This window comes from Macaca fascicularis, chromosome 1 (genome assembly GCF_037993035.2).
Source record: "Macaca fascicularis isolate 582-1 chromosome 1, T2T-MFA8v1.1".
Taxonomy (NCBI): domain Eukaryota; kingdom Metazoa; phylum Chordata; class Mammalia; order Primates; family Cercopithecidae; genus Macaca; species Macaca fascicularis.
In genome coordinates, this window is record NC_088375.1 from 171,149,729 (window position 1) to 171,410,535 (window position 260,807).

The 260,807-nt window shown below is 38.8% G+C and overlaps 5 protein-coding genes, 1 long non-coding RNA gene, 2 other non-coding genes and 1 pseudogene across 44 annotated transcripts; 4 read left to right on the forward strand and 5 right to left on the reverse strand.

Annotated features, from left to right (window-relative positions):
- Positions 1 to 5,746: 5,746 nt before the first annotated feature.
- Positions 5,747 to 52,799, reverse strand: EFCAB7 (EF-hand calcium binding domain 7). 7 transcript variants are annotated; one of them, XM_015434845.4, is made up of 15 exons: positions 52,748 to 52,799; positions 50,545 to 50,732; positions 43,915 to 44,126; positions 43,192 to 43,278; positions 42,277 to 42,472; positions 41,709 to 41,830; positions 36,705 to 36,818; positions 29,524 to 29,665; positions 25,451 to 25,560; positions 21,777 to 21,934; positions 20,362 to 20,495; positions 16,228 to 16,376; positions 9,855 to 10,064; positions 7,290 to 7,397; positions 5,747 to 6,004 (listed from the first exon to the last, which is right to left on the reverse strand). In XM_015434845.4, exons 1-15 carry the CDS (start codon positions 52,783 to 52,785, stop codon positions 5,930 to 5,932), a joined length of 2,043 nt encoding a protein of 680 aa, XP_015290331.3. In that variant the 5' UTR covers positions 52,786 to 52,799; the 3' UTR covers positions 5,747 to 5,929. The 7 variants fall into 7 exon arrangements, with proteins under 7 accessions (XP_015290331.3, XP_065377267.1, XP_015290346.3 ...); XM_065521195.2 differs by having other exon boundaries at positions 52,683 to 52,765; XM_015434860.4 differs by lacking the exon at positions 36,705 to 36,818.
- LOC123571043 (U7 small nuclear RNA) lies at positions 39,177 to 39,237 on the forward strand. Its single transcript, XR_006695219.1, has one exon. It is a non-coding gene; the product is annotated as a U7 small nuclear RNA (small nuclear RNA).
- Positions 52,800 to 53,125: 326 nt separating the features above from the next.
- On the forward strand, positions 53,126 to 127,227 carry ITGB3BP (integrin subunit beta 3 binding protein). Of its 28 annotated transcripts, XM_074004997.1 has the most exons (12): positions 53,126 to 53,203; positions 59,927 to 60,005; positions 60,639 to 60,748; positions 70,253 to 70,295; positions 73,271 to 73,377; positions 85,387 to 85,522; positions 97,405 to 97,474; positions 114,023 to 114,101; positions 114,514 to 114,607; positions 115,012 to 115,068; positions 121,429 to 121,479; positions 126,894 to 127,227. In XM_074004997.1, the coding sequence occupies exons 6-11, from the start codon at positions 85,459 to 85,461 to the stop codon at positions 121,476 to 121,478; spliced, it is 414 nt and encodes a 137-aa protein (XP_073861098.1). In that variant the 5' UTR covers positions 53,126 to 53,203; positions 59,927 to 60,005; positions 60,639 to 60,748; positions 70,253 to 70,295; positions 73,271 to 73,377; positions 85,387 to 85,458; the 3' UTR covers position 121,479; positions 126,894 to 127,227. The 28 variants fall into 28 exon arrangements, with proteins under 28 accessions (XP_073861098.1, XP_065377327.1, XP_073861104.1 ...); XM_065521255.2 differs by lacking the exons at positions 121,429 to 121,479; positions 126,894 to 127,227 and adding an exon at positions 116,914 to 118,833; XM_074005003.1 differs by lacking the exons at positions 59,927 to 60,005; positions 60,639 to 60,748 and having other exon boundaries at positions 53,126 to 53,207.
- A 3,547-nt stretch (positions 127,228 to 130,774) lies between these two features.
- ALG6 (ALG6 alpha-1,3-glucosyltransferase) lies at positions 130,775 to 196,648 on the reverse strand. 4 transcript variants are annotated; one of them, XR_012419213.1, is made up of 15 exons: positions 196,568 to 196,648; positions 192,884 to 193,172; positions 170,594 to 170,678; positions 165,367 to 165,456; positions 163,190 to 163,278; positions 161,335 to 161,417; positions 160,611 to 160,675; positions 156,416 to 156,492; positions 155,679 to 155,814; positions 153,287 to 153,372; positions 151,485 to 151,569; positions 148,140 to 148,210; positions 139,213 to 139,281; positions 138,888 to 139,086; positions 130,775 to 131,153 (listed from the first exon to the last, which is right to left on the reverse strand). XR_012419213.1 is itself a non-coding variant. In XM_005543176.5 (15 exons), the coding sequence occupies exons 2-15, from the start codon at positions 192,963 to 192,965 to the stop codon at positions 130,956 to 130,958; spliced, it is 1,524 nt and encodes a 507-aa protein (XP_005543233.3). In that variant the 5' UTR covers positions 192,966 to 193,172; positions 196,568 to 196,648; the 3' UTR covers positions 130,775 to 130,955. The 4 variants fall into 4 exon arrangements, 2 of the variants coding, with proteins under 2 accessions (XP_005543233.3, XP_073861054.1); XM_005543176.5 differs by having other exon boundaries at positions 156,416 to 156,601; XR_012419212.1 differs by lacking the exon at positions 148,140 to 148,210 and having other exon boundaries at positions 156,416 to 156,601.
- A 5,968-nt stretch (positions 196,649 to 202,616) lies between these two features.
- On the forward strand, positions 202,617 to 204,486 carry LOC102141371 (dnaJ homolog subfamily C member 7 pseudogene; annotated as a pseudogene).
- Positions 204,487 to 233,491: 29,005 nt separating this feature from the next.
- Positions 233,492 to 233,553, reverse strand: LOC123571057 (U7 small nuclear RNA). The gene has a single exon (XR_006695228.1). It is a non-coding gene; the product is annotated as a U7 small nuclear RNA (small nuclear RNA).
- A 3,106-nt stretch (positions 233,554 to 236,659) lies between these two features.
- Positions 236,660 to 241,627, forward strand: LOC135965172 (uncharacterized). Its single transcript, XR_010578067.2, has 2 exons — positions 236,660 to 237,368; positions 239,349 to 241,627. It is a non-coding gene; the product is annotated as an uncharacterized lncRNA (long non-coding RNA).
- Positions 241,628 to 242,184: 557 nt separating this feature from the next.
- Positions 242,185 to 244,746, reverse strand: FOXD3 (forkhead box D3). Its single transcript, XM_045369785.2, has one exon. It carries the CDS (start codon positions 244,252 to 244,254, stop codon positions 242,818 to 242,820), a length of 1,437 nt encoding a protein of 478 aa, XP_045225720.1. The 5' UTR covers positions 244,255 to 244,746; the 3' UTR covers positions 242,185 to 242,817.
- Positions 244,747 to 246,286: 1,540 nt separating this feature from the next.
- Positions 246,287 to 248,914, reverse strand: LOC102133083 (uncharacterized). The gene is made up of 5 exons (XM_065549174.1): positions 248,906 to 248,914; positions 247,442 to 247,766; positions 247,021 to 247,243; positions 246,510 to 246,766; positions 246,287 to 246,385 (listed from the first exon to the last, which is right to left on the reverse strand). Exons 1-4 carry the CDS (start codon positions 248,912 to 248,914, stop codon positions 246,580 to 246,582), a joined length of 744 nt encoding a protein of 247 aa, XP_065405246.1. The 3' UTR covers positions 246,287 to 246,385; positions 246,510 to 246,579.
- Between the last annotated feature and the right edge of the window lie 11,893 nt (positions 248,915 to 260,807).

Consider the following 260,807-nt stretch of genomic DNA (forward strand, 5'->3'; position numbering starts at 1 on the left):
TCATCTGCTTTCATCTACGTCCCCTAAATTGGTCAAGCATTCCCCTCCTCTTCTGTTTCCATATTCACACCATTAGTTTAATGCTTAATGATCGGCGTTTATTAAGATTTAATATTATTCCTTAATAGGTTAACATGTAACTCATTTCCTTAGCTTTCTTGTCCTGAGGACAGAGGTAATACCTACTGCTTATTTATTATAACTAATTAATATGTAATAGACACATGCTAATTGGATGTCCCTGTGTACTATTCCCTAGTCTAGTCTAGTCCTACTTTTACTTCTCTACTAAGAAAAAACTTTTTTTTCAAAAGCCGATTCTGGACACTTTTGTAATGGATATTTAAAAAGGCAGAGAGAAACTAACTTTTTAGTAATTCTGCATGCTATATCAGAAATTGCCAGAAACCTTACAATACTGACATTCTGGAACCATTTCATTTTCATAACATGCTGACATTAGCCTGAATCAGATAACGAACTTAAGCTGAGCCTGAATTTAACTTGCTTACTCTTGTGTTCAACTGGAAAGGTAAGAATACAATTAAGAATATGTATTCAATGTTGAATATTTATCAACTGTGTCTAAAAGAAGTTGAAAAATATTTAAGTTTTGGGAAATGGAACCATACTCCAACTCCTTTATTATATGTAAGTCTTTTTTGTTAAATATTCATATATTTTTTAGAAATGTATTGGGTGGAAAAAAAAAAGAGTACTTTTTTTTTTTTTTTTTTTGACACAGAGTCTCACTCTGTCACCCAGGCTGGAGTCAGTGGCAGATCTCAGCTTACTGCAGCCTCAGCCTCCTGGGTTCAAACAACTCTCCTGCCTTAGCCTCCCAAGTAGATGGAACTACAGACGCGCACCACCACGCCTGGCTGATTTTTGTATTTTTAGTAGAGACAGGATTTCACCATGTTGGCCAGGCTGGTTTGAACTCCTGATCTTGTGATCAGTCTGCCTCTGCCTCTGGAAATGCTGGGATTACAGGCATGAGCCACGGCACCCGGTCAAGAGCACTTATTATTATTATTATTATTATTATTATTATTATTAGAGATGGAGTCTCGCTCTATTGCCCAGGCTGGAGTGCAGTGGGGTGATCTTGGCTTACTGCAACCTCCGCCTCCCGGGTTCAAGCGATTCTCCTGCCTCAGCCTCCCAAGTGGCTGGGATTATTACAGGTGCCCGCCATCACGCCCAGCTAATTTTTTTTTTATTTTATTTTTAGTAGAGATGGGGTTTCACCAGGTTGGCCAGGCTGGTCTTGAACTCCTGACCTCAGGTGACCCACCCACCTCGGCCTCCCAAAGTGCTGGGATTACAGGCATGAGCCACCTCGCCCGACCAAGAGTACTTATTATTAAAGTACAAACTGACTTTGGTCAAATATCACAAATATAGGCAGCTTGTGAATTACTCATAAGAATTGAGGGTATCTTATTCATTTCCTTACATAGTACTAGCCATGGGTAACAAGTACAGACACTTAAAACCAACCAAAGTTCTTTGCCCCCCTCAGACTTTGTTATTTTTTGTTTGTTGTTGTTGTTGTTGTTTTTGAGATAGAGTCTCGCTCTTGTCGCCCAGGCTGGAATGCAATGATGCGATCTCGGCTCACTGCAACCTCTGCCTCCAGGGTTCAAGCGATTTTCCTGCCTCAGTCTCCCAAGTAGCTGGGATTACAGGCGCCTGCCACCACGCCCAGCTAATTTTTATATTTTTAGTAGAGACAGAGTTTCACCATGTTGGCCAGGCTGGTCTCGAACTCCTGACCTCAGGTGATCTGCCAGCCTCGGCCTCCCAAGTGCTGAGATGACAGGCGTGAGCCACCGTGTCTGGCCTACCCCTCAGACTTTCAATAATGATTCCTGGAGTTCCTGGCTCACACATTACCTTACCACGTGAATCTCATCTATATCCTCTAAATCAGGTCCACTATGTGCTTTATTTTTCCTCAAATCATTACACAGTTCTTTTTTCCCCCAGAAATTAAGCTAGGCTAAGCATCAAAGGTAGGCTTTATAAGACTACGTAAAGATAGCAGGGCTAATTTTGAATGCTTTTAAACTTGCAAACTCATGAAGACTCATTAGTAATGAGAAGAAGGCTTAGTATCCACGTTATAGATTAGAATATGTTCTCTAATAAGAATGAGTGGTGGCTGGGGTCTGTGTCTCATGCCTGTAATCTCAGCACTTTGAGAGGCCAAGGCACCCAATCGCTTGACCCCAGGAGTTTTAGAGCAGCCTGGGCAACATGGCAAAACCCTGCCTCTACAAAAAAAAAAAAAAAAAAAAAAAAAAACCAGCTGGGCGTGGTAGCGCGGGCCTGTAGTACCAGCTACTGGGAAGGCTGAGGTGGAAGAATCACCTGAGCCCAGAAAATCAAGGCTGCAGTGAGCTGAGATCGCACCTACTGCAGTCCAGCCTGAGTGACAGAGCAAGACTCTGTCTCAACAAAAATGGGTGTTATATGCCTGGATATGCATATAGCCATAGTGGCCAATACAGTTTGCCAAAAGTAGTCTTAGAAGTCATAAAGGACCTAACACAGTGCAGAGACATATAATACTATCCATCTCTCTAATAAATAAAATAATATGCTCACCCTCTGGTGGCCAAAATCGGAAATACACATCCATTTTCCTGGGTTATATTCAAAATATTAGTGTAGTATACATTAAGTTTCTGCTTCATATTTAACCTAAATCAAAAAGATTTTAAAAGAAGGCCATTGACTTTTTCAAAAAACTTTCTACCCCAATATCTAATGTAAAATCAACAAAATTACTAAATAAGAATATGGCATGGCTCATATATATATATATATATAACAGTACTTGATACTTAACCTTTAAATTTGTTTTAAAATATTAGAACTATAAAACATTAAAGTTGGAAGGAGTTACAGTGATCATGTAAGTCTATAACTTAAAACTGAATGTTAGATAATTTTTTTAAAATTTGCTAATGAAATAAAAACATCTGGGTAAAGAGAATTGAATAGTAATGAGATTTAATTTTTATATTTCTAGTTTTAATTTATAAATATGCTAAAGAACTCAGAAATATTCATACATGTACATTCATTTTAATTTTCTACTCATTTTATCCAACTATCTTTCCAATATTTATTTTATATCTATTACAGTTTCTGTGGTATATGCTAGGTTTTAACTCTTCTGTTTTCAACCTAGTCAAAGGTACAGATAAATGAACACCAATTCAAATATGATAGTGCTACACCAAAGGGTGAGTACTAAGTGTTAGTACCATCAAAGTAGTTGGTCAGGAGAGTAATCAGGAAAGGATTTTTGGGAAGAGTGACATATTCACTGATGTCTGGAGGAAGAAGAGGGGACAGGGAGGCAAAAAGGAAATGTTACATACAAAGGTAGGAGAGATGTGGAAATTGAGAGAATATAGAAGTTTGGGTGAAAAAAAATAGTCAAAGGTGAAAAGAAAATCTGAAGAATGTGGTGTCTCCAAAAGATCAACAATGTCTAACACTGGAGAGGAGACTTTAAAATATCCTTCAGATTTAATAACAAGAAAGTTATTGATGTCCTGGGAGGGAGCAACCACTGTTTGGTAACTCAGTGGAAACAGTGAGTGGGAGTCAAGAAAGTGGGCATAACAATGTGAACAATTCTTTTCATGTCCCTTTGCTGTGACAGGGAGGACAGAAATAAGATGATAGAAAGAGATGGGGAATGAGAGGCTTCTTAAAGAGTCTCAAATATGTATAAATAATAATGGGGGAAAGCCAATACTGAGGGAATGTTTGTAGATAAAATTCGTTCCCTGGGGAGTTTTAATGGGCACACTGAGGAGACAGGCAGGGATGGAATCTGGAACACAGAAGAGATCTGACACATCTAGATGTCTTTTTTTTCTTTGAGAGAACCTCACTCTGTCACCCAGGCTGGAGTGCAGTGGTGTAAGCTCAGCCCACTGCAACCTCTGCCTCGGGCTCAAGTGATCCTCCCACCTCAGCCTCCTGGGTAGCTGGAACTACAAGTGTGCATCACCACTCCTGGCTAATTTTTGTATTTTTTGTAAAGACAGGGTTTTGCCATGTTGCTCAGGCTGGTCCCAAAAACTCCTAGGTTAAAGCAATCCTCTGGCCTCAGTCTCCCAAAGTGCTGGGATTATAGGCAGAAGCCACCATGCCCAGCCCATCTAGATGTCTTTTTAGTAAGGCTGGATAATGTGCTTTTAAAATTAAACCACATGCAAAATTACCTTTGAAAATAACATGGTCAATCTGTGCAAAACTGCCCTGAAAAAAGGAAGCACCACACAAACTTAAAGAAAACATTCTTACATGTCAGTCAATTATATTTGGTGGGTTACAGAATTACTACCAACCTATGAGTCAAGTATTTGAGGACTTGAATTAAGTTTTTCTGGATATTCTAGTACCACAGTGCTCAAGTAATCTTCAAAAAGCAATTTACTTAAAGATACAAAAAAAAAAAAAAAATGTAACCTAGTTTGTATTCATTATATAGCTGATTCCCTTGGGTTTTCATTTACTTGGAAGAAAGTTTAATTTGAAACAAAATATCTTTGTCTTTTCTAGTGACTAGTTGAAAATAGAATGATTAAGACAGTATGTTTGTTTTTTCCCTGTAATAAGTGAGTAATGAAAAGGTGGGAAAAAGGCCTGATACGTCTAAGTGATGACAGTGGTGGAAGGTAAGTCTTAAATGCTCATTATTCCTTTTCTTGAGTTTTTATGATCCAGTATACCACTATATGTCACTTGTCGTCCTATTATAAAAACTCCTTTACAATTTGGGACATAGATAACAATTTCATTGTGTGCTTTTAGTATCACAGCCAGGTAATTAATTTCTTGTAACTCAATACATTGTGAAATAGAATATATGATCACATTTATTGGACTTACAAGGCATTTAGCAATTAATAAAATGTTTTCACATTTCATTACTTTTAAAGACACATCATCTGAAGAATTCAAACTGCTAGATGATAACCCATTTTATGGATAGCTAAATCAAGGGTTAAAAACCCAAATGACATCTAAACTACGTGCTAATATGTACTGGGTACAAAAATAATATACTGCCATAATGGTATTGATATTTCAAAAGCTGAAATTTACTGGCACGTATTCTGTTACTGATATTGTCATACAGTTATGAATTGTTTAATATAATTGTTCATACCCTGTACTACTTTATTAAATGTAACATAAATTTAATTCCTATTATTTCATAATATATTTAATTAAAAGCAATCCACAAATAAATTCATGAAAGTTTACTATTAGAACAAAATATTCCTACTATTGTCATTAGATTTTGGCTTCTTTACATAAAAATAAATTTTTCCAAATTTTGCTTTAATTTCTTTTGTGTGATAGGAAAACTAAATGGCTACTTTGTATTTACCTTTTATTTATTTATCCTTTTTAGAGACATGCTTGAGTGCAGTGGTATGACAATAGCTCACTGCAGACTCAAACTCTTGGACTCAAGTAATCCTCCTGCCTCAGCCTCATAAAGTGCTGGTATTACAGGCATCAGCCACCACACCTGGCCAGTTTTTGTTTTGTTTTGTTTTGTTTTTAAGAGTACAAAAACCTAAAGTATAGAGGATTTTGCCGAATGTGTTGAATACTACTTTAAAAAATCTTACCTGTAATTTTATTGACTTAACTATTCAAAAATAAAATGTGCTTAGATTTCCTACTAAATAAGAACACTACACAATGAAAGCATTACGTATATTTTAAATAATAAGGTACATAGCATTGACATAAAATGAAAATGCATATAAATTGAATAGATTATTATTTAGGTACATCAGTTAAATTAAGTAGCATTTAGTTGTTTAATAAATAACAGGCTAAATCTGAAATAATTCTTAGTTTGGTAAGTTCTAAGTATAATTATTTAAGAAATAAGAGAATATATACAATAATATATCCATTCTTGTCGTTCATTCAGAGGCATTACATGTTGACAAACCTGCATATAAAAATAGAAAGCTTTTATTCTTTTTATATATTGTTATTTTTGGCTAATTTTTAAATAGGACAACGTTTCTAGGCCTTGTATGAGAATATCCCTGTACAGATAAAATTCTACAATATTTGTCCTTAGCAGAGACTAGCAATCTATGATCTGAGGTCTAACAGGATAATCCAGTCTAAATTCTACCCTAATATAGTAGCTGTCAGTTGGTGTGTGTGAATGTGGGTAGAGTGGTAGAAAGAGGAGAAAATATCCTTTCCTTGCTAAGCCTAGAGCATTTTCTAAAATCTTAATTGGAGAAACAGAAAAGATAATCTCTTTATCCTGTTCCGGAATATTTTAGGATTTAATGGACAGTATGGAAATAGAAAGGGTAAGAATAGGAAGCTTTTTCCTCTCTCCCTTCACTTGCCCAGTAGGTAGCTCTATTGATCTGTCCCTGCCTTTGAACTCCTGGCTAAATCAGAAACCCAGAGTTCTGCTAACACTGGAACTATAGCTGTTTTCTAGCTCTTGACTTACTTACTTATCTAAAACTCAGAGGCATTTTCCTTCTCAGGATACTTTAGAAAATCTTAATAATGCAGATAAAAAGCATTTTGGGTTATCAAAATTCTTATTAATACTTTACATTTCTATATGATGTAAAAAACTACTTTCATGTACATCATTTTAATCTTTACATTAACTTTGTGAAGTACATAAAACTAGTGACATTATCTTTTTTTTTTTTTTTGAGACGGAGTCTTACTCTTGTCGCCCAGGCTGGAGTGCGATGGCGTTATCTCGGCTCACTGCAACCTCCATCTCCCAGGTTCAAGTGATTCTCCTGCCTCAGCCTCCTGAGTAGCTGGGATTACAGGCGTCTGCCACCACGCCTGGCTAATTTTTGTATTTTTGTAGAGACGGGGTTTCACCATGTTGGCCAGGCTGGTCACGAACTCCTGACCTCAGGTGATCCAGCCGCCTCGGCCTCCCAAAGTGCTGGGATTACAGGCGTGAGCCACTGCGTCCAGCCTAGTGATATTATCTTAATTTTACATTTAAAGAGACTGGAACATAGAAGTAAATGAACTTCCCATAGTCACTCAAACAAACAGTGACAGAACTGGATTAGAACCAAAGTCTCCTGTCTCTGAGTATAGAATGATACTGATACAAATATACTTAAAATAATTTTCCACTCCATTTTGTATCTACATGTTTACTCATAGCATTAATAGGAAATTTTTTTCAAAGACATAAAACAAAAGGCTTTAATTAGAAAATAATACATTACCATTGTAGATTTGGGTCCCACTTCTACCGCAAATATGTTAAGTCCTCTGTTGTTTACACAGTTTTTACTTAGCTCATTGTTGATGTGAATAATCACTTTCTCATCTGACTATAAAAAAAAAAGTTTCATAAGTTGCTAGTCCTTTCTTTAATTACAAATATAAGCCTCAGAATAAACCCTGAAATTCTGTTTTAACATCATATAGTGCACTACAAATTTATACAATTTGGCTGCTTCTTTCAACTTTGTTTCTGTTACTTTTTCTCATTTTCTTTCCAATTTGTCACCATTTATATAAACTTTTTCTTTTAAATGTGACTTAAATTTACTCACCTTTTAATCTTCATTCCCAGGGTATTATGGATACTAGGGTCACATTATTTCATCCTTGACTTAGGATAGCAATAGTCTGTTTCTTTTGTTGTTATCTCTAGTTTTTTCAACTTCCATTCATTTTAATACTACCTTCCAACTAATGTGTCTAAAACATCTTTTTACTCCTTCATTCACAATATATAAATATATTTATTATCAACTTTGTATCGGGCATTGTTTTAGAGTCTAGGTGCACTGAGATAAAAGATAGAATTACTGACTCCTAGCTCACACCCTAGGGGAGAGAGACAAATAAAATGACAATTACAGAACACTGCTGAGTCTTGTAATAGAGGTATTTAGAAGGATCTATAGAAACACAGAAGATGAACATTAGCTTGGACTGGGGTTTCAAGGAAGACTTTTTGGAAGAAGTGACAACTGAGATAATAGACAATGGCCTCTAGGATGGACAGGGAACAAGGGAAAGCAGAATGACGCTGATAAATGGGAAATATGCAGGAATCAAACTATTCCCCTAGTAAGAATCTGCGATCATACCCTAATGACTACTAAGGGGGTAGTATAATGTTAGACTATCTGAATTTATTTCTCAAGTCTTCTACTACTTAGCTGTGTAATCATTTGCCAGTTATTTAACTGCTCTGTGCTTCAGTTTCCTGTTTGTAAAATGAAAATAGCACTTATCTCATAGGGTTGTTGTGAGAAGTAAATGCCTGGCACACAATAAGGTGTAAAATGTTAGCATTATTATCACATTTTGGTGAAGAGAGTTGAATTTTCCTTGAGGAAAACAGAGGCAGAGAATTGAGAACTAATAGTTGATAGCAGAACAGAGGAGTTGGGGTAAGGTAGTGTGACTCCCTTCACCTTTTTAACCCTAATAAAATATAGAGGACAGAAAGGGAACCATGATGGATTCTAGGAATCACCCTCTGAGGCACGATTGGTCCATTTGAAAACTGCAATCTACTAGGTGGGGACCCAAGCTTAGTTAATCAAGTCTAAACTCCTCTATCTCGTTTTCAAGATAACATATAATTTGGATCCATTCTGTATGTTATTTACCTCCTAATCCTCCTTCAAATAAAGCTGTCCATTTCTGCAAAGCAGATATTCTCACTCTTTCCTTTATACTTCATATATACCCTTCCCCTTGTTTCTCCTTACACTGTTTCCCCTGCTTCTAAAGGCTGTCTGTCTGCATATCTAAATCCTAGTCTCCTTCAATGCTCGAATCCCATATCACAGTTCCCTCCCCCCTCATAACAAATCCTTCCCCAACTTCTATGGTTCAAATTAACAACTACAAGAGAAACAGAATGAAACTCCTGTCACACACACAAACAGTATTACATTATGTAACATTTAATTATTCTCTGATGTCTTTCGAGAGTATTAATTTTGTCTTTCCAATTATAGGCCATAAACTCCTTGAACACAGAGATCAAGTTTTACATTTTCTGGTGGCTCCTACTGTGACTAAAATAGTTACATAATATATTCTCAGGTTGACTAAAAATGCCACCAAATTTTAAGTATTTTAAGAAATTTATGGCAGGCATAAAAATATGGCTCACCTAGGACCTAAAAGAAATAAGTCAACAGTACTGAGCACCTAGCCATCTTATATAAAGTTTTATGAAAATTTATAATTTCTAGAGAACTGGATATTTCTGACTAAGAATTTATGCTCTTATTCTCTTGACCTGTAATATCAATAGTATTAATAGCAGGGAAGAGAGCCAAAGGTAGAAATAATCAGCTTGATGAAAGTAGGTATTAGACAGTAGAATACATTTAGTTAGATTAAATAATGATAATCTATAGGATCTCTGCAATGTTAGTGTAAAAAGCTGGGTTGAAATTTTTTTCTTTGTTTATAATATTTCTTTAAAACATGATATCTATTATTTAAATAGTTATGTATATGTAAAAATGTTTAGAAACAAACTAAATAAAATACTTTGTATCCAGATTGTGCTCTATTCGCATTGATACCCAAATGTTTAATTTTCCTAATATTTTAAGAGAAAAAAATTAGAAACCTTTAAAAACCATATAAAAATTATCACTCCCAGTTTGAGTTAGAAACCTGACAAGAAAAATTAATTATACATTATAAACATTATAAATGTGATGGGATACTTAATTACCACGTAGGAATAGAGCAAGGAATTATTAGTAAGCTTTATAGCAAAATGAGGAAAACCACCTCATAATTGATACCTTGTTTTCAATAACTGACGTTATCCAGGTGTCACAACTGTAAGTATGCACGATTATATTTTCATAGCCATCCATTACTTTGGCATCACCCTTGCTAAGAACAGATTTACAAATGGCCTTCTCAAGTTGTCCACTACATGCCTCCATATGGACAGCTTTAATTTTTGGCTTGCATTTTTCTGCATAGATATCAATGACAAATGGACATGCCTGATAGGAAGAAAAAAAATCTTGTTTTAGCCTTTTGATAGAATTTAAAATAAATTATTAATATGTTACCATATAAGAAGATATGCTACACCTTCCAGCTTGTCCTTCTAATATACTTTTAGAGGAAAATTTTAGTACTATGAATTGAGTAATAAGCAAGCATGAAATCCTGACTTTTTAATAGAATATTAACTGATAATGTCCATAGAAAAGAAAAGAATAACCTCTAGCAAACCAGTAATACATTACCTTCTTTAAGCCATAATACCATCTCTCCATTTGGTTCAATGCTAACAAATACCATGTTATTTAATTATCTTTTCTAAGGTGAGGGCTACAGAAAGAATTCATCAAACGGTTCTAAAGAAATTATTACATTTACAATCGAAGCTTACTGCATGGACACAGAGCACTGACTAAAGTTTAATCTAAAAACACCTTTAAAATATGAGACCTAAAAATATTTTCTGCATTCGGAATGAAATTTTTCTAACATCTACCTTAGTCTTTTTACCACAGCCTACAATGTGGTAAAAAGCCAATGTCATAAAGAGCCTTTGCCTCTCCATCCAACCTGATCTCCTGTGTCTCTATGCATCAGCTACCCTGATCTTTCAGATCCTAGAGCAAATGAAGCCCTTCATACATAGTGTTCTCTCCACTTGGAAGATTATCCTCATGCATTTTCACATGGGTACCTTGTCCTCCCACTTCAGGTTAAAGCTTAAGTGCCACCTCCGCAGTGGGATCTGCTCTGGCCACTTCAATCTCCCTCACTCCCCCACTGTTTTCTGTTCTCTACTTCAGCCTTTGAGCTGTTTCAGAACACCTTGGAAATTTTTTTTTTTTTTGAGATGAAGTTTTGTTCTTGTCGCCCAGGCTGCAGTGCAGTGGTGTGGTCCTGGCTCACTGCAACTTCTGCCTCCTGGGTTCAAGTGATTCTCCTGCCTCAGCCTCCCGAGTAGCTGGGATTACAGGTGCCCGCCACCACATCCGGCTAATTTTTGTATTTTTAGTAGAGACAAGGTTTCACCATGTTGGCCAGGCTGGTCTTGAACTCCTGACCTCAGGTGATCCACCTGCCTCGGCCTCCCAAAGTGCTGGGATGACAGGCGTGAGCCACTGCGCCTGGCCGATATAATTTTAATTAATTAATCATTCTCCGTGGCATATAAATTTCATAAGGGCAGGACCTTTGACTATTTTATTCATCTTTGTATCCTCAGTGCCTCTTTCCTGCAGTTATCACATAGTAGGTATTCAATAAGTATTTGTTGAATAACTGAATAAATTCACAAATTGGTGGTCATCTTTTAAGGAAATAAAAGAAAGAAGTCTGAAGTTAATTTTAGTAGACCATAAACAGAAATTTTTGTTTTTAAAAATATTTTAATCAACTTCAACCTTTGGCAATAATAAATTTGCCTTTTTAAGAGAAGTAGTAGAATGAAAAATCATTGCACTAAAAAGAAGACCTGGGTTGATTTTTCATACACATCACCTCTGTAAAAATTTTTAAAGATTATTTACAATAATTATGAGTATGACATTTTTAAAGGTTTATTTGTTCAGTACTAGTAAATTCTGGTAATATAAGTCACGGCTATCAGTTTTATTCAACCAAACAGGATCAATATTTGAATATTCACTGAAAGTAAAACATCTTAAAAGGTCCATGTTAAAACATATTCTCTAATTTTTTTTCTTTTTTTTTTACACTTTTAAGTTCAGGGGTACATGTGCAGATTTGTTACACAGGTAAACATGTGTCATAGGAGTTTGTTGTACAGATTATTTCATCACCCAGGTATTAAGCCTAGTACCCATTCGTTATTTTTCCTGATCCTCTCCCTCCTTGTACTCTTCACCCTCTGATAGGCCCTAGTGTGCGTTGTTCCCCTGTATGTGTCCATGTGTTCTCATTATTTAGCTCCCACTTATAAATGAGAACATGTCGCATTTGGTTTTCAGTTCCTGCATTAGTCTGCTAAGAATAATGGCTTCCAGCTCCATCCATGTCCCCGCAAAGGACATGACCTCATTCTTTTTTATGGCTGCATAGTATCCCATGGTGTATATTTACCACATTTTCTTTATCCTGTTTTCCACTGATGGGCATTTAGGTTAATTCCATGTCTTTGCTATTGTGAATAGTGCTGCAATGAACATACATGTGTATGTGTCTTTATAAAACAATTTACATTCCTTTAGGTGTATATCCAGTAATAGGATTGCTGGGTTAAATGTTTGTCTTTAGGTCTTTGAGGAATCACCACACTGTCTTCCACAATGGTTGAACTCATGTACACTCGCACCAACAGTGTATAAGCATTCCTTTTTCTCCACAATCTCACCAGCACCTTTTGTTTTTTGACTTTTTCATAATGGCCATTCGGACTGGTGTGAAATGGTATTTCACTGTGGTTTTGATTTGCATTTCTCTAATGATCAGTGATGTCGAACTTTTTTCATATGATTGTTGGCTGCATGTATATCTTCATTTGAAGTGTCTGTTCATTTGCTCACTTTTTAATGGAATTTTTTTTCTTGTAAATTTGTTGAAGTTCTTTATAGATATTGGATATTAGACCTTTGTCAGATGCATAGTTTGCAAAAATTTTCTCCCATTCTGTAGGTTGTCTATTTACTCTGTTGATAGTTTCTTTTGCTGCACAGCTCTTTAATTTAATTAGATCCCATTTGTCAATTTTTGCTTTTGTTGCAATTGCTTATGGCATCTTCACCATGAAATCTTTCCCCATGGCTATGTCTTGAATGGTATTGCCTAGGTTGTCTCCCAGAGTTTTTACACTTTTGGGTTTTACATTTCAGTCTTTAATCCATCTTGAGTTAACTTTTGTATATGGTGTAAGAAAAGGGTCCAGTTTCTATCTTCTGCATATGGCTAGCCAGTTATCTCAGCACCATTTATTGAACAGAGAATCCTTTCCCCATTGTTTGTTTTTGTCAGGTTTGTCAAAGATCAAACAGGTGTAGGTGTGCAGTCTTATTTCTGAATGTTCTATTCTGTTCCATTGGTCTATATGTTTGTTCTTGTACCAGTTTTGGTTACTGTAGCCCTGTAGTACTGTAGCCCTGTAGTATGCTGTTTTGGTTACTGTAGCCCTGTAGTATAGTTTGAAATTAGGTAGTGTGATGCCTCCAGCTTTGTTCTTTTTGCTTAGGATTGCCTTGGCTATTCAGGCTCTTTTTTGGTTCCATATGAATTTTAAAATTTTTTTTCTAGTTCTGTAAAGAATGCCAATGGTAGTTTCGTGGGAATATCATTGAATCTATAAATTGCTTTGGGCAGTATGGCCATTTTAATGATATTGATTCTTCCTATCTATGAGCATCGAATATTTTTCCATTTGTTTGTGTCATCTCTGATTTCTTTGAGTAGTAGTTTGTAGTTCTCCTTGTAGAGATTGCTGGCCCCCCTTGTTCACTGTACTCCTAGGTGTTTTATTCTTTTTGTGGCAATTGTGAATGGGAGTTCTTTCGTGATTTGGCTCTCAACTTGACTATTGTGGGTATATAGGAATACTAGTGATTTTTGCACATTCTAAAATTTTTAAATTAAAATCTTATCACCTCTAAAAGAGTTGCCCTATAGTTTTATTATTTTTTCTTTTCATGGGCTTGGTGTTTTATTTACTTATTTTCTTTATCCTACTAACTTAATATAGGAAGCAAACAACAAGCAAGAAAACTATTAACTGTAAATTATTCATTGTAAAACTATTAACAATATATGTGATAAGGAAGATGGGGAAGACTGTAATAATAAAACCTAGATTATGGGATGCTACTTAAATTTAGCACAATATTTAGCTCTCAACTACCTGTTAACCCATACGAAAGGGAAATAGAAAGTCATGTAGTGCTTAAACTTTAAAAAAGAAAGTAAATTCTCCCAGTTCTGAATCTAGAAAGAAATTAATATCATGAAATTCTATTTTAAAAAGGAAAACAGAAAAAAAAAAAGGGGGCAAAACTAAACATGTAAGTTTTACCTATCAAATTCAGTAAAAGAGCAACTATTCAGTTACAGTGATAAAGAGGCAATGCCCTTATAAAGAAGTTATATTGCTCTTTAACAGAGGATCTTCATAGGCTGATACAGTGAATGTGTAATCTGTAATTCTACAGCCTAAATTAGAGAATTTAATAAGGAAAAATAAAGAAATAAGTAATAAGAATTTAATGAGAAACAATAAAGAAATTTAGTAAGAAAAAAGGTTTTAAATCTGTTCAACTGATCAGGAACAGCTCTACTTCAATTAACATACTTATGTTAGGCAACCAGTATCAGCTCCTCACTTTTGAAAGTCAGGCAATCAGAAATGGATTCACATGCGTAAATACACTACTGAGTGCCAACTAATCAACAGTCTCATCCAAGTAACCATGCTTCCACAGATACTATTAACTCATTTACGCCTCTAAAAAATACTAGTAACTCATTTACGCCTCTAACCATGCTTCCACAGATACTATTAACTCATTTACGCCTCTAAAAGCCAGGCAATCCTTGAATTCCATGCTTCCCCCAAACCCTATATAAGTGAGCATTCTGCTCTTAGTGGAGAGACTGTGCCTGGCCAGCATAGCTCTCCTTTATAGTAAGCAATAAATTCAGCTTTGTCTTTTTATTTCAGTTCCTGAGTGGCAGTCTGATCATCATCTATTGATACTTTCCAATGTATACTGTATTTTTTTTTACCTTTTGAATTTAAATGATACAAATATATTATCTACTCAATAAATAAATAAAATTTAAATTAAATTAAATGTTAGCTCAGAAATCCTTCTTGCTTATAGTTTCAAAGGTAAATGACATCAGTAACTGCAGTAAAAAGTGTTAAATTGCTCTTAACTAATTTTCCTATTAAACAACAACATGGGTAGCACAATCAATATTGTTCATAGATTAGATACTGATTTTACACATGGTTAAAATGTGGGAGTCATTGACTGTTAGGCTAAAGTAGGATATAAATAGTTACTGTAACTATTCACCTCCTATTTCTAAAAGTGGGAAAACAATAGAGAACCTCTCAGAAAACAGGTTAATGAAGGTCTTGAATGATGTCAAAACTAGGAATGAAACCAAAGTCTAAATGTATCTAAAACAAAATTTTTCAACGTTAGTATTGCTCTCCTAAGTTGATTCAAGTACGGAAAAAGGACAAACACTATTTTTAATTTTAAGAGTATAAACAAATGTATTGTTATCTAACTTGTGGCCTGAAATGGAAACTCTTAAATTCTATATTTTAAATCTGACATATAAATATAGAAATTAGCCTGGGTAAAACAGTGAGATCCCCATCTCTACAAAAAAAAAAAAGTTAAAAAATTAGCTGGGCATGGGGGCATGCACCTGTAGTCCTAACTACTCAGAAGGCTGAGGCAGGAGGCTCACTTGAGCCCAGGAGGTCGACGCTGCAGTGAGCTATGATTGTGCCACTATACTCCGGCTAGTGTGACAGAGTAAGACCTTGTCTCAAATTTAAAAAAATATATATGTTCAATAAATATTTGTTGCATGAAAGAAAAAATATATATATATAATTTAACGAAGACCTAATTTTTAAATTTTTATTACCCCATGATTTATTATGTGTCCTATTCAACTTCTATACCTATCATGTTAATGATAATAATGATGATGATAGCTGATACATACACAGTGCTTTGTATGAGCCAGCCACTGTTCCAAGTATTTTACAAATATTAACCCCAAAAGTACCCTTTACAAAAGGTCAGAAATCCAAGGTGTAATACAGATAAATTCTCCTTATTCTAAGAGAGACTTTACACTGTTAAGACAAATTGTTTCCCTATATAAATGAGACTTTAGTAACTCAAATTGCCTTTTCCAATTTTAATTTTTTTAATATCAAATTTTTTTCTTGCATATTATGTGTTTAAACTCTTTTGTCTTTGAATTATTTTAATGTTGGCAGTAACTAAATTTCAGGTGAGAACAAGAACTTGTATAAACTAACAGAAACATGTTGTTGCACCCAGGATTCATTCATATACTAAAGTTCAAAGATGTGGGTGCCCAATTCAAAAGTTATATGTCAGGAAAACGTTCATAAAGTAAAATATTATGTACACTAAACCCACTAGCAAAACTTTAAGAATACTTTACCTCTGTCAACTCCAGAGCTTTATTGTAGCCCATAGAGTGTAGAGTTACCCAAAGGTCACAAGGATCTCCCTCTCGATCATTAGCTTCCATTAGATTCAAATCCATAAATCCTTGTCTTGTTAGTTCATTCCTCTTTGTATCAAAATTATCTGTTTAAACAACCAAAAGTTTTTTCTTACATAATTTAAAAATTCATAACTTTAATAAAATGTCTATGATATATTATTATTCATAGATATTTATTTTAAAAGAGGCCTATGAATCTATGAGCAGTATAGAAGTGGAATAAAAATGGCTCAAAACATAACTCAGCATAGATACATCATAGTACACAATTTCGTTTTTCAACAAATCCTGAAATTATAAATAGTGCAAATATATTCTAAAATTAGAGGAAACTGTAATATTTCTAGATAAATTCCAATCTGCCTGCCTATTTAGAGCATACATTGTTATATAAAATGCTTCATATGTATTTGCCACTTAAAGTCAGCAGAAACTGGATGAATTTGATATAATACTCCCCAAACTACTAGGATTTCAGAAAGAAAGATATAAATAGTGTCATATTTAAGATTACTATATGCCTGATTCCTCTAATTTTAGCTAAATTGTCCCTGAGTCTTGAAAGACAGATAGATAATGGGGAGCACTTTGGAATCCATGAATCAACCACATTTTCCCAGGTAAGTCTATGCCCATTTTAACACTATTTACGAACAAAACTAAATTTACCTAGAAGTATCTAGACATGTATAATTCCTGAATTTGTCTATAAGATGGATAATAAGTAGTTATTTATTATGGATATTTTATTAGCTATCCTACAACAGGGAAGATTTTATTTCCCAACTCCCATCTATAATATACCCAAGGGAAATGGGTACTTTTATTTGAGATAGCATCTCTTTTGTATGCATTATTGTGAGAAAGGCAGCAGAGACATAACTGTCTAAAACTGGCTGACTGATTTAATAGCTTAAAACATTTAGAAGCCGGGCGCAGTGACTCATGCCTGTAATTCCAGCATTTTGGGAGGCCGAGGCAGGTGGATCGCCTGAGCTCAGGAGTTCGAGACCAGCCTGGCCAACATGGCAAAACCCCGTCTCTACTAAAAATACAAAAAATTAAATTAGCCCAGCATGCTGGCACACACCTGTAGTCTCAGCTGCTCGGGAGGCTAAGGCAGAGAATCACTTGAGCCCGGAAGGCGGAGGTTGCAGTAAGCTGAGACTGTGCCACTGTACTACAGCCTAGATGACAGAGCGAGACTCTGTCTCAAAAAAAAAAAAAAAAAGTTTAGAGTTGAAAGTTATTCATGTTTTTTAAGGGGAAAAAAATAAATGCAGATTAAATTCAATCGTGAAGAGAAACAGTAACACAAAAATCAAGGTTAGAGCTACTATGTAGAAAAGCAAGATGAAAAAGATTATTTGATATATAATACAAATACATTAAAAAACGTATCTAGATACTGTACTATAGAGACTATCAAAAACTAATCTACCTTTTAAAACTTAAAATTCTCAATCCTCATTAATTTTTTAAAAATTTATTAACACTTGACTCTAAGACTTACTGTAAAGCTACAGTAATCAAGATAGTGTGGTAATGGTGAAAGAATGATGAATACATCAATGGAACAGAATAGAGAGCCCAGAAATAGACTGACACAAATATATTCAACTGATATTTGACAAAGGAGCAAAGGCAATTCAATGGAGAAAGGATAGTCCTTTGTGTATGATATTGTAATGGTGGATACATGACGTTATATATTTGTCAAAATCCATAGACCTGTACAAGACAAGAGTGAACCCTCCAGGGGTTTGAGACCAGCCTGGGCAACATGGTGAAACTCATCTCAACAAAAAAATACAAAAATTAGCTGGGTGTGGTGGCACACACCTGTAGTCCTAGCTACTCAGGAGGCTAACGTGAGAGGATCACTTGAGCCTGGAGGCAGGGGTTGCCGTGAGTCGAGATCGTACCACTGCACTCCATCCTGGCTAACAGAGCAACTCTATCTTAAACGAACAAAAAGCGTGAACCTAATGTAAACTATGAACTTTAGTTAATAATTATGTATCAATATTCACTCATCAATTGTAACAAAGGTACCATACAAATGCAAGATGTGAATAATAGGGAAAACTTGTGGGTGAGGGTGAGGAGGAATATATGGATATATTTCTTTTCTTTTTTTTTTTGAGACAGAGTCTCACTCTGTCACCCAGGCTGGAGTGCAGTGGCATGATATCGGCTCACTACAACCTTCACCTCCCAAGCTCAAGTGATTCTCCTGCCTCAGCCTCCCAAGTAGCTGGGATTACAGGTACCTGCCACCACACTTGGATAATTTTTGTATTTTTAGTACAGGTGGGGTTTCACCATGTTGGCCAAGCTGGTCTTGAACTACTGACCTCAAGTGATCCACCCACCGCAGACTCAAAAAATCCTGGGATTACAGGCCAATGTTTTTTGTTTTTTTTTTTAAGAGACAATATGTTCTGTTGTCCAGGCTGGTCTTGAAATCCTGGCCTCAAGTAATCCTCCCACCTTAGCCTTCCAGAGTGCTAGGATTATAAGCATGAGACACAGCACCCAGCCTATGTTTTTCTGTAAACCTAAAATTGCTCTAAAAATAAAGTTTATTAATAAACAAAATAAAATAAAAGCATCTTTAAGTGTAAAAAAAGTTTATTAAAATAATCTTACAGATAAACAGTACATTTTCTTATTATTCAGGGGAAACATTAAAACCTTAAAAGCTCTCATTTCTTTGCAGTATTATTGTTTGTAAAGTAAACATTCCTCCAAATCATTTTCTAAGTCAATAACTCTTGGAGACTTTTCGATAGCATGGAGTTCAAAGTTCTGGAGCCTATTTGTGAAACTTTCTTGCTGTGTAGCCTTGGTCAAGTCACTTAACCTCTAATTCTATTTCCTGATTTATAAAGTGAGAATAATAAAGTACTACTTCATAGACTTGGCGTGTAGAAGTGCATAGAGCAGCAGCTGGTACATGGTAGATGGTAAGCTCTCAAAAAATGTTAACCGTCAACTCTGCCAATTTAACTAAATTTTTAAATTAGAATTTTACTTATCACCAACTTTACCATCAGAAAGCCACAAATTCACTCTTATAGAATGTTCTCTAGTGCCAATTAAAAGATTATATCGTTAAAGTTACAAGATAATTACATCTTCCTATAGATAATACTCATGTATATTATGAATTTTATTAATCAAAGTTTAATATTATAAATCAATATACATGTATTGTTGTTGATTATATTAACTTTCAGCTAAAAGAGAAATACTGAAAGATTCCTTTATATAAATAATATACTTCTACCCTACTTGCTGTCTAGGTAAACAGACTCCCAACCTGGCTCACTTTGCCAAGCTTAGACCATTTTAAGATCCACACATTACTATCCCAGTGAAAGCATACGTGAGTTAATCTCTCTTGACTGCATTCTGGTCTCCTCACACCTCTTGTTCTGTGATCTATAGTTGGCTATGGCTTTTTGGCTTTCCCTCTGACCTTGCAGTCTTTGGCTTAAATATGCAAGTACGTCTTCTCAGACTCCTTCTAAGTGATAACTGACTTTGCCTCATTCTCAGTGATTTTCTTTGTCCACCTTGGCATTTTGGCTTCAATATTTCCATAGATGGACTTTTTAAATTCAACTCAAATACGAAAAGCATTGAAGAATTTTTAACATGTATAATATAAACAACTTCCTGGAAACCTTAATTTGTAAGTAAACCTCTAGCTTTTTGGCTTTTTGCTGCCCTCTCCTGGTCACAGTTTGTGGCTCTTGACCACTTCAGGCCCAGTGGTATCAAGCGCAAGGACAAGTTTTTTGTCTTCTAAACCCCAAAGAGTAGAGGCTCAAAACTGAAATTATGATTAAGTAATTCACACTTCCTTTTAAGTTGAGTATTATACCAACTACCAATTTAAGAAAAATAAATGTTAGCATTTACAAACAATGCTACTATTTTCAAACTGTCCTAAACGCTATAATAATATATCATGGAGAAGTTTGATTTATTTCTTAGAGATGAAAATGTGCTATATATATATATTTTTATACATCTGTTAAGAAAAAGAAAAGTGCTTACCTCTGCAGACAGCCCAAGCATCTTCATCACATTTCTCACCACTTGTTCTCAATTCAAAAAAATTATATTCTTCAAGGCTAAGAAGACCATTTCCATCTAAATCAATTACTTCAAATATATCTGATAAAGTAGACCTAAAATTATAAAAATAGTTAGTTATTTCTTGTCACTAAGGCAACTACACTGAAGAAGGGTTCTATGAGGATAACATTCAAAAGGAATGTTATACAATTTCTTTAAACTAAAGTTAATGTATCCAAATACAGTTTTGGCTCAGTCCAGTATTACATGAGATAAAAAAGCTTCTAGAGCAACCACAGTATCTCAATGCATAGTAAGAACTCAATGAATAGTAGTAGTTCCCTTCTTTTTTCCTTTCTCCAATCTACTTTCTTCTTCCTCTCTACCTATAGGGAGAAATTGGTAGATGTTTGACTGAAGTTGACTTGCCAAATGTGTGGAACCCAGAAGTAAATGACAATCCCAGATCTGCAAATGGAGGAACATTTTCAGATGCTCAGAGGATGAGTTGTTTTGTTTTGATATATGTATTTATGGTGTACAATGTGATTTTTTGATATATGTATACATTGTGGAATGACTAAATCAAGCTAATTAACATATCCATTATCTTACATATTTATCATCCTTTTTTCTAGTGGGAACATTTAATATCTATTCTCTTAGCAATTTTCAAGGATACAATATATAACTACAATCACCATATTGTCAGCAGATCTCCAGAACTTATTCCTCTTATCAAACTGAAATTTTGTATCCTTTCACCAACCTGTCCCCAACCCCCCCACCCTCCCAGCTGCTATAACCACTCTTCTACCCTCTGTTTCTATGGGTTTGACTTTGTAAGATCACACATATAAGGCTGGGTGTGGTGGCTCACACCTACAATACCAGCACTTTGAAAGGCTGAGGCAGGATGCTCGCTTGAGGTCAGGAGTTTGAGACCACCCTGGGCAACATAATAGCAAGACTCCCATCTCTTCAAAAAAAATTAGCCAGGTATGCTGGCAAGCACCTGTAATCCCAGCTACTGCTACTCAGGAGGCTGAGGTGGGAGGATCACCTGAGCCCCAGAGTCTGAGGCTGCAGTGAGCTATGATTGTGCCAGTGTACTCCAGCCTGGGTAACAGAGCAAAACTCTGTCTCTATTAAAAATAATAATAATAAAGCTCCCACATATAAGTGAGATCATAGAGTATTTATCCTTCTGTGCCTGGCTTATTTAACTCAGCAGAACATCCTCCAAGTTCATACAGCTTGTCACAAGAGTTGAATTGGTGAATTAGAATCTGAGGACGGGGGTGGAAGCTGGCCAAAGGAAAGGGAGTAACACAGGCTATTAATATCTATCCAGCCTAGATGTTATAATTCTAACATTAATAAACAAAACTTACTTAAATTCCTTTGTAAGGAATAATTTCCCTGTTTGATCTCTGTATACAAGTTGGGCTTCATCTGTTACTGGGTTTATTTTTTTCCTCAGCCTACAGCCAGTTGTAGAAGGAATTAACCAGTAAATTCCAGGTCCTAGTTGACCAGTCCATCCAAACACCTTTTCTCAAAACAATGAAACAAAACAATCATCAGTCTTAATCTTTTCATCTTTTAATTTAAAGCTTTTAATATTTCTTCTGAAAGGGACACATTAGAAATAATTTTTAAATAAATATTTACAAAATCTATTATAGTTCTATCAATCTTTTTACAGGTTTCAAATTCATTTTATTAATGGTAATCTCATTATGAGATCGCTAGATATAGTAGTCCTTTATATATTTTTGAAACAAATGCCTAAAACTGTAACAGGTAAGTTATATTATCTTCTAAATCTTCCCCAATAATCTTCAAAAATATCTGTGATGCAAATACCCTCAACAGAAAGCAAAGATAAATCATAGGGTAATTTTTTAATGTGAACACTGAGCTCCTTTAAAAAAAAGTAATAATATTCTAGATTATGGTTTCCTAATTTGATTCAAATATAAATATATGATTTCTAAATCAGATTTCAATGACATAAAATAAAAATTAAACATATTTTGAAATGTTTCACTACTGTATAAATTAACCACATTTGTAAGAGTTCAATTATTTGGATGAAAGCACTGGAATTTTACTTTTTTAAATGTAATATGGACTATAAAAAAAGATGCAGAATCCCAAATAAATCAGCTTTATATGAAATTCTGTTTCCTATCAAATGTTGGATATTTATCATGAGTACCAGAACATCTGTATAGGAAAACATTTTATTCTCCAGTTCTATAAAAGAAAGCAGGCTGGGCATGGTGGTTCACACCTGTAATCCCAGCACTTTGGGAGGCTGAGGTGGGTGGATCATTTGATGTCAGGAGTTTGAGACCAGCCTGGGCAACATGGTGAAACCTCGCCTCTATTAAAAATACAAAAATTAGCTAGGCATGGTGGTGGGCGTCTATAATCCCAGTTACTTTGGAGGCTGAGGCAGGAGAATCACTTGACCCCGGAAGTGGAGGTTGCAGTGAGCCGAGATCGTGCCACTGTACACGATAGCGCACGACTCTGTCTCAAAAAAAAGAAAAAAAAGAAAGAAAGCAAATGGTATCTGTCTATGTACTTCCTAAGAGCTTTTTGGAGCCCAAAGGCTTCCTATAAAAGCTAGCAGCTGTCTCTGTTAAATATATTAAATCTAAGGAATTCTTAGTTGTGTATAATAGCTAAGTGCCCTTCAGCACAGACTAATCCAAAAGAATCCTTTCAGGTATTATGTCCAAAAATTCCTTTCAAAACCCAGGTATAAGGCTAGACACAGTGGCTCATACCTATCATCCCAGCACTTTGGAAAGCCAAGGTGGAAAGATTGCTTGAAGCTAGGAATTGGAGACCAGCCTGGACAACATAGCAAGATCCTATCTCTAAAAATAATAACAATAATAATAATAATAATACATCTGTAGTCCTAGCTACTTGAAATGCGAAGGCAGGAAGATCATTTTCACCCAGGAGTTCAAAGTTACAGGGAACTGTATCACTGCACTCCAGCCTGGGTGACAGAGTGAGACCCTATCTCTAAATAAATAAATAAACAAACAAACAAAAAACAACTTAGGTATATTTTAGGTCATTCTGAAGACTCATATACAAAATAAAGCTGCTCATCTAAATTCTGAGTTTAGTTCTATTTCTGCCCTGCCAACTCAGAGAAATCATAATCTTCTTATGTCCTATTTTGATATAAGAAGAAATCCAATATAACTGAAAGTCATTTTTAAGACTAATCGTTGGCCAGGGATGGTGGCTCAAGCCTATAATCCCAGCACTTTGGGAGGCCAAGGCAGGCGGATCATGAGGTCAGGAGATTGAGACCATCCTGGCCAACCGACATGGTGAAACCCCATCTTTACTAAAAATACAAAAATTAGCTGGGCATGGTGGCACGTGCCTGTAGTCCCAGCTACTTGGGAGGCTGAGGCAGGAGAATCGCTTGAACCTGGGAGGCAGAGGTTGCAGTGAGCCAAGATTGCACCACTGCACTCTAGCCTGGCGACAGAGCGAGACTCCGTCTAAAAAAAAAAAAAAAAAGACTAAATGCTTACCAAATCCATCCTTTGAAAAGCATAACCTTTGAAATTGACCAGATGTGGACTCAGGAGTGAAAAACCAGATCTCACTGCTTCCTAATATATATTATCCCATGATCCTTCCTTATGCCCACATATAACTTTGCATTGCCACTGTGGATGGCAAATGGAAAGTTTTTTCATGGGCACAAAACTCATCTATAAGAAAATAATTGTGAAAGTATAAATACAAATAAAAAATCCTTTGTAAATATAACATATTACAGATAAACAGACGCCTATAAAGAGGTAACTAGAAACTCATGCAAACTTTATTATAGTTTTGCTATATACTAATTTTTTTATCCATGCAATCCCATAAGAAAGTAATTTTACCCAAAACAAAGTGGAAATAGATATTGTTTTAGACAATGCTTACTTTGTAGTCAGTTCTGAAGAAGAGTTTATTCAAAACATTAACTTCAGCCAATTTTATTTGTTTCTTGCCTATTCTTGTCTGTTAGGAAGCCTACAGTAAAGACTTTTATATAACATTCTATCAGGGAAATGTCTGTCTGTCATTGAGCCTATATAAAGATTAAATATGATATTGCAGTAAGCCCTTGAATAGTATTATTTCTGTTGTTGTGTAGCAGATGTATTTTGTAGTCCTCATAAAATAAATAGCCACATTTATGTATCGGCCTCACATATTTGGCCTTTGAGTAAATACATAATTAGAAAAGATCAGAAGAACCCCATGGGCAACATATAAAAACATTTAAAAGCATTTTTTCATATCAATCTATTTTTGAACCCTATAAAATAAGTCAAGCCTGATAGTAATCTTAAAGTTTTTCTGTTTTGCAGTAGTAATATAAGAAAGACAAACATCTACAGCAGCTTTTCCAAAGTCTTGAATTGCTTGCATTTAGGGGAAAAAAATGTACTGGCATCAACCTTTTTTATTGAGTATATCAAATGTTCACATGTGAGGCATCAGGGTGTTTAGAAAAGATGAAAGTAAGGTACAATATTATACAACTTAAAAGGTATAAGCCAAGACTCAAACTTGCCAACCAATCCTCAATTCTTTATTTAATTTTTTTTTTTAGAGACAGGGTCTTGTTATGTTGCCCAGGCTGAAGTGCAGTGGCTATTCACAGGCACAATCATAGAATAATATAGCTTTGAACTCCTGGGCTCAAGTAATCCTCCTGCTTCAGTTTCCCAAGTAGCAGGGACTTCAGGTGCATGCCACCATGCCCAGCTCCTATCCTTAATTCTTAAGAAATCGCAGCAAACAAGAAAAAATTCTTTATAATTAAATTAAATATTTACTTTAACTAATTTAATTTAATTTGATGTGATTAAATTAAAAACATAATATCTATAGTGTTTAAGTGCTGTTTATACCTTAATTGGAAGGTATATAAAAGCTTAAAAAATAAAATGTAGAAACATACTTTCCCTAAACTGCAGTTCATACTATATTTTAAAATTAAACATTAGAAAATAAATATGTATACTTCTCTATTTCGTAGTTCGGTAAAACACACAAGCTGTAGATTTGCTTGACTCTCATTTTCCTTGAGAATATACAAGGCAGTATCAACGGATAACCAAGGGGATGGTTTTCCTACAAACAAAAAAAAAGCCCAAACACCTTAAAATAAGCAATCACTATCTATTCTTTCCTATATAAAAAAGAAGTTACTAGTTTCTTCTTGGATATTTTCTCTAGAAATACATATTCCTTTTTTGTTTTTTCAAGACAGAGTCTCACTTGGTCACCCAGGCTGGAGTGCAGTGGTGTGCTCGGCTCACTGCAACCTCCACCTCCAGAGTTCAAGTGATTCTCCTGCTTCAGCCTCCCGAGTAGCTGGGACTACATTAGCCACCACACCCAGCTAATTTTTGTATTTTTAGTAGAGACGGGGTTTCACCATGTTGGCCAGGATGGTCTTGATCTCCTGACCTCATGATCCACCTTCCTGGGCTTCCCAAAGTGTTGGGATTATAGGCGTGAGCCACCGCACCCAGCCCATATTCCATTTTTATATGCAAACATGATAGCTTTTACAATAAGGCACAAACCTAAATACAGCGACCTAGTGAGAAACATTTTCTATATACTCACTTTCTAAAAATTATAACTTTTCTTGAACTCATCAAAAGCTGAGGTTGCAGGGCAACCAATTAGCCTGAAATCCAAGGAAAAACAGACTTTTCAGAAAGAAATAGGATTTAAGCACTGGCTTACTTGTGGTTGAGCACAGGAGGAAGAGATGTCAGACATCTATGTGCTGACAACCCTAAAATTTATATCTTTAGGATCCTTCCTCTGAATGTTAGACCCATATAACTAACTGTGTATTTAACATTTCTACCTGGATTTCTATTTCCAAAACTGAACTTCCCTAATCTCTTTTTAAAACACTGTCCATCTCAGTTAATGGTAACTCATTCTTTCCAGTTGCTCAGGTCAAAAATCTTGGAATCTTCTTTAACTCTTTTCTTCTCTCACATACCAAGACCAATCCTTAGGAAATCCTATGGTTCTGCCTTCAAAATATACCCAGAATCTCTACTACCCCCTCTCCCACCTATATCCTGGTTCAAAGCATTCCCAGTCCTCTTCTAGAATTCTACAATAATGTCCCAGCTGGATTCCTTGCTTTCACCTGCATATCCTTCCATCTACTTTCAATACAGTAACCTAATCGCTCTTGTTAAAACATAAGTCAGATTATGTCCTGCCTTCTACTCAAAACTCTCTAATGGAGCAGAGAGTTGGGAGAATATTGCTCCTTTCCTAACAATAAGAAAAAGTTAATGAACTACAACATCATAACTTTTCTTGATCCCATCAGAGCTGGGGTTGCAGGGCAACTATAAGCTTAAAATCCAAGGAAAGACAGATCTTTCCCAGGAGAGATGAGATGCAAACACTGGCTGACCCTGTGGTGGAGCAGAGAAGGAAGAGATGTCAGGTACCAAACAAGTGGAAGAAGAAGAAAGGGGGCAGAAGAAATATTTGAAGAAATAAGGCAGAGGATTTTTCTAAAAATAATGAAAGGCAACAAGCCGCAAATCCAAGAAGCTCAGAGAACCCCAAGCAGGATAAATACCAAAAAACAAAAAACCCAGGCAATAGCATCAACAACAAAAACTACCTAGACACACATTCAAACTGCTGAAAATGAAAGATTAAGAGAAAATCTTGACCTTATATATGAGGAAAAGCATCTCACAAAAAATGAAGGGGAAAACCTCATTTCTCTGATTAAAAGCCCAAGTCCTAATTATGGCAAAAAGAAACCTCTTCCTGATTTTGTCCTTGTTTCTCCCCAGTTTCATCTCCTACAACTCTCTCCTCACTTATTTCATTTGAGACACTCTAGCCTCTGTTCTTCTAACACCGGTACACTCTCACAGAGCCTCTGCACAGAACATTCTCTCTACCTGGAATGCTCTGCAACCTCCTCCATCTTCACCCATCCCTTCCAGCACCATACACCCACAAGGCTTACTCCCTTGCCCTCTGTGGAAGACAGCAAAAATGGCTGTTCCCCCCAGTATCCACAGCCCTTTGCAATGTGGCTTCGCAGCTTTTCCATCAAGAGATCAAGTCTATTTCCCCAGCCTATGAATCTGGACTTGCCTTGTGACCTTCTGTGAGCAACAGAATATAACGAAGTAACATTGTGCTGCTTCTGAGCCCAGACCTCAGGAGGTTCTATTGTGCTTCCGCTTTTGTTTTGTTTTGTTTTGTTTTCAGATCCCTGTTATACCAAGAGAACAGGTCCAGGCTAGTTTACTGAAGGATTATTAAAGATCATATGAAGCCAAGTCAAGTTATCCCAGCTGGGACTTCATACATGAGAGAGAACCCAGCCAAGATTAGCAAAGCCAGCCACCAGCTAACCTGTAACTAACCATAACTGTGTGAGCAACCCCTACAGAGAAAAAACAAGCCTGGCTCAGACTAAGAACTAACAGATCCACTGATTCATGAGTGAACAAATGTTTAATTGTTTTAAGCCACTGAGTTCTGGGGTAGTTTTTTATGTAGCAGTTGGTAACTCATACATCTCTTTCAAAATCTTTATCCATATGACAGCTTCCTAACGAAGCATATACTAACCACTCCATCTCCATGGCAACCCACATTCCCTCAGCATTCACTATCCCCTTTTCCCTCTGATTTTCCCATAACACTTATCACTTTCCTACATACCACGTCATTTACTATTTATTATGTTTATTATGTATTGTTTCCCCCACTAAAATGAAAGTTGATGAGGGAAGGGATTTTTGTCTTTTTTGAACTCTAATGTATCCTAAACACCTAAATTGATGTCCAGCATATAATGCCCTTGATAGCTATTTGATAAATGAATGAATCTTATTAATAAGAATACAGAGAATTAACAACTACACTGAATTTGCAGGGCTATCTTGATTCCTCTCTCTGAAAAATAACTATTGTTATTGTCATTTAAAAGTATCATCTGCCAAATATTATACATATCCCACAAAAGATGCAGTAAAAACTTTCAAAATCTCTACTTTAGGAGGGAAAGAGAATGGGGAGGGGAATCCTCTAGGAAGAAAATGCTTGTATGTAAACATTATAAAAGAAAAATAAATATTGATTTAGAACAACCAACATTAAAAAAGGTATCTAGGGAAATCACCCTTATAGATAGATAGCTTTCATTGCTTAAAAATTACATAACCATTTTAGACACTAGAAAAGTATTAATTTTTACCTAGAATATTACCATTAATACAAAGATTATTAATAAATATTGTCTAAGTCACAAAGGATTTTGAAGGTATTACAAATACTTGCAGTTTCATATGTTCCAAATTATGCCCCTGCAGAACTTCTCTTTGACATATTAATTTTAAAAACTGACAAATGGAAAAAGCTAAGATTAATTAGCAAATAAAAACTTAGTTCTGGCTGAGCACAGTGGCTTGAACCTGTAATCTCAGCCCTTTGAGAGGCCGAGGTGGGTGGATCACCTGAGGTCAGGAGTTTGAGACCAGATTGGCCAACATGGTGAAATCCCATCCCTACTAAAAATACAAAAAGATTAGGCCGGCGAGGTGATGTGCACCTGTAGTCCCAGCTACTCAGGGAGGCAGAGGCAGGATAATCACTTGAATCCAGGAGGCAGAGGTTGCGGTGAGCCAAGATTGAGCCACTGCACTCCAGCCTAGGCAACAGAGGGAGACTCTGTCTCAAAAAAAAAAAAAAAAAAAAAAAAGTTAGTTCTATATCATGAGGAAACCAGTTAACATTTTTTTTTGTTTTGTTTATTTTCTTCTATCTTAGCTGTAGAAAGGTTTGGAAAAAGTTATTGTTTTTAATAAAACATGCTTTAAACATATACACAAAGCAATCTACTTGCTTTTCATATGATTAACACAGGCCATGTATAGGCCAACACTTTCTTGAAATGTAACCATTATGTTTCTCACTTAGGCAGATTATTTTCTTTCCTAATTAGGACTATGGAATGCTTACATAAGTACTTTCAAAGAGGGTACAACTTGACATTTAAAAAATATACAAAAAATTTAAACTTGCCTTCAACTTGACTCAGATTTAATGGCTTAATTGTTAGATAAACCATGGACCTCTGAGCTATTTGCATCCTGTACTGATGACTAATGATTTCACCATCTTCTTCTAAGAAAAAGCAACCTTTTGATTGCATGTATTGCCAGTCCTGAAATGAAGGAAAAAATTATTTCAAACAATATTTATTAAATGTTTCCAGTATGCATAGTAATGAGGAGAAAACGCAGGGGGATATAAAAGAAATGTCAAATATAATCATTGCTCTCCAGGAATGTGCAACATAGTTAGGAGGTAAAAAACAAACATAACAAAATCCAATTATAGGCAGGGCACGGTGGCTCACGCCTGTAATCCCAGCACTTTGGGAGGCCAAGGTGGGCGGATCACCTGAGGTCAGGAGGTCGAGACCAGACTGAACAACATGGAGAAACCCTGTCTCTACTAAAAATACAAAATTAGCCAGGCGTGGTGGCACATGCCTGTAACCCCAGCTACTCAGGAGGCTGAGGCAGGAGAATCACGTGAACCTGGGAGGCAGAGGTTGCAGTGAGCCGAGATTGCGCCATTGTACTCCAGCTTGGGCAACAAAAGCGAAACTCCGTCTCAAAAAAATCCAATTATAATTGGCAGTAATATATGGTTAACACAAAGAGATAACTATACATGCAAAAGAATTTACTATTATTCAAGTTACTAAAATAGTGCCTAACACATTGGCCCAACAAATATTTACTGTCTAACTGATTGGGGTGGGGGGACTGATGTAAACTGAGTGTGCAACTGATGAACTATATTATGAAGAATAGATAGCATTTCAATAATGAAAAGTTAGGAAAAGACATAAGGTAAAGAAGGGCAAGAAAAATAAAATTGGCTGGGTGCAGTGGCTCACATCTGTAATCCCAGCACTTTGGGAGGCTGAGGTGGGCAGATCATGAGGTCAGGAGTTCAAGACCAGCCTGGCCAACATGGGGAGAAACGCTGTCTCTACTAAAAGTACAAAATTTAATTGGGCATGATGCTGGGTGCATGTAATTCCAGCTACTCGGGAGGCTGAGGCAGGAGAATCACTTGAACTGGGGAGGCGGAGGTTGCAGTGAGCTGAGATCATGCCATTGCACTCCAGCATGGACAACAGGACAAGACTCTGTTTCAAAAATAAAAAAAAAAGAAAAAGAAAAATGAAGTATTGAAGAAAAGTAATAAATAAATATGTTGCTGTAATAGAGAGAGATTAGTGCTAGGAGCATGTTAAGAAGGAAGAATTAAGGATTGCTAAAATAAATATATTGAAAGAAAAAATGACTTTAAATGTAAAAGCAAAATAATTGTTTCAAGTGTAGATAACTAGAAGCATGCTGAATAAAAGTTTCACAGCTGGCCGGGTGCAGTGGCTCACACCTGTAATCCCAGCACTTTGGGAGGCCGAGGCAGTCAGGAGTTTAAGACCAGCCTGGCCAACATGGTGAAACCCTGTCTTTACTAAAATACAAAAATTAGCTGGGCATAGTGGCACACGCCTGTAGTCCCAGCTACTCAGGAGGCTGAGGCAGGAGAATTGCTTGAATCCAGGAGGCAGAGGTTGCAGTGAGCAGAGATCATGCCACTGCACTCCAGCCTGGATGACAGAGGGAGACTCTGTCTCAAAAAAAAAAAAAAAAAAAAAGGTTCACAACAGAACAATGCTGATGAATATAAAGTATCACTTTTGAGAAAGACTTTTCTATATTGGCTTTACCATTTACCATTTCTTGGTCTAGCCAAATTCCTTCTTGTCTGAATTAATATATGGGATCTCATAACTAGAAATGAGTAAAACCTGGCCAGCCACAGTGGCTCACACCTGTAACCCCAACACTTTGGGAGGCCGAGGCGGGTGGATCACTGGAGGTCAGAAGTTCAAGACCAGACTGGCTAACATTGGCGAAACCCTGTTTCTACTAAAAATACAAAAATAGTCAGGCGTGGTGGTGCACACCTGTAATCCCAGCTACACTGAAGCTGAGGCAGGAGAATCACTTGAACCCGGGAGATTGAGCTTGCAGTGAGCCGAGATCGTGCCACTACACTCCATCCAGCCTGAGAGACAGAGCAAGACTCTGTCTCAAAAAAGAAAAGAATAAAACTTGAAAATGCTTGGACACAAAGTAGAAGATTCTTTACTGAAGTTACAAGAAATTGTGTCATTACCATAGCTATGTGCAAAAATGCTTTTCACTTTATTATTAGTAGGCTTGCCTGCCTGAAATGTAAGTAAGAATATTTAGATAATCATTTCAAGGCTTTAATAATATTGATAACTACTGAAAAGGTGTATGTTGGCCGGGCGCGGTGGCTCAAGCCTGTAATCCCAGCACTTTGGGAGGCCGAGACGGGTGGATCACGAGGTCAGGAGATTGAGACCATCCTGGCTAACACGGTGAAACCCCGTCTCTACTAAAACACACAAAAAAATAAACTAGCCGGGTGAGGTGGCGGGCGCCTGTAGTCCCAGCTACTCGGGAGGCTGAGGCAGGAGAATGGCGTAAACCCGGGAGGCGGAGCTTGCAGTGAGCTGAGATCCGGCCACTGCACTCCAGCCTGGGCGACAGAGCCAGACTCCATCTCAAAAAAAAAAAAAAAAGAAAAAAAGAAAAGGTGTATGTTAGCTCTATAACAATAACATCATAAATGTTTTCTAATTCATTATAGAAAGATTTGTTATGGCACTGCAAAGGCAAAAATAATTTACATTGAGATTGGTTTCATGTTCATGCTCACATTTTTAAAAGAAAGCTAAATTATCCTAACATACTTACATCTCATTTTTCTATTTTATGTCGTAATTATTTTCATATTTTATATTTTGATACATTTAAAATAACACATTTAAAAATTTAAAAATCTCTATAATTCTAACGCCCTACTTAGATTTTCATGTAATCCTTTCTAATACAGACCTTACGCAGAAACCTATTTTTTACATTTTAATAAACACAGCTTTATGTTCTGCTTTTAAAATTTAATTTCATATCCAAAATATTTTGCTGTTGAAAAACAATAAAGCTAGAGGACTCATACTTTCTAATTTCAAAACTTACTACAAAGATACAGTAATCAAAATGGTGTGGTACTAGCATGAAAACAGACATATAGAACAGTAGAATAGAATGGTTAGCCCAGAAATAAATCCTTGCATATATGGTCAAATGATTTTCAACAACGGTGCCAAGATCATTCAATGAAGGCAAGGACAGTCTTTTCAACAAATGAGGCTGAGGAAACTGAATATCCATCTGCAAAAGAATAAATTTGGGCTCTTATCTTACGCAATACATAAAAATTAACTCAAAATAAACTGAAGACCTAAACATGCTAAAATTATAAAACTCTGAGAAGAAAACATACGGGGAAAGATGACGCTGGATCTGGCAATGGTTTCTTGGATATGACAACAAAAGCACAAGCAACAATCAAATTGGAATTCATCAAAATTAAAAACTTTTGTGCATCAAAGGACACTACCAACAGAATGAAAAGGCAATTCATGAAATGAGAGAAATTATTTGCAAATCACATATCCAAAAAGGGATTAATATCTAGAGCATATAAAGAACTCTTACAATTCAACAACAACAAAACAAACCACCGATTTTTTAAATGGGCAAAGGAATCATCAAATGATCAACTCTCTAAAGAAGATATTTAGAAGGCCAATAAGCAAATGAAGAGATGCTCAACATCACTAATCATTAAGGAAAGACAAATCATAACTTCAATGAGATACCACCTCATACCCATTGGGATACCTATTATCAAAAAAACAGAAAATGACAAGTGTTGGTGAGTATGTGGAGAAATTGGAACCCTTGTGCATTGTTGATAGGAACATAAAATGCATAAAATGGTGAAGCCATTGTGAACAATATGGCAGTTTCTCAAAAAAGCAAACCTATAATTCTATATGATCTAGCAATTCCAACTTCTGGGTATAGACCCAAAAGAATTAAAAGCAGGGACTCAAACAGATATGTATGCCAATGTTCACAGCATTACTGCTCACAATAGCCAAAAGGTAGAAACAACCCAAATGCCAATTGACAGAAAAATAGATAAACAAAATGTGGTAAATACATACAAGGGAATATTATTCAGTCATAAAAAGGAATAAAATTCTGGCACATGCTATACATGAATGAGTCTTGAAGAAATTATGCTAAGTGAAATAAGCCAGACACAAAAGAACAAATATTGTATGATTCCACTTATATGAGGTACCTAGAGTGGTCAAATTCAGAGAGACAGAAAGGAAAATGGTGGTTGCCAGGGGCTGTGGGGAGGGGGAAATGGGGAGTTGTTGTTTAATGAATAGAGTTCCAGATGAAAAAGTTCTGGAGATGTATGGTGGTGGTAGTGATGGTTGTACAACAGTGTGAATGTACTTAGTGACACAGAACTGTATACTTAAAAATGAGTAAAATGGTACATTTTATGTTTTGTGTATTTTACCACAAGAAAACCATTTTGCTATGCAATATTCAAAATTTCAATTTAAATGGTTCTATGATTAAAAATAGAGTTGGGGCCGGTCATGGTGGCCCACTCCTGGAATCCCAGCACTTTGGGAGGCCAAGGTGGGTGGATTACCTGAGGTCAGGAGTTCGAGACCAGCCTGGCCAACATGGTGAAACCCCATCTCTACTAAAAATACAAAAATTAGCCGGGTGTGGTGATGGGCACCTGTAATCCCAGCCTCAGGAGGCTGGGGCAGGAAAATTGCTTGAAACTGGGAGGCGGAGGTTGCAGTGAGCTGAGATCATGCCACTGCAATCCAGCCTGGGTAATAGGGCAAAACTCCGTTTCAAAAAAAAACAAACAAACATTGAGTTGGTATACCATTACTTAGTTAACTATTTCTAAAGTGTTAGACATTTAGGTCATTTCTAATTTCTTATCACAATATTAATAGAATACTTTTTTGTCTAAATGTTTTTGTTCTGATGAATAATTTCCTTGAGAAGAACTTTCAGGCAAAAAATTTTGTATATTTTTAAGGCTATTGACATGTGTTCCCATACTGCTTTATAAAACAGTACTGCCAATTTTACAATACCACCAATGGTATATAATGTAATAATTTTACCATTATTTGGTATTGTTTTATTGTGAAAAAAATTGGGTGATGTGGGATGACTTCATAAGCAAGGTGTGGGTACATAAAGCATTCATTATGGTATTCCATATATTTGTATATGTCTCGAGTATTTGATAGTAAAAATGGTATTGTAATAACTTTTGCATTAATTTCAATTTATCTGATTGTTAATACCAAGGTTGAACATTTCCCTCATGTGTTCATTATTTTTGTTTTCTTTTGTATAAATTACCCATTCACCTATTCTCATAACTCTATTGCAGACTTAGCATTTTTCTGACATATTTTAATAAATTATTTTGACTATTTTAGATATTAATCACTCTGTGAGTGTTAATGAATGTATTTTCTCTATTCCTTCTATTTTCATTTTGGTTATTTCTCAATTTATACAAGTTTTCTATTTTATCTTTATCTTTTCTTTGGAAATTTCCTTTTCAACTGCATTTTAAGATTTTATCATTATAAGCTGAACTATACTCAAGCTTTCAGTCAGTCACTAATCAGCTGCACTGTCACACCTTTGGGGTATACAAGATATGTGTATTTTTAATTCTAAGAAATTAAGATGTGACCTTAACTTACTGAAATTTATCTTGTTAAGTATATTGCCCATGACAGAAACAAGTCATTATATATGATATTTCAACAACATCCCTATGAGGCAGTATGGGGTAGATATGAATTAGTCATTTTAATAAACAGAAAAATTGAGGTAGCCAGAGGTTATATGGGTTCAGAGTTTTATAAGGAGTTTGTAGTAATATTAGGTCTAGCGTCCAAGACTTTTGGACTCTGCATTTAGACTATGTTTCTAAAAGAAAATCTACTCAGGGTACCAAATTCAAATTTTTTATTATCTGTGATACAATGAGGTTCAAACTTGGGCTTGTGGCAGAAGCAGAAGTTGAAGTTCAACTTTTTGGTTTTTTTTGAGATGGTCTCACTCTGTAACCCAGGCTGGAGTGCAGTGGTACCATCTCGGCCCACTGCCACCTCCACTTCCCAGGTTTAAGCAATTCTCCTGCCTCAGCCTCCTGAGTAGCTGGGATTACAGGGGCCTGCCACCACGCCCAGCTAATTTTTTGTATTTTTAGTAGAGACGAGGTTTCACTATGTTGGCCAGGCTGGTCTCGAACTCCTGACCTCAAGTGATCCGCCCACCTCGACCTCCCAAAGTGCTGGGATTACAGGCTTGAACCACTGCGCCTGGCCCAAGTTCAACTATTAACAATGAGTAATGATACACAGGCTTTCATTTAGCTTCCCTGTAAATCTCTTGGATGGGCACATATATGGACTAACAACAGATGCTGGCATTACCTCAGACTCAACTGTCCTTAAAATAATCAACATGACCTTGGATGGTGATGACTGCTAAAGAATAGAAATGAAAGAAATGCTATACAGTATTTAGACAATTTACATGTTGAGACAGTTTGAATTATGATTCTGACATTAAATAGAAAACATTTAAATGTTTTCAATCAGTTTTGATTATAGCATCAGATGGAATTTCATCTAATATACTTTATATTTTTTATATTTACCTATTTGGAAAGGTAAAGGATAATACTTTAGAATTACAGACTGTTAAAGGTAGAAGAAATCTAAAAAGCAATCTAGTCCAGACTCCTCTTTTGATAAAGTCTGAAAAATAAAGTGATATATGTGTAAAGCTATAGTTCTCAGTTGACTGCAGAACTAGAACCAAAACATAGGTCTCCTTACTTTCTCTCCAGTGTGTAAGTTATATTCTAAGTTCTGTTCTATTTCACATTTAAATATCTGCAGTGATTTTTAAAGCCAGTTTTTAAAAGAAACTTTGTGAATATGATACTACTACAATAAAGTATGGTAAGGCATTATCATTCAGGATTCTACACATTTAAGTATTAAGACAAACTTAATTATTTGGTTTTCTTACTTTAAAAATGTAGCATTTAGTAGCAGGAAAATTTCTTAAATTTGTATTGTAATCATCAGCACAGCAGCCCTACCCCCAGCTTTAAAAAAATGGTTAAATTAAGCTTTTAAAAATAATGTACTTTACCTGGTACACTGGTAGTAAACACCATTTGTGCCACTTAGGAAACTCAAAGATGGAAGAATTTTTCGATGTGCTGATGCTACCTCTGGGGCAGTGCCACAGATTAACAGGACATGGCTTTATAAAATTTAACAGGGGAACAAGTTAAACATTTTTATTCTAAGTCTTTCCTAAGTTCCATGTCTAGAAAATAATGCTATAATAGAAGAGAATTTGTGAGTTTCTTTGGAAAGGCAGACAAACTACATAGTATAACATTAAATATGGATTAATAAAGCTGGAAAATGGTAGAACAACAGTTATTAAAGACAAATACCACATTATTTATATCAACCAAACTTCAGTGTAATAAACAGATCAATTTGAATTCAAAATAACTCCACTAGGAGAACTTATAGCTCCTACTGTTCAACAGGAAACATTCAACTTAAGATCTGTCAGAGTTATTAAACATACAATGCTTATTCAACTTAAAATTTCATTTCAAGGCTGGGTGCGGTGGTTCATGCCTATAATCCCAGCACTTTGGGAGGCCGAAGTGGGCAGATCACGAGGTCAAGAGTTCGAGACCAGTTGGCCAGAGTTCGAGATCAGTTGGCCAATATGGTGAAACTCTGTCTCTACTAAAACTACAAAAATTAGCCAGGCATCGTTGTGCACACCTGTAGTCCCAGCTACTTGGGAGGCTGAGGCAGGAGAATCGCTTGAACCTGGGAGGCGGAGGTTGCAGTGAGCCGAGATGGTGCCACTGCACTCCAGTCTGGGCAACAGACTCTGCCTCAAAAAAAGAAAAAAGAAAAAAAATGTCTTTCAAACAAATAGACTTTCAATCATACAAAAGTTTTTCTCTAGGACCTAGACTAAAATGTTATGAACTAAAAGAAAAAATTACTGACAAATTGGCTGGCTCATTCAAATAAATCAATTTGAAAGGATTATAGATTAAGCTGACAGTTTGAGTATTAGGAGAAAAATGAAAGAAGGTTGAGTTTTGAAAATAATTTTAGAATGAGAGTAAGAAATTCCATGTATGATATAATTTTTTGACATTATAAAGCAGAAATAAAATAATAGCTTGTAATTCTTGTATAGGGCATGAGGTGGTGCTGTATTCTACCAATTTGAGTACATTCATATAAGTGCAAACTGAACTATTATTTCGTTTATTTGTCATATACAAATTTTACTTATTTTCATTCATAATGTATGAGGAAACGCTTAAAAGTACAAAACCAAATACTAAAGCCAAAAATTCTAGTTATCAAAACAAATATATCAGTACAGTTACATTTTTCTTGGAACACTGTAGTGAATGAAAATGATTTAACATACAAATTCTGTATTATTAAATTTTTCAGTGAGAAAGAATTATTAAGCAGTAGATCTGCCATAGATTTAGTCAGAGGAGGAACTCATCACTATCATTATCATCACTATTGTTTTTTATAAAGATTTCCTATGTCACATACTTATTAGGAGGCTATTTGCTTTCGGGTATGATAAGACAGGAAGGTAACTGGTTGTTGCATTTTTTGTTATTAAATAATTGTAAACTATACATACTTAAAAAATAAAAACTTAAATAGATAATTTATGAAGGGTAAAATTGATGTGGCCTGAAATCTAACTGACAGGTTGAATTGATCAACATTTTGAAAATGTGAGAAACTTATAAGAAAATTATTATATGGAGCTTTCACAAAAATTAACAGATAATGAACCATTTGGAATTTAAAATGTTTATATTTGTATTGCCATATATAGACATACATATAACATATAAATGGTATATAATATAGATGCTATATGTTTTGACATTTTAATATACAGGTTGTACAACATATGTGTGTGATGTGTGTGCATATGTTGTACAATATACATGTATAAAATATAAATGTAGGCACACTCTAAGAATCTGAATATAGGAAGTATTGCATCTCTGGAGTTTACAACTGATAGTTTGGGGCTTACTCTAATTCTAGACATGACTGGTCTTAGCAAGGAAAGTGAAGCTTTTCCTCTCTGAAAGGAAAATTCCTGACATTCCTTGATCATCACAGAATCTAAATAAATGGATAGAATTCAGAATTTTAAAAAGAATAGTAATATAGTAACTAAGTATGGCCAATAGAAAGTAATATATGTATAGTACCTGTAAGGATCTTATTTTCCTTTTGTAATTCAAGTCCTTTACCAATTGTGTGGATTTATGGTTTAAAACATGGCTTACTCTTACCTATCACAATTTTCTAATTTCTGAAAAGTCCCTCCTTCTCTGTCCCAATTCCATACTTTTCTGTTCCACATGAAGTTGAGATACCTAAACTTGTTTAAAATAAATGTGAAGTATCTGGAAAATTAATTTAACAATCCTTTCAGTAATTTATTCTGTATATTCACAACCAAGTACTTTTCAGAATGGTTATAAAACCTCAGGAATATATGAAATTTGTGAAATAAAAAAAAGAAAACTTCAAGTATTACAGTTCTTTTAGAATTTGTCTAGCAGGTTCTCTGTTTTTACCAGAAAACCCCCCAAGAGGAAACAAGAATTAAAGAAAAATGTGGCCAGGTGTGGTGGCTCACATCTGTAATCCCAGCACTTTTGGGGGCCAAGGCGGCAGATCACTTGAGGTCAGGAGCTCGAGACCAGTCTGGCCAACATGGTGAAACCTTGTCTCTACTAAAAACACAAAAATTAGCCAGGCATGGTGGCATGCACCTGTAATCCCAGTTACTTGGGTGGCTGAGGGAGGAGAATCACTCGAACCTGGGAGGCGGAGGTTGCAGTGAGCCAAGATCCCGCCTGCATTCCAGCCTGGGTGACAGAATGAAACTCTGTCTTAAGAAAATGCATAAATAAACAAAGAAAAGAAAAGAAAAATGTAAACAAAGAACTGAATGCTGCTGAGTAACAAAAGGGTCACTTACTTTAAAAAATAATAATTTCAGCTCATCTAAGAAATAGCAGATAGTAAGCAACAGTGGGCAATACAAGATCAGAAACAGGATATTAAAAGGTAAGATATACACAGCTATCAATTATTTCCAAAAGGCATTATATTTTATATGAAACTTGCAGAATTAAAAAGTTGACAGTATGCCCTTTTCTTTTAATCATTAAATTATCTTAGTACCTTTTACCTCACTCCCAATTATCATCCACACCATTCCCTGTTCTTGACTTTGATACAAAACTTAAGTAGTCTCTTTGTTAAATAATCATTATGACTTACAGACTAATTTTGGCATTTTTTTATTACACCTGCCCCAACCTTATTACATTTAGGTACTATCCTAGGCCAAGTTATCATCACTTTATATTTGGAAAACTCTATCAGCCTCTTAGATGGTGTCTCTGACGTCTCTATACATAATACAACAGTAGATTAACTTTTCTTAAACTATACTTTCATCATGTAATTCCCATACAAGCACCCAGTTATTTCTTAGTTCTATAATATTAATACTAGTATTTATTAATGTTCTTTATAATAAATAGTATTAACATTAACACTATTATTTATTAATGTCCTTGGCATTGTGCTAAATGCTTTACATATGTTTACGTATGATTTAAATCTTTCCAAAGCACACTAAATATAATTATTCCTTATTTATGGATAAGAAAACTGAAACTCTGAAGGGCTGCTGACTAATTCGCCCAAGGTCAGTTATGAATTGATAAAGCTAAGATTCAAGCCGAGGTAGATCTCTATCCAAAACTCTAGATCACTAATCTCATCAACATCTAGAACACTGGCACAGAGTAGTCATTCAATAAATATTTGTTGAATAAATGAATGAATAAATACTATGCTACACTATCTTGGTATACTCTTAATAGTCAAATGAAAATTTATATTTTTAAATTCAAGCTCATATTTTACACTAAGCAAAATAACTGGCACACGTTACATGCTTAGTGAATATTTGTTGAATTGAACTAAATTTTAAAAATTATATTGGTATGAGCCCAACTAATGACACAGAGACAAAGTCTTACTATAACTTAACATAATCCACATTAATATTTATTTATATCTCTCTTTAGAGTGGCTAAAATTACATTTATTTGTGCTTCTGAATCAGGTAAACCATAATTATGTAACTAAGTTAATTTTATTAATAATTAATTTAGTTGCAAAATACAAAAAGTTTCCACTGGTGGAAAATAATATTGTTGGAACACTAAATATTGTGTATGAACATGTTGGACATGCACACCAAATTGCTTAGGGTGTATAGATTCCTAAACAGTCTGAACAAAATTCCCTGGAGATAATGTTTTAAAATTTTAATATAGAACAAATGTCACTGTCTAGCAATTTAAAGATATAAGGGACTTTAGAGTTCAATAACAAATACAGAGTTGTTATTTGAAACAAAAATGTGGCTCTTGAGAACAATCAGTTCAGTTTTCTAACAGCAGTTATAGTATGTGATCATAACCATTTTTTCCCCTTTTACAGAGGTCTCTAGGTGCACATTTTTAATGTATCCTAGCAGTTTCCAGTTAATGTTTTATATTTCTGTAGCTATTATTTTCTGTTGAAGGAAAACTAGTAAAGGTTGAGTCTAGAAAGGGAAAACAAAGAAAGAAGATCAATATTAACACTCTACAAATATTGACTTAGCAAAGTGACTTTGTTGTCATTCTCTCATAGGACTTGAAATTGAATGAATGATTTATTTATAAGAAACACTTATGGTAAATATTTGTTAAACAAAACAAAAAATTTGCTTGCCAAAGTATATAACTTGATAATCTACTCATCAAGTTATAAAACTTGAGTGTTACCATTTTAAAACTGAAGAGCTTATAATAATATTCATCATTTTTAATTTAAAAGTATTACACTAGCTTGTAGGTAGAAATTCCACAGAAAAACCTTGAATTACTTCATAAACTTTACTGGTTCCCTGTAGACACTGCATAGTTATTAATAAACTTAATGTCAAATTTTTTTCAGAAAAAGTCATCTCTGTTAACTTAAAATACTATACCTTTATTAAATTTGGCTCCGTTAACTTTGAGTTTCGGTTACCATTAGCCCCCATAGTAATTGTGAAGGAAACAGATGTTTTGAACTTCCTGGTTGCTGACAGTAAAGAACTCCTGGTGTCACCTGCAACAAGTAATGATTATTTGGTCTCACATTATGAAAAGTTGTCAATAGGAGTTTTTTTCCAAACACAATGCAGTATAAAAGATCTATTGTATTACTTTGACTCTCTTTGTTCTCCCCATTGAAATAAAGTCAGAAGTTTTATATTTATCAGGCTTTAATGGTCCCTAATTTATGGGCTACTACTAAGAATTCTTATTTGAATATGTCACCTTTCAGTCTGAAATTTTAGTTTTAATAAAATATAATGAGCATAGCTAAGTCAAGTTCCATAATAAAATTTTACTTCAATAGATTTTTACAGCTAAGAGAGTCTAGAAATGGTAGCTAACAAAAGTTAGATTCTCATTTGTTTTATCACTGAGAAGCTGAAATGGAAGGAAAAATTTATCTGAATATGACTCTTCATTTCTGATCAAGAAGTTCTTAGTGTTAAAAGTAAATACCTTTATTTGAGAATGTTTCCTGATCGGTTTTTCTTATGATTTTAGGTGATGATTTTGGTACTGGTAATGGGTCCCTTTCAGGGGACCCTTCGATGTGGTTTCCAAACTGGTGACGCCTCATTTTACTATCAACCTCTAGTTTTTCTAGTGTAGTCTTGAGACATTGCTCATTGGTTGTCATATATAATTTACAAAACTACAGGAAAAAAAAAAGTCCAGTGGGTAAAACTATTCAATCATACATTGGGGAAGAGGAGAAAGCAAATGCACATTAGTAGGCAAGGAATAGACTGATAGATGGAATATATTTCCTATTGATGGTTACACATTTTATTTTTTTGAATCAGATTGACCAGCCTCAAGTGACCTAGTGAAATGTAGCCATGATTCAATGAGGAGGTCATACTCTGAGTGAAAATAAAATGTTACACAAGGAGAGGTGATTTATTATTACTTTTTTTATAAGACGTGTAGACTTGCATTTGTTCAAAATAATTTTTATGATTCTTCTACCCCAGAAAAGGTACATTTCTGAGTAGAGTCTCTATGTTTATGTGTGTATCTGTCTGTATGTGTGAGCACACATGTTTTTTAACTTGGTTATATGATTTTTAATGTAGTCATCAGATTGCAATTGTGGGACTGGAAAAATTAAATTTCATGCACAATATTTAAGGATGTCATTGCCAATATTAAAAAGATGCATCCCTTTAAAAATAATTTTCTGACATGTTAATTAGTTGATATGTTAACTGATTTAATTGCTTCACAATGTATACATATATTAAAACATTACATGTACACTGTAAATATATACAATTTTTATTTGCCAATTATACCTTAATAAAGCTGGGGAAAAATAAAAACACTTTTCCAACACAGTATGTACATTTACATCAATGTGAGCTTATGTACCTTGATGTAGTCAAATTTGCCATCAGCATTTACATCAGTCAAATTTATTATGGCATTTACTTCTTCTCGAGTCATCTTCTCACCTCTCTGAAAAACAAAAAAAAAACGAGATTTATTTTAAAGCAACATGATTACTACTTTGTTATTCACAGGGATAGTGGAAGCACATTTTAATCTTTTCCATAGTTTTAAGGTATTGCTTCATTATAAATTATGAGTATTATATATAAAGAAAGAATGAGGCGGCTATATAAATTTCACAATTTTATTAAATTTTGTGAAAGTGTGCTGAATTTCAGTTTACTAAATAGTAACTAAAACCTGAATACTATAGAGTCAGTTATAACTGCTATTGAATTTAGGGGAATGATATTTTCTAACATTGTACCAAAAAGGAGAATGGATTCCTAATCCCATTTATACTTGGTTTTCCTTTTACTTATCACATATGGAACTATCACTGATTTTCAAAGAGTTCTGGACAGGAACGAATTAAATAGGAGCACAAGGGGGTGGTAACATAAGCTCAATTTTATACTTTATCTTTTATTTACAAAGAACCTTTCATCCAGAAGGATCCCTAAGTACTTTGTAAATAACATGTAAGTAATTCATTTCACCTCTCAATGAAATAGTTATTTTTAATGTAGACTTTGGTAGTCAAAGCTAGATTCCAAGCTCTTTCACAAAATATGCAAATTACAAAAGTTTTACTGATCTTACCTTCGTTAGAAATTTATAAAGGTCAGTGTGTAAAATACAGCCATCATCATTTACATCTAATTGCTTAAATGATTTTAGTAGTTCTGCTTTTGAAGTAGGTTTTTCCTTCCTTAAAATTATACAAAAATCATCAAAATTCAGTTTGGCAGTTTGAGGAGTCCAATACTTATTAATGGTCTTTTGGGATGGATTTCTTCCTGCATGCTGAAGAGCTGCCCAACAAAACAAGTATTATTTGTGATTATAACACTTGGAATTCGTACTTAAGTGCATTTTTTTCTTCAAATCACTATGTATTATGATATTTAAAAAACACTATACATATACCAGTACATTACCTTTGGTGTTGTTTATCTAGTGATACCAAGATAGGCCTGACTTTGAAAAACAAAAATATTGCCAGGCGCAGTGGCTCATGCCTGTAATCCCAGCACTTTGGGTGGCCGAGGCAGATGGATCACAAGGTCAGGAGTTCAAGACCAGCCTGGCCAAGATGGAGAAACCCTGTCTCTACTAACAATACGAAAAAATTAACTGGGCACAGTGGCAGGCGCCTGTAATCCCAATTACTCAGGAGGCTGAGGCAGGAGAATCGCTTGAACTCGGGGGGTGGAGGTTGCAGTGAGCTGAGATTGTGCCACTGTACTTCAGCCTGGGTGACAGAGTGAGACTCCATCTCCAAAAAAAAAAAAAAAAGAAAAGAAAAGAAAAGAAAAACAAAAATATGTATGCCACCACCTAAAGATTATTTAATTATTAACGCCAGAATTAAATAGATTTTCCTTATTCTGACAGTTTGGTTCTCAACCTACATAGTTTAAATAATTACCAATATCTGATTACTTAAGAGCTTCTAAAAGCTCTTCTAAAAGCTTCTAAAGGAAATACAAGATTAAAAACAACCATCCATCTACTTAATTGTTTGGGGGACAAAAGGATAACACAAAAAGTGTGAATTAGTACTTTTTCTGGCTAAATAAATACCTTAATGACTCTTCAGCCATAAATAAGAAGGAAATCCTGTCATTTGCAACAAGATGGATGAACATGGAGGACAACATGTTAAGTGAAATAAACTAGACAGTGAAGACAAATACAGCATATCTCACTTGTGTGGAATCTTAAAAAAAAAAAGTTAGTATCATAGAAGTGGAGAACAGACCAGTGGTTACTGGAGACTGGGAAGGGGAACTGTAAGTACTACCTAAGTACTCTGGGGGTAGAGGAGGATGGGGAAAGGTAGGTCAATGGGTACAAAGTTACAATCAAGATAGTGGGAAATAGGTTCTGGTATTCTATTGCACAGTATGGTGACTATAGTTAGCATTAAGGTACTGTATATTACAAAATAGCTAGAAGAGAGGCTTTTGAATGGTCTCACCATAAAGAAAAGATAAATGCATGCAGCGACGGATATACTAACTACCTTGATTTGATCATTATACAACATAGAAATGTATTGAAATGTCAAATTGTACCTCATAAATACATACAATGTGTAAATTTAAAAAACAAATATCTTAATGAAATGAGAAAAGCATTCATTTAAGACTATCAGTGTCAACAGGCATGATATCTAAAATGTTCATCATTGCTAGGTACTAAGCTTTCAAAAACATTAATCATGTTCCAAATGTCAAATATATGCACATAAAGTATCCCTTTGTAGTTATGGCCCTGCTAAAAATCAAGAATGTCAATATACTGTAAGAGAAGATTATTATAGAGATGCTATGGTCAAACTACTCTTCATTTTTAACCACATCCTTCTATCTATGGAGAGCAAAGAAGTACATGTGAGAAAAGCTTTGTATATTTACATATGTCATATCACACTAAAACACAATAGTTAAAGCAATTGCAAATATTTTGAACAGCTGAATAGAAGTAACTTGGTAATTTGCAAATACATCTCTGCATACTGAAATATAACATTTTCTAAAATGAACCAATGATAAATTTCCTAAGCACCACAGAAGGAATTAACATAATTTTAAAAGGTACAATTGTCCTGAATTGTACTGCCAAATTCTATTACAAAATCTTATATTGGATAGTTCCAACTATCTTTATAGGAATTCACAAGATCTGTGTATCACCAATCAGCATCAAAAAACGATAATTTGGATATTCTACAATTTAATGTAATAAGGACCAATAAGTATAAAACAATTTCACTAAAGAAATATCCTCATGGAGATAGAAACCAGATCAGGGTAACAAATACAGATATAAGTGAGTCAGTTATATTGAACATTATTGTGCACTAGTATAGGCTGATTTTTGTTCATCAATACAAACTTTTTAGTTCCAAAGAAATTTTATCATCTAGGATGGGCGTGGTGGCTCACACCTGTAATTTGGGTTTACAATTACACTTTGGGAGGCCGAGGTGGTTAGATCACCTGAGGTCAGGAGTTCGAGACCAGCCTGGCCAATACAGTGAAACCCTGTCTCTACTAAAAATACAAAAATTAGCCGGGCCTGGTGGCATGTGCCTGTAATCCCAGCTACTCAGGAGGCTGAGGCAGGAGAATCCCTTGAACCCAGGAGGTGGAGATTGCAGTGAGCCGAGATTGCGCCACTGCGCTCCAGCGTGGGTAACAGAGCAAGACTCCATCTCAAAAAAAGAAATTTTATTTTATTGTTATTATTTTTTTTTTTTTGAGATGGAGTTTTGCTCTTGTTGCCCAGGTTGGAGTACAATGGTGCAATCTCGGCTCACTGCAACCTCCGCCTCCCGGGTTCAAGCGATTCTCCTGCCTCAGCCTCCCAAGTAGCTGGGATTACAGGCATGCATCACCACACCTGGCTAATTTTGTATTTTTAGTAGAGACGTGGTTTCTCCATATTGGTCAGGCTGGTCTCAAACTCCCGACCTCAGGTGATCCACACGTCTCAGCCTGCCAAAGTGCTGGGATTACAGGCATGAGCCACCACACCTGGCAAGAAATTTTATAATCTAAATAGGAAGTCTACATCTGAGTGTAAAATTGCTATCTATGGCCATAACTTATGGGTAATAACATATTAAAAATCCATAAATAAAATTCTCTTCTCCTCTAGATTATGCCAGTGACTTTCAGAGCTAACAGAAATTGCAGTTGTGGTAACTGCCATCTTCCATACACCTATAAAGGCTTTGTGGAAATTCATTGCATTGGAGATAATATAAATGTTTTTATTTCCACGGTTTTATTTTGGATGTCGACAAAAGTCCTGATTACCACACTGCCCTAGCAACAACATGTAAGTAAGTATTTTGCCTAGTGTGTAAATGAACTATTCCTTAATTCAGCTGTTCACAGAATCAAAGAAATGGCATATGTGTTTTAGGATTCCAACTCCAGCCAACTCCTACCCTTTAAAAGCTGGGAATACAAGTAGATGTAAATGAAGTTGTAATTTTTTTTTTGCCTCTAAAATATTTTTATTTTAAAAAGGCTTAGTGTGCAAAGATGCTCATCATATTGCTACACTACTGCTACTAATAATAAAGGAAACAATGTTCAAACAATCAAGGAGTAGTTAACTGAATCATGGTACATATACAGAATGCACTTACACAACTACTAAATTATTTTTATGACAATGAATATTATATAAAATTTTCTGCAAAATTTCTTCCTTATTGTTAAGCCTAAAGTGCCTTTTGTCTAAGGTTCTTTTTTTTAATCTTTAATTTTTGGAGGTACATAGTAGGTATATAAGATAAGATATTTTGATACAGGTATGCAATAATTACATCAGGGTAAATAGGGTATCCATTGCCTCAAGCATTAATCCTTTGTTTCAAACAATCCAATTATACTCTAATCATTTTAAAATGTACACTTAAATTTTTTTTTTTACTACTGTCACCCTGTTGTGCTAGCTAATACTAGGTCTTATTCTTTCTATTTTTCTATTTTCAATTTTCTCCCCCCACCCCCACTACCCTTCTCAGCCTCTGATAAACATCATTTTACTCTCTATCTCCATGAGTTCAATTGTTTTAATTTTTAGCTCCCATATATAAGAACATGTGATGTTTGCCTTTCCGTGCCAGGCTTATTTCACTTAACATGATGACCTCCAGTTCTATCCATGTTGCTGCAAATGACAGGATCTCATTCTTTTTTATGGCTGAATGGTACTCCACTGTGTATATGTACCACTTTTTTTTTTTTAAAATCCATTCATCTATTGATGAACTCTTACACTGCTTCCAAATTTTGGGCTATTGTGAATAGTGCTGCAGTAAACATGGGAGTGCAGGTATCTCTTCAATATACTGATTTCCTTTTGGGTATATACCAAGTAGTAGAATTGCTAGATCCTATGGTAGCTGTATTTTTAGTTTTTTAAGAAGCCTCCAAACTGTTCTCCACAGTGGTTGTAGTAATTTACATTCCTACCAACAGTGTATGAGGGTTCCCTTTTCTCCACATCCCTGCCAGCATTTGAAGTCCACATGAAAGAAAATTATATTTTATGTTCCGTTTTGAGAAAAAAGGTGTGTAACTTTTTCTCACAAGTGGTAGCTTAGCATATGCTTGCTGCTATCTTTAGTAACAAAGAAAATACTGTTTTAAAAAATGTACTGGTAATTAGAAAAGAACAACTTTCTCAGAATAAAATTAATTATGCCAAAACATGTACTCAGTAAGCAGAAATACCCATATCTAAGAAACTGATACAATCTATTTCCTACTAACTTTAATCTCTAGGTTTAGAATTAGTTGGATCTAATTATTAAGTTTGATGGTAGTAAAAATATTAGGTAGCTGTAGATGTTTAAATTTTGACACCATGATATGGATCTTTTGTCAGGGTTTACTTTTAAAGTTCTGACATGAGTCTATAATGCCTGTATTATTTATAAATTGACAAAAAAGGAACTTAAAGCTATAATAATGCTACTGCTCTATCCAATCTTAAAATGGAAATGCACATGTTATATGTATAAGTGGCAGAAGGATATAGATGAAAGACATAGCAATAAGAAGCAGCTCTGGTTCATGTTACTCCTTTTTAAAAAATAGTTCATCTAAAATCAATTATTACAACGTTAACAGAGTATTCCCCCCTAAAACCAAAAGTGTATATAACACTGAAGAGACAAACACTGCATTGTTATCCTCCCAGATAATTTTATAAGATTGATAACACCTTAATAATACATACACATTGATTCACAAACTAAATGCCATAGTAGTGGAAGGCATGTTAAACTTTTAAACTTAGCAGATTCCTTCTCTTAGTATATTTTCAAAACAGTAACAACAACAACAACAAAAAAACTCAGACATTTTAGAAAAAATGGCAAATTAGAAGTAATTTTAATTTACTGGCCAGGCGTGGTGGCTCACGCCTGTAATCCCAGCACTTTGGGAGGCCAAGGTGGGCGGATCACCTGAGGTCCGGAGCTCGAGACCAGCCTGGCCAACATGGTGAAACCCCGTCTCTACTAAAAATACAAAAATTAGCCAGGCATGGTGGCATGCACCTATAATTTCAGCTACCCAGGAGGCTGAGGCAGAAGAATCACTGGAACCCAGAAGGCAGAGGCTGCAGTGAGTTGAGATTACGCCACTGCACTGCAGCCTGGGAGACAGAGCAAGATTCCGTTTCAAAAAAAAAAATTTATTGGATGTCTGCCTAAACATTTAATGTATAAGAATTAAACACAAATACTTAAAATTCAAAATAGAGCATGTTAGTTAGTAATTTTAAAATAATGTAAATCAAAATTAAACATGACTTTAAAAGTCAGTCATGTGCATTTGCATTTAAACTACTTTACAAATAATATATTTTATTTAGACATCAAATAAATTTTAATCTCGTCAATTCTTGTATTCCTCAAAATACATTTCCTCAAATAGATCTTATTGGATACAAACTCAAGACACTGCTGCAAAAATATGTCAGGGTTTTGGTTTAAGAAAATTCATTCTAAAATTGGTAAAATAACTTAGCTTCTCTACCCATAAAGTTATTAGCCTTGATGAAACTGACATGAGTAGTCAGTGTTATCTAGTACTGTTGTTTATCACTCTCTCATGACTAAAGATCTCCAAATCATTTGATACTCCTGGCAAGGACCAAATTTGGTGGTTTTGGGGACCTTTGTAATGAGAGGAATTTTTAAATGTGATGAAGGACAGAAGCAATAAAAGACAAAACAAAAAATAAAAATAAGAAATAAAAAAACCCAAACTCAATTCTCTTTTAAAAGTTCACTTATCTCTCAATACTTCACTTTTTTCAGACATTCCACCCATTTTTACATATCCTTTACACTTTATGGGTCAAATCCAGACTAGTGACTTAGAGGCCAAAAGTGTTTTAATTTTATTATGATAAATCTTAAAGCACCAAAATGAGAATTAAAAATATCTTAAGCAAGTAGTAATTGACAGAAGCTTTCAATTACCCATCTAGTTTGTATAAACATTGAAAGTTTTATTTGTAGTTCCTAGAATATGTAACTATATAATATGACATAATAGCTTACTATAGTTCCATTGCTCAAGCTTCACTAAGAAATTGGGATGATTCAACAAGGTAATTCTAATTTCAGTCTTTCTGACCTATGTATTAACTTTCAACAAAAAGGTGAAAGATTTAAAATTTTAAAAAATTTACCCAAGTAAAGTTGATCTTTAGAAATAATGTTTTCCAAGCTGCTTTTGAAGACAGTTAAGTAGGCAGCTCTACAATTCATATAAAATATTTCCTCTTCAGTTAGTGGAAATTTCTTTGTTCGAGGACTCTCTGAAGGTGTTGATTTCTGATTGGAGAAAGTTGCATCGCTTCGTGGACTGATCGCCATTCTATTGAAAAGTAATTTAAAAACTTGTTTGTCAATGTGAATCACTAAAATGCAAAGGTCACCATGTCTTTCACATACAGGGAGGAGAATTAAGATTTCATACATAGAAGAAAAAGATGAAAATTTATAACTTTTATGAAAAAATCAAGATATTAAAAGTTTTATATGTGGAAGAAAAAGATGAATATTATAGTTGTATATGGACGTATTATACATTAAACAAGAATAAGCCCTTGCAGTTGATTTCTAATTTTAGATATATACATATGTATATATACAATTGTTCAAGTATGTAGTAATAGCCAGAAGAACAAAGATATATACAAAAGAAGAATCACTGTAAAAAGCACACATCTATTCTCTCAAAATAAGAAAGTCAGATGAGACTCTTCATCAGGTTTTTAAGAGGACCAAATCAGTTAATACATGTGAAGCATATACAATACTGCTTGGCACGTAATAAGTGCTAAATCAACTGCAGATAATGAGAAACTCCAGAATAATGAGAAACTCCAGAATAATGAGAATTTGGATATGAGTGGTAGTTGGCACCCATCTTCCACAGCAGGATCAGCAAGATCATTTCATTAACATCTCAATAATGCAGCCCCACATTTCAAATAGCTATATTTCAAAAGTGTCATTTATAACATTATCATAGTTTTACTGTGTTCCTTTATTAATAACAATGTTTGAGGTTGATATAGCACCTCTGTACATAAGAGCTTAAAGAACTGTCATACATCTTGTCTTATCCCTATTACAGTGGTCAGGTATTTTTTTGTCCGTTTTACAGATGAGGAAATTGAGGGGTAGCGATGTCACCCAGCTAGCAGTAAGTGGCAAAAAGCCGTAAATTTCACTAACAGTTTATTCTTTGTTAATGTGGATATAGGTTTACTGAAGAATGGTTACTATGGGTTATCAGATTGGTCTAACAGCTTCCAACATTACTCTAACCAGCTTTGACTTCTAATATACACTCCAGCCAACTAAATTGAATATTTCAAGTTCAATAATAAGATGATGCAGGTAGGGTCCCCTTCAGGACTCATTGGATTCCTACTCAGGAGACCTAAATCATTTGCACCTTTTTGAATTATATAGATCTTTTACACTTGGGAAAGAAAGATAATAATTGCTTACCATGGATGAAGTACCCTATTTATAATACACAGGCCGCCTGCCTGACACTTTCATATTACACCAGGTTTAGAAGGACCCCACAGGGATGTGGTGTCACAGTCTGGTTACTGCAAATTGGTATTACTATAATTAAGCATCAGAGTTTTAAACACATATGCGTGCATGCATCTCCTCACAAGTGTGAAAGAAAACTGTTTCAAGAAGGAAGGGAGAATGAATTTCACTTTGCAATAAGCAATTTTAAAGTGTAAGTATTTTTTAGGATCGTCCTCAAATATTCTTTCCAAACAAGGCAACTCCCTCACGTGGAAATCGCAAGGCAGAAATGTGCCAGAATTTTATTCTTCTCCTTTCTGTGACGAGAAACCAAACTGAAGCTTAAATAAACATATAATTGCACCCCCCGCAGGCTTGGAAACCTCCTTTATTTAAAACTCCAGCCCGAGACTGAGACAGGGGCCTAGAGAGTACATTGCAGCAAACGGCTCCATAAATAACCAGCCACACAACAGCAAGAAAAATAAACTGTTAACAAGCGCCTAAGGCTTCTACCAGGCCAAGCGAAAACAGAAAGCCATCCAGTCACCGTCCCTACACAGTGAAATACTTTCACAGGTAATCTCGGGCACCATCTCCCTATTTTTGTATTCCTCTGGAAATAAAACCGCATTTACATGTACATTGTAGGTATACACATGGACCAAATGTTTATGACAGAGAAGCAGACAAAGCAGGGGAAGGAGAAGCAGCCACACAGAGAGGGACAGAGGGAGCGAAGAGATAGAGACAGCGAGCTGTTTGCTACCTAATTCTAGCTCACAAACAAGGAAGCGCAGCCAATTCTCTTCGGCGATTCCGCGTTCCCCTCACCGCAGCCGGACAGATCTCGGCCTTTCTCTAATCACCATGGCAACTGCACCTCACCGCCACCGGAAATAAGATGCAGAGCTCTTCCCCAAACGATCCGGCTAGAAATCTAGGAAGCGCTGATCCAGAGCGCACAGAGACAGCTGTGTTGTTCCTCTATCGCGGGGCCAGATAGAGGAGCCGCGGTATGGCCAGAGTAGTGACAGAGAGTGCTCTGTTATACCCAGCAGAAACTGGGTGCTCTCCTGGGCCTAAACTCCCCTCCCGCTCCTTTGCTCGCTCACACCCGGATCCTTCGTCGCGGGGAGGGTGTTTCCGCCCGGCCGCGGTGGGCGTGACGCAACGTCCAGCGCGCGCTTTTCATGCCTTGGTGTTTCCTTTGGCGGAGTTTTTGTTTTCAGAAGATGCTGGGTTTGTTTTATTCAGCGGCAGTGGTGCTTCCCCGAATCTCAGAATGCCGTAGGTATCTCCTCCCCCGGGTATTGCTGTTTTGGGGGGCCCTCTGCAAGAAGAGTAGATGTTATGTGGCCCAACAGCCTTTCTCGTTTTCCTATTTTTTCGGAGTATAAACTTGTCTCCTCTGTCGACAGACAGTTCTCGCTTGGTACCCTCAACTCTACGTCTCCTCCAGCGGTACTCATACGACAGTCCTTTGCTTTCTGTTTCTACGATGCTTTTGACAGATTTTGTAAGCTGTGGGCTGTATTTAAGATGATGTCTAACTTGAAATAACATAAATAAGGTTAACACACAGAATGAAACAGAGTAGATAAAAACAGGCCTTCGTAGTTTGTCAGTCCCTTGCCTTCATTAATGTGGCGCGTTCATATAAACCCGTGGGAGAACTCGTGGACTGGGCCTAGATACCTGGATTCCAGTTAAGACTCTTTCACTGTTGGGCAAGTCGCTTATCGACCCTGAGCTTCGGTTTTCTTACTTATACAAATAAGTTTGTACTGCATGATCTCTAAATTCCCATCCGTGACCAATAACCTGATTATTGAGAATGACCATAGTGGGAATAGGCATTGTGCTAGATAATATTCATCTATTTTTCCTATCCTTCATCCATCCTATATTGAGATGCATAAAATAGTTGCTACCCTATAGAAACTTAAAACAAAAAAAAAGTCATTAAAGGTGGGAGTGGGGTGGATATCAAACACCTGTAATTCTTCCCTGGCTGTCCTTATCCTCAGGCTGATTTAGGTACCCCCTCTAGTGTAACCTATTCCTTAGTTTATTTCAGTATTAAGTAAAATGCAAAGTAACGCAGCTGGGGAAATATTTGCATCAAATAGGAATTGACATGAAAGGGGAAAGCTATACAGAAATGAAAACTTATATTTATTCAATCACGAATTACAATGTGGGTGCTGTGTTAATCAATTTATCTGCGTTTTTTCGTTTAATCCTAAAAGACTTTAGGGGATAAGAGCTGCTATTATCTTTACAGATAAACCCATCACCTAATATGGTGTTCAACACAGCTACCAATAAATGCATGTTTTACTGATGCCCTTAAAGGTTATGGAGTATTGAGCAGGTTTTCCTTTCCCCAGAATTAAGCAAAGAGACTTGTTTCCCTACTCTTGCATTATAAAAATCATCCAGTTCTCAGATAAACAAAGCTGCAAAGATAATGTCACACACAAACACACACACACACACAGTCCCTAAGAATGCAATGAAAACAAACGTGTATTTGCCGAACAAGTGGTAATACCTCCTGAACTGTGTGTCTGTGTATACGAGTGGGGAACCAAAAAACTATGAAAAGTGGAACTTTTTTTTTTCTTTTTTTGAAACAGAGTCTAGCTCTCTTGGCCAGACTGGAGTGTAGTGCTGTGATCACAGCTCACTGCAGCCTCTACCTCCCGGGCTCCCACGTACCACCATGCCTACTTTTTTTATTTTGTAAAGACGGTGTCTCCATGTTGCCCAGCCTGGTCTTGAAGTCCTGGGCGTAAGTGATCCTTCCACCTCAGCCTCCCAATGTGTTGGGATTATAGGAGTTAGCCACTGCGTCAGGCTTAAAAGTGGACCTTTTTGACAACTGTCCTCCTAACATGCACAGGAGATGTTATATTAGGCTTTTAGATAAATATATTCTGATAATAAATATACAACCTTAAAGTTGAGGTTAACATCTCACATATATAGCTAATATATATTATATGTGAGACTAGCAATTACTTTGCTAATTTTCTAAGTTTTAGCAAAGTGATTTAAGACCAAATCAGCAGTTAAGTAATGCATAAAACATAATGACATATTAGTAGAGAATCTCCATCATTGTTAGTAAACTAAGTTTTTTTTGTTTGTTTGTTTTTAATGTGGTTACTGATAAGGTCATAAATGAGTGGTGCAAATAGCTATCTTGGCAAGTTACGTATGACGGTGGATTCATTTTTAAGTGATGTTGAAATGGTGACTATTTGGTATGTATTTGGAAGACTAAATGTGTAATACAACTTATGGGAGGGTGTGATCTATCTCCTAATTTCTTAGAACCTTGAGCAGAAAAAAATTCAATACTACAATGTGTAGTTGTGAAAATATACATGGTCCAAATGAATCTAAAATAAATGAGAAACAGCAAATGTTCAGTGACAATAGAGTGGATGGATGAATCTTAACATAACGAGTTAAAGAACCAATTTGTATGAGACTACATTTGTTATCCTTATAAAACTTAAGAACAAGCCAAAATAAGCTATTTATGGTTATATACGTATGTGATAAGATTATTGTTAAAAGGCAGAGAAATGATAAATACATTTTAATAGATGACTTTTGAGGGAAGCAAATAGATGCATGTATACCCAATCATATTGGTAATGATCTAGTTCTTAAATTATGTGGTGAGTTTATGGGTGCTTATTTTCTTATGTTTTATAACTTACACAGCTTACATTTATTCATTAGTATCCATTATTCATTAGTATTACATTTATTCATTTAGTATGTACTACTTAAAATGTTTTTTAAAAGGATTTAGAGATTACCTATCTTAAGTCCTCACTAAGTGTAGCTTTCTATGCCTTCTCTTTGATCCTTTGGAGGAAGCAGATGAATTAGATAAATGCTGCTGTTGGTTTCGTTAGGCTAATCATCTTCCCTTCCAATCTTGCTCCTTTTTCTGTGTACATTATAAAATTAGCGACATAGTCATTTCTCTATCTAGGTTGAAACCTTCCCTTTTTTTAGATTTGAAGTGGAAAAATCATGGACTTTGGAGTAAGACAAACAGGATTTGAATCTTGAGTCTGTTAACCAGCTGTGTGCTCCTTAGATTGTTACTCAGTGTCCTCATTGATAAAATAGTTGCTCAATAAGTATGTATTAATTGAATGATAAAGTTGCTACTTTGGAAAGATTTCATTCTATGTAGACAGATACATGCCTTTTTAGTAGCTCTTGCTATAAGTAATCAAATCCCATTCTAGACCTTTTTTCTTCGACCTTTTGCTTTATAAAGCTTCCTTTAAAAAATACCATTTGCTTAGTCTTTCTAATTAGTGTACATCATCATGCTAATTCAGCCAAGGATATTCTCTACCAGAGTTAACTTTATTCTGTTCCAAGCTATGACTGAACTAAAGCTATAAAGTTGGAATAGCATTATTGTTGTAGAAAACTATTCATAACAGTAACTAACAGTGGGGGCCATTCTGCTGATGTATTTGTAGTCTGAGAGTTTTCTGAGAGAACTTTAAAATGTGCTGTATTTTCCAAGATAAGGGAAAATGAATATAAACGTATCCTGGATCTTTATTGTGCCTATATGCTGTAATCATGTTGATGCTACTGCCAGGTACAATGATTTTTATTTTGTGGATTGATTATAAAGAAATAGGTGGGTGGAATGATGTGTCAGGCCAAGTGAAAGTTAACCATTAAATAAACATCCTTTGAATTATAGTAGATATTCAAAGTTATATAATTTCTTTTATAAATAAAGTGTCCTGCATTTTAAAAGAAGATTGGTGAAATCATTAGTACTTTATATAAGAAAAATACGAAATTTAAATGAAATTCTTTCCTGCTTGTAAAAGTCAGTAAAGTCTAATAGAGGAAGGTATAATAGAGCCTTTTTGGCTGAGCGTGGTGACTCTCAACTGTTGGTTTAACTTAGAATTTTTTTACTTCATAATAGTGTGAAAGCAATATGCGTTCAGTAGAAACTACTTCAAGTACCCATACGACCATTCTTTACTTTCAGTGCGGTATTCAATAAATTACATGAGATATTCAACACTTTATTTTAAAAGAGATTTTGGATTAGATGATTTACCCAACTATAAGTTAATTTAAGAGTTCTCAGCACGTTTAAGCTATGATGTTCAGTAGGTTAAATGTGTGAAATGCATTTTCAACTAATAGTTTCAATTTACAGTGGGTTTGTTGTAACATAATCCTCTTGTAAGTCAAGGAGGATCTATATATTTTTTGCTTTCAACTTCTTAAAAAGGCGAGAATGTTTAAAGCAAAAATTAAACACTATTATGGGGTTATATGTAGACATAATGTGTATGATACTAGTGGCACAAAGCACAGAGGGAGTTGACTATAATGTTGCAAGATTCTTCTCTTTTACATGAAGTAGTACTGTATTATTATAACTCTAGATAGACTGTGATATGTTAAAAAGGCATATTGTAATCCCCAGAATAACCTCTGAAAATACAAAGAGGCATACGTAAAAAACAGATACAGGGATTGAAATGATATATTTAAAAATACTGTTAATTCAAAAGAAGACAGGTAAAATAGAACAAAGGAACAAAAGCAGGTGGGACAAATAGAAAACAACTATCTAAATGGTAGACCCAACCAGATAATTATATGAAGTTTAAGTGCAGTAAAGACATCAATGAAAAAGGTAGAGAATAAGGCTAGATTTTTTTTTTTTAAAGCGAGTCCTAACTCTTCACTGTCTATAAGGAACAAACATGAAAGTTTTTTTTTTTTTTTAAGGGAAAGGTAGATATAACAGTCTAACAGGAGAGAAAGCAAATGATCAATATCCAGAATGAAAGGATAAATTGTACTTAGATGAAAGAGAACACAAACTAGCAGCATCCAAAATGAAAGAGCAGAATATCACTAAAGATACTATAGATATTAAAAGAGGTAATATCATTAAAGCCTTTATTCCAGTGAACTTGACAACGTATATAAAATTGACAAATTCCTTGAAAAATACAACTTAGCATGATGGCATAAGATGATATAGAAAATCTGCATAATTAAGGGAATAGAATTTGTTACTAAGAATCTTCCCACAAAGACCCAGACGATTTCATTGGCTAATTGTACAAAAAATATACCCATTCATGAGAAAATAAAACCCTCAGCAAACTAGGAATAAGAGGGAACTTCTCATTTCCTTGAAAAACTTATAGGTAATATATTCAGTATTGAAAACTTTTTCTAAGATTAGGAAAAAGGCAAGAATGTGTCCTCTCACCACCTCTATTCAACAAAGCACACACAGAAAAACACCCACAATGTTAAAAAGGAAAAAGTGAAGCCAGGCCCAGTGACTCATGCCTGTAATCCCATCACTTTGGGAGGCTGAGACAGGCAGATTGCTTGAGCCCAGTAGTTCAAGACTAGCCTGGGCAATATGGCAAAACACTGTCTCTACAAAAAAAAAATACGAAAATTAACAAGGTATGATGTTACGTGCCTTAGCTTGGGAAGCTGAGGCAAGAGGATCACTTGAGCTGAGGAAGTCAAGGCTGCAGTGAGCTGTGATTGTGTCAGTTGCACTCCAGCCTGGATGACCCTGTCTCAAAACAAACAAAAACAATAAAAATTTAAAAAAAAGGAAAAAGTAAAATTAATGATTCAACAATGACATCATATATGAAGAAAATCCTAAAAAGTCTACAAGACAATTTTCAGAACAATTTAGCAAGGATGTAGGACACAAAATCAGTATACAAAGATCAATATATTTCTTTTTTTTTTTTTTTTTTGAGACGGAGTCTCGCTCTGTCACCCAGGCTGGGGTGTAGTGGCTGGATCTCAGCTCACTGCAAGCGAAGCTCTGCCTCCCAGGTTTATGCCATTCTCCTGCCTCAGCCTCCCAAGTAGCTGAGACTACAGGCGCCCGCCACCTCGCCCGGCTAGTTTTTTGTATTTTTTAGTAGAGACGGGGTTTCACCATGTTAGCCAGGATGGTCTTGATCTCCTGACCTCGTGATCCGCCCATGTCGGCCTCCCAAAGTGCTGGGATTACAGGCTTGAGCCACCGTGCCCGGCCAAGATCGATATATTTCTATATTTCAGCAATAAACACCTGGAAGTTGAAGTTTAAGATTTTTCATTTACAATTACATAAAAATACATGTAGTAATTTAGCATAAGACATGCAAGACCTCTACAGTGAAAATTACAAAATGTTCCTTAGAGGAATTAAAGATGAAGATAAATAATGAGAGTATTATTAAATGATAAATGTGGTATTATTAAAATGTTGGTTCTTACCAATGTTTAGATTTAATGCAATCCCTGTCATAATCCTAACATTTCTTTTTAAGTTTTGCTTTTTTTATTTCTACTTTTTAAAATGCATCTTTAAAAAAAAAAAGTGGATAAAAACTTGTATAATAGTATTTGGTATTATCTTTATCTTTTCTGTTTTATATTTCATTTTTCATGTAATCTAATTTTCCTTTGTACTTTCTTTTTGGGGGGATGATCATTTATACCTAATTTATTTGTTTTTATTTTTTATAGACTCAGAGTGTATATGTGCAGATTTGTTACAAGAATATATTGCATAATGGTGAGGTTTGGACTCGTAGGTGCCCATCACCCAAATAGTGAACATTGTACCCGAAAGATCATTTTTCAACCCTCACCTTCCTCCCACACTTCCTCCTTTTGAGGTCTCGGTGTCTATTATTTCCCTCTGTATGTTAATGTGTACCTATTGTTTAGCTCCCACTAATAAATGAGAACATGTGGTATTTGCTTTTCTTTTTTTTTTTTTTTTTTTTGTGAAACAAGGTCTTACTCTGTCACCCAGGCTGGACTGCAGTGGCATGAACATGGCTCACTGCAACCTTGACCTCCTGGGCTCAAGTGATCCTCCTCCTTCAGCCTCCCAAGTAGCTGGGACTACAGATGCACACCACCACACTGGCCTAATTTTTTATATTTCTGTAGAGACAAAGTCTCACTGTGTTGCCCATGTTGATATCCAACAATCCTCATGCCTTGGCCTCCCAAAATGCTGAGATCACAGGTATGAGCACTGCCGCACCCAGTTGATCTCCTCTCCTCTCCTCTCCTCTCCTCTCCTCTCCTCTTCTCTCCCCTCCCCTCCCCTCCCCTCCCCTCTCCTCCCCTCCCCTCCCCTCTCCTCCCCTCCCCTCCCCTCTCCTCCCCTCCCCTCTCCTCCCCTCCCCTCCCCTCTCCTCCCCTCCCCTCCCCTCTCCTCTCCTCTCTCTCCTTTCTCTCCTCTCCTCTCCTCTCCTCTGCTCTCCCCTCTCTCTCTCTTCTCCTCTCCTTTCCTTTCCTCTTTTCCTTTCCTTTTCTTTCATTTCCTCTTTTCTTTTCTCTTTTCTTTCTTTTCTTTCCTTCTCCTTCTCCCCTCCCCTCCACTCCCTTCCCCTCCCCTCCACTCCCTTCCCCTCCCCTCCACTCCCTTCCCCTCCCCTCCCCTCCCCTCCCCTTCCCTCCCCTCCCCTCCCCTCCCCTTCCCTCCCCTCCCCTCCCCTTCCCTCCCCTCCCCTCCCATCCACTCCCCTCCCCTTCCCTTCCCCTCCCCTCCCCTCCCCTCCCCTCCCCTCCCTTCCCTTCCCTTCCCCTTCCCCTTCCCTTCCCCCTCCTCTTTTTTTTTTTCTTTTCTGAGACGTGGTCTTACTCTGTCACTCAGGCTGGAGTGCAGTAGTGCAATCTCACCTCACTGCAACCTCCGCCTCCCAGGCTCACTTCTGCACTCAAGTAATCTGCTCAGCTCAGCCTCCTAAAGTGTTGGGATTACAGGTATGAGCCACCATGCCTGGCCTAATTTTCTGTTTCTGAGTTATTCCACTTAAGATAGTGCTTTCCAGCTCTATTCATGTTGCTGCAGAACAACACGATATCATTCTTTTTTATGGATTCATAGTGTTCCGTGGTGTATATATACCACATTTCTTCATCCAGTCATCCATTGATGGGCACAGGATGATTCCATGACTTTGCTCTTGTGAATAGTGCTGCAATAAATGTACAAGTACATTTGTCTTTTTGATACAATGATTTCTTTTCCTTTGATAGATACCCAGTAGTGGGGTTGCTGGGTAGTTCTTTTTTTTTTTTTTTGAGACGGAGTTTTGCTCTGTCGCCCAGGCTGGAGTGCAGTGGTACAATCTTGGCTCACTGCAACCTCCGCCTCCCGGGTTCAAGTGATTCTCCTGTCTCAGCCTTCTGAGTAGCTGGGACTACAAGCATGAGCCACCATGCCTGGCTAATTTTTGTCTTTTTAGTAGAAACGGGGTTTCACCATATTGATCAGGCTGGTCTTGAACTCCTGACCTTGTGATCTGCCCACCTCAGCCACCCAAAGTGCTGGGATTACAGGCATGAGCCACTGCGCCTGGCGTTGAATGGTAGTTCTATTTTTAGTTCTTCAAGCAAACATTTTATAGAAATTGAAAACTGATTTCAAAATTTGTATGGAAAGGCAAGTGACTTGCAGTAGCCAAAACAATTTTGAAAAAAAAGAATGAAGTTGGAGTATGTAAACTAACTAGACATAGCATAAAGTGTTGGTAATGAAATCAGTGTAGTTTGGGCATATAGAGAAATAGATAAATAGAATAGAATAGAAAGTCCAGAAATAGACCCACAAAGGTACCAAAGCAGTTCAGTGGGGATAAGAGAAGATTTTCTTCCCAAGTGGTGCTGGCATACCCAGTGGGGAAAAAAACAAAACACCTTGACCTTCACCTTATACTACATACAAAAATTAATTTGAGATACATTTTGGTCCTAAATGTAAAAAGTAAAGTTTCTGGAGGAAAATATTCGAGAATATTGTTACAATCTGAAGTAGGTAAAATTTCAGGCAAGACTCAGAAAGCAATAATTATAAAAGAAAAAAATGATAAATTACACTTCATCTACGTTTTAAACTTTTGCTCATCAAGAGATAAGATTTTAAAAAGGAAGTTTTCTGTTTTTCTTTTTTTTCTTTTTTTTTTGAGATGGAGTCTCGCTCTGTCGCCAGGCGGGAGTGCAGTGGCACGATCGTGGCTCACTGCAACCTCTGCCTCCTGGGTTCAAGTGATTCTCCTGTCTCAGCCTCCCACGTAGCTGGGACTGCAGATGTGCACCACCACACCCAGCTAATTTTTGTATTTTTAGCAGAGATAGGGTTTCACGATGTTGACCAGGATGGTCTCAATCTCTTGACCTTGTGATCTGCCCACCTTGGCCTCCCAAAGTGATGAGATTACAGGCGTGAGCCACTGCACCCAGCCAAAAAAAAGTAAATTTTCAAACAACTGGGAAAAAGTATTTAACAGATACATATCAGACAAAGGATTTATATTTAGGAAAATAAAGAACTCTTACTAATCAACAGTAGAAAGACAAAAATATTATTTAAATAATGGCCCAAAGATTTGAACCAATAGTTAATAAAAGAAGATATACAAATGAACCATAACATGTTGGACATTTTGGCAGTTTCTTAAGAAATTAAATAAATATTCACCTACCCAATGATTTAGCACTTCTACTTCTAGGTATTTATTTATCCAAGAAAACTGAATGCAATATAGCTAAGGGAAACAACACAAAAAACCTTGTAAAAGGTGTTCTTGGAAGCTTTACTGATAATGGCTAAAAACTAAAATCAAGTGTCCATCAACAGGAAAACAAATAAATGGTTTATTAAGATAGAATATTAATTAAAAACAAATGATCTACTGATGTGCAACAACCTGGGTGAATCTCACAGTTATGCTGAGCACAGAAAATAGATGCAAGTACATACTGTATGGTTCTATTTATGTGAAATTCTAGAATAGGCAAAAGTAATTTATGTTGGAAGAAATTAGAAAAGTAGTTGTGTATGGTATAGGTGATGGACTTGGAGGGAGCCTGAGGTACCCTCCTCATATGATTCAAATATTCCATATCTTGATACAGATGTGAGTTTCAGGGATATAGTACACATTTGTTAAAACTCTCATCTATACACTTAATATTTGTGCTGCTTGCTATATGTAAATTTTACATTAAAAATATTAGGCAAATATTGAACTTGAGTAAGAGATTTGCTTTCCATAGTAGTATGTGTTAGCACTTCTGAAACTAGTTTTTATGTGTCCTAGGCTTGGTCAAATGCATAAGTGTATTGTGGGTGATGGGAGCCAGTTTCTCACCTTTGGATGGAGGAATTTCAAATTTGTTGACTTGGCACTGGAGATGTCAATATGAAATCATAGTTTTAAAAAATATACACATTAAAGATAGAGTTAGATAGAAATGTTTTTGTGTGTGTGATGTGTGTTCCAGCTCTGTCCTCTGAGAGAGACTATAAGCAATGACATAAGTAACAGTGAACACATTTAGTGCCCAGATTTTGGTGTCTAAATACCATTGTCCACTAAAAAGAGCTAGGTCTCATTGGAGGAAAAAGCTGATTCCAAAGCTGATGCAGAGAAAATTTTTTTGCGTGTGCTGGAAAGTTAGGAAGTGCTCAAAGCGTTATGGGTACATAGGTTAAACAGGAGCTGGGGTGAAGGGGGAGAATGGTCCCATTGCCAAATTTGGGACAGTTAAACATCAAAATAAATAATGATAGGAATGGCTTAAAATCCATTGGCTAACATAAAAATCTGTAACATTGTAGTGATATAAATGAATAAAGGAAGGATAACAGAAAGTCTTTTCTTGAAATATAATGCTAACTAATAAATATAAAAGGAACAATGATTAGTGGCTCTGTATAAGATTTCTTGTTTACTACATTGGAGAAAACTGGAAGATAATATCTTAATGGTCAAAATTTATATCACTGATATTACAATACATCAAGATCAAGTGCCTCAAGTTATGCTCTCACAAGGATGCAACATCACTTCTGTGATATTTATGCCATGTATGCATAACCTAATCATGGGGAAATATCAGATAGTCCCAAATTGAGGGATAGTTTATAAAAATAAAAATGGTCTGCAGTCTTGAAAAATGTCCAGGTTAAGGAAAACAAAAGGTTGAGAAACTGTTCTAGAGGGAGACAACCAAATACAATGAGTGATCCAGGACTGCATCCTAGACTTGGGTGGAAATTTGCTATAAAGGACATTATTAGAACAAGTGATAAAATTTGACTACAGACTGCTTATTATAATAATGTATTGATAATTTTTTCATTTTGATAATTGTATCAATGAAATTGTTCTTAGCAAAACATATGGAGATATTTATGAGTAAGAGTGTACTGTGTTTCCAAGTTCTCAATGGTTTAGAAAAATAAGCATATATAATAAACATGTATATATGTGTATAGACAGAATGATAAAGCACATGAGACAAAAGGTAAGCAAGTGGTAAATCTGGGTAAATGATAACAAGAATTTTTATTCTTGGAACTTTTTTAAAGTTTATAATTGTAGAAAAGTTAAAAGTTACTCCAAAACGTATTGAATTGTTTTTAAAAATTAATGGTTTACACAGTAGATTAGGCACAGCTAAGTAAGGAATTAGAGAATTGGAAGATAAATCTGAAGAAATTGCCCAAAGGCAGCTTAGAGAACAATAAAATGAAAGAGGAGTTTAGAGATGTGAAAGAACAAGAAAGTCTAAAATTACTTCTTAATAGAGTCTCAGAAAGGTAGAATGAAGGAGAGGCAATAGTTGAAGAAACACAGCTTAGTTTTTTTGTTTTGTTTTTTTTGTCAGAACTGGTAAGACACAAATCAACATAAAGGACTACCTTAGAGATAAGACTGTGTTCAGATGATATTGTTTGGGAACTTTTTTTTTCTTTTTTTTTTTTTTTTCTTAAACAGGGTTTTGCTCTGTAGCCCAGGCTGGGAGTACAATGGCCTGATCATGGTTCACTGCAGCCTTGACCTCCTGGACTCAAGTGATCCTCCCTCCTTGTCCTCCCAAGTCATGGGACCACAGGCACGCACCACCACACTTGCCTAATTTTTTTGTATTTTTTTGTGGAGTTGGGATCTCCCTATGTTGCCCAGGCTAGTCTCGAACTCCTGGTCTCAAGGGATCCACCCACCTCAGCCTCCCAAAGTGTTGGGATTACAGGTGAAACCCACTGCACCAGGCTCTGTATTTAAACTTAAATATGGTTGATGGGAATAGCTTAAAAAAAAAAAGTCTTATCTAGGAATTTTAAACCAAAATTATTTAAGTCCACAAAATTGGAGCACCATAGAAAATTGAAAAAACTAAATATATTCTTGAATTTGAGATTAGTGTTTTGAACTAAAAAATAAACGCAATTAATTAAACAGATCATTAATTTATATAACACTTGTATGCCAATCACTGTATCAGGCTTTGGGGATTCAAATATTAATAGATACTGTGCTATCTAGGAGTTTTAACTTTAATGGAAGAGATAGTTCAAGCATTTTTAGAACTTATAACCTACCAGTTAGTAGACATGGTGCTAACGATATAAACATCTTAGTCTGGGGAAGAAAAACAAACATGAATACTTTCAACATAAGTTTGGTGAGAGGGTCATGCACAAGTGCTGTTTAGTAGAGTTGAAGCTTCCCTAGTGCAAACAGGACAGTGTCAGTAGAAACTTCTTAGAGATGATTCTGTTGGAATCTCAAAGGTGTGGTAGATATCATTGTTAGTTTTTTGTTATTATGTTTATGTTGTGAAATAAAATTTGTACAGAAAAATGTCTATCACCCATCTACCATTTTTAATTCTGATAGACCTGAGTGCTTTCAATAGAGACTCTTACAAAGGACGTACTTATGTCCTTCCTTTCTATGTATGTATGTGACAGTACTTAATAACAATATTGTCAATATGAAAGCATCTAAATGAATGATTAATAACAGTATTAGTGGCTATTACTGTTATTAATTTGAACACAAAAAGCATAGGCTTGAATGAAAAGGAGAATGCAGAAAGGATAATAGATTCTTCTCCCTTCTTTGCTCATTCCCATACATAGAATGGAAAATAAATCATTTCACATATCTCAGTTTACATTTAAGGAGTCACATGGGATATGAATTTGGCCATTGCCTTTCATCAAAGGATTTCTAAGAATCTCACAAGCATACTCAGTAATCCTCTAACCACTCCTGTGAAGTTGTAGCTGGCAATATTATCATCTCTATTATAGTGTGGAGTAAATGGAAGCACTGAAATACTCAGTGATATTTTTATTTTCCACTCAGAAATTTCTTACTACTTTACAGGCCAGTGTTACTGTCAACTTTATGAAGCTTAGTGAGATTATGTGATTTGCCCAACCTTAGGGAAGAATTTGGCGTAGTATGAAGGCTCCCTGAGTCTTAACCACTTTACTAAGCTTATTCTTTACCCCCCCATTCCTCCCCTCAGTCCTGCTATTCAAAATTGTATTTAAACTAATGTTTTAAAAGTTCTATAAGAGAACCTCAAATCATATAATTTTGTGATCTTCTGAGTGTCATTCCTGGTTTTTTATTAGGAATCAAATGATAGGGTTTTTTTTTCCTAGAATAATGTCTTTAATATTGTAACTTATGTTAGTCAATAACATTGTATAATAAAACTCATCTACTTGTTCTGTTCTGATGAACCAGATAATCCTATTCAGGATACTACCATGTGTTAAGCTAAATAAAAAACAGGAGGACAGTCTTAGAGAATAATATAATTATACAGACATAGTTACTCTATATGTAAAATTGCATGTCAAATGTTTTATATTTTTTAAAATTCTCAACAGCAGTAATTCTGGTAGCAACCAGAATTTTGATCCCAGTGAATCTAAACCTAGTATTCCTAGAAATAGAATATAACTTGTAAATTATGGGCATAGGTGGAAATTTGGGTAAGTTGGAAGTTAGAAGTCACCCACAGAGATGTTACCTGTAAGAGGGAGGTAATTAGGACACAATAGATAGATATCTTTTAAATAATTATCTATTTTTAAATTGTGCTAAATTATACATAACAAAATTTACTATTTCAATCATTTTCTAGGTGTCCAATTCAGTGACATTGAGAATATTTACCTTGTTGTGCAACCATCACCACCATTCATCTCTAGAATTTTTTTCATCTTGTAAAACTGAAACTGTGTATCCATTAAACAGTAATTTCCCATTCCTCACTCCTTCTAGCCCCTGCAACCACCATTCTATTTTTTGTCTTCATGAATTTGACTACTCTCCTATGTTTGGAATCATACAATATTTGTCCTTTTGTGACTGGCTTATTTTACTTAGCATAATGTCTTCAAGGTTCATCCATGTTGTAGCACATGTCAAATTTCATTTCTTGTTTTTAAAGCTGAATAAGGTTTTGTTTTATGTATATATCACATTTTGTTTATCTGTTCATCTGTCAGTAGATATTTGGGTTGCTTTTCTACTTTTTGGCTATTGTGAGCAATGCTGCTATAAACATTGGTGTACAAATATCTGTTCGTGTCCCAGCTTTCAATTATTTTTGGAAGTGGAATCATGGAATCATATGGTAATTCTATTTTTAATTCTTTGAGGAATTGCCATACTGTTTTCCATAGCTGCTGAACCATTTTACATTCCCACCAGCAGTGCACAGGGATTCTGGTTTCTCTACATCCTCACCAACACTTTTTTTTTTTTTAAATAGTAGCCATCCTAATAGGTTGTGAAGTAATATTTCATTGTGGTTCTGATTTGCATTTCCCTAGTGATTAGAGATGTTGAGCATCTTTTCATGTGCTTATTGGTCATTAGTATATCTCTTTGGAGAAATGTATATTCAAGTCCTTTGTCCAATTTTGTGTGCCCACTTTTTTAAATCAAGATAGTAGCCACAGGAGCTGCTTTACAACTTTACAGAACTACCAGAAAGATACCACTTTTGTTAGCTAATACTAGTAACAAAAGAGTAAATATTTTAGGAAAATATCCCATATATCTAATCAAATTTTACCTATTTTTCCTTCATGTGTTTCATCCGTCTCCTCTATTCCTACTAACAGTAAACTAATCAATTTAGTATATTCTTATGATTGTGTTAGTTGTAAAAGAGTGGTTGGGCCCAGTTGTAATTAAATGTTAAGAATAGATGGTCGTAAACTCTGTAGTGGATTTGCTCTTCTTTCCCCTTCTTTAATTCCCTTCCCCTCAACTCAATAAAGATTTATTACGCACAGGACCTGAGATCTGAGTTTCTCTCCCTCAAGATGTGTGACAGGTGGCAAGTTGCACAAACTATTTTCCCTATTGGCTGAACTAAGTGATTTCTTAGATTTCTTCTAGTCTTGTCTATTATATCTTTTAAGGATTATTTTAAGTATTACAACTTTTGGTTATTAGATGTCTGATTTATCTTAATACTACACTACCCTCAAATAATATTTTTAGATTGTCACCAAACATAAAGTGGGAGATGACAGCCTGTTTTAACTCAGCTTACTTTCTTGTTTTCTATTTTTTACTTATTTCCTTGGGTTTCTTAGATCAACCTGGGGCCTAATCTGTAAACTTTTTAAAAGCAAACATTTAGTTACTTTCCCTAAGAATTACCCATTGATAATAAAGCAATATTTTGAACAGTTAATAGCAGGATGGAATTTGTCTCCTTCTGAAGTATAGTGTTGCATCTTAATAGCATTTAGAACCAAGGGTAAGAAATGCTGTACTGTTTAACTTTAGTTTTTTAATTTCTTTTTTTTTTTTTCTTTTTTGGAGACAGTTTTGCTCCTGTTGCCCAGTCTGGAGTGCAATGGCACGATTTTGGTTCACTGCAACCTCTGCCTCCCTGGTTCAAGCGATTCTCCTGCCTCAGCCTTGGGAGTAGCTGGGATTACAGGCATGCACCACCACACCAGGCTAATTATTTTGTACTTTTAGTACAGACGGTGTTTCACTATGTTAGGCTGGTCTCGAACTCCTGATGTCAGGTGATCCACCTCAGCCTTCCAAAGTGCTGGGATTACAGGCGTGAGCCACCACGCCTGGCCTAATTTCTATTTTTGAAGTGTTACAAATACCAGAACATCTTACATACCCAAATACGGCAATATGTATTCCAAAGCTAAATATAAATTTTAAAAAATTATCTGCATTTTAATTTGTTTGTACCTCTGTTTTCTTCTTGACTCATTGGGAAATCAGATTAAATTGATATTAAGTGGATTTCTAAAAGCATAAATAATTCTTTAAACCAATTTAATCTCAAGAAATAATGTTGTGATAAGCTAATGTGGATATAGTAGCAAAATAATCTCCTTTTAGATAGATTGTTTTTGTACTTAATATTTACTGTTCAATGATTTTCTTAGATTGACCATCCCTTCTATTTTTTCTTATTCCTGTCCTTTGTAAATCAATAGTTATGTATGAATAGTCATTTTCTAAGATCAATACAAACTTTTGGGGGATTTCTGTAATACAATATAGTACAATCTTTTTGCTTTATGCACTTAATTCTTTAATATTTTAATTCTATTTCTCAAGAATCAAGAAAATACTTTTAACACTGCGTTTGTCACTGAGAAAACTAGTTTTAATTTATATTGACCTTTTTCTCCTTTGAACATTTAGTCTGCATTCAATAAAATGTTGATGACTGCTCTTTAGAAGACAGCTGTATGAAATAAAGTATTATAAATATTCCGCTTCCCTTTCTAAGCATTGTCACCAACAGCTGGGCATCCAGTTTAGCAGAACAGATTTTGCACACAGAGAGCCTGGCATATTCCTGAATCAGTTTAGTGAAGGAAACAAAAAATAGTTTCTTATGGATTGGGGACTTATAAAGACATAGAGCATCTGTTCCTCAGTTAAGTCATAGTCTGGTTGCACTGAATCATGTTTAAAGCTAGAATAATGTGCAAAACTTTTTTTTACCATGCTCATACCTTTAACACCTAGTGCACTGTTTCTGTACTATACTTTCAACATCTCCACTGAAAGTGTATAAATTAATTTGCTCTTATATATGATATTGTAATAGTGGTATTTTAAAGCAGACAAACATACTAACTTTTATAAGACCTTTTATAATATGACAAGATGTTTAAATTGTACGGTAGTCCTTGTATATATAACTGCATATATTTTTAAAAGTAACTCATTTAAATATTTAATTATGATCCCATTTAGAGATATGCAATTAGAATCAAACCTGTCATCATAAATAATTGCTTTCTTCATATGGTATTCTGCTTTAATAAATAATATAAAAATGGGTTGGCAGAACTAACTTAGAATCTTCGTTTATATATCTTTCCCTTAATTATTGGGCTACTTTAAATAAAGCATGTCCAATCTAAAATTTCTTTAAATTTTTTGTTTGTAGTGTTAAAAGATCACTGAAATTGGATGATCTGTTAGAAGAAAATGTAAGTATTTGCTTAAAAGTCATTGCATAAGATTGGTTTTCAATTTTTAACTACTAATTTACCTTGTTAAATATTAAAATTATCAAGACACGATGTGATGTAATTGTGATTGGTACACCATTTTCTGCATATAAGATATTTTAGTTTTTGTAAATCTAATATGTGGAAGTTTCTGGCCTGCTTGAGGTGTTTAGTTAAGAAGCAAATTAATTATTTAAAAACCTTAATGAAATAATTTAGTAGAAATTAATTCACTATTTGTGGAAAAAAATAGTCTGCCACTTAAATGTACAAGAAATAATATAGGACAATGACAGTACTTTTAATCTGCATACTATAATCTGCTAAAATGAAATGAAAACATTAGTAGCATTTTTATATCAAAAATGTAATTACCTTCCTCAGCTATGCTGGCATGGATTAAACAGCATAATACTAACACTGTAATAAATAGCACCACGGTTATCACAATGAAAATTAAATTGTACTGTTGCCATTACTTTTTGTAAATTGAGTTGTAGCACATTCCCAGTGCCAGCATATCATGACATATGTTACTTTATTATTTTTTCATACCAACTATGGATCTAGATAGAAACACTAATACTGAGATACTTATGACCTCAGTAATCTTAAATGCAGGTAAATTGGTGAGAAAGTAAATTAAAACAAATAGCTAGTCAATAAATAGGCTCCTCCAAATTCACATATGAATGCCATTTCAATAAATGGGTTTTATATGGAATTTTTCTTTGGAAGACTCACTGGTATTTAACAAAACAGAAATTTACCATTTAGAAAACTTGCTACATGCTTTTTAAAAATTTTTAAACAAAGGTGGCAAAGTACTGCAATGACACTAAAAAAATCATTAACAGTATAATTAGCAATTTAGAATACCATTATCCAACTTGTTCTGTGCAGAATGCAGCTGTGACTATAATTCTGCATCTGTTTCTTTGGTCAGAATGGTATTTTGGTAGATGAGTAGTCCAGCTTGAAATGAAATACTCTTCTTTCCTGCCCCAAAGCTGTTCTTTGGGAGATGGTAACTTTGTTTAAATGGAAAAGAATGACCGTTTCAGAACCCATTCTCTTCATGAAGTAAATTGTCATCATAGCAGGGTTTCTATGTATTTTTTCTTCAGATGAAGATGTGTCAAGGTAGCCAGTGTCACAGCTGATATCCTGTATTAGAAAAATACGTTGTTATGTTTGGCCCAGTCCTGTACCTTTCAACAGAACTTAAATTGATTTAAGCTTGTACCAACTGATTTAGTAGTACCGATTGATTTAACTTGGTACCACATGACCACATCCGCCTGAAGGAGGTTTCTAGCATACTAGCTTGGGCCTTTCTATTTCCTGACCAGTTTCTGGTATTTTCAGCTTTTTCCTCTTGCCTTATCATATGTTTAAAGCTCTATATTTGCATCTTAGAGCTAACAGCTTTTGTTCTGTTCTGGTGTTAAGTCTGGGCTTCTCTCCGTGGCTACATACACACTTCATCTACTCTACTAACAACTTAGCCCTGAAGCAACTTGGCTTCCGGTTATATACCCACATGGCCCATGACCCCATTGAGGCTGCCTTAGCCCATGCAAAAGGAAATTGGACATTCAAAATATATACCTACAATTTTAGGAGTTCTTAATTGTTGTGAAGCTATAGTGGAACTAGTAGTAACTTTGTGGTCATTTTGCCTTACCAATATGTTGCTAAAGGAGGAAGACTGGTTTCTAAGGGAAAGAGATGGCCCTTATATGCCAGTTGGTTGAAGTGGAGCCTGTTTGTCCTAAGCAGTGGCCATATCCAGAGATACTTGGAACTCCTAACTCCCAGTGGTCCTAATGCAGCTGCAGATCTTTGTGGAGATTAATGCTTCATGATGTTTGGGCAAGGCTCAAATGCCATTTTCTTATGTGTCTTGATATGGTTTGACTGTGTCTTCACCCAAATCTCATCTTAAATTGTACTCCCGTAACTCCCACGTGTTGTGGGAGGGACCTGGTGGGAGATAATTTGGATCATGGGGGCGGTTTCCCCCATGCTGTCCTTGTGGTAGTGAATAAGGCTCATTAGACCTGATGGTTTTATCAGGAGTTTCCACTTTTCCATCTTGCTCATTTTCTCTTGCCACTGCCATGTAAGAAGTGTCTTTTGCCTCCCGCCATGATTCTGAGGGCTTCCCAGCCATGTGGAACTGTAAGTGCAATTAAACCTCTTTTTCTTCCCCGTCTTGGGTATGTCTTTATCAGCAGCATGAAAACAGACTAATACACCTCTTCTAATGGGGCAAGCAGAGATATGGACCATACCCTGTGTTCTTTCTTTAATATACAGAATGTATACTGCCAGTACCACAATTTGCTGAACCTCGCAAGTTGTTGGGTGTTGTAAGGAGCTGAAGAAAGTTCCAATTTATAATCATCTACAGTATTTGGGCTGCTTGAGTTGTTACTCTCCAACCATTGTTCCTAGATGGATTTTAAGGAATGAAGATGAATTATATATTACAAACTGTTGCCAATGGCAGTCCAGATGAATTTATATGGACAACTGGCTACCTGGCCATATACCAAGCCAGCTTGACCCAGTCTTTTTCTGGCCACTTCAGAGAGAGAATAGAAGATGCTATGGTTAGGAAGAGAAGAGCATGCTTCTTACCAAGGCCAGCTCAATAGGCGTCCTGCCAGAGGAGTAGTGGTGCAGGTTTTGTTGAGGAGGTTTGCCGATTTATATATAGATACCCAGTCAAGAGTACTCCATTACTATTATTAGTAAGACACCTTTTTTTTTCCCGAGACAGAGTCTCACTCTGTTGCTCAGGCTGGAGTACAGTGGTGTGATCACAGCTCACTGCAACCTCAACCTTCTGGACTCAAGCAGTCGTCTCTCCTCAGCCTTCTGGGTAGCTGGGACTACAGGCACGGGCCTCTATGCCCAGCTAATTTTTTGTTTTGTTTTTTTTTTAGTTTCACCATGTTGTCCAGGCTGGTATCAAACTCCCGAGCTCAAGCAATCCACCCATCTCGGCCTGCTAAAGTCTTGAGATTACAAGTGTGAGCCACCATGCCTGGCAGTAAGACACTTCTAAGTCAGATTATTCCCATTGCCTAACCTAATCTCTCCAATTCTAGAACATTTCTCTCACCCCCAAAAGAAACCCCATACCTATTAGCAGTTAGTCTCAATATCCTCCTCTCCCCCACCCCCTAGAAATCACTAATCTACTTTCTGTCTTTATAGATGTTCTTCTGAACATTTCATATAAATGGAGTCATATAATTTTGTGTCTGGCTTTCATTTAGCATAATATTTTCAAGATTCAATTTACCTATTTTTTTCTTTGATTGTCCTTTTGATGTCATATCCAAGAAACTTGTAATCCATGGAAACACAGGTTTTTATCTACGTTTCTAAGAGTTTTATAGTATTAACTCTTTCATTTAGGTCTTCCATATTGAGTTAATTTTTGTACATGGTTCAAGGGTAGGGACTAGATTCATTCTTTTGCATGTATATAACCAGTTACTGGTTATACCCATATGTAAACAGATACCCACATGTAAAACAATGCATCTAGTCCCTACCATTTGCTGAAACAACTATTTTTTCATTTATTGAACAGACTTGACACCTCTGTTAAAAATCAAGTGATCATAAATGTATATATGTATTTCAGAATGCCCAGATAAATTCCATTTGTCTATCTATATATATGTGTTTATGCCACTACCATGCAGTCTTCATTACTGTAAGTTTCTAAGATCAAAAAACATTTTAATTTTAAGTTTGAAATCAGGAAGTATGAGTCCTCCAACTTTGTTGTTCTTTTTCAAGATTGATTTGGCTATTCTGTATCCTTCATAATTCCATATGAATTTTGGGATCAGTTAGTCCACTTCTGGAAAAAAAAAAAAAAGGCATTGGAATTTTGATAAGGATTACATCAAATTTGCAGATTCAGTTGGGAAATTTGCAATCTCAACAATAATAGTAAGTCATCCAAACCATGAACGTGAGATATATTTCCATTTATTTAGATCTCGCTTAATGTCTTTCAATAGTTTTATAGTTTTTAGTATGTAACTTGGAGTTTTTTGATTAAATTTATTCCTAAGTATTTTACTCTTTTTAAGCTATTATCAATGGAATTGCTTTATAATGTCATTTTTTTTTTTTTTGAGACGGAGTCTCGCTCTGTCGCCCAAGCCGGAGTGCAGTGGCGCGATCCTGGCTCACTGCAAGCTCCGCCTCCTGGGTTCACGCCATTCTCCTGTCCCAGCCTCCCGAGTAGCTGGGACTACAGGCGCCCGCCACCGTGCCCGGCTCATTTTTTGTATTTTTAGTAGAGATGGGGTTTCACTGTGGTCTCGATCTCCTGACCTTGTGATCCACCCACCTCGGCCTCCCAAAATGCTGGGATTACAGGCGTGAGCCACCGCGCCCGGCCTTATAATGTGATTTTTAGAGTAGTCACTGCTAATGTATGGAAATACACTGATTTTTACATATGGATCATATATCCTGCTGCCTTGCTGAACCGATTTATTAACATTAATAATTTGGGGATTTTCCTTTTTCTGTTTTTTGAGACGGAGTCTCGCTCTGTTGCCCAGGCTGGAGTGCAATGGCGCAATCCCGGCTCACTGCAGCCTCTGCCTCCTGGGTTGAAGGAGTTCTCCTGCCTCAGCCTCCCAAGTACCTGGGACTACAGGTGCACGCAACCACGCCAAACTAATTTTTGTATTTTTAGTAGAGACAGAGTTTCACCATGTTGGTCAAGCTGGTCTCGAACTCCTGACCTCAGGTGATTCACCCATCTCGGCCTCCCAAAGTGCTGGGATTACAGGCATGAGCCACAGTCCCCCACCCTATTTAGGGTATTCTATATATAAGATCAGGTCATCTGCAAGTAGGGATAGTTTTACCTCTTCTTTTCCAATCTATGCCTTTTATTTCTTTTTCGTGCTCATTTCTTTGGCCAGAACCTCCTGAACAATGTTAAGTAGAAGTGGCAAGAGCAGACATCCTTTTCTTGTACTTGATCTTAGAGGGAAATAATCCAGTTTTTCATTGTTAAGTATGATGTTAGCTCTGAGTTTTTCATACATGTCTTTTATCAGATTGAGAAAATTCTGTTCTATTCCTAGTCTGTTGAGTGTTTTTGTCATGAAAGGATGTTAGATTTTTGTCAGTTACTTTTCCTGCATAATTGAGATGATCGTGTGTGCTTTTTTCTTTTATTCTCTTAATATAATGTATTACATTGATTGATATGTGTATGTTGAACCAACCTTGCTTTCCTTGGATAAATTCTGCTTGTGTATGACATGTAATTCTTTTTTGCTGCAAATTTCAATTTGCCAGGATTTTTACATCTATATTTATAAGGGATTTAGGTCTGTAATGTTCTGGTGTCAGAATAATACTGGCTTCAGAGAATTAGGAAATGTTTCCTCCTATTTTTTGAGAGTTTGAGAAAAATTGGTGTCACTTCTTTAAACATTAGTAGAAAGGCTGGGCACAGTGGCTCACACCTGTAATCCTAGCACTTTAGGAGGCCGAGGCAGGCAGATCACCTGAGGCTGGGAGTTCGAGACCAGCCTGACCAACATGGAGAAATCCCCGTCTCTACTAAAAAATACAAAATTAGCCCAGCGTGGTGGCACATGCCTGTAATCCCAGCTACTCGGGAGGCTGAGGCAGGAGAATCGCTTGAACCCGGGAGACAGGTTGCGGTGAGCTGAGATGACGCTACTGCACTCCAGCCTGGGCAACAAGAGTGAAACTCCATCTCAAGAAAAAAACAACAACAACAACAACAACACTAGTAGAATTCACCAGTGAGACTACCTGGTCCTGGACTTTTCTTTGTTGTAAATTTTTTGAATGTTAACTCTATGTCTTTACATGCTGTTGATTTATTCAGATTTTCCAGTTCCCCATAATTCAATCCTGGTATGTTACGTGTTTCTGGAAATTTGCCTGTTTCATCTAGATTATCTAATTTGTTGGCATGTAGTTGGTCATCGTATCCCTTTATGATTTCTTTTATTTCTGCAAGACCGGTTATAACATCCCCTCTTCATCCCATATTTTATAATTTGACTCCCCATCCCTTCCTTCCTCCCACTCTCCCTCCCTCCTTTTCTTCCTTCCTTCATCAGTCTAGCTAAAGATTTACCAATTTTGTTGATCTCCTCAAGGTACTGACTTTTGGAATCACTGATCTCTATTGTTTTTTGTTCTCCATTTCATTTGTTTTCTCTTTGTCTTTTTTTTCCTTCTGCTTGCCTTGGGTTTAGTTTGCTTTTCTTCTGCTGGTGTCTTACAGTGGAAGCTTAGGTTATTGATTTGAGAGCTGTCTCTTTTAACATAGTTATTTGCAGCTATAAATTTACCTCTGAGTACCACTTTCACTACATCCCATTAAGTTTTTGTATGTTTTGTTTCGTTTTGTTCTTAATGTGTTTTTTAAGTTTTAAAAAAATTCCTTCTTTGACCCATTGGTTATTTAGCAGTGTATTGTTTTATTTACACATATTTGTGTATTTTCTAAGTTTTCTTCTGCTATTTTTATTGTCATTCCATGTGGCCAGAGAACATTCTTTTTTTTTTTTTTTTTTTTTTGAGACGGAGTCTCACGCTGTTGCCCAGGCTGGAGTGCAGTGGCGCGATCTCGGCTCACTGCAAGCTCCGCCTCCTGGGTTCACGCCATTCTCCTGCCTCAGCCTCCTGAGTAGCTAGGACTACAGGCGCCCGCCACCGCGCCCGGCTAATTTTTTGTATTTTTAGTAGAGACGGGGTTTCACTGTGGTCTCGATCTCCTGACCTTGTGATCCGCCCGCCTCGGCCTCCCAAAGTGCTGGGATTACAGGCTTGAGCCACCGCGCCCGGCCGAGAACATTCTTTATGAGAACATTGTATTATTTTCATCTTTTTAAATGTGTTGAGACCTGTTTTGTGGCCCAACATATTGTTATCCTGCCAAAGATTTTATGTGCACTTGAGAAGAATGTGTATTCTGCTGCTATTGGGGGAGGGTTCTATAGATGTCTGTTAAGTCTAGTTGGTATGTAGTTTTGTTCAAATTTTCTGTTTCCTTGCTGATTTTCTGTCTAGTTTTTGTATTCATTGTTGAATGCGGGGAATTGAAGTTTCCAACTATTATAGTTGAATTTTCAATCTCTCCCTTCCAATTCTGCCAGTTTTTGTTTTATGTATTTTGGGCCTCTCCTATTAGATATGCGTATGTTTATAATTGTATATCTTTTTTTGTTTTTTGTTTTTTTCCCCAATAAGTATTTATTCATTGTATTGTCTTGGAAAAAAAAAGAAAAAGAGGGGGAAAGGAACAGGATGTGTTACAATAGTGCAACAGAAAAGAAGTGCCGAGTACAGGAAATTGACCATAAAATAAACACATCCCAGTGATAAAGTCACCAGAGCCCAAGGGAGCTCAGTCTCCTGCAGTTCAGGAAGATGGGGAAGGGAACAAGAAAAGAACAGACAGGTACACACTCTGCCTACCTTCTGTCCTTCCCTCTTCATGAATTGAGACTTGCACAGAGCTTTAGTTTCTGTCAGTAAACATCGAGCTACATTTGTCCATCTCTTATTAATCAATCTTGTGGTCACTTTGATGTACATGTTTTGCACCTATATAAAAGCTTCTGAGTGACTTAGATACTTAGATTTAGCTTCCTTTTCTTACTCTCCCACCCAGGATGAGACACGTCACCCAATACATCCTATTTGCCCTGTTTGAACAAAGTGATGTAAACTTATAGTGCTCGTAGGGCAGGTAAATGAAACTCCCTTTCTCTTCAACTACTATGACTGTACAATCACTACTGCAACAATGCAGGACAGTGGCTCCAGATAGTATTAACAAAAGCCCTTGGTAATGGGACTGGGTCTCTAAGTCCAGAATTTTCAAAAGTTAAGGATTTTTTGTTTTATTTTATTTTTTTAGAGTATGGATCTCACTCTGTCATCCAAACTGGTGTGCAGTGGTATGATCATGTTTCAGTGCAGCCTCGAACTCCTGGACTCAAGTGATCCTCACAGCTCAACCTCCCGAGTAGCTAAGACTACAGGCACATGCCACCACACCTGGCTAGAAAAATTAAGGATTTTTGTCTTTGCTTCATACATTTATTCCTGGGCAGCACAGATGGGTACAAGCGTTTCATTTAAAAAACCTATGCCTATCAGCTCATACTTTGACACACACACACACACACACACACACCTCAATGTGCATGGTAGATTTAGTTTAATCTCAGTGAAGGATGGATCTGGTGTGTGAAGCAAGTCTAGTACTCTAGGATTAGAGGCTTGGCGTAGGAATCCTTTATTGCATATGTAGACAGCTTTATCTAACCTTATTCCTCTCTAGGCCTTTCACCTGGCCCAGGCTCTAACCTCTCAGCACCACCTTCCTATTCATACTCATGTCCAATCTTCCAGTAAAATGAGATCAAGTCATGGGACAAATCAACTAAAACCAAGTATCCCAAGAAACAATATCAAGCTGGAGGAGTTTTAAGAAGACATTGCAGCAGAAAACCCAGCCCTTACTGACAAAAATGAGATAGTCCAATAGGCTATGTACTCCAAGTAGTTGTTTTTTTGTGGTGGTAATTTAAACGACAACACAAAGTATTTCTGCTGTGCAGACCTGGAGCGGCTGTCAAATTATCCCTGAGGTTGCCTGTGTACCTCACAGCAAAGTATAAAAATAAGGACCTTAGATTAAAATATATAAAAATATTTTTATTAAGGAAACAAAAGTTAAAATGCACAAGATACATCATTTGCACACATCAAGTACAGTTGGCCTCCTGGAGAAAGTGAGAACCAAGGTGCACTTGTTCAAAGGAGCAAATAAAATTATAGGGCCAGGTGCAGTGGCTCACAACTGTAATCCCAGCACTTTGGGAGACTGAGGCTAGCAGATTGCTTGAACTCAGGAATTTGAGATCAGCCTGGCAACATCACAAAACCCTGTCTCTACCAAAAGTACAAAAAATTAGCCAGGCATGGTGGCATGCACCTGTAGTCCCAATTACTCAGGAGGCTGAGGTGGGAGGGTCAATTGAACCCAGGAGGCGGATGTTGCAGTGAGCCATGATCATACCACTGCACTCCAGCCTAGGTAACAGAGTCAGACTGTATCTCAAAAAAAAAAAAAAAAAAACCAAAAATTACAGTGGCCCAGAATGAGGCAGGAGTAAGCTTAGAAGTTGCAAATCTGCAGCTGTTTGCTTAAGCGCCCCTTTTGCCTGTAATCATACCCGTTGCTTGGAATAGTTCCCGGCTCCCTGTCTCATGAATGGGTTATGAGTAGACACATGGAAAAGCCCCGCCCTGATCTACCTGAGAGATTCCCTCCCACAGAATGTTGTGGCTTCTTGGTGTTGTCCATGAACCTGGTTTCATGCTAAATCTTTTCATTCTGGTATAGGAAATATTATTATATATCCCTGTTCAAAAGGAAAATGGGTTGCCCAGAGTGGAGCCTAAGATAAAGCATCCTGGTCCTAGGGAGCTTTTCCATAAAAGCCCTCACTTTTTTTTTGCTTGAATGGCATGGTTGGAATTCCTTTGCCTTCACCCTCACCCCCACCTCCCTCTACAAGGGAAGAGAGTGATTGCCGTGGATCCTGGCCTGAGATACATGGCAGTGCCAGCTGCGCGCTACCTGCCCCATCCTACTTTCTTTGCTCTTTGCTAGTTGAGTGAGGGAATATATTCGTTAAGTGAGGAAACTGAAATTCAGATAAGTGGTGCGTCCATGATAGCATAGCTGGGGAGCAGCAAAACCATTATGTGAGCCCAGGCTTTCCAACGTTAAGTCTGCGGTTCCTTCCATATACCACAGCTATCTTTCCTTTAGTGTAATTGTTTAAAGACTTCATGATTCTTCATTCTCTTTGGAAAATCTTATTTCTAATACTGTTGTTGGATATATTTTTATATTATCTTTAGCAATTGATTAAATCTGTTAAACATTTTTTAAATACTGGGTCAATTCATTGGGGAAAAAGAAAGTCTTTAATAAATAGTAACCATATAGAAAAAATTCATTTCATATACAAAATTCATATGCACTTCATATCTCACTTTATTTGCAAAGTTTATTCCAAGAAGGATCATAGGCCTAAAGTAAAGCCAAACCATAAAGTCTCTGGAAGCCTGCGTGGTGGCTTCTGGCTGTAATCCCAGCTTTGGGGGAGGCTGAGGTGGGAGAATTGCTTGAGGCTAGCAATTTGGGACAAGCCTGGGCAATGTAGTAAGACCCTGTCTCTAAAAAAATTTTGTTTGTTAAATAAGCTAGCATGGTAGTGCGCACCTATAGTCTCAGCTACTCAGGAGGGTAAAGTGGGAGGATCGCTTGAGCCCAGGAGTTCAAGGCTGCAGTGAGCTGTGATAGTGCCACTGCACTTCAGTCTAGGTGACAGAGAAAGACTTCATCCCTTAGAAAAAAAAAATTACAGTGTAAGAGAATGACGGTAATGATACTTTTATTATTAAAATTAATACCTTTAAATTGTGAAAAAATAATTACTACAAATAGAAAAACCAGTGCATCAATGTTTTTAACCAGTATTTTATTTTTCTTGTTAGGGTGAAATTTGCATATTATTAATTTCAAAGATCTTGAGTGTATAATTCAAGGAGTTTTAGCAAATGCATAATTCAGTACCGTAGCTCTTAATATATTGGTCATATTCTTTCCTTGCTATCCCTGTAAGTTCGCTAAGATAAGTTCAAAATGTTTCTGTTCTCCATAGCTACCATAAAAACAAAACCCCAGCATTTTTAGAACCATTAAGGTTGATAATTGTGGTAGCTGATAAGAAGGTAGTTGGGGCTGGATGTGGTATCTCACGCCTATAATCCCAGCCCTTTGGGAGGCCAAGGTGGGCAGATCACTTGAGGTCAGGAGTTAGAGACCAGCCTGGTGAACATAGTGAAACCCTGTCTCTACTAAAAATACACAAATTAGCCGGACGTGGTGGTGGGCACCTATAATCCCAGCTACCTCGCCTAAACCCGGGAGGCAGAGATTGCAGTGAGCCAAGACGATGCCACTACACTCCAGTCCAGGGGACCCAGCGAGACTCTGTCTCAAAAAACTAAAGAAGGTAGTTGGTTGGTATCTAGTACTCTTCTAGGAACCTTAGGCCCAAATTGTGAAAAGTCTCTAAGGCAGCTAATGCTAGAGTTTTCTAATGTAAATTTCATAATTAGTACTAATAATGCATATTATCTTAGGTGAGACACTCCGATAGCTTAAATAACCAGTATAAGTTTATGAAGAATTATCTCCTTCTAGCTGCCCTTTTGTTTCTAGTTGGCCAGACACTACAGTATCTGTGTTTTAAATATTTTAGCATAGGCTGGCAGTTCAAAATAATGATAAAGTATCCTTTAAACCCCATATTTTATCCTGCAAGAATTTTTCGTTAGTACTTTCTAGACTGTTTATAATAGGTTTAAAAAAATCAATAAAATGCAGGCATTTTTTGTAGTGTATGCTTTAAACAAGGTGACAAAGCAAGCTACAATTTGTGAAAGATATTGAAGGAAGGAAAGGAAAATATCATATCTATTTGAAATTATTGAGAGAACATTGATTTTTTCTCTCAGGCAGAAAAATCGATGCCCAAATTTTAGTTTTGCTAATGTACAAGATTAGACCTCCTTATAAAAAGTACAGTAGCATTTGGGCGGGACTGATTGCAGCATCTTAGAATGTGGCATTTCTTCTGTTTAGAAATGGTGTTAAATAACTCTAAGGAGTCAGGAAATATTACAAGCAGGTTTGTTTATTTGTTTGTTTGTTTTTTGAGACAGAATCTCCCATGTCGCCCAGGCTAGAGTGCGGTGGTGTGATCTTGGCTCACTGCAACCTCTGCCACCTGGGTCCAAGTGATTCTCGTGCCTCGGCCTCCTGAGTAACTGGACTACAGGTGCGCCACCACACCTGGCAAATTTTTGTGTTTTTAGTAGAGACGGGGTTTCCCCGTGTTGCCAGGCTGGTCTCCCACTCAGCCTCAAGCGATTCACCCACCTTGGCCTCCCAAAGTGCTGGGATTACAGGCATGAGCTGCCAGCAGTTGTAAATTATTATAGAAGTGGTTGTGACATCTATTTTCTTGTATGTGTGTGTGTTTGTTTGTGTGTGTATATTGTGATCCACAGCTCACTATAGCCTCAACTTCCTGGGTTTAAGTGATCTTCCCACTTCAGCCTCCAAAGTAGCTAGACCACAGGCATGCACCATTATGCCCAGCTCATTTTTTGATACTTTTTGTGGAGATAGGGTTTTGTCATGTTGCCCAGGCTGGTTTCGAACTCCTGAGCTCAAGCAATCCTCCTGCCTTGGCTTCCCAAAGTGCTGGGATAACAGGCATGAAACGCCCTGCCCAGCCAACACCAACATCTCTTTCTTTCTCTCCCTCCCTCCTTCCCTCCCTCCCTCCCTTCCTTCCTTCCTCCCTTCCTCCCTTCCTCCCTTCCTCCCTTCCTCCCTTCCTCCCTTCCTTTCTTTCTTTCTCGTTTTGTTTACATCCTGAGTCCTTGCTTTTTTCTAGCCAAAACTAGCCCTCTTACTTTTTCTTCCTGTTTTTCTAAAGGACTCATAGGTAGTCCTCATCGTTGCTGAGTGGAAGGAGTACTGACTTCTCAGTAGCTCAGTCTTCTCTCAAATCCCAGTATTCTTAATTCCTCCTTTTGTGGGAGAGTAATAAGTAGGCCAAGACCTTCAAAGTTTGGGAGATGGCAGAATGGAAATTCTCAGATCGATTCTAGGATTACTTTTAAACCTCTTCAGAGATGAAAAGTTAGAGGAACTTGGTACAACCTTGAGGGAAAGAAAACTTACGGAAGTAGGGTTATGCCTTTGTGTGTACCAGTAGGGCAGATAAACAAAAGTGCATATTTACTGAAGAATATTTAGTGGTATAGTAGGGAAAGGGTAGATTTTCAGTTTTCCTTCTGTGTGTGGTAGTTGTAGACAGACATTTTTCTTTTTAACCAACACAAATGACCAAAAAAAAAAAAAAGAGAGAAGCCTCAGTATTTCTAAAATGAGGCAAAAATACACACACACACACAGAGCACATGCACACTCACAGTTATTTTCTGAAAGCTGGAAAATTGTTTGCCAGGAGAAATGTATGATCTACAGGTAAAATGTTTAGATATTTGGCAATTGGATAAATAATTTTTTGGTGAAAATAGGAAAACAGATTGACATAAATGTACATTAGGGTAGTGACTTTCATTTCTTGTACATACACAGTGAAGTAGTTCTGGGCAATAAATTCTTGGAAAAATAGAGTAGGAATTGGATAAATGTCATAGTTTATGACTGAATACATACAAACAGGTGAAAACTCAAGATGGAGAGGTAATAATAACCACCTGATAGACTTAAAACCTTTTCACTGTACAAAAAAAGATTGCTTTAGAGTTATAACTTGATACTATAGTTTGATTTCTTAAAAGATATTCATTCCTTTTGTGGCCACTATGGATACATAAAATAAAAAATGCCTTTTGTTTCTCAATATAATTAAATATTGTTTCCCAATATTTAAAATCTTAACTGTAAAAAAAATTTTTTTGAATGCTATAGATTCTGGAACTAATATTAAGACTACTAAAAAAGATGACACAGCCACTATTTCCTCCATAGGTCTCTTAAAAATAAAGGATAGTTGACCATGCAGAGTTAAGGAACTATTTCAAATCCTCTGCCAAGCTATATCCAGTATGTTGGCAATATATGAGCCATCAGACCTTTCCTGTATCCCCCAGATCCATCCTATGCTGTCTGTTCCACCTCTTATTCCAGATTTCTCATGCTTTTTTCTGTGACAGACTACTGCAGCCAACTTTGAATTTTCCCTCTTCTCTGAATTTCATTGCATACATACTAATTTAAAACCTCTTCATTGTTGTTCTAACTTTTAGTAGACATTCCTTAAGGCCAGAGCAATTTGTTGTATTTCTTTGTACACATTAGTTAGCAGTGCTGGTGGGTGATCAGTAAGCCTTATGGAAAGCAAGTTTTAAGGGAATTCAGGAAAGGGAACAATTAATAGTATGACAATAGATATTTGAAGGAAAGGGATCATGAATGAGGACCTAAACTAAAGAAAGTCTAGGTCCTGGGGAAGATGAAAAAGAGGATGTTCCAAGCTGAGATTGCAGAATGATCTGAGACCCAAATGCACATAGCCTAGTGACTGAAGCTGTAGGTAACAGTGAATAATTGGATGAATGAACCAATTAATAAATTAGTATATTCTGAGTAGAGCAAGATGGCCAAATTTACTGGACTGTTCCTTGTAAGTCATTCATTCCTCACACATTTTTTTAGTTCTCTAGGATATAAAGATGAAAAAATAATATTTATTTTCAGGAGCAAATTCTAATCGAACAGACAGAAAAATTAAAACTTATTAAAATATGTTACCTGAAATAAGAGGTGTGTCCAACACCTGTGGAAACACAAAGGAGGAAGCTGCTAAGAGGAAGTTTGTAAGATGCGCCAGATCCTCAAAGGCCTTAAATGCCTGACTCAATTGTTTGGACATTATTTTGGTTATTATTGAAGCAAGACACTACATCAGACCACTTTGTGAAGCTGTAGGACAGCAGTTATCCTTCCTAAGGTTTCTGTGTGAGGCTTAGTAATAGGCACCTCTGAGAGTTTTCCTGCCCTGGCCCCATAATTATACTTCAAGTTCAGCTGAAAGCAAAAGTCAGGGTATGGTTGGGAGAGTTGGCCATCTCTAACCTATTTGGAAATACCATCTCAGAAGGTAGTAACCTTTTAATGCTAAAATTTAGTAAATATCAAATTGAGATGTTCTAGTTACTATAGAGACCTGAAATGCCTACCTAATTTGAAAGAATAGTGTTTACTCTGAGAGTGATAATTAAGTATATTTGTAATTGAAAAGCAAGAGCAAGGAAATGAATTTGAATTTTGCTGATTTTTAATGGTATATAATTTCAAAAATCTATAACATAACTATTTCTGTCCTAAATTATTTATTTCCAGTCATTTGATCCTTCAAAAATCACAAGGAAGAAAAGTTTTATAACTTATTCTCCAACAACTGGAACTTGTCAAATGAGTCTATTTGCTTCTCCCACAAGCTCTGAAGAACAAAAGCACAGAAATGGACTATCAAATGGTTAGTTGAACATTCTTTTCTACTTATTGTAAGGTTTTTCTAGTTATTGGCTAAATCAAAATTTTGCTTTAATTATATATGGATCTTGCTACAGCTGATTTTTCTCTTCTCTCAAATAATTTAATACCTTAATATAGGTGTTACTTAGGACATAAATGTAAACTTTCGGCACTTATTTTAAAATGCAACTGCAGGCTTTGTTCCCTTACTATCCCATCCATTAAATAGAAATTATGGCCTGACTTGCCTTCAGCTACTATCAATTATAATGGTTACAGATATGCCCCTTAACAAGCTATCCATCATGTGCATAAATTAACGGCAGCATAATTCAGGTGCTGCTGCACTACAACTTAAGAGTGATACTTCTAAATGGTACTTTTATTCATGTTTTCCATTTAGTTTTACCCACGTTTAGTATATCTTTATATAGCTTACCTTTATTTATTATATTTCATTCCCTTCTTTTTCTTGACTATTTCAAATGTATTTACAAAAGGTTTGTAGAATTTTTCCTTAGAGAAAAATCTAATTTTAGTATGAAATTCTTTATTTTAAAATATTATTAGTTTAATTTTAATTTTGACCATACATATTTGTTGTCCTCTGGTAGTTTATTGCTAAAATACTGATTTAAAAACACAAATCTCAATTTCATGGGTTTATTTATTTTTTTGAGAAAGATTATGAATCAGTGACATGTAGTTTTATAATATAAAATTTTAAATAGGCTCAAATTTAATAGTGTATCCTTTAGATATATTGTCATTAGCCTAATTCACATTTTATTGTTTAACATTTAGTGAGTGCTAGCATATACTAGAAGCTACCCAGAAACAAAGAAGTCTTGTTTTACGTGATTTGTTATAATGTAACACAAAATGAGATCTTAAAGTTTTGAATGTCTTTAATTTTACTTTAATCAAATGCTTTTTATCCTAAAGCTGTGACTATTAGGTTTCTCTTTCCCTAAACTGTATGAAAATGTATATACTTTAAGTTTCATAGTTCTATTTTTATATACATGCTATATCATATTAATTAAAAATAAATGCCTTAGAGATTGTACATCCCTATACTGAAATGTGAATAGATTTTAAGTTGATATGTACTCAATTTCCATATTGAAATTAAATATGGACTTAAGGGGACATTCTTTTTGCCCATAAAAAGATTGGTCACATGATTTCGGTTGACATTTAAGTGGATAATTATCACAAATTATAGTCCTAAGTAAGCTCTTTTTTTAAAAGTCAGATAGCAAGGGTTTCAGAGGTGCTGGCAATGTTCTATTTTTTGACCTACATAGTGGTTACACTGATTCACTCTAGTTATTCATCAGACTGTACATACATGTTTCATGTGTGCCGTAATGTATATATCTCACATATAGAAGTCTCTAAACAGGAGAATTTTGTCCAGAAATCTGTATCAGATTATGTCATTTGTAATAATTACATTGCTTATCCTAATATGTCATCTTGTACATGTTTTAAAAATAAAAAAGCTTGATTTTTATGAAGTAACTTAGTTCAAAATAAATGAGAAAATATGACTTATGAAGTCATTTAAATTCTAAATGAGGTCATAATCTCTCTTAACAAATCCCACTTTAAAAATATTATACAAAACATAATATAAAATTTAAATAACATTTTCAAGGACATTTTAGGTGCTACTCACTTCCCATCACACTTATGATGAGATCCAAAACCTTATCATGACATGGAAGGCCATATGTCCATCTAATTCCCAAACACCTCGTCTGCCTCATTTTCTACCCTCTTTTTACACTACTTTAGCCACTCTTACCTTCTTGCTATTTGTCAGTCATGCTGAGCCCCTTCTTGCCACGGGGTCTTGCAGTTCTCTCCACCTGGAATACTCCTCCTCCAGATATTTATATGTACTTTCTATGTACATTTGAACCATGTACTATGAGAACAGAAGACTTAATGTTATATTTAAATGCATTTGTAGTTATAAAAGGATGAAAAATTTGGTTCTATGTCTCCTTCTACATAGATTCTACATTGGCCAAATATGGGATTTGTTTCAACTCTTTAGTTTATACATTTAACAGATACGTTCATGCAGCACATAATAACGTTTCAGTCAGCGACAAACTATGTATATATCGGGGTCCCCCAAGATTATAATGGAGCTGAAAAATTCCTATTGTTTAGTGGCCCAGTAGCCGTCATAACATTGTAGCACAACATGTTACTCACATTTTTGTGGTGATGCCAGTGTAAACAAACCTAGTTCACTGCTAGTCGTATAAAAGCGTAGCATGTACAATTATGTATAGTACATGATATAGTTGTGTACTGCATAATGATGTTTTGTTCAACAACTGACCACATACAATGATGGTCCTGTAGGATTATAATACTGTATTTTACTATGCGTTTTTATGTTTAGATATGTTTAGATAAACAAATACTTACAATATGTTACAATTGCCTACAGTGTTCAGTACAGTAATATGCTGTGCAGGTTTGTAGACTAGGAGCAATAGGCTATACACTAGGTGTGTGCTAGGTTATACAATGGAGGTTTGTATAAGTATACCTACGATGTTTGCACAACAATGAGATCACCTCATGATGCATTTCTCAGAATGTATGTCCATAGTTAAGTGACACGTAACTCTATATGTATGTGTGTATGTTGTATATCATTTATATATTTTTTAATTTGTATGTGCATTATTATATTGCTGCCCTCCTCCAACCCGTAGCAAGTTTCTCCATACTATTACAGTTGACCCTTGAACAACATGGGTTTGAACTACACAGGTCCACTTATATGAAGATTGTTTTTGAATAAACATACTGGAAAATTTTTTGGAGTTTTGTGACGACTTTGTAAAACCCTGCAGACAAACTTTATAGACTATAAATATAAAAAAAAGAAAGTTAGGTTTGCCATGGATGCATAAAATATGTGTAGCTACTAGTCTATCATTTACCATAAAACATACACAAATTTATTATAAAAAAAAATTTATCAAAATTAATGCATACACTTAGACCCTACACAGTCCCATTTGCAGTTGAGAGATATGTAAATGAATATAAAGATGCAGTATTAAATCATAACTGCATAAAATTAACTCTAGTACATACTATACTACTATAATAATTTCATAGCTACCTCCTGTTGCTGTTTTAATGAGCTCAAGTGTTGCAAGTATCTGCTTGACATACCATGTGATGCTGATAATCTTTGCACAAGCAGTGTGTCTCTCAAGTAAATTGTGTATTGCAATAAAAAGTGATCTCATGGTTCTCGTATGTTTTTCATCATGTTTAGGGCTATGCTGGAAACCTTGAATAACACCGTGAAACCCACATAAAGTGCCACTAGTGATGCTAGAAGTGCTCCCAATGAGCAGAGGAAAATCATGATATTACAAGAAAAAGTTGAATTGCTTGATATGTACCGTAGATTAAGGTCTGCAGCTGTAGTTCCTACCGTTTCTGACAGTTCATCTTGTAAACAGATGACAAACTTATGGTATTGATTAATACTTTACAATACTGTAAATATTTTGTCTTACGATTTTCTTAATAACTTTTTTCTCTAGCTTACTTTATTGTAAGAATGCACAGTATAATACATGTAACACACAAAATATGTATTAATTGACTTTGTGGCATCTGGTCAACAGTAGGCTATTGGTAGTTAAGTTTTCGGAGAGTCAAGAGTTATACTTGGATTTTTGACTACATGGAGGGTTGGCACTCCTAACCCTCGAGTTGCTCAAGGGTCAGTTGTATGCATTTTAGAAAAGAAGAAAGAGTAAATTTTTCCCCTTTACTCCCATGAACACTTCAGACTCGTTATTTAATAATGAAAGTAGAAGAATAAACAAATTTGCATAGTCAGAGAGTACTTGTTAACTGGACAATAGATCTGTAAAAATCACCCAGACTATAACAATATAACAGCACAGAGAGATAAAAGGAAAATATGATAACACAATAAAGAGAAATGATAGGCAGAATAAGACTCTCCAACATCTGCCAAGTTGGAGTTCTACAAGGAGGAAATACTGAGAATAGGCTGTAGGCAGTATTCTAAGATATAAGGACTATCAGTTTTTCGTAATTAAGGAAAGATAAGAATGTGCAAATTAGAGTAGCATGCAAAGTCTGCGCAGGATAAAGTAAAACAGATCCACATCTAGTTATTTCATGATAAAACTGTATGTAGAACATCAAAGACAAAATTTTAAGGGCAACCAGAGAAAAGATAGTACCTACAAGAGAATAACAGACTGATAAACTCTTATTTATATCAGTAGACTCCAGCAGAAAATGCAATAATAGTATCAATTAGGAATCACAGTTGAGTTTTTATCCAGGAAGTGAGGATGAAATAAAGATATTTTCAGACAGTCTCAGAGAGTTTGCCACTCACAGATTCTCAGTGAAATAGCTACAAAATAAGTTATTTCTCTAAGAGGTAAAGTGAACCTCAGATAAAGGAGTGGAATTGCAAAAAGCAATAATGAAAAAGTGAATTAGCAAACGTGTTAATCTAATTACAAGTTTTGCTGACTATAAAGCAAAAGTCAAACAATTGGAGAGCAAGTGAAAAACAAATAATAGACCACACTAGCATGGAAGATAAGGAGGCAACAGATAAGAGTTACGATGTGGTTTTTTGTTTGTTTGTTTGTTTTTATACTTTAAGTTCTAGGGTACATGTGCATAAGGTGCAGGTTTGTTACATATGTGTACATGTGCCATGTTGGTGTGCTGCACCAATTAACTCATTAAGGTCCTTGTATTTTCAGGCAAATGATGAGATACCTATCACTTGACTTCATTGTATTTTTTGTTTTCTTGCCTGCAAAATGGAGAAGATAGTAATTCCTACCTCAGAATTTTGAGGATTAAATGAATTAATACACAGAAAGCACTTAGAATGGTACTTGACATATATTAATAGTATATGTTCTGTACATAGTTTAGCCATTTTAATTAATAGCCGTTTTAATTAATTAGACTTTAAGAAAAGACATAAGACAATTAAATTTGAAGGAATGGAAAAAGAAAACAAAGCAAATACTAGCTTTTTTTAAAAAAGCTAGTAGTTGCTACAAAAATAGATAGGCTGAAATAGACTTTACGCCTAAAAGGCTTTATTGAAGATAATGGGGCTCTTTTCATAAGAGATAGAGAAAGATTCACCACTACAAAAATAAAAGGATCCTGAGCCATATGTGCATCTAAAAAACTCAAAACATGATGAAATATGACAGGATAACAAGGGAGAAACTGATAAATCCACAGTCATTGTAGGAGATTTTAAACTATCTCTTTCAGAAACTGATGAAGAGGTTAAAAAGGAAGGATATAGGCAAGTTGTACATAATTAGCAAGCTTATCTAACGAGCTGTGGTCAGAAAAATACCCAACATATAATAAAGCACACATAGAATGTTCACAAAAATGTACCCAGCTTGGAGTTACAGAGGAGGTCTCACTGTACTAAAAATTACAGTCATATAGCTCACACTCTCTGACTAAAATTTCATACAATTAGGAATCAATAATGAAAAGGCAGCCCTCCAAAAATTTTAACCTGTATGTTTGGAAACCAAGAAACTTCTAAATAATTCATTGATCAGAAAAATTACAATGGAAAGTATAAAATATTTAGAATTGAATGATAATGAAAACATGTCAGCACTTAGAGGAGAAATTTATACCTACATTATACTAAAGCAGTTCTTGGTGGAAGCTTTATGCAGTCCTTCCTTCATATCTGGGGAATTGGTTCCTGGATCCCCCTCAGTTTTCAAGATCCACAGACCCTCAAGTCCCTTGTAGAAAATGGTATAGTATTTGCATATGACCAATACACCCTCCTATATACTTTAAATTATCTCAAGATTACTTATATACCTAATACAATGTAAGTGCTATGGAAATAGTTATACTGTATTGTTTAGGGAATTATGACAAGGAAAAGTCTGTATATGTTCAGTACAGATGCAACCATCCTTTTTTTAAACAAAGTATTTTTGATCCATGGTTGGTTGAATCCACAGATATAGAACCCACTAATACAGAGGGCCAACTGTACTTACAAATGCATATACAGTCCTGTGTCACTTAACAATGGGGATACCTTCTGAGAAAGGCATTGTTCAGTGATTTTGTCGTTGTATGAACATCATAGATTGTACTTACACAAACCTAGATGGCATAGCCTACTACACATTTATGCTATATGGTATAGCCTGTTGTTTGTAGGCTGCAAACCTATACAGTGGACTGTACTGAATACCATAGGCAATCAAAACATAATGGTATTGGTATATTTAAACATATCTGAGTAGAAAAGGTACAGTAGAAATATGGTGTTATAATCTTATGGGACCATTGTCATGTATGTGGTTTGTCACTCACCAAAGTGTTATACTGCTCATGACTGTATTTAAAAAGGAAGAATGATTGAAAACTATTGAGTCAAGCATTCAACTCAGAATGACTGAAAAAGAACAACAGAATGAACCCCCCAAAGCAGAAAGGAAATAATGATATGAAGAGAAATTATAAATTGAAAACAGGATAGTAAGCAACAAGTCAAAAGCTAGTTCTCTGAAAAGTCTAATGAAATGGTAGCCCTCTGGCAAGACTGATTTTTTTTCAAGTAGCAGAAGGAACAAACAATATGTAAAGGAGCTGATAAACTACTATACTATCTCCTTAAATCTGTGGTGAGCAATCTGAGGTGTGGGCCAAATGCTAAACATTTTTATTGTAAAAGAACTAGTCAAATATCTTACCCTGTAAAATGTAGATCAATAATATTAATCTCAATATTTTCATGGAAAGACTTAGGCTTTTAAATACTTTTCAGCTTTTAAATATGACAAGTTTTAATATTTCTAAGAATAACACTTAGGTCAGTTATCAGACTGTCAAGTACCCAGTCAACACAAAGTAATCTGAATGAAAGATGTAAAAAACCTGTATTTTTGTTACTGCTTCCCAAATATTACTGTTTTAGTAGATAAAAAGTTATTTCAGTTTTCTCAGCGATAACCTTCTATTCAATAGTGTAAGTAATATTTTAAGAATGTTGTTACATTTCTATCTATGCGACTTAATAAAGGTGTTTTCATTTTGAGTGAAAAAGAACCATTCAGCCGTGTGCAGTGGCTCACTCCTGTAATCCCAGCACTTTGAGGGGCTGAGGTGGGCAAATCACCTGAGGTCGGGAGTTCAGGATTAGCCTGGCCAACATGGCGACACCCAGTCTCTACTAAAAATACAAAAATTAGCCAGGCCTGGTGGTGTATGCCTGTAGTCCCAGCTGCTCAGGAGGCTGAGGCAGGAGAATCACTTGAACCTGGGAGGCAGTGGTTGGCTGGGCTAGCAAAGTGAGACTCTGTCTCAAAAAAAGAAAAAAAAAAATTAATATTGTTATTTTTTATGAGTTGATCCTCTAAAGAGGTTATTTACCTACCACTCTAGTTTATTAATATTAATTTGGTTTATTAAAAGAATAGCAGGACTGTATCAGTATCTCATTCACCTCTTTGCCTGCAGGCCTCAACTTGATCTACATGCAAGTAACCTTTTCAGAAAGAAGTTACTAACTTTTGTTTGACCGCCTTAGACAAATCACTAAACCTCTGTGGATCAAGGTTTTCCCAACTCTTAACTTTTTGTTTGAGACCAAAATTATTGCCTATAATATTTATCAACTATAAAGTAAGGGTACCTATAAGCAGCATGATACCAGCTTAAACCTGTTTGGACTTTACATTAATTTTTTTTTTTTTTTTTTTTTTTTGAAGATGGAGTCTCATTCTGTCACACAGGCTGGAGTGCAGTGGTGTAATCTTGGCTCACTGCAACCTCTGCCTCCCAGGTTCAAGTGATTGTCCTGTCTCATCCTCCCAAGTAGCTGGGATTATAGGCACATACTGCTGTGCCTGGGTAATTTTTTTGTATTTTAGTAGAGACAGGGTTTCACCGTGTTGCCCAGGCTGGTCTCAAACTCCTGAGCTCAGGCAGTCCACCCACCTCGGCCTCCCAAAGTGCTAGGATTACAGGCGTGAACCACTGTGCCCAGCCTACATTAGTCTATTAATAAGCATTGCATCATGGTTAAGAGCACAGTCTTCAGCTAAATGTCTGGGTTTCAGTCCTCACTCACTAACTTTATGGACTGGGATAAGTTATGTAACCATTCTGTACTTCTATTTTCTCATCTGTAAAATGGGAACAAGAGTGACTGTGTCAGAGTTGTGCAAGTTAATTAGATATCATATGTAACATATTTAAAGCAATGCCTGGCCCTAGTTAATACCATGTAAGTGTTAGCCATTGTCATCACTATTGATTGTGCTTCCAAGTGTCAACAATTTGTTGAAAGCTATCTTCATTGGTTAGGGAAAGAGCTCCCTGGAGCCTTACCAAAAAGCTCAAATACAATTCTGAATCTAGTTCAGATTCAGTGATGGTACATTTGTCACCAATGTTTTGTAAAACTGCACTTAAAGAGAGTCAAATACACAAGTGTTTGCTCACTTTTACATATAATCTCACAAGAAAAATACCATATAGATTCCACAGTCCTTTTGTATATATTCATTGTGCTTACTTTTTTTTTTAATAGAATGGAATGAAATAAAGGAATGTATTAAGTAACTGGAAAACTCATTTACTACTCAATATGTTGTATTACTCAACAGTCTAATAACTGATCTAAGTATTACTCTTAGAAATATTAAAATTCTTCATATTTAACAGCTGAAAATTATTTAAAATCATAAATCCTTCCACGAGAAGACTGAAGTTAATACTATTGATGCATTTTTACAGGGTGAGATATTTGACTAGTTCTCTTATAATAAAAATATTTAAAAAGGCATTGAATACCTAGTGAAAATTCAAATAACATTCTTTACTATTTCTTACCTGACATTTTTTGCTATTAGTGCTGAAATGTGAAAACGAATTACAAGTTAAAGGAACAAAGTAGGCCGGGCGCGGTGGCTCAAGCCTGTAATCCCAGCACTTTGGGAGGCCGAGGCGGGCGGATCACAAGGTCAGGAGATCGAGACCACAGTGAAACCCCGTCTCTACTAAAAAAAAATACAAAAAATTAGCCGGGCGCGGTGGCGGGCGCCTGTAGTCCTAGCTACTCAGGAGGCTGAGGCAGGAGAATGGCGTGAACCGAGGAGGCGGAGCTTGCAGTGAGCCGAGATCGCGCCACTGCACTCCAGCCTGGGCAACAGCGTGAGACTCCGTCTCAAAAAAAAAAAAAAAAAAAAAACAGGAACAAAGTAATTTTAATACTTAATTTTGGAGCCTTACTGAATGCAAACAGCATAGTACAAAATTCAGGAAATTAGTATTGACCTTTAGGCAAAGATTTTCTGAAATAAAGGTTTAAGGTACATTTGGGTTTTCATTTGTGGTTTTCCACAAAACATTCATTTTCAGCTTAACTTTTTTCAGAGACAGATTTTAATTTATTACTCCAAAACTCTCTAAAATCACAAAATATTGTTATTCTTTTCCCCTTACATTCTTTACTACATTTTTAACCATATTAATTTATTCCGTTTGAAACAAGGTTACTGACTTGTCAAATAAGGCATAGTTCATAAACAAGAGAAATAACTAGTGCTTTAACAAAATTTCTAAATTATAACTTTTTTCTCCTTTTGCCATTAGAGACTATTTTGGGGTAACATGATAGGTTTTTGTTGTTGTTGTTATTGTTTTTGAGGAAGACATAGGTTCAAAGTAACAATGAGAGGAGTTATTATTAATCGACTTCTGAACCAGTGGACTCAATGAAATTGAGTTTCTTTTGACTCTTTTTTATTAGTGGTCAACAGTTTGGGTTATTCATTCATTTGCTTGTTTATTCATTCAATAAACATCAAAAGCTAGTATATGCAAGGCACTGAAAATCTTAACTGTACTAATATGTATCCTCAAATACTTGCTAATTATGTATCAAATGTGTTTAAAGTACTTGGTGTATATGGTAGTATAAAGTACTCTAGAACAAACAACTAAATAGCTCATAAAACAATTATCTGCTTAACCATTGATAAGTACAAACATTATGTTCTACAAGAGCTATAAAATCAAACAAACTTACATTTCAACCCAGTGAGCATATGAAGGATTATGACTTAGTTACATCTTATGTCTTCACGTGTGCCTCTGTCAATTTGTGAAACTTGTAAAAGTTTAGATAAGCTATGACCTTGGATAACTAGATGGCATTTTAAATGGAATGTAACCATTTATTTATTTTATTGTTATCTTTTTTTTTTTTTTTTTTTTTGAGACGGAGTCTTGCTCTGTTGCCCAGGCTGGAGTGCAGTGCCGCGATCTCAGCTCACTGCAAGCTCTGCCTCCCAGGTTCATGCCATTCTCCTGCCTCAGCCTCCCGAGTAGCTGGGACTACAGGCACCCGCCACTGCGCCCGGCTAATTTTTTGTGTTTTTAGTAGAGACAGGGTTTCACCGAGTTAGCCAGGATGGTCTCGATCTCCTGACCTTGTGGTCCGCCTGCCTCGGCCTCCCAAAGTGCTGGGATTACAGGCGTGAGCCACTGCGCCCAGCCTGTTATCTTAAATAAATAATGAATGATATACTTAGATCTTTCCAAGGATTTACTAAATAAATACACATTTAAAGATTCAGGTCCTCAAAAAATTTAAATAAAATTACCATATGACCCAGCAATCCCACTACTGGGTGTATATTCAAAGGATATTAAATCAGTATGTCAAAGAAATATCTGGATTCCCATGTTCATTGCACCATTATTCACAATAGCTAAGATACTAAATCAACCTAAGTGCCCATGAACAGATGAATGGATAAGGAAAATATGGTATATATACTCAATGGAATGCTCTTAACCTTTAAAAAGAGGGAAATCCTGCCACTTGGGACAACATGAATGAACCTGGAGGATATTATGTTAAGGGAAGTAAGCCAGGCATAGAAAGACAAATATCACATGATCTCACTTATAAGTGGGATCTAAAAAAGTCAAAATCATAGAACAGAAAATAGAGTGGTGGTTACCAGGGTCTGCTGGTCGGGAGGGCTGAGTGATTGGGAACATGTTGACCAAATGATAAAAATTTCAGCTAGACAGGAGGAACAAGTTCAATTATTGTATAATTGACTATAATTGATAGCAACATATTATACAGTTGAAAATTGCTAAGAAAGTAGACTTTCAGTGTTCATACCACAAAAAAATGGTAAGTATGTAAGGTAGTAGATATGTTAACTAGTTTGGTTTAGCCATTTTACAATATATACATATTTCAGAACATGTTATATACTATAAATATTTAGTGTCAATTTAAAAATAAAATTAAAAGGTACTTTTACCCCTAAAATCAAATTTATTTTACAATGTTACTATGAGGAACTTAACTATTTTCTGAGTATCAGTATCACCAATCCCTTGTTGTTAACTTGAGAAAAAAAATAGAGGTGGAATAATGCAAACTGGAAGCCTTAATATAATATCATTGATTAAAATCTTTGATGAAAGTATCCTTTATCTAATAAAGTTTACTAATGCATTTTAACCTAATTATGGAATCATATTGGATTTCTCTTTAATATACCAACCTTCAATTGAAATTTTATTCAAAAGATTATTTTTTCTTATGTGGTATTGTGAATAAGAAATTAGGCAAATAGGAAATGGAAAAAAAAAACAAAATAGGATACTTTTTCTTTTCCCACCTCCCTTCCATTTGTCCACCTTTTTACTTTCTATTTAAAATTTGACAAAATTCTATTTAAAATTTGATGATTTCTCCTTTAACTTTATGTCCTTTTCTTTATTACACATATATAGAAAAGAGAAAAAAATTGAATCACCCCAGTTTAACTGAAAGCAAAGAATCGACAACAAAAGACAATGATGAGTAAGTTTGTTATTTTTGAAATTACATATGTGTATTCTGCAGGAAGATGTTCATATTTGTTAAAGTGACCATTTAAAAGAATTTATTTGTAGAAATTAATAGTTTATACCTGACCTGAAATATTCTCTCTTAAATAAGTAAAATACCTTAGTTGTGATGTGGTTTGTGATATTCTATAATGGTTATATATGATGCCTTAATTTTAATACTCATTGAGCCCAGTTCTCCCAGCATATGCATAATAGACCAGCTCAGGGTAAAATAGAGTAAGACATTTACTTCAGATTTACATGGATGGAGAAGTAATACGTGGTTTAGGAACAAAGTGTCTAACAAATAGCTGGTTCAGGATGGAACTAGAAACAGTGAAGCCAGCAGAGAGAGATCTAGAGGAACCTGGAAGGCCTACAGGCCAGCAACCAATCATTTTCATATTGTCCTGTCGGTGGTTCCTTTGAATGAAGACATTATCTGCAGAAAGCTACTGTCTACGTAGGAAAAGCCTGGAAAGAATACAGATGGCTCTCCATATGTGTGTATTACACATTTGTGGATTCAACCAATGACAGATTGAAAATATTTTGAGAAAAAAATGAATGGTTGCATCTGTACTGAACATATACAGACTTTTTTCTTGTTATTATTTCCTAAACCAATACAGTATAACAACTATTTATGTAGCATTTACATTGTGTTAGGTATTATAAGTAATCTAGAGATGATTAAAGTATATGGGAGGATGTGCATAGGTTATATGCAAATGCACCATTTTATATAGGAGACTTGAGCCTCCATGGATTTTGGTATCTGCTGAAGTCCTGGAACCAATTCTCCACAGATACTGAGGGACAACTGTATTCGTATCGTCTTCCTGGAAGGATTGAATTAAGCAGAATGGGGGTTAAATTTTCAAAGTAGTGCATATGTTTAGCTCATTTACCATTTCAGTGTATCTTCTATCTACCACACCAGTGGACACTAAAGAGTAAAGATAAGGAAAATGAAGTTTCTCCCCATTGGGAGCTTATGTGTTTTTTTTGGTTTGTTTTTTTGTTTTTTTGCCCTGAGACAGGGTCTCACTCTGTTGCCCAGGCTGGAGCACAATGGTGTGATCGCCATTCAGTGCAGCCTCAACCTCCTGGGTTCAAGCAGTCCTCCCACCTTAGCCTCCTGCGTAGCTGAGACTACAGGTCCACACCACCACGCCCTACTAATTTTTGTGTATTTTTGCAGAGACAGGGTTTCGCCATGTTACCCAAGCTAGTATCAAACCCCTGGGCTCAAGCAATCCACTCACCCAGGCCTCCCAAAATTCTGGGATTACAGGTGTGAGATTCTGCTTGCAGCCTGGGAGCTTATGATCTTATGCTGTAAGTTAATATACCTTCCTCAATTTAGAAATGGGTTATGTTTACAAATGTTTTTGGAGTCATTTACATGGAACTCAGAATGCATTTTCCATGCAAATAGTGTTATAATCTGTGGTTACAGCCCTGAGTCAGGGCACAGATCTATTTATTTCATGATATAGCTGAACTATAGTTTTGGTAGTAGTCCAGATTAAAAGATGTGGAAACTGAGTGCCATTTAAAATACTTTAGGGACAAAGAGAAGAGTTTTTCAAAGAATCCTCATTGTTTGGCATCTCCTACATCTGTCCATTATTTGCTTTTAGTAGCTGTTTGCCCTTGACATACTGCTCCTCCAGCTCCAAATATTTGCATGTTTCAGTCTTTTCTGCCCCACAAATATTTTTGTTGTAAATTATTTCTTCCTACTCCTAATCAAAGCTTTTGTTTCCTCAGTGAACTGATCTCAACTGGATATTAACAGAAAGCATTCTTTTTTGTTTAACTTATTTAATGTTTTTTAACATAGGAAATATATGTACACAGGAAAAAGTTCAAATTATACAAAAGGATATACAGTGAAAGCAAGTAGCAAGTAAAAATTTATAAATCACAGATAATCTTGCATTTGAAAGCAGGTGCCTGCTAAACCGAATTAATTTCTGATGCAGTTACATAAAGTGTAAATAGGCAGCAAAGGAGGAAATGTTTTTGGACAAAAGTGATACCAGATAATCAAGCCTGTTGTTTTTCTCCCCGAATCAGCTCCACTTAATAGTGTCTTTCCTTCTTTCTTCTTGTAAACCCATCAATTTCTTTAGAGCTCAGACTTTTAAAACAATAGCTCCCATGGCAGTGGGCTTCAAGGAGCAAGGGAAGAACAAGAACCATTGTTATGAGTCACATAGGAATTTGCCTATGTTTATTTAATTTATTAATTTCTCTCCATATTTGTTTCTAAAGATCTCTGTTATTTAAGTATATCACTCCATGAATTGGTGTTATAATTAGTGAATTTAAGTATGAGCTGAGACATTTTACAACATACAAAAATAACGGGCCAGGTGTGGTGGCTCACACCTGTAATCCCAGCACTTTGGGAGGCCAAGGCGGGCAGATCACTTTAGGCTGGGAGTTCTCCCTGTCTCTACTAAAAATACAAAAATTAGCTGGGCGTGCTGGCGGGCGCCTGTGGTCCCAGCTACACAGGAGGCTGAAGCAGGAGAATCACTTGAACCCGGGTTGGGAGGTTGCAGTGAGTTGATATCGTGCCACGGTACTACAGCCTGGGTGACAGAGCAAGACTCTGTCTCAAAAAAAAAAAAAAAAAAAATTCTGTCAGGAGACTGAGGAAAGAAAATTGCTTGAGGCCAGGAGTTCAGGGCTGTAGTACACTATGATCCCTCCTGTAAATAGCCACTGCATGCCAGCCTGGGTGACACAGTGAGACCCTGTCTCTAAAAAAAAAAAAAAAAGAAAATGATACTTTTTTTTTTTTTTTTGAGACAGAGTCTCGTTGTGTCGCCCAGGCTGGAGTGCAATGATGCAATCTCGGCTCGCTGCAACCTCTGCCTCCTGGGCTCAAGCTGTTATCCTGCTTCAGCCTCCCTAGTAGCTGGGTGTGGTGGTACATGCCTGTAGTCCCAGCTACTCGGGAGGCTGAGGTGGGAGGATCACTGGGGCCCAGGAGGTCAAGGCTACAGTAAGTGATGATCATACAAATGCACTCTAGCCTGGGTGACAGAGCGAGACCCTGTCTCAAAAAAAGAAAAAAATAACCCTAGAAAATAACTATAATTTAGAAAGCAAGATGCTTTTTAAATACATTCTTAGCCAATTAGAACAAATAATCTATTTCTATGAGAACACTAAATGTTAATGATTATAAACTACAAAACAAGTTTCTAAATAAATTTTCTTATTTCCAAAAGCTAGTGAATAGTCAATATCCATCACTGGCCTGTAATCCCAGGACTCTGGGAGGCCAAGGAGGGAGGATCACTTGAGGCAAGGAGTTAAGAGACCAGCCTGGGCAACAAAATGAGACCCCATCTCTACAAAAAATAAAAAAATTAGCCAAGCATGGTAGTGTGCACCTGTGGACCCAGCTACATAGGAGGTTGAGTTAGGAGAATCATTTGAGCCCAGGAGGTGGAGGCTGACATCTGCAGGCCGAAAGAGCCATGGCTTTGGAAGGGCCATAAGTTCCACCACACTCTTGGTGGTTCTCACCCTGCAGCTTGGAGAAGGTGCAATACTCTCCATTACCACTAATATAAATAATGTTTGTAAAATTCTTACCTAATAAAAAATTTAGGACAGGCACATGTCTGCTTACAGGTAAGGTATTTTTTGTCTGTTAAAACTAGTCTGTAGCTTTTTTCATGAATGCTTTGTCAAATTATGAAAGTTAAAGTGCAGTGATATTTGAAGACTGTAAGTGATGGTGTATCTTGTTTCTAATAAGATAAACCTTTTTGCCTTTGTTTTATCTTATTAGGGAGTTATATGTCAGTGTTTGAAACATGCTGTGTGGTATAATAGGTTTAAAATAAATTCTTTAAAAGAGGAATACTGAAACTAGCCTTGTAGATTTGTCTGGTGCACGTGATGAAAGCTACAGCTTTATTTGGGGTTGGTGGCAATGCCCTGCTGGCTAACTTTCAGGTGACTGGGTTTTTTAAGTTTGGCAAGTAGAAACTTCTAAAATTGGATTTTCCTTTGGAAATGTGTAGGGTCGGGGGAGGATGTCCTAACCCTATGTTGCGATCCTATGTAGAAAAATATGGGCTTAAATAGAGCCCGCATTTTTTATTTTAATCCAGTGTTCCACATGTGTGACTGCTGTTTCTGAAAGAAGTTTCCAAAATGTCACCATTTCTCAGAACTGAATAAACGTATTGCCAAGAGGCTTTTCTTAGGAATGAAACGTATCTGGGTAAATCTAAACAAAATTGCCTCTGTCTTCACAGTACCAAAGTTCACATAAAAGGTGAAAGCTCCTTTACATATTAAAATATGTATCTGTAACACTAATTTGTTACCATTATGAATTCTTTCAGCTCCATTTTAGGAAAAAGTAGTTGGCTATTTAGAAGTATGTATGTCATTGTTAGTCTACAGATAAAAACATCCTGGGTCAGCACACTCTGTCCACTACCATAGGCTACAGAGAAAAGTCATCATTGCTGTCAATACAAGTTGATGGTTTCCAATCTTAAAAAAATTTTTTTAATTAAAATAAATTTTTAAAAAGTTAAATGCAATAAAAATACAAATTTGAATAGAAACATGACTCAAATTATTTTTATAAATACATAGTTTTGTTTATTTAAACCAAAATCTTGAGACCCTTAAAAACACAAAATTTATGAAGTAGAGTTCTTAAATTTATGAAGTAGAAAACAAGCTTAAGAACTGCAAACAAAATTTCTCACTGGGCTGGGCGTGGTGAGTCACACCTATAATCCCAGCACTTTGGGATGTCAAGGCAAGCAGATCACTTGAGTTCAGAAGTTCAAGCCTGAGCAATATAGGGAGATCCCATCTCTACAAAAAAAAATTTTTTTAATTAGCAGGCCTGGGTGGTGCACGCTTGTAGTCCCAGCTACTCAGGAAGCTGAGATGGGAGGATCACTCTAGCACTGCAGGTTGCACACCAGCCTGGGAGACAGAAAAATACCCTATCAAGAAAAAAAAAGAAAAAAATTCCATGGGTAAAATATCTATAAATACCTTGTGTATGCTTTTTTTTTTTTTTTGAGACGGAGTCTCGCTCTGTCGCCCAGGCTGGAGTGCAGTGGCCAGATCTCAGCTCACTGCAAGCTCCGCCTCCCGGGTTCACGCCATTCTCCTGCCTCAGCCTCCCGAGCAGCTGGGACCACAGGCGCCGCCACCTCGCCCGGCTAATTTTTTGTGTTTTTAGTAGAGACGGGGTTTCACCGTGTTAGCCAGGATGGTCTCGATCTCCTGACCTTGTGATCCGCCCGTCTCGGCCTCCCAAAGTGCTGGGATTACAGGCTTGAGCCACCGCGCCCGGCCTGTGTATGCTTTTAACAGTTTAGAGACATTTTTTAAACTCTAGATTCTTAAATAATTTAAAATTTATAGAAAATTGGCAAGAATATTAAAAAGAATTCCTTAACACTCCCCCAGAGTCACAAATTGTTAATATTTTGTCACCATGTACTTTTATTCTCTCTGTCACACATGTGCACACACATACATAGGTACCCAAACTTTTCTGAATATTTGAGAAGTTGCAGACATCCTTTTTTACCGCTAAATCCTTCAGTGTGTATTTCCTAAGAAGAGCATTATTTAGCCATAGTAAAAATATTAAAATCAGAAAATTTAACATTGATATAATTACTGTTATCTAGTATATACTCCAAATTCAAATTTTCCCAGTAATGTTCTTTATCACAGCTTTTCTCTTGATCCAGGATTCAATCCAAGGTCACATATTACAAAATAGTTCTTAAAGTTTCCTTCAATCTAGAACAATTTTTTTAACCTTTTATTGTCTTCTCTGACAGTGACATTTTGTTAGAAATGTCAGAAAAAAAAATTTTGTTTTTTCTTACTTTTCACTTTGCTTTTTTTACTGATGAATACGTCCTGAAATCAATTCCTATTTTTTAAATAGTGTAGACTCTTTTTTGTACATCATTCCTCAGTTGTGTTTGCCTGATATTTTGTCATTAGTCATGTTATGTATTTTGGGGCAAAAATATAGAAGAATGTTGAATTACATCAAGAGATATTTTGTCCTATTATTGATTAATTTTAATCATTTGATTACAGTGATGTTCAGCAGGTTTATATACTATAAAAGTAATCATTTGGCCAGGCGCGGTGGCTCAAGCCTGTAATCCTAGCACTTTAGGAGGCCAAGACAGGCAGATCACGAGGTCAGGAGATCAAGACCATCCCACCTAACACGGTGAAACCCCGTCTCTACTACAAAATATGAAAAACTAGCCAGGCGAGGTGGCGGGTGCCTGTAGTCCCAGCTACTCGGGAGTCTGAGGCAGGAGAATGGCATGAACCGGGGAGGCGGAGCGTGCAGTGAGCCGAGATCGCGCCACTGCACTCCAGCCTGGGCGACAGAGCGAGACTCCGTCTCAAAAAAAAAAAAAAAAAAGTAATCATTTTCCCTTTGTAATTAATAAATACTTTGTGGCGAGGTACTTTGTCATGTTTCACCCAGTAGTTTTAACATACATTGATGATGCTTGCCTGAGTCAGTTATTACTATAATGATTGCCATAGTCATAATTTTCTAACTCCATCATTTCCGTATTTATTAATTGACCTTCTGCTGGTTGACCATTTAAAAATTCATCTGTTCATAGTGATACAAGGTTTTTCCTTGACTTCCCCTTTTCCATATTTCTATCCCATCTCAAATCTAAATTTCTGTCTCCTGAGAGCAGCAATAAATTTGCACATTTGCTTAATCCTACATCACACGCAAAATACTTTCAGAATTCCTGTGCTCACAGCACTGCTAAAAACAAACCTGCGAAGCATTCAAGATTTGTTTGCAGTTTTTTGTGCTTAGATTAAAGATACATAGTCAAATTACTGTTTTCAAAAATTATTTGGATTAGTTCATCATTTGAAGTATTCATTTGAAATAGGTTTTCTTGATCGTGAATTTTACTTTTTTCTCATGCTTTTTGACTTTTTAAAATGAGATAAGCCATTAATATAGTCCTAAAAGTCAAAACTGTTGCCAAAAAAGGATACTCAGAGTAGCATTAATCCCTCCCTCATTCCTGCTACCTATTTCTTGTGGGTAACCAAATTCATTAGTTTCTTATTTACCTTTCTTATGCAGTTTCATTTTGTTTTTTCTTACTTTTTTTATATAGAAGATGGCACACCATATGTACTCTTTTTGCTTTGCTTTTTTTTACTGATGAATACGTCCTGAAATCAATTCCTATTGATCAATTTGGAGAATTTTAAATGTAAGAATCCTCTCAACAGGAAAATACAGTTCCATGTTCTAGGTTTAAAAATTTTTTCTTCACAAAACAAATAGTTAATGGCGTGTCAATAAAGCCCATTTGTAAAAAAAAAAAAACAAAAACTACACATTAATATTTTATGTGAACTTCCATATCCTTTATGTTTTGCAAGGAATATATATAATTTACTGCGATTGGCTTTTCTTCCTCTTGGCAATTTGCTGCTGCTGTAGCTGGCATTGCTATGAAAATGCAATAATGGTGACTGTCCTGTAAGTTTTATTTTCAGATAATTGTAGATTTACTTGCCATTGTGAGAAGTAAAACAGAGACATCATGTGTAGTGTTTTCCTAGTTTCCCAACATAACATCTTATAAAACTGTAGTACAATATCACAACCAGGAAATTGACATTGACTCAATCCACTGATCTTATTCATATTTCCTGTTTTGCAATGAACTCATTTGTGTGTGTATTTAGTTCTATGCAATTTTATCACATGTAGGTTCTTGTATCTACCGCTGTAATCATGATACAGAACAGTTCCATCACCACAAGGATCCCACCTGTTGTATAGGCCCTTTTTTTTTTCTTTTTTTTTTCTTTTCTTTTTTTTTTTTTTTGAGACAGAGTTTCACTCTTGTTGCCCATGCTGGAGTGCAATGGCATGATCTTGGCTCACTGCAACTTCCACCTCTTGGGTTCAAATGATTCTCCTTGCCTCAGCCTCCCAAATAGCTGGGATTATAAGTGTGCACCACCACCAGGCCCTGTTAGTTTTTGTATTTTTCGTAGAGATGGGGGTTTCACCATGTTGGCCAGGCTGGTCTCAAACTCCTGACCTCAGGTGATCCACCCACATTGGCCTTCTAAAGTACTGGGATTATAGGCATGAGCCACTGCACCCAGCCTAGGACTTATTTTTAATCACTAGCTCATTCTCTCTTATAGGCAGAAGAGTAACTTTTTTAGATGTGTATTTTTTTTATTTCTGTACTGACCTAAATAAAACCTTTTTAATAGTAGTGAGTTATGCCAGAACTGGTTTTTAAAAAATGTTTGTTGTTTTGTTTTGCATTATGTATACAATTTAATTGTGACAACCACTGGTCAGTATTCTAAGTTCCTCTTGACTGCTCAAATGATGGTCTCTAGGGATAAGTTAGTTGAAAATGTTTATCAGAATCTTAGGATGAAGATATATGCCTATATTCCATATTATGCCTATTCTGTAGGTGAGCAAAGGCTAAGAGGAAAGCCAGTCTTAAAAAGAGAATTATTTTCAACAATTTAAAATTTTAGATATGGAAGACTGAAAACTTTCCCCAAAAGATCAGGAGCCAAACAAGGACACCTGCTTTCACCACTGGTATTCAACATTGTATTGGAAATTCTAGCCAGAGCAATTAGACAAGAAAAAGAAATAAAAGACATTTAAATTGGAAGGGAAAAAGTAAAACAATCTTTATTTGAAGACGAAATGATTTTCTATAGAGAAAATCCCAAGAGTGCACAGGAAGCTACTAGAGCTAATAACTAGAGTCAAAAAAGTTTCAAGGTATAAGATCAACACACAAAAATCAGTTTCCATATACCTGTAATGAATTTGAAAAGGAAATTAAGGAAGCAGTCCATTGCGGTAGGATCTGAAAGGACAAAATACACAGGAATAAATTTAACCAAAGAGGTAAAAAACTTGTACACTAGAAACTACAGTTCATTTTTGAAAGAAAATAAAGAATATCTAAATAAAAGGGAAGATATTCTGTATTCATGGGCAAGAAGATTTAATATTGTTAAGATGTTAATGCTACTACACAAAGCAGTCTACAGATTCACTGTAATTCCTGTATTTCTTTTGCAGAATGATTAAACAGCATTTTTTGCAGAAATGGAAAAGCCTATCCTTAAATTCATATGAAACTACAAGAGACCCCAAATAGCCAAACAATCTTGAAAAAGGACAAAGTTGGAAGACTCATATTTCCTGATTTCAAAACATACAGCAAAGCTACAGTAATCAAAACAGTATGGCACTGGCATAACAGTAGCCATAGAGACAAATGGAATAGAATTGGGTGTCCAAAACACACGCATACATCTATGACCAATTGATTTTTGACAAGGATGCCAAGTTTATTTAATGGAGAAAGAATAGTGTCTTCAATAAATGTTGCTGGGAAACAGGATTTCCTTATAAAAAAGAATGGAGTTGGATCCCTACCTCACAGCATATATAAAAATTAGTTCAAAATGGATCAGTGACCTAAATATAAGGGCCAAAACCATTTATAACTGTCTTAGAGGAAAACATAATGATAAATCTTCATGACCTTGAATTTGTTGATAGATTCTTATATAACAACACCAAAAGCACAATGAACAAAAGAAAAAATAAATTGGACTTTATCAAAAGTAAAAGCTCTTGTGCTTCAGAGTACACCATCAAGAAAGTGAAAAGGCATAGCACAGAATGGGAGAAAATATTTTCAAATTATATATCTAATAAGGGTTTAATGTCCAGAGTATATCAAGGACTTCTAAAACTCAACAAGAAAAAAAGACAGCCCAATTTTAAACATAGGCAAAAACTTGAGTAGATATTTCTTTTTTGTTGTTTTGGTTTTTTGTTTGTTTGTTTGTTTGTTTTGAGACAGAGTCTCGCTCTGTTGCCCAGGCTGGAGTGCAGTGGTGCTATCTTGGCTTACTGCAAGCTCCGCCTCCTGGGTTCACACCATTCTCCTGCCTCAGCCTCCCGAATAGCTGGGACTACAGGCACCCACCACCACATGTGGCAAACTTTTTTTTTTTGTATTTTTAATAGAGATGGGGCTTCACTAGGGTGGTCTCGATCTCCTGACCTCGTGATCTGCCTGCCTCAGCCTCCCAAATTGCTGGGATTACAGGTGTGAGCCACCGCACCTGGCCTTGAGTAGCTATTTCTTGAAAGAAGTTATACAAATTGCCAATAAGCACATGAAAATGTATTAAATATCATTAGTCATTAAAGAAATGCAAATCAAAACTACAGTGAGACCTTACATTTTACACATTACATCTACGAGAATGGCCATTTAAACAAACAATAAAAGTGGAAAATAACAAATATTGGCAAGGATATAGAAGAATTAAAACCCTTGTACATTGTAGCTCCTGTGGAAAACAGTCTGGCACTTTCTCAAAAAGTTAAACATATAATTAACATAAGACCAAGCAATTTCACTCCTAGGTGTATGCCCAAAATAATTGAAAACAGTGACTTAGATATTTATATACCAGTGTTTATTCCATCATTATTCACAATAACCAAAAGATAGGAAACAACCCAAATGTTCATCAACAAATAAATGGCTAAACAAAGTGTGGTATATACATACAGTGGAATATTATTTATTCATGAAAAGGAAGGAAGTTCTGATACATGCTACAACATTGAAGAATCTCGAAAGCATTGTGCTAAGTGAAATAAGCAAGACACATATAAGGACAAATATTGTTAAGATTCCAGTTGTACGCAATATCTAGAATGGACTAATTCAAAGAGACAGAAAGGAGATTAAAGGTTACTAGAGACTGGAGGTGGGAAGCATGAGGAGGTATTGCTTAATGGTTATACAGTTTCTGTTTGTAGTAATAGAAAAGTTTTGGATATAGTGGTGATGGTTGCACATATTGTGAATGTAATGTCACTGAATTGTACACTTAAAAATGTTTAAAATGACAAATCTTGTTATATATATTTTATCACAATAAGAAATTTAAAAAAAAAAAAGTAAGCTGAACGGAATGCAGAAAAGCTCCTTGAGACAGCCTGTAAGAATATAATGAAATGCATAGACCTAAACACAGGGGGAAATTTTTTTTTTTTACAAAGGATATCAATTTCATTTATATTGACCAGGTTTTTTTGTGATCAGTCTTCATGAAAAGTGCTTTTAATTAATTTTTATGTGCATGAGAATTGCCTGGAAATGCATATTTCTGACCTTCTCTGTTAGTAGTTCTTGGATGCAGCCCAGGAATTTGTATTTTTAACCATTTACCAAGGAATTCTGATGCCAGTGGTAACTGAATTACACTTTTGGAAGTATTACAAAATGGTTGAGAACATAGGTCAAACACACCTGGGTTCAAGTCCTGACTGTGCCCCTTGTTATAAAACCCTGAATAATTAAATTATTTATTAGTACTTCAGTGTTCGTAGCTGTAGAATGGAGACAATATTTCCCACGGATAGTTGTGTTGAAAATTAAGATATAGTTTGTAAAGTAGTAAGTATAGTGCCTTAAACTAAGAAAGCATTAAAAAAATGTTAACAATATATTTCATTGTTTTCATAATTCAGCTATCATCCAAAATTATCAGTTTAGGTTGAGGGAGATGGAGATTCGGTGACCTATTTACCTTTTTCTGCATGAATTGTAGTATTGTAAAGATTTAGAAGAACCTAAGGAATTCATCCTTGTTATGTACATTTAATGCACAAGTCTTGAGATTTATAAAAGTACAATTTCTTAGAGGTAATAACTTTCAGATAATAGCTTTTAGTAATAGAATTAATTAGGGATGTATTTGTGGCCTCTGAGAATACTGTATTAAAAATACTAAGGCAGAAATATAAATATAAGAGTTTAGTTTTAATATGGAGGAAGTGGAGATTGGGTTAGGCTGTCATGTTGAGCAGAAATTAAGAAGATTCATTAAATTAAGTAAATGGAGAGTTAAGCAGCATTGGGTGCTCAGCAAAATCATACTTCTAATATTGACTGTCAATTCTACTGTGAGGCTTCCCCCCCCCCCCCCCCCCCCCCCGCATAGTACTCACAGCTTAGGCTAGGAGCAAAGAAAACAAATAGGGACATCCTGGGTTACCTGTGAGAAAGACATATGTGGTGGAAGGTTAGGGAACTGAATTAATTAACTTTGTCAGCAATATAACTGATGAATCATGGAGACTACATAAGACAATAGGAGAAGGAAGTTAAAAAAAAAAGAGAGAGAAAACTGCAGGATGGGCATACTTCACTTGACTCTAGGGATGGATGGTCACTGGACTAGGTCTTTTTTCTTCTGTTCATTGATCCATCAAATAGTTACTGGGTACCTACCACACCTGCAGGCACCTTATTAGTTAACACAGGTTATAAAAGTAAATAAGGTAGATACCACCCTTGCCTTCATGGAACTTACAATCTGGTAAGCAAGATATATATCAAACAATTGGAAGTTACAAAAAAGGAGGGAAATCAAGATTTTTTTCAGGCCATTATCATGGCTTTTACAGGTTTTCACTCTTCTTCCAGTATATCCACAATGCCTACACAGTACAGTAAGTACCATGGCTTGCATCCTAGGGAATCTATAAATCACTGGGTTCTTTTTTCATTTGCTCTACTCCTTTGCTTCTCATTCTTTCACATCTAGGATGGCACAGCACATAGCAGGAGCTGAGTTAATGCTTGCTAACACCTGCCTCAATAAATCTGAATTAGAAGCACCAATTTAATAACAGTTTCTCTTTGTTCTTTTAGTTCTCTCCTCAGAATACTTCTGAGGGACTTAATAGAGAAAAAGTAAATGATGAAACTAAATTTAAAGCTAAGAATGGAAAATAACTGAAAGAATTGAAACTGGCCAAGATAGGAAAAATCCTGAACTGGTACAGAATTATAGTTTTGAAAGTCAAGTTACCCCTGACTTGAGACTGAAGAAGTTAATATAGAAGGAAGGAAAAGCAGAATTAATGGATACATCCAGTGCTTCTCATGGATTTTATTTGGCTGTTGCACCTAATTTCAGTTGTTTTTCAGAATAAGGACTTTCTCTTTGAGGAACGTGAAAGAACTCTGAATTTCACAATGCAACTCTTCTAAGCAAATTGGAAAACTGCACTGAAAATCCTGAATTTTGACATGTAGCTCCCTCAAGAGAAAAACTACTAGATGCTTAAAAAAAAAAATGCTGCTTGGTTTTTAGTTATGAAAAAGAAGGTTAATTCAAGGAAGACCAAGATTTCAGATTTCTCAGGTTGTGCTACAATAGTCTTTGACCACAATGCAGATTTGATTAAATCTTGTAAGGATGCCATAAAACTGGCGACAGTCACTGGATATCTGGATGTAGTGGCCCATTGACATCTGGATGGCTCAAAGGATCATTATAAGTAAAGGATTTGGGCCAGGCGTGGCTCACGTCTGTAATCCCAGCACTTTGGGAGGACGAGGCGGGCAGATCACAAGGTCAGGAGATCAAGACCATCCTGGCTAACACGGTGAAACCTCGTCTCTACTAAAACTACAAAAAATTAGCTGGGTGTGGCAGCATGCATCTGTAGTCCCAGCTACTCCAGAAGCTGAGGCAGGAGAATGACATGAACCGAGGAGGTGGAACTTGCAGTGTGCCGAGATTGCGCCACTGCACTCCAGCCTGGGTAAGAGAGCAAGACTCCATCTCAAAAAAAAAAAAAAAAAAAAAAAAAAAAAAATTTGGTCCAATTTAATCTAGTCAGAGGCAAATCTATTTGAGAAAAAAATAGTATTCTGTAAAATATGAATGGCACCAGTGATGATACTTTTACTCACCAACTTGAAAGAGCCACAATAACTTTGAAATTTTGTAATTTCATAATGAACTTGAGAAATATATTCTTCAGGCAGCTTGAAAAAAATGAAAGATTGTTAGTTTTCAGGAATACATAAATTAGTAAAGGAACATCAAGATGATGTTAAAAACTAAGGGACTGTACACAAACCATAATGCTATGTTAGGGCAACAAAGTGGAATTTGAACCATGCATTGAAAATACAGAAAAGGGCTCTCAATAGCAATGCAAATCTACTTTTCAGCACAAGTAGGATGTTTATGAGAATTCCATTTTGTCTAGGATGAAGAAAGTGGTAGAAATATTTCTCCCAAAATCTGCTTAGCAAATAGTTTATCTCCAAAGATTATGAAGGCTTCTTCAGTGACTCAGAAGATGTGGAAAATAATGCCTTGAAAAAAAAGGATTTTTCAGGATTTAACAGTTGTATAACACTTAAAAAAACCATTCATGGGGATTTGGTTGCCTTCAAAGTGGGAAAAAGAGGTGATTTCGTCTAGGGAGAAGAAAAAGGAGGAGGAGAGGAAAGGGAATCAGAATAATAATGAGAAGAGCAATGGCATGTCTACTAGTCTACTTGATCCTGCAATGGATACAAGTGTCCTTGAGAAAGCACCTTCAGCATATCAAAGATGTTTTGAAAACAACTTCCCCAGATAATTGATATTTAATCCATACAAGTCTCTAAGATTGTTGAAACAGTTTGTTTTAGCTTAGCCCCTCAATTACTATCTTAATGTAGGAGAGCTGCTAGTAGGTCCTTTGGGGATGCTACATTATACAACTTTTGGGGGCACGATTTACATCTAACTCTATGTAAACAGAGCCACTCGGAGACATTCAAGATGGCAGCCCTGCCACAGCATTCCCACACAATTCCCTATAGGTGAACAGGGAGTACCATCAACTCTTTAAGATATAGAAGTCAGTTTAAAAAGGCTCTGCTATTCCAGTTCTCCCAGGAAAGGGATGCAAGTTACAAGGCAGTAAGCCCCTCAGATTCCTTCTTATAGCAAAGTAACTTAATTTGCCTCTACTTTGTACTCCTGTGGTACTCAGTAGGCTTTGGCATCATATGTGAGAAGCTAGAGGATCCAGCCTGGGTGGGAGTCCCTTAAGTCCTTGTTTCTTCAGGTCTTTGGACCCAATTTGAAGGAAAAGGAATTCCTTTATGATACCATCTCTCAAACTGAGATTCTCCTGTTAAGCAGTCAGGGCCTCAGACAGATGACTTCTGATTGAAAATACATAATAAAGGAAAACTTTTAAAGAAAAGAATTCACCCAAAATTCCACTGTCCTCATAATTTTTAGCTTTTGAATAATGTTATCAACTCTTCATTTCTTGTTTGCATACTTAGATAACATTTTACTTAATTGAAACTTACTGTACATACACATTATATATCAAAATTTTAACATATTTGTCTTATTTTTAATAGCACAAAAATGTCAATGAATGACACTGATGTAATCTTGAAAAAGCATTTAAATAGAATTTCTGGTTTCTCTCATAAAATCTATATGGATTTATGCTGTTTGAAACAGTACTCACTAGCCATACATGGCTAATGAGCACTTGAAATATGGCTAGTATGAAATGAGGTGTGCTGTTAATATGTAAAGTATACCTGGATTTGAAAAAAGTATAAAATATCTCAATTTTATATTCATTATATGTTGAAATAATATTTGAATATATTGAGTTAAATATTTAAACATTATTAAAATTATTAAAGTTTACCTTTTTCCTTTTAATGTGGCTACTAAAAATTTTAAGTTACATACATGGCTTACATTATTTTTCTATCAGACTGTGTTGATATGGATTATCACAAACAGCTATGGGGTCTTAAAATTTGAAAAGAAACTAAAATTTTAACAGTAAGGGAATAGTTAAATCACTTTTAGTATGTTTACTAAATAGAATATTGTGTAGCCTTTAATATGTGGCCCCCCCAAAATTAAGTAAAGAAAGCACAGCCAGACACCATGGCTCACACCTGTAATCACAGTGCTTTGGGAGGACAAGGTAAGAGGATCTATTGAATCCAGGAGGTTGAGGCTGCAGTGAGCCATGATCATACCACTGCACTTCAGCCTGGGCAACAGAGGTAAACCCCATTTCTTTATAAAAAGAAAAAAAAAGCATGATAACAAAGTTACACAATTTTTTTTTTTAAACTAGGAGAATTTTTCCAAAAAGATAACTGGAGATAGGTTCAGAAGACTGAATTCCAAGTGATGTTTTCCTCTTTTCCTTTTCTTTATTTTCAAATTTAAAATAAAGTCACGAAACTTTTTTTATTTTAAAAAAAGTTACTAGGTGATACTGATTCATAGACTCAGTCAAGGTAAATGAAGGAATGGTGGTGTATTAGTGTTCTCATTGTGGCATTGTGGAGAAAGGAACAGCCAACTATGTCTTCCATTCCACTGCTCAGTGGGAATCGGAAATTAAACTCCAAAAGAGGGGACAGTTGATAATATATATATTGTGTTTATAAAGAATGAAAGAACCTAAGTCAAAGGTCCTTTAAAAAGAGTTAAAGCTTTGAAAATGACTTGCCATGTTTAAATGCTTCCCCTTGCTAAGTACTATCTTTTTCTTTATTACTAGATTGATGATGTTGCTATCTAAAGTTGAGAAATTGTCAGAAGAAATCATGGCGATAATGCAAAATTTAAGTAGTATACGGGTTTGTATTTTTTCATACTTCTACCCTGTTTGAAAAGGATAAAAGGAAGGAGTGTCCCAGATTGGAGAATCCAATCCAGGAAAGAGTTTGCACAGAGTATGTTTAATTTACTTTTCATGGGAATTTTTTAATAGGAGAACACTATTTAACCATAATATTTTAGTAATATCTGGCTTTTCGTATTTAAATATAAATTTGTAGATTATGTTTCGTCTTTTTAGTTAATTATAAATTGTTTTTATTCAGGCATTTTAGGGCTTGAAATAGTTGGCCTGCCAGAAAAAGTTAAATATCCTAACATAGAGTTTAAGTTTTTCAAATGAAGGAAATAATATACTGTATTTTTCACTAGACATGTCAGTAATGTCATATGTATAGAGAACTTAACTCATTCAAGATGGCTTTCTTGTAGGCTTTGGAGGACAGTAGAGAGCTTGAAAATCTCATTGGAATCTCCTGTGCATCACGTTTCTTAAAAAAAGAAATGCAGAAAACCAAAGAACTAAGTAAGAATTTATGAGTTTTCAATGACAATAATTTTAAAGATAAACCTATTAATTTGTTTCAAATTTAAATTTGATAGATTTCTTTATATATACCATTACTGGACATGTGATAAAAATACTATTACCTTTAAATAAGAAGCCACATGTCTTTTATCAGGATGTGTTATTTTGGGGATTCTTCTTGAATGTGAATGAAAAGAATGCATCTTGGAAACTGGTAGCAGGCATTTCAAATGTAATGCCCAGTTTTATAATATATAATAAGGTATTATATTTTATACTTGGTACTTATAAATATGTATTATTTTGGATTTTTTTTTTCTCATGAAGTTGTTTGTTCCAAGTAATGAGAAATTCTCCATATTCTATGTTAATTCTTGACATGGGATTTTTACTTCTTTTAGTGACAAAAGTAATTAAACAAAAACTGTTTGAAAGGAGTTCAGGACTTCCTCACAAACGTAAGTAGTTGTGTTTTAGTTTATTACATAAAAAGATGCTTTCATCCCATTTTGCCAATTAAAACTAATCATCATGAGTCCTTTTTAGTGATTTTCTTTTTTCCTCAGAGATCCCTGTTCTGAAGTGTGTTCTTTTAAAAGATCATGAATCTCATTTGAAAAGCTTTATATTGCATTTAGCAGATGATACCTGATGAGATCAACTTCTCTGATTGAACTTTTTAAATGTCTTTTGAAATGCAATCTTCAACATAAGATTTAAATTTTGTCTTTTTATTAAAATTTATTTTTGAGAATACAGACGAATATGAGCAACAATGCATTAATATACTGCAGTTTTTAGTGTTGCACTAGAACCATTAAAAGTTACTTTCTAACCAGTATTCTGGAAACTTTCAGATCATTAATGTGCTTTGTTCTACTATGAACTCTTATGCCTCTGATCATTTCACAGTATGGAAAACTAAATAAACAGTGTTTAAGTTTCCATAGGAAGTACACATTCATACCTTCACACCTCAATAAGCAAAGTAATCATGAACTGTAAAATACTAAAACCTTTAGACTAATGTAAGAGTGATTAATAGTACCTACATGAATGCCATTTAGCAATTTCTGCAGGTGGAATTAGGCCTTAAAATGGGCGGCCGTGTTTTTAGGCTACCGCTTTTAAATACCGATGACTGCCATTTATTGAGTACCTATAATTACTATATTCTCAATACTAGGATCAGCAGATCTTTACAGCATTGTGGAAAGATAGCTACACTGTATTATCATTGTCATTATAGACAAGGAACAAAGATACAAAAAATATTAAGTAACTTGCCCAAGACTTCTACTTAGGTAACAGAGCAAGGATTCCAAGCAAAGACCAGTCTGGCCTCAAAAACTCTGGTCTTTTCATTATTCTTTGTTGTCCCTTCCTAAAACAAATGAAATCATCCAATCATCCCAGCTTTCAGACTCAAACATAGCACATAATTGAAACTGCTTCAGCCAATCTGGTATGTTAGCCTGGGTTTAGAACCTTTAATAAGCCAGTGATGGGTTGGCAATGGGAAGTGCTGGGATTGCCAGGCAGTCAGATCTAAAGGCCAGCTGGGTCATGGCAGGGCTGCAGCCATGGCAAGACTCCTCCAAAGTTCATGTGGGAAGGGAGCTGAATAGACTTCCTGAGCTTTTCAGTTGAACAACTAACATCTACTGTGATGCCAAGAATTTAAGAACATGAAAGGTAACTCTTTCTTGGAAATGGCTTGGGATCTCTTCTTTAAAAAAAAAAAAGAAAAAGAGAAAAGAAAAATTTAGAGACAAGATTGTACCCTGTCACCCAGGCTGAAGTGATGATTAGTGAAGTGGGATTACAGGCATGGGCCAACACACCTGGCCTCTTGTGTCTTACTTTAGTTGTGTAACTTGATTAGAATGTGTAACTGGGTTTCAGTGGTTTCAATCTCTCCTAACTTGACAAGTTTTAAAGGATCACAGTAGGAAAGCAAAATGTTTATTATTTCCCAATTGGAAGAAATCTTGCTTCTACATACTCTATACCAATAGTGTGATTTCTTTAAAAATCTGTAACTTCCTAGAACTAATTAGAATTAGGCTTAACATAGTTGACTTTTGCAAACAGCTTTGAGAAATAAGGAAGCGGAAAACTCTGGAATAAATAAGTGAACTGTCAATGCTAATAATGTAAAAAATTTGTTTAAATTTATATTTTATTAAAATATTTTTCCTTCCAGGGGATACTTTTTTCATTTCCTTATGGCCATCTAAAATACATGAATTCATTGTGTGTTTATGCATGATCAGCCTTAAAACTCTTTTCTATTATTTTAGGCATTAAGGCTGACTTGCCCGTTACCAGATTTTCCCAAAGGACTGAGTTCCTGCATAGAGGAGACTGTATGACTAAACCATGTTTGTAAATTTCTAATAATCATTGATTTAAATGAAAACTCAGTTTAAAAATATATAATACATAGTATCTATATAAGTATGTTATATATTAATGTGTATTCTATATAGTCATCGTCCAATTCTGTTTCTTGGCAGGAGCTACATTAGCTCTTTATATTTCCCAAGGTTTTAAAAACTTCATTAGGTTTTCAGCTAATTTTGGGAAATTCATATTGCCTAAAAAATAGATTAAAGCTTATTTTTGTTGTAATTTGAGTTTGAGCTATATCCTGAGTGCTTTTCCTACCTCTTTCTCTGGTTCCTAACCTACATATTAGTTTTCAGGGTTTTTTGTTTGGTTTTTTATTTTTGGTTAATGATTATGTACATACACAAACGTTCACACACATGTAAATTTTTTTAGTAAGCTAACAGCTTTTACCCTTTTCTGCTCATACATTCATTTTAAGAGGATTTTGCTAATTCTTTTGACATCTCAAACTAGTTTGCTTTATATGTTCCTTATTCTGCCTTATTCTGGCCTTGAAATTTCCACTTTCTTTTATTTATTTATTTGTTTATTTATTTATTTTTACTATGCTATTACACAGAATTGTTTAAATTTTAAAATGTTTTGGGAGTTTCTCATAATATTAGAAAATAAGTAAAATAAAAATCATCACTATATTATGTATAGGATTTATTAATTATGAAAATGAGAATAAGCCAATTACTTGTTTCACTATCAAAAGAATGTCCTTCAGATTCTTCTGCGTTTTTGGTGGGGTTTTTTTGTTTTTTGTTTGTTTGTTTGTTTTTTGGTCTTTCAGATTCTTACAAAATTTTCCTGGAATAGTTAAAGCAGACAATACCATGAGAATTTCAATATTTATGCTATCATTGCCTCTTCTAATTGGTCTTTTAGTTCTACTAATATTTAGTTTTTCATTTCAGTTAACTTCAGTTACAGTCTTTATTACAGGAAGAGTATAATTGTAAAAATAACACTCTAGTATTTTAAATAGACATCTGACACAGATTCTTAAGGCTTTATATAACTTATTCAAGAGAAATTTAAAACATACACAATAAAATTAAAAGACACACTGAGATTTGCATAGTGTCATAAGAACTGGACCTGGTAAATCAGGGGATGCCTTGATGAGAGCATATGAATAAAAGAGGATCTCCTCTGCTAAACACAGATTTCTTAAACAAAGGAAGGCTTCTTTCTTTCTTCAGTTACTTAGGAAATAAGCCTAATTTTGCTTTCTTCAATAACACTGGCTTTATGACTATTAGGAAAATAATGAAATGAAAGGTTCTTTTTGTGTTAGATTTGGATGTGAATTTTCATAATTATTTTAAATTTGTTATGCTGAAGATTTAAAACATATGACCATTCAGTGGGCTGATACAGATGGAATGTCACATTATCATCACATGGTGAGGCATGAAATTTATTTATTTTACATAATCAACCTCTCCTTAAAACAACTTGTTACAGATATTCCTTAGTCAATAGATGGCATTCTATAGTACTTAATATTTTCAGTTTTTTCTGAAGATACTAAAAAATACCATCATTGTTGGTCTTTGACTAGTACTTCCAATAAACAAAATGTTTTTGAAAAGAATGTAAGCAAATTGTAGAGCAGTTGCCAGGATATGAAATCTAGACACTTAGCTTCAGTCCAAAACATATTTTATCTGTTTTGAGAATAATTGTGTAGGTTGCAGTATGCATATTTTAAATGAAATGGAACCATCTGAACTTTACATTGTTCAATGTTTCAGCTGTTTGTAATAGAAAATATTTCAGAATTTCCAACTTTGGTCTGTTTTAAAAAGCATAATCTACAATGTTCCTGTTTTCTTTAGTTAATTTTCTGTATTCTTACATAGTAAAATTCATCTTGGTTATAGGATTTTAAGGTTATCAAATTCTTAGACAACAGGACAAATTTAAAAGTCTTTCTGTTGTAACACTATAAAATAGTTTGCCTCTTCATTCTAACCACCCACTGAAGTATTTTTTAAACATAAAAATATGTTGTTCTTTCCCCCACTCAGGCTTGAAAAAGTATTCATCATATCAGCTGAATAATTTCACTCCCAGAAGACTACTACCCTTTTAGTTTTCTATTTTATCTTAACATTAAACAATGTATTTTTTTCAAACAGATACTTCAATTTTAAAAGCACTGAGGTTTGAAGTTTAGACATGACGACTTTTAGGAGAAACAACAGAAATTCCCCCTATGCTTTAACGTTCTGGATTTATCTGGAGATAAAAAATGGAGCCATTAATTTTGATAGCACAAATATGCATTAATGTACAACTATAGTCCTCAGCTCTTTATAATGATTCAGCTATCATGTATGCCATATGTGAGTCATAACCTTTCCTATTAATAATGTTAATGCTCTTGTTTTACACGATTTGTCTTTGTTTTGGGGTATGCATTTCACCTGCTAAAAATGCATACTTGAGATTTGTCTAGGATTTAAGTAAAAATAAACAGGTTTATTACTTTTTATAGCCTTTTAAATAACTTCTTTCATGATTTAAATTTTTTATACTTTAACAGAAGTATGATAATTTTTCTTTCAAATAAAATCAGTAGAAAAAATTTTAAACTATAGATTTGGACTCACTTAATAGCAATTAGGTGTTTAAAAGGTGTAAATAACTTGCTATCAGACATTACAAATATCCAGGTGCTCTGTATGTGCTGATGACAACAAAATTGAAAAGAAAGACTATAATAATTCTGACTGGTTTTCTCTGCAGAAGATATTGATTATTTGTGTGTGGTGAGAGATTTGGAAAATTCAATTAAAGGAGTTGTGCAAAGGTTTCATAAATTTTCCTTCTACAGCGTGTACACAGACATTGTTGCGTATTAAATCAATGCAGCACTTCACAATATATTTTCTTTGAAACATAAAAATAAATAACATTTAAACAGTTCTGCTTACTACAGAAACAAATTTTATTTTCTGTGAAGCATTTAGTCATGTGCTATCACTGACTCATACACATTTGCCAGCTGTAACAAATTTTATAGACATTTTCCCCAGAGACATATCTCACATACTATGAATTTTTAAATGAGCAAATGGTGAAGAAGGGATGTCAGCAATATAAAAATTGATCAGTTAAAAGATAAAAGCATAAGTAAAGAGATTTGTATGGTAGTCTTAATAGGTTTTATTAAATAAAAATACTATAAAAAGACAGTAATGAATAGACTGAAGACTTTTCTTGAGGTGGAGAAAAATTATTCTGGCACATTTAGTAGAAATTGGTTTTGTGTCACCTGACAGGTGAACTTTTTTTTCCCATTTTCAACTCTCAGAGTAGTCCAAAATGCTCCACAAAAAAAGAGTTAGATAAATTATCTAAGTGGTTTACATATTTGAAACACAATAAAGCAAATGTTTATAGTATTATATAACTAGTTATATAGTTAAAAGCAGGACTTAGTAATTATTATATATTAGGTGATTTTTCCTCCAGCTCAGACCTCAGATGCAAGGAGCGTAGTTATTTTTATTCATACTATTCACAGCAAGTGCTTCAGCCCTCTGGAACCTCTCTTTCAGGACCCCAGAACACTTTGCTACCTTTCCCTCTACCTAGATTGCTTTTTTCTCTGTCTAGCAAACTCCTACTCGTCCTTTAAGGTCAGCCTCAGATGTCACAACCTCTGTGAAGCTCTCCCCAGCTCTCCTAGGTAAAGCTAAATTGCTTCTTCTTCTAGGCTCCCACAACACTTGCCTGAATATTTTAAATGTATCATGTTGTAGTGCATTGCAATTGTCTGGTTACAGGACTCTTTCTGGGCTCCTCTTTGGTAAACAAACAAAAAGTCTTATCTATGTACTGTAGTCCCAGAGCCTAGCACAGCGCCTGGATAGAGCCTGGATAGAAGTTCCACATGCAGTGCAGCCAATGTGTGATGAATGAAAAGAACTTTTTTAAAAGAATTATCTTAAGTATTTTCAAATACTTATAAATTGCTATTTTCTTATCTCATTAACGTTTATTGCATGCCTACCATGCTCCAGGCATTATTCTAGCATTGGGGACACACTGACAAACAAGGCAGACATAGTCCTGCCCTCAGGAGTATAGAATCTAGCACAAATAACAAGTCATTTTAGTAACCATAAAGAGTATACTAACAATGGTAATAAGCATGTATTGTAATAAATGTCCTGGAAGTTTTCATAATAAATTTGAAAAGGTATATTCTGAAATAGAATCAGGCTAACTGTCGGATGTTGCAGTGAGAATTTATAGCCTCAGAGCTGCTATTTTTAGTGTAAAACAAGACTTTATGTTGTTTTAATTTCATTTTGCTTCAACATTTATTCTGCATCATATACTGTGGCAAGTTGCTGTGAATTGTTTTCTGAAAGAAAAAAAAACTTTCTTCTTTCATTTAGAATCATGTCATCTTGACAGCTATGAATTCCTTAAAGCCATTTTAAACTGAGGTACTGTTTCACCTTTCTAATTTAGTTTAACCTTGTGAAATTTCACTGTGTTTTGTTCAGGTGGAAACATTTTATTTACATTATCAGATTTGGTATTGTCTTCCTATAAGAAAATAGGGATATGAGCATTGGAGCTTTAGTTGAAATTATATTAACCTAGTCTTATAAACAACAGGAGGGCAGTCTAACATCAGTTAGAGGCTGACTGGGAAAGAACTATTGAGCTGACAAGGCTAACTTTAAAAGTCAGAGAGGACACATTTTTAACGGAGTTAAGGGTCCTTAGTCATATTTCATATAAATAGCTAAATAGATGCTAACAAGTAGATTACAGTTTCTGTAGGACACATCTGACTGAACAAGATATAACTAGTCTGTTAAATTAGGAAATGTACTAAATTAAGTAAATAATTATATATTAATTAGTTACACCTTGCCTTCAGAGCAATTCCTATTGATGCAGCAATACAAGTAAAAATTATACATTTATAAATAGCTTATTGTAACAAATAAGCTAAAAGCAATATAAGTCATGATATATTAGTGTTTAGCGTACCTGTAACTGAAGGTTTATATTAAGAACTGACATGGGCTGGGCATGGTGGCTCACACCTGTAATCCCAGCACTTTGGGAGGCCGAGGCGGGTGGATTTCCCGAGGTCAGGAGTTCAAGACCAGCCTGGCCAACATGGTGAAACCCCCGTCTCTACTAAAAATACAAGAAATTAGCCGGGCGTGGTGACTTGTGCCTGAATCCCAGCTACTCGGGAGGCTGAGGCAGGAGAATCGCTTGAACCCAGGAGGCGGAGGTTGCAGTGAGCTGAGATCACGCCACTGCACTCCAGCCTGCGCAACAGAGTGAAACTCTGTCTCACGGAAAAAACAACAAAAACTGGCAGTAGGGGCTAGGCATGGTGATTCATGCCTGTAATCCCAGCACTGTGAGAGGTCAAGGTGAGAGGATCGCTTAAGCCCAGGATAGAAAAATTAGCTGGGTATGGTGGCGCATGTCTGTAGTCCCAGCTACTCAGGAGGCTGAGTTGGGAAGATCACGTGAGCCCATGTGGTAGAGGCTGTAGTGAGCCATGATTGCTGCACTCCAGCCTGGGTGACAGAGCGAGACCCTGTCTCAAAAAAAAAAAGAATTGTTAGCTTACCAGATGTGTTGCCTGCTCTCTCTTAGGGAAAAAAATCAAAGCACAATTAAAGAATTATGTTCTATCTCCAAGATACTTTTCTTTGGAAATGGTATCTCAAGTGGTTAATATTAGCTTCCTGACAAGCTAGTCTTAATATTTGCAACACATCTTATATAGAAAATAGTCAGTTTTTTATGAAAACGTTTATTCTATTGTATGCAGTAAACAATAGCTTATATTCTGTTTGCAGTGAGTAATAGCTTATAATAATAGCTAGTATTTATTGAGTACTTTCTGGTTTTTTTGTTTTTTTTTTTGAAATGGAGTCTTGCTCTGTCACTCAGGCTGGAGTGCAGTGGCACGATCTCGGCTCACTGCAACCTCCACCTCCTGGATTCAAGTGATTCTCCTGCCCCAGCCTTCCGAGTAGCTGGGATTACAGGTGAGCACCACCATGCCCAGCTAATTGTTTGTATTTTTATTAGAGATGGGGTTTCACCATGTTGGCCAGGCTGGTCTTGAACTCCTAACCCCAAGTGATCTGCCTGCCTCAGCCTCCCAAAGTGCTGCAATTACAGGCGTGAGCCACTGTGCCCAGCCTTATTGAGTACTTTCTATGTGCCAGCAGTGTTATAAATACTTTATACATATTCCATTTAATCGTCACAACAACTTATGAGGTAGATACAGTTACTACTTTTATTTTATAGGTGAGGCAATTGAGGCACAAACAAGGTTAAGTACCTTGTCCCAGAATCACCTAAAACAGGGCCAGGATACTAAACCGAGTAGTCTGGTGCCAGAGCCTATGCTCTTGCCACTACCCAGTAGTAATCTGTGAATGTCAGGTTTCACTACTGGCCAAGGATTTTATATCCTGTTAAGTAAGGATCATATATAAATATTATCCTTATTTGTCCTATATGTAATGGGATATATATGTATTTCATATATATCCATCCACATACACCTATATTCATTCATTATAAGGTTAACATTTTATAAAATTTCTGACCCATGAAATCCAACAGAGAACATATTAGATGGTGATCATAGATACATCTTCACAGTTACACATTTAGTAAATGAACGTGCAACATTTAGTGTTTGATAGTCTGTAATAAACTTATAGGGAATTCAGAGTACCGAGAATAGCTTTGTGTTAATGGATTTTAGTAAAGATAACCACATTTTGGGGTGTTCTTTTGAGTCTTTGAGTAATACTTTTAAGAAACTGGGAAGAATTAAGGTTGAGCTACCCGTCAACTTCCCTTTCATTGAGAAGCAAGAGAGAAATGACAGTGAAATTAAATGACTTCACCTTTGAGGCATTTTCCTCAGTTCTGCCTTTCACCACGTTTTCTTCTCACTTTGAGCATTTCCTTCATTATCTCCTTCATTCCCTGAGTTTTCACCTTAGTGTATATGGTTTCCAAATTATTATAGTCTCCTAGGCTATAAACCTACAATCTCAGCTGCCATACAGTGTCCCCCAAGAATACTGATTTCATCATTTCTCCTTCAAAGTTGTTTTTTCTTCTACCTTTTTAGGGATTATATCATTCCATTGGTCAAATTCTCTCTCTCTGTTCCCACATCCAAATGCTGCCAGATTATATTACTTCTGAGAATGGTTAATTCTACTTTCCACACCCACTGGTATGGAACTCTTCCAGATTATCATTGTCCCTATTGTAACCTACCTGTCTGCCCTTTGGTCCCTTTCCCCTACAGCCTATCCTGCTACTGAAAAAAATGTATGCTTTAGAAGATATCACTCCACCATATGTACGATAAAATCCAAATTTAAACTGACATTCAGGAGTCTCCCTGATCTGCCCACAGCTTACCTTTCCAGTTTCTTCATTGTGCCTTACTCATTCCAGATTACTTGCCATTTCCCAGACACCTTCCCCAGAAAGTGCCTTTCTCATGTCCTTACCTTTAGTCTTGTCTGCTCAGCCTAGCGTGCCTTTTCCCTCATTATTGTCAAAATTTTACCCGTCTTTCAAAACCTGCTTAGAATTCTTCTTCTGCGTAAGCTTCCCCAAATCCCTCTCCCCCATGTTCTCCTCATTGCTCTTTTGTATATTTGTCATAGCTGCCTGACTGGTATGCATAAAGGAGAATGTGAATGAAACTCCTGATTTTGTCCTTATGCCCTAGAAACTTGACACCTAGTACTCCTGATATCACTGTGACCAACTTCCCTACCTGCACCACAGCTCCAGCTCCAGCTCCAGCCCTCTGTTACACTTCAGTGATTATTCCTCTTGACCTGTAATGGTTCAGTGGGGAGGACTGTCCCATACAAATTCACTCCCAGAGCCTTTAAGAAGTGAAACGATGCTAGAATAAGAGAGAAAGTAAGGGTGACAGCAACCGAGAGGCCACAGCCAGAGTGCTAAGACCATCAAAAGATGGGAAGAGAAAAACATTTTGGCTAATGTTAACAGGGGATATTGGGATACTTTAGTAACAATGTGTATGAATTACTTGGGTAACACAAAGATGAGGCTTAGTATGAACAAAGCGCTGTGTATTATGACAGTTTGAAACCTAATAAGGACACAAAAACAATATAAGGCAAGTTATGATAAATGATACAAGTTCAGACTCTTCTAAGTTCTGACCAATAACAAGTACAAACAAGGATGGTGCATCCAGTGAGGATCCAAGTATCAACTTGATAACCCTCGACATGGCAGGCTTTCTGGTAGAAGCTTGGGGTAACTAAGGTAGATTGCCTTAAAGCAGAAATGCAACCTCTTCTTTCTAACACTAAGTCTAAATCTTGAATTCTGTGCACTTTACTGAACCTAAAAGCTGGATCTTTTAAACAGACCCCCAAGTCCATGTGACTCTAATGCTGTGAAGACCACAAGCCTACCTTTTACATGCTTGATTGCAGGTCAGCACAATAGAATGGGTTGGTTTCCCTACTACATGAAATTAGGAAGTATGATAATAAAAAAGGTCCACTGGGATTGAGAATAGATAGGGAAACTACAAGGAGGGAAGAATTTGTGTAATGTTACGAGTAAAATGTAGACCAGTGAATGTTCTAGACTTGGACCAATCAAATTTGTCACACTTCCATGGAGTACAGAGGAAGAGTTGACAGAAGTTTCTTCCCCTTCAGACTGAGAAGTATAAACATTATTCTCTACTGTAAGTACCAAATGAAGAATAAGCAGTGTTACGGGAATTCACAGCAGACATAGATCACCTCAGGATGGCATTTTCAGTGTGTTTGTTTGTTTGTTTGTTTTTGTTTTTTCAAGACAGGGTCTCATTCTGTCACCCTGGCTGGAGTGCAGTGGTGCAGTCATAGCTCACTGCATCCTTGACTTCCTGGGCTCAGGCAATCCTTCTGCCTTGGCCTAGGATTTCAGGCATGAGCCAGCACCCCCAGCCTTATTAGGTCATTTTTAAAGATCTTTCCCCACATGCCCTATGGTAATGTATGCCATCAGTTGCCAATGGCTGCTTCCTTCAAAGGCTTTCTCTCACAGAAGGGTTCTAAGGCTGAAGAGACATGAGCCTCTGCCACCACTAGGAGTCCCCAGAGAGACATATTCTGAATAGGAATCTGTCACAGTAAATACTGTCTTTTGGGCAGGGGGCAGCTGTTGGAGGAAACACCTGCTGAAAGGCCCCTAAAGCTTATAGACAAAGGCATGTAAATAAGTTTTCTGTAGGCCCTGTTGGAGTTTTAAAATTCTCTGAGATGTATCTCCTGTAAGTATGGTCACATAAGGTGAACAATACTGAGTGCTATGTCTGAGTAGTCATATTGACAGTTACTAGTGAAGATAGTCAAAAAGCAAATGAGGCCGGGCACGGTGGCTCATGCCTGTAATCCCAGCACTTTGGGAGGCCGAGGTGGGCAGATCATGAGGTCAGGAGTTCAAGACCAGCCTGGCCAACACAGTGAAACCCCGTCTCTACTAAAAATACAAAAATTAGCTGGGTGTAGCACACACCTGTAGTCCCAGCCACTCAGGAGCCTGAAGTGGGAGAATCACTTGAACCCGGGAGGCAGAGTTTGCAGTGAGCCGAGACCACGCCACTGCACTCCAGCCTGGGTGAGAGTGAGATTCCGTCTCACAAAATAAAAAATAAAGCAAAAGCAAATGAGAGGTTGCCAGCAGCATCTAACTAAACTAGGTACCAAATTAGATTGTTAATGGGTGTTAAAATCACTTCTTAAGTCATGTATGAGGTGCATGTTAACTAATTCTTGATAATATAATTATCTTTTATATCCCACAGGCATTAAGAAGAAATGCACTTACCATGAGCACCAACTTTTGCATCTGCCTGATCATATTTAAAGGAACAGAGAAATATTTGTAATTAATCTGCCCAGTAAATACCAGCTCGTAGCAGTCAGCAGGTGCATGTCTAGATAAAATTTCTTGCAGCTAATTTAAACTTTCTACACACACCAGTAGATAATCTCAATGTAAATAATACATTTCTTCTTGACTCTTTAATGTGAGCCAGCATGGAGAGGAAGATCTTGACTTATATTCTGTACCACATACACTTCTGTGGACTTTTAGCATTCATGGGTAGACTTAATAAAGCATGTATAAAAGTGGCACCTTTGGTAGAATTATATATTTTCCTGAAATTCAGATTAAATGTAATGGTAAGTGGAATTAAGTACCAATGTTCCCATTTAAAGCCCTAGCTGCTTATTAACTTATAGATTCTTTAAAAAAAATTTTTTTAAGATTTATCTAGTCTATTGTGTAGCCACTACCTCAGGAGTGAGTTTTTATTTTCCTATGCTTTTAGAGGAAAAAAACAATTTCAACATTTTAAAATTTTACACCATTTATAAAATATTAGAATGTATTTTTTCAGTATAAATGTTTATGAAGTTTTTTTAACTAAACTACACAGAGTACTGAATTTAAAGAAAAGACCATTATTAAGGGGCAATATGTGATCCATTCCAAATTATTTTGAAATATTAAATTTCAGTTATTCTGTGGTGTTTTCTGTCATCATCATGTTTTTGTTGTCACTCCCAAAATAAAGGGGAGGAGGGAGTCACAGAGTATGTTATCTTGATAGTGAAACTTATGCTTTTCTTGACCATTTCTGTAGGGAAAAACTGCTACTCCTTTGAGGTACTTGCCCTAAGTTTTAACAAAATTAGTAGAAAATATTACCATGTCATTTGAATATATCATGAAAAATTAAAACTACATAAAAATCTGAAACAAAATGTTAACAAATTAAGGTTGAAAATTTTCCACTGCATGCAATGGCACAAGCCTTTAATCCCAGCTACTACTCAGGAGGCTGAAACAGGAGGATCGCTTGAGCCCAGGAGTTTATGACCAGACTGGGCAATATAGCAAGACACCTATCTCAGAAAAAAAGAAAATAACTCACTTTCCACTTAGAGAAATTTTAGATTCACCTTTTTATAATGAAAGGTTTTTAAAAACTTAATATAAATTATATAAATTACCTTCATTTATATAATTGAAGAATTTATAAGAAAAAAATTATTTTCTTCATACTGTTTAAGAAATTTATTCTGATACAGTGCTTATAATAGGATGTTACCAAAAGTACACTAAAAAAGGATTATTCTAGCATTGAAAACTAACCTTAGGTTGTAAGCCAAAACATTTTATAAAGTAATCTATGTTAGCTAATACAGGGTTAAGAAGTAGATCGGTTTCATATATAATCCAAGTTATATAGGTATGTGCTTAATGCTATTAAACCAGTTACTGTATGTTTGACCCCTTGATATACTAAGCTTTTGCCTTTTAGAACAGCTGGGTCTGCTGAGAATCATTTCCCAGTTCTTTTCATTGTAGATCAGATGACTCTCACTTTATCACCCTTGGAGGCCACATGAAGGACAAAGCAGAAAGATCCACACACAAAACTAATGTTTATATGAGGGGAGGGGGAAGTTGTGGGGGATATACTTGGCCCTGATCTTCCAATGAACATAACAGAAGAGAGACCAATTGAGACTTGGAAACCAGTGTGTTACTTTAACCATTATTTAGTTATATCCTATCCGTCTCTTTCTTTCTGTTGAACAGAGAGGCTCCTTTGGCTGCCTTGACTTTTGTAAATGTTTCACTCAATTTGTTGTGGTTTATCATTTGGACAGAATGCTACATCAGGGATTTTTCACTCCTCCCTAAGTCCTCAAGGGAAAATGACTTCTGTATGCCTCATATATGATACATGCACATACACCCTATTCTCTTCATTTTAAGAAGCAGGCCTAAGTTTATTGGCAGCTGAGAACACTGCATTTCTCAGAAGTGCCTCCTCTATCTAAAATGTACTTGAACGTGACTTTGAAGGGCTTATTTTTTGACAGGTATATTAGTGAAGCAGGTGAGAAATCTATCTTTAATATTTTTGCATAACCTAAATATATTTATATGAAAACATCCCTATAGCCCTGAGTCTAGCTAAGAGCAATGCTTTGGAGTTGCCTACTTCTGTGATCGTAATTCATCACTGGATATTTTTGATATTTTGCTTTTTTTGAGATGGTATCTCACTGGTCTCAAGCGATCATCCTGTGTCAGCCTCTCAAATAGAGACCACTGTGCCTGGCCTCTGGTTTTGGTATTTTGTTTTGGTATTTTGGAACCTAATCCCTCTAAGTTCAATGTAAACTCTTAAACTGGTTTTTAATAGATCGGAGGGATACTTACAAGATAACTGCTACAAGTCTCTATAAAAATATAGTGCAAATCAATATGATTAAGATTAAATCATCTGAAGAATGGTTTTATTTACAGAATTTACCTGTATGATACCTTGAATCAGGTGTATTTCATTTAACTAATATATATACGTAATACTTTTATTTCCTAATAATAGTTATTCTACTCCAATTATTTATAACTTCCTCATCATTTATCTAAGTCAACATTCTATGTTAAACACAAGTGTACTATTACAAAAAACATTTTTTAAAATAAAGCTACACTAGCCAGCCAAGATGCTGACATTTGGGCACAGTGATTACAGATGGTGACCGTGGACAGCGATGTTCCTGCTGATTCGGCAGTGATTCAAGGCTGCTCTTCTGCGCTGACCTGCCCTTTGAGTCTTTTGAGAAAGAAACCTTTCCAGATTTTTGCTTTGTCTAAACCCACTTCCTTTATCAGATTTAGAAACTTATACCTTCTTACACCAGCCTGTGACTGTCCATGTCTAGAACCAGTATTTTTCTGTATGTGGTTGATTTGCACTATTTTAAAATATACCACCACTTAATATAGTTTAATGGCTATCTTCTGAAAGAAATATATTCCTTAAAAAATGTTGATGGGAAAATGATTATCTTTATTACAGAGACTAAAGAAAACATATCTTTATATGAGAAACTACAACATGGATATCATGCATTATTTTTACCAGTTGAAAACTATAATAAATATGGGCTTCTGCTAATATGGGGTGATACAGTATTAATAGGAGGGAATTAACATGAATCAATGCTCTGGCAGTGGTAACCTTGAACCATCTCATAATAATATATATGTATAATATAATGTTTAAACAGAATGATTCTGGAGGTTTAAAACCAGTGATTATGTGTGATTAAGAAGACTTCACTCAAACCACTTAAAGTTAAAACTTACATTTAAATTCAGGAAAATTTATTTTTAATTGTATTAAAATATGCATTCTTGCAAATAAGATCATGGTTTATTTGCCTTGTTAAAACAATCAAATTTGCATGTGTAATAAGGCATATTCAGACTTCAAGCAGTTTAAATTGCCTTCTCAGTAATTAAAAAGATTATCACAAATTAAATTCCCTAAGACATAACTTCTACACAGTGAAATACACACTACTTGTATTCTAAAATGTAAATTTGAATACCAAAATTAGTGATTTCCATTAAAAAGAAGGGGCTCAATTCTTCCATTAAGCTCACTATATGGTCTGATGAAGGAAGCAGGTTTAGACAAAGCAAATACCAAGAAATATTTCTCAGTTTTTTCAAGACATTTAAAAAGTGCATTTCCTGAGTAAACAATGGGATTAAGGACATGTTTCTCTTTTTTCCCCATTTGAATAGCTGTGAATAATAAAACCACAATATGTTTTGGCCAAGCAGTACTTAGACAAGCCTCCATTGGTCTTTGGTCTCCATATACATTTATTTTGTGTAGACAACAATGACTTTTCACCATTTCATTTCCTATGGTTCCATGGTTCTCAAAATGGTAATTTCATTTATACATAGCAAAAAGTTCACAAAACCTTTCAGCACTGTTCATATTTTCACATTTGTTCAGGAAACAATTTGTTTAGGAATACAGCTAGCTGATTTTCTTCTGATTTCTTCCACTTTTGGAATCCCACATGATTATAATGTTAAAGTATACCAAGAAGAACAAGAAGTTCAAGCAAGATACAAAACACACCAATACAGAAAATAAGTCCGGTAGTTTCTGAGGAGGATCCAGTGTGACAGTCATCAGCGTCAGAAGCACCATAGTGATAACTGAGATAAGAAACTGCAAGGAAAAAAAGGATTACTGAGTAGTATAAAAGGTGAAATTTAAATGTACTGTAAACATTGACTTGTAGCTATTAAATAAGCAGAATTAAAGGTGAGGGTTAAAGGTCTAATTTATTCTGGTGTATCTCAACTTTGACTTCCTATTAGAATCATATGAGAGGTTTTTAAAATCTCAATGCCCACATCACACCCCAGACCAACTAAATCAGGCCTCAGTACTTTTTAAAGCTCTCCAAGTGATTCCCATGTGTAGCCAAAACCTGAGGACCCCTGTCTTATACTTCCTACCAACAAGGCACTGAAGAAAGGTATCTGGGACAAATATTAACGCTAGTCAGGGTTAAATATGTAGCATCCCCTGGGGCCCAACAGGATATAAAATTCTAAGCTAATGGGTACAAATATATAGGTAGCTAGAAGAAATAAAACCTAGTGTTTGGCAGGTCCGTAGGCTGACTATAGTTAACAATGTACATTTCAAAATAGCTAGAAAATAAGTTGAATGTTCCCAGCATAAAGACGTATTTTTAAGGTAATGGATAGCCCAGTTACGCTGATCTGATCTTCACGCATTACATGAATGAATATCACATGTACCCCCAAAATATATACATCTATTCTGTATCAATTTTTAAAATTCTAAGCTAATCCTGAGAACCCATCTGTGAAAAAGTTTTCCATGGCAAATGGAAAATTACATTTCTTATTCATTGAATGCTTTCAATGAGTAAAGCACATTAGGGCACATGAAAGAAAATGTCCTCTGGCCTCAAAGAGTTTTCCATCTGCTTAGGAGAATGTTAAATAAAATCACAAAGTCACGCTGGCTTAAATACCAAGATGAGTAGTAAAAATAATTAGCACATTTACTGTAGTTGTGTGGTCATCAGTTAGTGTCTTTTCTAGGCCAATGTGCTATACAATAGAACCTCCTGCAGTAATGAAAATGTTTTGTCTGCACTCCAGTATAGTAGCTGCTAACCACATGTGGCTATTGGGCATTTGAAATGTACTTACTGTGACTGAGGAACTGAATTTTTATTTAAATTTAATATGTTTAAATTTCTATATATGTCTAGTGGCTACCATACTGGACAGACTGGCTTTAGACTGTGAGCTCCTTTGAGACAAAGACCAGCAAGATCTTACTCATTTTATCCCTAGCACAGTACATAGGTATACACTAGCAGTATAAATAAATGTAGAAAGCAAGTAGTGAAAAACAGTAGTGACTTCCATGAAGTGGGTGGGACACAGAACCCTAAAAGATGCCTTAACTGTTGGCTACATTATGACAATATTGGTAAGGTCTAAATAGAGAGTAATGCAGTGATCATTCCAAATGGAAAAGCGAGGATAGGCGCCAAGAAAGCTTACAAGCAGATATAAACAAAGGCTCCCAGTGTCATTAAAGGAAAAAAATTCCTGAGACAACCTTAGTGGGAAGTCAAACATCTGGAATGAAATCTTCAAAATAAAAGTTTCAAACTTCAGAAATATGGGACTGGTTGAAATGTCATAATACCACAATCTTGAATCAGTGTTAAACAGAACAAAACCCCTCTCTTGCTCCAACTATTACCCCATTTGTCTGCTCCTATTTACACTTGCTTCCCAAAACAGTTGCCTATAAATATAAACATGCTGTGTCCAGTCTTCATCCCATTCACTAGTAAACCCCTACCAATTGGGCTTTCACCCCAATCACTATGAAACTGCTATGGTCAAATACCCATAATGACCTCCAGTGTACTAAATCCAAGGGTCAGTTCTTACTGCCTTACCTGATTTTCTCATTAGCATTTGAAATCACTCACTGAACCCTCTCACTGAAACACTTCATTCACTTGGCTTCCATGACATCATACTCTCCTGGTTCTCTCCTACCTCACCCAGTTAATTCTTAGACATCTTTGCTGGTTCCTCATGTCCCCTACCTCTGCATTCTGCGGCTTCATACCTATTCCTCTGATTAATCTATCCTCATACCCTTAGTGAGTCATCCAGTAGCATGACTTTAATTACCAACTATATGTAAAGACTCAACTTCGTCTCCAGCCTGGCCCTTTCCCCTAAACCAGGGTTATCCAATCTTTTGGCTTCCCTGGGCCACAATGGAAAAAGAAGAATTGTCTTAGGCCACACATAAAATACACCAACACTAACAACAGCTGATGAGCTTTAAAAAATATCGCAAAAAAACTCCAGGTTTTAAGAAACTACGAATTTGTATTGCACTGCATTCAAAGCCGTCCTCGGTTGCAGGTTGGACGAGCTTGTGCTAAACTCTGGACTCATATATCCAGGTACTCCTTAATATCTCTACTTGGATATTTAATAGGCATCTAAAACTAAATGTGAAAAACTCTTGATCTCCCCATACTCCCCACTGTCCCCATCACACACACAGTTCCTTCAACATGCTTTGCTTCCTTCAATTTGGTAAATGGCAACCCACTCATTCAGTTATGTATGCCAAAAACCTTGGAGTCATCCTGAACACCTCTCTTTCACAACCCCAGCAATTCCTGTTGGCTCTACCTTCAAAATATATCAAAAATCTGACGATTTCTAACCACTTCCACTGCTACCCTGGTCCACAGCACTATCATCTCATGAATTCCATTATCCACAATCTCCTCCACATAGCTACCATAGGGGCCTTTTAAAGATGTAAGTCAGATTCTAGTCCCATTATAGGAAACTACACTGTTACCTCTCTAATCTTAGGTCCTATTACTTCTTTCCCCTACCCAGCTCCAATCACCATGACCTCCATGATGTTCGCTGAATTTGCAGTTTTCTCTTCTAGGATGTTCTACCCTCAATTATCTGTAGTTTACTTCCTTTGGTTCTTTGCTCAAGAAAGCTCTGCCACTTTAAAATTGCATTAATCCCTCCTGCAAATCATATCCATTTCTCCCTTGCTTTGTTGTTCTCCATAGCACTTATCACCCTCTGACACACTATATATTTTACATATGCTGGTGCTGGATTTCTCCACTAGAATGCAACCTCTATGGAAGCACGGATTTCTGTTAGTTTTGGTCACTGCTGTATCCTCAGCCTCCAGAACAATGTTTGGCAATATAGTAAGTGCTCAAAAACTGTTTATTAAAGAACAAACAAATCTGGGAGTCCATGGTGGTCCTCACCTTAAGATTACTGGACCAGATTGTGAATATCACAATAGGGCTAGACTTTAACATACACTCAGGAATCTGGGCCTGTACTAACAAAAAATGAACTTTATATCTACTTTCCATTTGAACCCCTGAATAAAGTTAATCCTCTCCTTGTCTTTCCTGTTCACCTCTTAACTTCCTACCTCCCACACCACTATCCTCCATGGTCATTACCTAAAGCGCAAAGCCTTCAGGACACCCATTGAACTCTGCCCTGAGAATACCTGCCTTGTCTTCCTACAAGATCTAAATATAAAATATCTCCTTTGAAACCTTCCCCTACGCTCCCCTAATAAAGTTAGTCATTCTTTTCTTTTTGTTATCTGGGTACTTTGGGCAATCCTCTATGTAGTCCTCAAAAATATAAATAAGTATAGCCTGTTGGGCTGGGCGTGGTAGCTCACGCCTGTAATCCCAGCACTTTGGGAGGCTGAGGCAGGCAGATCACAAGGTCAGGAGTTCGAGACCAGCCTGGCCAATATGGTGAAACCCCATCTCTACTAAAAATACAAAAATTGGCCAGGCATGGTGGCACGCACCTATAGTCCCAGCTACTCAGGAGGCTGAGGCAGAAGCATTGCATAAACCCAGGAGGGGGAGGTTGCAGTGAGCTGAGATCACGCCATTGCACTCCAGCCTGGGCAACAAGAGTGAAACTCCATCTCAAAAAAAATAAAATAAAAAATAAAAATTAGGCAAGCATGACGGTACATGCCTATAATCCTAGCTACTCAGGAGGCTGAGGAAGGAGGATCACTTGGGCCCAGGAGTTCCAGGTTGCAGTGAATTATAAATGCACCACCGCACTCCAGCCTAGACAACAGAGTTAGATCCTGTCTCAACAACAACTTCCTAACATTTGTAATAGTTGCCAAATATTCCGTGGAGCTTATATACTTATTCATGTAGCATTTTTCAACTACTGGACAATTGAGCTGCCTCTAATTTTTCATTATAATAATTAGATGAATATCCATTCATTCAACAAACAAAAATCAGAGCACCTATTCTTTGCCAGGCACTGATAGATGCTATAGATAAAATGGTATGTATAAAATGCAGAGTTCTTGCCCTCAAATAGATTGCAATCTAGCATTTTAGACAGCCTTGAATATAATGTGATGTCCCTTAAATATATGAACTTTATGAGTAGACAAAGACATCACCTGAAAACTACATATTAGTATCTCTCATGAATATAAATGCAAAAATCATCAAAAGAATACTGGCAAACTGAAGCCAGTGGCAGATAAAAAGAATTATACACCATGGTCCAGTAGGATTTATCCTAGGAATTCAAGGTTAGTTTAATATACAAAAATCAATCAATGAAATACGTCATGTTAATAGAATAAAAGAAAAAACACACACACACGACCAAAGATGCAGAAAAAGAATTAGAATCCAACATTTTTTCATGATAAAAACATGTAAACTAGGAACTGAAGAGAACTTCCTCAACCAGATAAAGGACATCTATTTTAGAAAGCCCATAGTTAACATCATGGTTAATGGTGATAGACCATATGCTTTCCCTCTAACATCAAGTAAAAGAGAAGATGTCCACTCTTGTTACCTATATTCAACACTGTATTATAGGTCCTAGGGTAATTAGGCAAGTAAGAGAAATAAAAGATAAAAGTCATCCACATCAGAAAGGAAGAAGTAAAACTCATGGTTTGCAGATTACATTATCTTGTATATCAAAAACTGCAGGAAATCAATTAAAAACCTATGCCAAAGAATACAAGTTCGATATACCAAAATATTATATTTGTATATAGTTGCAATGAACATTATGAAAATGAAATTAAGAAACAATTCCTTTACAATAGCATCATAAAGAATTATGCTTTAGGATCATTCATTAAACTTAAGAATAAATTTAACAAAAGAAGTCCAAAATTTTTACACTGAAAACTGCAAAACATTGTTGAAAGAAATTAAATATCTAAATAAATGGAAATACATCCTGTGTTTGTTCATTGGAAGACTAAATATTAAGATGGCAATATTCACGGTGAAAGTCTATCTCTAAAAAAATTAGCCAGGTGTGGTGGCACACGCCTATAGTCACGGCTATTCCTTAATTGCAGCGAGTTATAAATGCACCAGGCTGAGGTGGGAAGATTGCTTGAGCCTGGGAGGCAGAGGTTGCAGTGAGCCAAGATCACACCACTGCACTCCAACCTGGACAACAGAGCGAGACCTTGTCTCAAAAAAATAAAGCAATATTCCACAAACTGACATGCAGAATCAACTCAGTCCCTATTAAAATCTCAGCTGGGTTTTGGGAAAAAACTGATGAACTTCTAAAAACAATATGAAAATAAAGGGATGTAAGATAGATAAAACAATCTTGTAAAAAAACAAAATCAGTGGACTTGCATTTTCAATTTCAAAACTACAAAGCTACAGTAAACAAGACAGTATGGCAGTGGCATAAGGATAGACATATAGATCAATGGAACAGAACCGAGAGTCCAGAAATAAACCCTTATATTTAAGAACAACTGATTTTCAACAAGAGTGCTAAGACAATTCAGTGCAACTGAAATAACTGAATAAAGTCAGGCTCCTACCTCACACCATATACAATATTAACTCAAAGTGACTCAAAGGCATAGATATAAAAACTATAAAACTCTTAGAAGAAAATACAGGGGTAAGTATTTGTGATCACTGGTTATACAGTGGTTTCTTAGATATGACACCAAAAGCACAACAAAAGAAAAAAATAGATATACTGGATGTTATCAAAATCAAAACTTTTGTGCTGTAAATGATACCATCAAGAAAGTGAAAAGGCAACACACAGAATGGGAGAGAATACTTGCAAGTTAAATATCTGGTAAGGAACTCATATCAAGAATATATATTTAAAAAAAACTCTTACAGATCAAAAATAAAAAGATAATCCAGTTTAAAATGGGCAAAGGGTTTGAATAGGCATTTCTCCAAAGAAGATACACAAATGGCCAATAAGCACATGAAAAGATGTTCAACATCATTAGTCATTAGGGAAATGCAAGTCAGAACTCCAATGAAATACCACCTCACACCCATTAAGATGGTTGTAATGAAAAAGACAACAAATGCTGTGAAAGATGTGGAGAAATTAGAACCCTCACCCATGGTTGGTGAGGATGAAGAATTGGGCTGTACTTTGGAAAAGAGTTTGGCAGTTTCTGAAGATGTTAAACATAGAATTACCATATGATCTAGCAATTCTACTCCCAGGTATACACATAAGGGAAATGAAAACATATGTGCACTCAATACCTTGTAAACAAATGTTCACAACAGCACTATTCATAACACTAAAAAAGTAGAAACAACTAAATGTCCATTAATTGATAAATGGATAAACAAAATGTGGTATATCCACATAATGGAATATAATTTGGTAATAAAAAGGAATAAAGTACTGATATATGCTATAACATAAATGAACCTCAAAAATATGCTAAGTGGCCGGGTGCAGTGGCTCACACCTGTAATCCCAGCACTTTGGGAGGCCGAGGCAGGCAGATCATGAGGTCAGAAGTTCGAGACCAGCCCAGCCAACATAGTGAAACCCCATCTCTACTAAAAATACAAAAATTAGGCAGGCATGGTGGCACATGCCTATAGTTCCAGCTACTAGGGAGGCTGAGGCAGGAGAATCGCTTGTACCCAGGAGGCAGAGATTGCAGCGAGACAAGATTGCACCACTGCATTCCAGCCTGGGTGACGGAGAAAGACTGTCTCAAAAAAAAAAAAAAAAAAGTATACACACACACACACACATGCGCACGCGTGCTAAGTGAAAGAACCCAGTCATAAAAGACCACAATTTTATTATCCCATGTTATGGATGGAATTAAAATTCATATGTTGAAGCCCTAACCCCCAATGTGACTATATTTGGAGATACAGCCTTTCAGGAGGTAAATAAGATTAAATCAGATGATAAGAATGGGGCCCTAATCCGATAGTATTCATATCCTTACAAGAAAAGGAAGAGACAACAAAGGTCTCTCTCCATGTGTGACATATAAAGTAGAGACCTTCTACAAGCCAGGAAGAGAGGCCTCACCAGAAACCAACCCTGATGGTAGAACCAACCCTTGATCTTGAACTTTTAGTCTCTAGAACTGTAAGAAAATTAATTTCTGTTGTTTAAGAAACCTAGTGTGGTATTTTGTTATGGCAGCTGTAGCTGACTAATACATTCCATTTATAGGCAATGTCCAAAGTAGGCAAATCTAAAGGGGCAGAAGCTGGCTGTCCAAGGAAGGGAGTTAGGAGTGAGAATGGAATGGGGAATGAATGCTAATGGGTACAGATTATTCCGGGAGTGACAAAAACAATGTAAAATTAGATGATGGTGATAGTTGTACAAATCTGTGCATATACTTAAAACCACTAAGTTGTATACTTTAAATGAGTGGGTTTATGTGAATTATATCTCAAAAAGCTATAAAAGAAAACCACTACTTCAATAATTTTTTTAAATAGTGGCATGCTAAAAAAAAGTGCCATTTCTTAAAAATTGAACTTACCAAATATTGTATCATTCTTGAAAGAAATGTAAAACATGGAAGATATTTCCTCACAGAAATGGAAAAGGATTTCAACTGCAGTTCTTCTTCAGAAGTCTTTTCAAATATTGAAAAGGAAGTTACACAAGCTATAAAAAATGCCATTGTTGTCACAACAGAAGGCATTAGGAGTTCATCCTTCAATAGAAGAGGTAGCAGACTGTAAAGGAAAATTTTTAAAAATCAAAAGAGAATCATCAATTCAAACCATAACCACTTTATTAAAAAGTTTTAAATTAGTTTACAAGAATTATACTGTAAATATATGGAAATTGGTATGACTTACCTAAATGTTGACACAAGTAAAAACCAAGTAGACATAAAAGGAATTTCACTTAAAACTAAGCAGACTGGTCTAAAATGGTAAAGAAAAAAAATAATATTACAGAATATAATTTCAACTCCTAACTTAAAAAATATAAACACATTTTATCTGTCTGATTTTCAGAGGTAGCTTAAAAAAAGCCAGGAAGGTCTTCACATGTACTACTGATTCATTTTGTTAACAGTCCAGACTAAATTAGCCTAGACACAGGCACAGAGGTGTCAACTTCTCATAATAATTGGAAAACTGCTGCTTCCAGTATGCCATTAATGGAACTTTTTTTCTCTATCACACAAACAAGTAGCTTAAGAAAAGGATCAGATAAACAAATCTGAGAAGGTTTTGTCATATATTTCGTAGTACTTGGTAAATATGAATTGCTAGTATTGTTTTCAAGCATCTCTTTTATGTTCTTTCATGTTACATATTACTCCACTAAGTTAAAACTAAAGTTATGGCAGACAAGATCATCATGCCACTGGAGATGACAAGAGAGGCAAGAGGATAAAGGAAAACAAATTGATAATAGTAAAATTAAAAGGAGGAAGAAATTAGTAGGAAGAGCTACATGAAAAGAGAAGTAGTATAGGAACAGGAAGCACAATGCCAATAAATCGAACCACTGGCTTTATCAAAGAGTTGTTTAGGGGCCAGGCACAGTGGCTCAGGCCTGTAATCCCAGCACTTTGGTAGGCCAAGGCTGGTAGATCACTTGAGGTCAGGAGTTCAAGACCAGCCTGGCCAACATGGTGAAATCCCATCTCTACTAAAAATACCAAAAAAAAAAAAAAAAAAAAATAGCTGAGCTTGGTGGTGCATGCCTGTAATCCCAGCTACTTGGGAGGCTGAGGCAGGAGAACTGCTTGAACCCAGGAGGAGGAGATTGCAGTGAGCTGAGATCATGCCACCGCACTCCAGCTTGGGCGACAGAGCGAGACAACAGGGCAAGACTCTATCTCCATTAAAAAAAAAAAAAAAAAAAAAGTTGTTTAGGGTCATAGCTCTCAGCCCTGTGACCTCCTTACCACAACTCCTGTTCTAGTACCTTCAGGATTCAATTGTGGCAATGCTCAAGGAAGGAGCATTGCTAGTCTGAAGTCCTGAGTCCTGGCCCCCATGTTTGCCATTGATTTACTGTGTGACCTTGAGCAAAGAATCTATTTTCTTAAGTGGGAATGGAAATAATAATAATAGTACCCCATATTCTTAAGTAGTTGAAAGAACTCTTTGCAGGGATCATCTAGTGTTTATTTTTTAAAATACAATAAACTTCCCTAATGATGGTGGTTGTTGAATAACTGTTATCATCCTTATTTTAAAAGGTGCTCTATAAAGATGTGGGCATTCTCCCCCTTTCCTAGAAGGATGACTTTTTCCTATGTCAACTAATATATGAGGTTTAAACCCTGGGATTATAAACTGATTGAAAACTACTAAAAGAAATTACTAGGCGGGGTGCAGTGGCTCACACCTGTGATCCCAGCACTTTGGGAGGCTGAGACAGGCAGATCACGAGGTCAGGAGTTCGAGATCATCCTGGCCAACATGGTGAAACCCCGTCTCTACTAAAAATACAAAAAAAAATAAATTAGCTGGACTTGGTGGCGCGTGCCTGTAATCCCAGCTACTCAGGAGGCTGAGGCAGAAGAATCACTTGAACCAGGGAGTTGGAGGTTGCAGTGAGCAGAGATTGTGCCACTGCACTCCAGCCTGGCGACAGAGTGAGACTCCGTCTCAAAAAAAAAAAGAAATTACTAGAGGACTTTCCATTTCACTGCCTGAGAATGGATGCATATTAACAGCAAGCTCATCGAAGGTGCTCAATAAATACTGTTTTCTCTTTCTGGTTTAATTATTTCCCATTTATGCATTCAATATTTATTTACCAAACACAAGCATTGATCAAAAATGTATTATAGCCAGGTGCAGTGGCTCACAACTGTAATCCTAGCACTTTGGGAGGCCAAGGTGGGAGGGTCACTTGAGCCCAGGAGTTCAGGACCAGCCTAGAGAACATAGCAAGATACCACCTCTACAAAAAATTTAAAAATTAGCCTGGCATGGTGATGCATGCCTGAGGTACTTGTTACTTGGGAGGCTGAAGTGGGAGGCTCACTTGAGCCCAGGAGTCCGAGGCTGCAGTGAGCTATGACCATGTCACTGTGCTCTAGCCTGGGTGACTGAGACCTTGTCTCTTAAAAAAAACTTACTACATATAAGCACTGCTCTGAAAGGAATACAAAGATGATTATAACTCAGCTCCTAACCACAAAGTACTTAAAATTCATCACCAAACAGCGAAATTCCCTACATCCTCAACCTCTTCTCTGAACCCCTCCCTTTACCACCTTGTTTGAAACAATGCCTGGCTGTCTCCTCTGAGGACAGTACTGCCCTCTGCCCTCTCAACTGTGTCTGTTTTTGTTGTTTCCACAGTCTTCAAGTGACGTGGCCTGGAGGTGGGAAGTAACCTCCTTGATTTTCCTCACTACTTTCCTACCAGTTCTTCCTCTCTCCATCCTAATAATCTCCAGCTTTGAACCTCATGTCATCACACTCTATCCCCGATTATTCCCTATCTTGTAAATACTGACCAACCACAGGGCTGCTTCCTCCTTTACCCAAAGATTTCAACTCCTTTCTCACTATCACTCTCTACATACTGACTTAATTCTTGGTAATTTAAAATATACATAGATCTTCCCTCTCATTTGCTAGAATGCCTCTCTTCTAGGGATCTCATCTTTAATGCTGTCCCTTAGGGTCATACTTTAGACTGCACCTCCTCCATGACTCCTGCCTTTTAGATATTCCAACTCCAACCATCTTTTGATCCCACCAAGATCTTCGATCCATTGTTCCTACCACCTTTTCACTTTCCCTCATCGCTTCCACAGCCTTTTCCCTTTTTACCTATCTTAAATTCCAAGGTCAATCATTATAATCACTCTCATACATTCACTCTTAAGCCCTCAAGCAAGGGAGTTATCCTCACCAGACAAAACCATAAACCTGGAAATACCCAACTTTCCACCAGTGCTTACTCCAACCGTGCTGAACAACTGCTCTAGAGAACAACAGCTACCCATACTAACTGCTCTCACTTTAAATACATGATCATGATATTCAAGTGCCCTGCAATTACTATATATTTCCCTGATCTGTTTACACTCTGTCTCTCCTTAGAAAATGTTTCACACTTCTCCCTCCTACTTCCAACAGCTTCAACCCACTCTTGGCTAATGACTTTCCCTCTCACTTCAATAAGAAAATTGAAGCAGTTAAAAGAGAACTTTCACAGATGCCCGCCATCACATTTACTCCCTTCCCAGCATCTCTACCAATATAGCCTATTCACCCCTTTTACTAAAGAGGAACTCTTCACACATCTGTCCAATGCCAATTCTTCCATTTGTGCTCTAGATCGTACCCCATCTCCCTTTCTGAAGGACAGTGCTCCAGCAGCTCCTCCTCCTCTCAAGATCCTGTACCATCAGCTTTCCTTCTCTGCTCATCATTCCCCTGCCTTTATTGCTCCTCTCTTAAACAAACAAACCTATCTTGACCCCATTTTCTCTACCAATTATTGCCCTATTTTTCTGCTTCCTTTTTCAACAAAACTCCTCTGAAGAACAGTCTACCTTCCTCACACCATATATAAAACCTCAGCTGGGCACGGTGGCCCATGCCTGTAATCCCAGCACTTTGGGAGGCCAAGGCAGGCAGATCACTTGAGGTCAGGAGTTCGAGACCAGCCTGGCCAACATGATGAAACTCCTGTCTCTACTAAAAATACAAAAATAGCCAGGTGTTGTGGCAGGCAACTGTAGTCCCAGCTACTCAGGAGGCTGAGGCAGGAGAATCGCTTGAACCCAGGAGGTGGAGGCTGTAGTGAGCCGAGATTACACCACTGCACTCTAACCTCAGTGACAGACCAAGGCTCTGTCTCAAAAAAAAAAAAAAGAAAAAAAAAAATTAAAATTAACTCAAAATGGATCAAAGACATAAATGTAAGAGCTAACTCCATAAAACTCTTAGAAGGAAAATGAGGGTAAATCTTTATTTCCTTGAGTTTGGCACTGGTTTCTTAGATATATACCAAAAGTACAATCAAAAGACAAGACAGGTAAATTAGACTTCATCAAAATTAAAAATTTCGTGCATCAAAGAACACTATCAAGAGGGTACAAAAGACAACCCAAAGAATGGGAGAAAATATTTGTGAATCATATGTCTGATAAAGGTTAGTACCCAGGATATAAAAAGAACTCCTAAAACTCAAAAAATGACAACCCAATTAAAAATTGGGCAAAGGGGCTGGATGCAGTGGTTCACACCTGTAATCCCAGCACTTTGGGAGGCCAAGGTGGGTGGATCACGAGGGCAGGAGTTCAAGACCAGCCTGGCCAACATAGTGAAACCCCACCTCTACTAAAAATGCAAAAAGTAGCCAGGTGTGGTGGCACACGTCTGTAGTCCCAGCTACTGGGGAGGCTAAGGCAGGAGAATCTCTTGAACACGGGAGGTGGAAGTTGCAGTGAGGTGAGTCTGCACCATTGCACTCTAGCCTGGGCGACAGAACAAGACTCCGTCTCAAAAAAAAAAAATTGGGCAAAAGATTTAAATAGGCTTGTCTCTGAAGAAGATAGACATATTGTGCCAGCAAGCACATAAAGAGATGCTCAATATCATTAGTCATTAGGGATATGCAAATCAGAATCACAATGAGACACCACTCATATCCACTAGCATGGCTATAATCAAAATGATGGAAAATAACAAGTGCTTTCAAGGATATGGAGAAACTGAAGCCTTCATATATTATTAGTGGGAATGCTAAATGGTGCAGCTGCTGTGGAAAACTTTGGTGGTTCCTCAGTGAGTTAAATACAGAATTGCCATGTGACTCAGCAATTCTACTCCTGAGTATAGACTCAAACAAAAGCTTGTACATGAATATTCACAGTGGCACTATTCACCACAGCCACAAGGTGGAAACGACCCAATGTCCATCAACTGATGAATGATGAACAAAATGTAGTGTATCGATACAATGCAATACTATTCAGGCATAAAAAAAGAATACGGTTCTGATACAACATGGATGAACCTTGAAAATGTTAAGAAGCTAGACACAAAAGACCACATATTATATGATTCCATTTATATGAAATATCCAGAATAGACAAATCCACAGAGATTTGCGGAAAGCAGATTAGTGGTTCGAGGGACTGGGGGGAAGAGAAAATGGAGAGGGACTGCTTTGGGTATGGGATTTCCTTTCGCGGTGATTAAGATCTTCTGGAAGTAGACAGTGGCGATGCTTGCACAACAGCGTGAATGTACTAACTCACAATGTAAAATTTATGCTATGTGTACTTTACCACAATTTTTTAAAATTAAATATTTATTTTAAAAAATGAATTACCAGCCAGGCACAGTGGCTCATGCCTGTAATCCCAGCACTTTGGGAGGCCAAGGCAGGGGGATCATTTGAGGTCAGGAATTCGAGACCAGCCTGGCCAACATGGTGAAACCCTATCTCTTCCAAAAAATACAAAAATTAGCTGGGCGTGGTGGTGTGCGTCTGTAGTCCCAGCCACTCGGGAGGCTGAGGTAGGAGAATCGCTTGAACCCGCAAGGCGGAGGCTGCAGTGAGCTGAGATCACGCCACTGCACTCTAGCATGGGTGACAGAGTAAGACCCTGCCTCAAAACAACAACAACAACAAAAAAAAAAAAAAAAAAAAAAAAACCATGCATTATCCCTACTTGTCTTTAGTTCTTCTCCTCTCATTTTTTCTATTTTTTTTTTTTTCCTTTGTTTTTTTAGATGGAGTTTTGCTCTTGCTGACCAGGCGGGGAGTGCAATGGTGCAATCTCAGCTCACTGCAACCTCCTCCTGGGTTTAAGCAATACTCCGGCCTCAGCCTCCCAAGTAGCTGGGATTACAGGCATGAATCACCACACCTGGCTAATTTTGTATTTTTAATAGAGATGGGGTTTCTCCATGTTGGTCAGGCTGGTCTCAAACTCACAACCTCAGATGATCCGTCTACCTGGGCCTCGCAAAGTGCTGGGATTACAGGTGTGAGCCACCGCGCCTGGCCCATTTTTTCTTAACCCTACCTAATCAGGCTTCCTCCTGCATTGCTCCACCAACACTGGCCCTACCAAAGTCACCAGTGACTTCCATATTGCTAAGGCAAATATGTTCTCAGCCCTCATCTTATTTGACCTATTAAGCAGCATCTGATGCAACTTACCACCTCATTTCCTTAAAACACCTTCTTTTTTTATATATATATTTTAAGTTCTGGGGTACATGTGCAGGACGTGCAGGTTTGTTACATAGGTATACGTGTGCCATGGTCGTTTGCTGCACCCATCAACCCGTCATCTACATTAGGTATTTCACCTAATGCTATCCTTCCCCTACCCCCCACCCCCAAAACAGGACTGTGTGTGATGTTCTCCTCCCTATGTCCTTGTGTTCTCATTGTTAACTCCCATTTATCAGTAAGAACATGTGGTATTTGGTTTTCTGTTGCTATATTAGTTTGCTGAGAATGATGGTTTCCAGCTTCATCCATGTCCCTGCAAAGGACATGAACTCATCCTTCTCTATGGCTGCATAGTATTCCATGGCATATATGTGCCACATTTTTTTAATCCAGTCTATCATTGATGGACATTTGGGTTGGTTCCAAGTCTTTGCTAGTGTGAATAGTGCCGCAATAAACATAAGTGTGCATATGTCTTTATAGTAGAATGATTTGTAATCCTTTGGGTATATACCCGGTAATGGGATTGCTGGGTCAAATGATTTATAATCCTTGGGGTATATACTCAGAAATGGGATTGCTGGATCAAATAGTATTTCTGGTTCTAGATCCTTGAGGAATCGCCACACTGTCTTCCACAATGGTTGAACTAATTTACACTCCCACTAACAGTGTAAAAGCATTCCTATTTCTCCACAACCTCTCCAGCATCTGTTGTTTCCTGACTTTTTAATGATTGCTGAGGCAGAAGAATTGCTTGAACTAGGGAGGCGGAGGTTGTGGTGAGCCGAGATCGTGCCATTGCACTCCAGCTTGGGCAACAAGAGCAAAACTCCATCTCAAAAATAATAATAATAAAATAAAATTGCAACCTCTACCTGCATCCCATCCTCCAGTACTCCCAATTACTCTTGCTCTGTTTTGTTTCTCTGTCATGGTATTTATTACCTTCTAACACACTCATTTCTTATTATTATTATTATTATTTTTGTATTAGTGTCTATCCTTAAGAATGATAGCTAAGAAGGCAGGGATTTTTGTCTGGAATATATCACAAGTGCACAAAACAGTGCCTGAAAAATAGTAGGCACTCAATAAATATTTATTGAATGAAATATTTGTTTAATGGTATAATTAGCTGGGACCGGGTCAAAAGGAACTTTTATTTAATTTTTTTTTTTTTTCGAGACAGAGTCTCACTCTGTGCCCAGGATGCAGTGCAGTGGCGCGATCTCGGCTCACTGCAACCTCCACCTCCTGGGTTCAAGCAATTCTCCTGCCTCAGCCTCCCAAGTAACTGGGATTACAGGCGCCCGCCACCATGCCTGGCTAATTTTTTTGTATTGTTAGTAGAGATGGGGTTTCACCATGTTAGCCAGGATGGTCTCGATCTCCTAACCTCATGATCCACCCGCCTCGGCCTCCCAAAGTGCTGGGATTACAGGCTTGAGCCACCACACCTAGCCCAAAAGGAACTTTTAATGCAAACTGTAAAACCATTTACCAAAAATAGATTAAAGCCATGCACCGTAAATAATCTAGGTACATTTGTAGAAAATGAACCCCTAGAAGTTCAGTGTCTCAGAACTAATCTGGTCATATTACAGGCCCTGAATGAGCTGCCTTTCTATGAGCATAAATTCTGGGGAAATATATTAATACATGTTTGAAAGTAATGCCTCTCCACAGTTTCATCCCCTGGTACCAGTGATTTGTGTAGGGTCAGCCTAGCCTCATAGAATAGTGGTAAGCTCTAACTCAGGTTTGGGCCTCAGGGGATGGCATTAAGCAGTCTTCCCAGTCTACAATGATATGAGACTGTATTATTTAGAGCCAGGAAGCCTTCCACACAGGGCAGCCCAGCTCTGCACTAAGGTTTTAGTCCGAAGCTCCACCTAGTAAAAGCAATACTGCCTGCCATTGGTCATTGGTCATTCTGTACACGTATCTTCCACAGGATCCTACTGAACATAGGGTGAGGGGTAGAGCAGTAGTGGGTTGGGACTGACCTAGAGGAGGATTTCAGAATTCCAAAGTGTTTCATGCAAATACTATTTTAACATTAGGATATCATACTCCCAGCTGTCATCCACTGCTTTCTATGAACACCGGGAAAAAAATTTAATGCTTCTAAAACAAGATAGTCTGATTACAGATTACCAGTGGGGTCTAAACTAAGCTTGTGGCAAAAAAGAGAAAGAAGACAACATATAAAAGACCCCATGGAAGTAAATGGAAAGAAGAAGACTACTGAATATGATGTGGAAATCAATGAAATGAAAAAAGCAAAGATGACAAACAGGCTCCAATCTGACGAAAACCTCTTTGAAGGCTATATTTTTTATTAGCATGTAGAAAATATAAGTGAAGGAACAGGAAGAAATTAAAATTATGTCAATAATATTCTACCAAAATTTTTCAGTTTAAAATACATTTTATAAAGAAAATCAAAAATTCTGGAAAAAAACATGACTATGAAATCATTTTATGCAAAGATATAACATTTGTGTAGTTTTGTTTTGCATTCAAATGTATATTTGTATGTAAATTATAAAGTTATACGATAAACACATAATAAACACATACTTAAAACATTTCTACTTACAGTGATACCAAGAGAATGGATTTTTCATGTACTTGGAAAGAAAATAAAAAGAATGATAGTGCACAGCTAACCTTTAAGAAAAAAGGGGGGGAAATGAGATATAACAACTTGTAAAATAGCATATCAGTTATGAATCTAATGAAAATCATTTCAAATGAAAGTTGAAAGTTTATTAAAGCTTCTATTTAGAAGTAAAATACAAGCAACACTAGTATGCGTATTTTAATCAAATTTAAAACTTGAAATATTTTTTTCAAAAACAATGATTATAAAGCTTTATTTAACCATCTAAGTTCATTATAACTCAGTTATTAATAAACAGAAGTAGTAAATATCTCAGACACAACAATCATACATTCATCCTCCCTTGGAATCTCGAACAACTTAAATTTAAAAGCATGAAAGACAAGAAGGTCAGAATCTAAAACCAGCAAAACAAATCTATTTTGGTGTTTTAAAACATGCACTTCAATAGAATATATTAATGTTTTATAAATTAATCACGTGCTATTTGGAGTTTTAAATAAAAAATTATCTATTTTGAGAAGTTTATATGCTGCAAATTAGATACGGATAACTATCCAGTTGCTCAAGCAAAAACCTTGAATCTTATCCATGCTACACATCTATCCCATCAGCAAATGCTTTCTACAGCACCTCCTAAATACAATATCCATCCACTTCTCTCCATTCCCCTCTGCTAAGGGTGGCAGAGGAGTGGTCTAAGCCACCCTCCATCTTTGTAGTAGTGCAATAATCTCCTAACTGGTAACACTCCCACCTCTTGATAGTTCATTCTCCAAACAGCTACCATATCAGATCATGTAATTTTCCTGTTTAAAATCCTCTAATAGCTTCCTATTATACTTAGAAAAAAAGTCCCAATGCCTACAAGATCTGGTTCCTGCCTTCCTCTTCCAACTCATCTCTTGTATCTCCCTCACTCATTTTACAGCAGCCACTTCATTCCTCTCCTTTTGCCAAATGTGTTCCTGCCTTAAGGAAGAATAAGATTCTGTGAAGTCAGGGCCCAGATCTTCTTGTGATTGGCTCCTTCTGGTTGGTCATTCACTTCTTGGCTCAAATGTCACTTCTCTAGAAAGATTTCCTTTGCTCAATCTAAGTATCCCCTAACCCCATTCCGTCAGCTCTCTTTTCACATAACACTATTTCCTTTTTTTTTTTTTTTTTTTTTTGAGATGGAGTTTCACTCTTGTTGCCCAGGCTGGAGTGCAGTGGCACCAATCTCACTCACCGCAACCTCCGCCTCCCACGTACAAGCGATTCTCCTGCCTTAGCCTCCCAGTAGCTGGGATTATAGGTGTGCGCCACCATGCCTGGCTAATTTTGTATTTTTAGTAGAGACAAGGTTTCTCCATGTTGGTCAGGCTGGTCTTGAACTCCCAACCTCAGGTGATCCAAAGTGCTGGGATTACAGGTGTGAGCCACCACACCCAGCCAACACTACCTTCTTCATAGCACTCGTTACTCCCATATGCTTTCTTGTTAATGGATTTATTTTGTTTATTGTCCATCTCCTGCCACTAGCATGGAAGGCCCCAAGTAAAAGAGGAGGGATGTCATCTGTCATTTCTTTACATGCCAGTACCTAGAGGAGGACCTGACATATGAGAGGGCACTCAATACCTGAAAAATTAAATATAAATCCTTTTGCTGCTATACATATACCAGTATTCATGCTATCAGTTACCTCAATTATAGATTTATATTGAGATATAATTCAGGCAAACATGATTGAAAGGAAAATACTTTAAAAATAATTATAATGGAAAATGTTCTTAAAACTCTCAGAAGTATACAATAAGAATTCAAGGCATGATTAACAAAAACAAAATCACAAAAATCTTACATTTAAAAAGTTTTAACACTGTGGCTTCTTTTAAAACATAGCAAACTGAAAAAAATTAGAAAATTTAAAAAAAGAAAATGTTTTTTCTGGCTTATAATCCTAAAAGTAATCATCTCTAACACTGCTAAAGTTACTCAAACTCTGAAATTCTATTCCATTATCTTTGAAATATACATTTATTTAGCATTCTATTTCCTAGAAAAACAACAATCTATCACAAGCTTGAAAGCTATTTCAGGTTAAGCCTACTGAAGACATCAGAGCATCACACCATATCTATTCTGTTCTAACTACCCAACAGAACATTAACAACAGATGACTTGGTATGCTCAGAGTCCATTCACAGAATCAAACAACACAAATCATCCATAAAAAGATAATTAAAAAGAAAAGACGAACATAAAACTATCCTTTTTGCATTGTGGTAATGAGATGCACTTTTGAAGTATTTCACTGTTATGTTCTTTTCTGGCTTGTTTCTATCCAATGTACTTAAGTGGCAGTCCCAGACTTGGAACCCTAATCTCTAAATGTTGCCTCATGTAAGTCCACTAGGACTTACTGTTTTCATAAACTAAATGTTCTTGATAGTTTAAAAGGTATTTTTAAAATGTCATTTTATAGACCATAGCACACAGGAACAAAATTTTAAATGCCACAGAAACACAACCAAGAAGACTTTGTAAAGATACTCAGAAAAATCCTAAACTATAGAAAATGCACCTAGTCCATCTTCAAACTGACACAAGTCATCTTCCTAAAACAGAGATCTGCCCCCTCCCCTTCTCAAAAATATTTTTTAGTTTCTCTTGCACATAAATCAAACTCCAAACCTTTTCAACCAAGATATTCAAGGTCTTCAATAATTTGGTCAGTTTTTACCCTTATCTTTCACCTACTCTCAACACATATACATAAAACTCACACAACTTATACTGTTTAATAGCTATTCCCAGAATATCCTGTGTCCTTTCCCACCTCTAGACCTTCAACTTCTTTCTCCTGTTTTGAACTTCTCTTCTGCTATATAACCTGCTGTTCGAAGCTTGCCCCACTTTCAAATTTGGGCTCAAATCCCTCTTGCCCTAACCAGCATTCTAAAATCCGCCCCCAAGATAACATCTCCCTTTCCCACACCATCTTAGGACTTCATTTGTACCTGATAGAACTTAATACCATCTGTTTTATAGCATAACTATTTAAGCTACTTAAGTTCATTGCCACTGTTTTCTACTTTGTAGTCCCTCATTAACTAATACAAAACAAATTAAGTAGTTGAATTTAACTGAAAGACTATTGATTGCTTAGCTTAGTGTCCCACACAGAAGCTAAGTATGGGAAACATCCAATAAATGTCTGCCAAATAAATGAATGTCTTGTTTACCAGCCCCATAAATCCTGTTCAGAGTAAGAAATTAATTTTTAAAAGATCAGTTGTGGCAAGAATTAAGTATCTAAAGTAATGAAAAACTTACCAGTGTCAATCTGAATCCTTTGGAAGAGGGCTGAAGTGTTAATTTTATGCATGCAGGAAGCAGGCTCAAAAATGTAAAACAAAAGCTAAAACAATTAATAAAAATCAAGTATTTGTCTTCTTTGTAGAGGTATAAATCTAGCTTAAATAAGGAAATATTTTTTAAATATAAGGATCATATTATTTATCAACTTAAGTTGATTTCAAACTATACTTTTATTTATTAAATTTAAAGATTAAATAACATTTATATAAAATCTACACATTGATAAATATATATACTTTAAAAATAAATGATTACATAATATAGACCAAACATGATAAACCTAAATATTGCTTCTGTTATTTTAGTATTTAATATCATGCATAGAAAATATACAAAGATACATAGTTGAAGGTCAATTATCAAACACTCAAAATAAGAAAATATAATGAAGTATAAGAGATAATGCTATATCTGTAACACAAACATTCATAAACTTTACTCACAAAAGAGTCTCTCTAGCCATCATTTCACAAAAGTTGATTATCTGATTTTCAAGCCCATGGTAAATCATAAAGAACAAGGTGGAAAGGGAGCAGGAAGCTACTAAAGCTTCTCCTAATGATGGCTAATGGGTGGGAGGAAAAAGAACTAGAAAAAGCAGACAGACTCAACAAGCAAAGTGGCCCGGAACCATTTAGTACTATGGGAAATAGCCCCTGAAAGCCCTGAAAACAAGTATATAACCGAGTACAACAACTGATTTTCCCACTTGTAGGTTTTGACTTGTCAACTTGGCTAGGCTGTACTAATGTCGCAGAATTCCGTTCCTGTATGCCTTTGTTAGGGTGGGCTACAAGGGAAATTCTCATAAGATTTGGAAGACAGAGAAGCCACACCCATCTCATCTCCCAGTTATTTGAACACTAATCTGCTGTGAAAGAATTTTGCACATGTAAAACCCCTACTCAGTTGATTTTAATCAAAAGGGAGCCTGTCCTGAGGCACCTAACTTAATTAGATCAAAGCCCTTTAAAAGTCGGCTGAGGCCTTCCCTAACAGCATCCAGGTCTTAATTGCTCTTCCTTCCCCCTAGATATTCCCTCCTGACTGGCTGCCTTGTGACTAGCCCCTACTACTGTACAAGCCAATTCCTTGTCATAAATTCACACACACACACAATGCAGTGATCTCCTATTCCTACTTCTTTGACTGATCCTGACTGATATACACTGAATATCATGACTCTTAAAAATAATATTAATCATATTTAATGTACTCTCTGTTCAAGGAGAGAACAAGGTAACAATTCAGAAAAACTTGCACATAAAAATAATTCAAGTTGAAGAGTTTTATTGTACAGAGCAATAGATCTAAGTTACGTGGAAAATCCGCTAAAGAAAAACACCTCGGCTGGGCGCGGTGGCTCACGCCTGTAATCCCAGCACTTTGGGAGGCCGAGGTGGGTGGATCACTTGAGGTCAGGAGTTCAAGACCAGCCTGGCCAAAATGATGAAACCTCATCTCTACTAAAATACAAAAATTAGCTGGCCATGGTGGCCAGCGCCTGTAATCCCAGCTACTCCAGAGGCTGAGGCAGGAGAATCACTTGAACCCAGGAGGCAGAGGTTGCAGTGGGCCGAGATCAAGCCACTGCACTCTAAACTGGGTGACAGAGCCAGACTCCATCTCAAAAGAATAAAAAAAAGAGAAACACAAAAATACCTCATTCCCTAATGATGCCAAATAAATGAAATAATACCATAATGCTTTTAAAGAGTAACTTATAAAATACTACATACAAACTTTGTTTCTCTTACCTCATTATTAATTGGATGTGACGTGGCAAAATATCCCTTATCTTCAGAAAGACATTGAAACTGCACCAAATATTGGCTACTTTATCCTTAAAAGAGATGTGTTAGCTTTACATTCTGGTGTAATTGAAAGAAATATTAAAACCTATGAAGTACAGCCCATAATCTCTAATAAATTTTTTGAGACGTGAAACTTTTAGTCACAATATAATTAAATAGATTAAATCCTCCAGGAACATACACGCACACACTCTCTCAAGCATTTTTCATTTTTGTGCAGGGCAGTTGATCAAAAGCATTGGCCCACCATAATCCAGACATTCCCAAATACTTAATAGTTTTCAAAGAGCAATGCACTATCCCTGAATACTAAAGTCATTCATCTTTGGAAATTTTTCTAAGAAATGTTTTTTCTGTAATTTGTAGAATACATATTACATTTGACCCATTTTTATCACACAACTGAATTTACTTAGAGTAACCTGCTAGCTACTAGCAATGACAAGAGCTAATTGCTGGCCGGGCGCGGTGGCTCAAGCCTGTAATTCCAGCACTTTGGGAGGCCGAGACTGGCGGATCACGAGGTCAGGAGATCGAGACCATCCTGGCTAACCCGGTGAAACCCCGTCTCTACTAAAAAAAATACAAAAAACTAGCCGGGCGAGATGGTGGGCGCCTGTAGTCCCAGCTACTCGGGAGGCTGAGGCAGGAGAATGGCGTAAACCCGGAAGGCGGAGCTTGCAGTGAGCTGAGATCCGGCCACTGCACTCCAGCCCGGGCGACAGAGCGAGACTCCGTCTCAAAAAAAAAAAAAAAAAAAAAAGAGCTAATTGCTAATAAATCAAAAAGTCTAAAGACATTAGCAGTTGTGCTAGGATCACTTTCAAAATTAAGTTTGTAACTACAGCTCTCATGCTGGTGAAATCATTCTCTACACAGCTGCTTGACTTACAGCTGTGCGGACTTAACATCAAAAAAGTAACTATCACTGACAACTATACCATCCCACTTTCCTCTGCTGGATCAAAGAAAATGCTCTTCAGATTTTGAAGGCAAGAAGTGAATGGAAGAGACTGGCAACACCATCAAACATGTCTGATACTCATTTTTATAATTATCATGATAAATGCCATTTCTGAAACGGAAGGCAAGGCAAATAATTAGGCAGCTTACATACAGGGTTAAACTTTTCCTTACGTAAGTGTTAGAGGTTATATAAAGAACAGGTTAGGAAAACAATTTTCAAAGTTCAAATCACCGTTCTGCTACATGCTAGTTACAGGAATCTTTGACCTCAGTTTTCTAATCTGTACAGTGGGGACAATAGCTACCACAAAGCTACTGTAAAGATCAAATAAAATTACATGGAAATGTCTGGTACCTGCTAAATGGTGGTTATAACAATAATGATTATTATCATCACTACCATCATCCTGTTGACATACAGTCACACATTTCTGTTCCTTCACAACACCAAACTCCCATCTTAGTCACTTTCAAAATGCTGGTTCCATCTTCCTATAAGTCCATTGAAAGATATTCTATAGAAATTTATATATTCAAAACTTATGAAGATACGCTTTCAAAATTTTTTTTAAAAGAAATGTTAGCAAATTATCTATAAATATGTTGTTTCTGTCTAACTTTATTAAAAGGCCTTTTTGTTTCAGAAAAATGGTTTGTTTAATTTAATTACCAAATCTAAATGATCAAATTATTCACATAATAAAAGTTTAACAAGAGTGATTAAACTAGCATTAAATGAAATGAAATGAAAGAGTCTCATTAAAAATTACTATGGATGAACGTTATATATCTCATAAGAAATTATGAGATCTTCCTGAAGCAAACATGATTATTAGTTTTACAAATAATTTCCTAAGACTGAAAACAGAATATAAACCAAAAAATTACACAGCTGTTAAAATTGTAGCTGAAACTTCTCATTCTGTCTTTTATTACAAACCCTATTTCATTACAAAAACATATAATTGAATTATGGATCTGATGATGGCATAAATATTACCTGTTGATGTAATGTACTAAAAAATGCCAGCTGAGCTAGGGGTAATATAAGGGATTAAATAACTGGCAAGGTGCACACACCCTGTTGTCCCAGCTACTTAGGAGGCAAAGGCAGGAGAATCACTTGAGCCCAGGAGTTCAAGCTGTAGTGCACCATGGTTGCCCCTGTGAATAGCCACTGTGCTCCAGCCTGGGCAACTGCAAGATCCTGTCTCAATCAACCAATTAATCAATCAAGCAATAACTGGCAAGGAACGATTACAGGAGGAAAGCAGTTGAAGTTCCCGTTCCTTGTGTCTTCTACATGAAACCCCTAAAGGTCACAGGTAAGGTATAGTAACAGAAAGGAGAAGAAGGTTTTTAAACATGCCTCAAATAATCCACGATCAACCGGGAAGAGTCTTCTTAGAACCTGCAGGGTTTGTTCCCTTTCTGTAAAGAATGGCAGCCAGCAGAGAACGAAGGAAGCCACAACAGTACAAGCTAGCTTAACTAGCAACACAAACCTAAAACAAAAACAAAGGTAGGCAGTAAGATAGGGAAAGGTTAGTAATTCTGCAAAATCAACCTGAGTCTCACTGAACATAATACATGCAAACATATAGTAATGCCAAATCTATGTTACCAATATAGGCTTAAGATGGGAGTCTGCTCAAATCAGAGGTAAAAAAAAAAAAATTCACAACAGCTAAGATGTGCACTTCAACAAAAGGACTGTTACCACCATCCTAATTAACATTTACGTTAGATATCATTTGTATAGGAATAAGGGAATGCACTCATGAAGAAAAATATCAAATGGGGATGTATTTCTAATAAGTATATAACGTAGTAAGCTCTAAAGTGATAAAATCCTACAGCAAAGTTCTAACTAGCCAATACACACTACCAGTAAATATGCATGAATTGAAATATTTCTCTAGTTAGGAAAATTTAAAATAAAACACAGAACATGACTTAATCTCTCTCTTCCCACATACCCTATAGCCAAAGTATTTATAAGAAATCACCAAAAGGCAAAGTGAAAGATCACCTTACTCCAAGTAAGTATGCCAAAAACATTATCTGAAGTAAAGTTTTGGATTCTGGTGTTTAAAGGTCACTCACCCCTTTCCTTTGAGGCCTTTTTTAAAACACTTGCCAAGTAAAAAGCAAAAAAATGGCAAGGAGTGATAAAGTTCCATCTGTTTATAATTTATAGCTAAGCAAAATGCCAGTGACCCTAGCAGGTCCCAGTCACAAGATACTCCAAGAACACCCCACAAAGCAAAGCCAAGACTCACAGAATTATATATGTTCCTGTGTCAAGGAAATTACCTTAATAATCTTTTTAAAAGATAGAGCTTTTAAAAAACAAATCACATAAGAGATATGCTCTATGAAATGCAAGCTCATAGCATATCTCTTATGTGATTTTAAAATAACATATACAATGAAAGCTATTTCCCAATAGAAATTCAAAGTACTGAAGTGATAAACAAACATGAAATTATGTATAATAGCATCAAATACATTAAATCTACTGCTAAACAGCAACTGATTTGTTTTGGTTTAAAAGAGCTCTAAAGATTTAAAACATAGTTTTGTTTCTGTTAGATTACTCCACAATATTATTATAACATACCAAAATCTAGAGAATAAAACAATGCTCCAACAGCAAGTTAACAAAAAACTTTACTGAGATCACTACACTTCCTCTATTATATGTATTAATAGTATAAAGTAATATATGTACTTAATTAGCAACTAACAACATTGTTAATTAAAACAATATCACAATTAGATTTTCAGTTCAAAATGGTGAGCTAGGCACTAATGTTTACCTCCTCTCCTTCCCAAGAGACTCTTAAAGTAATAAGAAAAGGAATTTAAAAGTATAAATTCGATCAGGAGCGGTGGCTCACGCCTGTAAACCCAACACTTTGGAAGGCCAAGGCAGGAAGATTGCTTGAGCCAGGAGTTTGAGACCAGCCTGAGCAACATGGCAAAACCCCATCTCTACGAAAAAAAATTTTTTAATTATCTTAGTGTGGTGGTGCAAGCCTGGAGTCCTAGTTATTCGAGAAGCTGAGGCAGGAGGATGGCTTGAGCCCAGGAAGTTGAGGCTGCAATAAGCTATGATCATGCCACTGCACTCCAGCTTGGGCAAGAGAGCAAGAAAACAAAAGCAAACAAACAAAAAGTATAAATTCACAGCCATAAAGAGAACGGGAGGATCTGTTATAATAGATAAAGATTTCAACATATTTCTGGAAGACAGAAGTGATAACAAATAAAATAGAATGAAGGAAGCCACAGCTTAGAGTATACACAGAGGAAACTCAGGGTAGCAAGAAGTCAATCCACCCTGCAAGACCCTAGAGAACTTTGGAAACACCAAGTAGGTTACAGTGTTTGAGTAGTATATGCAGAAGAAAACAAGAGATGAACTGAAAATCCCTAGAGGTAGAAGTCAAATCTTACCCCACTCCCACACAAAGATTATCTGGCAGCCAAACATTTACCCCGAGGCAACAAAAGAGGGTGTATTTTTCTGAAAAAATAAACTAAACTATCCAGGGCAGCCAGTGTAGAGGTTAGCACTATAATGCAAACCCCTCCACATTCTGACACGTAAGCATCTCAGCGTGTGGTGGCCAGCTTGCCGCCCACTGATCCTATAGTGGACCAACGATACATAGAAGTCATATGCAGGTGTTCTTGCCTTATTCTTAAATAAAAATAGATACACTAGGATCAAATAAACATTTATAGAAAACCTATCACAGAAAAAGAATCGAAAGGGAAACTAAATGACCCTGAAAGAATTAAAATCACTCAGGGAACAGTAAAAAACTTTACCAAAAAAAAAAAAAAAAAAAAAAAAAAAAAAGTAGCAAATTCTAATTAGAAATTAAAAACACACCTAACAAAACAAATGAAATTCGATGGAAGTGTTGGGGATAAATTCAAGATAATCCAACCCATAAAACAAAAGATAAAGAGATGCAAAAGATCTAACATCTGACTAATACACTCAAGAAAGAAAAAAGTGAGAAAATCATCAAAAAAATAATGTAACAGAATTTAGCAGAACAGAAGAACATCATATACAGTTTGGATATCCAAAACAATTGTGAAAAACACCTGTGTCTAAACAAATCACTGTAAAATTTCAGAACCACACAAATAAATTATAAAAATGATAATAATAGCAACAAATGTCTATATAATGCTTAGTATCTCCCAAGAACTGTCTTAAGTGTTTTACAAATATTAATTCATTTAATTCTCAAACTAAGCTTACAAAGTTAGGGTTTCTATTATCCACATTTTGCAAATGAGAAAAGTACATAATGATTTAAAAATGTGTCCTTACAGCTGGGTGCAGTGGCTCATGCCTGTAATCCCAGCACTTTGGGAGGCCAAGGTGGATGGATCACTTGAGGTCAGGAGTTTGAGACCAGCATGGCCAACATAGTGAAACCCCATCTCTACTAAAAATACAAAAATTAACTTGGCACATGCCTATAATCCCAGCTACTTGGGAGGCTGAGGCAGGAGTATCTCTTGAACCCAGGAGGCGGAGGTTGCAGTGAGCCAAAATCACACCATTGCATTCCAGCATGGGGGACAAGAGCAAAACTCCATCTCAAAAGAAAAAAATGTATCTTTACAAGGTAACATATGCCTGAAAGCTTTCAGACTTTAATTCAAATCACAGAGGACATACTACTACAAATTTTCCAGAATGGCTAAAACAAAAACCATTGACAGTTGATCAAGACGTAGAGCATCCGGAACTCTTACACCATTGTTATGAGAGTCTTAATTGCTACACACTGCTTAAAAACAATTTGGGATTATCTAAAAATGGATATGTGCACACCTTGTAACTCAACAATTCCACTCATAAGAGGAATGTTTATATGTGTACAAGGAGATATTTATAAGATGTTCATGGCAGCATTATTCATCATAGCCCAAACCGGGAAACAACCCAAATTACTCTCTCAGTGATAGAAATCACATGTATTCATGCAATGGAATATCATAAAGCAATCGAAGTGAATACTGAATTCACTTTCATAGATTTTTAACAAACTGCAGCTACACACGACTACATGAATGCATCTCATAAACAAAATGTTTAGCCCAAAACATCAAACACAAAACAATACTTACTGTGTTGTCTCTTTTATATAAAATTCAAAAAAGGGGAAAACTATAGTGTTAGTAGTTAGTTCAGGGGTACTATTTGGAAAGGAGGAGGGAGAAGGATGGGGAGGTGGACAAGGGTAGTTTTTGGATACTAGTAATGTTCTATTTCTTGACATGAGTGGTAGTTTGCCAACTCACTGAGCTGCACATTTATATTTTGCATAGTTTTCTGTATGAGTGTCATAGTTCAAAGTAAATATAGTTTTAAAACTCTGGTAAATCACTTTTTTTCCTTTTCTATCACTGTTCTTGATATTATCAGAGTATTTGACAGCCATGATCCCGTAAGCAATGCCAAAATTTTTAAAAAACTAAATTAGTCAAGTGGACAGAATATAAAATATATGATAAAAACAACTACAGACTTGAATATCTTTTATTTGTAAGTCCTTTGACAGATATACCTATTAGTTTTATTATAACTAAAACAAGACTGGCATCAAAAGGAAAAGCTATTAATTAAATAATCATGTTGCTGTGTAATGTCGTCTTTTTTTTCCTTTAAGAGAGATGGAGACAGGTAATAATATTCGATACCTTATAAGACAAATTGGATAGATATATACAGATTTTTATCAATTTATTCTCTAATCTAAGCTTCGTTTGTTTGAATGTTCCTTACTTTAGTCATCAAAAAATACACATACAAAAGCCATATTTTGATTATTCAGTTTTAGTTTCCTGAAGCTTCTGGCTACTACTATCTGATAGAAAAAAATATTTTAAAACTCATAAAACTGTGAGATCATTCTCCTTTTTTCATGTCAGACAGCATTTGCAAAGGATAGAAGACATGTTACACTTTAGAATTACAAGAGTATAACCATACTTGGCACTCTTTTGCCACCTCCCCAGAAAGAGCTAATCATTTACCAACATTCTGTTCCCAAGCGAAACAATATGAAAAAGCAATTCTACTTTTAATAAATCCGTACTTTACTCTTCAAATAAAAGCTTAGTGAAGAGATTCTTTTATATTATTGTGAAATAGTTCATATAAGCACGCTATCAAATAAGACATTACTAGATGACAGCATTGCACACATTGAGTCTAGATTTCATAATATGCAACTGACTTCATTTCTACATTAGTAAAGGATACTGAAAATGTCCATAGTCTATAAGAATAAGGCCTGGATACAGCAAGATGCATAACGCATTAGCAATCTGTAAAGAAAAATATTGTGAGATAAGAAAGTAATCTGTTACACATTCAAGCAGAGTAAAAGCGTGGTTTTTATCTAACACATTAGCAAATGTTCCCCTTTTCCAGAGGTGTTATACTTTCTTTTTATAAAATATTCAATTTTTATAAAACAACTCTTTAGACAATGAAGTTTTCATGGAGGTGACATGGGACACTTCCATAAAAAGGAAAAAAAAAAAATCACTAAAAGGTTTTGTCAGAGGAAGTACTTCCAGATATACAAGTTGGAGAAGTCAATCTAACGTTAACCTATCTAAAATGACCAAAAATAATATTTGATAACTATGAATTGAGAATATACAACAACTTTTCAAAATGCCTTTCAGTTTGGTCAATCTCACAAGCCAGCTCAAAATTCAGCTTTACCAGTTAAGTAACAAATTCAGCATGGCATGCAGTCCAGTACTATGTAACTTCTAAAATTCAGTATATCTTAGTAGTACACTAAAATAATTACTGTAAGATAAGTTGATGTTTTTGAAGTGAAAATTGATAGAAGATACAATATTCCTAATTACTCTCTTTCCGAAAGCATGGCTTCCCTAAGGTCTATACTTAATAGTTAGACTAATAAAGGATACATTTCAGAGATGAACTGTCAGGCTGCTTTAAAACCTACCTTTTTCTTAGTTGAGATGTCTTTTAAACAACAACAGTACAAAACCACTGCAGGTATGTAAATCAGCAGATCAGCAATTAAAACTGAAAACACAAGGAAATAACTTTAAACATGAGTCCATCAGGATTTACAGCTACCCATTAACTGCCTCCCTTCCTCCAATGTTGATTGAGAATTCATTAACACAAGGTTCTTGCCCCACTATGGACAAGTCCTTTACACAGTCAGCCCTTTCCAGTTCTTTCACCTGTGAATAATTTCAACCGCTGTATTGCCAAGGAGTCTCTTAATTTTCTCTAACAAATTCACGTATTTAATCAATCAGATGTATCCAACATTCTCTCTTTGTTCTGACTTGGACTTAAAAATAAAAAATATTCAAAGCAAGGAAATATTTTTTTCGTCTATATACTCTAAATTTTCTAGCATAAAGAATAACTGAAATGCAGTGATGTGTAAGAAAATCTTTTTAAAATGTTAGTCTTTATTGAAAAAATATAAACTTTTGCTAATTAATGCATATAAAGAGCTTGAGAAACCCAGGTGAGGAGAAAACTGAAAAAAATACTAAAAAAAAGAAAAGAAAAGCAAGTCATAATTTTCAACATGCAGTCCTTTAAAACAAAGAAAAATGCATACATAAATACTTCAGATGTATAACATGGCTGTCTAAAGAGCTTATTTTTTTCTTATACCTCACTAAGTATAGTGTTGAGAAAAAGGTAAGTGACAGTAAACTGTCTGCAATCTATCAATATGTTCAGCTCCAAATGCCACATTAAAGACGACACTGACAAACTGGAACATACCCAAAGGACTGGTCAGACAGAGACCTCAAAACCATAATCACATTCAACAAACTGCTCATCTAAGGAATAGCTGAAGTATATAGGAATCTTTAACTTAGAGAAGAGGTGACCCCAAATTCCTGTAGGATGTTAGGGATATAAGGGATTAGACTTGTTCTCTGTAACCCTGGAAAACAGAATCTGTAATGACTGGTGCAAGTTCAATTTAGGAAGGTCATTTTTAATGATTGGAGCTCTATGAAAACAGAATAGACTGTCTGTAAAGGTTGTGAGTTCCCTGCAAGCACAGATGTTGGTTCAGAAGCCAAATTATCACATGGTGAATATGTGGTTCAGAAAGGATTAAAGCATTGGAGGGGGAAGGGCAGTGGTGTGGGAGAGGGAAAGAGGCAAAACAGGTTATCTCTTGGGCCTAACATTCCAAGACTGGATGAACTGTAAGGAGAACAAACTCTGACTACATTTACACTAATTAAGGAAAAGGACTGAGATAGCACTAAAGCATAAGTCATGTAAAGCTTTTAAAGAAATCTAAGCTTATTACTTTCAAACTCCTGCAACAGCACACACAGATGCTCAATAAACATTTGTTGAGTGGATTATTGAATTTAGAAACTGCACAACTACGCAGATAACAACTGCAAGGTTTGCTCTAAGAAAAAATGAAAGAGATTTAGAATTAGGATATTAAAGCACACCCTAAAAAACTAAAGATTCAATTTATAGCTATCTGACCTCAAGTAAAGCTATTTGCTTCACTTAACTGTGCCTCCCTCAGTTTCCTCAGCTTAAAATAAGAATAATAGTATTGATCTCACTTGGGTGTTCAAAGAATTAAGTCAGATAAAAAATGTAAAGCACCCTCCTTTCTACTCTTTCATGTTTTAACTTACATATACATTTGGTCTTGGATCATGTATACAAATATATGTGTATGTGTAATTGCACAATTTTAAAGTCAGTAAGAACAATAATAGTACCTTTACTAGTTTGTCCAAAAATTTTAAAAAATCAAATTTTACATCCAATACCTATTGCACTTTTACCTGTTGTACGCATGAAGAGCTTATGTGCCTGACTCTCATATCCACGTGATGTATGGAGAGCAATCCAGTCTGGATTTATAAACTTTGCCCTGCAAATCAAAGCATATATACAGATACTTCATTCCTCATAACATTTAGCAATAAGGATATTTAAAGATGTATGAATTTATTAATATTTTGAGAATTGGCCATTTCTCTTATAAAGCAACAGAGTCGATGCTTAAGTATTACTCTATTTAATCATGTGAAACTGACTTAAGCTACAAAAAAAGCATCTGCATTGCTTATCTTCCGACAAAACTATATAAGGTGTAACTATAAGCCCTATCTTCACAATTCTTCCAGTGTAAAAACAATCTCGCAGGTCACATTTCATGTACTAAACACATACTTTGTAAAAAGCAATATGCTAGTGTTTATCAGAGGATCACGTTTATAATATTTTAGTTATAACAATTGGCTACAATAGTTATAATAATCATAAATCATAACATAAAACTAAACGCAATTCTTAAAGATAAATGTAATTTTAAACCATATCACAATTACCCTGAATACTGTAATGATGTTTGAGAGTTTATTTTCAATCCATGAAGCTTATTTTTGCAAATATGAAATACACTCATAACGACACTGCATAACGACATTTCAATCAACAATGGACCATATGTAGGACAATGATCCCATAAGATTATATTACCATTTTTTACTCTAGCTATGTGTTGATATGTTTAAATATACAAATACCATTGTGTTACAACTGCCTACAGTATTCAGTACAGTGACATGCTATACAGGTTTGTAGCCTAGGAACAACAGGCTATGCTATAGAGCCTAGATATAGTAGGCGATACCATTTTGCCTCCTAAAGTACCCTCTATGATGTTTGCACAATGATGAAATCACCTAACCATACATTTCTCAGAATGTATTCCCATCGTGAAGTGACACACGGCTGTAAAGTTGAAATTAAACAAGGAAGATGAGTTCACGAGATATTTGAAGAGGTTCCTCAAATTTTTGCTGACACACTTCAAATCTAAGACGGAATACCACTACAGAGTAGAACTGGGTCTCTACAAAAACAGAAGTTCTTTATCTTTTATAACTATTTAATTTCTTTAAAAGGACAAGGAATTCCCATTTTGATCTTAAATCACAAATGAAACACTACAGTTATTCTAGTTTCTAACTTGACAGATTAGTCAGTAACCATTTGGATCTATATTTTTCATTTACTTTGAGCTGTTCCAGAAAAAAAAAGTTCTTATACACAACTAACACATATTAGATACATTTCTCAGTAGTTCACACATACGGATAACATCTCTACTTCAAAACTAGTTCTGCATTTCTTGCAAGACGTCCTCCAAAAAAATTATAGAAATGTTCAAACTTTGATAGTTCTTTTTTTTTTTTTTTTTTTTTTTGAGATGGAGTCTCACTCTGCTGCCCAGGCTGGAGTGCAGTGGCGTGATCTCAGCTCACTGCAACCTCTGCCTCCCAGGTTCAAGTGATTGTCCTGCCTCAGCCTCCCGAGTAGCTGGGTCTACAGGCATGTGCTACCATGTCTGACTAATTTTTGTATTTTCAGTAGAGACGGGATTTCACCACGTTAGCCAGGATGGTCTAAATCTCCTGACCTCGTGATCCACCCACCTCGGCCTCCCACAGTGCTGGGATTACAGGCATAAGCCACCATTCCCGGCTGACAGTTATATCTTAAAACCCATTTGTAATATACAATAGCAGCGGCTGGGTGCGGTGGCTCATGCCTGTAATCCCAGCACTCTGGGAGGCCGAGGTGGGCATATCACTTAAGGTCAGGAGTTTGAGACCAGACTGGCCAACATGGTGAAACCCCGTCTCTACTAAAAATACAAAAATTAGCCGGGCGTGGTTGCGGGTGCCTGTAGTCCCAGCTACTCAGGAGGCGAGGCAGGAGAACTGTTTGAGCCTGGGAGGTGGAGGTTTCAGTAAGCCAAGATTGCACCACTGTACTCCAGCCTGGGCTATGGAGCGAGACTCCATCTCAAAAAAAATTAAAAAATAAAAAAAAATACAATAGCAGCTACAAGCAATCTCTCCTCTAGTCAAGAAAGCCCCATCACACTGCTTCTTACTAAATCTGCCAAGGGCATAAAAATTTAGAGTTACATTAAGAAAGAAAAACTTACACATATGCACATAGGAGACTATGATAAGCTGTAAGAGGTGGGTAATCCAATCCCCAGTACTGTAAATTATTATCACTGCTGTTAAAATACCTGAAAAAAAAAGAAGAAAGCACCATTCCATTAATCAATATTCAAGAAGTAGACTTATAATTTAACATCATTTATTTAAACTTAATAATGTAATTTACTAATTATTAAGCTATTAATAATTCAGCCATGTCAATAGACACAAACCAGGACTCTCCTAGGCAAACTGGGATTTACTGTCATCCTATTATTAGTAGACTTCATCAATGACTAACACCTATACAACAAAAAATATGCAACAACTAAAAGAATAGGACTGTTTGCAACCAATTCAACCAACATGTAACGAGAGCCTCGTTACATGCAAGGTTCTCTGAATTTTAGGAAGACAACTAGGTCTAACGTCCACAAATTGATAGGCTTCTCTAGTTGGCCAGAATGTGAAGGAACTATGCACAATTATGACTCGAGGAATAAAAATTGAGTTAACATAATTTCTTAATCATGTCCTTTATAACTAGGCAGCTTCTTCTTCAATTTATTTTCTCAATCATAAGAATACTTTACAACAGTGGAAGCCAAACTATATAACCTACAAATAACCATTGTTCATAAGCTTATTTCTTTTTGAGACGGAGTCTTGCTCTGTCACCCAGGCTGGAGTGCAGTGGTGCGATCTCCGCTCACTGCAACTTCCACCTCCTGGGTTTTTTTTTTTTTAAGCGATTCTTCTGCCTCAGCCTCCCAAGTAGCTTTGATTACAGGCACCTGCCACCAGGCCCGGCTAATTTTTGTATTTTTAGTATAGACGGGGTTTCACCATGGTGGCCAGGCTGGTCTTGAACTCCTGACCTCAAGTGATCCACCCACCTCGGCCTCCCAAAGTGCTAGGATTGCAGGTGTGAGCCACCATGCCTGGCCTAACTTATTTCAAATGGGTCACAATTCCTCACTGTCACAATCTCCTACTTTTTGAATTAAAAATATTTCTTTAAATTAGCATTCAACATGATCCCATCAAATAACCTATTAATCATCTTCGGAAGGTCTACTCTTCTTAGTGTTGGCTACATAAAACATAGGTTTGTATGGAAGAGATGGGGATTAAAATTATCAAGGCATGCTAGACAGCCAAGACATCTGGGCATAGAGTACTACAGTATGGTACCAGCTGGTGGCCATTGTCCCTCCAGAAACATCCATGTGAACAATCTTGGGTTCCACGTCTGGCTGGGACTTGAAGCCAAGAAGCAGCAAGTCTAAGAATCTCTGGGTTAGTTGGAGCCCCTTTTGGCAGCTTGAATCTGGGAAACTGGGCCAGGCAAATAATGGAGACCAAAGCACCCACTTGTCTAGACAGAGATACCTGAAGACAGGCACCAATTGTGCCATTTCCAAATTCATGTTACTACATAGCATAAAGTTTTATTGTATCAGCCTCAGAGCTGTTGAAGCATTGAGTTAAGTAAAGCTGTAAGGTCAGTGACTGCCACAAAGTGCTCAATAGTAGTTCCAATTGGCTGCTAGCCACAAAACAACTAAGATGGATACAGCAATGGGAAACCATCAAGTAATTCAAGAATCACATTTTGTCCAATACAACTTGATTTGGTTTTCAGCTTCTGAAAATAGACAAAACCTATTTTTTCATTTAGTTTAACCTTGAGATCCACTGGAGATGAGTAGAAGAGGCACTGACAGTAAGCTGTAAGCATGCAACGATACTAAAATAAAGTGATTGGTTGGATTAGGAGGAAAAAAATCCAGGGTTTGTAACAGTGCTCCCCTTTCTTATGGAAATTCATAAAGTAGAAGAAAGAGGCATAAAAGAAGATAGCTTAAAAGTGTTTCATGTAAAGCATCAAAATACGTCAGTAGGAACAAAGCAATTAATTGATACTCCTGCTTTATATACTATTATATATATAATTTTTTTTTTTTTTTTGAGACAGAGTTTCACTCTTGTTGCCCAGGCTGGAGTGCAATGGTACAATCTCGGCTCACTGCAATCTCCGCCTCCTGTGTTCAAGCAATTCTCCTGCCTCAGCCTCCTGAGTAGCTGGGATTACAGGCATGTGCCACCATGCCCGGCTAATTTTGTATTTTTAGTAGAGATGGGGTTTCTCCATGTTGGTCAGGCTGGTCTCGAACTCCTGACCTCATGATCTGCCCGCCTTGGTCTCCCAAAGTGCTGGGATTATAGGCGTGAGCTACTGCGCCTGGCCTTACTTTAGACATATTAATACCTGAAAAGTTGTCTAAATACGATTTCTACATTGAAATGCATTTTCCCACTGAACATCTCAGTATATATTTAGTAAGTAAAAAAAAAAAAACTGGCTGCCACACAAATTATAAAATTACATTCAGGAGTGTTACCATTAACTTTAAGATGTAGTTTTCTCTAACAACCCACAGAGTCATAATTGGTATTTTTATTTAAAGAAAAAAAATTTTAACTTGAAACAGTTTCAAAGTTACAGAAAAGTTGCAAGAAAAGTTCAGAGAACTTACATATATCAAAATGTATAAAGTTTTATAAGACAACAGACACCATTTAAAGAACAAGACAAACAGAAAAAAGACTTTTTATACACTCATACACACACACGAGGAAAATGATTAAAGTGTACAATACTGTTGTAGAGAGACTTTAATGTCACCATGGAGAACACCATCTCCTGGTGTTCAGACCCCTGCATGCGTACAATCCCCTCCCCTTGAGTGTAGGCAAGACCTGTGACTTGCATCTAACTAATACAATATGGTAAATGTGACAGGACATCACTCTTGTGCTTCTGTTTCACATATATGTAAGATTCTGTCTTGCTAGCAGATATACTAGACAGAATGCCTCTCACTGACTTTAAAGAAGCAAGCTGGCATGTTTTAGTGCATGGCCATGTTGGAGAAGCCACATAGCAACAAATGGCATGTGAGCTATAGGAGGCAAGAGTGGCTCCCAACAAGAAACTGAAGCCCTCACTCTTGCAAATGCAAGGAAACTAATTCTGCGGAGGTTGAGGAAACTTGGACCATGGATCCTTCTCCAGTTGAGCCTCTGATAAGTCTGCAGCCCAGCTGACACCTGGATGATAGCCTTCTGAGACTCTGAGCAGAATACCTAGCTAAGCTGTGCCCAAACTACTGATCTAAAGCAACTGCAATAATAAATCTGTGTTTAAGCAATTAGCATTTGGGGGTCATTCATTACACAGCATAGAAAATTAGTAGAACTATTTAAAAATCATACAAATCATTACAAAAATGATCATCCATTACAAACGCGGGGGAAAGAAATGAACAAGAAATTTTGAAAAGAAATGTAATTATCAATAAATATGTTAAAAGATGCTCAGGTCACAGTTACTCAAGGAAATGCCAATTTTAAAAGTCTGGTATTGTTAAATGTTGGTCAGGGTATGTAGAAAGAGATATTCTGGTGTTACTTTAGAGCTTCCACTTCTAGGAATCTGCCTAGAAAAAATGTGCACATAAGAAAGAGATTTTATTTAATCATTCCCCTACTAAGAGACATTTAAAGTGTTTCGGGTTCCTTTTCCATTGAAACACTCCAAACCCTGACTAGGGAATGGGGCAACCTATCAATAGAAAACTCAATATTAAGTTCTTGCATAAAACTCTCTGATAAAGGGCCTATATAAAAGCAGTAGCCAAAGCAGTCAACAATATAATATGAACAGTTTATATAGCCAGTCTCTAAGAGAATAACCTACCAGCCATCTAGTAAGTCAATAAGTAATGTCATCACTGTTATCAGCATATGTTCAATAAAAATGACACAGGCATGAATTTCTGATGCTATAACCACAGCTAACATTTATTGAGAGTTCATTACATGCTAGGGACTGTCCTAAGTGCTTTACATGTATCATTTTATTCAGTCCTCACAATAACCCAGTGAAATATGTAGTCTATTATTTTCATTCTACAAGTGATAAAACTGTGGTTGAGAAAGTTAAATAATTTGCCAAAGGTCACACAGCTAATAAATAGCAGAGCTGGGATCTGAACTCAGACAGTCTGACTCTAGCACCTACACTCTTTACCACTAAGCTACTGTTATTTTATACTTCAGGTAGACTTGTATATAAAATTAAGGTTAATCACCACTGCTCAATTATGATAGCAATAGTAATTAACAAAAATTTCTATAAAGTTCTCTGAGTTCTGAGAAACAGAAGGTTTGCTATATACTGTATCATAAAACCAATGAAGGGTAGAGCTGACCTCCTCCTTCATAATACAAAGAGAAAGCTACGGAAATGAGACCATATGAAAACGAATGCCTAGGTCGCACATGGTGGCTCACGCCTGTAATCTCAACACTTTGGGAGGCCAAGATGGGTGGATCACGAGGTTAGGAGTTCAAAACCAGCCTTGCCAAGATGGTGAAACCCCGTCTCTACTAAAAACTACAAAAATTAGCCAGGCGTGGTGGCAGGTGCCTGTAATTCCAGCTACTTGGGAGGCTGAGGCAGGAGAATCACTTGAACCTGGGCGGCAGAGGTTGCAGTAAGCTGAGATCGCACCACTGCACTCCAGCCTGGGCAACAGAGTGACACTCCATCTCAAAAAAAAAAAAAAAAAGAAAATGAACACCTAAATACTCATTCCTTCCACAAATTTTTATTGAGGGTCTACAATGTGCCATGCCCTATACTACAGGGTATTCAAAGGCGAACCAAAAGGACATATGTGAAATTTTCAGAGTTGAAAACAAGTCCTACTATTGTAGGCTTCTCCCTTTGGTCCCCTTTTCAGCTCTGCAAATTCAGCCATCAGCTACGGCCAAAGCTCTCTTCTATTTTTATCTATAGTTACAATCATAGTGATCTTTTGCGAGAGAAACAGTGGATGAGGGAACAGGGAAGAAATGTTTTTAGCCTATGATGGTGCTTTCATAGTTTATGTCCAGAGGACATACAGACATTCAGAGTTTTATCATCAACGTTCTAGTTCAGTATCATAGCCCACCTAACTAAGTATACGAATTAACTTTCAGGACTATCAAATTTCAAGACAGGCCTACAAAATGCAAGGCAATACATATGTGGCACCAGTATGCAAGAGATGAGGATGTTCAAGATGAAGAAAATAGCGTGTTGTCCTTTTAAATATTTTCAAACAATCCATATTAACCATGATAAACAAGAAAACCAAGTTAAAATTATCATACCACTGTTTGACTGGTAAATTAAAAGTAATTTCTTGCCAGTGTCTCTGGGCTTCATAATCACCGAACATAGGCGGTTTTCCAGCACCTAAGATCAAAGGTAAAAAGAGCAAAACAACAATGTACTTTAGCATATCAGTGATTTTTATTTCCTTATGAAAATTGTCTAAAGTAGAGAGGCAGTGTAGGTTACAGAAAGAACACAGGAGTTACCGAAAAAGTCAGAGAGGTAAAGTCTGAATCCTAGCACTGCTGGCACACTCCTGGAGTGACACTGGGCAAATTACTTAATCTCCCTAAACTTCAGCACATTAAAAACAGGATCAATACAACTTCCCTACTGAGGACTACTGGAATAAATAAGATAATGGATATAAAATACCTAGCATAGTGCCTGGCACACAGAAAACATTCAATAAATAGAAGCTATTGTTAACATTACAATCATCCCTCAGTATCTGTGGGGGATTCATTCCAGGACCCCCCACTACCACAGATACCAAACTTCATGGATGCTCATCCCTTATATAATATGCCATAGTATTTGCATGTAACCTCTGCTCATTCTCTTGTATACTTTAAATCATCTTTACATTACTTATAATATCTAACAATGTAAAATGCTACATAAATAGTTGTTATACTGTATTGTTTAGGAGATAATGACAAGGGGAAAAAATTTACATGTTCAGTACAGGCAAAATCATCCTTTTTTATTTCCTGAATATTTTCAATCTATGGTTGGCTGAATCCACAGATACAGAACCCATGGATACAAAGGGCTGACTGTACTTAATAATAATTATATCAAAGTTTATTTTTACTTCATAAGGCTGTCAACTATACTGCCCAATATGTACCATAAAATAGTAACATGAGTATCTGCATTTTACAAAGGACTTTTTTTTTTTTGACCCAGGCTGGAGTGCGGTGGCACAATCTCGGCTCACTGCAACCTCCACCTCTGGGGTTCAAGCGGTTCTCATGATTCAGCCTCCCAAGTAGCTGATTACAGGCGTGTGCCACCACAACTGCCTAATTTTTGTATTTTTAGTAGAGACTGGTTTCACCATATTGGCCAGGCTGGTCTCAAACTCCTGGCATCAAGTGATCTGCCTGCCTCGACCTCCCAAAGTGCTGGGATTACTGGTGTGAGCCACCATGCCCAGCCATTACAAAGGACTTTTACAATCTATAAATAAGGTCAAGCATAAGGTCAAAAACACTATATGTTACAAAGACATTAATTAGATCAGGCTTTGCTGTCAAGTTGTATAAAAACTGTTGCGTTGGCCGGGCGCGGTGGCTCAAGCCTGTAATCCCAGCACTTTGGGACGCCGAGACGGGTGGATCACGAGGTCAGGAGATCGAGACCATCCTGGCTAACACGGTGAAACCCCGTCTCTACTAAGAAATACAAAAAACTAGCCGGGCGAGGTGGCGGGCGCCTGTAGTCCCAGCTACTCGGGAGGCTGAGGCCGGAGAATGGCGTGAACCCGGGAGGCGGAGCTTGCAGTGAGCTGAGATCCGGCCACTGCACTCCAGCCTGGGCTACAGAGCGAGACTCCGTCTCAAAAAAAAAAAAAAAAAAAAAAAACTGTTGCGTTGTGGTTTGACTATTTTAATTTCAGAATTGCAAATAAGGGATAATGGATTTGTAATAACTAACACTTGATAGTACTTACTATATGCCAAATACAACAAACCTATGAAATAGGTATTACCTGGCCAGGTGCGGTGGCTCACACCTGTAATCCCAGCACTTTGGGAGGCCGAGGTGGGCGGATCACGAGGTCAGGAGCTCAAGACCAGCCTGACCAAAATGGTGAAACCCTGTCTCTACTAAAAATACAAAAATTAGCGGGGCGTGATGGCGCGCTCCTGTAATCCCAGCTACTCAGGAGGCTGAGGCAGGAGAATCGCTTGAACCCAGGAGGCAGAGGTTGCAGCGAGCCGAGATCACACCACTGTACTCCAGCCTGGGCAACAGAGCGACATGCGTCTCAAAAGAAAAGAAAGAAAGAAAAAAAAAGATATAAAGGTATCTCAATTTAGTAAAGAGTAAACACCCACTCACTATTTAACTAACAGTTGACTACAAAATTGTGAGAAGGCCCAAAGAGATACAGTATAATCACAGCTTTTTTAACTGGCATGTAAGGTAAAAATCACATAGAGTCAGATGTACTAATTAACCCATTAGGAAGGTGTGCCATATTGAAGAATGACATATTATTGCTCACTGAAATCCAATCCAGACTTTCTCCAGTTTTAGAACATTACATGAAGTAAAGCGTTTGTATTTAATTGTCGAATTACACCAATATTCTTTAAACGTATAATCTCCAAGAAGATATTCCCACTATGAGACAATCATGGGAAGTGCAGATTAACTTTTCTATAGCATATATACATTGAGTGATTTGCACAAGAAATTAACCATAGTATACACACATGTGTGTGTGTCTCTGTCTATATCTCTGAAAGAAACATGTCTTATTAAGTTTTATAGACTCAGAATGTAATAGCACCTAGTAGATTCTCAACGCCACCCTCATAGGTTAATGTTAATACAGCAAGGACGTTTAAGTTCAAAAGACTTGAGTTTGTGAGTCCCTGATTTTTCATTACTGATCTGCAACATTAATTTGTAATGGCAGACCAATTAATTTTGCCGAGGCTGCTTTAACACAGTGCCATATATGAGTTCTTCCCCAAAAACATCTTTAAGTTACTATTTGGCATTCTGAAATTCAAAGTTTCTGTTCATGCTTCTTATTCCATATTTTATACATTTTTCTATCAACTCATATCCAACCTTCAAGCATCATCTGAAATCCTGAATCTTCCATGAAACCTTCCTTCATAAATTAAAAACATATTGATCACTAATTATGGATTTCTCATAATACTTATACTTTCAGTTACCACATGTTTTTATCATATGACTATACTATTTCTTAATTGCTACCAAGATAAGAATTTTATATCCTATAGGCAGAGAAACTGATTTTCCAGTGTCCAAAGGAAATATTGCTAGGCATATAGTACATCAAAAGGTTGCTTAATTAAACTGGAGAGGAAGAAAAACCTACAACAATAAAATTTTTTTAAGAAAAGAATTCCCCAAAGAATTAATTGCATTTTTGCACGTGTATTCTTTGGCTGGGGGGTGGGGTGGGGGAAGGGAGGGATGTAAGTTTCTATTTTAAAGAATACAACCATTGAATATGGCTTCTTTGGGGTGGAAAGGAGTTGACTTTTCTTTTTATTTGTTTTGTTTTTGTTTTCAATCCACTGGGATAATAAAAGTATGACAGAATCTTAAGTAATTTCCTATACCTGAAGAAATCCAACTATCTAGATTTTCTGAAATTGCTCTAGACTTTTGGTCAATGTGGAAGAATTTATTACCATTCTCTAACAAATAGAAGAATGGATAATGACTCTCTTTAGGGTTGGGAAACAAGTTCCTATCCAGAGTCTGACCTACTTCAATAAATTCAGCTGACACTGGCTATGAAATTAGTACTTAAGTTTTTAAAACTGCTAAAGTGCCCTTAAAGCAACCCAGAAGGACAACCCAACTGTACCTATGGGAGCTTCACTTGGGAAGGGCAAAAAGGATTCCTTCCACAGTGATTAATTCTACAAATCCATTTACATAAGATTCAGAATTACATAAAGAAAACACACTAATGTATATTTACTCAGCTTCAATCCTGTCTCCTTCTCAGAAAAATGGGCTTAAGCACTACTTAAACATTCATTTTATTAATTGCTGAACTATTCATAATTATGTTTGAATTTTAAAAACAAGTAGTTTTGGCCTGACGCAGTGGCTCATGCCTGTAATGCCAGAACTTTGGGAGGCCGACATGGGTGGATCATGAGGTCAGGAGATCGAGGCCATCCTGGCTAACATGGTGAAACCCCGTCTCTACTAAAAATACAAAAAATTAGCCAAGCGTGGTGGCGGGTGCTTGTAGTCCCAGCTACTCGGGAGACTGAGGCAGGAGAATGGCGTAAACCTGGAGGCGGAGCTCTCAGTGAGCCGAGATTGTACCACCGCACTCCAGCCGGGGCGAGAGAGCGAGACTCCATCTCAAAAAATAAGTAAATAAATAAAATAAAAACAGGTAGTTTTGTTGTTAACAATACCTACTAACTGCCTTTAAATTAAAATTTTAAGCATTTTAGAGACGAGAATTTGGCTAAAATTTTCCATAATAAAATCTTCCTTTTGGCAGGGTGTGGTGGCTCATGTCTATAATCACAGTACTTTGGGAGGCCAAGGCGGGCAGATCACCTGAGGTCAGAAGTTCAAGACCAGCCTGACCAACATGGTGAAACCCCATCTCTACTAAAACTACAAAAAGTAGCGGGGTGTGGTAGCACGTGCCTGTAATCCCAGCTACTTGGGAGGCTGAGGCAGAAGAATCAACTGAACCTGGGAGGCAGAGGTTGCAGTGAGCTGAGATCACGCCACTGCAACTCCAGCCTGGGTGACAGAGCAAGACTCTGTCTCAAAAAAAAAAAGAAAAAAAAATCATCTTTTTATATATTCCATAGCAATGGATAAGTAGAAAGAAACAAGCAGTTAAACAGAACACAGGCATACTTCAGTAATGACTGATGTGCTACAAAAACCGATTCCCTACAAAAACTGATGTGCTACAAAAACTGACTTTCTCTTCAAACAGTCAATGCAGCTTTGGGGAAAAAACGTTATTAAAATAAAATAACTCCCCGGCTCAAGTGTTGCCATTTGCCTTAAAGACACTGGCAACACTTTGGATCAAGTATAGAGGAACTGTGAATCTCTACAAGAAACAGTAAACAATCAATACTAAAATCAAAATTTTTCTACTCCCCATAGATTGTTTAAAAGCAACAAGCAGTATTTATTCAATATTTTTAGTTCTCTGAAAATTAATGTATATAAGCATCTCTAAAAACGTAAGGGATAGAAATTTCAGAAAAAATCAAATTACAATAATTACATAAGCCATTTTCCTAAATAATACATACAGTTCCAAAGGAGGAATAATGCACTGATACTAAGCAAGCTAACCTGAGTTTCCACACTTGAGTGTGAGGGAGTTTTCTGAATATGCAACTCCAAAATACAGCACCTTGGCATATCGAGTATTTTAAGCTAAAGGAATTTGAGGAAGGGCAGGTGCAGGAAGAGCTGACCATCCCCTGAAGCAGATCATAAAATCCTCATGTGAGAGGTCCCCTCCCTATACCCAGAGAAAAGAAGCATCCTTATCTCCAAAGGTGAAAGGATACCCAGAGGAATACTCAACTCCCTATGAATACTTGGAAAGCCTTCCCAAGAAGGATGGATACAAACAAGCCCAGGCTGAAGACTACAATAAACACCTAACTTTTCAATATCCAGATGAATATCCACAAGCATTAAGACCATCCAGAAAAACATGACCTCACCAAAGGAACTTAGTAAGGCACCAGCAACCAATCTCAGAGTGATAGAGGTATGTGACCTTTCAGACACAGCATTCAAAATGACTCTTTCGAAGAAACTCAAAAAATTCAAGATATAACAGAGAAGGAATTTAGAATCCTATCCTTAACAGAGATGGAAATCATTTTTTAAAATCAAGCAGAAATTCTGGTGCTGAAAAATTCAATTGACATACTGTAGAATGCATCAGAGTCTCTCAATGGCAGAATTGATCAAGCAAAAGAAAGAAGTAGTAAGCTCAAAGGCAGCCTATTTGAAAATACACAGTCAGTGGAAACAAAAGAGAAAAAAGAACGACAAGCGAAGCATGCCTAGCAGATCTATAAGACAGCCTCAAATGGACAAATCCCAGAGCTTTTGGCCTTAGCGAGGGAATAGTGAGAGAGAGATCAGGGTAGAAAGTTTATTCCAAGGGATAATAACTGAGAACATTCCAAACCTAGAGAAAGATATCAATAGTCAAGTACAAGAAGGTTATAGAACACCAAGCAGATTTAATGCAAATAAGACTACCTCAAGAGTTTTTAGCAGTCAAACTCCCAAAGGTCAAGGATAAAGAAAAAATCCTAAAGGCAGCAAGAAAAAAGAAACAACATATAATAGGAGTTCCAATATATCTGGCAGCAGACTTCTCAGTAGAAGCCACACAAGCCAGGAGAGAATGGCACAACATATTTGAAGTGCTGAAGGAAAAAAAACTTTTATCCTAGAATAGTATATCCAGCAAAAACACCCTGCAAACATGAAGGAGATATAAAGATTTTCCCAGACAAAAAAAGCTGAGGGATTTCATCAACACTAGGACTATCCTATAAGAAATGCTAAAGGGAGTTCTTCAACCAGAAAGAAAAGAGCATTAATGAGCAATAAGAAATCATTTAAAGGTACAAAACTCACTAGTAATAATAAGTACACTGTCATTAAGGTTTGTAAACTACCCATATCTTGAGTAGAAAGACTAAAAGTTTAACCTATCAAAAATAATAACCATAACTTTTCAAGACATAGACAGAATAAAATATAAATAGAAACAACAAAAAGTTACAAAGCAGGGGAATAAAGTTAAAGTGTAGAGTTTTGGTTAATTTTCTCTTTGCTTATTTGTTAGTTTTTACAATCAGTATTAAGTAATCATTAGCTTAAAATAATGAGTTATAAGATGTTATTTGCCAGCCTGGGGAACATGGCCAAACCCCCATCTCTACAAAAATATAAAAAATTAGCTGGGCGTGGTAGCACGTGCCTATAGTCTCAGCTACTTGGGAGGCTGAAGTGAAAGATAACCTAAGTCTGGCAGGTGGAGGTTCCAGTAAGCCAAGATCACCTCACTTAGGCCAGGCGCGGTGGCTCATGCCTGTAATCCCAGCACTTTGGGAGGCCAAGGCGGGCAGATCACTTCAGGTCAGGAGTTCGAGACCAGCCTGGCCAACATGGTGAAAACTCGTCTCTACTAAAAATACAAAAAAATTAGCCAGGCACGGTGGCATACACCTGTAATCACAGCTACTCTGGAGGCTGAGGCAGAAGAATCGCTTGAACAGTCTGTTGCCTACAAGAAATATACTTCATTTGTAAAGACACACACAGACTGAAAACAAAAGGATGGAAAAAGATATTCCATGCAAATGGAAACCAAAAAAAGCAGGAGTAGCTATACCTGTATTAGACAAAACAGATTTCAAGACAAAAGCTATAAAAAGAGACAAGTCAGGCACAGTGGCTCACACCTCTAATCCCAGTACTTTGGGAGGCCAAGGTGGGCGGATCACCTGAGGTCAAGAGTTTAAGACCAGCCTGGCTAACGTGGCAAAACCTTTTCTTTACTAAAAATACAAAAATTAGCTGGGCATGGTGGTGCGAGCTGTAGTCCCAGCTACTTGGGAGGCTGAGGCAGGAGAATCACTTGAACTCAGGAGGCAGGAGGTCGCAGTGAGCCGAGATCACGCCACTGTACTCCATCCTGGGCAACAGAGCAAGACTCCGTCTCAAAAAAAAAACAAAAAAAGAGAAAGACAAAGAAGGCCATTATATAATGACAAAGGGATCAATTCAGCAAGAGATATAACAATGGTAAATACATATGCATCCAGCACTGGAGCATCTAGATATATAAAACAAATATTATTAGAGCTAAAGAGAAAGTCTCCAATAGGGTAATAGCTGGAGATGTCAACTTCAGCACTGGACAAATCATCCAGACAGAAAATCAATAAAGAAATATCAGACTTAATCTGCAGTGTGAACTAAATGGACCTATCAGATATTTATACAACATTTCATGCAATGGCTAGAGAATATACACATTCTTCTCCTTGGCACACAGATAGACCATATGATAGACCACAAACAAGTCTGAAAAAATTCAAAACATTGATATCATATCAGGTATCCTTTCTAATCACAATGGAATAATACTAGAAATCAATAACAAGAGGAATTTTGGAAACAGTACAAACACATGGAAATTAATCAATATGATCCTGAATGACCAGTGTGCCAATGAAGAAATTAAAAAGAAAAAAATTTCTTGAAACAAATGAAAATGGAAACACAACATACCAAAACCTATGGGATACGTGAAAGCAGTACTAAGAGGAAAGTTTATAGCAATAAGTGCCTATGTCAAAAAAGAGAAAAACTTCACATAACCTAACGATACATCTTAAAGAACTAGAAAAGCTAGAGCAAAATAAACACAAAATTAGTAGAAGAAATAGTAAAGATCAGAGCAGAAATAAATGGAAATTAAAAGATAAATGAAACAAAAAGTTGGTTTTTGAAAAGATAAACAAAATTGAGACAATTTTAGCCAGACTAGGAAAAAAAGAAAGAAGACTCAAATAAATAAAATCAGAGATTAACGAGGAGACATTACAACCGATACTGCAGAAATTCAAATGATCACCAGAGACTACTATGAGCAATTATATGCCAATAAACTGGAAAGACTAGAAGAAACTGCAAAATTCCTAGACACATACAACCTACCAAGACTGAACCATGCAGAAATCTAAAACCTGAACAGATCAATAACAAGCAATGACATCAAAGCAGTAATTAAAAGTCTCCCAGCAAAGAAAAGCCTAGAACCTGATGGCTTCACTGCTGAATTTCACCAAACATTTAAAGAAAAAGCCTAATATTAGTCCTACTCAAACTATTCTAAAAAATAGAGGAGGGAATACTTCCAAACTCATTCTACGAGCCCAGTATTCCCTAATAACAAAACCAGAAAAAGGCATATTAAAAAAAGAAAAAAAAAAAAAAAACTACAAGTCAATACCCCTGATGGACATTGATGCAAAAATCCACAACAAAATACTAGCAAACTGTATTCAACAATACATTAAAAAGATCACTCATCATTACCCCACAGATAAATCCCACAGATGCAAGAATGGTTCAACATATGCAAATCAATCAATGTGGTACATCAAATCAACATAATGAAGGACAAAAACCATATGACCATTTTGATTGATGCTGAAAAAGTATGTGATACAATTCCACATCCCTTCCTGACACAAACCCTCAAAAAACTGAGTTTAGAAAAAACATACCTCAACACAATAAAAGCCATAAATGACAGACCCACAGCTAGTATCATACTGAATGGGGAAAAACTGAAAGCTTTTCCTCTAAGATCTGGAACAAGACAAGAATGCCCACTTTCACAACTGTTATTCAACATAGTGCTGTTAGTCTTAGCTAGCGCAATCAGACAAGAGAAAGAAATAAAGGTCATCCAAACTGGAAAGGAAGAAGTCTAATCATCCTTGTTTGCAGATGATATAATCTTATATTTGGAAAAACCTAAAAACACCATCAAAAAACTATTAGAACTGTAAAACAAACTCTGTAAAGTTGCAGCATAAAAAATCAACATACAAAACTCAGTAGTATTTCTATACGCCAATGGTGAACAATTTGAAAAAGAAATTTTAAAAATCCCATTTACAATAGCCACAAATAAAATTAAATACCTAGGAATTAACCAAAGAATAAAAGATCAGGCCAAACACAGTGGCTCAAGGCCGGGTGTGGTGGCTCACGCCTGTAATCCCAGCACTTTGGGAGGCCGAGATGGGCAGATCACAAGGTCAGGAGTTCAAGACCAGCCTGGCAAACATGGTGAAATCCTGCTTCTACTAAAAAAAATAATAATAATAATACAAAAATCTGTTGGGTGTGGTGGCATGCGCCTGTAATCCCAGCTACTCAGGAGACTGAGGCAGGAGAATTACTTTAACCTGGGAGGTGGAGGTTGCCGTGAGCCAAGATCATGCCATTGTACTCCAGCCTGGGTGACAGAGCGAGACTCCATCTCAGGAAAAAAAAAAAAAAAAAGAAGAAGAAGTAAAAGATCTTAACAAAAAACTATAGAACACTGATGAAAGAAATTCCAAAAAATGGGAAAATAGTCCATGTTCATGGATTGGAAGAATCAATATCATTAAAATGTCCATTCTACCCAAAGCAATCTACAGACTCAATGCAATCTCCATCAAACTACCAATGACATTCTTCACAGAAATAGAAAAAATAATCCTAAAATTTATATGGAACCACAGAAGATCCCAAATAGTCAAAACTATCCTAAGCAAAAAGAACAAAACTGGAGGAATTATATTATACTGACTTCAATTTTACTACAGAGCTATAGTAACCAAAACAGCATGGTACTGGCATAAAAACAGATACCTAGACCATGGAACAGAATGGAGAACCCAGAAACAAATACACACATCTACAGTGAACTCATTTTTGACAGAGGTGCCAAGAACATACAATGGGGAAAAGAGAGTGTCTTTGGGGGTAAATTGGATTATCTATATGCAGAAAATGAAACTAAACCCCTATCTCTCATCATATACAAAAATCAAATCAAAATCGATTAAAGACTTAAATATAAGACCTCACACTATGAAACTAGTACAAGAAAACATTGGGGAAACTCTCTAGGACATTGGTCTGGGCAAAAATTTCTTGAGTAATACCCTATGAGCACAAGCAACCAAAGCAAAAATGGGCAAATGGGATCCATCAAGTTTAAAAGCTTCTGCACAGCAAAGGAAACAATCAACAAAGACAGAACCCACAGAATGGGAGAAAATATGTGCAAACTACCCATCTGACGAGGGATTAACAACCAGAATATGTAAGGAATTCAAGCAACTCAATAGGAAAAAAAATCAAATAATCCAATTAAAAAATGGGCAAAAGATCTGAATATACATTTTTCAAAAGAAGACATACAAATAACAAACGGGTATATGAAAAGGTGCTCAACATCACTGATCATCAGAGAAATGCAAATCAAAACTACAATGAGACATCATCTCACCCAGGTAAAATGGCTTTTATCCAAAAGACAGGCAATAATGAATGCTGGTGAGGATGTGGAGAAAAGAGAACCCTTGTACACTGTTGGTGGGAATGTAAATTAGTATAACCGCTATAGAGAACAGTATGGAGGTTCCTCAAAAAACTAAAAATAGAACTACCATAACATCCAGCAATCTCACTGCTGGGTATACACCCAGAATAAAGGAAATCCATATATTGAAAAGATATCTCCACTCTCGTGTTTATTGCAGCACCGTTCACAATAGCCAAGATTTGCAAGCAACCTAAGTGTCCATCAGCAGACAAATGAATAAATCAAATGGATTCAGCCATAAAAAAGAATGAGATCCTGTCACTTGCAACAACATAGGTGGAACTGGAGGTCATGATGTTAAGTGAAACAAGCCAGGCACAGAAAGACAAACTTTCAATGTTCTCACTTATTTGTGGGAGCTAAAAATTGAAACAATTGAACTCTTGGAGATGAAGAACACAATTATGGTTACCAGAGGCTGAGAAGGATGGGTGGGGTGGGGAAGATTAATGGGTACAAAAATATAATTACACGGAATGAATAAGATCTAGTATTTGATAGCTCAACAGGGTGATTGCAGTCAATAATTTATTGTACCATTTTAAAATAACTAAAAGTATAAATGGAATGTTTATAATACAAATAAACAATAAATGCTTGAGGTAATGAATACCTCATTTACCCTAATGTGATTATTACACATTGTATGCTTGTATCAAAATATTTCATGTTAGCCAGGTGCAGTGGTATGTGCCTATAGTCCTGGCTACCTGTAAGACTGAGATAGGAGGATCACTTGAGCCCAGGGGGTCAAGGCTGCAGTGAGCCATGATGGCACCACTGTACTCCAGCCTGGGTGACATAGTGAGACACTGTATCTAAAAAGTAAAATAATGGCCAGGATGGTGGCTCATGCCTGTAATCTTAGCACTTTGGGAGGCCAAGGTAGGCAGATCGCCAGGAGTTCAAGACCAGCCTGGCCAACATGGTGAAACCCCATCTCTACTAAAAATACAAAAAAATTAGCAGGGCATGGTGATGGGCACCTGTAATCCCAGCTACTCGGGAGGCTGAGGCAGGAGAATCACTTGAACCCAGAGGCAGAGGCTGCAGTGAGCTAAGATTTCACAACTGTACTCCAGCCTATGTTGGAGCACAGGGCAACGGAGTGAGACTCTGTCTCAAAAAAATAAAAATAGGCTGGGCATGGTGGCTCATGCCTGTAATCCCTGCACTTTGGGAGGGCGAGGCGGGTGGATCTCCTGAGGTCAGGAGTTTGAGACCAGCCTGGCCAACCTGGTGAAACCCCGACTGCTAAAAATACAAAAAACTAGCCAGGCATGGTGGCACACACCTGTAATCCTAGCTACTCAGAAGGCTGAGGCAGGAGAATCGCTTGAATTCGGGAGGCGGAGTTGCAGTGAGCCGAGATCGTACCACTGCACTCCAGTCTGGGTGACAGAGCAAGACTCTGTCGCAAAAAAATAATAATAAATAATAAATAATCAGCTGGGCGCTGAGGTGGGCAGATCACTTGAAGTCAGGAGTTCAAGACCAGTCTGGTCAACATGGTGAAACCCCCATCTCTACTAAAAATACAAAAATTAGGTTGGCATGGTGGAGCATGCCTGTAGTCCCAGCTACCTGGGAGGCTGAGGCAAAAGAATTGCTTGAACCCGGGAGGCAGAGATTGCAGTAAGTCGAGATGGTACCACTGCACTCCAGTCTGGGTGACACAGCGAGACTCCATTTCAAAAAATAATAATAAAATTTAAAATTTAAAATAATAAAAATATAAATAATTTTTTAAAAAATCTCATGTGACCCATGAATATGTACATCTACTATGCACCCATAAAAATTAAAAGCAAAAAACTTTTAAAAAACAACAAAAAAAAATTATGAGCTGGGAGCAGTGGTACAAGCTGAGAGATTTTACAATATATAAAAATGATGCATTTCTAGTGGGAGGCTAGGTGGGAGGACCACTTGAGGCCAGAAGCCCAAGATTATAGTGCCTGATGATCACGCCATGTAAATAGTCACTCTACTGCAGCTTGGACAACACAGTGAAAACCCACCTCTTAAAAACAAAACAATACAAATTAGGATACCACAAACAGTATGTTAATCAACAGAAGGAAAACTATCTCAGCAGAATCACATATGTTATTCATTAATTCTCCCAACCTCCAATGACACATAAGTTCCTCACACGTGAATGCTAAAAATGTTATATTCTTTATGATGGGGTTGAGTTCTATAATGGAATCCCCTCCCATTCCTTCCCTTCCCCTCCCCTCCTTCTTTTCTTTTCTAACAGGGTCTTGTTCTGTCACCCAGGCTGGAGTCCAATGGTGTGATCACAGCTCACTGCGGCCTTGACCTTCTGGGCTCAAGGGATCCCACCTCAGCCCCCACTATCAGTAGCTGGGACTACAGGCATGCACCACCATGCCCACCTAATTTTTGCTTTTTTGTTTTTTTTTTTTTTTGAGATGGTCTCACTCTGTCACCCAGGCTGTAGTGCAGTGGCACGATCTCAGTTCACTGCAAGCTCTCCTGCCTTTCTCCTGCCTCAGCTTCCCAAGTAGCTGGGACTACAGGTGCCCGCCACCACGTCTGGCTAATTTTTTGTATTTTTAGTAGAGACAGGCTTTCACCGTGTTAGCCAGGATGGTCTTGATCTCCTGACCTCGTGATCCACCTGCCTTGGCCTCCCAAAGGGCTGGGATTACAGGCGTGAGCCACCGCGCCCAGCCAATTTTTGTATTTTTTATAAAGACAAGGTTTCCCCATATTGCTCAAGCTGGACTCAAACTTTTGGGCTCAAGCAATCCACCTGCCTCAGCCTCTCAAAGTGCTGGGATTACAGGTGTGAGCCACTGTGCCCAGCCACCATTTTTCTTAATGTTTAGCATTTTTATTTTCCTTATCTGAAAAATGACAAAAATATATCATAGCCATCTACAAGATGCCTTCAAATAATCTACTAATGTGCAATAACAATATTTTTCTTATATAGTAACCCAAAAGGAATCTGATTCTGTTGATTTTCTTACAGACAACTTAAGAGCAGGGTTTAAAATAAGGAGTTGGAGTCCTGTTTTCTTTTCCAGATGAGAAAAGTGATTGAGTAAACTCAGTTCATGAAAGAAATGTCAGATTAAGTAATATATGTAAGTCACAGGGACAGAGAAGTATCAGATGAATAGTCCCCTCCTCAATTCCCATTAAGCATTTGATTATATAAACCAGCAATACTGAAATAGTATCATTTTAAAATTTGTATTATTTTAGCCTATACTCTGGTTTTAGTTCTTTTCAACTTCACCTTAAAATAAAAAAGAAAATAATGTATGTGTCAAAATTAGGAGACAAAAGAAAAACTGGAAAAAAGATTGCAAACTAAGTAATCACCATGAATTAGTGCCAAAGTCAGAAAAGGGGATGACTTTCCAATGGACCAATTATGGACTAAAAGTAAAACTAATATTATAAGTTACATATTTTATATAACAACTTCTAACTGGACCTTTCCTCAGCCCTTCTTCCCCCACTTCAGCCACCAAACTACTTCCTTTCTTCCGTTCACTAACAAACTTCCTGAAAGTTGCTATGTCCATTTGATAACTACCATTCAGTCCTCAGTTCATTACAGTCTGGCAACCAGGAGGTTCACATGGCCTCCTATAGATCGCTTGTCTATTTTAAATTTTCATCCTCCTTGACATGTCTATAGCTTGACACTGTTGGCCGGTCCTCATTTCGTAGAGTTCTCTGGTTTCTTGGCTTCTAGAAAAACAAACCCTCCAGATGCTAAGCCTGCTACACAGTTTCTTCTCAGTCTCCTTTCATCATTCCCCCTTCTCTCTGGAGACGATCAGTGGTTAAATCTTTTTTCTTCTTGCACAAAAGTTGTTTTTGTTGAGGGGCAAAAGCAACTCCCATACCTGTTGCTTTTGCCCCTCAACCCCTGGCTTCAACCATCATGTCTATTAACCCTCTGTAAACACTAGAATAACTTATGGAGCTTTTAAAAATACAGATGGCACTTCAGTTTCCAGCAATATGACAGACAAAGGGTCCAAAAACATCTCCAGTAAAAATTCCAGTTAACATTCAATAGAAAACGTATATAATATGTTTTATATACGATGTTTTATATATAATGCATGATTTATATTTGTTTTTACATAATAATATAGTATTACATATCCTACTTTTATAAATATATAATTTTAATACATGGCTGAACTAGCAGTAACATGAAAGAATTCCTTAGAGGCCCCAGAAACAACAACAAAGTGTAGATTCAGAGAAGTAAGCATTTACCTTGAGGGTATACAATGATCTCTGGTGGTCAACAGCCTGGCTACCAGGAGCCCTATGCAATCAGTAAGGAGGCAAAGCCTGGGACCTGAACAGGTAGGAATTCAAGGTCAGAGAACCCTCTACTAAAAAGCAATGCCTTTAGGGAGATAGTGAAGATAGTACTCATCTCGGCCTTGGCTCCCAGTAGTACAGGAAAAAAGAAAAAGAGTCCTTAGAAAATTCCTGACCTTGGCCGGGCGCGGTGGCTCAAGCCTGTAATCCCAGCACTTTGGGACGCCGAGACGGGCGGATCACGAGGTCAGGAGATTGAGACCATCCTGGCTAACCCGGTGAAACCCCGTCTCTACTAAAAAATACAAAAAACTAGCCGGGCGAGGTGGCGGGCGCCTGTAGTCCCAGCTACTCTGAGGCAGGAGAATGGCGTAAACCCGGGAGGCGGAGCTTGCAGTGAGCTGAGATCGGGCCACTGCACTCCAGCCTGGGCGACAGAGTCTCAAAAAAAAAAAAAAACTAAAAAAAAAAAAAAAGAAAATTACTGACCTTATGCCTGCATTCGCCCAGGTTGGGGCCTGAATTCACACCAAGCACATGACCCAAAGAAACCTTAAGTTGCTAATTTAGTTTGATTTTTGTTAATAGTGCCCCAGGTGCCTACCAGGAAGCAATATAAACCCTGCGTGGAAAAATGCACAGAAAACTCAAGCCTCAAAGAATTACCACAGATAAGTTCCAAATTACATAAACTCACAATTTTATTAAAAATCACCAACCTATGAAGAAACAAAATACCATGAGCTAGAGTCAGGAGAAACAAAAAACTATGAAATCAGAATGCAGATATTAGAATTTTTAGATAAGGAACATAAAATAAGCATGGTTCAACTACTTAACAATACAAAAGAAGACCTTGAAGGTATGCTGAAGGAACAAGAGACTATCAGAAATGATCAAGACCTAAAAAGGAACCAAAGAGAACTTCTGGAAATAAAAAACATAATAACTGAAACCTTGGCACTCAATGGGGAGTTTAAAAAAAAAAAAAAAAGATTAAGCACAGCTAAAAAGTAATGAACAGGAAAGCAAATTTGATGATTATAAAGGAAGCACTGTGATGAAACCCTGAGATGGAAAATACAAGAGATTATGAAACACAGAAGACAGAATGAAAAGACCCAACACAGAGAACCCCAACAAGAGTTGTACAAGAATAAAAATGAGGAAGATACAATATTTGAAGAGATAACTGAGAACTATAAAGTCAATGAGGGGAAGAGATTATTGTCTATTTTATTCTTTGCTGCATCACCAGCGCTTGGCACATAGTGAATGGCCTATACATATCTGTGGAATTAATAACCAAAGATCCAACATATATCTTTTTTTTTTTTTTTTTTTGAGACGGAGTCTCGCTCTGTCGCCCAGGCTGGAGTGCAATGGCCGGTTCTCAGCTCACTGCAAGCTCCGCCTCCCGGGTTCCCGCCATTCTCCTGCCTCAGCCTCCCGAGCAGCTGGGACTACAGGCGCCCGCCACCTCGCCTGGCTAGTTTTTTTGTATTTTTTAGTAGAGACGGGGTTTCACCGGGTTAGCCAGGATGGTCTCGATCTCCTGACCTCGTGATCCGCCCGTCTCGGCGTCCCAAAGTACTGGGATTACAGGCTTGAGCCACTGCACCCGGCCAGATCCAACATATATCTAATCAGAGTTCTAAAAGGAAGAAAAATAAGAAGACACAGTAGCTGAAAAGTTTCTAGTACAGAAAATACCATTCCTTAGAGACAGAAATCACAGAAAAATCCTAGAATGGCAGATTTTTTAATATTCACTATGATACATCGTAGTGAAACTGCAGCAAGAAAGGCATATTACCTACAAAAGAATAACAATTAAAATGACAGCTGATGTCCAAACATCGACACAAATTAAAAAACAATGATATTTTCAAAATACTAAGAGAAAATAACCATCAAAACAATTCCATACCCAGCAAAATTTTGACTGAAAGCCAAATAAAGGCATTTTCAGACAAAAACTGGGTTTGCCACCAACAGACTCTCACTAAAAAATATCTCCCAAAGGTATACTCCCGGAAGAAAAAAAATGATCTCAAAGAAAGACACAATATGTAAGAAGGAAGGGCGAACAGAAAATGCTAAACACAAGGGTAAAACTAAATAAAAATGCAGGGCGCAGTGGCTCATACCTGTCATCCCAGCACTTTAGGAGGCCAAAGTGGGAGGATCCCCCTTGCGCCCAGGAGTTTGAGCCCAGCTTGGGCAACACAGCAGGACCTTATGTCTACTAAAAATGAAAAAATATATATTTAGCTGGGTGTGATGGCAAGCACCTGTAGGTCCAGCTACTGGGGAGGCTGGAGCAGGAGGATCCTCTGAGCCCAAGAAGTCAAGGCTGCAATGAACTATGGTCACGCCACTGTACTTGAGCTTGGGCAACAGAGTGAGGTCCCATCCCTAAAAATAAATAAATCATAAATAATAAAACAATATTAACTGTACAAAACAAGTCATTAATGCCTTAATTTATAGGATTAAAAATCATGGAAGAAACAAAATCCTAGACAGTAATATTTTAACTTGGGAAGTGAGGATCTGTAACCAGAATTAAAACATTCTAAAGTCTTTGCATTGTTCAAGAGGGTATAAATATTAACTTTAGACTTTGTTAAGTTAAAAATGCAACTGAAAATCTCCAGATTAAGTCCTGAAAGAAGAAAATAAAGTACAGCTTTCAAACCAGTAGAGGAGAGAAACAGCAATTGGGGAGGGAAATTGCTTAGACATATCTAAACATACGGTAAAGAATAAAAGGACAGAAAAAGATATAACAAGCAAAAATCAAACTAAAGAAAACTATTATGGCTATATTAATTTTAGAGGAAACAAACTTTAACAAAAAAGCAATACTGTAAACAAACAGGGAAGCAACAGTGATATGAAATTCAAGTCACACACACAAAAAAAATTCTACATGTAATCCCAGCACTTTGGGAGGCCAAGGCAGTGGATCACCTGAGGTCAGGAGTTCAAGACCAGCCTGGCCAACAAGGTGAAACCCCGTCTCTACTAAAAATGCAAAAATTAGCTGGGTGTGGCAGCACACACCTGTAATCCCAGCTACTAGGGAGGCTGAGGCAGGAGAATCCCTTGAACCCAGGAGGCAGAGGTTGCAGTGAGCTGAGATTGCGCCCTCCAGCCTGGACAACAGAGTGAGATTCCGTCTCAAAAAAAAAAAGAAAAACAATTCTAAATCACCTAGTAATATATAGTAATATAGATACACCACATACACACACAAGTTGACAAAACTACAAAGAGATACTACAGCTCTCTTAATAACTGGTAGATCAATTGGTAAAATATCAGTAAAATATCAGTGATCTTGGCTCATGCAAGCTCTGCCTTCCAGGTGCAAGCAATTCTTGCACCTCATCCTCCAGAGTAGCTGGGACTACAGGCACCCACCACCACACCCGGCTAATTTTTGTATTTTTAGTAGAGACAGGGTTTCACCATGCTGGCCAGGCTGGTCTCGAACTCCTGACCTCATGTGACCGGCCCACCTCGGTCTCCCAAAGTGCTGGATTGCAGGCGTGAGCCACTGCCCTGCCAAGAACTCTTTAAAGTATGTATTAATACCCCACTTGATAGAAGAGGGTCAAGGAAATTAAATAACTTCCCCAAGATCAGGCAACTAACAGGTGAAAGAGCTAAGATTTGAGCCCAAGTCAACTGCTACATTTAAGTGATTTTACTTCCTCAATATTCCTCGAACTCATTCAGAAGGCACAGAGCAGAGTCATAAGAGCACTGATTTTAGAATTAAATACAACTATATTTGAATCACAGTTGTCATTTATTGGTTGTCTCATTTTCCATTTGTAAATCGAAGATATTACCTGTCTTCAGTGGTTGCAGTAAAAACTACAGAAAATACTTATACTCAAAACACAGTAGTTCTTACAAGTTCTTTCTATAAATCCTTTAAATTCATGCTGAATAAAGAAAAACTATATTAAGCCAGAGTATTTGAAAACATCGGGCACAGTGGCTCATGCCTATAATCCCAGTATTTTGGGAGGCTGAGGCAGGAGGATTGCTCAAACCTAGGAGTTCAAGACCAGCCTAGGCAACATAGTGAGACCTCATCTTTACTAAAAATCAAAACAATTAGCCAGGAAATTAGCCACATTCCTGTGGTCCCAGCTGCTCAAGAAGCTGAGGCAGGAGGATCACTTGAGCCCAAGAGGTCGAGGCTGCAGTGAGCCGAGATCATGCCACTGCACTCCAGCCTGGGCAACACGGGGAGACACTGTCTCAAAAAAAAAAAAAAAAAAAAAAAAAAAAAAAAAAATTAATTAATTAATTAAATTAAAAAATAAAAATAGCCCAAAAAAGTGGTTTTGTTTTGTTTTGTTTTGTTTTGTTTTGAGGCAGAGTCTTGTTCTGTCGCCCAGGCTAAAGTGTAGTGGCATGATCTCAGCTCACTGCAACCTCCATCTCCCAGGCTTAACCTATTCTCGTGCCTCAGCTTCCCCAGCAGCTGGGATTACAGGTGTCCGCCCAGCTAATTTTTGTATTTTTAATAGAGACAGGGTTTTGCCATGTTGCTTAGGCTGGTCTTGAACTCCTGAGCTCAGGCAATCCACCCACCTTACCCTCCCCACAAAAAAATGTTTTAAGAGAAAAGAGAAACTATAGTCTAGTTAAAATATTGGCTGGGCATGGTGGCTCACACCTATAATCCCAGCACTTTGGGAGGCTGGGGCAGGCAGATCACTTGAGCTCAGGAGTTCAAGATCAGCCTGAGCAACATGAAGAAACCCTGTATCGACAAAAAATACAAAAATTAGCCAGGTGTCATGGTGCACGCCTGTAATTCCAGCTACTCAGGAGGCTGAGGCAGCAGAATCGCTGCGCCGAGGAGGCAGAGGTTGCAATGAGCCAACATTGTGCCATTGCACTTTAGCCTGGACTACGAGAGTGAAACCTTGTCTCCACAGAAAAAAAAAAAGACTTACAAAACATATATATGTGTCTGTGTGCATATACATCCATATGTAAGAGCTACAGGCCAGGCACAGTGGCTCACGCCTGTAATCCCAGTACTTTGGGAGGCCAAGGCAGGCAGATCATGAGGTCAGGAGTTCAAGACCAGTCTGACCAACATGGTGAAACCTTGTCTCTACTAAAAATACAAAAATTAGCTGGGCGTTATGGCGTGCACCTGTAATCCCAGCTACTTAGGAGGCTGAGACAAGAGAATCACTTGAACCTGAGAGGCAGAGGTTATAATGAGCCAAGATTGCACCACTGCACTCCAGCCTGGGCGACAGAGCTTTTTTTTTCTGAAAAAAAAGCTACGATATACACAGACACATACACATTTACTCTCTACATACACATTTACTACACACACACATATATACAGATATTTATACATATGTGTGTCTGTGTATATCCATATATATGTCTGTGTATATATACATTTACTATATACAGACACACAAATATATAGGTATTTTATGCATATATATTTGCATATATTGTGCATATATATGCATATCGTATGCATAAAATACCTATATATGCATATATATGCATATAGTATGCATAAAATACCTATATGCATATATATGCATATCGTATGCATAAAATACCTATATATTTGTGTGTCTGCATATATACACATTTACTATATACACACACATATAAATACATATAAATATCCATATATGTATCTGCGTATATAGTAAATGTATAAGTAGAGAGTAAATGTGTGTCTGTGTGTATATATGTGTTGGTGTATATCATACCTCTTACAACTATTATTATTATTGTCTCATTTTTCTCTTTATCTCTTTTTCCTATGACCGTTTTTCACTAACATAAGTTATTTTTCCACAACCAAATAATTTGCCCAGCTAATTGTATAACCTACTCTCTGGTCACTCTCTCCTCATCCTTTTTGTTCCTATCTTTTATGCAACTCAAATACAATACTTATAATAACCATGATCTATGACACCAAGTCTGTTGCACAAGTTCCTGCCCCCTATAATACCTTCTCCACTTCATTTGCCTAGAAAATTCTGACTCATCCTTCAAACCTTGAATGCAAACATCTTTCCTGAAGTTTTCTCTAATGCATCCTGATCATTCACTTCTCTATTAACTCTGTACCTCACACATACTTCTACATTATAATTATCACCCTGTGTTGTGATCATTTAACTATTAAAATGTGGGCCCTCTGGCTGGGTGCGGTGGCTTACACCTGTAATCCCAGCACTTTGGGAGGCCGAGGTGGGTGGATCACGAGGTCTGCCTGGCCAGCATGGTGAAACCCCGTCTCTACTAAAAATATAAAAATTAGCTGGGCATGGTCACGTGCATCTGTAATCCCGGCTACTCAGGAGGCTGAGGTAGAAGAACTGCTTGAACCCAGGAGGCAGAGGTTACAGTGAGCCGAGATTGCGCCACTGCACTCCAGCCTGGGTGACAGAGTGAGGCTCCGTCTCAAAAAAATAAAACAAAATAAAATGTGGGCCCTCTGAGTACTGGATATTCTCTTTGTATTTTTAGAACCTAACACAGTGCCTGGAACATGAGACGTGCTAAACAGGTACCTGCAGAGTTATATTTAAGCCAATCCAACACACCAGGACCATACTCCATCAGTTCCCCATCCCTCATTCCCAATCTTATTCTTGTCCACTGATCGCTTCCCTTTAATCTAGTAATATGCTTCTCTACCCTAAACAGACTCCACCCCTCCCTTGAAGTGCTAGCTCATTTTCCTCTTCAATGTGTAATACAGAATCATTTCTCAATTTGTCATCTTACCTGTTAGAACACATTTTTGCTTTCTCACATCACAAAGAGGATGCTTCTATTTAGCTCTTATCCATATTCTTTCTATTAGAATTGGACATTTAAATGTATTTTCTCGACCAATCAAAAAGGCCTGAAATTCTTCTCTGTCCTGGTCAGAAAATGATAAACTTTTCTCCAAACAAACACCTGTTTAAAGGAAAATTTCCTTTCCTTTTAAACAATAAAAATGTATTACCTGAATAAGAATTAAGAGACACTGTCCACCGTACTGTTAGTCCTATTAAAACCACTATTGTCATCAAGTACCATTTCTCCATAGTTCTTCAAATTTAGGGAGGGGAAGAAAACACAGCACCAGTGCCAGAGTACTTTTAAAACGTGGTCAGTCACTTCTTTTCTTGTTCAGAGAAATGTTATCACTTCTTGAAATGTCATCGATTCTTCGCAATTAGGAGTTTGAGAGGATTTTAATGATGCTTGGTTTCCAAATAGTCAAAAACTGATGATGTCTATGTAGAAGTATCCTAAGGGGAAAAAAGATACCAAGATTTAGCTGAGTACAGTATCTACAACAATGAACCCAGTAAACCAAATAGAAGGATAGAGAATTCGAGGGGAGGGGTAGTGGGAAGGAAAGTTAAGGAAAGGTGGTATTTCAAGTTCCTTATTCCCTAGTCCTTTAGTTGGGAATATACATGAAAAGGTGGATCTCCCTATTAAATGGGACTCAATATGTCTAAAAATATAGTAAAGATTTACTCTCACAATGGAATATTTCTGAGAGAAGAAAAACAACACATATATAGATAACGACACAGTCAATTCTATTTAAACATGTTCACCTACAGGTAAATATAAAACCACAACGGTAGACAAAGGGGTGATTTATCTTTGGTACAGCGAGAAAGAGGAATTTTGTCTTTGTATTTAGTTTGGGAAAGTCTTCCAATAAATAATTTCTCTAGTTTGGTTTTCACTTTTCTTCCAAAACATACTTGCATTAACCACACCAACTTTCCATCTTAGAGAAATGAGCCTTTGTAAGAATCATTAAGAATACCCCCAAATCATGAGAAAAAAATACAAAAGCAGTTAAAATCAATTAACCACTTACTTTTTTTTTTTTTTTACAGTTTTCCTTAGGTTGGGGTTTTAAAGTAAGAAGCAGATTGACGCTGGTCGCGGTGGTTCACGCCTGTAACCCCAGTACTTTGGGAAGCCGAGGTGGGCAGATCACCTGAGGTTAGGAGTTCGAGACCAGCCTAACCAATATGGTGAAACCCCATCTCTACTAAAAATACAAAATTAGCCAGGTATGGTGGCACTCGCCTATAATCCCAGCTATTTGGAAGGCTGAGGAAGGAGAATCACTTCAACCCAGGAGGTGAGGGTTGCAGTGAGCCGAGATCATGCCATTGCACTCTAGCCTGGGCAACAAGGGCGAAACTCTACCTCAAAAAAAAAGCAAATTGACAAAGTTGACATTTTCCTCTTCTCTTTGAAAACTGTGGGACCATTTTAACCACAGGATACACTTTAAATATATTCAGAAAATAGAATAAATCAACTAAAAAATTTAGGGCAAAATTGGTACATTCCACCTAATGATCTAAAATTATTTTATTTTATTTTGTTTATTTATTTTTTCTTTTTTTTTTTTTTTTTTTTTTTGAGACGGAGTCTCGCTCTGTCGCCCAGGCTGGAGTGCAGTGGCGCGATCTTGGCTCACTGCAAGCTCCGCCTCCCGGGTTCACGCCATTCTCCTGCCTCAGCCTCCCGAGTAGCTGGGACTACAGGCGCCCACAACCGCGCCCGGCTAATTTTTTGTATTTTTAGTAGAGACGGGGTTTCACCGTGGTCTCGATCTCCTGACCTTGTGATCCGCCCGCCTCGGCCTCCCAAAGTGCTGGGATTACAGGCGTGAGCCACCGCGCCCGGCTATTTTTTCTATTTTTTTGAGAATGGAACTTCGCTCTTGTTGTCCAGGCTGGAGCGCAATGGCACAATCTCGGCTCACTGCAACCTCCACCTCCTGGGTTCAAGTGATTCTCTTGCCTCAGCCTCCTGAGTAGCCAGGATTACAGACGCCCGCTACCACGCCCACTAATTTTTGTATTTTCAGTAGAGATGGGGTTTCTCCAGGTTGGCCAGGCTGATCTTGAACTCCTGACCTCAGGTGATCCGCCCACCTTGGTCTCCCAAAGTGCTGGGATTACAGGCGTAAGCCACCGCACCCAGCCCTAATTATTTTCTTATTTAAAATAAAAACATCATGGGATAACTCCAGAACTGATTGGAATGGCTAATCTTTTGTCATTCATGCCATATCTCAAATCATCCCCTCAGAAAGATCATCCCTGACTATCCTACTAAAGTTTCCTCCCCTTACTGTTCGTATCATTACCTTCAATTTGCTTCCTAATTCTTTTCACTATCAGGAACTGTATTTTCACATGACATGGTGCAATCTCACATACAAAATTTTCAGTATAAATGCTGGACACCAAAGAATACATATCATATGGTTCCATTAAAGGTTCATAAATAGGCAAAACTAATCTATGGTGTTAAAAATCAGGAAAGAGGTTACCTTTGGGGAGGAAAGAAGGGATGATGGTTGGGAGGGGTGCCTAGAGAGTTCGTCTGAAATGCTGTGAACCTTGCTTCTTGATTTGAGTAGTGGTTAGGAGATGTGTTGACTTTAGGATAAATTAACAAGTTACAACTTATAATTTGTGTACAGTATTTTTCTCTATGTTATATTCCAATTTAAAAAGCATAAAAGGGGCTGGGCGCGGTGGCTCACCCCTGTAATCCCAGCGCTTTGGGAGGCCAAGGCAAGTGGATCACCTGAGGTCAGGAGTTTGAGACCAGCCTGGTCAATATGGTGAAACCCCATCTCTACTAAAAATACAAAAATTAGCCGGGCGTGGTGACTTGTTCCTGTAATCCCAGCTACTCGGGAGGCTAAGGCAGGAGAATCGCTTGAACCCGGAAGGCAGAGGTTGCAGTGAGCTGAGATCGCACCACTGCTCTCCAGCCTGGGCGACAGTGCAAGATTCCATCTCAATTTAAAAAAAAAAAAAAAAAAAAAAAAGTGTAAAAGGAAATTACTTGGATGTGTCGACTAGAGTAAAGGCTCCCTATAAGCAGGGATCCTCCTGTCTTAGTCGTTGCTCTCTGTTCCCCACTTGTAGAACAGTGTTAGCAGAAGGCAGGTACCCAAGAAGTACTTGCTGAATGGAGCTGTGTGTATCTGTGTGTGCAAAGCGGGGAGGTACCTAATTTTACTGATCCCTGTGTGGTTAAAGATATTATGCGAGGTTTTTAACCACTCTCTTCTCCTTAAACCAGAAAAAGGGTTATTTGCGACTTTTTCCACCTGTAAATCAGAATACAGTAACTTTCTAACCCATCCACTGGCCACGAAGTTGCTAGGCAAGCAGTAGAGGCGCTTTTCGTCATCCTTTGCCCTGATGGTGCATCTCTACAAACGCCAAGCCCGCCGCGGTCCACATCCCAGAGCTGACTTTGCTCCTTTTAGTCTGAAAGGTCCTTCCACCGCAGTGGACACAACACCGTGGAGTGCAGCTATGCCGGGCGAGCATGTGGGGCGAAAGGGATCCCTTCTCACGTTTCTCCGCCCCTCCTCTTGAGGGCCAAGCTCTCAGAAGCGCAAGGACAAGGGTGACAGGTCCGCCCCAGCCTGCAAGTGCCACCACTATCACCGCGTCCCCTCATCCGATCCCCAAGCGACCCTGCAGGAAGGGCTGGGGAGGCCTCGCGTCGCGTCCCTGGGAGTGGAGCGGAGCTGGGAGCCGGGTCGCCAGCTCTGCGCCGCCTCGTGGCGCGTTGCGAGCCCCCGGCACCTCCCCACACTGGCCCGGGGTCCGGAACCCAGGGGATCCCATGCTCTTACCCCGCCGCCCGCCGACCGCTGGGATTCGCGCCTGCAGCTGGTCCCAGGAAGGCGCCTGCGCGCTCACCCCCGCGGCAGACTGCCCCTCCAGCCTTCCGCCTCCGTGTACCCGCGCGCCCGGTGCGGGAGCGAGCCCGTCAAGCGTGAGGGGAGGGGCGGGCAACCTGGACTGGAGAAGAGGCGGCCGGCTTAGGAGGCGGGGCAAGAGCCGCTGGAACCCGAGAGGTCTCCAGCCCCGGGTTAGGCTAGGGGCAGGTGGAAAGCCCCTTGCTCTTCTTTCCTGGGATAGTGGCCAAGGCCAGAACGGCTGCTTAGCCAACGGATTCCTGTCAGGGGCGGGCCCTGGTTTGCTGCACTGAGCAGAGAGCCTTGGCCGGTCCTCACCACTGGGCAGTACGGCTTCCTCTGGGCCTGTGCCCTCGAGGAGCCAGAAAGCCAACCTGTTTCACTTTCTTCCACCCACATGCCAGAGAAGAAGAAGACTGGGCAGCCCCCTCAAGTAAGAAACATTGAACATCCAACCATTTTCGAGGGCCTGTGCGTTGTGCAAAAGGACCGCCCAGCCCTCGAGTAGCCACTACACGTGCCCCAGGGGGCAGCTTGAATCAACTGGTCCCAAACTTGCCAAAAATACCTATCTAGTAAGTTAGCAAGACCTGCACACTTTTCCTTTTGCATTGATCCCTTCCTTTTGAGTTCCACTATTTCCATCTCAGTCTAGGCCCCTGTCCAGTCATGCATGGACGGCTGTGATGATTTTTACTTGCTTCCTTTGTTCAGAGAGTGCCCTCATTCCCCACTAATGAATCTTGCCGTTCTACGTAAGCCAACCCCTATAATTTGTAAGTGTTAGCAAATATTTGGCTATGACTATGGCTTTCTACTGAGTCTGAACAACTTCTCTCTGGGCCTCAGTTTCTTCAACTGTGAAAGGAATCAGTAGGGCTAGGTGAACTTCCAGGTCTAAAATATGATTATATCTAAAAGACCATCAACACTGGGAATATGGAGAAATATGGCCAGGTCCCTGCCCTCAAGGCACTTAATTCTCATTGGAAAGACATTTTTATGCGTAAAAGGATAAAAAGCTATAGAAGGGAACACATACTAAATGTTACATTACTTATATATGCACTAAGCACTGTAGGAGTTAGGAGAAGAGGGTTCACTGTAAACTGCAAACCATCAGGAAATGTTTTTCCTGGAGGAGTCAGCTGAGCTTTGAAGGAAAGCCTGGCTGGATAAGCCCAGAGAATGAGAATAGGAATCTAGACAAAGGAAATGGTTCAAGCCAAATATTGTGGCAGCTGAAAAGTGTAGAACATTTCCTCCAGTTTAGATGGTGGGTGATGAAGCTGGAAAGGACTGGTAATTGTAGAGAGACTTGAATACCAGGCTGTGGTGTCTGGAATGTATCCAGTGATCAGTAAGGGGCTATTAAATGACTTTTAGCAGGGAGTCAAGTGTACAATACAGTGTTAGAGAAAACTTAAAGTGGTGAAAATGAATCAGATGAATCATAGGGAGACTATAGCAGTTCATGCATGATTAGACAAGGGCTTGGACTGAGATGGCAATAGTGGAACTGGAAAGGGAGAGATCAATGCAAGAAGAAACATGTACGGGTCTTTTTATTTTTATTTTTTATTTTTTTCTGAGACGGAGTTTCGCTCTTGTTCTCTTGTTGCCCAGGCTGGAATGCAATGGCACGATCTTGGCTCACCGCAACCTCCACCTCCTGGGTTCAAGCAATTCTCCTGCCTCGACCTCCCAAGTAGTTGGGATTACAGGCATGCGCCACCATACCCGGCTAATTTTGTATGTTTAGTAGAGATGGGGTTTCTCTGTGTTAGTCAGGCTGGTCTCGAACTCCCAACCTCAGGTGATCCGCCCGCCTTGGCCTCCCAAAGTGCTGGGATTACAGGCGTGAGCCACCACACCTGGCTCATGTACAGGTCTTAATAGCATACTAGATATGTACAAGTGAAACGAAGGAGAGGGAAGAATCAAGGATGGCTCCCAAGGTCTCAAGTGTGAATTACAGTTCCCAAGAACTGATAGATCTTGGGAAGCCTGGAGAATAATCTGGCTTGGAGGGGAAGATGGTGCATTGTATTGAGGTCAAGGTAACATAAAGAAAAGACAGTTGTAATACTCAGGTGTCAGTTATGAATCAGAGCCCAGGAAAGAAGTTGGGGTGAAGATAGAGAGATGAAAGCGTTTCATTTGCTGAACAATGATGGAGACAGTATAGAGAGAAAATAAACAACCATACTTGAATAAATGCATTATCTCAGGCCAAGAGGAGGACCGCACATTGGTGAAGGATGTTACATGGTTACAAATGTAGGGAGAAATCCAGTACATTGCAGGATCGTAAATATTAAGCATCTTGTGAACAAGAACCATGTTTGGCAGACTGAAAATCATATTTTATTGAATCTAAAATTCCACCATCATTATTTTATGTACCACTGAGGAAGAAAACAATGCTACCATTTAAGCTAGTAATTACTGTAAAACACATATAATTTCAGAAATATTAATATGTAAAAAAGTATACATCTTAAAGTGATGAAAGTTTGTATCAATCTCTCCTTCCTGTTTCTCAACCCAACAGCTTCTGACCCAGTATTTAACAAAAAGTTGATGCTCAAAATATTCATGAATAAATAGTGGAGGAGACATCACAGTCACTAACTCATAGCTGAATTGTCCCACCACTGCCATCTGTATACCTTCTCCTGCTGTTTACCTCCAATAGGGATCATCTTTCGCATCTGAATATCCAGTGCCTTTACATAACAGATGCTCACAAAATGCATTTTGAATGACAGCATTTACTATAAGCAAAAAGGGTAAGCCATAGCAAAATTATAGAGTAGATCAAGTTTAGAGGCAGTGTAGAAAGGTGATTAAGAACTAGTCTCTGGGGCCGGGCGTGGTGGCTCAAGCCTGTAATCCCAGCACTTTGGGAGGCCGAGACGGGCGGATCACAAGGTCAGGAGATCGAGACCATCCTGGCTAACATGGTGAAACCCCGTCTCTACTAAAAAAATACAAAAAACTAGCCGGGCAAGGTGGTGGACGCCTGTAGTCCCAGCTACTCGGGAGGCTGAGGCAGGAGAATGGCGTGAACCCGGGAGGTGGAGCTTGCAGTGAGCTGAGATCCGGCCACTGCACTCCAGCTTGGGTGACAGAGTGAGACTCCGTCTCAAAAAAAAAAAAAAAAAAAAAAAAGAACTAGTCTCTGACTCTGAAGACAAACAGATTTAGATTTAAATCTTAGTTCTTCTACTTTCTAGCTGTGTGAACTTGGTAAAGTCTCCTAATGTCTCTGGCATAATTACTTCACCTACAAAAAACAAAAAAGAATTAATAATAATGTCATCTTCTTTGAATTTTAATAAGAGTAAAATGAAATCATGCATATAAAACTTGAATATACTGCCTGACATATAGTACACAATCAATAAATAATAGCTGTTACCATTTGTCTTTAACATGTGCTCACTTTTTCATAGCCTTTTCCTTTCTTTGAAGTGTCTTCTTTCCCCTACCATATAGCAGCCCATACATACATATATTTACATCCCCACCAGAAGCCTAATGTTCTTATCTGAAAATTTTATCTGAAACCACGACCAGACATAGTAGCTCACAGCTGTAATCCCAGCATTTTGGGAGGCTGAGGTAGGCAGATCCTTTGAGCCCAGGAGTTGAAGACCAGACTGAGCAGCATGGTGAAACCCTGTCTCTTTAAAAAGTTTATAAAAATTAGCCAGGTGTGGTGGTGTGCTCATATAGTACCAGCTACTCAGGAGGTTGAGATGGGAGGATCACTTGAGCCCAGGGACGCTGAGGCTGCAGTGAACCATGATTGCACCAATGCCCTCCAGCCTGAGTGACAGAGCACAACTCTGTCTCAAAAAAATAAAAAAAATAAAAAATTATCTGAAATCAAATTACACTAATGCATAATCCTTCTTAAAAGTTTTTGTTGGCCAGGCATGGTGGGTCATGCCTGTAATCCCAGCACTTTGGGAGGCCGAGGCGGGCGGATCATGAGGTTAGGAGATTGAGATCATCCTGGCTAACACGATGAAACCCCGCCTCTACTAAAAAGACAAAAAAAATTAGCTGGGCATGGTGATGGGTACCAGCTACCCAGGAGGCTGAGACAGGAGAATGGCGTGAACCTGGGAGGCGGAGCTTGCAGTGAGCCAAGATCCACACCACTGCATGCATTCCAGTCTGGGCGACAGAGAGAGACTCCGTCTCAAAAAAAAAAAAAAAAGAGTTGCATTTTAAATAAGAATATGAAATGAATAGTATTAATCTCTAAAGTCAGTTTGACTAATAGGTGATGGCTTCAATTATCTACTGCTGTGTAACAAATTACTCCAAAATTTGGTGGCTTATGTAGCAATGTTTTTATTTGCTCATGATTCTATGGATCAAGAATCTAGGCAGGGTTCAGGTAGGTGGTTCATCTGTTCCACTGGGATTGTCTGAGGTCACTCATGAGGCTGCATTCAGCTGGGAGATCAGCTGAGGCTGAAACATCTGTGAATGGCTTCAGCCCTCTCTCCACAGGGCTTCTCTCTCCAGAAAGTTTTGCAAACTTTTTACATGGCAGCGCACTTCCCCGAGAGAGCATTCCAAGCAGCAAAGGCAAAAGTTGCAGATCTCTTAACACCCCAGCCTTCCAAGTCACACAGCAACCTAGCCATGATACAAGGAGAGTGGGAATAGATTCTGCCTCTCAAGGGGAAGGTAGGAAAGAATTTGTGGCCATCTGTAATCCACTACAGAAAAGTTGGGATGAAACTAGAAATGGGCAAGAGCCCAGCTAACTAATAATTTTTTTTGTCACTAGCCAGAAAATCAGAGTTCAAATCCCCTTACTTTCTTGTCTTTCTGCCATGTCTTTCACAAAAGGAGCAACCTCTGGTGGCCATTTCATGTGTATAAAGTAAAGATAATAATCGCATGGTACAAATTGCATGTAACTTGTTTTGGCCTGAATTGTAGCCCTCAAAATTCATATGTTGAAGTCCTAATCCCCAGTGCCTTAGAATGTGACTATATTTGGATATAGGGATTTTAAAGAGGTAATTAAGATTAAGTCAGGACATTAGGATGGGCCCTAGTCCAACATACCTGGATCCTTGTAAGAATGGAAATTTGAACACAGATATGCATGCACACAGAAGAAAGACCATGTGAAGACAGGAGAATAGGGCCATCTGCAAGAAAAGGAGAGAGGCCTCAAAAGAAATCAGCTCTGCAGACACTTTGATCTCTGACTTCAAGCCTCCAGAACTCTGAGAAAATAAATTTATGTTGTTTAAGCCACACAGCCTGTGCTATTTTGTTACAGCAACCTTAACAAACTATTATATACTTTATTAAAGGTACTGTTAATATTCAATCAGCTAGGCAAACTTCCTCACACAAATCATACTTTTATAATAGTTTCTAGTCCCTTTCCTAGATCACTTCCACTTGGTAAGAAAACAAGCCATTTTCTATATAAGTTTCAGATCTTCTCTGATTTTAAGTGAAAGCCATTCACCTGATCATAACTATTCTTTGAAATAGAATCTATTTTCTTATCAGCACCTGTTCCTTAATTGACCCTTTTATGGGTCAAAATGACTCCTTTTCCATTATTCTGTAACCTCCAAGTCTCATTATACTCTTGCCCCATGTAGGGCATAAGTTCACCTAAGTAGCAGAGTGTTAGAGTTAAACTTTACATTGTCATGTTTCAGTATAAGCATTAGCAAAAGTCTTTCATATCCAGCTCACTTGATCTTCACAGTAACTCTGAGATAATGGTAGAACAGGTGTTATTATCCCCTTCTGACATATAAGAAAACTTGAGAGTGACATTTCCCTAAAGCATGTTCCACAGAACTCTCATTCAGTGAGATAATAACTATTGTCACAAAAAGAGAAAGTTCTAGGATCCCTAGTTGCAGACTGCTGTTCTGGTGTCTCTGATGCCCAAATGTTCTTTTTTTTTTTTTTTGAGACAGAGTCTCATTCTGTTGCCTAGGCTGGAGTGCAGAGGCACGATCTTGGCTTATCGTAACCTCTGCCTCCCGTGTTCAAGCAATTCTCCTGCCTCAGCCTCCTGAGTAGCTGGGATAACAGGCATGTGCCACCACACCTGGCTAACTTTTGTCTTTTCAGTAGAGACAGGGTTTCACCATGTTGGCCAGGCTGGTCTCAAACTCCTGACCTCAGGTGATCTGCCCACCTCGGCCTCCCAAAGTACTGGGATTATAGGCATGAGCCATTGCGCCAGGCCAACAAAATATCTCTCTAAAGGCTACCATACTAAGTAGTGCTTCCTTTACTCAATCACTTATTAATCAAATGTTTTCTGAGCATCTGCTCTGTCTGTGCCAGATGCAGAGCCATGTGCTAATAGAAACCAGACAAGTTAGACTTGCTGGCTGCCCATCAGAACTTCACTTCTAGGGAAGGGAGAAGTCTAACCAACAATTGTACACCATGGAAAGCAGAGTATTTCAAGGAACAAGGAAATGCATATTATGTGAAGAAAGATTACAACGAAGCTTACAATTATACAAAAGCCTTAGGCATATGTCCTAAAAATACTAGCTATTACAGTAATCAAGCAGCCACATTGATTATGCTTGGAAGGTTCCAGGAAGCTCTTGGAGATGCACACCAGTCATTGAGATTGGATGACAGTTTTGTTCAGGGACATCTAGGAGAGGGCAAGTGCCCCCTCTCTCCCTAGAGAATGCCATGGCCATATGTCAGTTTCCAGAGAGCCCTAGAACTGGATCATAAAAATGCTCAGGAATAACAGGAGTTCAAGAATGCTAATTCAATCATGGAATATGAGAAGTTAGCAAAAACAGATTTTGAGAAGCATGATATTAGAAAGGTTGTTCTCTGCATGGACTGTGCCCTCCTACTTGCCCCTGCCTGCCATTGCTTCAAAATCCTCAAAGCAGAATATTTAGTAATGCTGGGTCATATCCAGAAGCACAATCTGTAGCCAGTGACATTTTACAAATGGAGTCCACCAATGCAGATCCTCTGTATGTGTAAGGTCTTTGCCTTTATTATGAAGATTGTATTGAGAAGGCAGTTAAGGTTTTTGTATAGGCTCTCAGGATGGCTCCATGAGAGGGCCTGCATTGCTTGCAGAAATCCCAAAGCACTCAAAGCAAAGAAAGGAGACAGAAATAAAGCATTTAAGGAAGGAAATTACAAGCTAGCGTACGAACTGTACATGGGAGCCCTGGGGTAAACCCCAACAATATAAAAATAAATACTAAACTCTACTATAATCAGGTTATGATTAATTCTAAGCTTAGGAAACTAGATAATGCAATACAAGACTGCACAAATACAGTGAAGCTCAATGACACCTATTTAAAAGCCTACTTGAGAAGAGTTCAGTGTTACATGAACATGAAACAGTATGAAGAAGCAGTGCACAATTATGAAAAAGTGTATCAGATAGAGAAAACAAAAAAACACAAACAACTCCTAAAAAATGCACAGCTGAAACTGAAGAAGGGTAAGAAGAAAGATTACTACAAGATTCTGGGAGTGGACAAGAATGCCTCTGAGGACAAGATCAAGACAGCTTATCACAAATGGGCCTTAATGCACCATCCAGATTGGCACAGTGGAGGCAGTGCTGAAGTTCAGAAGGAGGAGGGGAGGTTCAAAGAAATTGGAGAGGCCTTTACCATCTTCTCTGATCCCAAGAAAAAGACTCTCCAGGAGAGTGGCCAAGACCTGGACAAGGAGGGCATGAATATGGGTGATTTTGATGCAAATAGTATCTTCAAGGCATTCTTCAGTGGTCTTGGGGCTTCAGCTTTGAAGCGTCTGGTCCAGGGAATTTTTTTCTATTTGCCTAATGAAGAGCAACCACCCAGAAGCCAGAAAATGCAGAGTCACTCAGTTTAATCTTGAATGTGGACACAATTCACATCATGTCTCCATGTACTTAGAGCAGTTCTGTTTTCTCAGTTGGATATCCAGTGTCTGTGTGAATGGGGTGAAGGATAATGAACCAGTGCCAAAGACTGTAGTTAGGGGAGGGAGGTAGGCAGATGGACAAGGAAGCAGCTTGTGAATTTTTATTTTACTCTTTAACTTTATTAAAACAGAAAACAAAAAAGAGAAAAAAAAGGTGTGAGACAGTCTCTACATACAGACAAATTTTATTTATTTATTTGTATATTTATTTGTTGAGACAGCGTTTTACTCTATCATCCAGGCTGGAGTGTAGTGGTACAATCTTAGCTTACTGCAACCTCCGCCTGCCGGGTTCAAGTGATACTCTTGCCTTAGCCTCCTCAGTAGCTGGGATTACAGGCGCCTGCCACCACACCTAGCTAATTTTTCTGTTCTTAGTAGAGATGAGGTTTCACCATGTTGGCCAGGCTGGTCTCGAACTCCTGAGCTCAGGTGATCTGCTTGCCTTGGCCTCCCAAAGTGCTGGGATTACAGGTGTGAGTCACCACACCCAGTCCAGATAAATAAATTTTAAAACACTAGGTTATGCAAATCTAAGGAAAAAAGGTTCCTTACTTCAGATCTTCTCAGTGGCTGTTTTTTAAGGCAGGGTCTCACTATGTTGCCAGGCTGCTCTCAAAATCCTGGCTAACGTAATCCTCCTGCCTCAGACTCCCAAGAAGATAGGATTATAAGCACATGCCCCTGCACCTGGCTTTCAAAGCCTTTTGTATGTTATGTACATCATGATTCTCCAAGAGAATATAGGATTTTCAGCCTTATTTGACTATAGACTCCTATCTTCACACCCACCCCACCACCCACTTCTTGGAAGAGTGGTCCATGAAACACACTTTTGGAAGTGCTGGTGTAAGACACTGCACAATTTCCCTAAGAGATACATCAATAAGTATCTGAACAATGATTAAATTGATTAAAATGATTAAAACATAGATCTTAGTTACTTTTATTCATTTTCAGGACTATTTAAAGGAAGTCAGAATATGAAATTTGCTGATTAAATTAATGATAAAGCAAAATTAAAATGGAAAAAATAAATTCCTAAAATTCAAAAATAAAATGAAACAAAGGAACTTAACTATATATCCAGCTGATGTTTCAGCTACACAAAGAGACTGTTCCAAGTGACTTTAGAACATATAATTTAGCCCAGCTGTAATTCCAGTTACTCAGGAGGCTGTGAGGCAGAAGGATCACTTGAGCCCAGGAGTTTGACGCCAGCCTGGGCAATATAATGAGACCCCATTAAAAAAAGAAGAAATAGAAAAAACACAGTAGGGCCTGGGTGCAGTGGCTCATGACTGCGATCCCAGCACTTTGGGAGGCACAGGCACGAGGATCACTTGAGCCCAGCAGTTCAAGACCAGCCTGGACAACACAGGGAGACCCCATCTCTACAAAAAAATTTTAAAAATTATCTGGGTGTGGTGGCACACACCTGTGGTCCCAGCTACTTGGGAGGCTGAGGTGGAAGGATCACATGAGCCCAGGAGGTTGAGGATGCAGTGAACCATGATTGTGCAGCTGCACTCCAGCCTAGATGACAGAGTAAGATCCTGTCTCAAAGAAACGAAAAGAAAACAATACAGTAATTTTATGGCTAATTCTTAGTGTGATATACCTTAAGTGAAAAAAATCTGTGAAAATAAATAATTGTTAGTAATGGTATTGTGGGTATTAGGGTTGGAATTGTTATTCTGAGACTACTGTATGTGTAAAGTGGGATAAAGAAAATGAAGATATATATGCTATTCAAATTCTATCATGCCTGGCATTTTGAGACCATGATTCGTGGCATGGGAAAAATGAGTTAAACATGAAAGATAAAGTTAAATATTTCTTTCTTTCTTTTTTCTTTTTTTTTTTTTTTTTTTTTTTTGAGACAGAATCTTGCTCTCTGTCGCCCAGGCTGGAGTACAGTGGTGCAATCTCAGCTCACTGCAACCTCCACCTCACGGGTTCAAAGCAATTCTCCTGCCTTAGCCTCCCAAGTAGCTGGGACTACAGGCCCACACCACTACGCCTGGCTAATTTTTTTGTATTTTCGGTAGAAGTGGGGTTTCACCACGTTGGCCAGGCTGGTCTCAAACTCCTGACCTCAAGCAATCTGCCCACCTTAGCCTCCCAAAGTGAGCCACTGCGCCTGGCCTAGAAGTAAAGTATTGATATACATTCAGGATTTATTTTATTGAATTATTGGAAGGAAGAAAGGAAAAAAGAAGGAAGGGAGGGAGGGAATGAAGAAAGGAGAGAGGGAAGAAAGGAAATTAAAAGTAGGTCAGGCACAGTAGCTGACGCCTGGAATCTCAGCCTTCTGGGAGGCCGAGGTAGGCAGATCACTTGAGGCCAGGAGTTAGAGACCAGCCTGGCCAACATGGTGAAACCCCATCTCTATTAAAAATACAAGGCCGGGCGTGGTGGCTCACGCCTATAATCCCAGCACTTTGGGAGGCCGATGCGGGCGGATCACCAGGTCAAGAGATCGAGACCATCCTGGCTAACACGGTGAAACCCCGTCTCTACTAAAAATACAAAAGATTAGCCAGGCGTGGTGGTGGGTGCCTGTAGTCCCAGCTACTCAGGAGGCTGAGGCAGGAGAATGGCATGAACCTGGGAGACGGAGATTGCAGTGAGCCGAGATCATGCCACTGCACTCCAGCCTGGGTGACAGAGCGAGACTCCGTCTCAAAAACAAAAAAACAAAAAATTAGCTGGGTGTGGTGGCGTGCACCTATAATCTCAGCTACTCGGCAGGCTGAGGTATGAGAATCACTTGAACCTGGGAGACAGAGATGTCAGTGAGCCAAAATCACCCCACCACTGTACTCCAACTTGGGAGACAGAGCAAGACTTCATCGAGAAAAAAACCAATTCAGTTTTAAGTTGATTCCAATTTGGTTCCTCCAAATATGAGGTTGGTTTCTGAAGTTCCAAAAGAGATTCCTCTCATCTGTAAATCTGTTCTGTGTTTTGAAACAAGGGTGATCGTGTGTGCGTGTGTGTGTGTGTGTGTGTGTGTGTGTGTGTGTGAAAGAAAGGGAGAGGGAAGGGGAAGGGAAGAGATTTCAAAATAATGAGTTGGTTTATTAGCTTCCCCATTGGTGACAATTTTTTTAAAAGTATCATAAACTCATGGAGTGTGTGACAGACAATTCACATTTGATGTGTTTCAATCCAGTGTAGTTACTGTGCTTACTGGTGTTCAGTGTGTCTCACGGCTAGTGGGAGTCTCTTTAAGTTGGCTCCTGAGTCCTATTGACATGACCTAGCAGTCTTTACTTGGATCATAGTTTCCTTGCTATCTGGTATAAAAAGATGTTCCAGGTTTATTTTTGTATGTTTATTTTCCAAACCTTTAATTAGCTATTTCTTCAAGAACCCTGGTTCCTTTTAGCAGCAAACAGTATTTCAAGACCACAACCTATATGCTGAGGATGCTCATTGCTATTGGATTGGTTTTTGGTTTTAGTCCTTTCTGTGGAAAGAGTGAAGAAATATGCCCGCCCTCCCTCCCCTTCCTTCCTTCCTTCCTTCCTTCCTTCCTTCCTTCCTTCCTTCCTTCCTTCCTTCCTTCCTTCCTTCCTCCCTTCCTTCCTTCGTTTCCTTCGTTTCCTTCGTTTCTTCCTTTTTTGAGACTGAGTCTGGCTCTGTTGCCCTGGCTGGAGTGCAGTGGTACAATCTCAGCTCACGGCAACCTCCACCTCCTAGATTCAAGCAATTATCCTGCCTCAGCCTCCCGAGTAGCTGGGATTACAGGTGCCCACCACCATGCCCAGTTTATTTTTGTACTTTTAGTAGAGACGGGGTTTCTCTATTGGCCAAGCTGGTCTCAAACTCCTGAGCTCAAGTGATTCACCCACCTCAGCCTCCCAAAGTCCTGGGATTATGGGCGTGAGCCACCACACCAGGCCTAAAAATGAATTGTTTTCTACTGTGAATAGAGTGGTTTTGATTTCTATTGTTTAAGTGACGCAAATCAAGTTAAATTTATAATTACTTGTGAATATATTTATTCAATAAATATTTATTGACTAAACAGCCTGCCCTTAAGGAGCTTACACCAGTAATTTATACACAGTCCAGAAGAATATAATCATTGTTATTTTACGGCCAATTTCAGATGCCAGCTGGAATTATTCTCATATATATACAAACATACAGATGTTTCAACCATATATATGTATATAATCATACATATAAGTTTGTTTATATGGACCATAAAAAAATACATGTGACATCTTTACAGATAAAAAGAGTTCTTTAATGTGACAATATAATGTATTCGTTGGTTCATGGACCCCCAAACCTCCAAGGAGTGTCACAAATCTGCATCTCTCTCAGCCCAGGATCTTGAATTTAATTTTAAATCTATGATGTATGGTATAACTTAGCCCAATGCATTTTGGGACAATTATAAACATCCATAATTCCCAATAGTGAATAACACTGTTGGGTCAGTGCTTAAGTAGATTTGTAAAGCCAATGTGATAACACAAATGCTGCTTTATTACTTTATCTTCAGTGTCTTTCACAACTGAGTGGATTGTCACACTCTATTATGTGGCACACAGATCCATTGGCTTAGAGTTATCATGGTACTTGTCTAAAATGGTCTTTGAAAATGAAAATTTGGGCTAAACATAAAGGAAGCAACCTGCCAGTAAGAACTATTCAAATCAAAAATTCTTCCCGAGGGAAACGGTAAGAACTCCATTTAAAATCATATAAATCAAGATAGTAGGAGGTTCCAACTTATAAAATTTACAGTAAATACATCAAGATTTAAAGTCAGATTTTGAAATAGATTTTTATTTATAGTAAGGGATCAAAGTCTATGCCAGTGAAACAGGGTAAAACACAAAATAAAGTCTTTTCTTCTTACTTGAGTTTTTGTTTTTGTTCACCAAAGTTATAAAAGATTGCCAAACTAAAAATGAATCTGAGGAGAGGGGCAGGACACAAAATATGTAGGATGTGATTTTTGTATCACTGTTTTGTTTGATAGTAGGTTTGGGGTTTGGTTTTAATGAGAAAGGAGACAGCAGATATTGTCAAGACAGCACTCTGCCTCTAGAAACATGGATTTAAAAATCTAAATGAGATACCACATGTGCCCAATAATAGTAGCTACTACATATCACCGGAATGATTCTCATAAAATGAAGGAAAGAACCTGGGTGCTTTGATGGTGTAAAGGAAAATAATCCTTCCTGGATATGTAGTGAATATAGGTTTGTAAAAACTCTATCTATAAAAAGTTATTTTCTATAATTGATGGAGTTAGTTTTCTGGAATAATAGCTGAACTGAACAGAACTAAACTGTTATTGAATTTACAGTAGTCACTTAAGCAAAAGAAATAACCTCTAAGTGCCCTTTCTCATCTAGGATTTCTTTAGGATCCAGAGAAGAGAGCTAAGAGGAGGAAAGCATCTTCTCCCTTCAACTATAGCATCCAAGTCTACAACCCATGAATGTATATGATGGCTGGACACAGTGGCTCGCACCTGTAATCCCAACACTTTGGGAGGCTAAGGTGGGAGGACTGCTTGAGCCCAGGAGATGGAAACCAGTCTGGGCAATATAGTGAGATCTCGTCTCTATTAAGTTAAAAACAAAAGAAAAAAAATTTTAATTTAAAAAAGAGAAAGCATAGTATGAGAAGAAATTTTAAAATTAAAAAAAAAAATTATTTCAAAGCCCCTATCCAAAGCTGTTGTGGAATATTGTTGTGGTGTTTACTTTTAAAATACTGGAGCGCTTGTTCTTTATAACTATTCCTGGGAAAGATGGAACTACTGCATTACCCTAGGTAAACATTTGGGCTGATTGGAAGGGCGGGGCCAGAAAGTACTAAATCCTATTCAAAGAAATGAGAGGGGCTGGAAAAGTGTGAACATTCTCCAAAATAGACCCCAGTGAAACATAATTACAATTCATCAGATACTCTGCATTTTCTTCTCCAAAGAATTCTACAGAACATTGTGGTTTAAATGAAATGCATCAAAGCTGGTATCTACTTATATTAGACACTAATTTGACTCCTTGGTTTGTTCTCTGCTGGAAGCTTTCTGGTTGTGTATACTTCGCTTCCCAAATGAATTTCCCCTAGAGGCATCAGGGAAGCCGAAAACCTTTCTCTGGAGGCTCCTGTTCTATTTTTTGCCTCTTACCTTTTGTAAAATAGTTCCTTTAAGCTATTTCACAGTGTGAGATTTAATTACATTCTGGGTTGCTCTTTTCTGGTCCTTACTTGCTGCTACTGATTTGATGGAAACCCCCATGTAGAGATTTTTACTGAGTCCTGAGATCTAAGACATCCAAATCAAATTTTGGAAAACCTTGTGTTCTTACTAAAGTTCTCTACTTTCTCAGCACGCTTATCTTACATTGAATTAATAAAGTTTTGCTAGTTGTTTAAATAGATTAAATGTCACACTTTAAATAGAAAGAGAAGGCTCTACCTAACTGACCTATTTTTCATCTGTGATTTAGAAAAAGGCAAGATTAGCATGGATATTGCATTTTCAAGGACCTTACCACTATTAAATAGACTGTTAAGTGCATTTTATGGCTGAAGAGTCTGTTCCCAGTTCAGTCTACAAGACGTGCTAAGTTCATCTCTACCTGCTACATTGAACATTCACTGACTAAAATACTTTGTGTGGATCTAATACCTATGCTCTGTATCTTTTAAGTACATAACTCTAAATATTTTAGGACTAGTAAAACGTAATTCAGTAACAGTCCTAAGAATACGTATTGTCCCTCAAGAAAAATATAGTGTTCGTATTTATCCAATGATAGACGTCCTTTGCTCCATTAGCACCCGCATATCATAAGTGACCGGAGGTTGAAAAATAATACAGGCACTCGTAAAATGAGAGTCTTATTTAAATCAGGAAAGCAAGAATAGCTGATTAAAACTCCATCCTCACATTGACTCAACTTGTTCTCAGGGTTTCAAGGCTATGAGAGAAGTAGTTTATGGACCTATATTCCAAACTGAACAGAATAGGTATTTTACCATTCATTCTTACTGACATTCAGGCAAATTTTAGTTTTTTTAGTTTTTTTTTTTTTTAGAGGAACTTCTGCCTAGCCATTTTACCTTCTTTTAAGGTACTTTTTGAACACAAAAGAAAGTGTCAGTGAATGAATGTGAGAAAAAAATATATGTATATATGTATATAAATTAAGAAATGATTTTCCTGTATGTTCATCTGTTTTATCAAAGTACATACCTATCCTACTTTGTCAGAAAACCCAAAAAGAAGCAAGTCTCATTAAAAGAGAATTCTGTTCAAAGGACTGCTTCCCTGTTTTTGCCTACTTGGCATGCCAAAACTTTGATTTTAATTGTTTGGTAGGCTCCATCTAAACCAGATACTCATACATAGTAGTAATTAAATAGATTCTTCAATTCAGAATTTTATGAACCAAAAGATAGATCCTCTTGGATGGGTATGGGGAAACTACCTGTTCTGAGGGCCCCAACAGCCCAGACATGCATCCTAAGTATTTAAGCTGTGTAAGTTCCCCAGCTTTAACTTTGTGAGGAAATCCTACAGACCACACGAACTATAGAGTCTTTCCCATTCCTCCTTTCTGCCACAAATCACGGAATAGCCTTTCCCACTCTGCCCAGTTGGCATTACCATAATCTTTCTTGTATACCCTCATTCCACTTTGCTAATACCTCCCTTATGGCATCTAATTCATTCCTTTTTGTGTTGTAATTAGGTCTATACATGTTTGCCTGCAACTAGACTTTAAGCTTCTTAAGAGGAGGGTTCATGTTTTCTTTCCTATATTCTTCACAGTTTTCAGCACACAAGAATGACCAAGATTATATTAATTAAAGACTAAGCAGAGCTGTTAGAGAATTCCTAAGTTCTCAGTGGGAGCAATAAGGATTACTTAAATATACTTGACAGTACATTTTAGATTTAAAAATATGCCAAAAGGAAAAATGACCTAGACTCATTTAAACAATTTTGTAAAGCAATTTTGATCAATATATTTATGATTCAGTAAATTAGTCATTCCACAGATACACTAACACTAGATTTCCTAAAAAAAGAAAAACTAGCACTGAGACCAGATAACATAGATTCCTGTTTTGCTTTTCTCAGAATTGCTTGGACTATTTCTTTAGTTTCTTTCCTTTGTTTGTTTGAGATAGAATCTTTGAAGTTAGTTCTCACTCATAAGTGGGAGTTGAACAATGAGAACACATGGACACAGGGAGGGGAACATCATACACCTGTTGGGGGTGGGGGGCAAGGGGAGGGATAGCATTAGGAGAAATACCTAATGTAGATGACAGGTTGATGGGTGCAACAAACCACCATGGCACATGCATACCTATGTAACAAACCTGCATGTTCTGCACATGTATCCCAGAACTTAAAGTATAATAGCAATTAAAAAGAATTGGTTGTTTTTTTTTTTTTTTTTTTTTTTTTTTTTTTTTTTTTTTGAGACGGAGTCTTGCTCTGTAGCCCGGGCTGGAGTACAGTGGCCGGATCTCAGCTCACTGCAAGCTCCGCCTCCCGGGTTTCTGCCATTCTCCTGCCTCAGCCTCCGGAGTAGCTGGGACTACAGGCGCCCGCCACCTCGCCCGGCTAGTTTTTTTGTATTTTTAGTAGAGACGGGGTTTCACGGTGTTAGCCAGGATGGTCTCGATCTCCTGACCTCGTGATCCACCCGTCTCGGCCTCCCACAGTGCTGAAAAAGAATTGTTGAAGTGAATAGAATCTTAAGTTCTTAACTCGAAGAACAGCAGGACTACAAAACTGCTGTCAAGTTTTCTTAATCAAAGATCACTAATAAGCTTTGTTTGAAAAAGAAAACCCTACCGTGGAATTAAAAGCACGAGATTAGAAGTCAGAAGACCTGGTTTTCTTCCTGATGCTGCTACTGACTGTGTTACCTTCTCCAAAACACTTCAGCTTTCTGGGCCTCAGTTTCCTTACTTATAAACTTTGGAGGTTTCATACTCAATAATCTCGAAGCTTCTACCCAATTCTTAAAATCCTGTGATCCTGTGAATTTATTACAAATAGCATTCATTGCCGGGCGTGGTGGCTCAAGCCTGTAATCCCAGCACTTTGGGAGGCCAAGACGGGCGGATCACGAGGTCAGGAGCTCGAGACCATCCTGGCTAACATGGTGAAACCCCGTCTCTACTAAAAAATACAAAAAACTAGCCAGGCGAGGTGGCGGGCGCCTGTAGTCCCAGCTACACGGGAGGCTGAGGCAGGAGAATGGCCTAAACCCGGGAGGCGGAGCTTGCAGTAAGCTGAGATCCGGCCACTGCTCTCCAGCCCAGGCGACAGAGCGAGACTCCGTCTCAAAAAAAAAAAAAAAAATAGCATTCAGTGTGTGTGTGTGTGTGTGTGTGTGTGTGTGTGTGTGTGTGTGTCAGCATCTCCCTCTGTCACCCATGCTGGAGTACATACAGTAGCAACCTCGATCATCCTGGGCTCAGTTGATCCTCCTATCTCAGCCTCTGGAGTAGCTGGGACAACAGGCACACACCACCACACTCAGCTAATTTTGTATTTTTTGTAGAGATGGGGTTTCATCATGTTGCCCAGGCTGGTCTTGAATTCTTGGGCTGCAATGAGCTGTGATTACGCTACTGCACCGTAGACTGGGTAACAGATAGAGACTTTGTCTCAAAAAAAAAAAATAGAATAAACTTACACTAGCTTTTGGGTAGGCAAAACAACTGATGACCACTAGAGAAGGAGATATATAGAGAGATACCTTTTATTGGGCACTTACTATGCTGTAGTCACCAGGCTAAGCCATTTGTATTCATTCAAAAAATAATTACTGAGAACCTACTACAGGCTAAGCATGAGAACAAGAAAGATATGGTCCCTGTTCCCACAGGACTCAAATTTAAAGAGAATTTTTAATTATCCTTCAAGACCATATGAGGTATGTGTTTTGTTTATTGCTGCCTAATAGATTTTAAAAACAAAATGACATGTAGCATAGACTGCTTAAGTGACTTGCTCAAAGGCACATGGTAGTGGGTAGCAGAGCTAGAACCCAACATTTATGTGAGAGGTTAGCCTCATTTAACACATACCCTGCAGGTATAGATGAGACAGGTGAAAGGGACAGCATTTTCCCGTGACCTACATGACCAAGTCTATCCAAGGGAGTGCTGAAGACCCAGACAGGGCACCCCAATCAAGTTAAAATGAATATCATGGACATAGAGAAATACATATGTGAAAGAAGAAAGACAGACCCCTGTATTTTGCAGCAGTAAAGGAGAATGTGGAGACCAGTTATATATTTCATTTCTAGCACAAATGAGTCCTCAGCCTCCCTCTTTCCCCTTTTCCTCATCACCTCTTCTTCCCCTTAATCATTAAATTACAGAACCCAAGAGCTAGAAGATGATTTAGGAAGCATATAGTCAAAATCTCTTGGTAACCCAAATGACAGCCAAGGTCTCCCTGCCTCTTAAGACCTGGTAGGATTGACTCAATCCCCCATTCCAACTCCTGTGGAAAACACAGTACCCTTCTCAACCTCTCTGAAAAGACCTAGGGGCTTCTCATGGCAGTTGCTTCTGGCTCCAACTACTTTGTCTTCTAAGTTCTTGGTCTTTAGTCTATATTTCTGCTCCTCTTTCATCTCAGCCTTGTCATCAATTCAACATGTAGCTAAACCCTTTTATACAAAGATCAATATATTAATCTCTTATGCCTCATTTTATACTGAGGATAAAATTGAGGAGTGGAGGAGTTATAAGACATGCCCAAGATGACTCAGCTGGCGAGGGGCAGGGCTGGGCCAAGAAGTCAGGTCTTCTTTCCACTTCATTATTCTTCTCAGTCATCAGGTACCTTTGTATAGCTCAGGCAGGAGAAGAAACTTGCCATTCTTTGGCCAATAAATGCAATTCTAAGAGTTTTCCCCAGGTCTTTACTACTTATTAATTAGTAATCTATTTTAGTCAGCTTTGGCTGCCATAACAAAATACCATAGACTAGATGGCTTAAACAACAGAAATTACTTTTCTCACTGTGCTGGAGGCCAAAAGTCCCAGATCAACGTTCAGCAAGGTTGGGCCTTGGTGAGAGCTCTCTTCCTGGCTTGTAGAGGGCTGTCTTCTCACTGTGTCCTCACAAGGCCTTTCCTTGCTTGATGCAGAGAGGGAGGGAAGGAGAGGGAGAGGGGGAGAAGGCGAGAGGGAGAGAGGGAGAAAGGTAGAGGGAGGGAGAGAGAGACAGTGATTGATTGATTGATTGATTTCCTCCTCTTCTTATAAGACCACCAGGCTCATCATATTAAGGCCTCACCCTTACGATATTTAATCATCTCCTAAAGATGTAATCTTCAAGTACAGTCACTTTGGGGGCTGGAACTGGGAAGAAACAATTCAATCCATAGGACAGTCCTATTAAAAGTTAGAGAGGGAAAACAATGTGTCTTGTCAGAAAATATTCTCACCCACCTTCTCAGTTCTTAGTGAAGTTTTAACTAGGGAAATAAAGAACTGTGGATAAATTTTTAGGTTTCATTAGTAAGGCAAAATAACTTGCAAATTGGCGAGGCGCAGTGGCTCACGCCTGTAATCCCAACACTTCAGGAGGCTGAGGTGGGCAGATCACATGGGGTCAGGAGTTGGAAAACAGCCTGGCCAACATGAAACCCCATCCCTACCAAAAATACAAAAATTTGCTGGGCATGGTGGTGCATACCTGTAATCCCAGCTACTCAGGAGGCTGAGGCAGGACAATCCCTTGAACCGGGAGGTGGAGGTTGTAGTGATCTGAGATCGTGCCACTGCACTTCAGCCTGGGTGACAAAGCGAGACTCCATCTCAAACAAAACAAAACAAAACAAAACTTGCAAATCACCTAACAATCCTTGAGTGCCTACGACGAGCCCAGCATCATTATAAGCACCTTACATATATTAACTAATTTCATCCTCACAACCATCTTATTATGTAGATACTATTTTAGCTCCCATTTTGCAGATGAAGAAATGGAACTAGTCCAACATCACACAGCTAATAAGGGGCAAGGCTAGGATTCAAACCCAAATAGTCTGGCTCCTGAGCCTATGCTTTTAACCATAACTCCATATTGCTTATATTTATAATCACTTCCGGTTTCCTGGGGCAAATAAACATGGTTATACAAAACAAATGGAAAGTGGTATGTATGAATTATCCTTTACATAGTTTACTCATATAAAGTGCTTAAAATAATAATTTTAAATTAAAAAGCAAAAAATAGGAACAAATATCTTGGGCAACATAGTTAGACCTCACCTCTACAAAAAATTTAACAATTAGCCAGGCGTGGTGGTGCGCACCTGTAGACCTAGCTACTCAGGAGGCCAAGTGGGAGGATCGCTTGAGCCTGGGAGTTCAAGACCAGCCTTAACAAAATAATGAGACCCTGTCTCTACAAAAAATAAAGTAAAAAATTAGCTGGATATGATGGCACATGCCTGTAGTCCAAGCTACTCAGGTTGCTGAAATGGGAGGATTGCTTGAGTCCTGTAGGTCAAGGCTGCAGTGAGCTGTGATTGCATCACTGCACTCCAGCCTAGGCAACAGAGCAAGACTCTGTCTCGAAAATAAAAAGGGAACTATTGAAAATTATAGTCAACTCAAGTCAGCAAGGGCAGCTCCTAAAAATTTTAGAAGTTCCAGCTATTTATGTCATATGTAGTAGGGACACTGAAAGATTGCCAAGCCTTGCATTTATTAGTAGAATGCTGAATTCTTAATATAACATAACAATACTGCATTTATTTTACAAATATCAAGTATAATTGGAAACAGAAGAATCCTCCCAAGTAGGGTGACCAACTGTTTGCCTGGGACTTTCTTTCAGTCCAGAGAATTTCTGTCTTCTCTGGAACCAGAAATAACTTTAGCAAACATGTTTTTCATTTGTTTTTGCTTGTTCTGAGACAGTCTTGCTCTGTTGCCCAGACTGGAGTCCAGTGGCTTGATCTTGGCGCACTGCAACCCCTGCCTCCCGGGTTAAAGTGATTCTCCTGCCTCTACCTCCCGAGTAGCTGGGACTATAAGCACATGCCACCATGCCCAGCTAATTTTTTTGTATTTTTAGTAGAGAAGGGGTTTTGTCATGTTGGCCAGGCTGGTCTTGAACTCCTGACCTCAGGTGATCTGCCCACCTTGGCCTCCCCAAGTGCTGGGATTTTAGATGTTTTTATTTTTACTTTTTGGCCAGGTCTTTGGTTTTTAGTGTTCAAAAGCCAAAAATTTAACTTATTTTGTTTCTTATGGCCTCCCTTTCCTGAGGCATTGGGCGACAAGTTCTAGTTTGAACTGGAGAGAGGGATGAGGTTGAGAAAAAAAAAAAAACAAAAGCATTGCACATCAAGAGCTACCTCACCTTATCCCACTCCCAAGCCCCAGTCCAAATAGTCACAGGAAAGGCCAATTCTCCTTCGCTTTCAAATCCGGAGGTACTTTTATCCCAACTGTGGAAATCAGCCTGGCATTAGGGCAAGTTCCAGATACTGTCATCAGCTTCTTCCTGGTTCTTTCTCTCTCTCCTCCCCAAGGCCAGGCATCGTTATATAATTCGATCAGGTGAAACTCTTCACCTGTTGTTCCAAATCAGTTGTTAATGACATAAACTTTGACTCTAGGTACTTTGGTTTTTGACAGGCAAAGAACCGTTTCTTTCAAAAAGCCTTCCTTTCCAAAGAATTCCCTTTGTCATGAACTTCAAAATGTCTGTTTTAAAACTAAAAAACTAGGCTTGATGCAGTGGTGCATGTCTGTAATCCCAATGCTTTGGGAAGCTGAGGTGGGAGAATGGTTTGAGGCTAGGAGTTCAAGACCAGCCTAGGTGAGACCCTGTCTCTACAAAAGAATTTAAAAATTAGCTGGGTGTGGTGGTGCACATCTGTAGTCCTAGTTATTCAGGAGGCTGAGTCAGGAGGATTGCTTACACCCAGAAGTTTGAGGTTACAATGAGTGACAATTGTGCCACTACAAACTAAGCAGACTTTTTCCTCTATGAATTTCTGCTAAAACAAACAATAATAGCTTAATATTCATTATATTTTATAATAATAGTACTACCTCATAAGGTTTTGGTCACAATTAACTGAGTTAATATGTATTCAGTGCCTAGTGCCACTTAGCATTCTACAACTGTTTGTTCGCCAAGCACTGTTGCAAATGCCCTGCCTGTAACTACCTCACTTAGTCCCACAACAACTTCACAAGGTAGGAACTGTTATAATCCTCTTGTTTCAGATGAGAACACTAAATCACAGTAAGGTTGCTCAGGTCACACAGCTAGTAGGTGACAGGGCTGGATTTCAAGCCCAGGCAGTCAGGCTCCAGACCTTGTCTGCTCTGCTGTATAGCTTCTGCCTCTCAAGAGGAAATAAAGGAGTCATAAGAAATTCCAAGAAAGGAATCAAATGTTAGCATTTTTTTCTTTCTTTTGTTTTGAGACAGGGTCTTGCTGTCACCCAGGCTGCAGGGTCTTGCTCTGTCCCCCAGGCTGGAGTGCAGTGGTGTGATTACAGCTCACTGCAGCCTCAAACCCCTTAGAGCTCAAGCAATCCTCCCACCTCAGCCCCACCAAGTAGCTAGGACCACAAGTGCCTGCTGCCACACCCAGCTAATTTTGTTTAATTTTTGTAGAGACGAGGTCTCTCTATGTTGCCCAGACTGGACTCAAACTACTGAGCTAAAGGGACTATCCTGCCTTGGCCTCCCAAAGCACTGGGATTATAGGCATGTGCCACTATACCCAGCAGAATGTTCGCATTTCAAAATTTTACTGCAACACTCTACTTTGAAATGCATCAGAAAAGTAAGATGGACTGATGGATGGATCAAATGATAAATGGATAGATTGGTTATGTAATAAAGCATATGTATTAGGCCAGGCACAGTGGCTCACACCTATAATCCCTGCACTTTGGGAGGCTGAGGTGGATGGATCACTTGAGGTCAGGAGTTGGAGACCAGCCTGGCCAACATGGTGAAACCCCATCTCTACTAAGAATACAAAAATTAGTCGACATGGTGGCATGCACCTGTAATCCCAGCTACTCAGGAGGCTGAGGCAGGAGAATTACTTGAACCCAGGAGGCAAGAGTTGCAGTCAGCTCAGATTGTGGGCACTGCACTCCAGCCTGGGCTACAGAGCAAGACTCTGTCTCAAAAAATAAAAACTAAAAATAAATAAATTTTAAAAAGCACGTGTATTAAAGTGTTCATGGTAGAATGGAAATTATACAGGTATTTGTAACAAAATTCATGTTTTCTGTGTCTGAACTTTTTCATAATAAAATATTGAGCACCCTTCCCCAAATATTACTGCAACATATTTGCACCCTATGAGCCACTCAGATAATTCTTTTTTCAAAAGTCTACCTTATCCAGCATCCCACTACATATGACAGCACACATTTAACTACTAAATTGTATAGGACAGACAAAATGCCATGCAACTCTGAAATAAGGGTAATCACTATGGACTAGTCTGATAAGCGCCCCCAAGGAATGTCACTGTGAGTCTCATTTTTGCAGATTGTGGCAAGTAGAGAAATAGGAGAAAAAAATTAAACCATATTTAACTATATGATTAAAGTATATTTAGTGCACAGAATGCCCCTATTCTAATAACCAGTGAATCAACATTTTTTTTTTTTTTTGAAACCGAGTCTCACTCTGTTGCCCAGGCTGGAGTGCAATGGTGTGATCTCAGCTCACTGCAACCTCCACCTCCTGGGTTCAAGTGATTCTCCTGCCTCAGCCCCCTGAGTAGCTGGGATTACAGGAACATATGACCACACCCGGCTAATTTTTGTATTTTTTAGTAGAGACAGGGTTTCACCAGGTTAGGCAGGCTGGTCTCGAACTCCCGACCTCAGGTGATCCGCCAGCCTCGGCCTCCCAAAGTGCTGGGATTACAAGCGTGAGCTCCTGCACCCAGTCTTTTTTTTTTTTTTTTTTTCTGAAATGGAGTCTCGCTCTGTTGCCCAGGCTGGAGTGCAATGGTGCGATCTAGGCTCACCACAACCTCCGCCTCCCCAGTTCAAGCGATTCTTCTGCCTCTGCCTCCTGAGTAGCTGGGACTATAGGCGTACACCACCACACTGGCTAATTTTTATATTTTTTGTAGAGATGGAATCTCACCATGTTGCCCAGGCTGGTCTTGACCTCCTGGGCTCAAGTACTCCTCCCACCTCAACCTCCCAAAGTGCTGGGTTTACAGGCATGAGCCACTGCACTTGGCCTATTTATATTTTAAGGCTAGTCAAGTGAATCACTGGGAGTGAAGATAGAACAAAGAAATCTATAACTGGGCCAGGCATGGTGGCTCACACCTGTAATCCCAGCACTTTGGGAGGCCAAGGCAGGTGGATGCCTTTGAGTTCAGGAGTTTGATATCAGTCTGGGCAACATGGAGAAACCCTGTCTCTACAAAAAAATACAAAAATTAGCCGGCTGTGGTGGCCTATGTCTGTAATCTCAGCTACTTGGAAGGCTGAGGCTAGAGAATCACTTGAAGCCAGGAGGCAGAGGTTGCAGTGAGCCGAGATCATGCCACTGCACTACAACCTGGGGGACAGAGAGAGACCCTGTCTCAAAAAAAAAAGAAAAAGAAAAAGAAAAAAGAAAGAACTCTATAACTGGTTGTGTCAGTTGTAAACGCCACCGCACTCAGACCAGCCTTTTTTTTTTTTTTTTTTTGGTATGGAGTCTTGCTCTTGTTGTCCAGGCTAGAGTGCAATGGCACGATATCAGCTCATTGCAACATCTACCTTCCTGATTCAAGCGATTCTCCCACCTCAGCCTCCTGAGTATCTGGGATTACAGGAGCCCGCCACCACTCCCAGCTAGTTTCATTTTTTGTATTTTTAGTAAAGACAGGGTTTTTGTCATGTTGGCCAGGTTGGTCTCGAACACCTGACCTCAGGTGATCCACCCACCTTGCCCTCCCAAAGTGTTGGGATTACAGGCGTGAGTCACCGTGCCCAGCTTGACCAGCCATATTTTATTTTTATTATATTTAAGGTATACAACATGATGTTTTGATACACGTAAAGCCTGTCCAACCTGTGGCCTGTGAGTCGAATGTGGCCCAGGACAGCTTTGAATATAGCCCAACAGAAATTTGTAAACTTTCTTAAAACATTGTGAGATTTTTTTTTTTGCGATTTTTTTGTTTGTTTGTTTGTTAGCTCAACAGCTATCATTAGTGTTAGTGTATTTTGTGTGTGGCCAAAGACAATTCTTTTCTTCCAGTGTGGCCCAGGGAAACCAAAATATATAAATAGTGGTTACTATAGTCAAGCCAATTATGGGCATTAACCCCATTTATGAGGACTCTATCCTCATGACCTAATCACCTCCCAAAGACCCCACCTCCTAATACCATCATTTCAGAATTAGGTTAGGATTTCAACATATGAATTTTGGAGAGACATAAACATTCAGTCATTGCAGGAAGAAAGTTAGAAACTGAGTGCAGCTGTGTATGGTGACTCACACCTGTAATCCCAGCACTTTGAGAGGCTGAGGTGGGTGGATCGCTAGAGTCCAAGAGTTTGAGACCATCCTAGGCAACGTGGTGAAACCCTGTCTCTACCAAAAATACAAAAAATTAGCTCGATGTGGTGGTGAAAGCCTGTGGTCCCAGCTACTCAGGAGGCTGAGGTGGGAGGACTGCTTAAGCCCAGGAGGCAGAGGTTGCAGTGAGCCAAAATTGCACCACTGCACTCCAGCTTGGGTGACAAAGTGAGACCCTGTCTCAAAAAAAAGGAAGCTGAGTGCAAATCATGTGCAAATATTTAGATTATATCCTTGGGCTGTTAATATTGATATAATAATAAGAATAGCTAACAGTTTTTTTAATGTTTATTATGTGCCCAGGACTATTAGAAACACTCTACATGTATTAAATTATTTAATCCTCTCACCAACTCAGCGAAGGTAAAATAGGGACTATTATTGTCCCTGTTTAAAAGATAAGGTAATTAAGTTGAGCATGGTGGCTCATGCCAATAATTCTAGCACTTTGGGAGGCTGAGGAGGGAGACTTGCTTGAGCTCAGGAGTTTGAGACCAGCCTGGGCAACATAATGAGACCTCGTCTTATTAGCCAGGCATGGTGGTGTGTGCCTGTGGTCCCAGCTACTCGGGAAGTTGAGGTGGAAAGATCAGTTGAACCTGGCAGGTTGAGGCTACAGTGAGCCATGATTGCACCACTGCACTCCAGCCTGGGTAAAAGAGTGAGATGTCTTAAAAAAAAATTTTTTTTAAATTAAAGATAAGGTAACTAAGGCACAGGAGATTAAGTAACTTGCACAATATAACACAGCTAATAAGTCATGGAGCCAGAATTTGAAATCGGCAATTTCATTTCCACACCAGTGCTCTTAACCACTCCCTTACACTGCCTCTTATCAGGCTTTTAAGTAGTTAATTCATAACCCTTCTCTTTCCCATCTAAATTTGGAACCAATTAAAAGTAGACACAGGAGTCAGAGATTAAAAATATTAGCTGTATTTCTGATGAAAGTTGAATTAAAGACATAAAATCAAGTGGACTAACTGTTAACAGTTGCTGAGCTAGTCAGATTTACCTACCCAGCCATAGGCAGCACTAAACAGATGCAGACCTCACCCACAGGTATAGAGCATATTTTGCTAAGTCACAGCATGGTGGAGACTGAAAACCAGAATGCATCCTTTCTGCAAGCAGTCATGCCCAAAACGTACAAGAGTGGCTAATCCACAAATGCCCAATTCCCTCTTCCAAACTCTTCAATCAGATAAGTCACTCTCCTGCCCTTAGTGGAGGGGGCAGGGGGAAAGGAAGAAGCTCACATTTTCCTCTAATAAAAATTCCTCACCATGGAAACATGTTGAGTAGGAAATAAATATTTCCCTGCCTAGCACTTACTAGTTCAGCTCTATAAGAATAAAAAAAGCACTAGAGACACACACACACACACACACACACACACACACACACACACACACACTTGGAGATCTCCCAATTTGAAGTGAGGTAACTCTAGGAGGGCCTACATGATAGAAATCTAGAGGAGGAACTCCCCCCAAAGAAGTATCTAACTAAGATAATCTTCTTAAAGCACTAAGCACATTTTCTGGCATGTGGTAAGGGGTCAATTTATCTTCTAAGCTCCTATCATCATCATCATGGCTGTTGTTCTATACTTATCTATAATTCCTTTTCTGTGTGAAAACACAGAACAAATAAGAGCAAATCTGTTAGAATGAATTCCTGGCCAAGTCTTGTCCAGAGGACAGATACAATTTACATTTCATAGCACTGTTAAATTTTGCAAAGCAATTAAACATATATCACTTGATTCTCAGAAAATCCCTGGTAAGGCAGATATTACAATGGAAATTGCATCTTATACAGGAGTTAGACTCTAAAGAAACATGTAAGGTAAAAATCAAATATAATAAAAATTAATCACAAAATTTTTTTAAATTTTTCTTTACAGTATATAAGCATTACCATATCTCCATTAATCTAAATAGCTAACTTTTCCTTTGGTTGAGCTATAGATATAATAGCTAATTTGCAGCCTGGGCAACATAGCAAGATTCTGTCTCTATAAAAATTAGCCAAGTGTGGCAGTGCACATGTGATGTCCCAGATACTTGGGAGGATTGTTTGAGTCTGGGCAGTTGAGGCTGCAGTGAACCATGATCATGCCACTGCACTGTAGCTTGGGTGACAGAGTGAAACTCTGTCAAAAGAAATGAATGAATGAATGAATGAATGAGAGAAAGAGAAAAAGGAAGGAAGGAAGGTAGGAAGGAAGGAAGGAAGGAAGGAAGGAAGGAAGGAAGGAAAAAGAAAAGAAATAGCTGACTTGCATTTAGAGGCTATGTTGTACAAAAAATGAGGGTAGTATTGAAAGGACACAAAGATAGATGTGTACCCGCCCCCCACCCGCTACACCCTTGTTCTGCTCTCTAATCTTTGCACGTACCAGAGGTTTCGTAAGTTCTGTAAGTACATGTTTCTCTTTCTGAGGCCAGGTCACAAGGAATGTTTAAGTAAGATAGCCAGGTCACAAGGTGTGTTTAAGCAAGATAGCCATAAACTGGTCGTGCAACCTGATGCAATATAATTAACTGCCTTTGTGTAAAAATGCTCTTCCGCCTCAAGGGTTGTACTGAAATATCAGAAATGGCGGGAACCAATCATAGTTTGCCAAATCGCTTTGTTCAAACTCCAGCCAATCATACCTCTAATTTGTATAATGATTCTATGCCTACTTTCCTTAGACTATATAACATTGTTCGGAGCTCAGTAGGGGAGCTCTCCTGCCCGTCTCGTTTCACGAGCAAGTGAGAGCTCCAGGTTCGAACCTGTAATAAAGATCCTTGCTGCTTAGCTTTGACTCTGGACTCTGGTGGTCTTCTTCGGGGAATAAACGGTCTGGGCATAACAAATGGGGGCTCGTCCGGGATTTCCCCCAAGCCCACCAGACCCCCAAGTCAACGGATCTTAATCTGTAGGTAAGCCGGCTTTGTCACTGTCTCTGTCTTTGTCTCTGTCTGTCTCCCTGAAATTTCGCGAAATCCGTAATCTGTAATCTGTATTGGTCTGTTCTGTAAGTGGCACGGTCTTGGCGGACGCGCTAGAAGACAGCCACTCGGGACTGGTGGGAGACGTTCCCCAGTGCCCATCTGGGGGCCTCCATCCTTGGTTGCCCCGTCTGACTCAGGTCGGAAGTCCGACACGCGCTCGCGAATGCTCATCGTTATTACTGTCTGTCCGTTATTGTTAAGTGTTAAGTGTAAGCCCAAAACGAAACATAAAACCTTTTCTTCCCCCTCCAGGACCGGACCTGTCGGATACTCCCCTCTGCTTCACACTCATTTTCGTCCCCCCTTCTCTTTGTAGGAGCAGTCCAAAGATGGGCAACAACCAGAGCACGCCGCTCTCACTCCTTGTTACCAATTTTAAGGATGTGAAGGCTCGGGGGCGTAACTTAAGCGTAGAACTAAAGAAGGGAAAGCTAGTTACTTTCTGCCGTTCGGAGTGGCCCTCTTTCGGCGTAGGGTGGCCCTCTGAAGGAACTTTCTGTCTCTCTATTATTACTAAGGTAAAAACTAAGATTTTCCTGCCAGGGCAGTCAGGACATCCTGATCAAATTCCTTATATTCTAGTGTGGCAGGATCTTGTGGAAAACCCACCACCCTGGATAACTCCATTCATCCTTGAGCCCTGCAAAGTCCTAGTAACGCGACCTACAAGACAAAAGACTCCCTCTGCTCCCTCGGCCCCTGTGCTGCCGGACAGCCAGGACCCCCTAACGTTAGAACCCACATTTCCCCCACCATATCAGCACCTTATCCCGCAGGACCCAGTCCCCCAGGGTGGTGCTTCCGTAGAGGGAAACCGAGAAGCGGAAGCAGCCGAGAGTGAAAGTAACCTGGGGGGGCCGGCCGGCCGAACACGAGGCCGCGTACAGCGGGACCAAGCTTCCCGACTCCCTGACTCCACTGTAGCCCTGCCTCTCAGAGAAATAGGATCGCTCGATGATACCGGGCTCTCCCGTCTCATGTATTGGCCTTTTTCCACCAGTGATTTATACAATTGGAAGTCCCAAAATGCTCGGTTCTCAGATAATCCCAAAGATCTAACCTCGTTGTTAGACAGTGTCATGTTTACTCACCAGCCGACCTGGGATGACTGTCAACAGCTCCTCCGAATCCTGTTCACAACGGAGGAGCGGGAAAGAATCCAAGTTGAGGCCAGAAAACTGGTTCCAGGAGATGACGGCCAGCCAACTGCAAATCCTGACCTCATTAATGCGGCTTTCCCTTTGACCCGGCCCAGATGGGACTACAACACGGCAGAAGGTAGGGGACGACTGCTCATTTATCGCCAGACTCTAATGGCGGGTCTCCGGGCTGCAGCTCGCAAGCCCACCAATTTGGCTAAAGTATATTCTGTGTTACAAGGTAAGACAGAAAGCCCCGCTGTGTATTTAGAGAGATTAATGGAAGCCTTCAGGCAGTTTACCCCTATGGACCCGGAAGCACCGGAAAATCAGGCAGCGGTAGTAATGTCCTTTGTAAACCAGGCAACACCAGATATTAAAAGAAAACTCCAGAAATTAGAAGGTTTAGAGGGAAAGCAGATTCAGGACCTCCTTCAGATGGCCCAGCGAGTTTATAATAATAGGGATACTCCAGAAGAAAAACAGTTCAAGGCAACCAAAGAAATGACCAAAGTCTTAGTAGCAGCTTTCCCCCAGGCAGGAAATGGCCAAAACAGAAAGCAGAAAAAGCAAGGCCCTAGGCAAGGATTAGAAAAAGATCAGTGTGCTTATTGCAAGGAACGTGGCCACTGGATTAAAGACTGCCCAAAGAAACGGAGACCAGCTAACCCTACCTCCGTACTCGTTACCCAGGACTCTGACTAGGGAGGACGGGGTTCGGACCCCCTCCCCGAACCCAGGGTAACTTTGCAAGTGGAGGGGTCCCCAGTTCACTTCTTGGTCGATACTGGGGCGGAACGCTCAGTCCTAACCAAACCAATTGGAAAAATGTCTAAGAAAACATCCTGGGTGCACGGGGCCACAGGCATCAAAAAATACCCCTGGACAACCCAGAGGACTGTAGACTTAGGAACGGGAAAAGTCTCCCATTCCTTCCTAGTCATCCCAGAGAGCCCCTGCCCTCTACTAGGGAGGGACTTGCTGACAAAGATGGGGGCCCAAATCCACTTTGAGCCAGAAGGGCCCAAGATAACTGATTCCCAAAACAGGCCAATATCTATCCTGACTGTCACCTTAGAAGATGAGTACCGACTCCATCAAGAGCAAAAGCCCCCCGATCAGGGAATTGACTCTTGGCTCCAGCGTTTCCCTGAAGCGTGGGCAGAAACTGGGGGCTTGGGGCTAGCTAAACATCGACCTGCCATATTTGTGGAAGTTAAGCCAGGGACGGACCCCGTTCGGGTTCGGCAAAATCCTATGCCCCTGGAGGCAAGAGAAGGAATTATGCCCCATATCCGCCGACTCCTAGACCAGGGAGTCCTACGGGCTTGCCACTCATCCTGGAATACTCCACTGTTACCTGTTCGTAAACCCAACAGTACGGACTACAGGCCAGTACAGGATTTAAGAGAAGTTAATAAAAGGGTCATGGACATACATCCCACTGTGCCCAATCCATACACCCTTCTGAGTGCCTTACATCCCGAAAAACAGTGCTATACCGTTCTTGATCTAAAAGACGCTTTCTTCAGCCTTCCTCTGGCTCCCAAAAGTCAAGAACTCTTTGCATTTCAATGGACGGATCCTGAGAGGGGCATCAACGGTCAGCTAACATGGACCAGACTGCCACAAGGGTTCAAGAACTCGCCAACTCTGTTCGATGAAGCCCTTCATGAAGATCTGGGTGAGTACCGGCGGCAACACCCTGAAATAACTCTTTTGCAATATGTTGATGATCTCTTAATAGCGGCCAGGTCCCCGGAAACTTGTGTTCGAGGGACTGAGGACCTCCTGAAGACTCTGGGGGAGCTAGGCTACCGAGCCTCAGCAACAAAGGCTCAGATCTGCAAGTCGGAGGTAACTTATCTGGGGTACCTATTAAAAGGGGGGCAACGCTGGCTAACCAAAGCCCGAAAGGAAACAGTCCTACGCATCCCTAGACCCCAGTCAACACGGCAAGTGAGAGAATTCCTGGGGTCGGCAGGGTTCTGTAGGTTATGGATACCCGGATTTGCTGAGTTAGCCAAGCCCCTATACCAGGCAACAAAGGAACGGCAGCCCTTCAATTGGACGGAAGAGGCTGAGCTGGCCTTTCAGCAAATCAAAACTGCCTTGTTATCAGCCCCCGCGCTGGGGCTCCCTGATGTCTCCAAACCCTTCCACTTATACGTGGATGAAAGTAAGGGTGTTGCAAAAGCCGTGTTAACACAGTACCTAGGCCCCTGGCAGAGGCCAGTTGCCTATTTGTCAAAAAAATTAGATTCAGTGGCTGCTGGCTGGCCACCCTGCCTCCGGATAATCGCGGCGACCGCCCTAATGGTCCGAGACGCTGATAAACTTATCATGGGGCAAGAGTTGCGCGTTATAACCCCGCATGCCATTGAAGGCGTCCTCCGGCAGCCGCCGGACCGATGGATGAGTAACGCCCGGCTCACCCACTATCAAGGACTGCTGTTAAACCCCCTCAGAATAACTTTTCTGCCCCCAACCTCTTTAAACCCTGCTTCACTGCTGCCAAATCCAGACTTGGACGCCCCGTCCCATGAGTGCACTGAGATACTGGCTCAGGTGCATGGGGTGCGGGAGGACTTGCAAGATTGTCCGCTCCCCGACACAGAACTCACCTGGTTCACTGATGGCAGCAGCTATGTCCACCAAGGCCAGCGGTATGCAGGAGCGGCTGTAACGTCAGAGACTGAGGTAATCTGGGCGGAACCCTTGCCTCCAGGGACATCGGCCCAAAGAGCCGAACTGATAGCCCTTACACAGGCCCTCACCCTAGGGGCAGAGAAAAAACTAACAGTATACACGGATAGCCGCTATGCTTTTGCTACTGCGCACATACATGGGGCCATCTACAGAGAAAGGGGACTATTAACAGCCGAAGGCAAAGAAATAAAAAACAAGCAAGAGATCCTAGCTCTTTTAACTGCTTTGTGGAAACCAAAGAAATTGGCTATTGTACATTGCCCTGGGCATCAGAAACCAACTACGCCAATTGCTCGAGGCAACTTCTTAGCCGACCAAACCGCAAGGAGCATAGCAAAAGCTCCCAGTCAGCTCCTCGCGCTCCAGCTCCCCGATCCTGGCCCGCGAAATTTGCCATGTTTTCCCGACTATACCGAACAGGATCGCGAATGGATGAACACGCTTCCACTAAAACAGGTTAAAAATGGGTGGTGGACTGATATAAATGACCAAACCATCCTACCAGAAAAATTAGGACGGCAGGTGTTGGAACACATCCACCGGACAACCCACCTGGGTGCCCGGCGAATGATGGACTTAATCAGGCACGCCAAGTTTAGAATCAGGCGCATAGCTGAACTGGCCAGCGATGTCACAACAAATTGCAAAGCCTGCCAACTAAACAACGCTTGCCCCCAAACCCAGACCACCACAGGAATTAGGTGTAGAGGAACTAGGCCTGGTATCTATTGGGAAATAGACTTTACTGAGATAAAGCCTGGAAAATATGGGTATCAGTACTTACTTGTCTTTGTAGATACTTTTTCAGGATGGACAGAAGCGTTCCCAACTAAGAGAGAAACTGCTCAGGTTGTAGCAAAGAAAATTTTGGAAGAAATCCTCCCCAGGTATGGCTTTCCTGTCCAAATAGGGTCAGACAATGGACCAGCCTTCGTTGCTAAGGTAAGTCAGGATTTGGCTTCCATTCTGGGGGCAAATTGGAAATTACATTGTGCTTATAGGCCCCAAAGCTCAGGACAGGTAGAAAGGATGAATCGGACTCTGAAGGAGACCTTAACTAAATTGACCATGGAGACTGGCGCTAATTGGGTAGTACTTCTCCCCTACGCTCTGTTCCGGGCCCGAAATACCCCTTACAGACTAGGCCTCACACCATATGAAATCATGTATGGCAGACCCCCACCCCTGGTCCCCAGTCTAAAAGATGACTTACTCAAACCTGAAACTGAAAATGTCTCTGAGCTCCTGTTCTCCTTACAAGCCTTACAGAAAATTCACCAGGAAATTTGGCCCAGACTACGAGAACTGTACGAGGCAGGACCTCCGCCGACGCCTCATCCGTTCCAGCCGGGAGACTGGGTCCTAGTCAAGCGCCACCGGCAAGAAACTCTTCAACCCAGGTGGAAAGGACCACTGCAAGTACTCCTGACTACTCCCACCGCTCTCAAAGTAGAAGGCATCGCTTCGTGGATCCACTACACACACGTCAAACCAGTGGACCCAACATCCGACCTTCTCGAGCCGTCTGGAGCACCGGTTACATGGACTGTAGACAAAGCTAAGAACAATCCCTTAAAGCTAACCCTGCGCCGTCATCCCCATAGCCGTAACCATGTCTAGCTTACCTATGCTTTTATGCCTTATGCATCTGACTCTCCTCACTGCTGCGCCGTCTAATCCCTATGTCTGGAGGTTCTGGCTCTATGAAAACAAAACTCACCCCGGGGAAACCCCCCAAGCGGGTAAACTGCTAGCTAGCACAGACTGCCCCCCCTCAGGGTGTAATACTATAGTTTACCTCAATTTCACTAGGTTCCAGATTGCCCAACCAGCAACACCCATGATCTGTTTTGAATATGATCAAACTGAATATAATTGTAAAAATTATTGGTGGCACCAGAGTGCAGGTTGCCCATATAGCTACTGTAAGACGCACTCTGTCCGATACTGGAGAGAACGACAAGGGTGGTATTTTTACAAAACTGAGTCTCCCGTCACTTACACTTGGATAATTAGAGACCCATGGGACTCTCGGTGGACAACCCCACAACATGGGGGAGTATATTACTCATCAACTAGTACCTGGCCCAGTAGCCATTTATATCTGTGGAGAAGTCTAGTCCAGATTCAACCCTTAATCCACACACAAATCCACAGGCAAGAAACCAAGTTATCACAAGACTTGCAGCCCTTCTCCTGGCTAACTCTATTACGGGAAGGGCTAGCATTCGCCAACCTCACTGGTTTAGGCGACCTGTCCTCTTGCTTTATGTGTGCAACCCTAGGAAGACCACCATTAACGGCTGTTCCTCTATCCTCCCCTCCCACAAACTATACAGGTTTTAACTCATCGATAGTCACGATACCCGATGTAGCCCTGTACCGTGACCCATACCAAGAGAAATACCCCTATTGTTATTCGGCATTTAGCAACAGCCTCTGCAACCAATCGGCTACATACCCTAATAGTCCCATATATGCTCCCCCTGGTGTGTTCTTCTGGTGTAATATGACTCTGTTAAAAACTCTGTCCAAAAGCATCTCTGACGGACAGTTGTGTATCCCTGTTACCCTAGTTCCCCGACTGACACTGCTAACCCCGGCAGAGTTCATAGGCTGGTCAGGGACCGCCCCAACTAAAACTGCGCGACATAGACGAGCAGTTTTTCTACCACTAATTGCCGGAATATCCTTAACCACCTCTGTCGTCGCAGCGGGGTTAGCAGGAGGGGCCCTACAACACTCCATGATAGAAAACGACAAGCTGTTACAACAATTCTCTGTTGCTATGGAAGACTCCGCCTATTCCCTAGCCTCCCTTCAGCGGCAGCTCACCTCCCTAGCACAGGTCACCCTTCAAAACCGCAGAGCCTTAGACTTACTCACGGCTGAGAAAGGAGGTACCTGTATGTTCCTCAAAGAAGAATGCTGTTTCTATATAAATGAGTCAGGGTTAGTTGAGGAAAGAGTGCAACGCCTACACGAACTAAGCTTAGAAATGAAAAAGCAACAATTCACTACAGCCGCTAACAATTGGTGGAGCTCTTCAATGTTTTCCCTTCTGGCACCCCTTTTAGGCCCTCTAATGTCTTTACTACTTCTATTCACTATAGGCCCCTGTGTGGTAAATAAAATTTTACAATTTGTCAGAGAAAGGTTTGATACCATCCAACTAATGGTCCTCCGTAGCCATCACCAGCCTCTCCTGCACCCAGAAAGTGAGGCTATATTATAAGACTCTGGAAATCCAAGATTGGACATCCAGTTACTTATGAGAAGGGAGAAATGAAAGGACACAAAGATAGATGTGTACCCGCCCCCCACCCGCTACACCCTTGTTCTGCTCTCTAATCTTTGCACGTACCAGAGGTTTCGTAAGTTCTGTAAGTACATGTTTCTCTTTCTGAGGCCAGGTCACAAGGAATGTTTAAGTAAGATAGCCAGGTCACAAGGTGTGTTTAAGCAAGATAGCCATAAACTGGTCGTGCAACCTGATGCAATATAATTAACTGCCTTTGTGTAAAAATGCTCTTCCGCCTCAAGGGTTGTACTGAAATATCAGAAATGGCGGGAACCAATCATAGTTTGCCAAATCGCTTTGTTCAAACTCCAGCCAATCATACCTCTAATTTGTATAATGATTCTATGCCTACTTTCCTTAGACTATATAACATTGTTCGGAGCTCAGTAGGGGAGCTCTCCTGCCCGTCTCGTTTCACGAGCAAGTGAGAGCTCCAGGTTCGAACCTGTAATAAAGATCCTTGCTGCTTAGCTTTGACTCTGGACTCTGGTGGTCTTCTTCGGGGAATAAACGGTCTGGGCATAACAGTATATTTAAACACCAACACTTTTGGCAGCAAGATGCCCATACTGTAAAAAGTATAAGAGAGCCGAGTGCAGTGGCTCATGCTTGTAATCCCAGCACTTTGGGAGGCCGAGGCAGGTGGATCACCTGAGGTCAGGAGTTCGAGACCAGCCTAGCCAACATGGTGAAACCCCATATCTACTAAAAAAAATACAAAAAACTGGCCAGGCATGGTGGTGGGCACCTGTAATCCCAGCTAATTGGGAGGCTGAGGCAGGAGAAGTGCTTGAACCCGGGAGGCAGAGGTTGCAGTGAGCTGAGATTGCGCCATTACACTCCAGCCTAGGCAACAAGAGTGAAACTCCACCTCAAAAAAAAAAAAAAAAAAAAAAAAAAAAAAGAAAGAAAGAAAAAGAAAAAAAAGGAAAGAAAAAGAAAAGAAAAAAGAAAAGGATAAGAGAACTGACACTAACTATGGAAACAGCAATTTGTGCCACCCTTGCTTCACTTCCCTGCATCTCGTGCCCATTAAGTGGAATTCAGGGTAGCTTCACATTTAAGTGGATTTTCATTCTCTCTCTCTCTATTTTTTTATTTTTATTTCTTTAGTTTTCTGGTGAGAACTGGAAAACCTGCTAGACTAATTCTAAAAGAACTGTAACACTGCTTTTAAAATGATGTTTGGTTTAATGGGAGTAAGCTAAACAAATATGTAATATGTCTCCACTAGATAATAATAATCTGCAGTTTTGAGTTTCAAGTGACTTAACCAAAGTCACCATCCAGCAGACCCAAACCGGCTGACTTCTATCCCATCCTCCTGGAACTATACAACATCACATCCTCCCATTAACTAGATAGTGTAACTAAGGTGGTCTTTATTAGCAAAGGTAGGTACTGACTTAATCAGATCCGACCTAGGCAGATAGTGACGTATCCTAGTGAAATATTAGTGTAGATCTAGAGAAATGTTAAAACTAGTCCACCCAGACTGGAGCTCAGCAAAGAGACATAAGACACATGTCCTTGTTCTTGTGAAAATGCTATCATATCTTTAATGACTATTGTCAAGACCTCTCATGCACAAGACTGAAAAATATCCTGAAAGTGAAAAAGTGATTTACCAAGCAACACTACAGAGTAAATTGTTTCACATTTGTTAAGTTGTGAGAACACAAAAATGATACCTAGCTCAAACAGATGGAAGGGACAGTGGTCTCAATGACTTCATTTTTAAATATGAAATGTGCAACTATTTGGTATATGATATCAGAGTAAAAATTAAGGTAGCCTCATGAAAATGTGACCACTATATAACAGCAAAACTGTTATAGTACTAAGAGCGCCCATATTTGAGCACTCCAAATACGTGATAGTAAATCTTCCTATTCTGATCCTCATTTTGTAGGTAAGAAAACTGAGATTCAGAGTGGCTAAGTAACTTTAATCAGGATCACATAGTTCAGAAATGGCAGAGCCAGAATTTGACCCTAAGATTATCAATTCCAAAGCCTATGCTCCTTCCAGAATATCATTCTCTGTCTCAAATAAGAAACCTTCCCAAGTAAGGGAATCAGTTTGAAAAATACAATATAGATATCTCTCACATCATAAGTGTTCAGCTCTCACAACTAATAATATGCTTCCCAAACTTCATCTCATTTACTGTAAGAATATTTTATTTTAAAGTAACAACAACAAAAAAAGTAACCCATTAAGTATGTATTTTGAATATACTGCACTAGAATACTGGTTCCCAAAGTTGAGCATGGATTCCTGCTCATAATCTCCTGTGAGTCTTCTTCAAATTATTTGTTGGACCTCATAGGTGGTGGTAGCAGAGAATATTTCAGTCCCTTACCCTGAATTGTATTATATAGTATCAGTATTAGAGTAAATAAGTTCTGAAACTGCTGGAGGTTTGAATGACAGATATCTTAAATCAAGATAAAAGTAAAATCAAGGTTTAAAAAAAACTCTGAATTTTTAAAACAGTTACTCAAAAAGCTAAAATTTTGAAATGATAGTTGTTATACTATAATTCCTTTCCTTCTCTCAGCTAAATTTTCACTAGCAATCTTTACTGTATGTGGGCTTCTAAATTCAATGTCAGGACTAGGACTAGGAATTAGTCTTGTCTTTTAATCCAATCTATTAACTCTTGTACTTGATTCCCTCTAGCAACAAGAGCAACTTTATTATAAAGTCTTAATTCCTGATATATGTGGAAAGATGATGCTGTTGAAGTACCATCAATAAAGCAGATGCTTCACAGTGGTTGTGATTAATTTGTGCTGATCTTGATACTACCTTGCTTTTATAACCAACATTTACATTTGCAAGCTGGTAGAATTTGAGAGAAGGTTTACCAGTATAACCTGTAATAATGGCAAAGAAGGAAACAAACAGGGCTATATGAAGACTAAATCAAATGGGAACCACACAAACTGGGATATAAATTTGTCAAAAAAAATGCATTAAATGGGTAACACAAAAGAACACATTATCTTGATTCCAATTGGAAGGCAAAGGCCAAATATCTGGGATTTTCCCTCTCTCTGCTTCTGTAATTAAACAGTGGAATCTATATTAATATTTTCCAGAGAAGACATCTAAGTTCCTAGTTTTATATGATGAGTGGTTTAGATGACTAATATAGGTAAGACGTAACTTTTATGCCAAGGAATACAGCAATGAAAGATGAATTAAATGATTTAACTTTTAAAAAAATACTTTTTATCTTAGCTTGTAAAAACAAAATGAAAAAAAAAAAAAAAAAAAGCTTTTTACCTGGTTAAAAAAAAACAAGAACACAAAACTCTTACAACCATTCCACAAGAGTTTTACCACCAGTGTAGTCTGAACCCAAGGCTCTCCAAGTGGGTCTCAAAGCAAGGCCTCTGGACCACCCTGGATGGTGTGTAATGAATACAGAATCCAGAGGCTTTCTAAAAACTTTAGCTTTTGCTCAGTTTCCCCCCACAAATAGTTTTTTTAATGTAGGAACCAAAGTACAGTGAATTCTTTGTGTTTCTAAATAAAGAAACCCAACACACGGAAATACGACCGTCTTTCATATGAAAATCTGAGCAAATGACTCTCAAATCCACTATCCTTTACTAAGGAAATAAAGGGATTCTAGAAAAGAAAGACTCTTGAACAAATAACGATGCCCTTAAGTGGAATGGATTGTTTTGTGAGGTGGTGGTTCCTCTTCCTCTTCCACCGGAAAAATGGAAACAGATGCTGGCTGAAAACCGAGGTGTTCTGAAGAGGTTTCTACATTAGGGTGGGAGGTGGAACCAGCTACTGGTACTTCAGGCTGGGAGAAGTTTTCAGCTAATTTCACAATGACTGAGAAATATACATAGTTGATGGGTCTTATGCTTTTTAGACCTCTAATAAAGGCTTAACATTCATTCATTTAAAAAATTAAGTGTTTATAAAAAGCATTTATTACAAAGAAGGAAACTGAAGAAAAGAAATGGGAAGAAAACAGTCCCCCAAACTCTTGAGAAAGATTTGATTTGATAAGTTAACAGCCTTCAAGATCCCCTATCCCCGTTCCCGTGGTGCAAGGCTGTTATTCATCAGACAAATAATTTAGATCGTCCCCTTTGTGTTCAGCAATGCTAGGCGGTCAGGAACTCACCAGGAACTCACAGGGCAACACTAATGACAATGGCTCATTAATTGGCACGGTGAGCTTCAAGAAGAAGCAACTGACCTGGGCAGGGAGGCTCAGGAAGGCTTCGCGGAGGAGACGCTGCATCCCAGGGGAACCTCGAGAGCAAAAAGAACATTCAGAGTTTAGGATTGTTCTGGGGCGGACAAGAGAGCTCCTCGCGAACCTAGGCACGCGCCCCTTGCAGAAAGGGGTAACAGGAGCTTTTTCGGAGAAAACTGAGTCTTCCTTACCATCTGTTGAGAGGAAAGTGGGAGGGATGGAGGCAGGAAAAGAACCAAAACTCTCCCCTTCACTAAGACGTGCACCGCAGCTCTGGTCCCCGGACCCCGGGAAGCAGCATGGCAAACGCGGAGTCCGCAGAGGCGGGAGCAGCGGGGCCAGGGATGGCGGAGAATGTGCTTCTCGCTGCCGGTTCGCGGCCGGGGGTGGGGGACACTCCCATCCATCCCCCAGCCCGGCCGGGTGGCCAGGGTCCTCACACTAGGGCTGTGGCTTAATTAGACCGTGGTAAACTAGCCCCTATTTCCCCAGAGATCCCAGGCTGGGTCCTCACGGCCTCCCAGGTTCACTCTGAGGGGATTTATTTTCCTTCGCGAGCCTCCCATGATCCGCCAACTGAGTCGCCGCGGGACTGGGACGGGAGCAGAGGCCCCACCGCGCGCCCCGCTGCACGCCCAGCTCCGCGGAGGGTGCCTTTCACACCTGGGTTTCCTTCGTAATTAATTCGTATTATCTTCTCCCTTCCCTCCCTCCAGGCAGGGGCAGCTGGAGTCCCGCAGGCCGAGCCCTCGAGGTTAGCACGGGGGTGATCTTGGCGTGGACAGAGGGTTGGGGGCGCCCTTGGGGACCGATCCCCGACACGACAGCACTGTGGTTGGGCCGCTGGGCGAGGGGAGCTTCGGACCTGCAGTTCCCGCCTTCTTTCCTCCCTTCCAAATCATGAGGCAAGAAGGAAATGGGGCCGTCGGTCCCGGCAGAACCGCCCATCGCCGGGCTAGAGGCGCCTAGGCCGCGGGAAGCCCCAGGGTCCAGGTCCACAGCCTTCCCGGAGCTGAGTTCCATCGGCCTGGCGCGTCTATGTCTGTCTTTCCCTTCTCTCAACCCTCCCCAATCTTCCCTGCCCCAGAGTCTGCTGTTTTTGTTTCCTCAAGTGGCGTCTTCTTGCTGGGTAAAGCACACTTTTTCCTCCTCCGAGTACTTCCATAGCTTGCACTTGGGCTGCTGAGTGACTCTGGGTAAGTCCCAGAACCTTCTGGGTGGGCCTGTGTGAAAAGAGGGCCAGGGTGACCCCGGAGGCCACTTCTAATGCCGATATTCTTCAGCACCAGAGGACTCAGGCAAGAGAGTGAAGGTGTCCCTCTTTTTCCCCACCTCGCCCCTGATGGGACTGAGCTGTGTGCAAAAGCACAGATCATCTGGAGGAGAGCCTTAGGTAGCAGTTTTATGTTAAAATGGGGGAGGGGACCAATTTAATTCTGCATTTAGGAAAATTCTAATATATGACAGCACTTCAGGAAATAAAAATGAGATGGTTATGCTGTCTTACAGACACCCTGGCTGGTTTTACATTTATTTTCAAATTTTGTTTTGTGTACCCCAGGGAGCAAAGAATGGCTTGTACATTCCTCAGAGGGCAAGGGGAGGAGGAGTGGCGAAGAGAGTAGTTGGCTCTCGGTGTAACTCTGCCAACTGTTGGAGGGCAGCAAGGGGAGGGTGGTCTTTTAAGTGGGTTTGGGATCTGGTTACCTTTAATTCGCCTCCCAGGCCACATTTTGCACTAATGGGTGTCTGTCAGCAGTGGACTCAGGTTTCCCCACTTGCCTCGGATAGTGGAAGCATAGGGGCAAACAGCAGAGTAGGCCGCTCTGCCAGAGAGAAGAGAGAGGTATGCCCTGCCCCTGGAGCTGGGGGTGCAGGCTGAAGGATGGGTGGGCACCGAGGGCTTCTCCGCAGGCATGGTGAAAGGGCTACAGACCAGGAGGAGGCTCCACCTTTTAAAAGCCCTTTCTGAGGTGGGAGTTTCCTGGGATGGGTTCTGCAACCTCTCTTAGAAAAATCCACCTTTCATACCTAAAATCAAATTGTTCAAAACCAAGTCAACGTATTTGGTAGTGTACCAGTGCTTAGAACAGAGTTGTTTCTTCGTGCAGAGGCCATTAAAAAACAAACTCTACATGCCCCCAGTACTTTACAGTTTATAAGACATTTTTCACTGACACCAATTCACCTAATTCTGCAAGCCCGGGTGACAGGCAGACTCATTCTCACTGTAGAGTCGAGGAAATGCAGACATGCAAAGAAACCAAGCAGCTTGTCCAAAGTCACAGTTAGGAAATGCCTAATCCCTGTTGGAACGCCTTCTGCAAGGCCTTTCTCATCCTGCTTCTTCCTGTCGCCTCCTCCCTTGAAACAGACGGCCCCCCACAAAGCTCAGCCTGGCACTTTCAGAATGCCCTTTCAACCTCCTACCTCCACTACTTTATTCTGCAGCTTGCACCACCGGGGACACAGGTGGAGTCGGGGGACATAAGGCTCTGGAACACACTTTCTGAAAGAAAGATCTGAAAGATCACATACCCCTCAGGACAGTTTCTCAAGGGACTCAAGTTAAAAATACCCACCTCTCTCACACACGTATCAGCCTTTCATGTTCTCCTTACTAACAAGACTCACCCTATAAACCACGTGAAATAAATAACCTCAAATATAACTCTTAATTGCTTCCAAGTCAATGTTTCCTCATCACTAAACTTTATTGCCTCCCAATCTTTAGGACAAACTCCTCTTGGGACTCTGTTCCTCCCAGGACACAGGCAGAGGAGAGGAGGAAAGCAGCTTCTTGAGGTTCGACCTAGGCGTATGGGGCCTAAGAATAAGCAACGATGTCAGGAGGCTCAGAGCGTGGGAGGGAAGGAGAGGCCTTCGGGGCTGGGGCTGGACCCTTCCAGACAAACCGCGAAGTCTTCCGTCTGCTCGTCGCCCCCTACAGGCCACATCTGCCATCGCATCGAGAGCCCTCAGCCCGCACATGTTTTGCTCTACTCTTCGTTTGCCTTTCCCTGGACATCCAGATCCACCTTCCGGAGGGACTAGATGCGGCCGGTCCCACTCAGAACTTGGTCCTGGGAACACTGTAGGGGCCACAGGCCTCAGGGCTGGATTGATTTTTCTAGGAATAAGTGCTAGAGAAAGTAGAAACGTCTAAATGCGTGTGTAGCCGAAAGCTAAAATCTTCCCCATAAAAATCAACCCGCTTCCTCCTTTTATTGCAAATAAATCTGCCCTCCCTTCCTTTAGTTTTCTTTTCTTAAGTGGAATAAAAAGTGAATATCAGTAGTTGCCTTTAAATCTCAACGAGAGAGCTGTTTCCAGTGTCGTTTGTCGCAGATGCCTGAGTTCCGTAACATCAAACAAGGGTTTCAGGCTTCCCCCCGCCCTACCACTAAGTGCTTGCGATCATTATCTATGATATTTGCATTTCCCCTTCTGTGCTAAATCTTCGAGGTTTCAAAAGCTTAAACCAAAAAGTTTTTGAGGGTGCGACGGTCGGGCCCATCTTCCTGACATCTACCAGGACTTTAAACAACCGCTGGCAGGTTGGGGGTCTGGGTCCGAGAGTTTCCTGCCCTCCACGACATAAAGGAAGGGGACCATCTCTAGGCCGTCGTTCAAGGGTAAGATTTGGCTGGAAGGAAAGTTGCCGGCAGGTCTCTCCTGTTCACCCCGCCGCCTAATGAATGTAGCCCTGGAAAAAGCCCTGCGAGTCTCCGGCGGCGGCTTGTGGCTGAGTGTCACGCTGCTGGCGCAGGCTCGGCCGGTATTGCTGCTATGCGAGGAAATATGAGCGAGTAATTTTATAAGTAACAAAGGATCAGGGATGGAATGAGGCCCCTGTTATCCAATGTCATTTAGAAGCCTTGGATCAGCAGCTTCTTGAGGCTAAAAGTGAATTCAAGAAGCCCTGCCTTTCCCTTTTCCCAGGGGGTGTCAGCTAAATTTAGAAATAACCTCTCTATGTGTTTGCACAAATCATGTACCATTTGCTGTTTGTGTAAAAACCGATTAGCCAGACACAACTGTGAAACAACTTGTTACTTTTATAGCTGCAACACACAAACAAAATTAGATCCGTTTAGTTTTCCTTGTAAAAGGAGATTAGAAGGGACCCACCCGGAGACCGTGTGGTCCATAATCTCCCCTCGGTGAAGGTTACCATTGCTCCTCTCTCGCGGTGGTTATCAGGTTCTTGTTTATCAAGTTAAACTATCTCACCCCCGGCAGCTTGTTTCATTTTAGGACCCTGATCCCGAAGGAATGTTTACTCAAGGACACAATAATGTTTACGGTTTACCAGGAAAACAGATTCGGTATTTGCAAGGAAGTGTATTTCAAAGCAACTCCCAGCCCACGTCGACAGAGGAGAAATGAGGCTGGGATCCGCGACGGGGAGGCATCTCCACCACCAGTGAGGCAAAGTGGACAACACTGGGCACTGGCCGGGTTTAACCAAAAGGACGCGCGCAGGGCCGAGCCGACAGCACTGCTACTCGCTCCAGTTTTTAAAAGCGATTTCGCACAAGTAATTGTAACAGCTAAATTAATTACAAAATAATTAGAATTGATGCCTTTTGAGGATATGCTGATAGTGGTGAGAACCAGCCTTCCACATCAAGATGTTTCATTTCTACCTTCATACTTTCTTTTAAAAGGTTTTTAACAGCTGAAATGCACATTAAAAATAATCTACGAGGACCTTCCCCATTCCTGCCCTACGATCACGCATTTCACACTAACCTAGCCTAAGGTAAAGAAAAAAAGGGGAGAGAGGTGATGTTCAGCTGTTTTTAAAAGGGTATTAAGGCCACCATTCCTTGGCCTTCAGAAAGGCTTCGGATTGGAGGGAGAGGAAGCATCTATAGGAACCCTTCAGAAATCCAATTATGTTGTGAATTGATTATTGCCATATAAATGAGGTATCTTATTTGAAAATATTATGAAAACAAAACTATGTATTATCTATCAGATGAATATAAATAAAATCTCACTGCAAAATGTAAAATGCCTTAACATAAATTTTTAAAACCAGCTGGGTCTATTTACCACTTCCACTTAAGGAATGAAGAGAAATAATTTCAAAAATCTAAGATTTAAATGTTAAAAAGAGGGATGTTTGTAATTTACTTACTTTTCAAAGGATAATTGAAATGACCAGAAACTCTCTCATTTGGGAAGTTTTCATTGTGGAAGACACAAGTCTGGTCATTTAAAAAAAAAAAAAAATTTTAAAGACTGCTGTTGTTTCGGTTTCTTTTTTTAAATGTCAGCTTACTTTACAGAAATGTCTGGTCATTTAGATTTAATGGGTTGATATGAATGATATCACTCACATCCTGATTTTATGTGAAAACTAAAAGAAAAATATTAACACATTTAAAATTAAGCATACTGTTTCCTTTCTCCAATTAAAATTTTCTTACACTCAAATTACGAATTTACAAAGTTTGAAAAGGTCATTACTTGAAATTCCTTGATTTTCTGGGGAGGAGAAAAGGCAAAAACCATTTAAAAATCTTGCCATTTACTTCAGACAACTAAATAAAACACTAGGCTGGGCATTTTAAAAATTTATTTACAAATTTGTGTACAACACGATGGAATAACATTTAGAATACCATATATATTCATTCATATATAAACAGACTTTTATAATAGAATGACACTTTTTGCCTTTTTGAAAATTTTTTATATTTAAAATCTCCCAACGTCTCTATACATTCTTTTCTCAGATAAAACTTCGGAGAGTGAACCTTCAAAAAAAATGAAAGTTCAGAGCTCTAAATCTACGGAATTTGTTTTTTCTTAAAAAAATAAAAACCCCAAAAGGAAAGTCAATAATTTTTTTACAAATATATACAAAGAATTTCCCTCCCATCCCCACGGTACTAAGAGCAGGCGCCGTCGGGGTGCATTTTTGGAAAATTCGGTTTTCGGTTTTACCTGTATGGAAAGCTATTCCCGGCGGGCACGCGGTGAGTTTGCTCGACCAGCTTAAGTGTGCGCGAGGGGGTGGAGGCCGCGGAAGGTCGGCGTTGGGGGCTCAGGGGAAAGGAAATGGGGGAGAGGCAGAGTCCAGGATTGGGCAGCGGGACCGGGACCGGGCTCGGGACGGGGCGCGCAGCCTGGAGGTGCAGCTGCCGCTCGAGGCCGCCGCCGGGCCCTGGGTACCGGCCACTGGCGCGTCCCTATTGCGCCGGCCATTTGGCTTGAGCGGCGGCGGCTGCAGCGGCGGCGGCCGAGGCTGCGGGCTGCAGAAACTGTCCGGAGAGCGGCACGCTCAGGATGGGCGCGATGGTGGCAGTCGTCCGGCTCAGCGACAGCGGTTGGTGCGTGGCCATGAGCGCTGCCGACTGCACGGTCCCGGGTGGCCGCAGAAATGACTGCGCCGTGTTGCCGCCCCCGGAACCCCCAGTGCCGCCGGCGCCCCCAGCGCCCGCCGCCGAGCCCCCGGGAGCCGCGGGGCCCCCACCTATGATGTTCTCGATGCTGAACGACGGCCGTGCGCTTGGTTCGGACTTGATGAGCGACGCGGTGGTGCCCGCGGCGCCCGCTGTGCCCGCAGCGGCCGCGGCGGCGCCCAGGCTATTGAGCTGCAGCTGCAGGCCCGGGCCGAGCTGTGAGCCGAAGGCGGCCGCTTTGCGGCCCAGCTCGCCCGAGGGCAGCAGGGGCACGGCGGGAGGCAGCACTGGCGCCACCGGCGGCAGCGCGTACGGGTACTGGAGCGCCGCCGCAGCCGCCGCGGCCGCCGCCGCTGCCGGGTGCGAATAGGCACCGGCCGCCGCCGCCGGGTGCAGGCCGTAGGGGCGGCCGTAGGGTCCCGCAGCGCCGGCCGCCGCCGCCAGGCTGTAGGCGCCGAAGCTCTGCATCATGAGCGCCGTCTGCTCGCGCAGGTGCTCCTGCTGGTGGCGCTTGAAGCGTTTCCGGCGCCGCAGGAAGCTGCCGTTGTCGAACATGTCCTCGGACTGCGGGTCCAGGGTCCAGTAGTTGCCCTTGCCCGGGTTGCCCGGCTCGCGGGGGATCTTGACGAAGCAGTCGTTGAGTGAGAGGTTGTGGCGGATGCTGTTCTGCCAGGCGGGGAACTTCTCACGGTAGTAGGGGAAGCGGTTGCTGATGAACTCGCAGATGCCGCTCAGGGTCAGCTTCTTCTGCGGGCTCTGCAGGATGGCCATGGTGATGAGCGCGATGTACGAGTAGGGCGGCTTCACCAGGCTGTTCTTTGGCTTGCTCGGGGCCAGGCCTCCTGCCGAACCACTGCCCGCGCCGGGCCCGCCGCCGCTCGCGCCGCCCTCGTCGCCGCCAACACCGCCCTTGCAGCCGTCCGCCTCGGGCGCGCCCACCTCGCCCCCCGGTCCGGCCCCGACTCCGGCCGCCTCCTTGGGCAATGCCAGGGGCTGCTGGTGGGGCGGCTGAGGCTGTCCGTGATGGGGTGCTGCCGGGGGCACTTCGTCCGCCTCGTCCAGGCGCAGCTCCGGCGGCCCCGCTGGGCTATCGCAACCAGCGTCGCTGTCCTTCTCCTCCAGCCCGTCGTCGCCCTCGCCCACCACATCGATGTCCACGTCCTCGGCCGTCAGCACCGTCTGGCCGGACATGTCGCTGGCGCTGCCGCCGCCGGAGAGGGTCATCCCTCCTCGGGGTTGGTAGCGGCGGCGGGGAGGGGGCAGAGGGCGATGGGGGTGGTCGGGGGCTGCCGCGGAGCTCAGGGGAAGAGGGTTTGAGTGCCCCCGAAAGATGGGGGGCAGGGAGAGGGGAGGGGGCCGCAGGTGGCTTGGGGCCCGCTCGGCTCAGCTCACACTCGGCGGCCCCGCATCGCGCGGCGCGGGCTCTGCCGTCCGCCCCCAGCGGCCGCGCTCCGCGAACTCCTGCCGTCCCTGGCGCTCGGTACTAGGCGCTCGCTACCACTCCCGGCCCCGGCGGTTCTCCACGCCGCGCCCCCTCACTTAGCCGGCCTTCCTCGGCCTCTGGCCCTGGCTTGGGGCGCAGGAGCGGTCCAGGCGGGCGCGGGACGCCGGGCGCCGAGCAGTTCGGGAGGGCGCGGGCAGGGGCAGTAGCGGGGGGGCAGGGGGCTGGGTGTCAGGGACGCCGAAGCCCCGGTAGTCGAAAGTCCCGTTTTAAGGACTGGCCTGATAGATTACTTTCTACTTAAAGATCCAGCGGGAGGCGGGGCCACGTGACCGTGCGTGACGTCAGGGCCGCGGCGGAACCGGCCAAACTCAAGTTGGTTCAGGGAATTGTCAACAAAGGGACCAGAGACGCGCAACTCCGCTCCGCACTGTGCGCCAGCATCCCCCGGGCCCCGAGGGCGCTCCGGCCCGCCCGGAGACCCCCCGCCCAGGCTGGAGCCGGGCCCTGGGACCCAGGGAGCGGGTGGGTGTGAGTGTGGGTGGGTGTGAGCGAGTGAGGGCGTGGGCCTGAGAGCGTCCGCGGGACTGTGCGACTGTCGCTGCCCTGCCTTCCCCGCCCCCTCTCCATTCCCCCTTCTCTGCCCCCCTTTGCCACACTCCTTAGACAGGGACGGGCGACCTAGAACGAGGTTCCCATACCGTCTTTTGAAAAGCAAAACTTGGTCTCTGTTTTGCCTTTTGTTTTATTGTTTTTAGCTTTAAAGAGTAAGAGCAGCGCACCCGGCTCCCTCCTGCTAATTAGACTTCAGATCTCCCTCTGGCCTCAGTGCTCATTCTGGGGAAGACACCTGCTGAGATGTCTTTTTCCCCCTCCCTCAACCAAACCACTTAGGTCCTGCCTGCTCTTTCCCGGCTGGATGCGAGCGTGTTTTCCTGTATGTATTTTTTCATGCGGCCACAAACAGCATCAGCTGGGGTTCCCGAAGGTCAGAAAATGGCTATTGATTAATCTATTAGAATAGTTGCCGAGAGAAATAAAAACGACGTAAAATAACAGGGACCCTATAAATAAAGAAGCCATAACTGGCTACTTGGAGTTGTTAAACGACTTAGCATATGAAAAAATCGGAAATGAGGCGCTGGGGAAGGAGCCGGCATTGGCAGCGGCCCGGGTAAGTCGAGTGGATCCGGGAAGAGGCCTGGTGCCTCCAGGTAGACGCAGCGCCCAGGGACGGCTGAAGAAACATGAGGTGTGCGGGCGGTGACTTCCCGGGCGGTGGGCATGGCCTCGGAGGAACCTGGGCAGTCTTGGGCACGCCAGCGTGCTGGGCTCTCCGTTGCTGCCAACTAAAGTGGATTTTGTCCTCTTAAGGTGTAGACAAATCCTCCAAGATTTAACTTCCAAGGAAACCAGCGGCGGAGCGGTTGGAGGAGGCGAGGATGTGTGGCCAGCGCACGCGGAGTGCAAGGCAAGTCAGTGATGGTAGGAAAAACTGTGGGGATTTCACTGGGACTGGAGGGGGAGGCACCGCAAACCGACCCCCAAGTGCGTGGCTGGGATGCGTGGACCTCACACCTCCAAGGAAAGTCAGTGCTCTTGACCCGGTGAATCCGCGATGCGCTGCCTCTTTCCTTCCGCATTTAGGCCGCCTAGTTGGGAGCCGCAAGAGCCTGTGCCTAGTGTGGCAGGCACACGTAACCCAATCCCTGTCTGTACGCTGCGGCCTGGGAGGGGAGCGCCGGCCTCACCAGAGGAAGGAGCACGAGGGGAGGAGTTCCGAGAGGAAATAATTAGTGAAATATTTGCAGAAGATGCTGGGATGTGGATTTAATTCCGGATGGACAGTGGTGCTTCCGATTCCCTCAGTCTGTTTCCCCATCCACGATCTCCTCTTTCCTTGGCCTAGACACACTAAAAATAATTCAATAAAATAAAAATTTTAAAATCTGTAAACCTGCTTCATTACAGGCATTGAGACACACAGACTGACTTTCATCTTCATTAGACAGTTTCCCCGGATAGAATACTAACTCACTTGAGGCTGGGAGCAGGGTGGGGTGTGGTGACTCTATCCTGAGACGCCCGCTAACCTCCACGGGTTTTCTTTATCTAAATGATCCCAAGGTTGCACCCGGCCCTAAAACGCATCTCAGAGTTGATTTCTGTAGCTTCACAGCTTTGTGGCCCGCAGGCTTCGAACCGTTTACCATGCCGTCTAGACAGCCTTCCGCGAAACTGACCCGGGCTGAGCTGGCTGGCCACCGCCCGGAACTGCAGAGTTCGCGGTTGCAACTGCCTCAGCAACCGAAGGAGGGTCGGAAGGTCCAAAAAAAAAAAAAAAAAAAAAAAGAAAAGAAAAGAAAAGAAAAGAAAATCCTGAAATTTACACATTCAGGAACTTCCTTTGCTCTGCTTGGGTTGCCCAGCCCTAGAGGCAGGGGCGCGGGGCGCAGCGCTGGCCCTGCCGCGGCCTTGGTGGCTTGGCCCGCGTGGACAAGTAAGTGTGGACGCGTGCCGGAGGATGGTGGCTACAGGGCTCCCCTCACCGGTCTCGAAGTAGTCTCCAAATGAGCCTAATTTCGATTCTGCCGCCCGCCGAGGCTAGCTCTCTGGAATCCCTCCACGCCGCTGGTCGCTGCCTCCTACCCTCCCTCTGCCACGGCCGGGCCTGATCCGTCCGTTCCCCGGTGTCTCCTTGGAACCTCCCTGGGGAAGGGGGTGGAGGATGAACAACTCCCAGCTGCCGGTTCCATTTGTTGCGCTTTTTTCCTTCAACACAATAAAAGTCAAATTAATTGATTCATACCATTAATTACGGCGCGTAGCGTGAAAAGCAACGCTTCCCCTCGGTTAGAGATCTATTGTGCTAATCTCTTGTTCAATCAGTGTTACCATCTGATGCTGGGTCCGGCCCTTACAGAAACTTTTCGACTCGATTAGCTAAATGATGAGACGTGCACAACCTACTGGCTGCGGCCCCGACGTCCTGCGCCCGCGCCGGCCTAATATCGATTTCCAGCGGAGGCAGAGGATTTTTCCGTGGACACTCTCGGCTCAGGAACCGGCCGCCGGCTTTCTCCCTCCAGGAGGACCATAGCGCCCGCACAACCTCCGGGGGCAGGAAGGAGGCGAAGCGGCGGCCGGGAAGGGAGACAGGAAGGTTCCTGCTGGCCTTGACGCAGGAGGCTGCCCCAGCGAAAGGGTCCGATCCCGACCCTGTGCAGGGTCCTGCCGGAGACCGGCTAGATGCCGGGCTAAATAAATTTGTTTGCCGCGTAGTTGCAGTTTGCAGCTAAAAGCCCGCAGGTCGTCAGTTACCGCCAAGCTGTAGGACAGAGATGGAATAAGCGAGATAGATAGAGAAAGTGAGACACATGTAGTGGGGGGGAAGAAAATGTGATAAAGGGAAGGGAAAAGGGTGTATGTGGATAAAAAGTTTTTGAGTCTCAAGGGGTTATTCGAGAGGTAGAGAAAGAATGAGTAGACACACACACACAGTTACGAGTTTGAGTGACTCTTTGAGTCTCAACAAGCGAACTTCCCAGGAGAGATTTAAAAAGGAAGATGGCAGCCAGCTGCCTCACCTGCTCAAATGTTTGAAATGTTACAACCAAAGGAGAATGGAATGAAACCCCTTTGGTTCCTCCTGGAGCGGGCAGAGTACGTGGTACCCCGCTGGGAAAGCCACCTGGACGCGGTGGGAGTGAGGGGTGGGGCGAGTGGGGATCTAGGTTCTAGCAACAGGAGGCAAGAAGAGTGGAGTCCGGATCGATAGGAAGGAAATTGAGACGTTTCCAGGGGAGGGGAGATTTAGTGTGTGCGTCCCGGGCGGGGGATGGGGGAGGGAAGAAATGGATAGAAAAATTTATGATGGAGAAAGGGAAATTAATTACAGCCCATTTTGGGTTCTTAGGTGGTCAACACTGGAGGAGGGGCACAGTTAGAGTGCGGAAGGCGGGAATTGCCCACCTACCCCTCACCAGGCCCAAGTGAACCCAGATACCTCTTTTCTCTTCTTTTAAGTCAGAGACAGTGCCAGTGACTTGAATAAATCGTTGGCGCGACGTGAGATAGAATCATCACGCCCGCGCGCGGGTGCAATTTTCTTACAATCCGGGGCGTTGGGACCAGGTTCCGGGGAGTGAAGGGCGTGTCCCCCACCAAGAGCAGTTATTCTGTGTCCAAGAGGGAGCAAAACGTGGGTGGGGTTATTAGAAAAATACCCCTCCTTTCTCCCCAACAGCCCCGCGCCCACAACAATCAAAGTCTGCTTCTTTTGACAATGTGCATAGATTCGTTAAACTATTACCGGCCTCTTTGTCTGGATAGCCGCCAACAAGGAAGGTGGGAAAGGGCAGAGGTGATACCCAAGGCCCCAACCCACTCAGATTATTTCCATTTCCCAAAGCGGGGAATTTTTAACTCTCTTACCCACCCCATCTCCCCCCTTGTATACCTCTCCGGATCTTTTCGGGGTGGAAAAAAAAGAGGCTATTTTAGTGTTCTTGTTTGGATTTGCATCTCAAAACTTCATTTATTTTCAAGGTGTCTGCCACTCAGGGTCCACGCCAAGGCGTGACTGTAAATGGCGAGAGACCAAAAGGAAAGGAGGAGAGAAAGAGGAAGAGAGAGTGGATGGTTTCGAATTTATTTATATTGGAAATGTATAAACATCCATTCTGTAAAAGGCAACACGTTTAATTAACGATGAGAGAGCAGTTAGGGGCAGAAAGCTAGTAAAATTGTGTGATAAATTTATGGCATTGTTAGCGTGCTTTTAATTATGGCTATTATGTTAATTATTTCACATTAGCATGGAGTTATCAGCAGCATGTCAGATTTAATCAAAACGAGCCTTTCTCTCGAAAATTGTTCTTTTCATCCACGAGGAGAAAGGTCCTGGACAGGATCGGGGCTTAAAAATGACTTGGCATTGAAAGCCGGAGTCTTTCCGACACCGTTTGGAGCGATGCGGCCAGGCCCGGCTGTCCGCTGGGTCCCTCCAGGCTACCGGCAGCTCGAGGAGGAGCCCAGGGCTGGGTTTTTAGGAATTCACCATTTTCACCCCCTTCGGAGCCGACACTTCATCATGCGAGATCATTCTGTCAAACAATATGATGCTGCTCATTTTTATCTGTCCCGCTTTACAAAATCCCCATTCAGCCGGCCGAGGAGCAACAAAAGCCTCTGAGCAGCTCGGCAGACGCTGGCAGCCACAGCCTCCCCGGCGCGCGAGAAAGAAAGGCGAGAGGGGCCGAGGAAAGCAGGCGGCCCGCGCGCGCCCCTCTCCGCCCGAGGGAACGCGGCCTTCCGGGGCCTGCGCACCCAGGTGTCGGGTCCTCGGGTGTGGCTCGGGCGGGACACGCCTCCCTCAGGCCCGCGCCCGCCCTCGGCCTCCCTGCAGGCGCTGGGCGAAAGCCCCCATCCCTCCCCGCGAGCGACTCGCCCACCCAGGCCACATCGATTCCTTAATCACCGCCGATCGATTTATTGGGAGCAAATAAATAGCCCGTTTTGGAAACGTTTCAATTGCTGGCTTGATGGTTGGGGCGCTGACGCGGGAGGGCGGGCAGGGCCGTGGGGCGCGCGCGGGAAGGGACTTGTGGGAAGGCAGGGAGCTGAAAGGCCGAGCGCCACCCGCCCCGGCAGCCTTCAGAGCAGTGCGTGGAGCAGACCTCCACGGGTCCCCCGGCGCTTTGGTCTCCGGAGACGCCCGGCCTCCTGGAGGGTTCCTCTTGTCCTCCTCTGGCGCCCGGCTCCCTCTGGCGGCCGGGCGGGCAGGACCTCAGCGCCCAGCCCTTCCGCCTTGTTAACGTCCAGGCAAGTTGGCCCGGCTTTCGGATGCCTCTGGACAGTCCCCGTCCAGGCCCGCGACCCAGCCCGAGTGGAGGGCCCGGGGCCCACAGAGCGCGGCCTCCCAGGCCTTCCAGCCCAGGCTGCGGACGCCGCAGCCTCCTCGCCCATGGGCCGGACGCGGCCTTCCTGCCCAAGACCACTCGGGCCCCCGCCCCTCCCGGGACAGGGCTGTGGACAGGCCAGCTGCTGCCTTATTTTTAGCGCCATTCCATTCGCGCGGTTATATTTAACTCGACCCACTCCTCCGAGGAGGTCGCTCGGACATCGAATTCTCCACATCGCAGCTTGGGCCCGCCCGCCTTGCCTCAGGGGCAGTTCCTCAACGGGCAGATTGGAAAACCCCTGCTTAAGAAACCTTGACATGCCGGGCGCGGTGGCTCAAGCCTGTAATCCCAGCACTTTGGGAGGCCGAGACGGGCGGATCACGAGGTCAGGAGATCGAGACCATCCTGGCTAACACGGTGAAACCCCGTCTCTACTAAAAAATACAAAAAAACTAGCCGGGTGAGGTGGCGGGCGCCTGTAGTCCCAGCTACTCAGGAGGCTGAGGCAGGAGAATGGCGTGAACCCGGGAGGCGGAGCTTGCAGTGAGCTGAGATCCGGCCACAGCACTCCAGCCTGGGTGACAGAGCGAGACTCCGTCTCAAAAAAAAAAAAAAAAAAAAAAAAAAAAAAAAAAAGAAACCTTGACATATCCGGAGGTTGGAGAGGACAGGATTGGGAGAGAGATCTGGTTCTAGGGGCAGTGGCTACCGCGCCGGCAGTGCACTGGGTGGGGATTCCGCCTTGTGTGGGGGAGGGGAGGAAGGGACAGGATGAGTCCTGTGGGAAGGATTCTTTGCGGGGAGTATTGTGTCCATTTCTTACTTATGCATGACCCAGAACACTAGGTGACCTGGAAGACCTCTCACGACCCTGCCCTTCGAAAAGTTCATCATTTAGTGTGCATGCAGGAATCCCTTCTCTACCCTCCAGTGCACCCAACGGGATATTTGATTTCAATGGTATGTTAGCTCCTCAGTTCCAGCCCAGTCTTCCCTTGGCAAAATCTTAAAAAGACCATGCCAAAGGCTCACTCACATCCTGGGGAAAGGACCCACTTGGATAACATACAGAAACACCATTGTGATCCACGCTTTATTCACACAGAATGTCAGTTAGCAAACAATGCAGAAGTCATGTACTAAAGTTACACTAACATGATGTGACATGGATCAGGGATATGGAAACACATTTTTTTGTTTTTCTTTGAGACGGGGTTTCACTCTATGTCCCAGGCTGGAGTACAGTGGTGCAATCATAGATGGCTGCAGCTCTCGACCTCCTGGGCTCAAGCCATCCTCCTGCCTTAGCCTCTTGAGTAGCTGGGACTACAGATGCATACCACCACACCCAGCTAATTTTTTATTTTTATTTTTTGTAGAGATGGGATCTCACTCTATTGTCCAGGCTAGTCTCAAACTCTTGGCCTCAAGAGATCCTCCCACCTCAGCCTCTCAAAGTGCCGGGATTACAGGTGTGAACCACCCTGCCAGGCCAAAACACATCTTTTAAAATTTAAATTCTTCTATCATTTTTAAAGAAACAAGTTTTCCTTGGGTCAAACGTAGGTATCTCTGGCTGCCTTTTTTGGTAACTCTCATTCTAATACAGAAATTTCTTGGATTTAAGTCATACCCGCAGCTGAATTCAGGGGGAGAGGATATATAAGTATATAATATATATTTAGTTACTCATTTATTCCTTATTAGTAATTTATTGAACTGGTGTAGACCTGGAAAGTACTAGGAATGAAAAGAAGAATTAAACCCAAGATTCCTCAAGGAAGAACCAGGCAAGAGAATCAGTGTTTGTCATGCAGGTTGATAGGTGCCATGGCAAGGGGAAACAGCGCAGAGGAGGGCCTTTCTCACTGGGTAGGGATTGAGAAAGTGTGAAACCTTCAATACAGAAGATGCTACTGACCAGCTAGCTCTGACTTTAGGGGTTTCCAGAGGAGATTTGGGAGAAGTTAGAATCTGGGATACTTTGGGAAAAGAAAGTACTAAGTTGGATGCCTAATGGTACTTCTGGACAGCCAGAAAGTACTTGGTCTCAAGGGAAATGGACAATAGATGTGTGATAAGGAAACAGAAAGGGATAGAAGAAGAGAGAAGGGAAATGTAAAAATTGAAATTTGCTTAGAAATTTTGTCTAGGTATAGTACATTTAGACTACATGGAAGTATTTGACTAAAAAACACAGGGAAGAAATTTAAAAGGGAACGTAGATAAAGGAAAAGATCCTTTGAAAAGAAAATATTCAAAAGGCTAGTTGTTAGACCCAGCTCTTTTTCTAACCTTATCGTATTCATCAAGGGCCAGGCACTGGAACTACAAAAGTAAATAAGAAGATAGACTCTACCTTCAGAATGTTAATTCCAGAAGGGCAGGAATTTTTTTCTGCTCACTGTTGTATCCCTAGCCTCCAGCCAAGTACTAGGTGTGTAGGGGTGGAGGTATGGCTCAATAAATATTGCTTAAATAACCAGATCAGTAAGACATATTCTCACTCTAATGGGGGACTTATTCAAGGAAGTCCATAGCTAAAATGTAGTGTGATGAGTTATAAATACATGATAGAATGTTACAGGAGCGCAAAAGAAACATAACTAACTATGCCTGGGAAAGAGAATAGGTGGATAGGAAGGTTTCCCTAAGAAATAATACTTGAGCTGTTGTGAATGATAAGCAGCAATTAGGTGGAGAAAGAAAGGAACAGAGTTCTGGGAAAAGAAAGAGAACATAGCACAAGTAAAGACACAGATTTATGCAAGACACAAGGAGCAGTATGTGGTTTGGTATAACTGAAATGAGATAAGGGAATGGCCAGAGTAAAATAATAAAGACTCTTGAATACTGGGCTAAAGAGCCCAAAGTTATTAAGAAGCCAGTAAAGGTCTTTAACTGATTGGCATGATTGAAATAAAATTTTGGAACTATTCTTTGCGGGAATGTGAAGGATAAACTGAGGGAGTAAAAGACTGGAGATAGCAAGGAGGCTATTTCGTTATCTTATTAAGAGATGATGAAGTTGCAATTTAAATTATTGGCAGTGAGACTGGAAAAGAGGAGATGATGATGACTTTGAGAGGACTGAAGAAGTAAAATGGATGGAACTAAGTGGTGTCTGATTGCTAAGGAAGAAAGAGTTCACAGTAACTCCCAGATATGAAATTTGCATGTCTAGAAGAAATGGTGTTATCATTAATTGGGAAGAAGGATACAGATGGAGAAACACTCTCTAGTCCCTTGTTCCTCAGTCATAGACATGACTACTCAGATTATTCCCTTAAATGTCAGTTGGAGCATGCCAGTCACTCCTCTGGTCAAAAACATTTAATTCACAATGAATATGATGACTCATGCTTGTAATTCCAGCACTTTGGGAGGCTGAGGCAGGAGGATCGCTTGAGGCCAGGGGTTTGAGACCAGCCTGGAAAACATAGCAAGACCCTGTCTCTACAAAAAAGTAAAAAGTTAGCTGGGCATGTTGGTACATGCTCATGGTCCCAGCTACTTGGGAGGCTGAGGTAAGAGGCTTGATTTAGCCCAGGAGGTTGAGGCTGTAGTGATCAATGATCCTGCCACTGCACTTTAGCCTGAGAGATAGAGACCTTGTCTCATACAAAACAAAACAAAACCAAAACTGTTTAATGCTACCTCATTGCTTGTAGAAGAAAACCCAAGCCCTTTAGTAAGATACTTCAGGTGTACCATAATCTGGCTCCAACATACCTTCTAGTTTCCTTTGCACTCCATGCCCCTGCCCTATGGGACTATAATGCATTCCCAGGACACACTGTGGCCTCCATCCTTTACCAGTTATATGACCTTGAGTAAGTTCCTTAAACTCTCTGTGCCTCATATCTTCATCTGTAAAATGGAGATAATAGCATCTTCCTTATGGGGTTTTTGTAAGGATTAAGGATGACCAAATCACTTAGAATAGAGTTTGGCACATAATTAAGGATCACTCAAAAAATTTTTTAAATAGATTGTAATGCTTTCTCCTGTTTTTAATTTAATTTATGTAATTAATTTATTTATTTGTTTTTATTGAGAGACATAGTCCCAGCCTTCTAGGAATTTTCAGTTTACTTATGAAGAGTAAGAGAGGCAGACATTGTAAGCCCTTGAAGGTAGAGACTGAGAGGCTTAGATTTTTTTTTTTCCCCCTGAAAGTGACTATTACAGAATTTTGAGCAGGGAAGTGATGCGACTGGATATGTGTTTTAGAAATATCACTGTATCATCAATGTGGAGAATGGGCTGAAAGGGGGAAGATGAGTTTAGTTTTACACATACTGAATTTGAGGTGCTGGTGGAATTTCTAAGTAGAGATAATTAGTAGAGGTAAGCATTTGGAGTTGTACTGTCTAATGGAAATATAATGTGAGCTGTGTATGTACTTTTAAATCTCTAACGCCCACATTTTAAAAAGTAAACAGATGGGTACAAAAGATATTTAGAAAGAATGAGCAGACAGTATTTGACAGCACAACAGGGTGACTATAGTCAATAATAACTTAATTGTACATTTAGAAATAACTAAAAGAGGCTGGGTGTGGTGGCTCACGCCTGTAAAATCCCAGCACTTTGGGAAGCCAAGGCGGGCAGATCATCTGAGGTCAGGAGTTTGAGACCAGCCTGACCAACATGGTGAAACCCCTTCTCTACTAAAAATACAAAAATTAACCGGGCGTGGTTTTGCGTGCCTGTAGCCCCACATACTCAGGAGGCTGAGGCAGGAGAATCACTGGAACCCGGGAGGTGGAGGTTGCAGTAAACCGAGATCATGCCACTGCATGCCAGCCTGGGTAACAGAGCGAGACTCTGTCTCAAAAAACAAACAAACAAACAAAAAAACTAAAAGAGTACAATTGGATTGTTTGTAACACAAAGGATAAATGCTTGAGTGGAAGGATAGCCCATTTACCATGATGTGATTGTTGCGTATTGCATGCGTATATCAAAGTATCACATATACCCCATAAATTCATATACAACTACTATGTACCCACAAAAGTGTTTTTTTTTTTTTTGAGACAGAGTCTGGCTCTGCCGCCCAGGCTGGAGTGCAGTGGCGTGATCTAGGCTCACTGCAAGCTCCGCCTCCCGGGTTCACGCCATTCTCCTGCCTCAGCCTCCCGAGTAGCTGGGACTACAGGCGCCCGCCACCTCGCCCGGCTAGTTTTTTTGTATTTTTTAGTAGAGACGGGGTTTCACCGTGTCAGCCAGGATGGTCTCGATCTCCTGACCTCGTGATCCGCCCGTCTCGGCCTCCCAAAGTGCTGGGATTACAGGCTTGAGCCACCGCGCCCGGCCAAAAGTTTTTTTAAAAAAATAAACAGGGGGCCGGGCGCGGTGGCTCAAGCCTGTAATCCCAGCACTTTGGGAGGCCAAGACGGGCGGATCACGAGGTCAGGAGATCGAGACCATCTTGGCTGACACGGTGAAACCCCGTCTACTAAAAAATACAAAAAACTAGCCGGGCGAGGTTGCGGGCGCCTGTGGTCCCAGCTACTCGGGAGGCTGAGGCAGGAGAATGGCGTAAACCCGGGAGGCGGAGCTTGCAGTGAGCTGAGATCCGGCCACGGCCCTCCAGCCTGGGTGACAGAGCAAGACACCGTCTCAAAAATAAATAAATAAACAAACAAACACATAAAGTTGATTTTTTTCTAATGTTATGACATTAACCTAAGTGAAATTGATTTTAATGATACATTTTATTTAACCCAAAAATATTTATTTTTATTATACCTAAAAATATTAATATTTCAGCATGTAATCAATATAAAATTTAAGACATTTTTCATTTTTTCATACTAAGTCTTTGAAATATGGTGTGTATCTCAATTTGAGCTAGCCACATTTGAATCGTTTCATAATCACATGTAACTAATTGTTATCATATTGGACAGTTCAGATACAGATCTTAAGAGAGAGGTCAGGACTACAAATAAACATTTGGGAGTCATCAGTGTTCAAGTGTGGTATGTCACGCAATGGGAGTGTGTTAGCTCAGTAAATTAGAGGATGTGGAATAAAGAAAAAGGATAAGGAGATATCAGAGATGGTAAAAGGAAGAAAGGCCCATAAAAGAAAGTTTGAAAATAAATAGAGCATAAATTGGGAGCAAGTATTATCATGGAAACCAAGAAAGAGGGAGTTTTGAGAAGATAAGAGTAGTCAATAAGGTCAGGTGCTTTGAGATATATATTTATTATATGAATTTGTTTTTCCAGAGACAGGGTCTCACTCTGTTGTCTAGGCTGGACTCAAACTCCTGAGCACAAGCAGTCCTACTTCAGCCTCCTAAGTAGCTGGGACTACAGACACACACCACCTTGTGTGTCTATATGTAATTTTTATATCGATATTAAAATAAGGGTTTGGTCACCTCTGATAGGAATTATTTAAGTAAACTAGATTGCTTATTTAATAATTATTATGATAGGAGGATTATTGAAATATAAGTGGATTGCTTCTGATGAGGTAGTTATTGGGAGTAGATACCATTTCCTTATTCTGTGCATAGTTGTAAAATATTATTGTTCAATTTCATTACAAACTATGTGTGTTGCTTTTCTATGAACTTATCCCACAGTCACAGTGGCCAATCATTTATCCCGACTGGCCTGGAACAATTCCAGTTTAAGCCTGCTTTTCAAATATAATCTTTTCTAGGGCCTTTTTTAATTCTCAGAAGTGTCCCAGTTTGGATAATAAATTATTTGACTACCCCATATGTAGTTGATGTAACTTTTTTTTTGAGACGGAGTTTCGCTCTTGTTGCCCAGGCTGGAGTGCAATGGCTCAATCTCGGTTTACTGCAACCTCCGCCTCCTGGCTTCAAGTGATTCTCCTGCCTCAGCCAACCAAGTAGCTGGGATTATAGGCATGCACCACCACACCTGGCTAATTTTTTGTATTTTTAGTAGAGACAGGGTTTCACCATGTTGGCCAGGCTGGTCTCAAACTCCCGACCTCAGGTGATCTGCCCGCCTTAGCCTCCCAAAGCGCTGGGATTACAGGCGTGAGCCACCGCCACCAATCGTTGATGTAACTTTCAACACTTGGAGCCCAACTGTGAAGCTGCCCATCGGGATGTACTAATGGATAGGGAAGTGCTTGAAACAAATGTAGGTACCACTTACTATAGTTTTAATTGCCTCCCAGGTAGGTCAGGGCTTCTCTTTTCACTCTCTTGAGGTTTTCTGAGGGGAAATTAAATCAGCAAGATCTGCCAGATAAGACTGTGACTGAATCTTCTTTGTGACCCCAAATACATTTATACATCCCCACCCTATCCACACCACCAGGATGAGGAAGATGATGAAAGTGATTTATGATGCACTTGTTATGTGCCAGATGCTCTCCTATGCAACTTACATGTATTTATTTACTACTTAACGACCATCTTATGAGGGAGGAGTGCTAATTATTCTCATTTTACAAGTGAGGAAGGTCATCAGACAGGATCTGGACCAATACAGTTTGACTTCAGAGCCTAGGATCTTCATCACGACTTTGTACTGCCCTTTCCTTCTCTTTCTCATCTCCAGTAGCTTTCTCACTGGCACCTACAACTGAATTAAACTTTTCAATGGGGGAATATTGTTTGTTTTTATACTTTTACTATTAATTATTTGAATTATGGAAGATGATATACAAAGAACAACAAGAGATCTTTATTATCTAGTCATTATTGCAGAATTTGATATTTTGCTTTTTTATGAGATGAAGATATGTCAATGATTTTGTGCTTTTCCTTTAAAGGGTCATAGTTTTGTTTTTTGTTGTTGTTGTTGTTTGTTTTTTGTTTTTTTTTTTTTTGAGACAGAGTCTCATTCTGTCACCCAGGCTGGAGTGCAGTAGCATGATCTTGGCTCACTGCAACCTCTGCCTCCTGGGTTCAAGCAATTCTCCTGCCTCAGCCTCCCGAGTAGCTGGGATTACAGGTGCACGCCACCATGCCTGGCTAATTTTTGTATTTTTAGTAGAGATGGGGATTCACCATGTTGATCAGGCTGGTCTCGAACTCCTGACCTCATGATCTGCCCACCTCAGTCTCCCAAAGTGCTGGGATTACATGCATGAGCCACTGCGCCCAGCCTCATAGTAATTTTCTTGTAACTCGTTTTGAGAGCCTTCTCAGAACAGACAGTTTTTAGGGGAAAAAATGAATGTAGAATATTTAGTAACTACTTATAATTATGATCTATTACTGCATTCCCCAAAATATAGCAGCTTAAAATAACAAACACTTATTTTCCCATAGTTTCTGTGGATCAGGAATTCAGAAGGGGCATATCTTGGCAGTTCTTGCTCAGCATCTTTCATGAGGTTACAGGCAAGCTGTTGATTGGGGCTGTGGTCATCTGAAGCCTTGACTGGGGCTGACTTACTTGGCCATTTGGAGGTGGCCTTAGTTTATTGTCACATAGATCTTTCCATAAGACTGCCTAAGAGCCCTTATGACAGGGCAGCTGACTTGCCAGAGCAAGTGATAGGAGAGAGAAAGAGCAAGAAAGAACTCACAAAATTTTTTAGCCGGGTGTGGTGGCTCATGCCTGTAATCCCAGCACTTTGGGAGGCTGAGGCGGGCGGATCACCTGAGGTCCGGAGTTCGAGACCAGCCTGACAAACATGGTGAAACCCTGTCTTTAATAAAAATATAAAAATTAGCCGGGGGTGGTGGCCGGCACCTGTAGTCCCAGCTACATGGGAGGCTGAGGCAGGAGAATTGCTTGAACCTGGGAGGCAGAGATTGCAGTGAGCCAAGATCGCACCATTGCACTCCAGCCTGGGAGACAGAGTGAGACTCCATCTCAAGAAAAAAAAAAAAAAAAGAAATCGCAAATTTTTTTTTTTTCTTTTTAGATGGAGTTTCACTCTTGTTGCCCAGGCTGGAATGCAATGGCATAATCTCAGCTCACTGCAACCTCCACCTCTCAGATTCAAGCAATTCTCCTGTTTCAGCCTTGGGCATGTGCCACCACACCCGGCTAATTTTTGTATTTTCAGTAGAGACAGGGTTTGTCCCTGTTGGCCAGGCTGGTCTTGAACTCTCAAACTCAGGTGATCCACCCTCCTTAGCCTTCCAAAGTGCTGGGATTACAGGCTTGAGCCACCGCACCCGGCAATCACAAAGTTTTTTATGACCTAGTTTCGTCATGTACTATCAGTTCTGTAGTATCTGTCGGTCACACAAGCCAACCCTGATGCAATGTGGGAGTGTATGATATAAGGGTGTGAATACCAGAAGGTAAGGACCCCAGAAGGATCACTGGGGGCCATCTTGGAGGCTAGCTTCCACAATCTACCCTGTATTAACATTGCTCCCACATGCAAAATGTACTCACCTTCCCCCAAGATTCTCATAACTCCCATTTAGTTGCAGCATCACTTCAAAGTTTAGAATTTCATTGTATAAATCACGTTCAGGTGTAAATGAGACTTCTCAGGTTTAGTTTCATAAGTACAGCTCCCTGAGTACAGTTTCTCTTGATCTGAAGACCTGTGAACTAAAGAAACAAGTTAGCTTCCTGCATGCATACTCAACATAAAACGGTAGGACAGGCATAAGTTAACTGCTACCCAGACGCTCCTATTCAGAAAAGGGGAATAGGGAAGTCGCACAAGAGTAACTGGTCCTTAGCAATTCTGAAATTCAGTTAGGCACTGATTGGCTTTTCCTTGATTAGGTCTCAAAGCCTGAGAATAATTTTCTACCTTCTTGGCTCTTGTTTCCACCCTCTGAGTCATCCTTCTTTTTTCATGAAAGGTAACATGTTTTTGCAACCAAGTAGTTTTTTTTTGTTTGCTTTGTTTTTTAACCTGCTTTCTGCTGGTAGAAGTTTGCAAAGTAGGGGATCCAGAGGCCTCTTTTCATTTTGTACTGTCTATGTCACTTTCAGTCCAAGCTGGCAAGTGTTTCTGCCACTATAATTCTCCTTTGCTGATATAATTCTCCAGATATCTCCTGTCTTCCTCATGGCCATGTATGTTGACGGAAATTAGCCCCATTCCAGTTCCAGAGGTTGAAATTTGCTGATTTAATCCAAACGTGGTAGTTTCATTTACATTGCCAAGCATTAAGACTTGGTCAAGTGATGCCATCTGGCCAGTGAGACAGAAGGGGAAGATTGCTTAGGGGTTACTGTGAAAGATTTTCTTTTCTGACAAAAGGATCTCCAGGGAAGAAAGCATCTCTCTTCTACTAGACATTGGTATGCCTGCATAACATTCTTACAGTTATCATTTCACGGTTCTGAGTCTGGCAGAAGAAAAAGATGGAAAGCACTTAGGTTCTTCATTATGTAATTGTGCGACTGAATTAATCAATGCTGGAAAACCAAATTTTCTTTATTTTAAAATTGGTTGTGGGAGGCTGAGGCAGGAGAATCGCTTGAACCCGGGAGGCAGAGGTTGCG

Excerpts from the sequence above, each read along its gene's own strand:
- ITGB3BP (XM_005543173.5), top strand. The coding sequence starts at position 53,149 with ATGCTGGGTTTGTTTTATTCAGCGGCAGTGGTGCTTCCCCGAATCTCA. Across the intron at positions 70,296-85,386 it reads ATGATCTGTTAGAAGAAAAT|TCATTTGATCCTTCAAAAAT; the intron begins GTAAGTATTTGC and ends ATTTATTTCCAG. Across the intron at positions 97,475-114,022 it reads ACAACAAAAGACAATGATGA|ATTGATGATGTTGCTATCTA; the intron begins GTAAGTTTGTTA and ends CTTTATTACTAG.
- ALG6 (XM_005543176.5), bottom strand. The coding sequence starts at position 192,965 with ATGGAGAAATGGTACTTGATGACAATAGTGGTTTTAATAGGACTAACA. Across the intron at positions 163,279-165,366 it reads AGTCTCCTATGTGCATATGT|GGCAAAGTTTATAAATCCAG; the intron begins GTAAGTTTTTCT and ends TTTGATTTGCAG. Across the intron at positions 155,815-156,415 it reads AAAGGCCTCAAAGGAAAGGG|GTTTGTGTTGCTAGTTAAGC; the intron begins GTGAGTGACCTT and ends TTTTTGTTTTAG.
- EFCAB7 (XM_015434845.4), bottom strand. The coding sequence starts at position 52,785 with ATGGTGATTAGAGAAAGGCCGAGATCTGTCCGGCTGCG. Across the intron at positions 42,473-43,191 it reads GCAAATTTGACTACATCAAG|TTTTGTAAATTATATATGAC; the intron begins GTACATAAGCTC and ends TTTTTCCTGTAG. Across the intron at positions 20,496-21,776 it reads TTCCTTACAAAGGAATTTAA|GTCTACTTTATCAGATATAT; the intron begins GTAAGTTTTGTT and ends TTATAATTTTAG.
- FOXD3 (XM_045369785.2), bottom strand. The coding sequence starts at position 244,254 with ATGACCCTCTCCGGCGGCGGCAGCGCCAGCGACATGTCCGGCCAGACG.
- LOC102133083 (XM_065549174.1), bottom strand. Across the intron at positions 247,244-247,441 it reads GGACGTCGGGGCCGCAGCCA|GAAAAAAGCGCAACAAATGG; the intron begins GTAGGTTGTGCA and ends ATTGTGTTGAAG. Across the intron at positions 246,767-247,020 it reads TGGAGACTACTTCGAGACCG|TTGCAACCGCGAACTCTGCA; the intron begins GTGAGGGGAGCC and ends TTGCTGAGGCAG.